Source organism: Neolamprologus brichardi, chromosome 10 (assembly GCF_056152115.1).
Source record: "Neolamprologus brichardi isolate AB-2024 chromosome 10, ASM5615211v1, whole genome shotgun sequence".
NCBI lineage: Eukaryota > Metazoa > Chordata > Actinopteri > Cichliformes > Cichlidae > Neolamprologus > Neolamprologus brichardi.
Genome location: NC_142113.1, coordinates 17954588 through 18242945, shown reverse-complemented (window position 1 = coordinate 18242945; position 288358 = coordinate 17954588). Strand labels below are relative to the sequence as shown.

The window sequence follows — 288358 nt, the reverse complement described above, 5'->3', positions numbered from 1 at the left end:
CGATCGAATGGCCCGTAGCAATGGGCCAGACACCCCATACTCCCACCAAAGCACCTCCCACAGGACACTCTGAGGGACACAGCTGAATGCCTTCTCAAAGTCCACAAAAGACATGTAGACTGATTGGGCAAACTCCCATGCACCCTCAAATATCCTTGAGAGGATAAAGAGCTGAGGTTCAACCAACGGAGAGACTCTCCTTTCCAGCACCCTGGCATAGACTTTCCCAGGGAGGCTGAGGAGTGTGATTTCCCTATAGTTGGAATACACCCTCCGGTTGCCCTTCTTAAAGACGGGAGATAAGCGAGTCGCCCCCTCGTCCCCAGACTCTGCTTCCTCCACGGAAGACGTGGGGGTGGGATTAAGGAGTTTCTCAAAGTATTCCTTCCACCGCCCAACAATACTCCCAGTCGAAGTCACAGCACTCCACTCCACACAGTGCAGGTAGAACATCGTTTTCCCCTCCTGAGTCCTCTGATAGTTTGCCAGAATGGTAAATGGTAAATGGCCTGTATTTGTATAGCGCTTTTCTAGTCCCTAAGGACCCCAAGGCGCTTTACACATCCAGTCATCCACCCATTCACACACACATTCACACACTGGTGATGGCAAGCTACATTGTAGCCACAGCCACCCTGGGGCGCACTGACAGAGGCATCTCTTCGAGGCAGTCTGAAAGTCTTTTTCCATGGCCTATCCGAACCTCTTCCACACTCGAGTTTTTGCTTCAGCCACTGCCCGATCTGTGTTCTGCTTGGCCTTGGGTTAACACCACGACAGGCACGAGCCACCTTGTGGACGCAGCGGCTTCAGCAATAGAGGTGACTCAATGTCCCAAGCCCTCCCCAAAATGCTGTTGAAACTCTTCCGAGGTGTGCGTTGAAGACGGGGGCCACTGCCAGGCTTTCCTAGCACACGCTCACCATATGTTTAGGTGGGCCAGGTCTGTTATCTAATAATAATAATAATAATAATAATAATAATAATAATAATAATAATAATAATAATAATAATAATGTGTCTCTGTTACTATCATAAGTAATTATCCTCATAATAACAATATTCAGTATTTTTCTGTGTCTCTGAATGAAAGAAGAGAACAAAAAACATGCTGAAAACACAGAGTGAGCAGCAATTTCTTTTATCAGGGCCTTGGGATGTTACGCAACCATTTCTTGTGCAAACTTTAACTTTTCAGAGGCAAGTTGCCACCAGTCATTTAAATTATATTACTAAAGAGCTACACCATGGACAGAGGCTTCTTGCGTAATGGTGATTCTCAGAAGCAAAAGTAAACCAGGAAAACATGAGGTCAATCAGTGCATGTGCATGTGCTGCAGTTAAGACACTCCTTGGTTGAAATCCAAAAGTGAAATTGGTCCAAAATCTTGCTTTCAAAATGTTTGGAATAATTTAGTCAGATAAAGATCGTAAGATATGACAGCAAAGTCATCACAGCTCAACAGGTAGCTGCCAGGGCTACTGTCAGATTTGCAGATGAAGCATGCTTCTTGAAGATGTTACCTGTACATTAGTAGACACAATCAGGACTAAGTACACAATAATAACTGTGTAAAACTTTTTTTTGTTTTGTTCGTTTTAACCTGCATGTTATACTCATATTAACATATTAAAAATACACTGTAAGTGATAATACTTTGGATGATGTAATAATATACATGAGATATAATTGTGAACATTTCTCATTTAAACCATTTAAAAAATAGTGAAAAAGTTATTCAGCCTACATTTGATTTCAGGTCTATGGACTCTTATGAAAATTAAACTTAGGTTTATAGACATCTGTCTGAGGAAGTGATTGCTCATCTGATTTAGTGTCAATACTCTTGAAAACCTTTTGATTGTTTTATGCTTTTTTAGGGGTTTTTTTCACCAGCAGTTTACTTTCAGTATATTCATATACACTATGTAGCTCTACAGACAGATTAGCCATGTTAGATAATGGAAAAGTAGGTGAAAGGAATTTCTTTAGTCATAATCTGCATTGTATTCACACATTTATTGGTCACTTGTTTGTAAGGTACAAACATAGCATTGTAAAGTCTGATTGTGTATAGACATACACGAGTCGAGTTCCCAATCAAAAGTATGAAACATCTGTCGATCTATCGCAGTCATGATAGAAAAAACCCCATCGTGGCATTTTAAAATGATCATGCCATAATTTACAGAGGTACAGTAGAAGATCTACCGGTAGCAAAACACTATTTAAAACAGAGCACCATATGACAAAAAACAACAAACAAAAAGAATACAAAACTCTTTCCAACTAATCTGTTTGCAAAGTGATATCGAAAAAACAAACAAACAGCAATCCTCGTACAATATACCTCACCTTTCACCCTATTTTACCCCACATTAAAAATCACTATTCCTTACACACCAAAATTAGGGAAATAAAGAGTTTAATCGTATGGCTATTACACGAACTGTGCCTCAGATGGAATAACAAACAAACTTAATGGTTCTTTGGATTAAGAAATGGCTAAATTAATTTAATCTCAATCTGCGGTTTTTCAATCCACCACTGCTCGACCAGGAGCGTTGGAGATGCATACAATCCTTGTGGTGAGCCCTAAGCGTTTATCTTTCTGCAAGATTCACTCCCTTGGCTTATGGTGACGCCTGACCAGCCTTGCCCGCCTCTTCATTCCAGCTGAAAAAGACGAAGCAGAGCGAACAAAATGTATTAAGAAGATAAAGGCTGTGAATGTATCAGCAAGTAATTATACTGTTACCTGGAGCTTTCCTGGCAGCAGCAAATCTACCTCCTTCTGCGAATTTAAGAGATAATATGGTTTGTATATTAGAGATATACAGACAAGTATGTCACAAAATTAAAGTCAAAGCACTTACCTTTAATGATTCTGCTAATTCTCTCAGACTCCTCATCGATCAGACTTGGGTCTCCGTGGATCGTAGTTATCCTGGAAAAGTCTGGGCCTGAACGTTTGAAACAAAACCATTACATCTAAAATCCGAAATCATGTTCTGAGTCAAATCAGTTTTTAAAAAGGCTCCTTAATTACTTTCCCACCTTGAGGTATCCACTTGCACTGAATATAGATTTATAATCATGATCATTTTAAGGAACAAAGGAAATTAAATATTTGAAATAAACCTATTTGGTATAAAGTGTTTATGGGAGGACACATTACCCTCAATGATCTGAGGCTCGTTCGCCGTGGTGTGTCTGGCTCCACCTTCAGACCGGCAGCGGAGAAGGGTGTTGAAAGTCATTTAACGACTTAGCAACTGTACAAGTACTGACTGACAAATGGACAGACTGACAGGCACATACACCCCATAAAACACCTCCTCCGCCACCACCAACACAGAGTCAAGCACACATGGGTAAGCTTATGAACATACACAAATTGCACACAAACACACAGTACCATTAGCCCAAGAAATAAGCTGCAAGACACCAGAAAAGCAGCTGAAAGATTACCTGCTATTGTACCCAAAAGACAATGGCCCAGTGGTCTGATAATATAATAATATAATTTGCACACTGCACAATTCTCACACATACATGCCACAACATAGAGGATGTGCAACCTCCCCTAAGAAACAACAACATCTATACTAGGATGGAATTGGATGTCTATCCAGCAGATGGATTACAAAAATAAACCTATGTTCCTTGCATGCTTGCCAAAGATTGTCGTCATATTCTGTGCAATCCCATGAACCAGGCTGTTAAACAGGGCTTTCCGAGCAGTACATATCTGGCTGTCCCGGACACAAACAAACACACAAACAATAAAGAGCAGTTTGATGTATCCAGTCCGAAATGAGGACTAATTCATTTTTGGGTAAATCTTGCTCCAATCAACACTTGTCCGTCTTTTGGGTACCTCAGTCATGAGCCTCACTGCTGAGTTAATTGCTAACTCCTCTCTCCTTTAGTGTTTTGCTTGTATGTTTGATCTCTAGTTTCAACCTCAAATTATGATCCAGCCATCTAAACCTTCATCAAACAACATCTCCCACCTGTCTGTTTAGTTTGTTGATTATGTTGATTAGTCTGTTGAAGGATTTCCTTCCACCTCGACAAGACACTTTCAAAGTGTCTTGTCGAACCTTGCAGCTCAGTTCCTGTGATCTCTGTCAGGATTTAAGTTTGCCATTGTTTACCCCGTCGAACACAATAGTCGTGGATGCTTTCACAAATCTGAGAAACTGAGATGACAAGTTCAAGCAGGCTTTGGCTGCCACTTAGCCAGCCAGAGAAGGACTGGATGTAAACGATCCACATCACTGGTTTGCTTCTACCGGCAGTCAAAATCCAAACTTCAGGCCTTACAATAAAAAAAATTGATGAAGACCATGGCTGAACAACTGTGCTCAAAAGAGCCAAGTCACTGCATGTGCTTTACAATCCCTTCTCTCTTCTTCTGGTCATCATTATTCTTAAGAAATACAGTATACACCATAGAGGAAGTGAGAGTAGTTACTGAAGATGAGGCATTCACAAAAGGATCAACTCAAGACAAAGAATGGTGCAAACCAGGAAAACAGTATCTGACTTAGTAGCTGATCACCACACAAAAATGTGATTAAAGGTGAAATTAAATCTGCATTAAATGAGAGTGACACACAGTGGCTAATATCATCATGCAGATCTGTTAGAAGGTGCATGAACGCTCTAAGATTAATGCTACTACAGTCTTCAAATCAGTAAACATGCAAAGGAAACTCACCTGTGCTGCCATCTCCACCAACACTAGCACCTGTGATTCAAGGCAACATCATCAAATCTGTTCCAAAATCTTTGTTAGCTTCAAATTTGATCATCTATGATGGAAAATGAATGATATAAGCATTTTTGACAAAAATTACCATCAATAACTCTTGTAACTTTGGTAATGGAAGGCTGTCCCTCAACGACCCTGGTGACTTTGGTCTGTGTAGGGTTTCCTTCAACGACCCTGGTGACTTTGGTCTGTGTAGGGTTTCCTTCAACGACCCTGTTGACTTTGGTCTGTGTAGGGTTTCCTTCAACGACTCTGGTGACTTTGGTCTGTGTAGGGTTTCCTTCAACGACCCTGGTGACTTTGGTCTGTGTAGGGTTCCCTTTGATGACCCTGGTGACTTTGGAAACTTCAGGGTCGCCTTTGATGACCCTGGTGACTTTGGAAACTTTAGCGTCCCGTTCTATGACTCTGGTGACTTCGGTAAGTGTAGGGTCCCCTTTGATGATCTCGGTAGTAATTGAAAAGTTCGTTTTGATGTCTTCGAAAAGTGAAGGGTCCCCTTCGATAACTCTTTTTATGGTAGTGATAGATGGTTCCACTGAAATAACCCTGGTAACATTGCGGATCACCGTTGACTCAGGAACTGTAGAGAGGGAAAGGTAATTTCAGCATCGGTCAAGAATGTAGGGAATAAGGGTGTAACTCCCTCAAATTCTTTATTATGGAGGAGTCTGAGGAGTCCAAGCAGATAAGAACATGCATTCAAACCAAGAAGATGGCATGAGCATGGTAAGTGATTGCAGCACTGAAAAAAAGGAGGCCTTAATCAATCCTGCACTTACACACTTTGTGACACTCACTTTTTTCTTTAGTTGGTTTAGAGTGCACATCTTTCAGCTTTAAAAACTACTTGTTTAAATTATAATAAATGAGATGTGAGCATCTTCCATTTTTATCAGAAGGCTGATCTTTGGCCTGAGGTTGCTTGATAAGTGCCCTTTTTAGTAATCAGAGCCAAGATCATGTCCAGTAGCGGGTTTTGATACGGGCGACACAGGCGGTTGCCCGGAGCGGCATCGTGGTGGGGGGCGGCATCACGGGCATCGGCGAAAAAAAAAAAAAAAAAATGCTCGTACTCATGCTGCCCTGACATCATGCCAGCGCATACTGGGGATGGCATAGGCACCGATCGGTTTTCTATTGCCCATTTGCTGGGAGTAAGGGCACCCTCGGTTTGCGAGGTGCGCCTGGAGCAGCATCTAATAACCAGCTCGCAAAATAAAACAAAATAAAAGCAAACTAAAAAACATGAAAACACCAGACATTATGATACAGACTTATTATTTGCGCCGATGTTTTTTTGAAATTCTGTATGCGAGAAGTGAGCGCGAGAGCCCTCGGTGCGCCTGATAGTACAGTATATAGAGAGACGAGACGACGAGGCTCCAGTTACAGCAGTGCAAGTAAACAAACAATAAATATAAGAAGAGTAAGAAAATAAATATACACTTTAGGACTCGGGACAAAGGGATCAATAACAATTTAAAATTTATATTTTATAGTTTGATGATTTAAAGTGACCCCTATGAAAAAAACACAGAGGGAACAGTTTACCCTGCCCGGGATAGGGTTACCGGGGCCCCGCCCTGGAGCCAGGCCCGGGGAGGGTGCCCGAGGGCGAGCGTCTGGTGGCCGGGCCTTAGTCCATGGGGCCCGGCCGGGCACAGCCCGAAGAGGAGACATGGGCCCATCCTCCCGCAGGCCCACCACCCGCAGGAGGCGCCATAGGGGTCGGGTGCATTGTGTGCCGGGTGGCGGCCAGGAGCGGAGGCCCTGGCGGACTGACCCCCGGCTGCCAAGACTGGCAATAGGGACATGGAATGTCACCTCTCTGGTGGGGAAGGAGCCTGAGTTAGTGCGTGAGGTTGAGAGGTACCGGCTAGATATAGTCGGGCTCACCTCTACGCACGGCTTGGGCTCTGGAACCAGTCTCCTGGAGAGGGGCTGGACTCTGTCTCAGTCTGGAGTTGCCCCTGGTGAGAGGCGGCGGGCTGGGGTGGGTATTCTAATATCCCCTCGGCTTGCTGCCGGTACGTTGGGGTTTTTCCCGGTGGACGAGAGGGTTTGTTCCCTGCGCCTTAGGGTCGGGGAACGGGTCCTGACTGTCATCTGCGCTTATGCGCCGAGTGGCAGTTCGGAGTACCCAGCCTTCTTAGAGTCCCTGGGGGGGGGTGCTGGAAGGTGCTCCACCTGGAGACTCTGTTGTCCTGCTGGGAGACTTCAATGCTCACGTGGGTAACGACAGCGAGACCTGGAGGGGCGTGATTGGGAGGAACGGCCTCCCTGATCTGAACCCGAGCGGTGCTTTGTTATTGGACTTCTGTGCTAATCACAGTTTGGCCATAACGAACACCTTGTTCGAACATAAGAGTGTCCATAAGTGCACGTGGCACCAGGACGCTCTAGGCCGTAGGTCGATGATCGATTTTGTAATCGTATCACCAGACCTGCGACCATATGTTCTGGACACTCGGGTAAAGAGAGGGGCTGAGCTGTCAACTGATCACCACCTGGTGGTGAGTTGGATCAGGTGGCGGGGGAGGACGCTGGACAGACCTGGTGCACCTAAACGCGTAGTGAGGGTGTGCTGGGAACGACTAGCAGAGGCCCCAGTCCGTGAGATCTTCAACGCACACCTCCGGCAGAGCTTCAACAGCATTCCGAGGGAGGCGGGGGACATCGAGTCCGAATGGACCATGTTCAGCGCCTCCATTGCCGAAGCTGCTGCATTGAGCTGCGGCCGCAAGGTGGTTGGTGCCTGCCGTGGTGGTAATCCCCGAACCAAATGGTGGACACCAGAGGTGAAGGGAGCCACCAGGCTGAAGAAGGAGTCCTATCGGGCTTGGTTAGCCTGTGGGACTCCGGAGGCAGCCGACAGGTATCGACAGGCCAAGCGGAATGCGGCTCGGGCAGTGGCTGAAGCAAAAACTCGGGTGTGGGAGGAGTTCGGAGAGGCCATGGAAAAAGACTTGAAGAGGTTCTGGCAAACCGTCAGGCGTCTCAGGAGGGGAAAGCGGTGCTCTACCTGCACTGTGTATAGTGCTGGCGGAGCGCTGCTGACGTCGACTGAGAAAATTGTCAGGCGGTGGAAGGAATACTTCGAGGACCTCCTCAATCCCACTGACGCGTCTTCCAAGGAGGAAGCAGAGTCTGGGGATGAGGGGAATGACCCGCCAATTTCTGGGGGCGAGGTCACTGAGGCAGTTAAACAACTCCTTGGTGGCAGAGCCCCTGGTGTTGATGAGGTCCGCCCCGAGTTCCTGAAGGCTCTGGACGTTGTAGGGCTGTCCTGGCTGACACGCCTCTGCAATGTTGCATGGAGATCAGGGGCAGTACCCGTGGATTGGCAGACCGGGGTGGTGGTCCCCATCTTTAAGAAGGGGGACCGGAGGGTGTGTTCCAACTACAGGGGGATCACACTCCTCAGCCTCCCCGGGAAAGTCTATGCCAGGGTGCTGGAAAGGAGAGTTCGTCCGCTAGTCGAACCTCTGATGCAGGAGGAACAATGCGGTTTTCGTCCTGGTCGCGGAACACTGGACCAGCTCTTCATCCTCTCGAGGATACTTGAGGGTGCATGGGAGTTTGCCCAACCAGTCTACATGTGTTTTGTGGACTTGGAGAAGGCATTCGACCGTGTCCCTCGGGGTGTCCTGTGGGAGGTGTTGCGGGAGTATGGGGTGTCTGGCCCATTGCTACGGGCCATTCGATCCCTATACAACCGTTGCAAGAGCTTGGTTCGCATTGCCGGCAATAAGTCGGACTCGTTCCCGGTGGGTGATGGGCTCCGCCAGGGCTGCCCTTTGTCACCGGTTCTGTTCATAATTTTTATGGACAGGATTTCTAGGCGCAGCCAAGTGGCGGAGGGCTTTCGCTTTGGTGGCCTCAGGATCTCATCTCTGATCTTTGCGGATGATGTGGTTCTGTTGGCTTCATCGGGTGAGGGCCTCCAGCTCGCACTGGAGCGGTTCGCAGCCGAGTGTGAAGCAGCGGGAATGAGGATCAGCACCTCCAAATCTGAGGCCATGGTTCTCAGCCGGAAAAGGGTGGAGTGCCCACTCCGGGTCGGGGATGAGGTCCTGCCCCAAGTGGAGGAGTTCAAGTATCTCGGGGTCTTGTTCGCGAGTGATGGGAGAAGGGAGCCGGAGATCGACAGACGGATTGGGGCTGCAAGCTGCAGTAATGCAGACGCTGCACCGGTCCGTCGTGGTGAAGAGGGAGCTGAGTGTAAAAGCGAAGCTCTCAATTTACCGGTCGATCTACGTCCCTACCCTCACCTATGGCCACGAGCTGTGGGTAGTGACCGAAAGGACGAGATCGCGGATACAAGCGGTGGAAATGAGCTTCCTCCGAAGGGTGGCTGGCATCTCCCTTAGAGATAGGGTGAGAAGTTCGGCCATCCGGGAGGGGCTCAGAGTAGAGCCGCTGCTGCTCCACATCGAAAGGAGCCAGCTGAGGTGGTTTGGGCATCTGGTAAGGATGCCCCCTGGGCGCCTCCTGGGTGAGGTGTTCCAGGCATGTCCCACCGGGAGGAGGCCCCGGGGCAGACCCAGGACACGCTGGAGAGATTATATCTCTCGGCTGGCCTGGGAACGCCTTGGTGTTCCCCCGGATGAGCTGGAGGAGGTGGCTGGGGAGAGGGAGGTCTGGGCCTCTTTGCTTAGGCTGCTGCCCCCGCGACCCGGCCCCGGATAAAGCGGATGAAGATGGATGGATGATTTAAAGTGGCAGCACGGTGGCACGGTGGTTAGCACTGTTGCCGCACAGGAAGAAGGTCCTGAGTTCAATTCCAACATCAGGCCGGGGTCTTTCTGTGTGGAGTTTGCATGTTCTCCCCGTGTTTGCGTGGGTTCCCTCCGGGTACTCCGGCTTCCTCCCACCGTCCAAAGACATGCAGCTTGTGGGGATAGGTTAATTGGATAATCCAAATTGCCACTAGGTGTGAATGTGCGAATGAATGTGAGTGCGAATGGTTGTCTGTCCCTGTGTGTTAGCCCTGCGACAGACTGGCGACCTGTCCAGGGTGTACCCTGCCTCTCGCCCTATGACAGCTGGGATAGGCTCCAGCACCCCCCGCGACCCTGAAAAGGATAAGCGGAAGCGAATGGATGGATGGATGGATGATTTAAAGTCTCACACACAACATGTCGAAAGGGGAGGAGAGCCCTGCTGCTTCCAAGTAGACCACATTTCATTCATAATGTTTTCAGTCCAAGCCCATTATGTATTCATGATTTGAATCCTGAGTTGTGCAAAATTGCAGAAATACACCCTAGACAAAGTGAACTAAGGTGTAGGTTTATAAGGTTATGTTGTGGTGATCCTCGAGTTGGGGGATGGGTGTTCATACTGGAGTGCAAAATTAAAACCAAGATGGACAAGAAAAGTTGAAAGCCATCAGGTGCTCAGTTTAGAAAAAAGAGAAAAGAAGAGGAGGAGAAACAAGCAAAAGATGCAGGTAAGCAGATGTGTCATTGGATAATGGCAGGTCATCCTGAAACAATCAGAATCAGAATACTTTATTAACCCCTAAGGAAATTATGTGGGTTACAGTTGCTCCAAGAAGAAATGGTAAAAATAGCAACAGTAACAGACTAAACTCCAAACAATACATTATGTTACAGATTTTAATATTAATTAGTCATTGTCAGTTGTTGATTTGTTCTGTTCTCATTATATGATGAATTATGATGGCTGTTTGGTAGTCGTTTGCATACTATGCATACTCTCTCTCTCTTCATGTGTGTGTGTGTGTGTCTGTGTGTGTGTGTGTGTGTATGTTTCTCTGGTGAAATTCAGTATGTGATTTTATAAATACTTCAAGAATGATAAAGTATTTAGCTTACGTAGCTTAGTATGAGGAATAGTTAGGATTCCCAGATGAGTAATCGCACATCGATTGTATAATCACTGTAAAGTTGTATTTTTAGATTTAGTTATTGTAGCCCTTAAATCATATGAACATGGTTTCTTAAAAGATGAAATGAAAATCCTCTTGAGATCTGAAAAACCCTTTGTTTTCTGAACCCACCCAGCAAAGCAATGGCCTCTACATAAGTATTACCACAAAGGATCCAAGTAAAGACTGATTTTTCCTTCTTATATTCATTTGTTTGATTAAAAAACATACAAATATACCGACAAATAATATGTCTTGAGACCTACAATCCCTGTCTAATATATGGGTAAGTGTGTCCAGACTTTTAACTGGTACGTACTTACTCCTCTGAGAAACCTCCTATGAGACATGAATTATTAATGTGGTTGCAAGACAGATTTCACTTTATGCATATTTGTATTGTTGAGCAAAGAATATGCATTTGTTTTAAAGGAATGTCTGTTATTTATGATCACTGCAGATTGTAAATCAAATAAGTGCAGATTCAAGTCCTTTGTGTAGTTAGCTGTAGGTCTTACCTTTAACAAAATGAGTAGTTGTTGTGATAGTCCTTTCTGTGAAGTAATAAAATTAGTTTTAGGTTCCTGCTCAGGCAAAAATATCTAAACATAATACAGTGATAGTGATATTATGGGAACTTACTGATGAAGGTGAGCGGGATCTCAGTGTAAGAAAATCCAGAGACAAACTAAAAAACAAAAAGCATAACAGAATAAAAGCTTCAAAAGTCAACCGGTGAAACCTCTACACAAGTACACAGACAGGGTTTCCCCTTCACTACCTTTATCTGAATGTACTTAATCAGCTTCCTCAGGAGGATCAGGAGGTCCTGACGGCCCACAGGAAGGTCTGTAAGTAATACGCGTCACATTTAATATATATCAAACAAACAGAATGCAACCAGGCATACAGGTGAACACACAGCACATGTTCTTACCCCCTGGGTAAAGAACATTCTTCACTATATGGATCACACCATTTGTTGCCATCAAGTCACTGTCTGGCACATCCACAGAGTTGACATTGATAGAGCTGTCTACCTGGTAAAACCAAACACAATTAAACGTTACCTTCACACAAATTTAAGAATATTTAGGTCATTTAAGAAGAATGCAGTGTGAGAGCTGGGAATTCCATTTATTAACGTTACTAATATGCTACAATTGCCCAACGTGCAAAACTGAGGCAAATCACACTTTGAGCTGAGTTTGAAAAGTTTTTCTGCCCGTGGGCTGAATTTTAAACATTAATCTAAGAATGATTTCACAAGTTTCATTAGCTGATACATCTGAAATTAACGCTCTATGACATTCCCAGAAGGATTTAGAAACTCGTTGCTGGCTTTTTTTATTAAAAAAAAAAAAAAACTCAAAAAGATGACATACAGATTTAACTTGCAGGTTCTTGCCCTGGAAGGTTTTGAGCAGATTGGTAACTCCTCCCTCTAATCCTCCATTGATGAAGGTACCATTACTGAAGTGGTACAGCAGGATGTTTCTCAGAAAAGTTAGATCACCTGTCGGTGTCAATACGAAGGAATTATAATTCATATTTTACACAATGTTAAACAATGTTTTTTTTCTCATTTCTGCATCAAATAGTTCCCTATTAGATCAAGATACCTTGACAGCATTGCTGGGTTTTTCAAAAGATAAGTGGATATGTGCTCACTGCAGTGGGGTACTCACTTTTGAGCAGAGCCATGTCTTCCTTGCTGAGGTCGACAAAGGCATCGTCCGTTGGTGCAAAGACGGTGTAAGAGCCTTTCTGCTTTAACAGATCATACAGACCTGCTGTTTCCATTAACGACAGGAATTTCCTACATTCATTCAAATAACAGAAAGAAAAGAAGAAAATCAGGGATGCAGGAATAAAATAGGAACAACATTTAAGAGCAATGTACAGTTTAAGTTTTTACAATCGGTTAGTGGAAATCAGGTGATTTTAATGATCCACTGGAAGTATATTTTTTTCACAGCCTTAGTGTTGTGGTTCAGACAGAAATAAATTTATATTCTATATTTGTGTATTTGTACAAGCAAAATGGCTCTAACTGCAATAACACAATGAATATCAGAACAGATATAAAAAAAAGTTTCTCTTTTAAGCCGGGAGGATTATAGTGTTAGCAGTGAAGTTCAGGCAGAGGGTTTGAATGACATTTGCCTTCTTGTGTGGTCCCACTGAGTCACAGATTTGTTTTCCTCAGTTCTTCATCACCAACCTTTACTGGTGCCTTTAATTACACAGTGAGAAATGTTCTACTGAAAGTGCATCATCAACAGCATCAGAAAAAGATGTTTTATTATGCACACAAGCAATGTGCGATCACTGTTTCCATCCCCACTACTGGAGATAAAAATCTCACTTGACTCAAAGAGAAATCATTTTCAGCAACAAGTATTTTAGAATGATACTTTGCTCTTACTTGAAACGTCCGTCAGAAATCAGGAGCTCATAGATAGTTTTCTCAGGTGGTTTGATTAGAGACCTCACAGAATGGAGCATCCCATTGCTCCCCTCCTTACTGCCACGCACCATACATGTGTTTTCTATGCACACGGCCTGTCAAAAAAGGAGCATTCATAGAGTTAAGCCACAGGTTTAAAATTCACTGTACAAATCTGGTAACTATTTGCTTGTGTGGAGGAAGGTTGTAAGACTTTCTTTTTTGATTGTCATCAATCAGAATAAGACAATGTTTCTGTGGAGAAATTAAACCCAGCTGACTCTAATTTGCTATCTAGTCGAGCAGAAACACACTTCATCTGCCAAAAGCTGTAGTAATTAGACATTTTCCAGATTTTTAAAGTCAGCAACAATATACCACACACTTAGTAAGGCTCACATAAATCAGACTAAGTTACTACTTTCTGTAGTTTTTCTCTTTTTTTTTCAGATTTCACTTGGTTAATGTAACAATACACACACACACACACACACACACACACAGAATTCTCACAGTGCGGTAAATGAAGACTCGTAGCAGTTTGCCAGCGATTGTTTCCAGCGTCTGTTCGTTGTAAAGCTCACTCAGTTTCATTTTAATCTTCAAGATGTGGTTTTCCAAAATGAGTCTCAGCATGTTTGTGTCCATTGACATCACTTCACCTGACAGAGAGAAATGTCAGAGATTTAAATAAGATGGATAGTTTTAGATCCTGATCAAATAAGGCAAAATGCCTTGCAATTTAAAAGTGTGGCATACGTTATAATATTTTTGGTTTGTAAAAGACAAAATATTATAACCACAAAAAAAGTGCTACTTTTCTATAGATAAGAACATGTTTCAACTCACTAGTGAAGGCACTGTTGAAAGGAGCTAGGAGGGTGTACTCTGTCTTTGGACCCAGGGATTCAGCTAAGCCCAGTTCAGACAACTTACTGCTGAAAGTGCTCTGGGAGGTTTCCAGTAACGATTTCACTTCCTTGGCTGACATGAAAAATACAAAAAAGATATGCCTGTGACCCATTAAAAGGAAGACGCCAAACGATTTAAACAACCTCAAAATGTGTTTGTACCTGAGTCTGGGATCAGCATCTGGTCTATCAGGTGGATGACGCCATTGGTCGCTACAATGTCCTTCTTCAGGACCATCTTGATGCCGTTCACAGTCAGACTGTCACCGTCACAGCCAATCTCTATGCTGCTGCCTTCTGCAGTCTCATACACAGATCCTACCATGATTGCTTCTGCACACTGGACACTCTTTAACAGGTGGTAGTTCACCAGGGCTGACAAGGTTGGTCAAAGTGTGAAAGAGGCAAAATTAATTACATTTAATTGAGTAATTAAATAAACATAAACACAAGTTGAACATAGGTTTGCAACTCAAATTACACGCTTAAAGTATCTAATTATTATGTGAAGCTTGTGCTGTGATGTGTTCTTCAGGAATTACAGGTACACAGATGAATCAAACATCAATGTTCTCTGTGCTCATTATTCACATTTAGGCATGTATTTATGCCACAGCTGAGCCCGACTATCAAGCTAAGCCAACAAATTTAGCCTGCAAAAGCAATGCATTAGAAACACAAGCAAAATTTCAAATTAAGTCACCATTATTATGTAGGTCAAATTACTCATTGGCTCTAATATAATCTTTGGAAGCTGGTCTTACATCATTAGTCTGATAATTTATTGGAATTGTATTTTATTCCAAGAAGAAGCCTGTCACTATAGAGACTGACTTCATGCCTGTGTTCATGACTCAGCAAATAAGCAGATAAGCTATTTTTGTGTGGTTTTGCAAGTTCAAACAAGTTCAAAGTCCACTTGATATCAATTTGTCTGCGGGCCTACTATGAGCTGTGTGAAGCTGCCGCACACGCTCATAGTGGCTCATAGTAGTAGTGGCCCTTTTTTAGCATATTTACCAGGCCACGGGAACAATGCCAATATGTGAAAATGTAAAGGTTGTACTTTATGTTCTCATTAAGGCATCACATTTTTACTGTACCTTTAACAACAGCCGGGTCTTCCATGATATTCTCCAAGTAGTCTGGGGTCATTTTGTCAAAGGCGTCATTAGTTGGAGCAAACAAAGTGTATTGGCCAGGTTCACCCAGTTTGTCCATCACATCGGAAGCTAATGCGATAGTCTGGGGAAAAAGACACGACGTAAACATTTTTCTAAGAATCAGATGCTATAATGAGTTGGATAAAATTTACTGTTTGTTAATGGTGAACTGTACAACTGTAAACTTTTTTGAGAATAGTTTCATACACTAAAAGAGGAAAGGTCTTCATTGAGCTCCAAGTGATCCTTGATGGTGTTCCCCACGGCCTTGATTACCCGATCGATGACGTGCACCACACCATTTGTGGCCAGCTGGTTCGCATGGAGAATCCTGACACAGTTCACTGTAACAACCTTAGGAAGTAAATATTTTATGAAGATCAAACAATCAATGGCTTAATTGACTATTATAGATATAATTGTAATAATCATGCAGCGTTGCGCTTGTCTACACCATTCATAAACTGACCCCATTTGGGTAGTGGTTGAAGTGCAGTCCCTCTTCATTGTACATGGAACTGACAGTCATGCCATTCTTCATGTCTTTGGTGAGGACACGGTGGTTTACCATGTGGTAATGCAGAGCGTTGTAGAGTTCAATGTTCACATTGTTCTCTAGTGCAGATCGTTGAGCCTTTAAAAATCACAGTGTTAGTTTCATCAAAGTATAACTGTGTTTGAGCAGACATTATTGTAAGTGCATTTCTCTCTAAGGTTTTAAACACGGGTTTACTCACAGGGTCCAGCTCATCCCAGGCATCATTACTAGGTGCAAACAAGGTGAAGGCGCCTTTTCCCTCAATTTCTTTTCTCAGTTTAGAGACTTCAGCATATTGCTGTGTGGTTGTAGCCTTGACAAAGCCCAGTGTACCATACACATGGTCAATGGGAGCCACTGGTGGTGAGGTTGAGAGTTGTGAGAAACCAGAGGAAATATTCATATTGAATATATTGTAATTTTTAGTTGATTTTGAATGAATCTGTTGAGCCATCCACCTACCTGCAGTGCATCCTTTCATACCCTCGAGTTTCATATAACCTGGACAGCATTCATATACAACCATCCTGCCAAAAAAATTAAAAGAGCAGTGAGTTATTCAATAAGTAGATAATCATTAAAAACATAAATTAATTTAATCCAGATATAAAATGTCAAAAATAAATAATTTAATTGTTCAGGGTTGTGCATCTTTATCATATAAATTTCAAACAGAGAAAGAGTCTACATGACTCTAACACAAGGTGATAAACCGAAACAAAACTGTACCATCTCAACAAACTAAAATAAATGAGTCATTGAAAAAAAACCTGTGCAGCTGTGAGATAATGAGGAGCCCTGGGAATGAGGGCATTGAAAACAACAAATGAGGAAGTAACTCTTGACACTGGCTCACCTGAACACCACATAGTAAACTTGTGAAAAAGTTTGACATGAATTAAACATAAAAAAAGCAGTCAAAAAACCAACAAGTTAAGCAGACTGGAAAGGAGAAAAAAAAACATTTACATGGTTTGTGTTTCCACAAGAAAAGTGACAAAGCGCTCAAAAAGTCCCAACAAGAGGTTAGTCGAGAATAATTTGGTGACTGGGAAGATCTCTAGTAACTTTTTTTCTGTCTTAAAAAGAAGAAAGAAAAAAATTACAGGATCATGTGTAAGCACTATTATCAAAAAACAGACTGTTATCTGTTACATTTTTATGGACAACTCTAAGTTACTTAGTTTCCTCTCTTCTGTGTGGTAGACTGCTATCAGACGTCTCACTTGTCAAGTCGAATCCTGTAGTCTGTAAATTTTCCAGAAAACATCCCTCACAGATTTTCATTCTTTAATTTCACTTCTAAAAAAACAGACAGGGTGTCTTCATTTAGATTTTAGGTGGAAATAAAGGCTCATCAAAACTTAGCGTAACTCAAAGATGGCTTTGTCTTGGGCTGTTTATGTGTGGTGCTTGTGTCCCTCTTTTCCATGTTTGTGTGTATAGGCGTTTGTGTGTGTGTGTGTGTGTATCCGGATGGCCGGTTTACAGGCACCGTCAGGCCTGGTGAGTGTGTCCCCGCCAGCAGGCTGGCCACACCCGAGGAGGATGATGGCACACACCTGCTGCTGATCAGCCTCGTCTGGGGGAGTTACTTAGAAGAGTGGCTGAGCTTCCCGTGGATGCTGGATCGTTGCAAGACTTCCCGTCAGTTTCCCAGCAAGTCAGTTGAAAGGGTGAGTCTATCACAATTGTGGGCTTTCTAACGGCTGCCTCTGTGATTTCTCCAAGAGGATTGCAGAGACAAGAGGGCAGCGAGCACGTTGTATGGAAGCACAAAGGGAGCAGAGACACAGAGCACGGACACTGGGGAACTCACATGGCGAGCGCGCACGGGGATTGATTGTCATGTTATTATTTACTGGACTGTAAATACACGCACTGTCTGCATCCAAGAGTCCTGTGTTTGGGTCCTCCTTTCCCCGTTCCATGACAAATTGCAAGATAAGCACCAGATAAGCTGTGCTCATAACAGGAGCTCAGCTGGCACTCTTTTGCATTGGCATGAATGAAAGAATGAGGTGTGAGAAGGCTAATATAATGAGACACAGGACAGTACTGTAGCTCTAATGTGAGAGGTTTTACTGAGAGCAAACAAACCATAGATGGTTTGACAGCATTTGATTAGGATTAGTCCCCAGTTAACGAACATTTTCTAAGACAAACTAGGAAGTGAATAACCTGTACTGGGGTTTAATTTGAAACACTTCCTGAGTTTTCAGCGCCGGAAATTAGTTTTGACTTTTTCTTTGAGCTCATTACACTTTCATTACATTTTACAGAACTTGAGGTTTTCCTGCCTTTTTCTCATGGAAACATTGTGTTTCCACATGTTCACATTAGTTTTTCATGATTTACAGTAAACCAGTCTATCAATAGTTTGCTTTCTATTCAGGAATCACCAGTATTGATAAATTACGCCAAAGCAATACTTTTTTAAAAGCTGCTAACTGCATAAAATGTAACATAAAAATGTAATTCTTACAAACAAACAAGCAAGTAACACAACCATAGTCAGTATGCAAGTAGATTCAAGTCCCCTCAACTGAAAACCTCATTCACACACACACAAGCACACATGTGCATGTACACACACACTTTCTACAAGTGTGTGTTTGATTCTGCTGAATGTGTTGAATTAGTCATCTTGTGCAAAGAGGCATGTTGCTTATAGAGCAATCCCTCTTTGCCTTGACACTAATTTCGGTAATATAAAATACATAAATACCCCTCCACGACTGGCTGTCAGGAAGGTATGAAGTCATTGCTCCCCAGCTACGCTCTGACAGGATAATAGATTCAATAGAGACCTGAAACAGAATTAGCCAGTGCACTGTAGCCAAGCCCCTGGTTGTATCACAGCATGAAACAACTCAATGTGGCTTCCAGATGAGCAGATGTGCAAATATGGGGCTTTGGTGCGCGCGCACACACACACACACACACACACTGTACTCATACAAAGACTTTAGGTGGGGTTTTCTGGCACCCGATAAAGCCATTGGAGTGTTTTTTTTAATCCTCTTTAATCACTAATGAACAGTCTCTGTTCCATCCTCATCCGTCTGGTCTTAATATTGTGTAGAAGGGCTTTTTTTGTATAGATGGGTGTAGACTCCCTCTAAATTAATACATCTTTAAGAATCTGACTTTTACAGTGGTTTATTATAAACTCCACTTAATTTTAATCACACATCCTGTGCTTCCTGCAAATTGTTTTCTTTAACAGAAAAACATTTCTTTCATCCAACAGCTCAATTCAAATGAAATCCTCAAAAGATCCTATGGTACCATTATATCAAGAGAAACATGAGCAATTCCCAAACTATGTTAGGTTAATAGTTAATACTTTTAGGTTGGTATAGTGACCTGAAACTACACATGCTTTTAACCAGCGGTGTAAGATCAAAGTTTAGTTTTGGAAATATGTTCAGGATGCTCAACAGCAACAAAACCTTTTGAAAAAGATTAAATGTGAAAGTGTGTGACTGACCCACTAGCGCTGGAAAAGAACAAAACAACTAACCAAAACAAAACAGGGTATCTCTCTGGGTGATCCAAGAGGAGAATATTCTGAACACTTCCAGCTGTTTAGCAAAGTGCTTTCTGTGGGGAAAAACTTAGCAAAAACGTAGATTTTGCTGTATGTAACACTACAAACCTTTTGCATGAACTAACAAATTAAGTTATAAACCAGAAAAAAGTTAAATGCATTGAAATTTATTTTTTCAGCTAACAAAATCCTATTTTAGAAATTGTTTAATTTAAACATTTTAAATATGCCATCTTCACATTACACAAAGATCTGACAAAATAATTTGTAAATAGCCTAATGGGACGATGAGGCCAAGCAATTGTGTTTCTTATCTTAGAAACCCCTACTAGCTTCTCGTAATCTACCGTCACACGTTTTGACCAGTAGTTCCTGGTTGTTTTCATGTCTACTGCTGTACTGTTTTGGGAGAAAATGACTCACCCCTGAGCTCACACCCCATTTTCAGCCTTATCGATACTGCAACAGGTGCTCCAGTTGACTGCATGACTGAAAACAGATGGGTGTATGTCTACATGTGTGTTCTTGTGTGTGCATGTGGGCTAACGACAGAGACTAAGTGTGTATGTTATTTTCTGCTGCTGCTGCACTTAAGTATACCAGAACAGCTCCAACTAAGCCTTACACTCCTTTAGGTGCGTTTCATGTAATATTTTATGAAATCATTCTGCAGGAAATAACCTAAATAAATAAATCCACCACAAGCACCTAAAGTTTGGTTTCTTATTATTTTCATAAATGCACAAAGACATTACTGGTTTGAACCATGCAACTTCATTTTAAAGCAAAGGTTAAGAGGAGAAAGCGAGATGCTATAGGTTCAGATAAACTGAGGTACAAGTCTGAGGGTGCAGAAAGGGTTTGGTCAAACATATTGGGCCTCTGCTGATAGATGGGTGACAAAGCTGGGTGTGGTTTGCACTTTTGATCAGACCAGTCTAATTCAGTGCAAATAATGATAAAAATATGCGCTAATTAGATCCATTCGGTCTTTCAGTAAACACTTACGTATTCTTGCCACAGATGCTGCGTTTGTACCAATTCCTGCATGTGCTGAAGTACTTCTTCTTGGTCCCCGTGACTTGCTGCAAAGCACACACATTGGGTCTGTAAGAGAGGAAAGGGAGGAGAGGGTAGGGAACAGGATCAGGAGGAAGGTCAGGATATGGAACTGTACGAGCGTAGCAGGGGGAAGGAAGGCGACAAGCATAGACAAGTTGACAAAAAAGACCATGAGAAGATGTGGGGAGGTGTGTATGTATGAAATGGAAAAGAATGCATGGCAGAAAAAAGCGATTTACACATATCAAATATGCAATATTTATGTTAATAAGACATTATATGGACAAAGGTACTGGGTCACCGACAAATGACAAGTACAGGAGCTGCTCACTCAGGGAAACTGATAAGCATGAAGCTCCTTGAGCACACTTTCTGTCCTGATGTTTATGTCAGAGGAAGTTTAGAGCTGTGCAGTCATCAGAGTGTTGGCAGCTTTTAAACACTAAGAGCTGCAGGACAGGAATCACATCAACTCTGCTACTTCATGACTGAGTTAATGTGGTTCCTAATTGCTCCCACTTTACAAATATACCACTTACAGTTCATTGTGGTATTTCTAGGATGGAAGAAACTTCATGAGCTGATTTGTTGCAATGCTGTCATCTTAACACGGTACCATACTTGGATTCAGTGAGTTCTTAACAACAACCTTTCCCATTCACAAATGTTTGTGAGGACAGGCTGTGTGAGTAGCTGCTTGATTTTATACCCCAAACACGTGAATTTAAAGATAAAGGGGTGTGGTCCAGTACTTTTGTCCATATGGTGTATTACGTAAAACCAAAATCTGTTTTGTGGAGGGTTTTTTTTCAAGTTAGCAGACATTTATTTCAGCAAGTAATAATGGTGCTTTATTAATCAAGCAGACAAAACACTAATGTACAGTATCTGCTACAGTAATGTGTGCCGCAAGTGTACTGTACTTACAGTAAGGTCAAAACCACCCAAGAGGCAGAACTAATTATTTGGTTCATTTTGGCATCAGTCTTAATCCAAAATATGATTTTAAAGAAGATTCATCTTATTCAATTTACATGTGAATTTTAAATTACATTAATTACATAATTAATAAATACACAATTAATAATATTTGGAATATTTCAATAAGAAATACACTAGAAAAACTTTAGAAAGGGTTATTTCTTACAGTATTTGGATTTCTCTGGACTTCAGTTGTTGATTTTTGCATGTTAAATATGTTGACGATCAAGCGGAATTTCCTATTTTTCATCAATATGACTGATATGTTCATGAAACTGTAGTGCTCAGTAAGATTTAAAACCATATTAAAAGTTGACGTAGTCTAACCTTTTACAAATGCTACAGTTTATTGCCAGATCATACAATTTATGTTCTTACACCTGCAAACAAGGTGATAGGAAAAATACTAAGTCTACCTACCCTTGATCCCTGGCCCGTATGCGGCTATGGGTGACTATCTTGTCATAAGCTGAAAAAGCTGTGGTCTCCAGACTGCAGAAGGCCACCAACACTAAGGTCACCACCAGAAGCCGATGCATCCTGTGAAGTTATCGGTCCTCAGTGCTGCAAGGGCTCAAACACACACTGCTCTTGTCTTTCAACTGCACACATACACACACACACACGCACAAACAAGCAGGAGTCCCCAGAAACACACAGGATATGTGGGAACACAAATGAGAGAGGGAGCTTTTATATGAACAAGCTTCTCTCTAACACACCCACTCCCTTTTTAGTTCTTCACTGTCTGTTCCATACCATTATATCCTTCTCCCACCCGCATACACCCTTCTATTCAGTCGAAATCCTTCCTCCACCACTAACTCTCCTCCTCCCTCATGTTCGTATGAATTTTGCATGAATTTGCAGACCACCATCACATCCCAGAGCACCAAGGGCACCCTGTACTTCAAACTTTACATTGCTGTACAAGCTGCAGTGTCCGCCTGTCTCCAAACTGTGAATTCTTTTTAAAGTATGCAAACCAGTGATGATTTGATCATTGTATGTAAAATATTAGAGGATTAGTTTTTTTCTGAGGCTAACACCCACAGAATTTGCACTGCAATAAAAAAAGATGCCAATAAAGATGCATAAAGAAAAGCAGATTTTAAGATGCAGATCAAAACACTAGTTTGACAATAACACCTAAACACGGGCTCTAAGCATACCCCTGATCTCTCTTCATGAGACTTCTGGCAACAAATGTAAATAAAATTGATATAAAATGCTATAAAATAGAGGTGTAAATCATGCATGAGGTATTTTACTTGACATGCTTGAAGGAAACCTGACTGTATTTTTATCACACCTCCCCTGGGACCCCACCGTTCTCCCCTTTAACTTTTATCATATTGATTCATCGTTTCCATCAACGTCCCCTGAACTCCCTTTTGCGCTCCTCTTCTCCCATCATCCTCCCTGCTGTCATGTTCATCGTTATCAGCTCAACTTTTTCCCTTTTTCCCTTTCTCCCACATTGAAGCCAGATCTGATGCAGCTTCAAAGAATAAATTAATCATGAATACAGGCTTTCCGGACATCCTCATGTACAGTCTTGACTTTTCGACAGGTGTGCTTCACACTTTACACATGCAGGTCGAGACAACTCAGACAAGGCTGATTTACTGGACCAAGAGCCATTTCTTTCATTGCTGTTGTTTGAAAACGGATACGCCAAGAGTGCGTGTTTTATTCTTTTACAGTAAATATAGTAAAGTAAGAGAAGGGGTTAAGGTTAGGGGTTAGGGGGTTAGGGTTTGGGATGAGAAATATGTTTTAAAAACAAAGGTTAAGACAGCTTTGCTCTGAAACTGCAAATATGTACTCGCTCTTATGAACTCACACAACCTCTGTCTTTCCACGAATGACAGATGAACAGTCTCCAAGAGTCTCCTGACCTTTGAGTCAGCTGTTTTTGAAATTTCGTTGTAATTGTAACTGTATTTTAATATTAACAGGTTATCCTCTAAAATCCATAAATGAAGCTCAAGTGTATCTATAGCAGTTCTTTATACAGTAAGTATAGCGCTTGGATTTGTCACTCTACCTTCTTCAGGAATCACAGCAGGGAATTTGTGCTATGTATAATGTCTCCCCCTACTGGGAATTATTTGTCAGTACAGTCATATGTAAGGACAGGGACTTAACACATAAAACCTTTCACAACGTCATACATTTTTATTAGTAAGTTTTGACTAGGTAGTAAATGTTAGACTTTGAGTGTTGCAGAGCAGGCCACAATTTACAAGGAGCCAGCACAGCCTTTAATCTAATAAGTCTAACAGAACCCTGAGTGTGTGAACGTTTATAACCACTAAGCTTTGCAGTTTGGTCCTGAGGTTGCTAGATCCTTGAACATGTGTTTTTTTTGTGGGTTAGGTAAATTGCTCTTATTATATATATATAGTTTTTTCTTATAATTAAATAAAATGATCAAAATATTACTATTTATTAATTCTTTATCAATTATTTCCTTGAGAAAACAAATCGCACTAAATTTTAAATGTAAAAGACATTTCAGGTTATTTAAGTCATATTTAAAAGTCACATTAGTGCTCTAAACCATGCGTATGCTACTGTATAAGACTTCAGCAGTTAAAACACATAATTGTGAGTCATTTAAATATGCAATGTTAGGAGATATCTATTCATGTGTTTCTGTGTCTGTGACAGCCTGGTTCAATCAAGTTGGAAGATCTATCATAAGCCCAGGAGCATTTCAGTACAGCCTTTTGATCCCACATGGAGCAGAATTTCATCAGCTGCTGAATATTTCATTTCCTTTTCACTTGCTCGGTCACTTGTTCACTGAAATTAGAAATTAGAGGCCAAGCAGCACAAATAGGAAAGCAACAGAAAGTTCAAAAACAAAAAATATCCAGTCTGTGGGGAAACATATGCAGCAGCTGATGAAATTTTAAATAATTTTATAGTTTTACAGAAATTGTAAAAGTTTTGAACTGTGTTTTTATGATGCAGACAGTGCATACTATAGTTACTGTTACATTGTGTAGAGCACAGGTTTTCTATTAATTAGAGTGGTTAAACCCCATTTCTCCACTTTTTTGTACAAGTGTATAATCACTGTAATACATGTTCACACCCATGATGTTCTTAGGAGCAGAAGAGATGTTAAAGTGGTGCAAAAATGTTGCCAAATTAGCCCTTGCAGTGTGTGGTTTTGGGAAACTGATTGTGAACTAATGGAAATAACATTTCACGACAACTGTTGCTGAGGCAAAAAGAAAAAAACCTGAAAGGAGTTCTGTACAGTACTTTAGCTCACCTTATGTAACATCTGTTCCAGGAAGTCATGGGTTTTAACCACCAGTACATGACAATACAGCCGTAGTGTTTGGTCTGTTCACGCTGTTGACAGGGTGATAAACTTAATAAATTTAATCACATTAAGAATAACTACTACTACTACTACAGGCTTAGCTGGCAATGTACTGCCGAGGAGCTACCGGCTTTGAAAATTATTTCAGCGGATATAAGCACAAAAACATCTTAGGTAGTGTTTCACTTGGAAACTTTAAGTAAGACTATAACTTAACAGTTTTGCACTTTAGTTTAACAATACCTAAAGTTGTCTTGTTTTTGTGTGTGCCAGGAAACCACTTCAAATTTGATATTGATATCACAACCAAGTAAAAAGAGGCCCAGTAGTACTGATATCAATACTTTCAACTTCTTTGTGTCACGACTTATGAGATGAATCATCACAAATTTGGAATTTCTGAAGACATTTTAATGGCCATTAAATCACTGATTTTTGTTTTCCAAAATAATGAGTTTACACAGCAAGTCACCCTTTTTACAACTTTTCATGTATTTTGAAACTAGGTTGGTTTTTTTTGGAGACCTGTAATGTAAATGTGTGTGTCTCCAAAGCGCCTCTCTTTAGGTTCATCTTCTGCAGTTCAAATGTGCTATAGGCTATAACACAGACGTGACAGCCAACACAAAAAGTAGCATACATTTGAAGTATATTTTTTCATTTACAAAACAAACAAACAATCAATTTAACAGAGTGGATTAGATACTGAACTTAGAGGATAGAAACAACATATCAATCCTATCATGCTAGTACTGATCGATACAAATACCAGCATTGGTATTGATACTAATGATATTTGGATCAATGTGCTCACCCTTACAGAGAAAAGGCACGGTATTGCTAATACCAGTGATATCACAATAGTTTTATATGAATTTATATTAGTATTATCAATGATGGTATGATATGGCAAAGCACTACTTGAAACCCACCTTTACTCTGCAAACAGTATATGGTGAACTGAAGGCCCACATCCATTTCTCTGGTCCTGTGTCAGGTCTTTGCTAAATTTCTTAAGGAACTGATTTTCAGATAGTGTTCATCTGAATGTAGATAGTAAGGAGATACATGATATACCCATTTTTGGCTAATAGCTCTTGGAAAGTCACAAAAATACTACTTCATGGCTGCCAAACTATATTATCTTTCCCATTTGTCAAAAATACTCCACAATAAATGACAAAAATGATGTGTTTTTAAACAAACAAACAAACAAAAAAGCAAGGCTGCTAGTAACAAAGTAACAAAGCCCAAAGACACGATACAAAATTGGTTCTCAGCTACAATGTTTGTTATCTGTAGACACAACACTGATTCATGCCTTGAGGTTGCAATGCATTTTTTAAGCTTGATTGAACACTGAAAGCTCAGGGTAAAGCGGCTTAACAAAGAAAAGACATTCTTCTGAAAATAATCAAGCACAAGGCCTGAAAACTAGTGAAAAAGCAGTCATTATCAGAAACAAAGACAAACTTTAAAAGACCTTAAGAAAACCTGGAGAACCACTGTTCCAAATCACTAAAATATACCAGAAAATCAGGCATAGAGAAATGATTTTACAGAGTACTATAATTCCACATCTCTAGTAATTAATCTAGCTGCTCTGTTATGAGCCTCAAGAGTAAAATAGACCATTTAGTGATGCTTGGTTGACTCCTTTAAATAGAAAGGTATTGTGTGACCCAATTGTTATATACAGTTAACTTTTGACAGTATCAGTTATTGTGTTCATGCCTGTTTGGGATTTGCAATGAACAAAAGAGGAGACAGGAAATTAAGAGTGTATTTCTATATTTATTCTTGATTTATGTTTCAGTTTCTATAATGCCATTCATTTGAACTAACATGACATCTTAAACTAACAGTTAAAAACAGCAGATCTGTTCAAAATAATGAGTTTATTCTTGAGTGACAAAACTTGAATAATACGTTGTTTTAAATAATTTATCGGCTGTGTTCATAATGTATATCTCAGATAGTTTGGCCACGCCCTACTTTACAGAGAATACTTGGGATGAACTGTCAGCGCTGAATTTACAGTCAGCCTCATCAGTGTGATGAGAATCATGATCCACAGTTCTTGCATAGAAAACTTTGACAGAATTGCTGTTGCAATGATCAGAGTTTGAGCGATCTTTGAAAAAACTGTATGCCATTTTAAAGTGTATAAAGTGCAGAAACAGACAGAGTAAGGCAGAAAGTCACGTCTAAAACAGAACACATCTATTGCTCTAATAAGATACTGATGGGGAGAGTTAAACGTTTAAGGGTAGAGGGGAAAAAAAAGAGGTAGAGAGAGACGGTTATATGGTAACCAACAGGACAATTTGAACTGAAATGCACATATCAGCTGGGAGAAAAAGCTTTTTTCTTTCAGGAAATCATTATTGTCCAATCACCTCTAGGGTCAAAAAACAAAATATAGTAATCCTTAAATGTGATTCCTCGTAATGCTTACACGGAGCTTCGAACAATGTTGCTGCATTTCCACTGCTAATATAACAGCGTTTAAAACAGTTAAACCAGAGGCCTCCCTGAGTCTCCAAAGATCAAAGCTGATCATAAGTTTAGTAATAACTGGAAAAGTTCGACTCATGTTCACAATTCTCACTCGAGGCTCGCGTTGATTGTCAGTCTCTCTGTCTTCAATCCAGCATTACTGGGCCTGTAGTTCTGATCACATCGCATCACATCTTAGGCATCGTCTTTGTATGAGCCAGACATACATTCATCAGCTACTGAGTCAGTACAGGTTAAATCCTTGTCTCTTTCCTCGGTTTCTCTTTCTTCACACTGGTCCAAGCATTTTTTGCTGTTCGACTCCTCCTTAATTTCCTCGACTTCTTCCTTCTTTTTTGTTTCCAGGAGTTTCCTCTCACTCTTTTCTCCAGCGATATGTTCCTCTGAGTCCCCAGACTCCCCTGCTTCTTCTGACAAAGAGTACATCTCCCTCGAGCTTTCTGCTGCGCTTGATGAGGCTTCTTTATTGCCCCTTTGGTGTTTCTGAAACAAACCAAAGTCAGATACATCTTTGGGGTTGCTTCTCCTCTGGCTTGACATTTCACCAGAGTTGTCATCAGAGACCAGGGACATGAATCCATTAGGTAGACCATTGGAGGCTTCAGGTGGCCTGGGTGCAGCTGTTGAACTGCCCAGCTTGAGGATGGATGTAGCGATTTTGAATCGATTAAATTTGCTTTTCATCTGGGTGCTCTGTGGGCAAGCAGAGACCTTGAGTGAGGAACTAGGGTATGCTAGGCTGGATTCCACTGAGCTGCCACTGGCCTTTGCCACATTTAAAGCTGACTTTCCTGTCTTCATCATTCCCATCACCTCATAACGGAAACTGGAGATATCTTGTTTCAGCTCCTAAAAAACAAAGAGCAGTTTGACTGTGAAATTTATAACTACTAGCTCCCACTGTTGGTATCAGCAAAACACTGAGCTGTATTGATTTAGCTAACAAAGCTAGCTAGCTAGCTAGCTTTGTAGCTAGTTAGCTAGCTAGTTAGCTAGCTAGATTTGACTCAAAAACAGTTATGAGACAATGCAACACTATGTCTCTAAATGCCTGTAGTCTAGACTATTAATTGATGTATTATTTATCTTTGTATGATCATGGTTATGTCTGTTAAACTAGGAAAAACAGGCACAATGTCTTTCAAATACCTTTGAACTATGATGAAAATCTGGATTAGTCAGCACTTAAACCATCTCCTCATACATCCACATATATATTGTCTTATCATCATTATCTTGACAGAAGATGACTGTTATTAGTTTGTCTGATGACTTCCAGGCATGTCCTTAAAGCATTTGCATTAACAGTCAACGCATTACATTAATGGAAAAAAAGATTAAATATAACTAAAATGCAAAAGAAAAATATGCAAACATGATGATAAATAACTCTCAAACATAATCATTTCATATTCATTCAAGAAGACTACCTTAAAGTTGTCTTCAGTCAAGCCTTCCTCTGTCTTGGCATCTCGAATCATGGCAGCCACATAACGTTTCACCAGGTTCCTCAGTACCTCCTACAACAATTTAAAAAAATCTTGAACACAAAAGATCTGAAACTTTATTCAATACAAACTTCAAATGAATGAGACAGGAAACAGACAAATGTGCTCCTCTACAATGAAAAGTGATTTAAATCCTACTGAGTTCAGTTGTTTGGCTGATTTTCTGATACATCATAAAAACTTTTTATGGAACGTCCGCTTCAGGGTGTCAGCCCTGCGTTGAACCTGCCCTGTGTGTGTCCACCTCTCACCCTTTGACCCCCACCTCCCCTCCCCCCCTTTTGTAAAAGTAATTAAGAAAATGAGCGGATGAAAACTGAGAGTTGGAAACCTAAAGAGGCCAATTTGTGTCTGCCGCACACACTTACACAGACAGTGGTGAGAGACTGTAATTATTTTCAGCTTGCTTTCAAAGAGACTGCACTTACCTGGTACTGATGGTTTATCCTCAGGTTCTCTGCGGCTCGCCTCTACACAGACATCAGATGCCAGAGGTTGGTTAGAGAAAGAGTGGGAGATGAGTTAAAAAAAACAACCTAAAACATATTTTGTTTTTCTTCACAGTATCACACTTTTCTGTAAACTCTGCTATCTGTGAGGCTCGATATGTGTGTCTCCTTAGTGCTGCGCCACCAAACACGAAAAAGTTTCCCTCTAAAATTAGGCTGCAATAAAGGGAAAATTCTACTTTCTACAGAAACACTTATTTCACTGGGTTATTTCGTTTAGTGTCATACAAGACAAAACAGAGCAGCAAATCATGACTCTCTCTTATAAATAAAGTTGCCTGATTATTTTTTAAATAAAATTCAGCTCAAGTCATGGAAATTCAGCTCTCAATCACCGCTATTACTCCAACAAAATGCCCAGTCATATCAGGAAGCACTCTTGAAGCCATTCCTATACAACTCCAGACTTCAACATTATGAGTTCAAACAACTTTGTTTGTATATAAGTACAAGTTACTCTCCACAGTAAAGCATATTTTACATCCATGGACTGAGAGGGTCCAAGAAAGATGTCCCTGCTCCAAAACTAAGACTTTCACCTTTGCCAGAAATTTGCAGCTGCTCACACGGATAAACCAAAGTTTTATGGTCAGGTGCATCAAACATTGAGCTTGTCACTGTGACCAAATAGGTCACAGTGACAAGAGGTACAAGTATGTCTGGAAGAGTAAAGGTGAGGCTTTCAAACCTAAGAAAACTGTACCAGGCAAAAAGCGCGGTGACAGCATCATGCTCTGGGTCTGTTTTGCTACTAGTGGTACTGGTAATTGTACAAAGTGGGTGGAACAATGAAGGTGGAGAACCTCCAAATTTTACAATTTCATGTAAAATCAGCAACTAGAATGTTGAAACTTGTACTTGTGTCTTCCAACCAGACAATGATCCCAAACACACATCAACTGGTTTTGGAGTTGATAAAACCTTGAATGGCCTTTGTAAAGTCATAAACCTCTAACCACAACGTATTTACAAACTATGAATTAGTATAACTGAATTTCTCAGTTATAAGTTAAAAAGATAACAGCAATAAAATCTTTCAGCTTATTATTCCTTATGTTCATTGTTCAAACCAACCAACCCCCCCTTCTCTCTCTCTCTGTATGTGAAAACCATACAAACACATTTGACACCAGCCTTACCCCAAGGGTACCAATGGTGTCAGGACGCTTGGAGCTTGTCCTCCACACCTGCTTCTTGATCCAGCACATGAGGTACCAGAATGATTTGGGGCTGGGGATGATGTTGAAAGGAGCTGGCAGAGTACCCCCTTCTTCAAAATAACTCATCCACAGTTTTGTCCTTGCAAATTTCCACTCAATGTCTGCATGGTCCTGAAATCAGATTGAGGTATATTTGATAAGAATGAATGTCTTGGTTGAACTGTTATACTTACATGACTGTTTGCAGTGTTTTTGATTAGTGCTCACAGCAATGTGCTGGTAGGAGTTGTTCATCATGGCTATGAGCATGTTGAGGAGCACCACCAATGAAATGATGTTGTAGGCCCCGAACATGTTGGCACCGACAAATTCAGTGAACTGGTGGTCAGCATCCACATTGGTCACATAAAGGCTGATCAAACCAAAGATAGACCAGAAAAGAGACTGCAGAGTCTCAAATAATCTGCAAGAGAACATATGCGATGTAAGCCAAATTTGCTAAACAGTACAGATACATGCAGTAAATAAAATGTGTCCTTGCTAGTTGAAAATGTATTCAGTTGCAGGATGTTTTTTTAAAAAAACTGAAGGAACCTCTTCACCTAGTGTTAATGAGATTCTGCTAATACACCAGCTTTTCTTAGCAACTGAAAATTTGACTGAGTTCCCACATTTTGTAACAAGTAACAGCGATATACACGAACGCACAGCTCTCTGATTGTTTGACACTCTCTCTCACACACAAGATCACACATTCACACTACTCGAGCAAGCAAGACAGGATTCATGCAAACTCACGTGGAGAAAGCGTTATTCTGATGCACACATCGGATGCCCTTACACTTTCCTTTCTCATCTGAAGCCTTAGTGTCATAGTAAAAGTACAGCTGGTTCAGGCCATTAGCAAAGGCGAGCAGAACCTGAAAAGAAATGCAGCGTGTGGGCGAAATTATGTAACTTCATTCACTTCTTCTGTCACATATAACTTACTGTTCCACTTCTTGTCTTTGTTCTGCTCGTGCGCAAACATTTACCAGGCAGTAGATGAAGAGGAACTTCAGGATGTCGAGCAGCATTCGCCCCAGAGAAATCTGCAGTGGCCCCAGGTGAGAGTTGGCCGTGAACAGCGAAATGAGGCGCAGGGAACTGAAAATGTTTGCAATGGCAAACACTGCTTCAGCAACTAGTGTCGGGTGCCACATTTCCCACTGGTTTCTGGGTTTACTTCCGCTGTACTGGATGAGCAAAAAAAGAAAAAGAAAAGATAACTTGAGCATACAGAACAGTCACAGCCTGTTTAGTCTATTGTCAACACTAGTGGTTACCTTAGTGTAGGCTACAATCTTCAGGGAGATAGTGGCCAAGTACAGAGAGTTCATGACAAAGTCCATCAGGTTCCACCAATCATGAACATAGTCTTGAAAACCACCATCCCACATTTGCTTGATCTCTGCCCAGATGAATCCTAGAAATTAGATTATAGAAAAAAAGAGCACTTGTCCAGTATTAGCATTTTATATGATTGCATATTATTTTAAAACATTGAGGACTGTAAAGATAAAAATACTCCTTATTTTCTCTTCAATCTGCAGCTACTGTAGCACCCCTGACTCAGGCTGGCTATTTTATTGACATGCCCTTTGAGGAGATGTGAGCTACTGTACATTAGCAAACAAACATGCCTACCAAATTTCATTATCACAGTTTACAATGTTCCCATGTTGACATTTTACAGGCTGGCACAAACACATGATGAAAGAGAGCTAAGGCTGCGGTAAATGCCATTCAATTTTGTATTTGATTATAAACCAAAGTACTGAACAGCTTAGGCAAAAAAATCAAAAAAGCATTTTTACAATTCTACTTGACGGACACCGTCAGTCTCATGATATTTCAATGGATGCAACTGTCATTATTTTATCTGGATAAATAGAGGATGGAAGTCCCACTGAGATTATAAATCTCCCTTTCAATGGACACATGGTATTTAACTCAAAACTAAAGAAAAGTAAGTTAACCTCATGGCAGTGCAGGAAAAGAAAAAAAACCAATCAGGAATAATAATACATTATGCCTGAACTACAAACAGTTGATCAAAAAGCTACTTTCAGCTACTTCCTTATTCAGAAGCGGTCGCCACAGTGGGCATCTCTGCATGTTTGACTTGGCAGATTTTTTTATGCTGGGCACCCTTTCCGATACAACCCCCATTGGATTTGTTGGCTGTTGTTGAAGAGATTATTTTGGACCAAAGGTGATGGAAGGACTAAAGTCAATGCCTAAAGTCATGTTGGTAGCATGGCTAAAAAGTAAATAGTAAAAATTGTGGAGGGCAGAAAAGGATGTCAACAAGAAGCACTTAGTCACTGAGCTCAAAATCTGCTGGGATGCCCAAGGCAGGATGAAAAGATAACACTTTTTATAGGCTTAATGTTCATTCAGCACTTTGATCCAGTTCTACTTTGTGTAGTATTTGGAGTCGATCAGGAACTAAAGAAAAAGCACTTGTTCCCACTAACAATTGTAAAGTTTGGAAGTTTGGAAGTTTGGAAAGTTTGGATTTGACTTTGCCATAGAAACATCAGCTGAGGTGTATGGTTGTCATAGCAAGAGTAGTTTAAACCCAATATTTAAAGATTTAGTGACATTAACTGACCACAGTAAGCTCTCTACTTTTTTACCTTCAGCAATCCACCAGTACATTCACCATCAGTACACAATCAAACAGCATAATCATCCTAATGCAGAGTACAAAACCACTCTACTCACCCAGCACCCAGGGCAGGATCATCCACTCCACAGCGGTCGGTGGAGGGCCCTGCCTGTCCTGCCTGTCCTGCTCCGTGATAACAATGTGCTGGGAGGCGAGGAGCAGCAGGAACAGAAAGGTCAGGTAGGACGCTGTGTGGCAGATGAACTTGATGAAGGGCTTGCGGATGAAGAGGCCATAGTGACTCTTGGGAGCGATGAGGTAGCAGAGAGCAAACACAGGGTAGAGGAGACCTATGAAGACACAGGTGACAAACTTTCCCGCCCAGTGACGCCGCCTCCAGCCAGGGAACTCATCATACCAGCGTGATGCCAAAAGCTGCTGACAGTTGGGCTGAGCTACAAACTTAAAGGGGGATATAAGAAGGGAGGGGGAGAGGTTTAACTGTTTCATCTATGCTGTTTGAGTTTTTTGTTTTTAAATGGCTCAAAATACCTTTTTTACATTAGCTGTGTATAGCAGGCATATAGGCCTGCTTGGAAAACTCATCCTCAGCCTAAGACTATTTAAAGGTTTTACACCGACCATCATGCCCTTGTGTCAGTATCCTGGAATTAGTACCTGCAGCAAGCTTCAGTTAACGGAATACAAAAGACTGAGTAGGATGTGTTGGTGGTGTAGAAAATTGAAGGGTTATCATGTACACACATGAGTATTTTAGATTCAAAAACATATTCGCTGTCTTACAGAAACAAAGATGGCTCTAAGCAGGCAGGTGGGCCAGCGCAAATATTTCTACATGTTTAAAAAAGAATGACTGCATAGGATTTTTCTGAGATTTTCTTAAAGCCCTGGTCTGAATATGATTGAAACTTAATTTAAAGATAAATACCTAACATGACTGTGAATGCATGTGAGTGAGCAGAAAGAAAATGTTCAGTAACGCTAAAATAGCGATGCACCAGAAAAGCAGATTAGCTTCAGTGCTTCTCGCCTGAGTGTAGGCATACCCGGTTAAAGCAAAACAAATTCTGCTACAAATGAGGGTTACATCATGAGCATGCATGCATATGCAAGCAAATTATGCAGGAGCACACAATGCTGTGAAAAATCCTGATGAGCCTCCATATCAGTATATCAAGTGTTGACCAGCACCGGCGGGTGCCAATTCACCAACTCTGCAGCCTCGTTTCCATGGGAACCACAGATCCTTATCTGTGTTGGGGTCTGAAGCAGAATGGCTCATATTTCCATACTTCAACTACAGTTTTACCTGAAAATGTGAGAGGAAATGCAGAGCAGAAGGACAGGAAGGGCTGAATTTTATGGATCAGAGGAGAAGAAGAAGAAGTGGTTGTTTTTTCTTTTCTTTTTTTATCCAAATTTGAGAGCGGGAAAAAGAGAAAGGGAAGACTGAATGAATGTGTGTGTGAGTGTGAGAGACAACGACACTGTATTTGAAGAATAAAGAGAAGAAAAAGTGCCAACTTTTTCTTTTCAGATGATTTCTTTGAGCATGGGCCTTACTGCAGTGGACCCATGGGTGCAGACTGAAGTAAAAAAGAAATAGTAATAACGATAAAAATAGAAAGTCTTAAATTCTACTAGAGCTATAAATATAATTTACCACTATTTAAAAACTGCTTTTGTCACTTATTCATCAAACCTGCGTCATTTCAGGTCTTTAAAGTTTTGAGTGTTCCATTTATAAACAGAGGAATTTATTTTTAACTTGCATCTTTAATTAAACATCAGAACCTTAATCCTGATTAAGAACTGTAAACACTACTTCCTTGGGCTTCTTGACGTGTTGCGATAATCAGCACGATACATTAAACACTGGCAGTGATGGTGAGGCAGGAAATTATGCTAATTAACATGATATATAGGAAATCAATGTGAGTATTTACTCAACACGTGGGCTGAAATTAGAAAGTAATAAATGCCTGAGTTAAATTAAATTGTCTGATATAAACTAAAAAACTGCGTTCTAAGTAAGATGTTGCTGGCTATTTTATTTAAGAGCCAGGTTAAAAGAACAGGTTTTATTCTCTACAGAAAATCTCTCTGGCTGTACCTTTGATTGCTCTTAAATAAAAAAAAGTTTGCCTTTCTATTGAAATATTGTAGAGCCATTTCTCATCTGTCGCAGTCACTTTCCAAAGCCAGGAGCAGTAAAGTGACATATTTGCCTTAAGTGGCTTTTTTGCACAGCTCAAACCATCTCAAGTCCAGTTTGAAAAATGTCTCCCAGCAAACTGTCTATCACCAAGTCTAAAATGCCAGGAAAGTGCCTGTAACTGTGTGGGAGCTGTTAGTGCTTTCTAGCTCGGTAAAGACATGTTCCCCTGCAGCTCTACCGACTTAAAAGGACTGCTAAAAGTTTTCTTTGTCACTTTCACAGACACATGGTGACAAGCAAACAGCATTCAGATGGGTGTAGAGTTTTTGCTTTGCTAAAAACTGAAATACAGGTTATATGAAATCCATTGTTTTGCTCCACCACTCTCTCAGAGTTGCAAGGGTAATTACATATCTAAAAATGCAAACGTCTAATATCTGTCATTACAGTTAAAATGTGTGTATTATGGAAGATTTGAGTTTATAGAAGATTTTGGTGCACACTACAGTTACCTATCCATCATCTATGCAATACTGTGCAAAAGTCTTGAGCATTTCTTTATAATTTGCTGCTAAGTGGCTTTGAGTTCATGAGAAATCTTTGGCTCCTTTTTCAGTGCAGGCTTTGTACCTGACCACCTTCAAAGGAATATTTTGTTTGTTAAGCAACTTAACACTGACCTATGAATCATTCAGGAATAAAAAAAAAATAGAAACTCATGATATTAAATAGTATATTGTGTAAACATAAGAGACAATTTAGCAAAGAAACAAATTTAAGTTGTATCTTTCACACTTTGTTACTAACAGTCTGTCAAAAACACATCACAACACAAAGATAAAACAGTTTGTAAAGTATAGTATTTTTCACCAACAAGATGCCAAAGAGATATTGTGTGCAGTGTGTCCTTAAAAAACATCAAGAACCTGGGAAAATTAAAGACAAAAGAAGAAGTGGGAGGTCTAAAAATCTATTATTAGTATTATCTATTACTATTATCTATCTAATAGATCTATTATCTATTAGTAAAGACCTGACAAAAAACCCAAGAGATCGATCTGGCCCCTCTGTTGATCCTACTACTGCAAACTTGTTAAACCTACATATGTGAGATACAATTATTGCTTCCCTTTATTTCTGAGTTTTACAAAGGCTGACCTTTTGGTCACAGCAAACTGACTTGTTAAATCAGATCCTTGCTCCTGGATCAGCTGAGCACAAATGGGTTTCTCCCTACACAACACTTACTCCTCTTGGTGCAATTTAATTTCTACTTAATGGGGACATTAAGATGGCTTGAAAATCTGAATTGCAGTTTTTATGAGATATCACAAGGGGGCAACGTCAAACTACTGCATGTAAAATTGATGGGTTCCCCTCGGTGCCTCAGACAATTTTAAATATTAAAGAGACAGTCTGTTTACGTTTGTACTGTGATTTTTCAGTCTACTCACCTCACCTACATTTATACCAAGAATATCTGTATAAAATGTAAGTAATCAACATTTGAACGCTCCAGGGAGAGAAGATAATCTGCTCTTTAATGTTTATGTGTTACTGATCACATTTATCTGATTTGACCTCCTGCTGCATCAAAGCGCTGCCTGCTCTGTGAGTTCAGCTCTTTAGACAGAAAGCCTATGGAGATTTCTCTTCAAACTGTTATAAATGGCCTTTTTAAACCCTGGGAGCACATCAGCGCACAGAGCCAAAAACACACACAGATGCGAGGATAAATGCACAAATGTAAACAAGCCTATTTGCACTTTACACAAATGAGAAACGTCCTTCATTTTGTTCAGCCGAGGGTCAAAAACAGACTTTTAATGACTCACATTCATAAACAGAAAGCACTATTTAAAAAAAAAAAAAAGTCTTCCGTGCAGACTGAGTGTCGTGATTATTGTGAGAGTTTGAAATACTGGTTTCTTTTAAAAGCACTGAGCAAAGATCGCACCACAGACAATGAACACTCTAACTGCTCTCTGCATGAACAAACAAGCTTTTCCAGCCCCAGTAAGTGTCCATTTAACCCTCAACACTTCACTGGGGGCAAAACTTTACGGATCATCTCTCGCAAACAAAAGGCATTTTCTATTAAGAACTCTGCTTATCTGTGTGTGTGCGCGCGCATAAATGTGCACTATACACATGTGATTTTCTGTTCTCAGGAGGCAGGAGATGAAAATGTTTTTTTAATGGCCGATTCATGTCATGTTTCCGTTTTCCAAACGAATGAGAAGTTTATTGAAGAAAAATCTCCCCAAATGAGGTTACAGTTCATTGAATATTGTCTTGCGCCTTAAATTCATATAAAATCCTGTTTCATGTCTTTGCGAGATGACTCTGCCTCTTCTACACAACAAAAAGCACTACCTACATAACTGCTGCATATACTCCTCAATCAAACAAGAAACCAGGCATAAAACAGAGTCCAAAATGAGTTAAAAATAAAACAAAACACCTTACTGCTCAGTTTTTCCACATGATAGTTTTTCTATCATAGCAAAATGAAAAGAAATCTGTCAGCTCTGCTCTTTGGGCTAAAGTTGTAAGAAATAAATGTCTAAAATTACAGAAGAAAAGCTGATAGCTCATTCCCCAGACTGTCCTGTAATTATAAAACATAAAATGTCTTTTTTTTCTGTGAATCCATTGTAAATAAAGAAATTTCTCTAGTAGATAGGAACATTTAATCATTTATCTGTTACTAAATTACTTTGATGTAGCATGAATGACTGTGGGGGTGGTCTTTATTAGCTGGAAAACCTGTAAAATGTATAAAAAGGCAGTTAAAAGTCCAGAATTAATGCGACGCTTCACATTTTTCAAGGCCACCCAGTCGGCCAAATTGGAGTCTTTGGTGGGTCAATTTCGTGGCTTATGTTTGACACCCCTGTTCCAAGAGAACAAAAAAGTATGAGTGAAAGTATTAAATTTACTGAAATAGAAACTTTTCAGGCAGTTTTACAACAATAAGACTGCAAAGAGACAGCAAGAAACTTCTTAATCAAATTATCACATGCTATAATAATTTCTCACAGACTGAGCATTTCCAGCAGAATGACTTCATCTTGAAGGGATTCTTAACAAGTCCAGGTGGCGGGGACATTTATCATTTGAAAAGGGCGACTGGGTGGATTGTTACTCTCATCCTTGACACTCTGCTCTCCATCAAAATGCTGGAGCGACTGAAGGCTGCTATAGATAGGCGATCCAAGAGAAGGGCACGTTGGGACTCGATAATTAAAACACTGCTGGGATGAGGAGACGCTAGGAGGCACAGTTGTGGCAAAAGCAGCGCGAGGCTTGTTTGTTTACAGTGTGTGCAGAGAAAGATTTACTGGCAACAGCAGAGGGGGTCGGTAAGATGACAGGGAACTGTCCATCATCATGTCCACCTGTGCACTCGCACGGCCCCAAACTGTCCTTCTGTGACTCAACATGCTCATCCGCCAGCCTGTTTGCTGATGCGCAACAACTGCATGGATGAAGGAGGAAAGAGCAGTGTCATAAAATGAGACTCCCCCAAAAGTGCATCATCTCTGACAGCCACGCAGGGCTCCCAGCTAAAGACAGCTGAATGAATTATTAGTCGCTCCTGGGAGGGATGCGTCTGCTTCTTCATCATTTCCTACCTCACCTTCATATGCAGCGTAACAATTCTGTTGTATAAAATCGATTTAACCCCTTCTTCTTGCTTTTAGCCATCCCATAACTTAGCAAGTCACCGAAAAATCTCCTACATTCACCATCACGACACTGGAAAGCGTGCTCGGCTTTTGCATTAGCCTTTGGGTGTTACGGTAGCTTTTAACACAAACAGGAACATTCATAACGACATGGACCTAACCGAAGGGGAGTGCCGCATTAATTAGAGATGAATGCTGAAGATTGAGCAGATGCAAAAATCCACAGATACACTTTACAAGAATTAAATCAACTTATTTGCATTTTTATTGTTTATGGCTCTACCCACCGGGGAAGGTTTTACATCCCAGTGGAAATAAAAGGATGAAATCAGCAGACCAGAAAACCGAATATTGTTTTGTTACCACGTTACCACGTTTGGACCATTTCCACCACAATTATTTACATCCATTTCAATTGCAATGCAGCGCCTACAAAGCTGCTAAATAAAAGATCCCAATTTACTCCCTAGGAAATTCAAATCTGGACTGTGAATGCAAGTGTTTATATGGCATGTTTACAACTCCTTCAAAAGCAGTTGCTCTGTATTAAACTTTCCAGATCATAAAGGGAATACATGTAATTAACTTTATGCAACAGTTCATTGCCTTTTCCTTTACTTGAAACCGACCCTAACTCAAACCTAAACAATGGACATGCATGGTGAGCTAAATTTCTGACATGCTTTTTTAAGGGTATTAGTAAACATCCTCAGTCTACAGCTACAATACAAACATGGATTTATTTATTAGATATTTGCCTTGCAACTGTAATACTCTGGTTATTTAATCCGGGAATCTTCATTCCCATTTGTTATCTGTGTGAGCTGCCAAGGGGAAAACAGTTAAAAATCTTATAAGACCTTTGCACCTCATGTCATTAAACCCAATGCTAATCTAACATAATTACAGCACTTCTCATCAGCTCACAGTGACACAGACGAGACCACGTTGGCTTGGTTCAGCAAAACTCACATTTGGCAGGTTGACATTTTATTACAAAAATCTAAAAAACAAAAACAGCTATACAGTGGATCATGAAGAAAACACTGTTAAGCAATGTGACAGAAGGAAAAATAATACTAGTGGAAAACCCACATGATTTCCTATTTTACACAGTTTGGAACGCTACAGCTGTAATATTACAGTCTCATCTGACTCTCATTGGCCTTAAGGTAAAAGAGGGCACACTTGACTGAGATGCAGTGTTTGTGTGTGTAGGTGTGTGTGTGTGTGTGTGTGTGTGTGTGTGTGTGTGTGTGTGTGTGTGTGTGTGTGTGTGTGAAAAAGATAATTTTGTTGATATCTAACAGGATGACATTCTCTGCTTCCTTCCCCTTCCTGCAGCCCCGGCAATAAAGAAACAAACAAGGAACCCATCTCATTGCCCATCTGGAATTTTACACATTACCATATGTCTGTGTATTAATGGTATAAATTAGACATATGAAGGCCTGCCATATATCAAAATATGACACTCATGTCATACACCCACTTCTGTATTAGTATTTATTCAGAAGCTGAATATTACTATACTATTCCCTGCTCTCTTATTTCCAACGGGTTGCCACAGCAGACGGATTATTACAAAAGATGCCCGTCCTGATGCAACCCTCCGAATTATCTGGGCTGGGACCGGCACAGCAAGTTCGCCAGCTTGTGTCTGCTCCTGGTCTCAAACTGAGGCTCTTTCATGTTTAAGGTGAATGTGTTACCCACTACAGCATGGAGCCACATTACACATGCAATACAATGCAACCATTGCTGGATAATAATTTTACTTTGCACATACCTCTTTTTGGTGGTATTTGATAGCTAGCTTAAGTCTTGCCAGATCATTAGCGCCCTCCTCTTCCAATAAGCTGATATCATCTTTATAGTTGAGGATCATCTCCAGCTCTCTGGAGCTCCTTGTTTGATCCAGGAGGTCTTTTGCAAACTGCTTACACTGCTGGGACAGCTCTTCATACTCAGATTTAAACTCATTCTCCACCTGGAAGCAATAGATGGAGTGGATTTAAAACAAACACTGTAGTGCTGAAGAGCAGGAGTACGTAAAATGTGAGTAAATATGTCAGGAAAAGCCTTGGGGATGTCAAACTCATTTTATATCATGGAACACATACAGCTGATTTTGATCTTAAGTGGGCCAAACCAGCGAACCTCCCCTTTCTGTCAATGTAAACTCGTCTAACTTTGTGTTTAATCCCATTACTAAAAGAAAAAGGAGTGCAAGTTTAGCAGTACATCTCAGTTTATCTACATAAAACTAATAGAGCTGTAGTAAATGAAAGAAATCTGTCTGCACAAATAAATACGTTTTTTAAATTACAGAAAAAGTTTCTTGTAGTTCACTGCCTGGACATACTTCACATTCACTGAAAATGTCCTTTTTTGCTTCTGTGGACCCTTTGTAAAAAAAAAAAAAAAAAAATTCTATATTAAATAGAGAAATAAAACAGGAACTTTCATGTGTTTAATGGTTATTATTTATCTTTTATGTAATAGTAATAGACAACTTTCTGCATCAGGAAATTTCTTACGTCTTGCTTATACGCTTTTTATGGATCACCTCTATTAGCCATGTTCTCTTGGAGGAAAACAGTTGACCTATCTAACTAAAATGTCTGTAAATCGTAGAGCACATACATAGATAACAGCATTTTATTATATTTTAGCTGGAGATATCAATAACCTTTTTTCAAATCCTTATTAAATATTAGATTCAACATAAGGGATTTATTTGAATTCTTATCTAATAAATTGAAAGGTCATTTTTTTGTTACGCAGTCATATTATATAAGGTTTAAAAGGTTAATTAATATACATACTGTTGGTATTTCAGCTCCTCAGAATCAAATCTTACCAACTGATGCTCAAGCTTCACTATTAGCTGCCTCTCTTGCCCTCACCTTGCTGAGCTCCTGCAGCTCCCAGCTGAGCCTGAATGCGGTTAGGAAGGGGTCTTCGCTGGAGAGCGCAATTAGTGAAGGACTCGACAGTGCTTTGTAGATGTTGAGTCGTGAGCGCGAGTGCCGCAGGCTGTCCACATCCGAACTAGACACACACTCCACACAGTTGCAGCGCACCTGCAACATCAAACAAAACGTGGACGCATGGACACATTTTAATGAGGCTTCTCTGTGTTTAGCAATGGCTCATCTTCCAGTCTTGCAAATCAGCCGCTGTTCTGGGATGTCAAGATATGATACTCAGACCTTCAAGGGACAACCTAACCTGTAGATGTATGTGCACATTTACATTTTATAAAAATACACCGCCATATTAGATTTTAAATTAAACAAAGTGCATACTTTCAGCTATAATTCAAGGGGTTTACCAATAGGATCACAGTAATAGTTCAGGAATTACAGCCATCTTTTTACACAGTGCCCCATTTTCAGATGCTTTGTCTTTAGTACTGAAAGGCATGCTCTGCTGGGTAAATATCATGCAAATGACTTTGAAGAATCTCCCATTTATCTCTCTTGAGAAATACTTGTTTTGTGTTTGTAGCACCCTTCGGGTCATTACCCATTTGCACTGTAAAGCATCATCCCATCAGTTTTGCAGCATTTGGCTGAATCTGAGCAGAGAGCAAAGCCCTGTACACTTCATCACAATTCATCTTGTTACTTCTATCAGCAGTCACATCATCAATAAACACTAGTAAACTGGCTCTACTGGCAGCCATACATGGTCATGTCATAAAAATGACTGCACCATGTTTGACAGATGATGTGGTCTGCTTCGGTTTAGGACCTGCTTCTCTCCTTCTTTATTCTCTTGTCTTCCCATCATTCTGGCACAAGTTAATCGTAACTTTATCTCCCTTCAGAACTCTGCAGGCTTTCTTAAATTTTTTATGAGAGGCTGTTGTGTTCTTTAACATAGACAGTGGTTTGCACCTTGTCTTAAAAACTCTCTATTTATCTCTGTCTTGATTGTTGACAGTGATTCTTCTGCCTCCTTAAGAGTATTTCTGACTTGGTTTGATGTTTTGAATTTGTTTTTCTTAACCATAATTCTCACTAATGCTGTCTTTTGGTGTTGTTAAGCTGGTCAGTGAACTCTTTCTTTTTAAGAATGTAACAGAGTGTTTATTTGGCCACAGCAGCTAAAGTTTTACGATGTCTCTAATAGGTTTATTTTGTGTTTTCGGGTTAATAATAGCTTCTTTCGCTCACATCAAGATCTCTGTGGACCTCATAGTGAGAATTCAAATTAAAACCTAATAAATTTAAGTTAATCTTGTAATCGAATCCATATATTTTATCTACTTACGTTTTCATGGAATAACCAGGAAACAGGCATCACCTGGTTATAAAACTGTTTATTACCCCAATGACTTCTGAGCCTCTGGAAATGGCTTTAATTACCTTTTATAAAACCCTGCACTTCAAGCACATATTAGATGTTTGTTTTAGAATCCACTGTGGTGGTATACAGAAGAAAAAATCCATAATTTGTGTCTTTGAACCCACACTTTTATATGTGTAACTATGGTATCTTGCATAGAGATATTAGAGACAAATGGTTCACTCACCTCATGTGGCTGTGGCATAGACACACCTTTCTGCACCAGAAGCTTGATAATTTCATAGTTGTTGGTGTGTGCAGCAAGAATGATAGGAGTGATGTCAGGGGTGAAGTCAGAGAACTGCTTGTCCAGTAAGATCGGTGGAACCTTTGCAGGGAGATGAGAGAATGACAGCACATGTGAACAAAGCTGTCAAAGAAATACAATAGGCGCTGACCTGCACAGTACCTGGGGCTTTTAGCTCCTGGAGGTATAGATAGTTGAAATCCAAACAAGAAATTGTCCCCTTGGAAAAAGACAAAATGCCTTCCATATAAGGCTTTTGTAAGGGGCACCAGCAACAGCAAAGCGAGATGCATCAGCGTTTAACACATTTCAGAGGGAATTATGCTCAGAGAGAAACTCATTCTACCTATCCCTCTTATCACCCACTCCAGCTAAGTCCTTTTTCAATTCCCATATCATTCAAGAGGGGGGATACAGGTGCGGGCAGCAGAGGAGTAAGCTGTGCCTTTTTAATTCTTTTAATTGAAGGCCTGTTATCTGATTCTGTGGTGAGGGAGAATGGGAGAAGAGAGAGAAGACAGCTCAAGAATGATTGGAGGGTAAACATGGAATAGGTAAGGACCTGCTTAGCAACTCAAGGCAGAATAATGGCAGAGGTGAAACGTCTTCAAGCAACTTAAAGAAGTCCAGACGCTTTTCTTTGCAAGCTCCTTTGACTACAATGACCTGGATGACTGAGAACCTTCACAGACACCTTACAATCATAGTTAATTATATACTCAGGGTGTTTTTCCATTAAAACAGCAAAGGGCACTGTATGATAGTCTAACAAAACTCCTCATTTAAATCATGCCCTATAGATATATCTGCATTTTCCCCATTAGTTCTGATGTATTTCGATCTGACTGTGCTAACACTGACATACACTCAGTTGCCACTTTATTGGAAGCACCTTGCTTGTATCTTTGTGGCACAGACCCAACAAGGTGCTGGAAACATTTCTCAGAGATCTTGGTCCATATTGGCAGCTGCTGCAGATTTGTCACCTGCACCTGCACAAAGTCCCGTTCTGCCATATCCCAAAGGTGCTCTGTTGGATTGTAATCTGGCGACAGCGGAGAACAGCGAGTACTTTGAGCACAGAGAGCTCACTGTCACATCCAGGAAACCACTTTGAGATGATTTGCGTTTTACGACCAAGTGTGTTAACACTGATGTCATAACGCAATGGATATGGTCAGCAACAAAACTCAGGTAAGCTGTTGTGTTTAAACAATGCTCAGGTGGCATAAAGTGTGCCGAGAGAATATACCCCTCCCACACATTTATACCACCACCACTAACTAAGCCAGGTTGGATCCATGCTTTGATGTCTTTTGCACCAAATTCTGCCTCTATCTGGGTTTAACATTCTATCAAATGTTAAAAAAGACATTTTCACCCATAGAAAAACTGTTTTCTTTTTTCAGGCCATTCTCTTTAAACCCTAGAGATGGCAGTGTGGGAAAATCCCAGTAGATTATCGCTTGAAATACCAGCCAGTGTGGCACAAACAACAATGCCATATTCAAAGTCACTTAGATAATTTTTCCCCCATTCTGATGCTCTATTTGGACTTCAGCAGCCTGCATTGACCATGTCTATATGCCTAAATGCACGGGGCTGCTGCCATGTAGGTGGCTGATTACATATTCATGTTTAAAAACAGCTGAACACCTATATTTTAAAAAGATTTATTTCTATCAAAAATACGTACACAAAAAAGAAAGTAAAAAAAGACCTAGACTCTTTATTATTTGCAAAGCTAAATAAAGCTATTAAATCCTAAAAGACCAACTATAGGCATGACAGTATAAGTCACAGTTAAGACATGATCTGAGATGTTTTAACAATATTTCACTTGCAAGCAGCCAATTATAAGCAGAAGCAGAAATAGTAAGCCTTTGTCACCACTGCTCACTGAGGAACAAAGCATGAAGAATTGTTCTCCAGGGGTTTTGGTTCATTTTCTCCAAAATGTTTCATCATTCATATAGCATCCAAAAATCATTATATCACACAGGGACACTAATTACTTGGGTAGCTTACTCTCAGAGCAGTCACAGTGCAGCAGCAACTCTAAAGCGTGGCACAGAGCCATGTCTAAGAGTCGCCACATTTCGCAGAGGTGGGTGATCTAATAAGCTACAGTATATACATTCTGTTCTCCATGTGGGAAGAGGTGGGACATCAAATAATCTACATCAAACAGCCTTGGCCTGTGCCCAAGCAAACTGATATATGTGAAACTATGGTAATTGTGGAGAAAGGAAAATAAAAAGCCCACTCTTCTGAGTAACACATATTTGTTACTCATAGGGAATCCACCATAAGCATACTGATTAAAAATACAACAATGGCATCTGCAGCAGCAGAGTGTGCGGTTACTTTTGTTTTTACCGTGCTCTATTTTGAGCCTCCCTGCTAGTTTTCTACTGTCACCCGACATCATCACAAATGTTTAGATAGAACTGGTGTAAAAATGGGACGCCGGGCGGTTTTTGAATTACACTGCGGAAAATAAGCTCAAGTCTCAGATTCAAGCGAGCATGAATGCATTTACTCCGCATCATGCTCTGTGTTATGTAGGAAGGAGAAGGATTTCCTTCCATAAACACTCTTATATGGCTGATGGAAAAAGACAAAGATGGAAAAAAATAAAATAAAATAAAAACAAAACTCAAAACCACCCGAAGGTCATGCAACTGAGAAGCTGTGTGAAATCCATTGTTTGCCATTGACAGATGCATATCTGCTCTCAGAGGATAATACATGGAGCTATTTAAAAAGCTGATATCCATGCGGTCCTCAGCGGAAAACAAATAAGCCAAAACACTTGTGAGATTATTACAAACATGTCATTCAGACGGCTTAAAATAGAGAGACAAATATACACAATTCCAGCCAAGCGCAAAATGAATCTTGGTATTAATAAATCTCAGAGAAGACACTGGCAACAGATAGGATGTGCTTTTTCCAAAGAGTTTTTTAATATAATCAATGAGCTTCTATTGGAGTGATATGGTGGCACTAGAGTGATCTGTTTTCGCAGCCTACTCAGTGGATGGAAAAAAGCACTATCTTACGAAGGCATTAAGATAAAGTGTTCCACCTGATTAATGTCACAGCTGAGCGGTTCCGACTGGAAATTTCATCCATTTGACAAACAATCCCAATCTTTCTCTTTGAGCTCATGCTGCCTTTTCCTGCTTATTATTTTCCCCCTTCCTTCCATTTTTCAACTTTCGTTCAACTTAATTTTAACTTGAGCTTACTTCATTTATTAAAACTCTTATTGCAACAGGTTGAGAACAGGAGGAACATCTCTCCATCATCACTGCTCACAGGGAGAGGAAAAGAAGGACGTATGTGTGCATGTGAAAGCACACAGAGCAGTAAGTCAACGGAAACTAAAGTTCGACACATTTTGTTCCTGTTCATTACTATAAGTGGAGTATTAATGAATAGCGGTCCACAAACTAATGTGAAACCTTCCTAGAGTAAATAAGAGCAAAACCTAAATTAAACAGTGTATTTTCTCTGAGTGAACATGCTCATTAAACCTCTCTCTCTCTGTAAGACTCCTTTTCCAAAACACAGAAGGCTTATGAAGCAGCTTTTTGGAGTGTCAGCTTTTGTTGTTGCCAGCAATACTGGGTCAGTTAATCTGGATGGTCTAAAAAGCTCCAGGCAACTGCGTTCAGTTTATAAGCTATACAGTGAGTAGCAGTACTTTACTGGGACTGGCAATCACACTTTATCATTCAGTCACGAAGGTCCCTGAGCTGCTGGATGTTGTTTTTAGATTTAAAACTAAAGTATCCAGAAATCCTTTACTGCCATTGGGTAGAAATTCAATAATAACCTTATATGTATCTATATGTAGTGTAATTCAAGCGGTTGGAGAGGAAGCTACTTCTGCGCATACTCTTTGCTCCACCAATATTATTTAGAAACTCTTGAGTGTGGTGGGAGACTCTAGCCAATCACAGGGTTTTCAGAGAAAGCGCTTTCCTGATGGCTGTACTATGTATGCAAATCCATACAGACTTTCTTCCAAATAGTGCAGGAAAGGTTAACAACCTTGTATTTAAAATAACTGCACAAAACGTGGAACAAGGAAGATGGACTTAAATTATCATTCATAATGATCATCCATCTACCGTATTTTTTGGACTATAAAGCGCACTTAAAATCCTTAAATTTTCTCAAAAATTGACAGCGCGCCTTACGTATGAATTCTGGTTGCGCTTACTGACCTCGAACTCATTTTATGTGGTACACGGCGCTCAAAAATCTGCCAAAAATGTTTTGGTATGATTTTGGTAAGCTACGAAGCCACATCGATGGATTGACGGAGCATTACGGCTACTGTAGTCAGGAGCCTTGCGGAGTAATCTGGGTCCAAACTCCGCTTCCAGTCCCAAAGTCAAACGAACACTGCGGCATCACTGAGAGTTAAAAACTGTCTAAATTCTTTCATCTTTAATAAAATGATCAATGTTGCTGCTTTACCCGGAGTAACAATTAAGTTTAACATCCAGGCATCCATGAAAACAGAACTTAAATTTAACGGAGTTAGATGTAAGCAGGAAGTTAGCTCGCTAGTTTCCACCTAAACATGATATAAGCATGTTCTGACTGAGAGATTTCTGGAAAAAAAAATAAAACGTACAGCTCTGCTATCACTTCCAATGAAGACAGAAAACTAAACAGCCGTGACTTTTGTAGGGTTACTAAAATGGGACTAGCTGGTATATAATGATGTGCTATGTGATCGCTAGCAACACAGCTATGTTAGCATAACATAAACACAGTGAAGCTGGAGGATGATCGCTAACTTTTTACCACTCGATAAGTTAGTGTGAGGGTTCCTGATGGTTAGGGACAAATGCAATCGCATGGCAGGGTGCTGTAAACGGACCAAACTTCAGTTAGGAGAACAACTGAGATAATCCATCCAAAATATGAGGTTAGTCATTATTATACTGCAACAACATGGGAACAGAGCAGGTGCGAGAGAATTCAACATTAATGAATCAATGGTACAGAAGTGGAGGTAGCTAGAAGAATGAGTTGAGTAAAGTTTGACTTATCTGACTGTTTTGCTTTACTTAATGCACCTTATCATCCAGTGCGCCTTATGGTCCGAAAAATACGGTACCATACTGAAAACAGGACTGCTAACTTAGTCAGTTTGCATGTGTGTCAGTGATATTAGAATACAACCCCGTTTAGGACCATTATTTGTCTTATTGCTCTACCATGCTCTGATTTACCTTTGAACATCTCTATTTGACACTGAAAGAAAACTTTTCAAAATTCTGTGTTTACAGGACGTTTCCCTCTTTTATCTAACCATATTCATAGTGACTGGATAGGTTTTGTTGATGAAGGTTAAATGTTTGAATTGAATGTTGCAAATATTTAAGCCTTCTGCGAACGACATCCAAACAATCAGGCACAGCTGTGTCTAATTCAATTTAATGTTGATGCAGCTCACAGCTTCTGCTGAGCACACGTATCAAATGTGCTCTTTTCGTGGGAGGGCCTGAGGGTGGAGAGAGTAGAGGGCAAAGGGAGGATGAGAGCTGCACCTGTATATTCCGGCTCTTTTTGCCATTTGCAGCTTTAAGGTGGGAATACTTTGGAAGTAATGCTCTAAACATAAAGAGTAAAGGATTTTTTTAAAATGTTAATCATTCATTAATGCGGGCATTCGATTAATTCAGCTTACGATAAATGATAAAGGCAGTGCATTTATTAAATGGTACACTGTACTAGCCAGGAGAATGTTATTATGTTGGCTACAAATGAAACTGGCACAGGTCCTGGCACACAAATGATTTAAACACTGCACTTAAAAACAGCAAAAAAAAAAACAAAACCCAAAATTAAAAAATGCAATTAACTACTAAAAGGACAGAAACATAAAACAATTCGTTGGAAAAGCAAAAAAAAAAAAAAAAAAATGCTAATAACTTGGAGAGAAAATAAATGTCAACTATTGTTTCCCTGCTAGCATGTCTCCAACCTGTACAGCCGAGAACAGTCTCGGCAGAGAGGCGTTTGCCGATTTATGTTAATATGCAACTTTTTCCACTTTCCTCCGTCCCTTCCTCACCTGCATGCCACCACTCGGCTTCTTGTGATTTAGCAGCAGCTCCACAGCTCCCACCACTTCCTTGCGAATTGCATGCAGCAGGGCGTCGCCAACATACACGTTGAAGCTCAGCAAGAGTTCGATGATTTCCAGGTTCTCGTTCTCAATGGCAATCAGCAGAGCTGTGCGGCCGAGAGGGTCGATGCAGTTGATGTTGATCTTGAAGTAGATCTCAGCCTCCTGCCAAAATAAAGTGGTTGAAAGCCAGAGTTTGTTTCAAGACCTACTCTGGGACTCTGGGGCTCATTGATTATGGAGGAAGACACACAGGGAATGAACATTTTTGAAAGGAACTGTAAACTCTTCGCACCTTTTGTAACTGAACAAGCTACTAAAAGTTTGTAGTTTTTCCTCTGAATCTGGAGGAGTGGAGTGGGAGTGAGTTTATCAGATCTCTGTAGCTCACTTCTCTTTTGTATCTGCATTTGAAGCTAGCAGCACAAGACTAAGCTCGCCACTACTGCTGGCATAACACAACTCAATATCCAGTTGAACTGTTGGCAGTCAGATTGAATTGTGGGGAATGTAGGAATAAGAGTACCCCATGTTTCTGCTGCATTGATTTTACACTTTATACTTTTCTTTTTTAACTTACTGTTGTCTTGTAAGTAGCTTTCTGTCATTAGCTGCCTACACACGCAATATTTTAAGAAATATCACAACAAAAAGTAAGTTGTAAGAATGGGCATATAACATTTTTAAATAGAGATTTTTGTTTTCAGAACAGATTTAAAGCAAATGACTTTCTCCAAGTTTATAAAAACAATAACCTTTTTAAATGTTAAAGAAAGGAAAAAAAGACATCAGATTAATGCAGATGTCCCTTCTTAATCTCTATATGGACAAGCCAAGCGGGCAAACTATCACAAGTTTTTATGGTGGATTGTGATGTCATTTGTCACTATATTGCTAGATGACATGTCCTGATATATTACAATTTTCAGCCTCTCCGTTGCTACGGGACTACAAAGCAGCTGCTCCCTGCCAACACTTTGTCTCTGCTACTAGTTTCTATAAAGAGCCTGCGTATTATTTGAAATGCATAGCAATTATTATGACTTTGCATCCTGCCCATGAATCTTCCAATCTCTTCCACGTCAATCAAATTACATTAACGCTTTAATATTGAGCCATTCCCTCATCCATAATTTTGAGCTTGATGCATCTGCATTAATTCGTCCCTTTATCAGTCAGTTTCTCCATTCCTCCACCCAAACACACACACCTCAAGTGCTTGCTTGACACTCGCATAGTCCCCTTTCTCGACGGCTCCAAGGTAGGCTTTCTCCAAAGGTGACAGCTCCGACTCGGCCCGCACAATTCTCAACGGGATTCGGTCCCGGTATGAGGAGCTGTCAGTCCGCCGGTAGTAGAGCTGTGACATCTCTCTAAGCTTCAGCTGACCAGCACCCTGTTAACACTGCTACAGCTGCTGCTGGGCTGCCGGGGTTCACACTAGAGAGGATAGAGACAAAGCTGTAGAATAAGCTTGTTGTTGGTTTTTGCATAACAAGTAGGAAAAGAAGGAAAAGAGAGGACAGCGGATACATATGCAGAGCAGAAAGGGCTGTAATACTGAGATGAAGCTACAGCAGTAGTTGACCCCTCTCCATTTATTACATGCGCTACATGATCTAATTAAGAACTGCCTGTTTATAAGTGTTTTCCTAAAAACTGTGCAAGAATTACGGTTGAATAAAAGGTCATTTTAAATGTAATATAAGTAATGAAGAAATATAATATAAGATGACAAGTAGACAAGTGAAATAAGACAGTCAGGAGTCAGCTGTCATGGGGTGAGAGGTGGAGAACAGCCTAGACAGATGTCGAGTTCAACACATGATAAATCATTTAAATATTATGGTTTTATTTGGAAATAAAGAAAAAATGCTTTTTATTGTTCTTGTAGCATTTAGCAAGTTTCAAGCGCTCAGAATCTAATGTCAGGCAATGTTTACATGCTGGCAAAAATCAAGGATAAAAATGTTTAAGTTGTGAGGTAGGAAAGAAATCAAAAACACCTCCACTGCATTGTTTTCCTCTGGTGTCCTGTTGGAGAGCTCTAAACTAAAGCAGAAAGATCAAGCGTAGACATGACAGCGGCTGCTCCTTCTGAACATGTTTCACAAACAGCCATCACGATACACAGCACACACTGCAGGAAAATACTTTGCAGCTGCACTGGATGGTATGATTCATTAAATCTCAAGTTTCTAACTGCTTTATGTAATGTGCTTAATCATTACTAGTTGACCGACACGTTGCATCTTCTCAAATAATATGCACTTTGTTTTATTTCCTCTGGCAACAGTCCCTGGGTTCTTCACAATCTAAAACATCTCTAAATATATTGTAACATTGAAATACTGAATGTAGATAAAAAGATGACATAATATTGTTTAAATCGTGTGAAAAGCAGCATTAGTACAATGCTTCTGTCACAAACCTATTTTAAAATTCAAAACTGGAGCAACCATAATAATGACTGAAAACTAGCATCTGTGCGGATGTGTCGACTGTCACCTCTGAACATATTTCCAAAATATTCTGACAGCCCTCAGAGAATTTAAAACCAAAATGAGCAAAGCAGACAAGAACACAGAAAGTGCCGGAGATGAGGGCGAAATATAAACCAGGTGAGTCAAAAACAACATTAAGTGGAAAACGCTGCACAGTAGTAAACATAACAAAAAACAAGAGGTTGAAGTAGTTAGTGTCTAAAGGCTCCCCTCTCTCTCTTCCCACCGTCTCAGGACAACTCATTACTGCATCTATCTGAAAAATAATGAGCCTAATTAGTTTATGAGAACAAGCCGAAATGCAGCGATTTCTTTAATAAATATGAGTAAAAATATTCATGCTGTGCCCATAGTCCCACATCCTAAAATAGCACATTTAAAGGCACAGTTCAAAACTTTTGATGCTATCATTATTGGCTCTTTTACTGATATGAGAACATGGTAGGTTTGGATATAGTTTGTTTCCCTGGTGTTTCCTGTCTTTCTGAGTTAATCTGCTTCAAGTGGTCAAGTCCTTCTTTCATAATCATCAGTGTGATATCAAACTTCTAGCATTAGCCGCTGTTAAAAGGAGGACTTTGTAAAACACTGTAACAAAGATTTAATTTAAATAAACAAGCTGTGATTGGTTATGCTTTCAGTTTTAGGTGTGAGAACTTGTCTTTTTTTCAGTCTGCTGTTAAGAATTCAGATGTTGAACATGATTGATCATCTATAGGAGCAGAGAATGTCTAAGATTGATTAAAAGTCTTAAAAGTGGATAATATTAAAGGAAAACAATATTTTCCTTTGATCCTGTCTGGACCTGCATTTTGATGGCAGCATTTCATACCTCATCTGAGATCCTTAGTTTGATTTGACAGAGACCAGTTTACCTGTATGAGTAATTGCATGCAACTGTCAACATAAGGAGTCTGTTTAGCAGAAAACTAAACTCTGCTTTCAGTACAACAAGGGGTTTATGATAAAAACAAGTAGCAAAGCACAAGCCAAACAAAACAATGTGTATCTGTGTTTAAAAAAACAAAATTATAATTTAATTTTGCTCAAAAACAACACAGTAAGTTACATCATCAGTGTTCTCTGTGACCTAACTATATTGGTTTTCATTTGTTTGCTAAAATACTATAATGTTTTAGACAAGAGTGTGTTTTAGTGTTTATCTGACACACAGATTAGATCAGGCTACATATTGCAGTGTGAGGGTTATGTTATATTTTCTGGTGCTTGCTTGAACCTGCGACAGAAGACCTGCCTCAAAAGACAGCCGCTATTAAGGGAAGCTGCCAGCCAAGCAGAAACACTACAAAAGGTACGGCCTGCTGATAGCTCTGTGTGCAAATACTGAAACGCACACGCAGGCGCCCACGCTCAGTAGCGCACGAGCCAATACACATAACCACGCACGCACACGCGCGCGCACATACAGAGGTAGCCTTTCTGTGCACTGGCTCTCTTTCCCTAATGAGTTTGGCGAATTCAATGCATTATTTGGAAATGGGAAATCTCAGCTGTTTGATTACACGGTGCAGCAGCGCACCAACGCCACGGCAGGGAATCTTTTATTCTGAAAGTTGTAGTTCTCAAGCAGCATCGAATGGATTTCCAGCAGACCATGCAGCATATTTAAAGCCCACTGCGCTTACAGTACGAGTGAAAACAATCATTAAACTGCCACGGTTTTGATTTTTTATCAGAAATCTTCCGAGGGTAACATGCCTTACTCTTGTCTGCTGAAGAGTCTTATATAGTCAAAGATCAGTAGTAGTACACAGAAGCAAATGACAAACCTTTGGGATGATGGACATTGGAACTTCGCTCAGGGAGCTCAGTGGTCTTCCTGTGGAAAACAGCATGAAAATAATTCGCCTCAACTTCTTGGAATTTGTGTCCCCATAAATGTAGAAACAGCAGTGTGAAAATCCCGCTTGTTAGTGTTAGAGATGTCAGCGCGTCTTTTTCCTGTTGTTTTTTTTTTTTTAGTGAAGTACGCATTCTTCCTTCTCGTTTTTTGGAGACTTCTTAGCACTCCTCCCGAGAATCCACATTTGGTCAGGTTTAATCACGATTTCCATTCCGTCTTTTAAGGAGGGGGTGCGGGGAAAAACGCAGACCGGCTCACACCGCATTAAACTCACCGCGCAACAAATCCTGGAGACGAAAATAGGCAACAACAACAACCAAGTTCCCTCGGTGGATTACACCTGTTTTTTCAACGCCTCCAGTTTTCCCCAGGGTGTACATCCACCAGTGTTCTTATCCACCTGTTGGAGGTGATTGAGCGAAAAGCAGCGCCTCCAGAAATAAACGCAGAGCAGCCAGATGCCTGGCAGGCGGTCTGCGGAATAATGCTGCTGCAGACGGGTTGTGCGCACTTGGAGACGCATCGAACACAGTGGCACTGCAAGAGGAAAGGGAGAAAAAAAACATCTTAGCAAGCAAGTCAGCCAGGCGTTTAGTCTCACTTCCACTGAATGAAAGTTACACTTTACAAACTACATGATTCCACCTTCACATTCAGCTGCTTATCCAATGAGTTGTGGGAATTTGATTAGCATCAGAAGCCAGGAAAAATCACTAAAAATCACATAAATATCAATCCGATTAGTTATTTTTGATTAAAGGCGTTTAAAACTGACACACAATTCGGAATTCAACTCAAATTGATGTGGAGAAAAGAGACATATGTAGAATATTCACCAGACTCACTTACTATTTGAATGTTTTAAGAATTGGAATGACTAGAAGAACTCTTTGGGATTAATCACCTAATCAGGCTTAAACCAGGTTCACTGTGTTTTACTGATTTGTTTATGTCAGTTATACTATGGATGCCTATATGAAGAGAATTGACTGAGGCAGCTCACATCCCTTCTGTCTTAATTATCAGTGACCTGGACAAACTTCAGGTCCTTGGATTTGGCACTAAACAGTTCACCAGGCCTTCTTCAAACACAGTTCCTCTCTCCCTCCCTGATCTACACATTTGGCTGTGTTATAAATTCTTCTTAAAAGTGTGTAATGTTGTTGAAAGTTTAAACAGTCATGTTCAAAGAGTCTCCCGGCCAGACTCGGTCTTTGTGTTTTGCTGTGTGAGAGTTTATGTTGGCAGAAAATGCATTTAAACTGCAGGTCCGGTCACAATGAAATGTCACTGGGGACACTCATTTGGCTACAGAGAGCGTTTGATTATTCACTGTTTGCTTCTGCCAGGACAGATACACTGGATCCACACATTGTTTGTGCGGACTGGATACAAAAAAGATATATGGGCTTTGACCGCTTATCCATCTTCCTTTGTACTCTGCTCTTGCTCATTCACAGCTAGTCAACGTAATCATTCAGAAATACTGGACGGTATATTCACTGTAACAACACACAGTGGATTACCAGTAATAGCTTGATAGGGTCTTTGTTTCATGCATGCTTACAAATACATGTCAACTTAGTCTTCAAAGAAAAAAAAAGAAAGAATCTCCCCTTCTCTATTTGCACTTTCGGCATCCTCTTGAGAAATTTCTTAATTAAAATTAATTTAATGCATCATGTCTCTGCTGCTAATTTCTTTGATGTACTCTGTGGAGTCAGATTAAATGACTATACCCGTGAGGCTGCAGGGTTCCCTGCTCTCACCCTGAATCCCACATGCAGGCTACTTTAAAGCAACTCTCTGTCTCCCTTGACTCAGCCTTTTTTTTTAAAAATCTGGTTCATTCATAATTGTTACAATCTATCACCAGAACAAGGAACGCTTGCTATTAAAGCATGATCACCTGCAGTTTTACAGACCAATGAATTTGAATTAGTCACCTGAAAGTGATTTAGGAACATACATCCAAAGCAGCTGAGTGCTGATCCAGAAAAGAAGGTAGTTAATTGAATTACACATTCAAAATCAACGTGGAATATTTTATTTTTACTGCTCAATCAGAGACATGGAAGACATAGCAATCTGCTATAGTAGAAATACTCTTAGACATAAGATTTGTGTATTTGAACAAGCATTTTTTTAAGAAGGTGTGAAGCAGATTTGGTTGTGTGTAGAGCACGTTAACATACTTCTCCTACACAGCTTTTGTGTGGCCGACTGGTCAGAAAACATGAAATGTTTTTGATTCTAAAAATAGCCCTGAGGCTAATTCTGCTCCCATAAAAGGCCTTTTAAAGGTGATTGATTGGAACAGACTTTTAAACAACATGTAATGCGATGTGGAGAGGGGTAGAAAACCAGCAGAAGATTCCTCCTGCCTCTTAAATCGTTTTAAGCTGCCTAGTGACACCATAGACATTTCGCTGTAATGAAGGCAACGCTTCTTACGCTGGTTGATTGAATTTTGCCTCAAGGCGAAACACAGTATGGCTTCAGTAGCAGAGGGATTCAAAAGCAGGGGGCTTCTTTTCTGTTTTTGTTCAAGAGATGCTTGCTAATGGTGAATTACCCTCATCAGAAATGCGGTGTTGCTTTACTTGTTAATACAAACGCTCGAGCATACTGAAGAGTGGGCACAGAGCTGTTGGTTTGAACTGCTCTGCTGCTGCAGCACATTTTGTGCTTTTGGTGTGTGTGTTTTTCTGTCCTCTTAGAGTTTTGCAGTAACTTATCACAATGAAAACTTTTGTAGTTGGCCATTTATGAATAAGCAGGACTGTAGTACAGTTGAGATGGTTCAATTTTTCTGGTCACGGTGAGAGATTAGGCAGGAGAATGTGTGGCAGGTAGTTTCTGTAGCTACAAAGCAAACAGGCACCGTCTTTGTCTGTGAAATGTAACATGGCTCCTGTTCCAGTATGAGCATCCAGTTGGCAGTGACAGCTCCCTTTGCAGCATCCCCTCTGTCCGTCTGTCTCCTCCCCCTCTTTCTTGTTCATATCACTCCCTCACACTCTCACACAGCCGCAGGTTAGACCCATGTTTCCTCTTCACCTCCACTGCCGGCCTCATCCTAAGTGTCACCCTTTAGCTGAGTCGAACCTTACTGCATAGCGTCTGCTTTTGTTCAACATTCAGGCTACATAAAGTAACTTAAAGGTTTTCATAACCCCTCTTTTCCTCTGCTTGCATAGGTGGGAGTTGAGCTATATTTTGTATCAGTTGCTCAGGGAGTTCCCTGAGGTAAGAGTGGCCATCCAAGCTGTTTGAATCATCATTACTCTCATGCTCTCTGAGAGGTTACTGGGTAATTAAAATTGATCTGTCTCAGTTGTCCCCGGAGATGTGTCGAGGCCGAGCCCCCCCACCCTGGATCCCCAACACGCACAGTTCATATTTGTTACAGTCAGCAAAAATTATAGAAAAGAAGAAGATTGTCTCAGCAACGCACAGTGAAGGATTGTAATTTGCTTTTTTATTTCCTCATATTGGCGAGGCACTGTCGTAGGTGGAAAACTACAATGGATTTTATTTCCTATCCCTTCATTTTTGCATAAGATAAACGAGTCGCCTTAAAAATTCTCTTATATAAAACTAATCTGCTCTGCAGAATACCTTTTGTCCAAGTAATTCATGCTTGGATTGTGCTTTTCTAAAATCACATTATCTCATCTACTAAAAAAATTGATCTTATTTTTTTCAGGGGCACTGTAAAAAGAAAGCCTGGTGAATGACTGTCCTCACAGCTCAGGGTTCATGTGCCTGATATGGGAGACCACCAAAAACACTGCAAAGAAGGAAGCTTGCCTTACTTAATTTTGTAGTTTTAATGGCTAAATATCACATGATAGACTAAGTTTATTTGTAAACTAGAAAGTGCTTTTGGCTGCTCTCTTATTTCCTAAAGGGTTGCCTCAGCGGATGCATCTGCATGCTCGATTTGGCACTGATTTTACACTGGATGTCCTTCCTGATGTGACCCTCCAATTTATCCCGGCTTGTGACCCCCCCTCTGGCTGAGTTTGTGCCTCCCCGTAGTTTTGAACCAACTTTAACTAAATGCGTAATATGCCTTTGTTTTTTGGTTAGATTGTTGAGAGCTTAAACCTGTAAGTGGAGGTTGGTGTTTTGTTGGTAGAGAATAAGATTAAAATGGAGTTTGTCATTAGTTTCATGTGCAAACACACCATTAAATATGAAGCAATCATGCACATATCCCCAGAGTAATGGTATTGTCTTCTTATATACAAATACAGTGCAATTAGTACAAATTTCAGGGACTTTTGAAAGCTGTTTCCTGTGTAATATCAACACGCTGCAGTTATTTCTTAGAGGTTCCACTATACCAGTGATGCCAAGGATAAGTAAACAGTTCTTCCTAAGAAATCATGGCTTGCTGCAGCAGAAATGCCTCTCACTTCTCAGATATCACTCTCCAGACCCCAGAGAGAATAAACAGATTGTTTCGGAATACACACATGTCATCTCTAAGTACATCCTGCGCTACTGTACACTGTTCACTAACCTCGACTCTTGAAAGAGCAGGTTTGACTCAGCTGCAGTGATCTGTCAAGGACATAGCAGTTACCCGCAGTTATTTTAGGCTTATGTAACTATATCTATAATACTACTCCCCCCACCCATTTAATTTTGCACAAAATGTTTCCAGAGGCCTGTGTGATATCTTTTTGATTTGTTTGATATTTTTTATAGTGCTTTCTATAAAAGCACAACTGAAAAGTGCTGTTTAAAGTTTCTTCAGAGGACTGAACCATGACAGTTAAGGGGTATTTAGAGGGTCTGATAACAGAAACCATTCAAAGTCACATTTTACCTCTGAGTCCTTTAAAGGCAATTAAAAGAGCCCCTCACTGGCTGCTCTTTCGGTTTTGCCGTAACCATGCTATTATCACTCAAACAGAAGTGGTTGCCCTGGAAATCTCAATAGTTTTCAAAACAACATAATACATTTAAACTGTATTACCATGTTCCCTATTATCTGTCACCTTCAGCTCTACTTTTGAGTGGCACGGCTGCTGCTAAATTGAATGTCTGCTTTTAAAGGCAATAGAAAAGGGGTTGTAATTTAACATTGCTGAAACTTGCTTTTGCACAAATTAATCCATCACTTTCCCAGCTGACAGGGGGAAAGGAAAAGAAAAACTTAGGCTGAATAATAAAACAGCAGGCTTTGTTCTGAAGACATGTACTGGCATACCTTAACACATTTAAATGCAGGAAAGTGGATCCCTTCGCCACTAACATATTTTTTTAAAGATTCATATATAGTCTGGATGTTTATGAGTTTCCTGTGGGTTCTGACAAGCAGCTTGCAGCATACCTTCTTATCTAACACCATTTTGTGAAGTAATTTGCAATCGCTTCTATAAATAGGAAGCAATTTTTGTCCAATGAGTTGTCCACTCAGGTTGAAAGCAGTTTTTGACCCCTGAGGCAGCTTATTGTTGTTGCTGGAGGAGTTATTTTGGTGGACCTTACTGTCTATATATGTTGGAGCTTAGGAGACTCTATAAAAGAGACCTTTTTTCCTCAAAATTCAATACTGACTTTCTCTTAAAGGTAGAGAGAAAGGGAGAGACCTTCAAATTATGTTTTGCTTTTCTTGAAAATGTTGAAAAAATGATGGATGCATCTGAGTATTCTGGTTTATTTTCCATGGGCTTAATAGTTCTTTCTTTATTATTCATCATATATTGCTGTATTTCTACCATTACCAAATGATTTAGAGTAATAGTAGCATTGCGAAGGAGGGTTATACCAGTAAATAAGAATAAAATGGTTAGTTCAATTAGAATTTATCTCAGGCTTTGTTTAATCAAGCACTGTAATAAGCCTGTCAGGTCACTGAGGTGCAGCTCCTTAGTGGCTAAAAGCTTTGACTCAGAGGAAGCAGCTGATTGAAAGATTGTAAAAATCATAAACTTCCAACTTTTTAAGAATAATTTTGCATCATTTGGTTTAGAAACTGAAGATCCAAGGAATTTTAATTTAACTTTAATTTCAGCACGTTTATCCAAATATGGCACATATTAGGTTGAAATGATTCAGATCTCTATCAGCTTTATTAACTGTGACGGTGGCAAACAAGGACAGCTGCTTTATAAAACTAATCCAACATTATGTAGAAACAGAGTACATGATTGAGGAGCTAATGGACTAACACCGTGTTTTGTTATTTTTAATTTGGATGATGGATAATAATTGCTTGCATTTCCAATTAAATATCCAACTGAAAGAATCATTCTGGACAGAAAGACAACTCAATGTTGGGTTTTCTCTATCCTGCTATAGCAATAAAGAACAGAGGCAGAAAACTCAATATAGTCTAAATTCAGACCCACATTTAATTATTAGCATCCAACCAAATACAATTCAGCCTCCTGAAAGCTTAAGCAGACACCAAGAGTAAAGAAATTTCATGTCAGAAGACTTAAAGCCAAATTTGCTTTAAACTTACTTTTCTCTTAAATAAGTTCGCCTGACTCTGTCTCTATGAAAACAGAATCAGACAGTTCACTAATTGATAATTCTGAACTCGGGGTCCTCATTACTATCAGTGTGATATTCGGGTCTTGCTTCCTGACTGTCAGATAAATGATCTTATAATCCGAATGTTAGTTTATAAAAGTACATTTATGATTTTACTAGCCCTCTGTGATTGTTTTAGCTCTGCTCAGAAACAGGTATGTCTGGAATAAACTCCCAGAAATAAATTTAATTTGTAGAAAATTATTCATACTTTCATAGTGTTTTTGTAATGATCTGTCCTTAGTTTTACATTTAGTTTTCTGAATGTTTACCGACAAAGACAGATGGCTCTGTATACCATCTGTCTTTGTCTCATTTGTGTCTGTGTGAGATTGTTCTTCTTCTCCTTTAAAGTTTATTTGCTGTTTATTTCAAAGTTTGGTTCCTCGTGTGGTTTTCTGTGTTGTTATATCCCTCCTTTGTTCTTTTCCCTGCCCTCATTAGTGTTTGTGTACCATATTACCCTTCTCTCCCTGCTGTGAATACAGTCTGTGTCTATGTTTGTCAGGTCGTCACTGCAACTCCCTCTTCTTTCTAATCTAATCTGGTTGATTTTGCCTTTGGATTTTAGTTTTTCATGTTTTTGGCCAGTGGTCTTCCTGCCTTCCTGTCTGCAGTGCCATCTGTTGATCACACGAGTTTTGCATATAAAGGGCTGGATTTCATTGCAGAATATTTTGACTCCTTTGGTAATGAAGCTTGTCTCCAATAAAAATGTTATTTTTATTACATTTATCTTCTTGTATTTCATTTTAAGATTACTAAATTTTGTCTTTGCCTTTATTATCTTCGTGATTTTAATGTCTCGTGTGAAGTACTTCCATGACCTTGTTATTCAAAGGTGCTATACAAATAAATTTGCTTTACCATTGTGTGAAAACTAACAGCATTTAAAATGCAGAGATCAAATCTACTGTGTGTATGTTGCAGTAGATTAGATGCCCTTCAGTATTATAGCATTAAGCTTAAAACCTGGTTTGCATAATGCCTGACTCCATCACTTGTACTGTGTCTGCTGTTGATAATTCAGCAATGGCTCCTATTACTTAACACACACTATTACTCATTACTCACTTTTACTCATTGCAAGGGTTAGCCGAGTACAGTAAGTTTATTGTAAATTTTATTGTAAAGGAAGGTCTCACAAAATAACATTTTGTGAGACCTTCTCCTTTTTCTTTTATTCTGAAAGCATTTCATTTCAGAAGTGCACTTCACACTGTACCAATGTTGGGAATATTGTAAAATAATTTGAAATTGTACGCCTCTGCCATTGATTTCTGCATGAGGCGTAAAAAGATGATTTAAAAAACGAATTTGTATCGCTAAAGGCAGAAATGTTTGCTCATGTCCTAAACTTCTGTTATAGTCGTGTTCATATCAGTTCTGCAGTGTCAGCATCCAAACAAATTCAGCATCCTGGATTCTGTGACTGCAAAAGCAGTGTGATCCAAACCACTGATGTGATAGGCATTAGTGAAGCTGTCTGCTTTTTAAACCACTTTTCTCCCGACTTTCAGAATTCTCAGGCACAAACTTTGATAATAATGTTTTGTACTAAATGTAACAACATGTAGAGAACAGTTTATCAGGGTTTTAAGTCATTAACACAATATTAACAAGTTATTTTATGTTTTTTATGGTAAAAGTTTCCATATCCTGTTCAGGGGTATGAGTGTTATGGTAATTTTGGGCTTCTGATGATTTCTCTGAACTGGTCTTTTTACCAAAGTGGAATGATTTTACTGGAGAAAAATGTAATAATGAATACGCAAATTGTCAATAGGGGTGAGGTCAGGGCTTTGGGGAGGCCATTCAAGAAGCTAAATGTTAGGCTGCTTCATCTGTTCCAAAACCATTTTTCATGTGTGTTTGGAATTATTGACCTATTGGAAAACCCATCTATGTCTAGGCTTTAACTGTCTACTTGCTGATTTGAGATTAGGTTGAAGAATTTGAAGGTAGTGCTCTTTAGTCATTATTCCATCCACTTTGTGCAATGTACCAGTATCAGTGGGCACCAAGACAGTCCCAGAGCCTGATGCTACATCGCCGTTCTTGACAGTTGGTACAATGGTCTTATGTTTGAGAACCTCACCTTTATTTCTCCAAAGATTACTCTTTTTATTAAGGGCAAAGAGGTCAATCTTTGTCTCATCTGACCAGAAACCATTTCTCCAGAAGGCATTTTGCTTGTCAGGCGAGCTTGAAGATGTCCATTTGGCTTCTTTCTTGGTCATCACTCTCTCAGTCCGTGGTAATGAAAAACTCCTTCAGTGTGGACAGTGATGCTGGTGTTCCACTAGCTTCCAGTTCATGGAAGGGTTGAGCCTTAGTGGTTTTCTTGAACACACTGTTCCAAAAAATAGTAATGTCAAAGTATCTTACTGTATATTTTACAGTTTTGTACTGTCTTTCTAGAATATCATTAAATTTACATAAGTAGACTGTGATTTTACATGTCAAAGGTAAAATAACATAACATCACTGTAAATATAGTAAAACACAATTTACTTGTTTTTTAAAAATATTTTTTTGTACATATGCATATTTAGATTGTAAAAATACATTCAGAAATGTATCATGATTTCACAAATATTTGTCTGTTATGTGAGAGAATGATCTGTTAAATTCAAATGTAATACTATGGAAAAAATATATAAAATGATCGAAAATTAATGAGAATAATCAATAATTAAAGGAGTATTTGAATTATAATTTTGCTGAAAATTTCATGTCATCTAGGTCTGATTCAATAATTCAGAGGTAACAAGTGAAAATATAATTAATAGGAATAAAAACTTAAAAAAAACATATAAAACATTGCACAGCAACGCAAATTATATATTTTAAAAAATAAATGTAGAGGTAGGAATTGCAATTAATATAAATCTCAAAGTATTCACAACATTCCTGAACAGAAATAGGCCACTGCACCTGGGGTGAGGGTGTGGCCATGAAAACAATGTGACATGCCATTGGATGTTGGGACACATAATAACATGACGCTAAGCATCGGCCAATGAATGTGAACTAACAACCAAGGTCGCGGGTATGGCTGCACTGTAGGAAAAAATCCTAATATAAAAGTATTATACTGTGCATTTTACAGTTATGTTCTGTTCTTCTAGAATATCATTAAAGTTACGTAAATAGACTGTGATTTCACATTTCAAATGTAAATTAATGTAAATCACTGTAATGTAATAAAACATAATTTTCATGATTATTAAATGTATCTGTCTGTACATATGCACATTTAGATTGTTATAATACGTTCACAAATGTATCATGACTTCACAAATATCTGTCCGTTATTTGAAAGATTGAACTGTTGAATTCAAATGTAATGCTTTGGAAAAGTATATAACATGATTCCTATAAGCTTGTGTTACAAACTTGTGTTGACAGTTCGCCTTGTGATCAGAAGGTTGCCGGTTCGAGCCCTGGCTCGGATACTCTCGGTCGTTGTGTCCGTGGTCAAGACTCTTCACCTACTGGTGATGGCCAGAGGGGGCGATGGTGCAATATGGCAGCCACGCCTCTGTCAGTCTGTCCCAGGGCGTGCAATCCATTATTATTTAAACCAACTGTTAACTGTATATTTCTGTACATTTACGTATAATGATTCATATTGCCACATTCATTGACCTTGTTTATAGGTAATTTCATTGTTTGATCACGTTAAAATTTTCCCAATTTAATGTCTAAAAGCACTTGGAAAAGGCAGAATCCCATGTAAAATTAGCGCAACAAACTCTATTTTCATTACTGAAAATAACCGTATTTTTATGGGACAGTTATTTTCTCTTATTTTACGGTCGTATTTTGGCGCCCCAGCTGCCGGAATATTACTGTTTTTTTAAGATGTTTTTTTTCCCCCTATTTATAGATGATTTCATTGTTTAATCACATTAACATGTTCCGAATTTAATGTTTGGCAGCACTTGAAAAGGCGAGATCCCATGTCAAATTAGCGCAACTAATTGTATTTTCATTACTGGAAATAACCGTATTTTTATGTGGTAGTTATTTTCTGTTATTTTACAGTCGTATTTTGGCGCCCCAGCTGCCGGAATATTACCGTTTTTTTAAGATTTTTTTTAACAGTGCATCCTAACCAATTTTCTTTCATATGAGGGTGACTGTTTGGCTCCCCTTCCAAACCTGTGGCGTGGTGGCACGCCCAAATAACTTGTACCTATGTACAGTTTTTTGAATTAATGATCTTCTGATCTCCAGTTGTTTAGAAATGGCTGCAAACGACATTCCCAACTTGTGTGAATCTACAAATCTTCTTGAACTTCATTGGATTTTCTACTTGTTCTGAGTGTTGGTCAAAAATTCTGTCAAAAAATATGTAAGGACAAACTTCCAGTTATAATCAGTGATGAATCACTAATGCAAATTTGTCTATCAAGTTAAAAGACATTCAAAAGTCTTCAGGACAACTTGAGTGTATGTCTTTGAGCCTGCATGTACACTTTTGACCCTGTGTGTATTAGACAAAATCCAAATAAATTCAAACTTCAAATCATAAAAATACTAAAATTACCATAATATATTACCATGATGAGTAGGGATAAGAATCGAGAACAGGTTCTTGTAGAGAACCAGTTCCCGATTGTTCATTTTTGCGGGGAATTGTCAGTCTGGCTGCTCATCGATCCCACTTGCACTACATTCAGCTGGTGCATCGGAGGAGGGAAATAATGGCACAGTCTGCAACCTGGACAGGGAAATTTCTTTTATTTTTCTTGTCTGTTGCCTAAACAGGACCATTAAATCACTACACACAATTAAATGTCAGATACATTTAATTTAAGTCTGTTCATTAATCTTTGAAGAGTAGCCTTGTATTGCTTTAGAAACATGGAATTGCTTAAACACAGCAGTAAATTTGTTGGGTTTTTTGTCTAACTGAAATGCTTTGGTTTATATTTCCATTGCACTGATTTCCAACGAGTGGCCAGTGAACTATAAAGTACCCAATCGTTCTATGCCAGAGGCATGTGGCTTCTCTTAAATGATGTTTTGACATTATTTTCTTTAAAATAGCACTGCCGCTACAGGTACGTTTTCTATTTCCTTCTTCTATTGATTTCCTCTCTCACCTCAAGCACAAGCAAATCAGTGGGTCTGGAAGCCTGGAATCATTTGCCTGTATCAGTCTTTAAAATGGTGGGCACACAGCAGATTTTCTTCCCAGCACGACACAAAGTCAAAGAAAAAATGAACTAAAGGGGAAAAAAGCATCACTTGTGAGATCTGAGGTCTGTAATTGAGAACCATGTAGGGATTTCATGCAAAAAGAAAAAAAAAAATCTTTGCAAAAAAAAATCTTTGCAAATTCTTTTAAAACAGCTCAAAGTAACTCTTGTCGCTTCAGTTGTTTTGAGATTTGGATCACACGTCCATAAAAATGTAACAGAGGGACATAGAAAATGTTAAAGCGAGGGGAGGAATAACCGACACAGCTCCGGTTGCTAAGGCTATCGTCCCTCGAGATGCAACTTAGTCCGTCTATGTGTGCGTGTGTGCGTGTATGTCTGTGCAGCTGTGAGTGTTTTGTATGTGTATGCCTGTGCAGCTGTGAGTTTGTGCACATATGTATGCCTTAAGCATTAGTGTGTGTATGTGTTTGATTTGCTGACAGATCCTCTCACTTCAGAGAATTAATGTGTGAGACTCTATGCCCCAAGGCGGCTGGTGGAGAGCCAGGTGTTACCTCCTGTCTCGCTTCCTCTATCAAGGGCTATGACCAGATGAGGAGTCCAAAGGCCTTTTTTGTGTTTGTTTTTTTTTTGCAGCAAGCACTACAGAATGATGTCCTGGAGCTATTCAGACACCCAAACAGAGATGACAAAGAAAGGACAGAAAGAGGACAGAGTAGAGTAAACTAGATCTGTCTTGTTCTGTCTTCACTTGTGTTGTACACCAGCTTTTCATGAGTGTTCAGTGCAGAGAGTTTGGCTTTTGTGTGTCTGACAGACGTGCTGTGTTCAAATGTTCACCTTACTCCAAGTAACAATGCAGCTATTGATTTCTCTGACTGTCCTCTTCCCACCTTCCTTTCAGGCTGACGCAAAGCTTTTTTTCGTACTTCCTTCAATGTTCTACTCACTCATTACCGAATTCAACCCTGAAGATAAACAAAGCACCAATTTGCCCATATGAAAACAGATTAATTTAACTGCATTGTTTTGTTTAAGCTGTTAAATAAATTGTCTTACTGTCCAGTTTTTAGTCAAGTCAGTGTAGTCAGTCAGTGTAGTTGTGTCAAGACCCATTTAGTTCAAGTAGGTTTGTTTTTCTATCTATAGATTTTTTATATTTGGCAGTAAGTATCTGTCCTGGATTTCCCTTTGCAAACGTAGAAAACCTAAGGTGGGAACAGGAGCCAGAACAAAGGAGACAATGACAACAGAAACGTTATTGATTAAATCAGAAAGCATGATGTGGAGGAGCTAGGGGGAGGTGTGTTTGCAAAGTGGCTTGCAGGAAGTGTATACAGCCTGAAGCATCTGAAATAGCCTACCCTAGGTTGCATGAGTGATGTGTACTGGTAATGAGATTAGCTAATTTCATGGGATTGCTGGCTGAAGGAACCAGCATGGTTGAACATCCTGTAGGTAGTTTCAAAAAGTATATGGAACAACCAGTCACTGGGTCTATTCTTGTCTGTGTTGTTCTCGGCTCGCCTTCAAACTGCCACTGAGAAAATCATGGAGAACTCTTACCATACAAAGAGCTTCCTTATAGTAATATGAAACCAAGTGTTTTATTTAAACAGAATTCTACCCTAGCATATCGGATTAACTGTCAGGCTACTTGGACTTTGCTTTTGTGAAGGTTGCAAGCAAGCACATCTGTATTGTATACCTATAATTCTCCATTGTGCATAGCCAAGTACCCAAGCAAATCTGCTATCGCTAGGTCTGAAAATAAAAGCCAACATGTACTGATCTTAAACCACATTCTTTTACTGACCAACAGGCTGCACAAAGAAGCTTCTTTAGTGCAGCCCATGTTTATTTTAATCTAGATGATGAAGCAGGGTATGATATAGAGTATGGCTACTTGTCCTGACAAGTTGCTACCAAATGGTCATATAGTGTCATTTGTTACTCGATGTACCACTCTCGCTGATGTGTATGCTTTTGGGTTTACAAAGAGGTTACTTTTGGATTTTAAATGCCAGTCTAGTATCATGAACTCACATGTAAATAGTCTTTTAATGTTTTATCACTTTTTTCTTTTCATGCCTCTTAATCTCTGAATTATTTTAAGGGATAACCATTCAGCATTAGATTTTCCAATGATTATTCATGTAGGTTTATCATTTTTAAGTGAAAATTGCATGCTATTTTCACTCAAATCATACTCTACATGGATGCTGAATATTTAATGACTTTTTTAAATTTCAGATTATAAACAGGTGCGAAGTAAACTTGGAGAAGGCAAACTTTTATTCTGCTGTTTTGCTGAGCTCGTTCTTTGCAGTGTTTTTGCAGATCCTTCACTTGTTCTATAAAAGATGAAGTCATTAAAGACATTTTTGTGTTGGAGTCAGCAGCCGCCACTGCTGTAAGTTAGAAGGGCCTATGTCTGACAAAAACAGGGAAACTAACCAGTTTGACAAAACTACTTAATATGTTGAGCTTTTTAAACATTGCACATCTGTAAAAGTGCAATTAACAGTGTTTACACTAAATGCTTTAGTTGCCCTAAAGCTGCTTTTACAGCTCTTTGTTTATCTGACTGCTTTACACAACAAGCATTCAGGGTTTAGTTTGCTGTTGAGATATTCATGCACTGTATATAAAGAAAAGAGCTTTTAACTATCTCTTGTTTGTGTGTGGGGGATTTACGGACTGCCAACCAAACAAATCCTAGGTTACTGTGACTTTTTTTCCAGATGCAGTTTCTTTTGTTTTTATAAACAGCGTTTGTGTCGGTGACAAAATGTTCCCATAGTAGATGTCACGCAAAGCTTCTGCAGCAGATTGTTGAGAAGGGGCTTACAAAAGCTCTCTTCAAGAGGCAAAACCAGTGCCCTACTTGCAGGAGCACAGAGTGGCTTTGAATTCTTGTTCTTCTAATATTAGATTCCAAAATATTTCAATTTTTTTTAGGCAGAGCTGTAATTGGACAAATGTGAAATATTCATGTGTGTTAAGTTCAAAGTTAAGACGTAACTTGGTTACTTGTTTTAATTAAGTGTTCTTTTCTTTCTCTTTTTTCAAATTTTCCTGGCAGACACAAAACATCTGATAGACATCAAATTGGACTCAACTTTCAGAAAATTAAATGGGAAAAACAAAAAATACATTTTGTTTGATAAAATTATGTAAATTTGATAATAATGAGTAAGTAGAGGCAATTATAAGTGTTTGGCAAACCCAACACAGAAACCCAACTTTGCTATTGGAAAGATGGATTTCTTGCTACTTAAAAACTAAGTAGCTTAATTTCAAAATGATTGTCATATGTGTTAAAATAAACAACACTTCGCAAATGTATCAAATAGCAGTGTTGCTGGAACAGAGCTGAACAACAACAACACAGGATAAAGAAGGACATATGTCATGGTCACGTGAATATGCCAAATTGCTGTAGTGACATAACATCTGCAATAATCATTCATCTAAATCTGTCTCTGTGACACTTTTGACATAGATTCAGTTTCTACATCTACTGACAGTTTTGCAGTTGTGCAGGGTAAGACTGCAATCTTTTTAGACAACAATATAGGAAAGATTTGTGCTTTTTGTAGAGTAACCAACAGTTTGTCCACCAGTACTGCTTTACCGGTGTACGCCTCCTTTTCTCCTTGATGGCCAGTGTTGGGCAGTAATATATTACTAAGTAAAAATTATTTACATGATCTCTTGAACTATTTTAGGAATAAAAAGAGTGAGTGATTACAAATTTAAATTAAAGGACCTGTTTTGGCTAATATATGCCATGAACAGAACCTGGTTTTATGAGTTCTTTATGTCAAACATGTGTGTGAAGTTACATAAAATTCTTCTGAGGCTCAATAATTAGTAACGTGGCTTTTTTGTAATTATTTAAGTCATTGCCATTGCAATAAGTGACATAATTAGGGCTCTAGTGCTAATCGTCTAGCTGACAGCTGGTCAATTGCTCTTCCTTGAACATCTTACTGAGTGGACTCCCACTGGTGTCACTTTCATTACGACAAAAGCCAAGCTTCACTATCTTTCCAGGATTATTCCATAGCACAGGGAGGAGTAGACTACCTAAAGAGTGCTCCCGCCTTTTAAACAACAAGCACTTATGAGAGAGTGCTTGGTCTAACTCATTTAACATTGATGATTGTTTACTCAGTCGGCTTCAGAATAATTACCACCCTCTCATTGAAGTTTGATTGCATTTTGTATATTTCATACTTGACTCTTTCAGAAAAAAAGCTGTTTGCACAACACAGCTCAATAACCAACAACAAAGCTTATCCTCTAAAAACGGAGGGTTTACCTTTTCGTTTTCTTCGTGTTAACTCTTGAGGCTTTGAGTATAAATATGTGAGCACATGAATATTTCATTAAGTCTGGCCTTTGTACACCCAACAACAACTTTCGTGGCTTCAGAGGACACAGCTGAGAGTTTGCTGAAACACTGTTTATTCTGTGAAACATCACGTAGTTCTGAACAAGTAAAGTGCATACTACCTGGCCTGAGGTACAACACACCAAAATGAAGTGTGTGTTGTTACATGAACTGTTGAATATAATAATTAAAGTCTGAGCTTCAGAAAATTAATTCAAATAAAATTAATTGTTGTATTCTTAGCAGGAATTAGCTTTTGAAGTAAAGATTAAAGACGTTTGAAGTAACAGTTGCTAGTTACATCACAGGAAATTACAGAAATTTTATTTTTTGCACATTATTCCTACAACAAGTGAAGTGGAAATATACCCAAGCTTTTTTTTTGTTGATAATCCAACAAAAAGGCTTGATCAGATCTATTTTAAATCGATTCTAATAGTTCTTTTTAGGTCTACTCTAAATAGACATGATCCATTTTTTCCACTTTTCTTTTGTGTTATTCCTCCAGTCTAAAGAAAAACCAGAGTCAAGTTATTAACTTAACTGTTTCATTATAAAATTGTTAGACCCCAAATAAAAATTGACTGAATCCTTCAAAAATACTGTTAGTGCTCAAGAGAAATATCAGAAGTGAAATGATAGTGAAAATACCACAAATTTGCTCTTCGGTGACAAAGAGGGCATGCGTTGTGGATCCATACACTTCAGGTGCTAAACGCAAGATGCAAACTTGTGCATCTGCTTATGTTTTACTAGCAATCAATTTGGTGCTGGGCTTTTCAGACAAGTGCAGAGAGGATGTACATGCACTCACAAGGATGCGCAAATGCACGATGTCCTTAACTGTAGGGTTGACTCTGGGGAAAACTAGCCAGTTAAAACTACACCTCAAACATCCTTATTAAACAGCTTTGAAAAGGCTTATCTGGGAAGTGAAGTTTGAGCAGTTCTAGTTCTCATTCTTAGGGTGTGCTGACATTTCTGTCTTTTTCGTTTTTTCCGTTTCATTCAGACAAACAAGGCTGTCGGCAGAATGCATTTATTCTTTTGTGGCAGGTAATCTTGAGATACCAACCATCTCCACTATAAATCGATTGGTTGAAAAGCAAGGATGACCAAGATTTTCTTTGCTTGACTGCACTCCCACAATTAAAATGTTACATAAGCATTTTTTATTTATATATGCATGATGCTTCTTTGTCATTTGGAGTACTCTGATTATGGATTGGGGTGTGTCCATCTCACACAGCATCACCAGTCATACATCCCGATGCTCTATGAGCCTCTTAGTAATTACCCTTATCGACCTCCCCAGATGTATGAGAGTCATGGGTTATCAGCCAGGGACTCCAATCACAATGCAAATAAAGGTAAGTTGAGCAGGATGATGCAAGTCATGTCTCATGTTTTATTCCTTCCTCTTGGTCCCTTAGGTGGAAAAAAAATGGGGGGCAAAACAGACATATTCAATTATTAGCACAAACGGCATTGATTGTGTCCTTCCCTTGCAGAGTTTTTAAGAAAAACCACTGGGAAAAGGAAGACAGCGTCTACTTCAAACATAATGCCTGTAGGAACGATTTCTGTTTAACAACACATTATAATAGCAAGGGCTTTGCCATTTAATCAAACAGTCATTGGCTCCGATATTTTCTCTAATGCTTCACTGAACATGCATTTTAATTATTTTTTAGATAGTGACAAATTGCACACATGTTATGAACAGCACAATCAAACACACTGTGTGTGTCACACATGATATACAAAGAACATAAATGTGTTTTTAATGAGGTTCCTGTCATCCTGTAAGGGCTGCTCACAAATGATTGATGGACTTGAGAAACTGTGGTTTGATTGTGACTGCATGCTACAGATGTGTGCATCTGTGTGAGTAAAGCTGGAGCCAGATGAGAGGAGTAGAGTACAGAAAGGATTGAAGGGAGATAAAATGCACCTGACTGGAATTGTGCTTCAGGGTTCAAATCTCAGCTCTGTTATTGCTGTATGGCATAAAATGACTTAAGGTGGTCGAGTACAAACCGCCCCCTTCAGTTAAATGCTTCTGATGGGGCCAATCCAAATGATGGATTTCTCCAGTAGGCACAAAATAGTGCAAACAGATTATAGAGGTTAACACTTGAAATGTGGTGCTGACAGAGGTTGCTTCAACATTTATAGTCATAGGTTCTCTTTTAGCAGTATGAATTATGCAACAAAGACAACCGGCCTAGGTTGACTATAAATAGCCCTTTGTTTAAAAGTCAATCATTCTTCACTTATAAATGAACACGCCTGCCATTGTTTGTCATTTGTCGATCACTGTGATAATGCATTTAATGTGCAGGACAGATTTATAGCTCTGCTTATAGATATACAGCTGTCTTCTGCAGAGAACTTAGCAGTCCGTCATTCTTTCTTTTATATTTGGCGGAGGTTTTGCTGGAAATGCAACAGTACACTAAAATAGGACTAAATACATAAAGATAATTTAGCTGACTCAAAACATCGGTGTAATTCACGATTTATTTATTTTTAATTGAGAACAAGGGAAAACACAGCACCATTAACCTTTTTGGTGGTGTAGTACATTATTTATGTAACCTTTAAATCATTCATGTTGGCAGCACAGGGTCTACATTTCACACATGTTTATGGGATTGTGTTTGAGGTTAAGTGCTTTGCTTGACAGCTCCAGTAATAACTGGTGATGGAGGGGAAGGGGCTGTTAGCCAACAAGAGCATGCACTATTTCTGGTAAGATGGAAGGAAATGCAGAAAAAACTTGTCAATCAAGGTTAAGGTATCAGCAAAAACAACACTCTTGTATCACAACCTCCTTTGGTGTACCGTAGCTTATTTTCACATCACCTAACATTTAAGAGTAGGTGCCCTTCACATTAGGGAAAATATTTTAAATAAAACATTCATTAACAGATTCATTAACATGTTTATGAAGTCAGTGTTGAGCAGTAACTATTTCGAGCTAAGAATATTACTCCTTTCCTTAAGTCCACCTCAATTAAAACAAACTGTGTGCTTCTCTCCTGATTTTATGAGGCTTGAGGTACAGCAAAATACTCATGTAACAGTCTTCCTCACATATCATCTTGCCTTGTGGGTAGTTGCTTTTGCCGTGTAATTGCTTAGGATGGGTACAAACGGCTGCAAAATGTTCGAAATATGTAATCTAGCACCTTGGGAGGAGAGAGCTTTCTAAAGCCTCTCAAAGGACACCATCACCATGGAAATGACCAGTCTCTGAAAATAACAGAAATTATCATTGCACAGTAATTACGGATGTAGAAACATGCACTACAAAATTTATTTGTCATTGTGGGCTTTTTTTCTTCTTGGGAAAGCTGTGCTTGTATAAATGGCAGGTCAAAAGAAGATAACATTCATTTGAATTGTGGATGTATGTTGTTAAAATGTAAATCACAAAGTACCTACGACAATAAAACAAAATGAAAGGATGAGATGACCTGTTATTTGATTCTTGGATATGTTGTTAATTATGGGTACATATTGTGTACTTATCCCATCATTAGCAACGAAGCAATGTCCACATCTGGTTTAAGTCATTTCTGTAGCAGTTAGTGATTTTCTTTGCTTTTTTCATTTCTGAAAGAAATGCTCACTTTGAGTGCATGGTGCTGGATTTTGTCATCATGAATACATTTGTGCAGTCAGCAAAAAAATCCTCTGACCTGATGGAAATGTAGGGTGTCATCTGTATACAAATTCACATTGTTATAATTCAATCTTGTGATTGTTTGTGATTTATGTGGGACTCCTCCCACCAGAGGATCGCTGTGGGGTTTTTCCTCTTCTCTGTCTCAGGTGTGGACACCTGGGTGCGTCTTACTCGAGTCCAGTGCCTGCTGGGTCGTTGGGTGGAATTCATTCCTGTTTTTGGGATTGGATAATTGGTTGATCACCCCCAGTGTGACAACCACCTGGCCCCTCTCTCCTAGCCTCCACCACCCAACAGACAGCCTGTGTTTTCCAATTGTTTAGGAAATGTCAGGAACAGACTATGACAGAGGAAAGTACCATATTATTATTAGTATTACATGATTTAATTACTTTTGACATAGTTTCATCTTATCTTTGTTTTCATCAATTGTTGTGTTTTACGTTTCGCAGTGTAGTATTTAAAAGTATAGAAAATTCCACCATCAGGCTGGGGTCTTTCTGGAGTTTGCATGTTCTCCGCGTGTTTGTGTGGGTTCCCTCCGGGTACTCCGGCTTCCTCTCACAGTCCAAAGACATGCAGTTTGTGGGGATAGGTTAATTGGTTAATCCAAATTGCCCATAGTTGTGAATGTGGGAGTGAATGTGAGCGCGAATGGTTGTCTGTCTCTGTGTGTTAGCCCTGCGACAGACTGGTGACCTGTTCAGGGTGTACCCCGCCTCTCGCCCTATAACAGCTGGGATAAGCTCCAGCGCCCTCCACGACCCTAGAAAGGATAAGCGGAAGCAAATGGATGGATGGACTCCTTATATGTTTTGGTACATGCCATTTAATAGTCACTGTTCAATATATTTATTTCTACATTTTTTATTTCTATAGGTAACTACATTCTCAGAGGGTTCAGTCAAAATCTACCCATTTCTTCCTGTTATTCCAGTATTTATTTTTTGTGCAGCTAACAGGATTTCCTGCAGAGGTCTTTGCTCACAGATTGTAGAGGTAGATTTACCTGTTGCTGTGAGGCAGTAAATAGAAAGTAGAATGTTTCACAAACCTAAAAGGATTGCCTGCTGTCAATCAACCCAAGCTGGGAAGGGGGATATTGAGAGTAAATGCTTATTACCAAACAAATGGATCCTCTGCACCTCGGGCAATGTGAAAAGGTTAACTTAATACTGGTTATCCTTTTATAACTCCATATGCAAACTGACATAGTCCCTGCAATCAAGCATTTACAAGGACAAAATCTTGATATTATTCACCAGTTTAAATGGAAACGATTAAGTAAAATGCAAACACTACTACTACTAATAATAATAATAATAACTGCAATTGAAATGGATTTTATGGAAGTAATTTTTCTTTACATATGACGTTGATAACATAAACTTTCACCTGTCCTAAAATCAGGAGTTTATCATGATGGTCAATAATGGCAATGGAAATTATGGTGATGGAAAAATGGGCAATTAAAATCTTAATATTGTTCTCAGAAGCTGAAATGAAGTGGAACTGGCTGCAGTGCTTCTCTGAAACTGCTATTAACTCCGGGTTAATGGTCATGCCCGCTGAAAATGAGGGAAATGGCTGAAGAGGGGACAAAGGAAAATAACAGTGAAAAGACAGCAGCTGAGTGAGGTCAGACTAAATGTCTACAAGGGTCTAATTTCATCAGCTTCAACCGGGAAAGAACTATTAAGCCTCTGCACTGCATGTCACTGCATTTAGCTTCATATCCACACATACACTTTTTAATACACTTCTTTTCTTATACAGATTGTGAACCTCTGGGTCTCTAAAGGGCAAAGTGTATATATTTTACAGACACAAACAGTAAGCAGAGACAGTACAGTGAGCGTGGTTATGATGATGAATACCATTTATAGATAAGTCTTCTGTTTACTGTGCTCTGTAAACACATCTCTATTTCCATTTTCTTTTACACGCATCCTTTTGCATCATTCGGCACATTACCAACACTGCTGTCCTTGCTTCCTCAGGGGACTGAACATGTTGAAGTGCTTGGCATACTTATTAAACCATATGGGGTCTGATGTACTAAAAGTGGCAACTTTGAAAAATGTCATTTGAATTAATGTCCATTGAATCAATAGAGCTAAATGAGGTAACACACTGGCAATTGAATTCAAAGTATTGCAATAGTTGCGGTATTGTGAATTGGGCGTCTGTGGCAGGGGTTGGATGGAAGGTGGGGGTCTATTAAATTACTGCTTGTGAAAATTAAACCTTTCTGCCATGCAGCTTCACATTACAAAATTTTACCTGAGAAAACTCAAGCTGACCTTTATTATGAGCGCTTTTAGTCAGAGGCCAGAGGATTGTGGTTTATCTTGCTAATAGCCAATTTTGTGCTATTTCTCAGCACCAGCCGTGTTTGTCAGTGTTGGAGACCAAAAAGAAAAAAAAATGAGTTGCAATCATCGGGGGCTTATTCTGCACTTCTCATGAACTGTGGAGTAGTGCATTTGTTTCTTGTGGTGTTCCTAAGCCACTCAAAGCATTGCATCCGTTGGTCTTAGAATGCAAGGAAGGGATCTGACTGACAAACCAAGGACTGACACATCTTAAAACATACCCTGACTTTAAAGGGAAATGCAAAGAACAAAATTAATATTTTCTTATATTAAAAAAATAGAACAAAACAAAAAGAAATTGATGCTGTGAATGAGACAATAAATGTTTAGAGGTAACTTCTCATAGACATCTATACAAGTGGATTTCTTTGTACAACTAGTAGTCAGCCACTGCTGCTGAGAAAATGTGCAGGTTTAAGCTACCTTCACATTTGCTTCACTTGTCAGACCTAAGTGCAATATCTTGTTTTATACAGTCTATATTGGGCTTAGAAGGCACCACTACTGTTCATCAGAAAGAGTCATTTTCTGTACTTTTTGACAGCAGATCAGGTTGAAACATTGCAGGGAGTAAGGAAAAAGGGGAGGAGCAGCAACGGTGAGCTGAGCTGTTAGATGAGGAGCTGCAGGTGACAGTGTGCAGACTTCCAACTTCAAAGTGAGGTAACAAACCCCTTCCACCGTGCATCACTCTCTGTAGACTATTTTAAAAGATCAGATCACACTAACTCCCTGAATGATGTAACTATTCCCATTAATTCCTTTAAAATGACTTTTTTTTTGTTTTGATATCCCCAGAATTCTGTGGCATGTGTTATTAACCAACAAGGGATTAAGCTATTTGATAAAATGGGCTTTAGTTAATAGAATGTTTATCTGGGTAATAGTTTGTGGTAATATTATTATTTTTGCAAAAGCTGTAATATAGAGATAAAGGAAGAAGCAATAGATTGAGAGAGATTCAACTGTTTATCATCTGGTTTAATTAAAATGACTGTATACAAGGTTGCTTATATATTAAAACAGCATATCTTATCACAGGCAATTAGCATACCACCCAAGTCCTTTTCTGTAAGGCTTATTTTGTGCATAGATACATACACAAAGAGCAAATATTGGAGCTCTGTTGGTTCTGAAAGTCTGAAAGCATTTCAATCAAAGGGAAGAAAAAAAAACTGCACAGGAAGTGACCATCAAGGACAAAAAGCAACTAAAATGCAGACACAGAAAAGAAAGCATTTTACCTGAGACATGAGCACCAGTATAAAAATTTAACAGTGCAGGACTATTTAATCATTATTTCCGTTTCTAAATAGATGTTAATGGATTCTACTGTTTGATTGTTTCTTGGAATGAGAATTGCCTGTTTATGCTTCTAGTCATTAAGCAACCATCTTTGATTTGTGATGGAGTTTGACAGCAAAAATAATAAGTGCATTTCACAATGTTATCAATGTCCATTACTCAACATATGCTGTTACACTAAATGCGCATGCACATTTTCTGTTAGTTGTGAAAATACATTATTGCAGAGGCTTTGGAGCATTGTTTATAATCTACAATATTCTAGTAATGTTTCCATTGTAAATTTAGTAGATTAATTGTAGACACTGTGCAGGGTTTCTTTGTGTTCTGGTTGTTTGACTCGTGAAGGAAATGGAAAAGTTTAATTAGTTTAGCTCCCATTAAGTCTGCCTCATGTTATTTGTTTTACTTGTCAGATAATCGGACCAGTATCATATAGAGGAAGTTTGAAATGTTTACAAAAAAGGTTCATTCTGTTCATCTGGACGTAGCGTTTTCAGTGGGAGAAACGTTTCGTCACTCATCCAAGTGACTTCTTCACTCTCAGCTGACTGCAGAAAAGGGAAAGACCATTTCTGTATCAAGGAGGGTGCCTAAGGGTACATCTTTCACCATCTGGCAATGCTGTGATTGCAGCCATTAAACTCTCTGTGAATGGTACTCATGGCCATTGATCAGAGAAGAATTCACTTGGATGAGTGACGAAATTTTTCTCCCTTTAAAAACGCAACGTTCAGATGAACAGAATCAACCTTTTGGGATCTACTTACCTGGATGATTGAGCATGCATCAAGACACTTTGAAAAAAAAATTCTGTCTCATTTTGTGTTGGCTTATTTTCTCCCACTACACTATTTTACATGTGTGTTGGCAGTTGTGTTGCCAATAAGGTTACATCATTCAGGGAATTAGTGTGATAAGTTATTTTAGTATTTTGGATCCTAAATGTCATCAGCACACTTTACAGGCAGTAGGTGGAGTTAATAACTGGTCCTAACAGCTCAATCGCACTACAGTAAAAATAGGATGAAAACCTCTTAGAGACTAGATGGTTACCAAGTGACCAATTGCAAGCAACTGCGATGACTTCACTGGTCACCTGTTGGGAGGCAATCTGTCTTGTAACAATCGAGGTCCTACTCAGACTGTTTGCTGTCACACTCAGACAGATCGGCAAAATATGGCAAATAACTGTCATCCAATTTATAACATTGCTAACATGTTGCAATCAGTCTGAGTCAGTCTGCACCAGTGAGCACAACTTGTCTGTGATAAATGTCTTTGCAATAGGGGACTCAATTGAACTTGTATTCTAGTTATATTCCTTCCTTTCTTCTTCAAATTAACGATTTCATAGGCAACAACAATGCAGCTTCATTACTGCAATTACAATAATTTGGTCACGCAGTCACATGCAGTCTCCAACGAATGTCTTTCCTAGTGCGACTGCACCGTTAATGTGTTGGTTACTCATTTTTCTCTGGAACTAGTCTCCAAGCCTTGTGTAATGTAATGATACAACAACATTAGCTGACTCAGAGTAATACTTACATCTAATTGCCAAGGCCGTGTTCAAAGTGCCTTTAAATGCCTTGTGTGTCATTACAGTCAGACCGCATGTCATTATGGTGCAGCAATCTGCTTCATCATAATAACAATGAATCACTGTCGCTTTGGGTTGTTTTGCAGTATTAAAGCTTGACTGAAGACTAGATGAGTAAGAACATGTATTTTTATCCGTCTTGACAAAATACGAATACATTTAACAGCAGTTTATCAGTGTCCGAACGGCTACAGTCTTCTCTGAGATTAGAAATCAATAGTTCATCTGACGGAGCACATGGTGGCGAGTCTACAGAGGAGCTAGTGGTACCACACAGCATTCGCCTCTGTCTTCAGGCTCATATTAGTGATTTAGTAGGTAGACTTTGCTTTCTAACTCCTTCTAAAGGGAAGAAATTGCTATCAGGTCATGGAGTCATTTATTTTTAAGAGTAATCCATCATAGTAACTACATTTCTTTTCTTTTTTTTTTCTGCTAATACTTCTGGAACCCTGTCATTTATCATCCTTGGGGACTTGTGCAACTTTCCAAAGGTTTCTGATAAAGCTATGACAGTTTCCATCCAGTAGCTTTCTTGATAATGAGAACCTCAAATGAAACACAAAAAAAAATGGTGTTGTTCAGTTCTGTATTGGAGGCATTGCAGTACCAAGATTCAATGGTTCTTTGAAGATATTTGGGAACAAAGTGAATATGGAGTCAAAGACGTATGCCTGTGAAGTACAGAGAATATTTCATTAATTCAAAGTAAAGGTCTGTCTTTTCATGCACCAAAGACAAGCTGGTGTTTTAGCATATGGGTAAACTACAAAAGAAAAGACTGGAGGAAAATAGAAGGAGATAAAAAGATAAAACCGCAGTGCTAGAAGATTTTTAACAGCGTTCTGAATCTGTTTTTTGGAATTACTAATAAGGGTATACTCTAAGCTGGACACAGCTGAAATCCCCACCTGTGTTTTCTAACATAATTACGGCATTATAGATGACTTGCTGTGAGTAACTTGAGCCAAACCATTTGGAAAATACATCCCATGGTTTGAAAAATAAAACCCTCTTGAGGAAGAAATGCTTTGAATAAGATTTGCTCTCCATTTGGGTGCACCATCTTTTAACGCAAGGCCTGTAGTTTAAAGTAGGCAGAAATCAATGTTACCATTAAATGTTTACAAGCCATCATTAGATTCTTTCGTGTTTTTGTTTGGTTGTGATAAAGCATTAGTTTAAGGATATCCATGAAAAATAACTCCACTTGCTCTAATCACATTTTGCTGCTCTGGTCTTATTTCTCATGAATAGATATTGCTTTAGGAACCTTTGACACTAAAAGGTCTGTCTAATCAAATGTTTTACATTTATCAGATATATGTACTCCAATTATAACATTGTTATGCACTGCAACAGTTGGTTTAGCTATACAGTAATTGCCTCGAATAAATTTGGGTCTACACCTTCAAGGGAACAAACACAGCTAAGATAACCTAAGCTAACCTAAGATAACAGTACAGGCACTGCAATGTCAGGTGTTGAGAAGCTACCAGATTTAATTGGTTTGAAATGACAATGGACCTTTGCTTGCTCTGTAAGAACAAGCTTTAAAAGTAATACTGTTCTAGGGATAAATGTTAAATTATATAAGTGAAATTCTGTGTTCTGTTTTCTGTTTTCTCTCTCTCTTTTTTTTTTAAATATATGAGAACAAAGCTGTTTTTATTCCACTTTGACTGACACTATATATCAATACAGAGCATGGAATCAAAGGATCAATGAATGAATTGAATATTTCTTTGTACAAATGTAATATCCTTTCCCACATCAAAGAAAAACAAGCACACACAACCGCTTTTCTGGCTCTGTAAGACTGAACGCATTGGCACACAAGTGCTCACTGATTGTGGGCAAATAATTAGCATATTCACTATTGTAGTTTAGCATGCTAATTCCTCATTTGCATGCTAATAAACGACACAGCTGATGCTGGAAGCAGTCCAGAAGCCGAAGTGTGCGTCAAAGGAAAATATCAACACCAGATGATTCATCCTTTGGGGATCTTAAATGTCACACAAAACTTCAAAGGGAAAAAAAATGGGAGATTTCAATCTGGAGCAAAATACCAAACTTACTCTTAGTTTGACTCTCAACATTACTTATTCTCGTGCTGCTAAAAATGCCTAGTTCTATAGTTCAGTTCAAAATCACTGAATGCCCAGAGGAGATCAAGAAATGTGCAGAAATGTGTCTTTTAAAATCTATGATATATGAAGAAGGAAGCTATTTGAACTGATGCAAATACATTAGGTTAAGAGGTTGTAGATGTGCTTTGTGCTACGCTGACGAGTAGACATCAAAGAGGCTTTCTACCAGACATTTATGCAGATGAGTATCCTGATCCAAGCTATCTGAAAATAAGTATTGTAAGTACTTATACACATCACTGTATTTCCAAGCAGTTAAATGCTATCTGTTATGTCAGTATTTGAATGAACTGATACACTATTGTGTAAAAGCAAGTGTGAAGAAGTCACATTAGTGACATTTAAAAAAAAAAGGGGGGGGGGGGTCAGTTTGTTTTTTGTTTTTATTAAACGTCAACTGAGCTCAGTAAAAGACTGATTTTGTTTGGTGTTTTATTCATGACGGAGTAGTTTTGAAAATGTCTTGTACTAATACATATTCAGCCAGTGACATTTCACAGATGATGCCGGGCACCAAAAATTCCATCATATTATGTGGCTAAGTCCAAAACAATGTGGCGAAACAAATGAGTCCTCAGTCAGAGCTGTAGATAATCCAATATAGAAAGTTTTGCATACAACAACAGCAATCTGTGTACTATATCAAGTGAAAATAACATCAGTTTCAAAAGAGGAAAGGTTGAGATATGCCTTACAAACAGTTTTTGTCATAATTTTCTCTTAAAGGGAAGTATAGAAGTATAACGCTGAAAGAGCTAAGTGAGTTGATTTGACCTATGTCACATTTATTTGGAAGCCACTGAGGTGACAAATAACTCTAAGCACCCACTGCCGTTTCCTAGTGCTCTGTGTGTCCACTTGACCTCATTAAGAATATGCTTCACACAGTAACAGCTTTAGTCTTCATGGGACTTTTTCATGCCTCAATTTCCAACTGCATTACTGTCTGCCCGAGGCAGAAAGGTTCTGACACCCTTATTATCACAATTAATGGGCAATATTCAGCAAACTGAATAGGTCTCTGATGATAACCAAAAACACACATCATTTAAACTCACCTCTCAAAGAGGGAGTGTGCTCAGAGTAGAAGACGAATGGGATGAGACATTCGAACACTCCCATAAAAAAGGAAATAAACAATCTGAACAAACGTAAATGTCAGCATCATTAAGCCATGCACTCTTTTCAGTTCAGATATTTTGTATCATTTGAGGACAGATGATGGATAAAATGATGCCTGGTGGAGCGGAGCGTGAACATCACTGCAGTAATCAGTGCATATTGCTTTTTTATCTGTCAGACCTAAAGTTAGAGAAGGTCAAAAGCAAGTTTTATACATTTTGCTGAGAGCACATAGGGGCCAAGAGCCTTGTTGCCTTTGTGTTTATATGTCATTCTGATATTTCGTTTTTCATGCACTATTTATAGCTTTTTTAAGGATTTTAAAAATCAGGTGGGCGTGCTTCAGTCATGTGTTGGATCCATGTGCTTTTAAAGCTCTGCACACTGAAGTGCCCTATTTGCACAGATGAGGGGACAAGAACAGGAACCAGGGAGCTTGATAGACTGCCCAATTCATGTATCATCATCACCTTTAGATAGTCAAAACACATTACTTAATCACCCTGACAAAGTGCTGACTCACGGGATATGTAACCATTCCAGTGGGTGAGTAGATGTGGTCTGATGTGGTTTTACAGCACATGACCTCTTCACTGCCTGCAACCTACACTCTCTTTTATGTTGAAGCAGCTTCAGAACATGGGCAAACATGTTTCTTTTGCATATTGTTTTTGTTTTAAAATGTAATATCATGTCAAATGCTCTTCTAAAATTCTCACATTTTGCACAATTTTTTATATTTGATCTGTTGGCACTATTGGTTTTTTATTAGCAATTGATTTTAACCAGCGGCAAAGTGTTTAATATTTAACACAGGACAGGGTTACTGTCTTGCTAAAGGAAGTGTGCAACAGTACTGGTGATAGCCTTGGTATCAGGGTTACATTCACAGGAACCACAACACCCAGGCTTTCTCACCTTTAGATTAATGGTAATTAGATCATGCAATTTTTTTCAGTCGTGGTTGATTGCTATAGTTGCTTTACTATGCTCTTCCCCCAAGCAAAGCTACAGTATACTGACAAAAATGTTCTAGACTGAGGATCTAGTTTTATCTTTATTATTTTAAAAATGACTGTTATAGTTTATAGCACAATACCTTCTATCCATCAATGAAGCAGTTTCACACAAAAAATATCCAAAGTTTGCATCAGTGACCTGTCCATTTTATCAAGTGCTACTTAACTCTTTCACGCTGTTATACTATCACATAATATCATGTCCTCTTTCATCTAAAACATGTAGACACAGCAGCCATGATGATTCAAATATATATTACTGAAAGTGAACATGGAATTTATTATAAACGTAGATGTCATAACCAACAGGGCACAGGACTCCGGAGATTCAGTTAGTGTATTTACAGTGCACGTGAAAAGGGTAACTATTTACAAAATCTTCAAGCAAGGATAATTTCACAGTCTTTATTTACATAGTCCTTGGGAAGGTAAATCTGTTAGTGAATCCAGAGCTTCCAATCGCACACAACCCAGGAACAGTATCTCCTCCACAGGCCTGGCAGGGAAAAACACCAGAGCTTCTGCACAGAGGAGATGACAGGTTAGTAATCTTTGGGGCAACAACAGGAAAGCAGACTTACAGCTCTGCAATGATCTCAGTAACACAGTTATTTCAACATTCAGGCAAACACTGAACATTTAATCCCAGCATAAGTAGCAGCCGCCTGATCAGAAGATGACAAACAGGTGAGGTTGATTGCTTCAGGTGTGCCCAGGAGGAGGACGGAGATCTCGAAAGGACCCTGCCCCTGCAAGGTAAGGCGTGGTTCTCTCCAAAATGGAGAGAGAAAGAAAGAAAGGAAAGAGGCCTACAGGAGGACTGGAGGACTATTACAGTTTATAACCATTAACAGCATTAAACACTGCGTTCACTGCTATAACATTAAAAAACAAACTTCATAACTGCACACTTGCAAATCAGTATGTCCATTCAAAGCTGTGTAGGGAACCTTGAGTGTTTGGGATCTGCACTCATGTTTTCAACACTCACTGAAATGGCAGCTCAGATGTCTTTATAATCCTATGACCATGCCCACATACTCTCTTTTGATCTCTGTTATCAACTCAGTTAGTTTCATCTCAGTTAGCTTAGAAAAAATAACTTCTAATTTGTTCATTTTTAGATTATTTAGCTACATTGCAGGTGCAGATTTCATGATTCTCTCAAGGCTCTCTCTCACCTCTGCATGACCTCTGTGTCTTTCGTGCATCATATATGATCACTCTAATGGCCGCTTCACGTAGAAACTGGGATGTGCTCCACTGACCGTTAGGTTGAGTGAATGGCCTGCAATTTCTGGACTCTGTGCTCTAACTGCACTTGTAATAGTTTGCACATACTCATGGTTTAATATATGGACTGTCATGTTTCTAATGGTTATGAAAATTTACACCGTGCCATTGTTGCCACAAATGTGTGAAGGCTCCTCGTCTGGTGTTCCTGCACTTCAGCATATTTTGCTTGACATGGCAACAAACCATTCGTGCATGGCACAAGCTATGGGACATAATGGGTTTCAGAGTTCAGTGGTGCTATCGGTGTATTGAATATGAAAGGCCCTTTCTGGTTTTCTTTCTTTACACTTTTAAAATCCCCCCAAGACCCTTCAAACACCAGCAGGTGTCTGTCTCTGTAGAAGCTTGGGCAAATGTGCTGGGAACAGAGAAAGTTCCTGTCACGGTGTCAAGGCCTCCTTGAAATCTGTCATCACTGTCACATAAAAAATACACACAGACATGGCAAGTACAGTTTCACAGTATCCAAAAACATTTTTGACCCACATTGGTGGATCTAAAATGCATTTGAAAAGATATGACCCAGAACAGCTCGCAGAAACATTTGTAGCACATGTAGTTCACCAAATTTCAGGCTAAAAGAATGACATTTAGGGAATTTTTACTGCTGTCAAATATCAAAAAATGTTAAATTTGACTGAAACAATATGTAAGGATTAATGAGATGTGCTCTGTGCACAGTGAACCCTTTCCATTTACAGAAGCTTCTATCTAAATCTCACAAACAAAAGAAGCAATTTGGCTTAAATTAATTTAAAATGATTTGCTTAATTAATTAAAAGACTTAAAAGAGTCCTGTAAAACCCTTTCTTTGTTGCATCTCTGTATATACTATACGATATACTGTTCCCAGACATGAAAAAATATCGAGGACGTACCTCTCCAATGGTGCCTGTCTTTTTTAAAAGCTTCTCCCGCCTGAGGTATTGTCATGAGTCTGCAAAACTATCTTTCAGTTTTCTCCATTTCCATCCTATTCTCCTTTATCTCCTGGGGTGGCCACTGAACATAAGGAAACATTATTCATCCTCAGACAACGAGCCAAAACTTGTCTCCATGGTTACCAGGTGTGAAGCGGATAATGCCAATAGCTGTCTTGTGCTTAATCTCTAAGCTGTCTTAATTGTGTCATTTCTATCCCTCTGTCTATCTCTTCCTGCCTCCAACGACCTGAACAGGATTCACGGCTGACACGGTCACAACGAAATCTGACCTCTCTATAACTGAAGCCGTATATACTGGCTGTATTGTGACCTGTTAAGGGATGAGGTCCATTAAATAGGGTCAAAAATAGTAAATGAGCTCTGTTCAAAACCTATACTGCCCCTTCCTTTTGTACTTTAACTAATATTGTATACATTAATTGCAACTCCATTGTGCACACACAGAAAAGCCAATATACACATTCCCTGATCTCTGGTTTCTCTTAAGTAGTTATTAGTATTCCCAGATGCTAAATTACTTTATATTAGTGTTCATTATTTTTTATATATCAGAGCTTTGCATGCATTGGAAAAGGCACAAACTCAGCCACCACAAGTAAACAAAACAGGGCTGAAAAAAAGCATGTCAGACCTAGGGCATAGGGATTAAGCTGCTGTACGTTGTTGCAGAAACTGCAATCTGGTTCTTCAAATCAGATTACATTTGGAAATGTATTGAGGCAGAAATGGTGACACTGCACAAACAAGCAGAGTGAAGAATTGAAGGAAGCTGTTGATAACCTTAACCCTCTCAGGCTCAAATTAAGTTTTAGTTGCTAATGCACAACCACGTCCTGCAGTGGTACTTCTGAGTAAAAAAACCATAAAATATGTATGGGATAATCAGGTTGTTAGTTTTTAACTGTTGCAAATCGGCAACGCCTGCCTCGAGAGGGTTAAAACAGTTGAAAACCATTAAGATAACTGCATATTAACAAAGCAAAAGATCCAAGAAAACACAGTAGTCTCAAATGTAAGGGTGGGTGTTACAGGCTCACCCATGCATTTCTCAGGACGGTGATACTAATAATAGTATCACAGTCCTGAGAAATGCATATCACCAACTTTTTATTCACTTCATTGTGCTAATGTGTGTTTTCAACATTATTCAGTTTGAGTCATTTTTAGAATTAAATTGGATCTGTTGTGGGGATGCTATTCTGCTGTGATTTGTTGTTTTCCTGCACAGCTATGATGGGTTATTTCACTTTTAGGCAACTTACACAGCTCTGGTTTTGCCACAGCTACATGTAAATGAATCAGTAATAGAGCTGGCTGAGTTATTTTGTTGAATGTTTAAAACTGCTTTGCTGCTAATGGCTACTCTAATTTACTGAAAAATGAGAAAATTTATAGATAAATATGGTTCAACTCCGTTACATTTTTAAAGCTTGAAATAATATGAATTCGATTTCATTATGTGATGCATTAACTGGAAATATTTGTTCCCATTCTATCGATAATATATATGAGAAAACATTGAGTATGACTATTTGTCCTGTTCCTACAGGACAATAATGACAAATTCATCATCAAGCAAATACACAGCCAGGCGCTTAAATACTAGCTTTTCACCCTAACAACATTAACTTGCTAATAATGTCACTTAACAAGTGTTACAGAATCACACAGAAGGCTCATTGTTCTAGACGTGACATATAAAATTAGATCATTATAACTCCCCATTAAGTATAAAAAAAAACCTTCTTGTCTTTAAAGAGCATTAAAGTTAATAACCTTATCAAAATCTGAAGTTTAACAGAGCCTACCTCATGTCACAAGGCAAAACACAAAAAAATGTGTCATCATTAAGTATTTATCATTGTTTTTATTCACCACAGCTTTCAGTAATTGCATTCAGCAAGCTTTTTGAACCAGTGGGCAAAGTTTAGAGGATTGGTATGAAGGTAGAAATATCTTTCTTTGACAGAATTAAACCATATGATAGCTAAAACGTGGTGGGTTTGAGAGAAATGCATTTGAATGTGTCAGGATTGTGCCTATGTCATTGTACAGTTTTACTGTACTAGTGTGTATTTAAAGAGAATAATCTTGAAACCAAACCCTGAATGAACAAAAGTACCCCAAACTAACATATGGCATCTAAAGTTAAATTACTCACAGGAGATATGGCATTTACTTCCCTTTCTACACTTGAATAGGAGAACGATTGCTTAGGATGACAAATGGTCAATTTATATAACAGCCAAACAGATGCAGTGGTTAACAGCAGTGACAGCTTTGCTACAAGAATAACACCTCCACAGGCACTACACGGTGCTGGCAACCTCCATTATTGACACTTTATGTAATAAGTGTATTATATACACACACAAGCTGGTGTATAACATTTGCTAAACATATATTCATAAACCTCCAACTAATTCGAATAAATATGATTTTTTTTTCCCTTTAATGGAAATATGTTGATTTCCAGAGAAACTGTCAGAAACAGGCACTGATAAGCTTTTGAACAGAAAGCCATGAAAATAGTCCCGACCTCCACGGCAGTTAGTGTCACAAGTCGTGATGAGCAGGTAGGCTCATCAAGCACAAATCATAGGCTGCTGCACTGTCAACACTGTGTGTGCTTCCAGCCAAATTGGAGACACACGTCAGTTGCTGTATAGAACCTACAGGTAATTGTCTCTGAAAGCACACATTTACATTTAAAAGTCGTTTGAAATGCTGCTTTTCTTAGTGCGCATAAGTGTGTGTGTGTGTGTGTGTGTGTGTGTGTGTGTGTGTGTGTGTGTGTGTGTGTGTGTGTGTGTGTGTGTGTGTGTGTGTGTGTGTGTGTGTGCGTGAGAGAAAGGGAGAGAGTCTGACATATCCTAAGTTAGTCCTTTACACTTCAGTATAGCGCCTGCAGTTTCTCAGGCCAGTCATCCATTAAGACTGTGATTGCCGAAGGAGGCCCAGGGTACACTCTGTACCGACACCCTGGTGCCAAAAACAGCAGGCTGATCTCCACCAGCTTCACAGCTTTGTTTTTCGCTCACACCATCTCTCTGTTTTTAAAAATGTTAAGTTTAAGCACAAATAGCTAATCTTTTTTTCCCCTTTCATTAAACTGTGCCTTGGCATGCATTAACACGAAACAAGGCCAAAGCATGAAAACTGATTTGTGTTAAAAATGTTTCAGAAATTTAGGCTTATCAGCAACTACACATGTGAGCTCTACAAGAAGCCTGACTCTTTAATTAAGAAGAAACCCTGTAGATGAGGCACATTGTTTTGCTGAACAAGTTACATTTGAGCTACTTTTATCCAGCATTTTATAAATATCCTTCTTTCTTTCTTTTTAATAAATTAAATTGCAGTGGTTGGTTGCTATCCAAAAACAATCAGTTTAATAGTATTAAAAAAAAACTACATACATCAATAATTCCTATTACATTGGGAATTATGCTGGAATAATAAAAGCATTGATCTAACTTCACTGGTTTACTTCCACTCTTTTAGAGTACCACTATCAGGCTGACTATGTGACTGTACTCCAAAAAAAGGCCTATGTATATTTCTCCTCTTCTTCCCCAGCTCCCAAATAATTACTCTGCACTCTAAAAATAAAGTCCTGATGTGAAGATATATATAGAGATACGTAGAAATGAGTAAAAAGGTCGTCAGGCAACTTTTTAAAGCTCAGACTAGGTGTGGAACAGTTTATAATTAGATGCACTTTATGTGTTTTGTGTAATTTTAGTAACACTTTGCACCACAGCGTTTGATGATGCTCAACCCTGCCTTTCATCTCTGTTTCATCCTCAGTATTAACTGGAGCAGAGCGGAAGCTGCTTTCATATGTTTCTAATTTTATCTTTTGAATTCAAATTCATTGTAGCAACACTCTGACTGTCATTCATAATGCTCACTTCACAATACAGCAAATAACCTGCTGGAAGACAAGACATAATGGCTAACATCACAGCCTCTGTGACAGGGCTTCAATTTAAGCCTTTTCTCAATTGAAAATCTGTAGCTGTGTCAGATGTTAAGCGCTGTCAAATATTACATTTGATGACAAGCTCTGATAAGCTCCTGTTCCTCCCTCTATCTGTGTGGCACAAAAAAACATCTTATTGTAATTCAAATGCACTGAATGTACATCAAAGTGGCTTCTACTGGTTTTTATGAACATATTAGCGAGCAGCATGGCATCACAGCACATATGGAAAGAGAAGGCGACAGGAAATACAGCAATAAAAATAAACAGCAACTAAACACTTGGCATATACATTTTTTTTTATTATTCAATATGGGTGCCTATTTCATCAGCATGGCCGTGTAATAACGCTGTGGCAGTTTTACAGCCAAGTGCAACAGGCGGTCAGCTGAACAGGATGACATCCATGAAATTCATTACGAGCGTGACAGCACGATGAAAATAATTCCCCAAGCTAATGAGTGGTAGGGAAGCAAGTGTTTGAGCGATCTGGACTGTGAAACAGGACATGGGCCATCTGCAATGACTGACTGGTGTTTACATGGCAGGAGATGCAAAGACATTAGTGCCAGACGGGCTAAACACAGATACTAAGCCACGAGATGAAGTCCCCAATCCAACATCACCAAACTGGACTGAGATCAGTCTGAGCGCATGGCTTCAACAGTGCAGGTTTGTATTGGTGAAGCATTAAATTATTTCAGACTTGTAGAAATGTTTTTAAAAAGCTGTTGGAGTTTAATTATACAGTAAACATACAGAAGCTGCAAACGCATCAAACGGTGTTGAGTTTAGTAATGATCCACTCATTATGTGTGTTACTGTTTGGATAACTAAAGTCTCCCAATAATTTTAGCCCTTTAAAATTTAATAAGCTGCCAGTTCTTATAAAAATTATGTAAACTTGTCTTAGAAAAACTTAGAAAAACTAAGTACATTTCACTTAAGGTACCCAAGTTAGGGCAACTTGTTCATTATGAGGACACAAACGTACTTAGAATAATTGCTTTTTTTAAACTGCTGGCTACTTTTAGGTCTTACAGTGAACGAGCAAGAGAAAGGTCAGGCATAGTCTTACTCTTAAATGCCACCGACATCCTGCAGAGAAGATTTCCCCTTTCTTTTACTTCTAAAACATCTTGTGTGGTTAAAAATGAATTAACTAAGCATATTTGATAGCTTAAGTTACATCGATTAGTGTCGCCAGACAGCCTGTTAGTTTCCAGTGATTAGAAGATGCTGTCCTGAGCTGAAAAAGCTCCCTGTAGCAAAACAAACGATATGCACTAAGTAGGTTAGTATTGATTTCACATGGGCTGTCTCCACATAGATAAATCTGGCCCATTGTAGAGGGAATGAGGGGGAAGGAGAAAAAGTTCAAACTTTAGAACTACAATAAGTCTGCTTTCTGTGACATAAACTAAAGTGAGGCTGTGTAGGCAGTTGAACCCCCTGGGCTTCCAAAATACAGTGTACAGCACAGAAATTTTTATAGCCTGGTTTCAATATGCTTACAAACCTTTTTAGAGATGCCTTTCATGTACATCCCAGACAAATTATGTTATGTTGTTTTCTGGCAGAAACGCTGATTTTCTTGTTATAAATATAGAGGCTTTGGCTATGTCTGGAAATATATGTTTGTGGTGACAGCAGAAGGGAAATGAGCTGTAATCATACTAATTAGAGCTTTAGGCCTCGTCCTCTGTAGGCAGCCACAGCTTATACATGCACACATGCAAACATAAATAAATAAATACACATTATTTATAGGAATTATGTACACTCACCAAATTCAACAAGATGTTAGAGACATTCCTCAGAGATTTTGATCTTTACCGCTGCAGATTTGTCACATGTGCATCCATGACTACTACATCCCAAAGGTGACTGTGGAGGGGATTTGAGTACGAAGTCATGTTCGTGAAACCAGTTTGAGATGATTTCAACTTTGTAACGTGGTGTTTCATCCTGTTGGAAGCAGCCATCAGATGATGGGTACGCAACACTCAGGTATCCTGTCTCATTTAAATGATGATGATTTGATACCAAGGGCCCAAAATGTCTGTAAAGAAATATCCCCCACACCAGTACATTACTACCATCAACCTGAACTGTTTGTACAAGGCAGGATCGATCTGTGCTTTCATGATGTTTATGCAAAATTCTGACCCTATATCCAAATGTCACAGCGAAATTGAGGCTTTTCAGACCGAATCAGATCTCCTGTTGCTATACCTGCTTCAGCATTAGACACGCTTTGCATTCAGAGCATCGAGGTTCAGCATGCCTTGGTTGTGATTGGTGGTTATTTAAGTGAATTTTCTCCTCCTATAAGCTCAAAGCAGTCTGGCCATTCCTCTCTGACATCCTGCATTAACAGGGCATTTTCACCCAGAGGACTGCTCACTTTTATTTGTGCTTTTCTCTATAAAACCTACAGATGATTGTGTGGGAAAATCCCAATAGATCCACAGACCAGCTCATCCTGCACCATTAACCATGCCAAGTTCAAAGACACTTAAATCTTCCTCATTTTGAAACTCGATTTGAACTTCATCAAATTGAGTAGGTTGTCTTGATCATGTGCTTAATGCATTAAGTTGCTGCAGCATGATTGGCTGATTAGATACTTGTGTTAATGAGCAGCTGAACAGTGGGGAATAACCACTAGCACTTATAAGCTCCATGGATGTTTACTTTCGGAGAGCTTAAACGGATGGTAAAGGCAGTGATGAGCCCATTAATTATTACCGTTTCTCAAACCTTCTGTGGTGTCTGCCAGAGTCATGTAATGGTCTTATATGACCACAATTGTTTGTGCTTTCGATTTTAGGATGAGAGTGTGAGGAGGGCAAAGCCACCAATAAAACCACTTTACTGCCACTTCACTGTGACGAGAGGCTGCTTTAACTGTCAGCAGCTTCATTCAGTTACTACTTTTGAGGAAGGACATGCGGGACAGAGAGACAGTAACAAAGAATTGAATCCAGAACAGTGAAGATGAAAAGAGACAGAGGAGAAGAGAGGTGCTAAATCTGGACAGCAGGGATTTTTTTTAATAAAAAAGATATATGACAAAAAAGAGAGAAAAAGAAAGGGGAAGGTAAAACAATACCAAACGATGGAAAAAATATTTAAAAATTACGAGAATATTTTTACTTTTAAACTGTTTGTCTGCAAAAACACTCTATGTGAGTCACTTATGATTAAAGACATTACTGCACAATTTTCATATGACTATGAAGATTTGTCACATGGAAAGAATAATATATGCTACAGTACAGTATTAAATTATCATATTAGACAAATTAAAAAAACAATATAAAGCAAAAACAAAGACTGTAGGCAGCCTGAGAATAATTCATTTTCCCTTTGTTTGTGATTTAACATGCTTTTTTTTTGCTAGTCAGCAAATGCAAATTTTTGTGCACCAGTTAAATAAATAAATCATATAACTAAAGAAAGAAGACATAAATAAAACCAATGTAGATGTTAAATGTGACACAAATTTAAACAGTAAACAAAATTTAAAAACAGTGACCGTGCCATATACAACACATGTGTTTGGGAAATGCACTGAGTCCATTTTTGGCAACAAATATCACAGTAGGTTCATGCTGGCATGCAGTTTTATTTGAAAATTATCTCTGTTCTCTACATCTTGAAACTTTCTTTTTCACAGATCAAATAACGGTCATTTCTTAAGGACTTTTGCACATGCAGCATGCCCCCACATCTGCTGTTACTAAGTTTAAACAATGCAAAGCAACTATGCAAAATAAATTGTATCTTTTTGAATATGAAAACAAGTCAAATCTGTTCATATCACAGACTCTATGTGGCGTACACATGCATTGTGGAAACACATACTTCGATGAAGCAGAAATAGAGTGTGCTGCTAATTATCTCTGACGTGTCGGTTTGTTACAGGGATGTGTTGATTTGCCACAAGGACCAAACACCCACGTACCACACAACTTTCTTTCTTTTTTTTGGCCTTCTGTTTTTTCCTTCTCCAGTCCTGTAAAACTTGTCTTCAGTTTTAACTATAAAGGCTTCAAACTGTACACCATCAATCAACACCTTATTTTTAAGTATTCACACATCCTTTCCACACTGGAGTGCCGCCTAGTAACATCTGATTCATTGTGAATGGAGCGTGTAATTAAAACGGAAGCTTGTCTGCTCCTGGCTGTCGCTCTTTGCTGCGCTCTCATCTCAACATCACTTTGACACGCATTTACTGGCCTGCTACCTTAACACCCGTCTGTCAGTAGTGATGATATGCTGTTAACTGCATGCACTTTGCATGAGAAGTGGGGGTCATGCATAGAAGTTGGATTACATTTTTTTTTTAAAGATTGGACTGTCAACCAGTTAGGGGAATATATTACATCACTAATATAAACTGATATTTTCAAACAAAATCTGAAAAACATCTTTTTTTTTTCTCCCATCAGCTGCTTTCCACCGTCTAAATCCACAGCACATGCAGGCAACTAAATTATTCTGTTATGCATTATTAGGTTTTGGTAATTGTGTGCATATGTGTGTGTGTGTGAGAGAGAGAGGGGGAAAGAGGTAGAGAGTTATGTTTTATGATATACATTTGGCCACTCACTTGCATCAGTGATTCATTTTGTTTGCACCACCAGGATAATGTCTTATCTCCTAAAAAGGATCTGGGGAATGCATTTACGACAGCAAGGTTAAATAGATCTATCAATAACATTAATAGTGGTTAGAGGCTGGGGCAGGGTGGCACATCAGTGTTCTGCACTCTATACAAACAGGTTGTCATGTATGTTACTGTACAGTGTTCTCTTGAGAAACATCCGAATATATATCATGAAAGCAGCTTTGGTGCTTTGCTCGCTCCCATGTTAACACAGCACAGGCAAATTATTCCCCAGCTCAAATTTAATTACCACTCAGTATGCTGGGGATTATGCAAAGTAAGTAAACATTAAAAGAATGACATTGGGGCTGTCTCCTGAGGTATAGTCGCCGTAGCTGTCACATATAATTATTCATTATTGCTTTTCGCGTGAGGGGCAATCTTATCGAACGTGTGACCATGTAACCGCGCCGAAAATGATCATGAATTTTCCATCCTGGCATAAAAAGGTGTTCTTAGGCAGGATGTTATCAGAGGATAAATGTTTTAGTGCAAAGTCAAGCAGCTAATACAAATGCATGAAGAATGCAGGGGGAAGAGAACACTGACATTGAGACAACTGTGAGGAGATGAAGTAAACTTCAGGAAGCCTTTCAGAATATCAGAATAATAATATGGGCTAAATTCTTTTAGCTAACATCTGTGCAAAATTTTATTTTTTTAACACTGAAAATTATTCATGGACACACTTCAAATATGTTGAACAGCATTAGGACCAGAGAGGAAGCTTTCAGTGTCCTTAAAGTTTAGATCTACTGTGCTTAAACTGTTGAGACTGGAGCCATGTCTTCTGCAACAAGCGCTTCTTAAAAGTTACATGGGCATAAATGTTTTTAATTTAGATTTATATCTGTATTCATTTCTTTGACTTTCCAATATCCCACTGAGATACTAACATGATTAAACTCTGCTGCAAATGACACACAGTGAGCAACTAATGGTTACCTAATACAAAGCAGAAATACAATGAACCTATGAATCAAGCTGCACAGCCATGACAAAAAGGGAGATGCACATAAATCCCAATTAAAGCACTCCCTATTTTAAATCAAAGAAAAAGCTTACATAACCACAATGTGCACAGTCAGATCAGTCGTGTAAATTGGTGCATGAGTGGTGTATGTGATGTCATTCAGGAACCGAAACAAACAACTAATGTCTTTCGTAGAGCACTGGAACACTGGGCTCAGGTGTTGCCAGTGTTGCCTTACAGGAAAAAAACCACACCGCCTCTCCAGTGCCTGCAGAGAAGAAGTGCCACACAGGCAGAATGAAAGAGGGGTGGGGTGAAGTGAATCATCTAAGAGTTCTTCATGTTTGAAGCTGGGGTATTTTGTGTTTATTTCAATAACCTAGAATGAGTTTAGGTGTTTGTTTGTTTTTTGCCAAGACCCACTGATCCTGTCAGTGATTAACAGGAAATGAGAATTGTATTACTTTTTTATCCTATTTGGACTGCCTTTGTTTTCTTTCTATTAGTTTTAGATATTTGTGCAATGCAAATCTTAGCCGATGTGTTACCCTCCTGAACTGATGACCCTTTGTCATGCTCAGCCTAGGCTTTGTTCATTTAAAAAAAATTAATACAAAAAACAGATAAAAGATAAGTCTCCAGTTTTTCTGGTAAAATCAACAGTGAGTGAGGTAAAAAGAATAATAAAATAAAGCATAAAGCATTTCTGATCAGATCAAAATATCTGATGTTTTGTGTTTAGCTTCTGCACTGGCCTTGTGCAGCGAGTAGAAATACAACACAGAAAAGCATAACACTGCTGAAACAGGCATAGCACACAACAATCACACACTTTGGAGCATTACTTAGTGGGTGTTGCAGAGTACTGTGCGCAGCAGAATTTCCTATATATAAATAGATAGCTGTGTGAGCCAGAGTTCTTCAGCAGCAACTATAGACACTATTTCATTTACACGCTGCATTACCATTACTCATGTTGCTTTATTTCACCGTGATGTCTATGCCCTTTTCCTGGGGACGTCCAATTATGTCAATATTTCTGCCAATCCAATGAAAATTTATACAAACTATTAAGCAGTGACCTTTTGGAACTAAACTAATATCTGCTGCATGCATACAGGAATGTGCATTAGGCACATACATTTGGGCATATGTTTACACGCATAAGGAGGAGTATTCATATAGATAACTGTTATATTTCTGCTGGTAATGCTGGAATTTTCTCCCTCTGTCCATGAGATTTGCCTTTTTTATGCTCTTTCAGTGGAAGCTACACAATGCACTGACTCCTATTGCTGGGTTATGCATTTTGAACACACCCTCAGACTTTCTGCAAGAAGAAGATGATGGGCAACTGTCATGTTCTTCAAAGCAAATATTTCCTCTTTGCCACATTGACAGAGGCACTCCATGAAATGTGTCTTTCTGTATGGAACTCATTCATTATACATTTCTATTTATGATCAAAGAGAATGAGCTCAAGACAGGAACTTCAATGTGACTAGTTCATTAAAACTGCCCCGAATATGCTGAATTAAGTCTCTGTCTCTTTTTTGGGGGGGCTGTCAATTACTGAAAACTGCATTCAGTGTATATTAATTATACGTCATCAGTACAAATGTCCTGCACAAAAGATTCTGCAAAATAACTTGAACCTTTGATCCACACAGTGGGACGAATTAAGTGACCAGCATGCTCTGAGTGCCATTTTGCTCTTATTGTATAATCATCTTTGGCCTCATTGAGGGAAGGTTCACTGCAATACAGAGTTGTTCTGAGTGTCCATTTCTATCCTATGATGACATACTTCAGTCCTGATAGTAGTGGTCTCTTCCACAATGACAATGCCACCATCACAAGAGGTCACTGAATTGTTTGAAAAACACAGAATTATAGTCTGTGTTCTTCACAGTCACTGGATCTCAACCAATTTACAAGCCTATGGGAGATGGAAGATTAACATACTAGGCACAGCTCTGCACCGCCATTATTAAAACACCAAGTTAAGGATGATCATTTGGAACAATTGTGTTTTTCCCTCCAGCATAGACTTGTAAAAATCAATGCCAAGGAGCTCTGAAGCTATTTTGGCAACTCGTGCTTTATGTGGGGTTTTCCTTTTCGGGTATCCTTGTGTTGTTTCTCATTTCCTCACACGCCACATTCCTCTATATTCCACGATACATTACTATGAAAGTTTTAATCCTTTGTAAGGTTTTTTCTTTTTAGTAAAGTTCTATTTTTCCCTACATTTTCCTGTGAAAATCTCGTTACTGAATCCCAGAGGTGTTTGCCTGAGTGTCTGCACTGGAACTCTGAGTCATCGAGTCTGTTACCATCTTTTTTGCTGGATGTCATTTCACTGCTTACAGTGTATCACCTACTTTTTCTTACTACTGTACCAGTAGTGCCAGGAAAGAGGCCAAGAAAAGAAAAGAAAAGAAAAGAAAAGAAAGGAAAGGAAAGGAAAGGAAAGAAAAGGAAAGGAAAGGAAAGGAAAGGAAAGGAAAGGAAAGGAAAGGAAAGGAAAGAAAAGGAAAGGAAAGGAAAGGAAAGGAAAGAAAAGAAAAGAAAAGAAAGGAAAGGAAAGGAAAGGAAAGGAAAGGAAAGGAAAGGAAAGGAAAGGAAAGAAACGAAAAGAAAAGAAAAGAAAAGAAAAGAAAAGAAAGGAAAGGAAAGGAAAGGAAAGGAAAGAAAAGGAAAGGAAAGGAAAGGAAAGGAAAGGAAAAGAAAAGGTTATTTACTGCTAACAACCACCTTTTGCTTTAACCACACTGAAGACACGTTAAGTCACTTCTACCTTTCTTTTAGCATATTTTGCATGTCAAATCAGCTGTAATTGTAGTCTTTGCCTTCACTTTGGATGTGAATGTGGATTTATTTTGTTAGACTCATTAGGAACTTTACTAATTCAGAGCAACAGGTCGGAAAGTGACTTAAGATGAAGGCTGGTTTACATTAGTCTTAAAGTGCTATGTGCTACTATTTTATGTTATGTTATGTTATTTGACAATAGAAACTGTTATATTATTGGGAATAAAATTCAAAAGTATTATCGGGCTGTATTTTAATCTCACAAAAAGAAGTAGGAAATAAGGTGTAAGCCACATTTACCATACATTGTGTTAGTGGTTCTAACACAAAACATATATTGAGATTTTGCCATTGTAGTGGGGACATTTTCATCAAAAATAAAAGCAATCCAGAGGTTCTGCTGGAATGCATGAAGATTCTTAGATTCACTCTTACAGCCAAACAGTTCCTCTGCTTTGCTCATAGCTTTTACACTTTAGAGACAGATTTAGTGGAAGCAGCTCTGGCTTTCTGGCAGCTGGCTGCATCGGGACATGAAGCCGTTTTCTTTGTTTGAGGCTCTGCCAAACCAACCACTAGGCAGGCATTATGACAGTGGTGCAGATAAGTAACAGAAGAAAGGGCAGGACTACATATGAAACAATTGAGCAACAGTGTTTTCTGTGGGAGACGGTCTTTCTAACTGGTACAGACTGTTCATAGTTTGGAAAGCTTTTTTTTAATCCACCAAAGCTATATCAATTGTTAAAATTAGGGGGAGAAAATCCCCAAAGCACAGTGGGAAGGTGTACAGAGTATGACAAACCTCAGATATCTGTAAATGTTAAATTATATACATGCAACAAACTAATTAAAATTAAAGGTCTATTGATTAACTCTCTATCTACTATATCTCCCCCTATCTATTTTCACAAAAAGAAGCACCACTGGGATGTTCCTGGTGGTTGGTGTCGATTTATCTGTGTCCAGGTTGGGCTTAGGCTGGTGTCTCATCACCCTGTTTTACAGTGACTGAAAATATACAACATACTGCAATATAGATACACAGTACAAGTCAGAACACTGAGCTACCTGTAGGTTCTAGTACTGGCTGCCATTAAAACAAACGTGAAGGAAATCTGGATTTAATAATTTTTTTTAAATTCTTAAATTCTTCCAAATAACATCATGTCAAGTAGAAAATTTCCAATCTGAATGAGGGTTATGTTTGTTTAACGTCAAGAACCTGGATTGAGTTGAATAACAGTGCTGAAAGATGTCAGTGCGCCTCACAGAAGTAACTGCGTCTTGTTTATAGCCTTTACGGTAAAGGTTAGCTATTTGCTATGAATGCCTGTCCGTTAATAGGACATAAAATGGATTATGTTTTAATAATAATACGCAATTTAACTGAAAAAAATTAGTCATTTATGAAAAAAAATCTTAGCTAACTATTAAACTTTAAAATAGGTACATTTACTTCTCAAACTTGGCACCAGATGGATGACGTGTACGTGAGGGTCCTTCTGACTTCCGGGTTTGTATAAACAGATATCAAGCGGAGTCGCCTCGCCCATAAAGATGTGAGTTTTTGGACTTTCGTGAAATTTTGACATGGACATATTTTACATGCATTCACGCGTATCCATCTGTTAACAACTGTAATGGTGTGTTCTTCATTAGGTCTAAAGTAACGTTTAAAATCACCCTGACGTCGGACCCCCGGCTACCATACAAAGTGTGAGTACACTGACAGCTCAGCAGTCACCGCTTTAATATATCAGCCAGCTACATTTTCGACTTTATTTAACGTTTAGTTAGCATTTCACGGCTACTGCTGAGATTTTGTGTTTGTAGTTTTTTATTAAGCAATATAACACGTGGGCAATGAGTGAACATCTGCTAGTGCCGATGCTGACACTGTAATCACAGTCGGCTTCCGTTTTCTGTAGTGTGGCTTCACAGCATTTTATGAGGTCTGTTATGAATTAACCTGACCATCTTTACGTCGTGATCAATGGAAATGGCACTCATTAAAGTAATTTGTATAATATATGTGAGCCAGAGTCAAAAATATTATTAAATTTTAAACTTTTAACTGTATTTCTATAAGTTTTACAGCTTTTCCTATTAATGACCGCCATTCGTACTACATCAAAGTAGTTAAGTAATAGGTAAATGATTAAATGACAGAAAAGTTTCTGGTTTTCCAGTATTTACAATGAGTCTATAGTTTTAAAAAAGATCTGATTTAATACAAACTGAATAAAAGTTGGCTGTTTGGGGCCCCACATTTTAAAATGGCATTGGTGTCCCTGCTATATGCAGGATAAAAAGACATCAGAACATGGACAGGACGAGCAGAAACAGGAATCATAGCAGCCAAGGGTAAATGTAAAGCAGACCCTTCAACATTAAGCCCTCAGACAGACTGTTATGGTTGTGGTGTTTGACTTTGCACAGTGTGCTTTTAATAATCCAAGTCTTTGTCATAGTCAAGCACAGGCATGTTTAAAAAAAATACTCTGCTTAGAATGCTAATTCAGAGTATGACAAAGTCTTTTTTTTAATCTAGAAAAAGTAGGTTTAGTGAATCTATTTTTTTAAAGTATTATTAGTATAAGTTTCATAATTTTGATGATATTGTTGAATATTCAATAGCTTTTGATAGAGAGTTTAAAATTTTAAGTGGTATTCTTGAACAAAGTATTCAAATCTAGGTTTTCAATATCTTTTCTAATACTCTGGTTCTTCTGTTTGAGCAATACTTTGGCATATTAAACAGATCCATTTGCATTTCTGGTTGAACTTCAGGTTTCTGACAAATTACCTGAAATCCTTCAAGGATTTTATGCAGAAATCATAGTTGAATCAATTTTTGCCATTTCTGCAGCTGATTTGTTTTATCTTTGTTTGTTTTGGGTTTTTTTTTAGTGCAATATAAAGTGGTAGAATGAACACTAAACGACCAGAAAAAATCTTGTTCAGGTCTTATTTAAATAGATTATTAAATAGCTTATTATGAATGTATTCCCATGAATGAAACAAGGGAATAAAGTGGATCTGAATAGCTTTGTAGCACCTTGATCTAATGAGTAATTAGATCATTTTTAAATTAGATCATTAGATCATTTTATTTTTAAAGGTAAGCACTGCTTAGCAGGGGAAATTTTATAGACTGGAAATTTAAATCTTTCATGTAATGTTCTAATTTATTTCTAATAATGTTTGAAATGAGATATTGGAGATATAAATAATGTTTTGCTGAATCAATGCTTTTATGAAATGGCTTGCAAAACTTAAAACGTGTATTAAATTTATGTTATTCAAAGGTTGCATAAAATACCAGGCAGTTTAGTGCAGGGTAAACTGATTAGTTTGCAATATTGAGATAGAATTTAGAATGATGCAATGTGTTGGGCTGGTTGCTTCCTGAGTACTGTTACTAGGTTACATCAAGGGTAGCAAACATCAATTCATATTTAAGGGGATTCACTTGCTGGATTTTACCTACCTATTAGCTTTGTGTCTAGGAGTTAGCAATCAGCCATATAACTAGAGCAGAACATAGAGTAGCAGCACAGGTCATTTGATCAAAGTGTATACACAAAGAAAAATCTACTGGAGCTCACAAACAAATCATTATGTGACTTAATTCTAAGTCATTCTTAATCCCCATGCTGCACTCCCCCTGCCGAATCTCACTTTAACCCCTAAATAAAACCATTTTTTTCTACATGAATAAAACTTTTTACATTTTTTTTATTTAACTAAAACTAAAAGTAACTAAAATGTAAGCCATGATTGGTCCACGTGTAGTTAATTTAAGCAGTGTGTGCCACCTTACATAAATGATGTCTCACTGTTTTCTCCCTTTTAGATTAACAAAAGGTATAATCACTTTGTTTTTTACATACTAGATTATGTCATCTGGTTTTGTCTATATGGGCATAACATTCCTGCTATCACATTGTCTCAAAGCACTTAAATTGTTGAGCTTTTGTTGACCTTTTATGGACTAATTTGACATTAGTAGCAAAACAATGTGTGCTAACTTCTTAAAAACATATACAATCAAAACATCTTAAATCTTAAAATCATGTTCTATGACAATCATTTTTTAAGCAGCACCAAATGACATCCCTATATTTTAACTATATTATTACAAAGCAAAGTTTGAAAGCAAGATTAGAAATTATATAAATTAAAGATTGTCCATTCTGCTTGGAAACCCAGCTAAACCCTACTATTAAGCTGCAAAAAGTTGATTAATATATAAGTTGAATTTTCTTTGATGGTCAGTTTAGTGAAAAAATATACAAATAGTGAGGCTAAGAATAAAAAAAATCCCAAATGTCTTAATTTAAGGTTTTACACAAGGTTTTTAAGAGATGTGCCCTTTGTAGAATTGAGGTTTAAACAAGATGCAGTTGCAGAGTGTTTTGTTTTCATGGTATTTTTGTCACATAATGCATGGTCATAATTTCCAACAAAGGTTCAAATGAGTAGGTTCAAATAATTAGATGTAAAATACTGGAGACTGTTGTTACTTTAACCTGTTGACAGAGCGTCTTTTCTTTAATGAGGTCAGAGAAAACCTTGCTGGAGCTAATAATGTTATGGCTCGAGCAGAGGGATGGTGATGATAATGAGGTATCGCATTAGCCCTGTCAGACATTCAAAAAAAGGTTACCACTGGCTCTCAGTTAACACACTGAGGTCATCTTTATAATCTCCCTGGTTTTCATTCTCACAAATAGGCTGAAGATTCAGCTTAAGCTTAGCTTCTTTCTCTTTATACTGCAATGCTGACTACATCCATTGATTTTCACCTTCTAGAGCTCACCTCCACTGCATTACCTTACTTGGCAATTGCATTTCTGGCCTTGATTTTTTTTTTTTACATTTTTATCTATTTAAAAAAAACCTCTCACATCTGTTTAAAGAGTCTGGTGGTTTTTGGGTTGCCCTTGGGAGATCTCTGCTCCCCACTGAGCACTGCTCTGCAGAATTCATTTGAGAAGCATCCATCTGACAGTGTTGTGTGTCTAACTCTTTATGCACTCTTAAGGACCAGCCCTGGCCAGTATGTTGAGGTGTGAACTTTAACTGGGCCATTGCAACTCATGTATTCTTTTCTTTTTAGCCTTTGTGTTGTAGATTTGCTGCTGTTCTTGGGATCATTCTCCTGATGCATGACCCAAGTTGAGCCGAGCTTTAGATGTCAGACAGTTGGCCTCACAATTGACTCTAGAATATTTTTGTATACAAAATACGGTTGGTTCAATGACTGCAAGGTGTCCAGGTCCAGTGTCTGTAAACCACCTCTGTACTCACAGTTGGTATGAGGTGTTTGTGCTGAAATGCTGTATTTGGTTTTTGCCTAACGTGGTGCTGTGCATTATGGGCAACATCTCCACTTTGGTCTTAACTAAAGGACATTGTTCCAGAAGGTTTGGTGTTTGTTTAGATACAACTTTGCAAACCTTCGCTGCCATGTTCTTTCTAGAGAGAAGAGCCTTTGTCCTGGCAACACAAGTTGGTTACTTTTTGTGTACTTGTTTTGTATTTTTCCCACCATATTGTCAGTAATGTTAACATTTAACATGTTAGTTTAGGCCTGTAGAGTCTCAGATGTTGCTCTTATATTTTTGCATGGTCTGAGTTTGTGGGGATGTCCACTCCTGGGAAGATTGTGGTAGCACACACCTTGTGCTTTTATAGAGCTGCTCACATTTGATAAGTTTTGATTTGTTGCACCTGGTTGCTCTTTACCCTCTTAATTCCTATGCTAGCAGTAAGGATGTAGTTAGTTCTTCACTAGACTACATAGATCTGTGTAAACCTTCTTCTTCGCAAGACTGTAAAATAGTAGGCATTTTATAAAATAAAAATGTTATTTTAGAGCATTTTTAAAATCCCTTTTAATATGTCTGTTGCAGACTAAGTGTCCCAGAGAGCACACCATTCACAGCGGTTTTGAAGTTTGCAGCTGAGGAGGTAAGCTGTTTCTCCTTGTTCTTTGTGCAAGACTACGGTGGAATAATTGCATTGCACAGTAATGCTGTTCAGCTTAATACAGATCTATGGTACATGTGAAAATATATGTCAGCTAATTTACAAACAGTTTTATATTTGATGGTTTTGATTGTGACATACCCTTGCAACATTTATCTATTTATAGTTACAAAATTCTAGTATAAACAATTGTACCTTTTAATAGACTAAAATGAAGTCTTGTTGCAGTAAGTGTTTCAGAGACTGGATGTGTTTTTCAGCCACGTTTTTCAGTCTGACACAACGGGTTCACTTATATTTTAATCAATAGAGCCGTCTGCTGTCACCGAAAGCCTCTCTTTAGCCTTTGAAGTGTATTTTCTTCCCTTTTCTGTGCATAAACACGCAGCAGTACTGCGGCTTAAATCATCCTAATGAATGAGTAAAGCTGCGGCTGCAGATGTGCTCCTTTTCAGTGTGTTGACAGGGTATTAATCTCATTCTGTTACAAACCAGGAAACTAATGAAACGTAATTTTCACATTGTGATCCCCAAATTTGCATGCAATGAACATACGTGCTGCTAGAAGTTAATTTACTGTGAGGAGAATACAGTTATGGTTAAGTAGAACTACAGAGATTTCACCATTGTTTTCCCACAAATGTTAGCCTTTGAATTACTTAACCATGGGAGTAGTTTCCTTGAGTGGCTTCATATTGCTGCCTTGTTGCTCTTACTCATCAAGGACTGTGTATTCTACTTCGACTACAAATTGTACATTTCTGCTAAGAGTGAATAAAAGTAGGAAGAAACTTTTTTCAAGCGCTCAATTTTATATGAATAAAATTGAATTTGAAGGAATGAGTGGAATTATACTGCTGATATTTTGTAGTAAGTTCACTTTCATTTATTTATTAATCAACACAGATTTTGCTTTTGTGTTAGTAGCTTTATATTTTACATTTTCTTTATTATGGTTCAACTGGCAGAATAAAATGATTGTATTTTCTTTAAGATATAATGTTAAATATTTTATCATAAACCAGCCAACCAGGCGGGTGGTTTGAACTCATTTATATGCTATATTTAATCCTTTAGGAGTTTTTTTTTTTTTTTTCTTTCTGCCACAAAAACAAAGCTCATCACCGCCCATTTGTCTCTGATCAAACTGTTTCATGTGTGCTGCTTGTGCTACACAAGCCAGTAGTTTGGTGAGCAGCACTTTGCTAACCTTATCTCCCTGGAGACAGACTGCTTCCTCCACCCGTTTGCAGCAAATCCCCACCAGCCCATATCCTCTTCTGCCGAACACTGAAGTAGGACATGTATTGTAACCGTGCTCAGTGATTTTCTTCCAGAAATTCAAGCGTGGCTATCTTTCCCACAGGCCCTCTCTAAAGTGTTTATTTGAATGTGTGCGTGTTTGTGTGTGCTCAGGTGCATTTTTGTGTGAAACCGCAAAACATTTGTGTGTCTGATAAGCGTGAAAGTCGGGAGACAAAGGACAAAAACAAAAGAGTTTTTTGTTTTTGCTTGTTTTACTCACTATGGTAGTGAAGACATCATGTAGTAGCTCTCGCTTCTATTTTGAAACTGTTACCCAATAAGGTCAGAGAACGGCAGCGCGCTGATTCAGTAGATGAAGCTGTCTTTCATGGTAGTTTTAGTTTCACACTTTGTCTTCAGGCCAAGTGAAATATGGGAGCAACATGTCCCTGATTATTTAACTAGAATGGATTAGTGCTGCTGAAATGTCAAATGGTAACTTCTGTTGAGAAATGCACTTTTAATGTTAACATTGGTATCTGCTTCAATTTCTCTTCCAGTTTAAAGTGCCGTCAGCAACCAGTGCAATAATAACAAATGGTGAGTACACAGAATTATTTATTTATTTATTTGATGTTCCAAGTGAACTCGAGTTATTAGGAACCATTTTATGGTTACAGAGAGTCTCGTGCTTTTACAAGCCAAGTGTTTTGACAGGCAGGTTTGAAGTCAACAAAAAGCTGGAAGGATGTGTGGAAGATGCATCAAAGTGAAGGCGTGCTTGCTGTGATCTTTGAACTACAGAGCGAGTCTGGAAATAAGCTGATGCTTGAAGTACTGTCAAGTCACATATAATGATATATTGATCACCAAAAGCAAGCAAACATAGCGTAATGGGAATATCTCATCAAACATACATTTAGATATGTGGTCATGGTCAAGACTGGACCTGCTAAAGTTCAAAATAAGGATCAGAATTTGGGTGCGGGGTGTCTCTGGTTGAAAATGCCAAAGGAAAATGGGCAGATTTCCACTAGCTGATAGGAAACCAAAAATAACTCAAATAATCTCTTGTTAGAACCAAGATGTGCAGAAGAGCATCTCTGAAAGCGTGACAAGTTGATCCTTAAGAGGAGCAGAAGACTACACTGGGTGTTACTCCTATCAGCTGTGAAAAAAAAAGCTGAGCAGTTCACACAAGCTCAACAAAATTGTACGGACGAATGACACCTGATCTTACGATTTTGGATTTCTGCTGCAATGTTAAATTGATGCAGTCAGGGGTTGGTATGACCATTACTGAAGCTTCCTGCCTCATATCAAAGGTTCAGGCTAGTGGTGGTGATGGTGTGGGGCATAATTTCTTGGCACGCTTTGGGCCCTTTAAATTGTCACAATAATAATAATTATTGTGTGCAGGTGCGCAGCAAGTAATAATCACAGAAAGATTACTTTCTTGGGGACATATTGTGTTGACAGATAACATAAAGATAAGGTTTGTGTTAAAATGACTGAAGTGATGATACGTTCAAAGATAAGTTTTAAATTTATCAAAAGAAAAATGGCTCGTCTGTCATTGTTCCAGACCTTTGCTGTCAGTTTTGCTGCTGAGTGAACTGTTATTACAAATGAACCAGTTATTGAATACATTTTATTTCTTATTTCTTTGCTTGTCTTTTGGATAACAGTTTTTTTCTTGTATTTTCTGCATTTTCTGTTTACATTCTCATTTTAATGTTTGCTTTGCAGATGGAATAGGAATCAACCCGGCTCAGACTGCAGGTGATTTCATATGTTCTTATGTATGTTTTTCTTTTCTTTTTTTAAGTATTAGAAATACTTTGATCCTCAAGGTGATTTAAGGTCACATGTTCTCCATCTGTTGTATTAATATGCAAATGACCTCTGGGCTTTCTTTTAAGCTTGTTGACACTTGTCAGACTGCTTTTGTCAAATCATAAATAGCCTAAGCAATTAATACAGTCCTTGAACAAAGTATGAATCATTAGGCTTTATATCTCGGACATGTTCAAATCTCAGTGACATTGGCCTGAAGGTCAGCGGTCGTTTTCTGAAGACCTTGCAAATGCAATAACTTGAGAACAAGGCAAGATAGGATTTTGAAATTGAAACCATAGGTGCATCTACTGGGAGCCTGGGGGCTACCACTGGTCACCACCAGTATTTCTGCTAATACTCAATGGGATGTCACTGTGCGTGGTTCCACAAAGAGAGCAAGAAAATACAAGGTAATTCTTACTGGAGGTAACATTACAACTTGATCTACGATCAGTCATTTCTAATTAAATTTGGGTCATTTAAGCCTGTTTTAACATTTTGGTTTAATTTTCCTTTATAATTAATTATTTAATTTTGGAAATATTTGTATAGAAAGAGCTTTTAAGAGAAAAAATGGATATTTGTCAAAACAGGGACACTTAACTCACTTTTTTTTAAAATCCCTGAACATTTTGCATCATTGGTGAGGTCACACAGTGACCATGTTTAATTATAACATCTCTAAAGATAAAAAGCAGAAACACACCTGAATCTAACATGACAATGAGAGTCCCATCACAAATCTGTGCTACCTTAGAATATGAGTACAATAGTTGCATATAGAGCACATTAAGTGTTTAACTTTATTAGCTACAGCATCATCAAATATACATCCAACAGACACTTTGTTAGGTTTAACTGTTTATCTGTCCAATAATGCAAATCTCTGATCAACCAATTACATGGCAGCAGCTCAGTGCTTATATGGATGTGGACATGATAAAGACAAACTGCTGAGCAAACATCAGAACAGGAAAAGAAAAGTGATTTAGGTGACTTTGGGACATGGTTGTTGGTCCCAGAAGGGGCTGATCTGAGTATTTCAGGAACTGCTGATTACTGAGATTTTCCTACACAGCCTAGGGATTACTGAGAATGGTCTGAAAGGGAGAAGAAATGCTTTGAGTATCACTTGATATTTCACGTGTGGGTGAAAATGCTTTGTTGATGCCGGAGGTCAGAGGAGAATGGCCAGACTGCTTTGAGCAGATAAGAAGTCGACAGTATCTCAAGTAAAGGTTTGTTACAACCAAGGTATGTAGAAAAGCATTGCCTGGTGTGAGTCTTGATTTCTGCTGCAGTATTCGGATGGCCGGGTAAGAATGTATCATAAATATGAAAGTATGGATCCACACTGCATATTTTCAGTGGTTCAAGCTGGTGTTGGTGGGGAGATATTTTCCTGGGACACTTTGGAGCTATTAGTATCAACTGAGCATTGCTTATTGAGCATTGCTGATCATGTTCATCTCTTTATGAGCACAGTGTATTGTTCTTCTGATGGCTGCTTCCAGCAGGATAACACGTCATGTCAAAGCTCCAATCCTCTCAGCTGGTTTCTTGAACATTCGAATGAGTAGACTGTTCTTAAATGGCCTCATCAGTCACCAAATCTAAATCCAATAGAGTATATTTGGGATGTGATGGAATGGGAGAGTTATGAACCGACCAATCTGCAACAATTGTCTGATAGTATCATGTCAAGGTGGACCAAAATTTTCTAAGGAATGTTTTATGCACCTTGTTAAATCTATGACTTGGAAGAATTAAGACAGCTCTGAAGGCAAAAGAGAGAGCAGCCTGATATTAATGTTCTCTGTTTAACCGATCTGAGTCTACTGCAGCCACCTGAACAATCTTCCATTTGTTTGGTAGCTGAAATGTGTTTTTAATGAGGTTGTCTTTGATTTACTTAAAAAAAGGGGATAAAATAGTGTTGGTTGGTTTTGGATCTTACAAGTTAGATGTGAATTTGGGAGGGCAGAGATGTCACAGTGCTACCTTGATAAGCAAGTATTGAAAATCTTACTAATCATTCAGCCAGTCTCTTTACAAAGAATTGCAGGACTTCATCGCCACTGGTCATACTCGGAGATCTTGTCACATTTATATTATAGGTTGAATGTGATCAGAACTGTAGAAGTTTGGCCTACTTCTCCTTATGCATTGGGTCTCTTCTGCTGAGGAAGGACATTGGTGGGCATTCAGCTTTTTATCCGAGTTACACTCATGCGCTGTGCTGCCAAGAATAGCAGCAGTTCAGAAACCTCTGTCAGATTGGCTTTTTTTCACCCACTGCAGCCACTCCACCTCCTGTTTACAGGACTGAGATGGTGGAAATCAATCTGTCAAGTTCTTTTTTTTTCCCAACAAGGTTAAAATTACACTTCTTTTGGAAAATAGCAAAGGTGCACATATGCCAATAAGAACTGCTTAAAATGCATGCATGGTTTATGTAGGCTGACTGAAGAGCTGAAAATTAGGCACTAGGATTTTTTTCATCTGTCAGTTTAGAGATCGTTCCAGCTCAAAGCGTCTGTGTGAAGACTGAATCTGTGTGCAAGTTGTAATCGAATCCAAGACTTTGAGTCAGAGATTGCATGCTTTTTTGTCACGTTTTTCTCCCAGCTGGTGAGTTGACATGTTGTTGGCAGCTTTGGTGACAATAAAACCCCTTATTAAAGCAAGCTGATTATGAACCATGATCTTTATATAGTGCTCTGCCTTGTGTTGCAGGGAATGTGTTTCTGAAGCACGGCTCAGAGCTTCGCCTCATTCCAAGAGACAGAGTGGGAGGACAAGGAGACTGATGCTGCTTTTCCTCGTCGACATCGGCATAATGACTCACACGGCAGATTCATGTAACGCTCGAGACCCAGGAAACACCTCAGCGTGTGTCATTTTTATTTTCTGGCTCAACACTGACAGTGACTCACATGAGAGTATATTTAAACACATTGATGACGTGCGCATGTTCCCTGTGTCAAGTTCAAAAGTTTGGAGTAACATCAGGAGAGAGTAAGAGAGTAATGAATTCACACAACACAGCATCTACATCCCAGGAAAGATCAGCAAACAACTGAGTCAGCTGACTTTTGTATCTTTGTAAATGACAATAAAGAATCCATATGACCAACAGCACATGCTCAGTGCAGCGTTACTTTTGTTCGTACTGGAATTGGTAATAATATCTACAAAGGATGCTGTTAAGTGCTTCATTAAGCGACTGGTGACTTTATCTGTGCTAATCAGGCACCTTGTGTCAGAGCAGTGTTCTTCAAACAGATGCTGCAGTTGTCCTGGGGACCAGATTTGTCTTTGAGTCGATCCAACACAGCTTCTGATTAAAGCATGAAACCGTTAAATCAATCTGTTCAAACATATGGCTCTTTGCTGCCCTCTCTCAGGTTACATTCGAGCATCAAATGCACTCATCCCCCCACTTGAAATCATACACTGTGCACCTGCACACAATAAATATAGAAAATCTCCACTGAATAATGCTGCCTGATTATGAACTGATAAAGCAGGTGTTGATAAAAACAAGCCAAGCGTCCAAAGAGCTTAGATTAAAATTGGCATCGAGATGTGTCTGAGTAGCTATCAATAAGATTCATCAACCACTGGTAACACGGATTTTCATCTTGGAAATAAATGTCACGTGTTTGCAGTCGTTTGTCATGTGGCTTCTCTTTTTGACAGTGTGGCAGTTTGAAAAACAAGTAAACAGAAATTGTGTCTTAATATCAAGCCTCCTTGATTATTTCCACCCAAAACAACATGACTAATAGACCAGTCCGTGTTTTTTCCTTTATGAAATGTGCTTTATTAACTGAATAATGCAAGGAAGCAGCTGACTATCCTCTCCGCATTAATCATTTTCATTTGAGAAGGTCTGCATCATTTGTTTCTGAATTGGTTCAGTTTCTCAACCCCCCAAAAATAAATACAATTCACATTTTGTAAAGAAAAATAGGCTGGGGTGAATAATGCAGTGTGCATGGTGTAATACACAAGAGAAAGCTTACGGTTGTGTCTCACCATTTGTTAGGATGCAGGCTGGGATGGGGGGGAGGAGTATGAGGGCCATCGCAAATGGATTTGCTTTTCTGTTTTAATCAAAATCACTGCTGGGCACAGCAGAAATTTGCTTCTTTAATTGGAGTCGACCGCAGAGTGCCCTGAATGCAGCAGATGTTATCTCCCAGCGTTGCAATGTTGGTGGTTGAAAATTGCTTAATTGCTGCAGATATTTCTCATACATGTGTTCCTGAAGGGGGAAAAAAAAGAGTAACTTTTTTGTAGTTTTTAAACGGGTAAATAGTCTTTAGGCCAAGATCAATACATGATCATTTTGCATGCTGACTAAACCGAATAAGATGAAACTTAAATAAAAAAATAAAAAAAGGTAAGAGATCAGCTCATTTCACACCTGAATTTGTGCTCTTTAAAGCATGAAATTAAAATTTCACAGTTAAACAGAATGGATGCTCTGGTTTAATATTTCTGAGAAGCAAAAAAAAGTCTCATAATCACATTCATTGAGCTCCATGTCCCGAGCCAGCTGCAGGCTGAACTGTGCCCCAAAGTCAAACCTAACTTAAGAGGCACTGATGCACTGTGTGTATAGTACTTGGGCAAAAGAAGTCTATTACAAACTTGTTCTATATGTTTTCTGGGTTATTTATCAAATGCGAGCAAGCAAACAATAGAACAAAAAAAAAAATAGTTTGTCCTGTGGGTTCTATTACTCTGGAAAAAATAGGCCCCTCATGCATGCTGGTCCTTTAACAGGCTGTATGAAATATGAGAGCCTCCTGGTGTTTCTCTGCTCTTTTAAAATAATGCAGTTAGTAAACTAATCAAAAGAAGGAGATAAACTAAATAACAGGGTTTGGATATTTTAAACTAAATTTAAAATATACAACAACTCTTACTACTTTTTAATCAGCAAACTAAATAGCTCCTACCATCACTTTATCAGCTGTAGCTGGCTTCAGCAGGTCCATTGTAGAGACGAGACAATCAAAAGGCAGTTCATACAGTTCGGTCTGTTGCCTCTGCTGTGGAATATAAAGACTCAGGGGAGACACTTTAGTGGGAGTCAAATTGCGACGTCTTTAGCCAAACTCCTAGAAAGCTCACTCCCTGAATTTTCCAAATTCATTTAGATTTCAAATCAAGACTTTTTTTTTTTTTTAAAGGGTGCAGGTACAGGATAACACATCAAATTTGATAAATGCTTTAAAAGACTGCTGCAGAATTCTCCATTTGAGATTTGAGACCATGGCTGTGTCTTAAATAGCCACTGGTTTAGCTCACTGTAAACAGTTAGGCCACTGAAATCATAACAGAGAATACTGAGTTTTTGATAACAGCATTTGTGGTGTACAGTTGTATTTAAAAGATGTGAGAGACTGTGATTGATGATGTATGAGGAGGTAACAGTTCATTTGCAAACCACTGATATTAAGATTATTAACACTCACAAAGATTGGACATGTCCCAGTGATTGATTGATTTGTCTTGAACCGAGTTAGGAAACAGTTTGAGGTCTTCAGCTGTATTTTTAGTCTCTTGATATAAAGATGACAGACATAAAGAGACAAATGGGGAACCGGGAGCTGACAGCGTAGTGCTGACTGGACTCAGCGGCTGTGCCTGACACTGTGTCTGTGTCTGCGTGACGGCGAAAAGCCCATTTGCTATGAAATGGGTTTTCCCCATGCACTGGTCTGCTGCCCTCTTTCCCCCAATCGTTTGCGCTCAACCTGCTTCATAAATGACATGTTGAGTGTGCAGCCACCGAGTAAAGGCGGCCAATCTAAAATGAGATCTGGTGATCTTTCAATTCACCGTACAGACAAGATCATCACTGTGGCCACAGGTCAGTGAGCCAGATAAAGAAATCAGGAGCCAGGGAATGGAAAGAGATTCTCTCCGTCATCCCGTCCAGCTAATTTTCACCCCCATTCTCACACATCAGTCTCTAAAACGTGGATATACAGCTCAGTCTGCAAACCGTGTAGTTCTAGTTTAGTCCCAGCTGAACTAGAACCTCAATCACAAAGTCCACACCCCCTGGGAATAGAGTGTCACACATTAGGAAACATGAGGAAAACCAGTTGAGGCATCACATCAAGATTATTTAATTATATGAATGACCTGATTCTGCCCCCTTCTGTCATAAATTTAGTATGGCAGCTGGTTGAAAGCCCTAGTTTGCCAGGTTTAATCTTCCTCAGTAGTTTCTTTTCTTTTTTTCTTTTTTTTTTTTAACAAAACGCTCGCTGTTTGTTGTGTCACATCATGGTTTGGCAGTAATTATTTGTTTCTCTTCTCAAATGTGAATAAATTCAAGGAAAATATTCAAGTTATATTTTGAAAGTAAGCCCAAATATTTCTTTAAATAGTAATTGTCCTGTCAGTGTATGTATGACATCTTAAAAATATATCCAAAAAGGATCCAAAGGAAACCTACTGTAAGAACCACAAGTCTGATGAGTTCAGTTGGCTTAACAACAATTCTTTGTCGCCCCTGGTGTGTGTCTGATAGGTTGTTTCATCTATTATTACACAGGAGGTGAAGATGGTCCGATGACTACAGTATTGTCCTATTTGAACAAGTTTTTGCCGTGAAATGAATGAACAGATTTCTTACCGCTGTCAGACTGCCTGCATTTAATACTCAGTGTGTTTGGTATTAAAAGTATCAACTTTTATGTCTTTTATGGCAACCACTACATGTCATGGATTAAACATACCAGGTCTACCATTTTACTTTTCATTCAACTTAAAAATGTATTAATCAGCAGTGACATACATCGTATGTTACGGTGTTATCAACCAATAACGTGATTCAACACAACAGCTAACTGAAATGGATGTCTTGTATAAATCTGACTGGCTGTCCACTCTTGAACCTGCAAGGCAGTCCTAGAGTTAATTGTTTTATTGTCCCCAGTTTCTTTGCATCGATTCCATCTGTGCAACAACTTTCTGAAACTATGTGTGCAGAGGGGTTGTGTAGGTATTAATAAATTGCTTAGAGAGTGTATTTTAAGGGCACAACAGCCACGGGCAATGTGCACTCCATCAGCTTGGACAAAACAGAAAAAGCAGGCTCAGCCAGTGTAGTTTTCCAACAGCAGTTCATGTGCGCTCAGCGATAGTATGCTGTGAGAGTGTGCAGCCAGAGCAATTTAGAGCTCCACAAATACTCTGGAGTAGATTGGACACCCATGCTGCCTAGACAATGGATCCTCAGATCATCCCCCGACTTTATCTTTAGAACAGCCTTGGCTGATACTCAGGCTTTTAGTAAAATTGAATGGATTATCATGAAATTTGATGCTCATTTACTTTTCAGTAGAGTTTATCCTTTAATTTCCTGTGCCACCATCAGTTGAGATTTTTATTTATGACATAAAATCAACTAATGCCTTAATTCACTTTAGCACCGGGACACTTTTGTTGTATATTGCTAAAAAGCAAAGGACGACTGCCTAAAATAGTGGACGGAAATGTTACACTAAAAATTGTGATTTCATGTTTTCATTGAGCGTATTTATGCACAGTCAGGTTAGCGTTTAGCACAAAGCACTGCTGTTGCAAACCAGAAACTTACTGTGAGTGATTATTAGCTCTAGACGAAATTGAATACAGTGTACTGCTGCTGCTATTGCTAAATTCTCCGGTTTGCACTTGGTTTGCACGGGGTTCAAATAGTGTTTCTGAGCTCATCTAATAATTACCACAACGTTTTGTCTTCTACAGCGTTGCCCCATGGTCTGAAACTAACACCTGTTTATTTGCATGTAGAAGTTTCTCTTCGTTCTCGGAATCTTTCAGTGATACATATCACAGGTTATTAAATCACTGAATTCTTTGTATTTTTATGTTGGAAAAACATGAAAATGCTGAAATATTTGCTAGTGCAGTCTATCACACAGTTGTAAATCCCACCTCATTTTTACTTTTGAGGCCAAACCTCTGTGCTTGTAAATCTTCTTGGCCACATACGCAGGCTGCTGCCACATTCTGTATTTATTGTTTCACCCCTTTGCAAAAGCTAAATAAAACTCACAAAGACAACTTGTTTTGGTGAAAATACATTTATTTCAGATTTCTGGGAAGCTCTTTTTTCACTCATGCGACTAACTGCACTGACTGTTAGGTAGGAGTTTGACCAGGTGATTTTTTTTTTTTTTGAGCATTTGACGCCTTTTACTGACCAAACGCTTTTGAAATGTGCCACAAGCATCAAATTCAAAATGATCATATTTTTTAAATCTAAATTTTAACATTGTATGTATCATGTTCTGTTCCCATGTATATTTAAGGCAACATTCAAACTTTTCTGGAAACAGGGTTGGACGTCTTCCCTGTGGGAAAGTCTACATGTTGTGTAACATTGCCACAAACTAAAGGGACTGTTGACGAGATAAAAAGCATTAATGTCCTTGCAGTGAGCAGCCTTCCTTTAGTAATAGGGATCTCACTGTTGCACAGATGTTAAATGCCAGAAAGCATTTGCATAGTGTGTATTTCTGTCCACAGCGTGTGTTGGTGGACAGGGAAAAGCAGGAGGACTGTTAACCTTCAAACCCACTTCACCTCGTATTCTGACTTTTAGTTCACTTAGGAGGGTTCAAACCTTATAATTAGGCACTCAGACCATCTCTTTCTCTCTCTGTCTCTCTCACACATATGCCTGCACTTAACAGTCCTTTCGCACAGTTCCCATAAAGCGTGGATCTCTTCACTGCAGGTTAAACACAGTGATCACATAGATGTCTGCATTGGTAAGTGCAGGTTTAAAAATCTGGCCTGACATTAGCTTGCAAGTAGATGTTTTGTGTACGGTGTGTGGTCTAAGGTAGTTACCAAATGATTTTGTTTACCACTTTCAGGCAACAGTAATGCAAACGTCAGTCTAAATAGTTCTCTGTAACACAAGCTGCCATTATTAATAGGTAAAAACAATGAGCACGGAAAGGATTCAGTTTTGAATCGGAACCTGTTGGAGAATTATTTAAATTTTTCTGATTAATCTCTCAATCTGGTAACAGCACTTGACTTAGGAGCTGATTGCTGAACTGCCCTACCACGTTTTACCACTAGAGAGCAGTAGCCTATTAAAAAAGTATTTTCTTTGTCTTATTTAGATGAAAGTCATGACTGCATTTAAGCCGTTTACTGATTTAGAAGAATGTGTGTGCGTGTGTGTTGTTGTTGTTGTTGTTGTTTTTCTTCTTTTATCCTAGATAAACTTGGTTATACTATTAGGTGGCCAAAAAATATGCAAGATAGTGCTCGTGCAACACAGGAATATCTGGAATATAAACAACTTTAATTTGTTCTTCTCTGTGGGCCTTCTATTCTTATCTGTACTTTTGCTCCAAAAGGATTCTATTAAATAGAAAACAATTAAAGGGGAAGCGCTGAAAGCATGATAAAAGGGATGAATCACTGTTCTTCTCTTGCAATAAAGTAATTCACCGGAGGAAAAAAAAGAAAATGCCGCGGAAGTACAGTAACAAATGTTCACCTCCAACAGGCCACGAGAGCCGACAACAACCAGCAGAAATTGACACTGCCTGGAGGGCTCAGAGCTGAGTGCTTTGTCTGATGTGTGATGGAGTGTGGCAGGTTTGTCCCTTATTAGACTCATCACCTCTGTAAAATCACATGAAATAGAGAGAATGTGCTCTATAGAGGGCATGTCACAAAGCCAACCAACTGGAAGAAGTCTCACGCACAAGATGTAAACAAATCATTAGAGCCAGTTTTGTTTACTGTCTGTTCTGTATTTAAGATAAAAGTCTCAGCAGTAAATGTCAACCTGAGTGACAGATTTTTCTTTTTCTTCTCTTTTTTTCTTTTTGTTTGTAAGTACACTACCTAGAACTAAAACTAACAGAAACTAGTTTAATTATTTAATTTAAAGCCTTTAATTTCTTACAGTTTGCCTGGCAATCAATCTAGAATTCACAGAAACACAGATATTTACCCAATTCCCCTCTAGTTTATAATGCTAACTGTTCCCCTAACTGAATGGCAAGAGCATTGTCATCTGTAATGGAAATGAGCGTGTGAGATGCAGGAACAAACCCGCGGTTTCCCGAGACAGCAAACTCGAACCAGAATGGCACTTTGTGTAAATGTAAACTCACACAGTCCTTGTGCTGATGATTACAGAGCAGCAGCGGAGCTAACGAGTGTGTTTGGAGAAGAGTTCCTGGTGTATCGTCTGAAAACCTACATTTTCTGACTGTAACATATGAACAAAGAAAGCCCAGATGTGAGTATGTACGCAGTTGTGAGAATGCTTATGTGCAAATTGGAAGCAAGTGGGGGGTTTTATTACACATTCAGCTGACCCAGACAGAGAAGCTGTTTCATCTTCTGCAGTAACATATAACCAGTGATTTTGCACGTTGAGCTGTTGCTTTTATGTGTGTGCTTCCTCAAGAAGAAACATGTTCTCTGTGGTTATGGAGATAGTGGCGACAGAACAGAGAGTGATAGGAGGCCCGCTGCCTTTCGTAGATGCCGGGCGTTGAAAGCACAAACGTAACAGCTGTGTGATGGTGTTGCCAGGCGAGTAGAGACGCCTTTAAACAATTTATGTACCACAAAAGTTTATATTTAAATTACCGATATGAAAAAAAGCTATTCAATGTGAAGTATAAGTATAAAGTGGCAAAGAATAACAAGACTGAATTTGTGTATTGATTATAGTTTTATTATGACTCATTTATTTAATGCATTTGAATGCATAAGCTTCAATTGCATTCAGGTTTATTTATACAGCACCATAACACTAAAACAATCCCCTCATGGAGCTTTGTATTGTATGGTAAAGATCCTACCTTAATGGAAGGAAATCTCTTAGTATGTGATAAACTTTAAAGAGTAAGAACTTGTGGGGGAACAGTGGGGAGGAAGAATAGCCCTTTAACAGGAAATGACCGCCAGCATAACCAGTCTAAAATTTGGAGCGACCATGTGTCTTGATGGTTATGCTCATTAGAGATTAGGAGCTAACAAGAAAAAAAACAAGCAGGGTAGAAGACAAACTATGGAAGAGAGTAGATAAAAACTTAATGACATGCAGTGTATATAAAGTCAGTTCAGTTCAGTTTTATTTGTATAGCGCCAGATCACACAAACAGTTGCCTCAAGGTGCTTTATGCTATAACATAAAGACCGTGCAATAATACAGAGAAAACCCCAACAGTCAGACACCCCCTATGAGCAAACTCTTGGTATTAGTGTGGAGAGAAAAATTCCTTTTTAAGAGAAAAAACCTTCGGCACAACCAGGTCCAGGGAGGTGCAGCCATCTGCCTTAACCTGTTGGTCAACAATGAGAGGAAGACAGGACAAAAGACCCACTGTGGAAGAAAAGAAACAGTCAGTGCATCATGGAAAACCAGCAGCAACCAAGGCTTATTGCATATAAACACACGGGAAGTGAAAAAAGGTGTAGGAGAACTCCTCAGTGGATCATGGGAAGTCACTCAGCTGTGTGAACCTATAGCAGCATAACTAAGAGATGGTTCAGGGACTTACCCCGAGAGAAGGCTGGTGGCAAAATGCCCCACTCCCATAATATTTTTGAAAACTCTAGGAATCGCAAATATGGCTGCACTCAGGGAGTGAAGTCTTCTAATAATATATGGTCTTTAGATTACAAAGGAACTTCAGATTCAGATCAGTGCATGTTTCTCCCAAAGCAATCAGCCAGCATATTGTAAATAAGATGCAGAATCTGGAGCTCCTCCATAGACAGTGAGCCAGTGTTGTGATTTGCCTCAAACCCTAGTGAGCATCAGCAAATGCATATTGTGAAGTAAGAGATAAATCATGAGCGTAAAATATCTCCATTTTGTTCTTCTTAAAAAGCACTCTGTTTACTTTCACTGTCACATGCTTTGTCACAGCATCACAGATTAAAACTCCTACCTCTTGATTCTGCTGGGACGGTGGCATGTGGGTGGTGTGTGTCTGTAAACAAACAAAAATGTCAATGTGCTGTGCAGTCAGAATTCAAGGACTCCACCTTGCAGTGAGAATTTATATGTTTTTTTAGATGTTTCAGGATTTTTTAAATTTATATTGGTACCTGGTAACCAGACAAAAAAAACAACCTATGACCAAGTATTACAGACTCTAATCTCGATCCATTTTCATCCTGACTGTAAGAATGACACAAATATGTGGAACTGATTTAGATGAATGTACTTGGTGTGCTCCCGGCTCAGTGATTACACTGCAATGCTGAGCATTTCCCTTGCTTTCAGACACACTTGTACAGATAATTTTATGCAAATGTAAAACTCTGATGTATACCTAACACTCATACTGGCATACCCAATTACCTGAAAGTCCTGAATATAGGTACCAATTGAAAGAAGAAAAAAAAAAAATCTCCACATGTGGCCTTATAATAGCAGAACGGCTGCTGTGCTCAAGGAACCCCACAACCTGTACAGTGTGAAAATGTCATGAATATTAGCCTCAACTTTCCCCCAAAAATTCTGTTTTGCTTAGCAGGTGATAGAGATGGGCTGCAGGGATGAGCCGGATTCTCTGTAATAATTAGTCAGATGGGAACAGAATCATATATAGATATAAACTCTGTCCCATAATTGTTGGACTTTTTCTTGTTGTTTTTCATTACCTTAAATTTCCAGGTGTAATTTTTTTTCTCTAGCTTATTATTTTGCCTCCCTAATTAAGATCTTTGCATTCACTTCAATCTTTGTCACAGTTTGTGTCTCGGAAGTATCAGGTTTTAATATTAAGTACAATTTCAGTTTCCATAGCCGTGAATCTAACATGCACGTGTGAAGTCACAAGATGAGTGTTTTTGAGCATGCAGAGTGTGACAGCTGGAAAAGCTGGAGGTGCCTTGTACTTTGAAAGGAACAAAGCAGAAGAAACCCTCTAATCACCTGGCATCTTAAACCTGGGTAGAGTCGAGAACAAAATGCAGTCACAAGCAGTTCTTCTACGGATCAGCTTTAGGTATAATGACTTTAACGACTCAAAGCTGTCAGATTTGCAAGTGTGGAACTTTTTAAATAGTCATGTTCAAAACTTATAACCAGTATCAGAACAATCACAAAAACTTCAACTGGTTTACAGCAACTGTGAGACCTTGCCTCATAGTGACATTAGATAAATTATGAATCGGGCTGATGAAGATTGTCCCCTTGTTAGCTGACCTTGTTTTTCGTTAAGTGTACTCGTTCTTGCCAAAACATAACTCCTGGCATGCTCATCTTTTATTAATGTCAAACATATATTTTTTCTTTGACCAGGACATTTGCCAGTGCGACGTCAAATATCGTTCCAAAAAAAGAAAATCAATAAAATAAATGCATAAATGTTAAAATCTTAGAAATCTGATCACATAAAAACACTTTGCTAAGCAACGGGGGGAAGTGGGTGTTCTCTCATGAATTAGCCTTGACAGATGTTCAAACAACCCCCCCTCACAGGTTCGCCAAGGTCTAGCACTATTCCCTCCAGTTCTAAGCAACAATTGCAATATTTCTTGCTCCATGCACGGCAGCTGAATGCGTATTTCACGTCCCCCACGTCACGCTCCTGCTTATAGTTGGAATTTTGTTTGTATTACGATTACTAGTCTATTCTGGACTGACAAGGACAGGGTCATTTGTTCTAATTAATGGGCAGTGGGTGGGTTTTTATTGTTGCTTTTTCTTGCTTAAGGGAAGGTCATCATCTTTCTGAGGTCCACACGGAGCTGCGTATTCGCTTCAAAATATAAAGCTAAATAAATAAATGGATAAACGCATACATGAATAAGAAATGGGCAAGGAAATTCGTCCTCACCTTCTTCGTACTTTAACTTTGTGCAGAAAGCGAGGAGTTACTGCAGAGCAAGTGAGGGGAAACACAACAGGGGATTAATAAGCCCAGCTACCAAATGACTAATGGAGATATCCCATTAAGTAGGGGATACAGCTCAAATCTTAAAATGTATTATTAATATTGGGGGCAGATGGCATACAACAGTGATCAATGGAATTAATGGGTTGTCTGTAATTTCTTATAAACGAAAAATAGGTTGCCGTATAGGAACACATAAATTATCTGTAGCCTGCATATGTCCCAGCAAATGTTCATTTAGTAAGATAACTAGTTTAAGGACTATGATTTTACATGCTCGTATGATGCGTACTTTTACAGCTTTCTCAAGTTAAAAACCCGAAGAATGACAACGGTGGTGGAGTTGAAATGACCTTTTCTGGCACACCGTGGAAAATAAACAATTATAAATTTGCCGTTTCTCTCAATTTCATCAGTGTCTGCATGTCCAAAGATTACATGATAATATTATCTGTGTTAGGCAGAGTGCTTAAAAAGAGGATTTTATTTAAACTCGTCTTTCCATTGTGATCGTTGGGGGGGGGAGTAGTTCTACCAAGAGGACACGCTTGGTAATTAAGCTATAATCAATCAGTCTACTTCAGTTTATCTTCCAGTCTCCACCTCTCCGTGACTGTCAGCCGTACTGCCCATTAGCGATAGGGCTGAGCTAACAAGCCTTCAAAATCCTCCAATATGTGCAGAGATGGGCGGTGGCGCTTTACGCTGGGCTCTCAAGCGGCTGAAGTTAAAACTCCTGAGCGCTATTCTCGCGGAGTATGTCGAGGGTCCGCACGGATAGATGCACGGGAGTCACTGCGTGGGCACCCCGCTGACTCCCTATTGTTTTGGGATTTTTAATTTTGTTAAGTAAAACAGACATTTTGGAAAAACATTTTCTTTGTTACAGCAGCACCTTGGCAGAGCTCACATAACTGGTGAACATGTTGTCCTGTGGACTTCTCCTGTGTTTTTCCATAACAGGTATTGTCTTCGCGCAGTCCGATAGCTCTGGATTATTTTATGCACTGAGATCAGAACTGTCTGAGGACGCTATCCTTGTGGCCAACAACGGAATACGCGTGCCTTTTGGGAGGTCGGTTTTTATCGATCCAATCAATGATTTGGTCATTCAGACACAGCCCGGCGACCGGTGCAGCATCAACGTGCTCGATAATGATCCGCTCTCGCAGAGACCGGGTCATCTGTCTCCCAAAAAGTTTCCCTGCGATTTTGGTCCAAATGATGTGACTTACTCCCACCACGGATCGAGAAGTCCGGCTAAAGACAGAGTGAGGATGCAGCTCAGGTATGACGCGCAAACCGAAACGGTCATTATTCCGTTTATGATGGAGGTTGAAGTAATGTTCACGCAGCTCGAGTTAATCACCAAAAACATGCCTCTGACTGTTGATAACCTCAAAGGGATCAGTAACCCTATTGATAAGAGGATTTTAGAGTTCACTTATGACAGAGAATCTCACAAATGCGAGGTGACATCCCAGTCCAGCAGCAGCAGCACCAACTCGCTGCCTAGATACGGGAAACTCATCCATGGGGGTAAACTTTCTGCAATGATGGACTGTGATGAATTCACGCGAGCTGATATCCGCTATGAGCACACTTTCCAGCGCAAATCCCCCAACAGGGATTATGTCCCCATGGTTGTGGAGCTGCAGGATAAGGAAGGCAACCTAGTGAAACAGGAGTATTTTCATCTTATGATTCGCATCAAAGGGGGACAGGAGAACACTCCCCCCAAACCCAGCTTTGTGTCCATGATGATGATGGAGGTCAGCCAGTTTGTCATGACCGCCCTCACCCCTGATATGCTTGCCGCTGAAGATGCCGAGTCAGACCCAGACAAGCTTATTTTCAATATTACTTCCCCCTTATCTTATGAGGAAGGCTATATAGTCAGCACTGATGACAGAAACCTCCCCATCACCTCCTTCTACCAGAGAGACTTGCGCGATCTTAAAATAGCTTATAAGCCCCCCTCCCTGGATTCAGACACTGAGAGGATTTTCCAGCTTGAATTTGAGGTGGTGGACACAGACGGGGCCATCTCGGACCCATTTGCCTTTATGATTGTTGTGAAGCCCATGAACACTCTGGCCCCTGTCGTGACACGCAACACGGGTCAGCTGCTGTATGAGGGGCAGTCTCGGCCTCTCTTCAGCGCTCACAACTTGGAGATCAGTGATGAGGACAACCTCGACTCTGTCAGAGTCACAGTGGTGGATGGGCTGCGCCACGGGGACCTCACGGTGCTGGGCTCTCACAGGAAATTCTTCACACCCGCAGACCTCGCAACAGGAGTTGTTGTGTACCAGCACGACGGGACTGACACATACAGCGACAACATTGTCTTCAAAATGACAGATGGGCAAAATGAAGTTGAATTTCTCTTTCCCATTACAATTGTTCCCACTGATGACGAGCCACCAATTATAAATGCCAACACCGGTTTGTTGCTGTTCAAAAATCAAATGATGCCCATATCTCCCCTCATGCTCAGCGCTGCTGATATTGATTCTGAGGACTCAACTATTAAATTCATTATTGTGCCCCCTTTTTCTTCTATTGGCACGCTGCTCCTAAGGCAGTCAGATGCCCCTGAGGACCCTTCCTCTTGGAAATTTAATGCTGAGGATGAAGTATATGAGAAAGAGGTGACAGAGTGGCTTCAGAAAGATATCACTGATGGGAGGTTGTTTTACAAGCACACAGGCCCTCACAACACAGATGCAATCACGGATCAGTTTGCATTCACAGTCCAGGATGACAACGACCCCCCTAATTTGTCAGAAGAGAGTGTGTTTATAATCCGAGTTTTACCTGTCGATGACGTACCCCCCGAGCTGTTCCCTGGCACCACCCTGCAAATGATTGTTCAGGAGTACAAACCTACTCACTTTAGCAAAGAAGTTCTGCAATATACTGATTTGGACTCTGAGGACCGTGACCTCAAGTATACAGTCATCCAGCCCCCCACAGATACAGATGAAAATAACCCTGTTGTGTTCGGTTCTTTGGTTCTGACAGACCACTCCGGCACTGAAGTAACAGAGTTCACACAAGCTCAAATTAACCACCATAAGGTCTCCTACGAGCCCCCAGATGTTGAGCTTGGAATCACAGCCCACGTTGTGCAGTTTCGTTATACTGTTGAAGACACAGCTGGAAACAGTGTAGAAGGGGCTTTCACCATCTATCTCCAGCCTGTTAACAACAAACCTCCTCAGATCACAAACACCGGCTTTACTGTGCTTGAACGGGGCATACATATCATCACAATCGCTGAACTAGATGCTACAGACCCCGACACTGAGAGGGAGCGAATAACCTTTACTCTGAGTCAGCCTCCTAAGCATGGTCAGATCCAGGTTGCATTCACTGACCTGGAAAAAAAAGGAGTTTTTAGACTTGAGGATATCTCAGAGGGAAAGTTATTGTATATTCAAAGTGGAGAAGAGACAGTAAACGATGAATTTCAGCTGGATGTCAGTGATGGAATTCATATTGTGACCGTGACGGTCAAAGTTAATGTAAAGCCTGTCGATGATGAATCTCCAACCATCAGCTTGCCTGCGGGAACGATCGGGTCTCATATGGAGGTGCTGGAAAATGGAGCCACAGAAATAACAACTAATGTGATTCAAGGTCGTGATGATGACACAGATGACCTTCGGCTGACTTTTATTGTGGAAGATCCTCCCCTTATGGGTGAAATATTAGTTAAAGGAGTCCCTACCACAAAGTTTACTCAGGCTGACATAATTAACGGTGTAGTTGTGTATGCACACACTGGTGGTGAGATAGGTCTCACCTCTCAGCAGGATGGCTTCAATTTGACTCTTAGTGACATGTCTGATGATTGGGCAGTAGGTGGCAATAAGGTCACCGGAGTCCATGTTCAGGTCACCATCCTTCCTGTTGACAGTCAGGCCCCTGAGGTCAGAGTTGGTATTCAGTTCAGTGTCATTGAAGGAGAAAAATATGCCATTGGCCCTCAGCACTTGAACGCTGATGATAACGACACTCCAACTGATGATATCCTCTGCACTATCATTGTGCAGCCCACTGCCGGCTATGTGGAGAATATATCCCCCGCTCCAGGCTCAGAGAAGTCCAGGTCAGGAACAGCTATCAGTGCTTTTACCATCAGAGACATCAGGGAGGGAAATATCTACTACGTGCAGAGCATTCACAAAGGGGTCGAGCCAGTAGATGATAGATTCATATTTAGGTGCTCTGATGGTATAAATTTCTCAGAGAACCATTTCTTCCCAATTGTTATCATCCCAGCGAATGATGAAAAACCTGAGATTTACTTGAGAGAAATAGTTTTGATGGAGGGGATGAACATCGCCATCGACTCACAAATTCTGAATGGAACTGATGCCGATATCCCATCTGAGGAGCTGGTGTTTATGATTTCCAAACCTCCCAAACATGGTGCAATTTTAAACCAGCTAGCCACAGGCTCCATTTTGGTGACTAATTTCACTTTAGAGCAGATTAGAGAGGCGTCAAGTATTATTTATGAGCACGATGACTCTGAGACAATCGAGGACAGCTTTGATGTCATTCTGACTGATGGGAAGTACTTGGTTCAAAAAACAGCCACGGTTAATATCATCGCTGTTGATGATGAAACCCCCAGAATGCTCATTAATGATGGTCTAGAGGTGGAAATTGGGGAGACCAAAGAAATCAGCAACAAAGTGCTCAAAGCGACAGATTTAGATTCAGATGACAGTACACTTACATATATTATCCGGTTTGGGCCTGGTCAGGGTCTGCTGCAGAGAAAAACCCCATCGGGGTCTCTGGAAAACATCACGCTGGGCATGAATTTCACGCAAGTTGAAATTGATGCAGGGCTCGTAGTTTACACGCACAGTGGACAGGAGGGCGTTCGAGACATGGTCAAATTTGATGTCACTGACGGGTTAAACCCACTAATTGATCGTTATTTCTACATCACAGTGGACAGCATTGACATGGTCTTCCCTGATGTGGTCAGTAAAGGTGTTTCTCTGAGAGAAGGTGGCAAGGTGACTCTGACCACCGATCTCCTAAGTACCACTGACCTCAACAGTCCTGATGAGAACTTGGTTTTCACTGTCACAAGGGCCCCTGTTAGAGGCCACTTAGAGTGCACAGACACTCCTGGGATTCCCATTGTGTCTTTTACCCAGCTCCAACTGGCTGGCAGTAAGATTTACTACATCCATACCTCAGACGATGAGGTGAAAATGGACAGTTTTGAGTTTGAAGTCACTGATGGCTACAATCCTGTTTTCAGAACATTCAGAATCTCGATTGTGGACGTCGATAACAAAAAACCTGTTGTGACTGTAAATGATCTAGTTGTCACAGAGGGGCAGCTTAAGCTGATAACACCTTTTGAGCTCACGGCTGAAGACCAGGACACAGCCGAGAAGCTGATCAAATTTACGATCATCCAGCTTCCTGTTCATGGCAAATTGCTGTACAACAAGTCCACACCTATCAGCAGCTTCACAAAACAAGACCTCAATGAAAACCTCATCAGCTACAAGCACGACGGAACTGAATCATCAGAGGACTCGCTCTCCTTTACTGTCACCGATGGCACACACACTGACTTTTATGTTTTCCCCGACACTGTTTTTGAGACTAGGCGCCCTCAAACTCTCAAGATTACTATCGTGGGAGTCGACAATGGCATCCCCCAAATTGTTGTAAACAAAGGTGCGCCCACTTTGAAGATTTTGGCCACGGGTCACCTGGGGTTCCCCATCAGCTCCAAGGCGCTGAAGGCAGAGGACAGAGACAGCAGTCCGGCCTCGCTGCTGTTCCACATCACCACCCAGCCAAAACATGGTTACATCATTCATCTCGGGCACGGCAACAACTCAATCAACACCTTCAGTCAAGGTAAGCTTTGAACAAAACACCTACCAGCTCTATAATGTGTCAGCATAAATATTGAATGTGGAGGAAATAATCAAACAGCACTGATTTTGTTTAGTAATCAGTCAGATCTAATTCCTCATTCCACTCTATGAGAAAAGTCTATCAGTTATTATTTTTAGCAAGCAAAATTACCTCTGCATGCCTGTCCTTGAAAATGTAATCATATATGTTTAAATACGAGATCGTCCTGAGAAGCACGGTGTTAGACATCAAAATTCCTTGCAAATGTGTAAGTTTTGATTAATTTTTCCAGCCCACCAAAGACTTTAATTTATGGAGTAATAATTATTCAAACGTGTGACAAGTACAGGCTTGGGAATTTCAATAGTTAATTTGTGCGCCTGATTTAGATGTGCCTTGCTCATCAAATCATAATTAGCAGACCAAGTTAGAGGCTGATGTTTCGCACAAATGTCTTGTAGACAGTTTGGGATGAATAATTTATTATTTCTGCATCTCTGGGGAAATGTTCACATCTGATGTTCTCTACAGTGGACTGTTAAATGAAGCAGGACAGAAGTAGGGGGATCGTGTGAAAAGGTCAGCGCGGAGCTTCGAGTGACAGGATGGCATTTGAGTTGCAGCACATTCTGATAGTTTGACCAGGGTCAAGTCAATTTGAAAAAATTTGTTGAAACGCAGAGAGCTCTCACCAAAATGCATCTTTACACCAACACGCAGAGCACACTGTGCCGCTTTAAATGTTTGAACACATTTCTTTTGCATTTGTGCACATTCGGTGACTGATATTACAGGCGGGGATTCAAGACAACAATGCCGTTGATTGAGGTTCAAAGCGATGCAATCAATGCTGTATTTCATATCACGTTGAGGCAATTAGAGCAACAAGTAAGGAAATCCACCTGCTTATGACACAGCTTGGCTTAAGCTCATACGTGGTGTGAGAACACAGTACCAAAAAAAGCAGCACTTGAGTCTGCAGGAGATGGACACTTCTGACAACCACTGTGAGGATTGCAGTCGTTGGGGGGGAAAAAAGGGCATAGATGAGACAAGAGTGCAGTGGGAATGAGAAACAAAGGGCAGTAGAGGGGCAAGAGAGAGCAAGTAAAGTGGAGGAGAGTGCAAAAGAGGCAAGAGAAGAGGAGGGGTGGGGAATGTGTGGGTGACATGAGAGAAATAACGAATGAGGGAAGGGGCGTAAGACATTGAGTGAGAGAGAGAGAGAGAGCAAACAGGCTCGTCAGAAGAATCAGTCAGGTGAAAGAGACAATCCCTCGCTCTTTATTTACTCATCCTATTTCCAGGGCACATCCCGTGAGGCTTTCTTTTTAAATATTTAATGAACAATGTGCCCCTAGTTCACAGTGTTGACTTTGTATTTGTAAGGCCCTCAGGTTAAAGTATGTGCCACAGAGAGGATCCTTCTCAGGCTGCACCTCCCGTTCGATTAGATTCGACACTCAATAATCTGAAAAACGTGAGCAGCAATCTGGAAGCGAACAAAGTCTTTGCATCACATGAAAGGTATATTTTTTGTCACCTGTCATGTTCGGCACAAGAGAAGCAGACTTAAGCTTCGTCCCAGGCAGGAGTCGGGGGTTTATACTTTTATGAACCTCCTTCCTCTGACATCTATTATTAAAGGAGGTGGTTTGAAGGGGCAAAGCCCTTTCACAGTCTTGATGATTTTTCTGTACTGTAATGGGTGTTTGCAGAGACTGGTGGGAAAAGGAAATGTAGGCAGAGCCCTGTAATTCAGAAAAGTTGGAAAAACAGGTGTGTGTGTGTGCCTGCCGAAACTCCTGGTTTTAACATTCTTGCCTTGTCTGTCATTAAAAAAGATCCACTGTCACCTGGTTTTCAGCGCTGATGAAACACCGAGTTGGCCGTTTCTGGGTTTAAATGTATTCTGTTGCTTTAGCTTGAGCTCTTTTGGATTTGAGGTTGCGACCTTATCGTCCTGGATTACGGATGCATGACTTTCAGAATGCTTTCTCTGGTGGAAAATTGTTCATGCTGAGTACTGATAAGGAACTGAATCAGTGTGATACTAGAGACCTGCTGTTACTGTAGCTGATATAGTACTGGAGCGGGACAGCTTCCATCTTTGAGCAATTATTTGACAGAGAGAGTGTTTGAACAAGCCATAATGCAACTTCAAAGTGTGTTTGAGGCTATTTCTGTAGTCAGCATGAAACACAACATGAAGGGCCTTTTTTTTCTCCACTCTTAAAATGCAAATTTTATTTACTAAATATGTATTTTTAAAAAATCTTGACAAGGACAGATCTCTGCACGATGAAATTAGTACTTTTGGCCATCACCTTGCTTTAAGTTGGAGCAAACTGATATTGTTTATCGTGCATCGTCTCACATTCACTTCACAGCGCAAGACATGACTTTAAAATGGAAAGCAGGCTACAGTGGCACTCATTTGCATTCTATAATTACTTATATTTAAAAAAATAAATTCTGTTTGCTTATCATCTTGATTTTTGTTTTTTGTCCTTTGGTGGATTTCAGGTGACTGAGTTTTATTCTGTTTGCACAAACATTCAGTTCACTGTGCTTTTATTTCCAGATCTAATTTTCACACCTGATTTGACACTTCAAAGTTTCACGAAAGAAAAATTCATGAAAAGAAAAAAATATATATATTTTATATATATATATTTCTATTTATATATATTTCTGTCAGTGCGCCCCAGGGTGGCTGTGGCTACAATGTAGCTTGCCATCACCAGTGTGTGAATGTGTGTGTGAATGGGTGGATGACAGGTTGTGTAAAGCGCTTTGGGGTCCTTAGGGACTAGTAAAGTGCTATACAAAATACAGGCCATTTACCATTTTTAAAAAACTAAAGTTGCTTTTCTGTTGCAGCCGATATCGATGGCCTGAGCGTCTGCTATGTGTTGCGGAGTGGAGAAAACGCTACGTCTGATGTCTTCCATTTCTCTGTTGAGGATAATGGTAAGATTTCACCTTCTTTTATATTTGCATTTATTCGTCTGTCAGTATTACTCCTCTGCTCTGAGTTTCTACAATAGCTGTCCGGCTAAAAAAAAAAAAAAGTCCCTACATTCAGTATTTCAGAATTGATATCTACAAGTCAGCTGTCAAGCATTTTTATTCTAACCCAGACTGAGATCAGTTATATAATTTTGCAAATTGTTCCCAGCAGATTTTATAAACAGATCAGTGAAGTTTATTTTTGCTCTGATTGCATTTCATTCAGGATTTGCCCATAAAATGATCTGCCATTCAGAGCGGCCTCGTAGAATATCAATTCTGACAAATCTGCATAGGCCAGCAGAGGTGTTCAGCCTGTAACTCTGTACTGCTGCATTGTATTAACTTACCAGGGAACTGATTAGATGTCCAGGGTCACTGAAGATAGAAAACTCTTTGTGGTGTGAAGATCATTTTTACAGTTCATCGAGTTAATGAGACTGACTGTGTAATTTGTAAATATGACAGGACATGCCAAGCAGTATTAGTGCATATTTTATCTTGAATGCAAGAAAATTTCTCATGAGTTTTTTGGCAGAACAGAAGATTAACGTGTATTTAAAATAAACACTGACATAAGGTGGTTTTATGCAGAGTCTCCATTTATGTACAGTTTTTATAAAGCGATGAACATTTTAGTTTGAAGAAATAACCGCTTGCTTTTATTTTACATGTGACAACATTGGCAAATATTACCTCCTTTCTATTTTGGTTCAAACCAACATTACATACATAATAACTGCCAATTGGGGCCCAATTTGCACATGAAATTAACACGTACAAGTCACCATATCTTATGCTATATGCATCTCTCCAATGTGCATTAATTTAGCATCCTTTTATGAAGGCAGCTGCTAATTAAGTAATCAGCAGATGCCAAAAATCTCAGTGAGGGAGGAAGAGCTTAAGATGCAGTTGAATTTATTTAAGACTAAATCTAAGAAGAAACCTCATAATACTGAATATATATGCTCATTATTGAATAAAAAATTGCACAGGAAAAAATATTTGAAAATGTGCTCTGCATGAAAAAACTGCTGCAGAAACATACACGAGTAGAATCATTCCAAACAATCCCTCTAAGTGGGATATATTGAAAATACCAAAATTTATGCAAAAGATTTGCAGTCCCCGTCTTGTTTGAAGCATTTTCTTCTTCTCTTTTTATGTCTTCAAAGACAATATACATGTGTGTGAATGGAAGAGAGAGAGGTTTAACAGTACAGCTGCAAGGAGTACATTTAGTGCATGTGGAAGAGTTTAAATATCTGGGGTCAGCCAGACAAAGCAACAGACAATGCACAAGAGGGGGGAAGAAGAGAGTGCAGGAGGGGTGGAGTGAGTGGAAACAAGTGTCAGGGCTGATTTGTTACAGAAAGATAGCAGCAAGAGTGAAAGGGAAGGTTTACAAGAAGGTAGCAAGACCTGCTATGATGTATGGTTTGGAAACGGTGGTGGTGACAAAAAGAGAGGAGGGTCAGCTAGAAATAGGCGAGTTTAAGATGCTGAGGTTTTCATTGGGGGTGACCAGAATGGACAGAAATGAGTGGATAGCTCCGGTTGGCTGCTTTGGAGACAAAGTTAGAGAGGTAAAGCTGGGATTGTTTGGACATATGGAAAGGAGGGATAGTGGGCATACTGGACAAAGGATGCTAAAGATGGAGCTACCCGGCAGGAGGAAAAGAGAAAAATCACAGAGAAGGATGTAGAGAAGCAGGATATGCAGAAGGTTGTGCATCAAAGGAGGATTCTTATGATAGGGTGAGTTGGAGGCAGAGGAGCTGCTCTGCTGAGCCCTAAAGTTCAAAGTTACGTATCACTACAACCAAAATAAAGGGGTCTGTAAAGCAAAGCAGTATGTTAATAAATAAATAAGAACATGGGATGGTGGAGTCCTATCATAAAATATAATGCAAACTTTCTTCAGGAGCTGTCTTCACAATGTGATCATAGTGTGGTTTAAGCTGTTTTAAAACAGTCAGATAACTGGACTACAAGTTTAGTCATTGTTGGCTTTGTTTCTTTACATCTGTCTTCTTTAAATAATGCAATGCACTGATCACCTTGTCTTGTACCGAGACACATAATTGAGGTTAACGTACAGTATTACAAATACAGCACCAATTTTGTGTAAGTGATGCAGTTTCTGTTGCAGTGGCCGTTTCATTTCATTTTATTGCAAATCTACAGATTTTTTAAAACACTCTAGTTTTACACTGAGCTTATAAAAAGTTTAAAAGTTTTCCTGGAGCAGAACTCATCCATCCAGAATAAATCAACACAACGCCCTGCTTTTAATGTACAGTAAACACACACACAAAAACACAGGTGTATCTGTTTTATATTAACATATTTGAAACAAGGTGCAGCTGACATCACCGCTCAGTCCATCTGTTCATTTTCCTCCTCTATGATCAGGCACGACAATATAACACAATACATTAAAGACTACTCACTCGTGTAGCATCTTTAAAGATTACCAACACAGCTTCTCTGTGAATTACAAGATTATGTACAAGAGTATGTATCATTGAGTTAATACAGTACTGTGCAAAAATCTTAAACCTCCTTCATTTCTTCATATTTTACTAGAAAAATTGGAAACCAGGTGCAGCAATTTGAGCATGTGAAAACATGCCGTACATGAAAAAACAGTATATAATACAAAACTAGAGCACATCTCTAATGAACTTTAAAGTCAATATTTAATATGACAAGCTTTATTCTTCAATACAGCCTGAACTCTCTTAGATCAGCTTTCTTTACTTTCTTTTAGTCTTCAGGAATAGCTCTGCAGGCTTCGTGAAGGACATTCAGAGCTCTTCTTTGGGTGGGCCAAGCTCCGAGGAGGCCAGTCCATTACTTTTACTGCATTGACAGCATGTTTGGAAACATGTTGAAAAATTAGGCTGTTGCCAATCATATTTCAAATGGTGGAAGTAAATCTTACAGTACTTTTCTGTCCTCATAAATACAGTGGTGTGGAACAGTGTTTGCCCCCTTCCTGATTTCCCATTTTTTGTGTGTTTGTCACACTTAAATGTTTCAGATCAAACAAATTTAAATATTAGACACACAAAATGCAGTTTCTAAATGAAGGTGTTTATTATTAAGGGGAAACGAATCCAAACCTACATGGCCCTGTGCGAATAAATACCCCCCCCCCCCCCCCCCCCCCTCCTTAAACCTAATAACAAGTTGGCCCATGTACCTGAAACATAAGAACATAAAAACTTAACATAAGAACTTAACTGAAATCAAGCGTTTGTGATCCTGTGGAGGAATTTTGACTCACTCATCTTTGCAGAATTGTTGTATTTCAGCCGCACTGGAGCGTTTACAAGCCTGACTTGCCTTTTTAAAGCCCTGCCACAGCATCTCAATTGGATTCAGGTCAATCCTCCTGACTAGGCCACTCCAGTCTCATCAATCAATCACACTACCACCACCATATTTTACTGTAGGTATGATGTTCTTTTTCTGAAATGCTGTGTTAATTATACGTCAGATGTAATGTGACACACAGCTTCCAGAAAGTCCAACTTTTGTCTCGTCAGTCCACAGAGTATTTTCCCAAAGGTCTTGGGGATCATCAAGATTTTTCTAGCAAAATTGAGGCGAGCCTTTATGTTCCTTTTGGTCACCATTGGAACTCTGCCATGCAGGCCGTTTTTGCCCAGTCTTTTTCTTATGGTGGAGTCATGAACACTGAGCTTAACTGAGGCAAGTTACCAAAGCGGATGGGTCTTTTGTGACCTCTTAGATGAGCCATCGCTGTGCTGTAGAGTAATTTTGTTTTTCTTAGGCCATTCAGAGGTGGATTTGCTTTGGATCATTGTCCTGCTGCAGAACCCAAGTCATGACCTCAACCTGAAGGTTGAGCTGACTCTCACTGTGGTTTGCTGGAGTCCCACAGCTTTAGAAATGGTTTTATAGCCTTTTCCTTGGATCGCGGCATGATGTCTGGCTTTTAAGGGTCTTTCGGTCTTCTCCTCTTTGCCAGGCAGGTCCCATTTAAGGGATTTGTTGGTTAAGAACAGGTGTGGCAGTAATCAGACATAGGTGTGGCTAGAGAAATTGAATTCAGCTTTTCAAAGATGTGATACACCACAGTTAATTGACGTTTTGTGTTTACTTGTGTTGTCCTTTTCTAAATTTTAATTTTGTTTGATGATCCAAAACATTGAAGTGTGACAAACATGTATAAAAATGGGAAATCAGGAAGGGGGCAAACACTTTTTCACACTACATATCAATTTTGACTAAACTCCCCTGGTTAAAATGCAACCCTCGATCATGACAGAGATTCCACTGTGTCATATGCAGACACTGCTGTACCTCTCTTCTGTCCTCTTCTAAACACACTGATGAACATTTAAGAATGACTTCTTGACAACCAACCTTTCACTAAGACCACAGATTTCTGAAGAGCCTTCACTGAACAGTAGATCAATCAATCAAAGGATCTGATGCATCTCTCAGATCCTGTTTTGCCACATTTTATTTCCTGTTAAGGACATGGCTTTCACATACTGTTCATCTGCAATAGATGATTTTATTTTTATTTTTGATCTGCCACTTATTTTGTCCAGCTTTTAGTTTCCTCAATCTTTTATGGACAGACCCTACACCATGCTGAGATATGCCGTTTGCACCTAATGGCTCTTTGGGAATCACCTTGTTGGTGCAAAAATACAATTTTATGCCTGTCAAATGGTGTTATCTTTGCAAGAAAAGGAAATGGGAACAAATTATGTGTTTTTGTGACAGGCTGCAAGTAACAAAGTGCTTAAAGACACATTTTCAGATTGTTTATTTGCAAAGTTGTCTGTTATGTGTAGACACAACATTGGTTCAGCCCTTGCCTTATGTACCTTTTTTGTGCTTGATTGATTCACAGATCAGTGTTAACAAAAAGAAAAACACTCCTGGAGTGGACTAAAAATGAAAGCAGCATATATCCAAAAAAAAATCTTCAGAAAGGAGACTAAAATTACAGGAAGCGCTGGAAGCAAAGTATAAAGAAATAAGGCATGACTTAAGTCATTTGCACAGTACTATATAATGTCTTTTTTAAATATATCACATTTGGCCAAACATATATTCTTTGGTTGAGTAAATTATAACAGTCCTGTTCATACAATCTGCAAAACAACTCAAGAACGAATTCTTGCATTGTCCATTTTTGGACTAACTACATGAACTATTGGTTTTGAGAATTCCATTCAGGCCCCATTTTTCAGTCTTTTTCATACTCTGGTTCTAATGCACTTTAAAGAAAGTGCTAATGCGTAAAAGCGTAACAGTTCCTTTATGCACATGAAAGCAAAAACATTGACTAATTGATTGTCCATGCTCCTTTTCTTAGAGCTTTTTTTCTTGTCTCTGCTCTTGGCTACATTCTTGTTTAACTAAAAAGGCTTTAGGCTTTTAAAAGAAACACTACTTGAAGTACATGACTGCATATCATCATTGGTCCATAAGTTTGTGGAGCCACTTGGTCTTCCTTCCTCCCCTGGAGTGTTGGTGTTATTGCAAACTGGTTCCATATATAGAATTTAAGAAGTAAGGACAAATATATTTAAAAGCCTAAAGGTAACAAGTTTAAAAGATTTTAGCATTATGTTCTTATTATGTAAATGCATGTGTAAGCAAATCTTTCCTTATGTTATAAAGGTATGTTAAGACACTCTTCCAGTCGTGTACTGGTACATGTACACGCTCATGCAGACAATCACGCAGAGCAGAGAACAGAGGAGTAGCCGTAGGCAACGGGGCATCCAGGCCTCCAGCACAAAGAGGTGTTTGATATTTAAGAGTTCAGGCAACATTGCGGGTAATGAGAGCCTTGGGCGTCTGAGCAGGGCAGAACTCCAAGGCAAGCACTGGTAATTGTGTGGCCCCATTACAGGCTCATCTAGAGGAGAAGAGTGGCAGGAAGAACCTTCTGTCACAGATTAAGACAAGGTAGGACGGCTGCACTTAACTGCAATGGACTGGAACACAACTTGTTTCCCAGGCTTCTCTTTGCAGCAAGTTAATAATGGAGCAGCAGAAAACAACAGAGATTACAAGTCATGCAAATCTGAAATACGGTACAGAAGGTAACAACGGCTTCAATTATCAATTAAATAATTCATCATAGAGGTATAAAATATTATTTAAAAAACAAAGGCAGAAATACATATTACAGAAGCTAGAGATCAAACATTTTGGGGGACTTTGCTTAAAAAGATCCTGTGATGATCATAGCAGTTGTTGATGTGGATGTTATTAGTTTCCTATTTGTTTTACTTTTAAAAGCTAACTGAAAGCACTACGTTTCTTAGATTTCACTCTAGTAGCATGCATGATTAAAGATACATCTGTAAGATGTGGTCCCCTTGCATGACGCAATGTAGGTGAATAAAATTGAGGTTTGGGTGCACCGAAACAAACATACAAAATGAATATCAGCATGTAATATTATTTTTTCATGAGCAATAGTGCAGTTGATGGTTTTAATTAAAGGTATAACACTGAAACTATGCTGGCATAGTTGTTATTTGAGGTCTTTGTGGTCTTCAGAGTATTCACAGTTGCTAAAACGTTGTACTGTTAAATTTTTAAATCTCTTAACACTAGAAATAAAAGTTGATTCAGCTGCAGCGGGTAGCAGCAGCACCAGTGGATGTCTCAAAATCTCAGGTTAAAAAACCTCAAAACAAATGGTACTAAGGAAGAAAAACTGCCCGTGATCCTGGCTTTTCTCTACTTGTTTCTCCACCTTAATGTAAATGAGACTGAATGTTACGATAGGCCCCTTTCACCCCTCCACCCCCCCACCTGCACATGAGGAGCTTAGAGACACGACTGGTTTATCTAAAGTTGCTACAATATATCCACTTAAAGCGCTCCCTGCTGCTTTGATAGTCCAATTTTAGTCACATTTCACGGCGCACAGTCCACATTAAATGTAGTTCTGAGTCCTCAAGCATTCGTCTTATTCATGGCAAAATACTTTGTGTGCAACTTTTCCTTTCCTAGCGTTAGAAGACTAATTATCACCATATATACTGCAAGGTCACATTTCTTTATCATCAGTTTTTGTTTGTGCGTGATGTATGATTGGTTGTGGCTCTGTGGGCCCACTTTGAGGTTGTTTTTTTTCTTCTAATCTCTTCAAAAGGCCTTTTTTCATAAAAGGAGTGCCAACTTTTAAGATGAAATGACCTCCTTGGTTTGTCCTCTTCGCTACTGAATGATAAGCATTGCAAATTATTTATGTACATACAGATTTTCTTTCCAATGGATGAAAGAAATTGTTATTGAAAAAGAACAGAGTCCATTTTTAAATACCATCTTTAATAACTTTTACCGGTGGAATAATGACTCATAATGCATAAGGCATGGCTCAGAAATCTGTAGTCATCTATGAGCACAAGGAACGTAAATGTAAGTTTAGAAAGCGGAATTTCATCGTTTAAATTTGTCTGCAAAATAAACTCATGTAATATTTGTTGTACTGTATTTTCCCGCTCTTCTGTGAGCTTTGAAAGTTCAGATTGACTTGAAGGCACCTGGAAAACAATTAGAGGGTTGAACCGGCTGTCACCATGGACACAAATGGACCAGCTTAATCCTTTGACCTTTTCTCTGTTGTTTGCCTTTTTTTCTGTTGTTGTTAAAGCAATGTGTACTGATCAGGGCAGAATGGCAAGGGGATATATCAGCACGCTCCACAGACATGCACACACTAACACACACACTAAAGCATCCCCTGGCTTTAGTAGAGGATTCTCTTCATCTGTCTGCATTCAAGAATTTACTGTCACTCTTCTCCCAGGGCCCGGCTCTCCTATCTTTATCCTCTTCATCTCCTCTTCTCACACTGTCACTATTAGATCTGTGCTCAATGCGTTTCATTCATTTTCAATTCTTTTACACAGCTCGGCATCTGTGTTCATTATATATTTTGTTCTGTAGTGTTATTTTTGACTGTCTCCCCATCATTGTCCTTCTTTCCTCTCGAGGTACGGGCTTACCTCCCTGTCTCGTCGAGTGAAATTTTAAAAATGTGTTGCGGTTTATCGTGATGAGTGTCGAGGCTGTCCTAGGCATCAGGATTCGGTTTTACTGTGTAACCCTCGCTGTTTTTTGCCGCCGTCTGTCCCCGCCTGCTGTGTGGATGTCAACGTCCTGATGGCTCTTTCTGTTGTAGGATTACGGTACATTGCGCAGCGTTGCTTGTGATGATCTGCATCTCATTAGAACCTTGAAACGAGAGCATTCGATTTTGAGAGATGTGTAGGGGGTTTTCAGCATATTCATCATCTTTGATTCTGTGTTTGTCCATGCTGACAGCTGATGCTCGACATGTAATTCAAACACTGAAACGCGGCTAAACATCCTCGAATCTCTGGAGTAAACTTTTTTTTTTCTTGCCATGTAAACATTTCCATTTATATGAATACATTATTTTGCTTCCAGTTATCAGCACTGGATCTTATTCATTTTTAGTGACTTAGTTGCCTTTTTTTAAACACATTTCACTCTTTTGTTTCTTCGCAGTTTCTCCAATTTTCACCCTGTCCTTCTTCTGTCATATAAGGGTGTGATTCACACTGTACAAAGTACAGTTAGAAGAAAATTACCATTCCAGCTCACCAAACTGTTTTCTATCTTTTAATACATCTTAATGAAGCTTTAATTTGTTGTTAAAATTAATAAGCGTCTCATCTTAATGTGAAAATGAGAGCTTTTCTGATCTCTTATTCATTATTTATTAAATCGCTCAGATTAAAAAAATTAAATAAATCCAGCTTTTTAATGTGAGGCATCTTGTGATGTTTATCTTGAAAGGTGCTATACAAATACAATTTTACTTCCTTACATCTAAAAGTAAACATTATTCATAATCATTGTATTGGCTGAAGTACAAATGGGGATTTACTGACAGAATAAAATTTTGTTTGAAGGAGGCTGAGGAGATGATGGAAGGAAATGAGAGCAGAAGAAAAAAAGAGAAGAGGAAACCAGAGCTTTCAGTAGCTAGTTTATCATCTCTGCTGAATCACAGTTTGCTCTCAGGAGTGCCAGTAACTGTCCTGCGATACATTAAACTCATCCTTCTGTTAAATATTACATTGGAGGAATGGGGAGATGTATGCTGAAGCTGGATTGATATGCATGCTGGAGTTCCTTTTTTGTGATGAGCACTAAAAGATCCTGCAGGAGAATAAATGCTTTAAATGTCATCATTCATAAAAAAAAAAAGAAAAAAAATATTTAAAAAAAGCCCAGAATGTATACATACACTGCACTTACACATACAATCAAGTGAAAAAGAAACTACACCATTTTTCAAATCTAAAGTTCTATGTATCAGGACACAATGAAAAATCATTTGTTCCTTTCTAGGTTGTAAACAATTCATAAAATGTTATATAGTGTCATTATTTATTTAACAAAAAATGAGCCAAAAAGCAGAAGCAGTGTCTGGAAAAAGTAAATATAACCCATGATTCAAAAGCTTGAAAAACAAGAAGTGATGATTTGATGACTTTACCAGTGTCTCACATCATTGCAGAGTAATTTTGACCCATTCTTCTTTACAGCATTGCTTCAGTTTGTTGAGGTTTGCAGGCATTTATGTATGCACGGCTCTCCTGCCACTGCATTTCAATCATGTTGAGGTCTGGACTTTGACTGGGTCACTGCAACATCATTATCCTTTTCTTTTTCAGCCATTCTGTTGTCGAGTTGCTGCTGTGTTCGGGGTCATTTTTCTGTGCCACGACACAGTCTTGTCAACCTTTAACTGTCAAACGGATGGTCTCACATTTGTCTCTAGAATACTTTGGTATACAGGGGAGGTCATGGTCGACTCAATGATTGCAAACAAAACAAGCCCAGATTATCAGTCCTCTACGGCTGTGCTTGACAGTGCGGATGAGATGTTTGTGTTCATATACTTTGTTTAGTTTTCACTGGACATTGCACTGGGCAGTATGGCCAGACATCTTTACACTAGCCTTATCTGTCCAAAGGACATTGTTCCAAAAGTATTTTGGTTTGCTCTGATGCAACATTGCAAACCTAATCTGTGCTGCCTCGTTGTTTTTAGAGACCTGGCAAACGTTCAAAACTAGTCAAAACTCTTGTCTTTTTCTAATTGTACTGTTATGCTAACTGAAGCCTGTAGAGTCTTAAATGTAACTCTTGGGTTTGTTTTGTTTTTTGCAGTTTCTCTGAACAATCGTACAGTCTAACCTTGGGGTGAATGTGCTGGAACGTTCACTAATGGGAAGGAACTGTCCTCAATGTTTGTGAATAATCGTATAACCTTTCCCAGATTAGATGGGCAGTACCAGTTGCTTCTCTAAGATCGTTGTGAATGTCTTTACTCCATGTCAGTTTGTTAACACACTCCTGAACTATACCTGAGAACTGCTAAAAACTATGCTGTGATTAAAACCACCTGGCTGCTAGTTATTCTTTTAATTTCTGTGGAAAGATTACGTGTGTGCTTTTTTCACCCATTTGGGCATTTTTATTTTGCCATAGCTTTTGTTAAATAAATAATATGATGTAATATGTTGTTATTCATCTGAGGTCATATCTATTTAATTTATAGACCTGCTAAGGACTGAATGATTTGGGTTTATGCCCTCATACATAAATGAAAGAGGCTCCACTTAATTTTTCACATGACTTTAAATACAGACAAATGTAAACACACCTGAAAAACATACTTCTGGTCCAGCTTCCTGTGCACGATACAAGATTTTTTGTCATAGTTATTGTTGTTGACAAACAGATGAATTTATCATTTGTTTTCTTAAAAACTAGATTGGTGATTATGCCACGTATTTTTGACACTTCTCCCAAGTGGCAGTAGATAGCTCCAACATTTAAACAGAGGTCCTAAAATCTCGTCTATGCACTGCCAGTAAAGCACCATGTCAGGATTATTAGCACTGATGTGGTCCAAAGGAGGAGGAGGAAGAAATGCTAGCACCCGAAGCTGTAAAATGAGTAATCCTTGATTTCTGTAGTGACAGTCGTAAGCTATGCCAGTAGTAACTTAGAACACGTGCTGGTGAGACATCTTTATGTACACCACTTGATAAAAGACTTCTACATAGAACATTTCCTATCTTTATCCTCCTCCAGAAACTTTCTCCATTCTTGTTTGCTCAAAGTGTATGTAAGGGAAGAAACTCCGAATAGTTGAGAAGAAGTGACTTCTGGGAAGCCAGGAGAGAGAGAATGCAAGGAAGCTTAAGTTAACCTAATTAAATATTACACTCCACCTTGTCTTTGTCCCCAAGTCTTTACCCTTTAAGCTATGCCGCAGGTTGTATAAGGCTGTCTTTGTAGACATCAGTGAAAAACCTCACATTTATTAACTGTATTGCAAGAACTTCAAAGGTTTGAGTATTCTTTGCCCCAAATGTCAATTTCAAGTGGTTTCATGTGCAAGGTCGCTTAAGGTGTTTCTGCGGTACTCTCATGCCTAATGGCTATTGAAGGTAGGCAGGAAACAATGCATTATTCTGTCACACTCAACTTTTATCTCTTACGAGTGGGTAGGTGGGGAGTAATGTATGTGCACTCATTTCCTTTGTAGCCCACAGGCACACATAGTGCTCTCTGATGCACAAACAGCAGCATAAGATTCAGCTTTACGTTTGGTTTAGTTTGAACTCCTGTGATCAAACACGATGACTAGGAGAATTAATTACCTACACACATACAAAGATTGTCAAATGTACTTGATCCTTGCAAATTAACAACAAAAATACTTCACACATGTTGGCTTATATTTGCCTTTGAGTCGAGCAGCATTTTAAATGCTTGAAGTTGCCCAGGGCTGTGAATTCCTGGTCAGATTACTGATAACTCCCTACACCTCTGGAGATATCCGCTATCATGCTGATTGCCTTGAGTGAAGTGTAAATGTAGCAGAATACACATGTACAGTTTATGCACAGACACACTGCATTATAGTGCTGCTAAAAGACTTGCAAAATAACTTGCTTTCTGTCTGCTATAAGCCTAGCCCCACACACACATGCACACACATGCACACACTCACACACACACACACACACTACTCTTAGAAGAAAGAAACAGCTGAGTGCAAAACCCATCACAGTCTTTCTGATCCTCTTTGCCACTAGTTGCACGCATGCCAAGCCTCTCAGTAGAATGACTGCCACATATCTGTCAGGATAAACTAAAAGCTACTGAAACATCCTGGGGGGTGTGAGATATCTCTATTTTGTCAACCATCAAAATTTATGTAGTGTGGCACTCCTTTCAGGTGGATGATGCGTGGGCCTCTGTTACTACTGAAATGTTATTGGTAGTCTATTTTTGTCCCAGCACTTAAACATGCAATGTGGTTTGTAAAAGAGGAACATTATGGCAACTGAACGAATAGAATTTTAGATTTAGTTTTTGCTTCGTAGACCACTGTTTCTCAAAAGTTTTCCATGGTGAGAGATCATTCAGTTTGTTGGTTGCATATAGCTCTGTTTGCCAGTTGCAGAGGGAATTGGGGGTTGAAATACAAAGGAGTACAGAAGGCAGATGGAGACATAACAGTGAGAGAAAGGCCACACCGCCAGCAGCAGAAGAGAAGTAGTGTGTCGCATACGGCACAATCTTGCTGTGAAAAATTTCCTTTGATTTTGAGTGTGAAGTCTCAAGCACACACACATGCACACACATACACACATGCACACACACATATACACAACTGAAGGCAGCCCTGATTTTTAGGAAAGCTGCTAAAAAACAAACTTTGGTGTTGAATTCTAAAAATAAAAAAACCCAAAACATAGACATTTATTTGGTGGTTGTTACAGTAGCCACTTTCATTAAAAGCACAAATAATCACACACATGCACACACACTCTAAACCATGTGACTGAACATGCATAATCTATACAGCTGTGTGTTGGGCGATCGTGGCTCAAAGAGTTGACAGTTCGTCTTGTAACCGAAGGTTGCCGGTTCAAGCCAGTCTCGGACAGTCTCGGTCATTGTGTTTTTGAGCAAGACACTTCACTTACCGCCTACTGGTGATGGCCAGAGGGGCCGATGGTGCAATATGGCAGCCTCGCTTCTGACAGTCTGCCCCAGGGCAGCTGTGGATACAACTGTAGCTCGCCTCCACCAGTGTGTGAATGTGAGAGTGAATGAATAGTGGAATTGTAAAGCGCTTTGAGGGCCCCGAAAAGCGCTATATAAAAGAAATCCATTATTATTGTTAAAGTGGTACCAGTGTACTAGTGCATCTGCATTTTATACTTATTGTTCGTGACTTTAACCTGTTGGTGGTGGTTGCTAGGCAACATGATGACATCATGATATATCATGCCTAGTTCAAGTTTTCTGCACGGAAATAAAATGATAATCTGCTTTTGGGCATTTTAATATCATAAATGCTTCAAATGGGGATATTGTTATAATATAATGTAATAAATTATGTGGTTGCTAGGTAGATTAGAACCTGCAGTTGTAGCTGTGTGCAAATGTTGGTGGTTAAATTCCTGATCATGTAAGAAGAGTTTGCAGGCAAATAGTATTATAGTAAGACAATAAACCAGAGCTGTTTTAATTTTGCATATTTCTAACATATTGCCACAGCTTAGAAGCAACAGCCAATAATTACACAATTTAATTACATTTAAATATAAATAAATCAGTATGTTGTATTTAAAAAATATTTAAAAATTAATAACCCAAAATTAACCCTCATACTACTGACATTGAACATTGAATGGGGAATAATTTGTTGCATAGACAAATAGCAATAGCAATCTCAATGCTTTGTTAGTTACACAATTAATTCCATCAAAAGAAACAAAAGTTACTGTTAATTTGCATATTTTGTAAAATGAAAATCTATAGTTTTATTGAATGCAACTTTGAGCTATTATCCCAAATGCAGTTCACAAAATTATTTTAGAGCTTTTTCAGCATCTTTAGATCTGTTATCACTTAGTTTTCATTCATTTCAAGTAGATATTATTTGTGGTCACTTTAACCCCACTATAAAATTATACACACAACCAGCTGTCCGGAGATGTAATCTCTGCAGCATGTTCTGGGTCTTCCCCGGAGCCTCCATTACATGCCCAAAACACTTCATCTAGGAGGTGCCCAGGAGACATCCTGGCCAGATGCCCAAACTACCTCAGCTGGCTCGTTTTCATGTGGAGAAGTAGCAATTTTAGTCTGAACTCCTCCCAAATGACTGAGTTCCTTACTCGATCTCTAAGGCTGAGCACACTCTTCTGAGGAAACTTGTTTCTGGCACTTGCACCTGTGATCTTATTCTTTCAGTCACCTGTCCAAAGGCGAGGGTAGGAACGCAGATCCGCCGGTAAATCAACAGATTTACCTTCATGCTCAGTGTTTTCTTCACTACAGCAGATCAGTACAGCTTCCATACCACTACCGTGGCTCTGTCAATCTGATGCTGCCCTCTCCCTTCACTTGTGAACAAACATCCATATGCTTAAACTTCTCCACTCGGGGCAGCGACTCATTCTGAATCTAGTGTGTACACTCCACTCCTTTCCAGCTGAGAGCCATGGCCTCAAACTTGGAGGTGCTGATTCTCATCTCAGCCTCTTCACACTTAGCTGCAAATAGCCCCAGAACAAGCTGGAGATCATGGCTTGATGAAGCCAACAGAACCACATCATCTGTGAAAACCAGAGATGAGAACAGAATCGGTCAGAAGCAACAGTCCTGGCGGAGACCCACACCCAGCAATCAGTCTGGCTCTTTACTGCCAGACTCTCACTACTGTTGTACAAACATACGAAACTAACGCTAAACACACACTAAAGGCAGTTATAGCACACAATTTGCCTAATGCTTTGCTAAGGCCATGATAACATCTTAGAGTAGGAACCAACAGTGCTACCTTCCTGTCTGCAAATCGCGAACAAAGGTACATTGGAGGGTCATTGCTTCTCAAAATAGGGCTTTAAGTGTAGCTATGTGTTACATGATCAGGACCTTTATCTCGCTCAGGTAGATCTGTCGATGTCTCCAATATTATGATAACCAGGTGATGAATGAAGTGATAGCATCTGAGTTTTTCTTCCTTAAATGAGTGTCAGAGTGTCCCTACTGCCCGGATATTGTGTGACACTTTAATTTAAGACTCACTGTAAACACTAACTGAGCAAATCATTCCCTTTATTAAAACTTCATAGAACATTTGGATTTTTAAAAAGCACAAATCAAAGAAAAATAAAAAGGAATGATGTGGCATCGTTAGGAACAAAATAATTCACAAAGTCATACAAAAATGGAATGATAAAAAAATCTCTCGATATATTTATATATCTATGAGATATTACAAAAATATACTCCTGGGGTCTGCACGGACCCCAGTCAGTAGGATGATTTAGCAAATACCATGACTCACTTGAGATTTTAAAACAATTAATAATTTGTAACACTGGTATTTGCTAAATTTACACCTTTACACCATTGAATAACACATTGAGTGCCGCCAGCTAACAAGGTAGTCTGTTTTGTCTGTTTATAGCTGAAAGATGTTTCATTGCTGTAAAAAAAAAAAAGATGGAGGGTTGCAAAATTTTAAAAAACTGTAAATGCATTTTCCATCATACCACCCAGCATAGCAACACACTGTGTAAAATAGAAGGAAAACTCCTGCAATTGTATCAGCAGTGCAAATGTCAATACAGTTGTTACAGTGGTGATTAATGACTATTATCAATATTATGGCTGGAAATTTAAAAAACAAACCCTTTGCCTTAGCAGCATTTTCTCAAACCTAATCCACTTTTATTGCAGTATTGCTGATATATTCCTTTCGCTTAACTCTCACTTCAGATAGCTCACTAGCTGAATCTGAGAGCTTTGGCTCAGTCAGATTCAGGAGTTAATGAGATTCAGCTTTACAAAATCAAAAACTGCTTTAAACTCCACTTTGACTTTAACGCTAACATCTCTTGACTTTGCATAGCCTCAAGTTTTGTGACATAAAAACCTCCCTAAGCCCAAAGTGTGAGAATTTAGGCTGGTCCCTGAAGCATATTCAAGAACAAAGCAGATACTCAGGCCTGTGTGAAGGTACAGTTGTTTTGATGCCTTAGCTTCAAATAGTGTTTCCTCTGGTGGTAAAGATCTAAATATCATTAAAAGGAGAAAATTTAAGGGGAAAAAACTGAGATTTTGGTTACTATGAGATTTATGCATGCTTTGAAAAGACTATTTTTTAAAAGGCACTTTTAATGTTTTGACATGATATTACCTGCATTAGCCAAATGTATTCTAATATTTATTATTTCATTTCTCAACTCTGTCAAACAGCCAGTTTATTTTTTATCTGTCTCCAGTCAGTCCTGGGAATGTTAGTCTAGATTTGTTTTTCTGTTTAACAATTTATGTACCTAATTTATGTATTTATGCATTTTTTTTCTTCGCAACTATAGCAACTTACAGATGCAATTACACAGTAATTTAATCAGGTTGCCCTGTTATAACTCTGTTGTAAGTTGTACCTCCTTAGCATTTTTCCTTTTTAGTGCTTTTCGAGTAGCATGCAGTGGGTATACTGGAGTTTGTTTTTTTGTGTTTCTTTTTCTAAAGAGAGCTGTTTGTTCCACCTGACAGTGGGGTTAATGAAAGCACTGAGACTGAACCAAACAGTTTTTTCAGGGCATAAAACCAAAACAGTGAATAACCCTTTTAAGACCATGTAGAGGCAGAGTTGGCAGTAATTTCCACAGCTCGACTCTTCAAACAACCCTTTCAGATTATGTGTAGTAACTTGATTCAGTAATAATATATAGAAGTATAGGTGGTGCTTTAATTATGCAACATTATCCAAGTTATCCAAGTTGAGTCAAGCTACAAGGACCCAAATGAGATACAGTAGTTCACATCATGTGCAGCAGTGTGCGGGTAAACTGGATAACAAATCTTAGAAAATAGAGTGGAAAGGAGGAAACACACAGTAGTAAGACATCACAGCAGTCAGTGATTGTGCCATGAAATAGATCCTACATCACAATGCAGCATCAGAACTGTAAGTATCAAAGTTTTATCTTCAGATTTCTCAGAGCAACTTGATCCTCAAAATTTATTGCTCTGGAACTAGAAGCCCTAATTGGTGAAGAAAAAAAAGCTTCTGCTTAGTTTTTTGTTTGGAAAGCCTTTGAAAGACGCTGCAAAGCGAATTTAGCTCTATTGAGGATGATTTCAAAGCTGCTTTTTTTTTTGTACGGTCAGCATATGTGAGAGGTCTTTTATCCCTCCAAAAGGCTGGAGGAATGAGACAGACTGAAGCCCACTGACTCAGATCGCTATTGTCTGTCCACAGATATTCTCCCAGTGTGAGAGGTCACACATGCACAAACATGCACACACATACAGACACATATATATAGACACACACACACACACAACTATGACTTCAGAAGGCTTATGCTGCATTTACTAACAGAAAGCCGGGATGAAAGTCAAGGTTGCAGGCTGCAGTGGAGTTAGAATCGAAGAGATGCGCATGTGTGCAATTTTGGATTTGCACCTGCTAAATGAAGCTTGAACTTGGCCTACAGGCTTTTTTGAGGATGCATGAACTCTGATTAGCTGTCTCCTCACCTCAGCATGTTGTGCGTATGTGTCTGTGCCATGCTGGAAAGTACTTAACTTTTCACCTCTGCTGATCATGAGCAGAACCTGAATTCACAGTAGAAGTACAAATTTTCGATATCTTTTCCAGTCTTGATTATACTCTTAAGTAAATATACTTTACAGTTTTAAAGAGTCAACTGACTTTTCTTTTTTTTCCCCCCAGAGGCACTGGGATGCCTCTGTGATGATGGAGGTAAATTGCTATGATTTGTGTGCTTTCAACAGCAATTCTGCTTCTGAATGTAAGCTGCATAAATGACTTGGAAGAACAAACAGCTGTGAAAATTGTCGTCAGAGGAGCTAAATGAGATTTCCTTTCTGACGGTCTACAAATAACGGTTCCATAAACAGTTCTTCACTTCTACATTATCTTCTACCACTATAACACCCACTCAGGCATAATTTCCAGGAATGGCATGCAGAGTTAGGCATTGTTCATTTCTACGCAAAAGTAAAAAAAGAAAATCGACCCTCCTCTACCTTTTCCAATCCACTTTTGCAAGCAGTAGATGGGCAAATCAGCTCCACAAAGCATTATCCTCCTTGCCTACTTGTTGAAGTGGCAGCTATTGAGTGCCCTATTAACCTAGCACTAATACATCCATTTGTTCAACAAACTTTTCTTTCATAGCACTGGTTAGCTGGTGTGCCGGAATCATCAAGATGATAGAGAAGATAGAGAAACAAGCAGTTCACCAAAGGAAAGCTGAAATATAATTATAGGGCACATTAAAAAAAAGAAGAAGATTGCCTGGTATAAAATTGTGCAGATTCTTTTTCATAAATCTGCAGCAGATGTGTTGTGAACATTTGGACTGTGCGTTGAAAAATAATTAAAACCCTTAGTCTTCGTTCAGTTTTACGGTAATTACCCCCACGGGTGGCAGAATTTCCACTCATAGTTTTCTAGTTTCTAGTTTTTTGCAAAATGAAAATGAATGCATCATGTAGTCTTTATGTCAGAGAAATAAACAGGTCCAGATCCACCTTAGCACATACACAATACTGTAGTACTCCCATATTTAGAAAAACTGAATATGAGTTGTTTAAGAAGGGACAGAATTCAATCAATGGCTAAACTTCTAATAAGTGAGAAACTATTAATAAAATATTAAACGTGTTTACAGTCAAGAGTGTTTTTATGTTGTTTTGGGGGTTTTTCAGGTGGGAACAAGTTGAAAGGACAGCAGTTTCGTCTGGATTGGGCCTGGATTTCTTTGGAGAAAGAGTACTATGTGGTGGATGAGGAGGAGAAATTTCTGGACGTGGTGCTCAGACGAAGAGGATACCTGGGGGAGACGTCTTTCGTTGGTGAGTCTGTTTAGTCTCCCTTTCTGATCAGAGGACATATGTTCTATCGTCTAGCATTTTGTCTTCAAGGGATGGCATTGAACAATAATGTCCGGTGGATTGCTTCAATTTTTTTGTACAAATATTCATAGCCAACTTATCAAAGTCCTTGATCTCTCGTCAAATGCAGAGGTTGAGACTTTAGCATGCAAGCAAATTCTAAACAACTGTTGAAAACCTCTCAGATCATCCCCCATAGAGATGATCTGTAATAAATTTGGTGGTGGCCTGACTTTGCATTCCGCAGCACATGCTTGCATGCTGGCAACCATTTAGTTAAAAGCAAAGAGTACAACTTTACAGTACTTCCAGCATGGCCTGTTAGTTTTGATGTCAAATTGATATTCTCTTACCGTCTTTTTCCATAGAATTCAATTAAAATTTCAGTACTTTACAGTGTCTTTTGAAATGCCAGGCTTTTCATTCCTGTTTCTGCAACAAAAAAAATTTAACAAAAGCTCACACATTCACGCAAAATGAAAATGCTATTGAAGCTAAAAATCTATTGCAGAATTTCCTTTTAACGCACATTTTGACCTGATTTGTCCTCAAAGTCAGAGTAATATTTTCTGGCTTCAAGCCAATTTAGTTTGCAAAAAAAAAGTTTTATTAGATTTAGGAAGCTGAGATGGTTGCAAGGTCAGTGCTTTGCTATGTACAGAGATGTAACTCTTTTCTTTTCTTTTTTTTTTTTTGTCTTTAATGGCGCATACAGGAAACCGGTGTAATGCAACCCATAATTTTTCATTTGCTGTATTTGTCCCAGACGGTTAAGATAGGACATGAAATAAATATTAAAACACGTGCATGTCAAAAGGCAATAAAAAATGCACTGACCAGATGGCTATGGCGACATTTGCAAAGAAAACACTGACAGTTTTAAGGCTTTTACTGAGGTTGTGCATTAAGTTCCTGTTACACACTTAGGTTATTATCATTCCTATCAAGAGAAATCTCACCCCATTATCACTTTGTCACTAAGTAATACAAAGCTGTAGATGTGAATGAATATTTATATGTTTTTCTCTTTTGGACTTTTAGACTTCACTCTGTCTGGCGACTATGGCCGACCGTCCCCTGCAGTTTTAATGCTACGGTCATTGTTAGCTATTTGACACACGTCTGTTTGCTCGGCTTGTGGACTTCAGTCTTTTGAATGAGTTTATTATTTATTTTGTTATGTCTTAATCACTTATCTAGCTAGCTGAGGAAGCAAATTATTAATAACATTATATGTATACAATAAAAATAAACATGATATTTTATTTATTCACATCAATAAACTGTCATTTTATTTTATCAGAATGTTGTTTTGAATAGACAGTGGTGCATTGGTTAGCAGTGCCTCATATAAACAGCTTTCTTGTCAGCAGGGACCTTTCTGTGTGTAGTTTGCATGTCTCCCATTGCCTGAGCAAGTTTTCTGCCCTGCTAACCACAGCACCACTCTGACACTCTGCACTCCAAATAAAGATGCATCTGCGTGCGGGTGGTTGCTCCCCATGCCCCTGATCCCCATCTCCTGCAATCCTCCAAAAGCAGAGTTGGGTAACACTCATGGCATGCTAGTTGCACTCAATTGTAGACCACTCGTGTTGTTTTCTTCTCACACAAGTTATCTGTTTTGTTTTTTTTTTTGGTTTTTTTTGCAGTGCATAGTGCAACTGAAAACAGTAGAGGAGGTGCAAAGCAGGCCTATATGCTTCAGTCGATCACTGTCAAGCTGCTGGCAGGTTTGATGAGTCAGCACTCTGAGCTGCAAAATAAAGGAAAGAGCAGGGAACTGATTAAGACGACATTAAGTCGACGCAAAAGAAAAATGATTTGGAATATTTATTGGAGTCAAAAACACTCACAGTTATTTGAAAAAAGTGCATTTTTGCTTGTTGATGGTGCTCAGTTGCTACAATGTAACGTCTGTGAAACTGAATCCTGTGTCCATGCAGGCGCCCGAAAACCTGAATATAAAACAAAGCACTGTGACCTGGCTTATTGATTTGTAAAATCCTGGTTTGAAGCCTTTATTCTTTATAGGACAGTAATTCACAAAATAATACTTTGACTTGAGTCACGCAATTAAGACCATAAAGTCACTGGGAATATCTTTACTAAGGTCATAAATTAAGCAAGCCTTCCGGTCGATGCCGTTCCCTTTAGGGATCGCCACAGCAGATCGTCTGCCTCCATCTCACCCTGTTCTGAGCATCCTCCACTGTAACACCAATCCTGTGCATATTCCCTTTCAATACATCCATAAACCGCCCCTGTGGTGTTTGGTCTTTGTTCCGCCCCCCTGGCAGCTCCATATTTGACATCCTTTGTCCAGTATATCCGCTATCCCTCCTCTGCACATGTCCAAATCATCTCAACCTTGCCTGTCTAACTTTGTCCCCAAACTGCTCACCTCAGTTGTTCTTCTGATGTGCTCATTTCTGATCTTTTCAATCCTGGTCACTCCCAAGGAAAATCTTAACATCTTCAGCTCTGCCACCTCCTGTCTTATCATACATCATAGCAGGTCTCACTATCATCTTCTGCTGCTGCTATCCATCTGTCACAAATCACCGCTGACACTCATCTCCACCTTCCCTGCACTCTCTTCTTCTCCTCTCTTGTCATTTTTTCATAATTTCTAATACAGCTAAAATCCAATATGGAAAATGATGTCTTCTGATTCTGGTTTGAGCCATGGAATCCAACACTGGCGTGAAAATTGTTCTCCTGGTTTACAATCTGTATTTATAAAGGTACCCCACTCATTGGTGGTGCTATGGTGTGTGTAGGCCACAGACACCAGAATTTTATTGTAATCCTCTTTTACCCGTGCTCTGACTTTCCCCCAACTTTCAGGAAAATCAGCCTGGTCGTATTTATGTAATCCTGCTAAGAGACAAACAAACAGACGGAACTGAAAACAATGGCAGCAGTGACAAAGGTGCATTTTGTCCCCTCTTTTGAATTTCACAATAAGTGAATCATCGGATTTGAAATAAAGGAGGCATCATGCTGCCTGTGACACTCATCCATGTACATAACACAGTGTGGGCGGAGAACATGCTGGTGTGTGTCAGTCAAATCTTAAATCCAGCCAGTCGCACAAACATCACTGCCTGAGTTCTTAATAAGCCTTATGACCACAGACGGAGGTGATTTTGTGTTGGAAAGAACAGCCCAGCATGTTTTTGTGCTTATGTCTGAGTGTTTGTGGAGGTTTTAAAGTTTAAAAGGATGGTGATGATGTTGTCCCTGAACGGCCCTTTTAGTACTTTGTTATGCTTCAGCTCGTTTGCCCTGCGAGAAGTAGCAGCTGTAAGCAGCTTTTACTCTCTCACCTCTCATCATTATTCTGATCCTGTTAATCGTAGGGTCAGGTGTTAGCATCACAGTGTAGCGGTTAATGTTAGCTTTAAGACTCATCTACCTGTGTGCGTGCGTGCGTGCGTGTGTGTGTGTGTGTGTGTGTGTGTGTGTGTGTGTGTTTGTGTGCTGGTGTGTATATTAGATTCCTCTTGGGAAGGTTTTAAGTGTATCTCCTGGGCACACATGAAAGCTTGCGTTCAGACTCTCATCTCTTTGCACAGTTGGTGTGTGAGCACCTGGTTATCTCTGACCACACTCACATAGTACACACACACACACACACATCGACTTTCAAGCCAGCATTTTAAAAGGAATGTCTAACATGGCATGCTGACGTGCCGCTATGCATGAATGTGTTATTCATGTGCACTTACATGGTTAGTACATTTTTCGAGGAAGACAACATCAAGAAGAAAGAAATGTTTATTGTAGTCTTAAGAGCATAGAAGTTGTACCCCAGTGTAGTGGGTAACATGTTCACCTTATGTGTGAACATGTTAACCAATAGTGATTTGAGAGTGACATAAACCCAGCCTCTGGGGGCCATTAACAAGCAAATTTCAAGTGCTGTTCCCAAGCCTGGCTAAATGAGCGTCTTGCATCAGAAAGGGCATCCTGTGTATAAAATCTGAGCCAAATCAGAAGATGCAGATCCATCTGCTCTGGTGATCCCTTGAGAAATAAGAGGGCAGCTGAAAGTGCCGTTAGTCTTAAGAGAATAAGTGCACCGTTCCTCCACAGCACCAACCTAAATCACTCTAAGTGCAAATACACATGGAGTGTTCAAATTTCAGCCTATTTGTTTTAATGTGGCCTTTGTGGCACTGTTTAGGCACTAATAATAAAATATGGTGAAGTCTAGAGCAACAGCGATCAATGTAAAAATGTAAAAAAATAACCAACATGTTTTTCTTCATAGGTTTCTTCATTTTCCCTTGTTATTGGTAACTGTCAACCAAGGGATGTTGCTTTGCTGTTGTTGCTATACACAGACATGTATTTATTTATAGTTATGTTTAGTATTTAAAACGAATTAATTTCTATTGCAAAAATGTAAAAACTGCAGTAAGATATATAAAACAGTCACAAGGGCCAGTGTCATGCCTGCACATAACTGACAACTTAACAAGCAACCAATTCAAATTGTATCTTTCGGTACTTTCTTTACTAGCAGCCGGTTGGCAAAGCAAATCATTTGTTCCTGTCTTTAGGTTATTTATGAAAAATGCCAAAGATAACACAGTTTGACAGGTAAAGAGCTATTAGCTGAGACCTTTTCATATTTCAAAATTGGAAGAAACCAAACAAATGGAGAACAAAGAAAAAGGGCAAGCCTAAAAAATATCTACAGCAGATCATCAGTATCTGAAAGTCATGTCCTTAAGACAGATGGGAAAAAAATCCAGCGAAACCCGACACAGTACGTGAGAGATGTATCCTACCCTCGACTTGTTCCAGGTTTTTGCTGAAGTCTCAGCAGAAATGGTCTCTGTGGAAGGGTGGCTGTCAAGAAGCTATACTTAAAGAATTAAAACAGATATTACACAAGAACTAGACTAAAAATCAGTGCAAACAGCTCTGATGGAGTGATGATGCCAAATTTTAAATTTCTGTTTCAAGTCTTTGTCAGTATGTACTGAGGAGGTCAGGAGAGAGACAACAATGATAGTCTGCAGCCTTCTGTAAAACACAATGGAGGCTCTGCCATGGTTTGCTGCATCCATTTCAGCCAGTGGTGTTGGGGTTCTTGTCTAAACTGATAGAATTATGAACAGAAAAGTAGCATCAGACTTCTGAAGGAAAGCATGTGATTGGCAGTGGCTTCAATTTTCAGCCTGACATTGATCCCAAACACACGGGGAGAGCAGTAAAAGCATACCTGGACCAAGAAGAAAACCACAATGAAACACTCATCAGTCATGGCCTGACCTCACCGTTACGCGCACGGCCAACATTCAAAGAAGAGCCTTGAATGTCCTTTAAGAAATCTGGAAAACTGTTCCTGAAGATTACTTAAAGAAATTACAACAAAGTTTGCCTAAGAGAGTTCAGGTGGCATTGAAGAATAAAGGCGATCATAGCGAATATTGAGTTTCAGGTTTGTTAGAATGGTACAAAGTCTATTTTTCCCTTATGAGCTTTTTCGCTTTTTATTTTCATTGCAAAATATTAACACATGAGTGTTGTTGCATTTGCAGTTATAAAAGAAATAAATGGACAGAATTCTGAGTGAAATTCAGGAGGGCTCGTTACGAGACCCGTTTTGATGGACAAAGCTCAGATCCAGCAGAAGAGGGAAACCTTGATGATGAAATGAAAGACACTTATGGCAGCTGGCATTAAAGTTACCCGGTAATAAGTGGCAGGTCCGGCCTTGGGAAACACGAGCTGGACTGAGGTGAGGTGCATGACTTTAATAGCTACTATAGTGTTATTATAAAACAGAAAGAAAATGCAGCAAAACATTTGCATCTGAAAAGAATATTTTTATTTATTCTACTGACAGACTCGTGGATCCCATCATGAAACTGTTACAGCTCTAAAAAAAAATGTTAAAAGTAAATAACGTATGTGGAAATAGTTGAAAAAATTGCATTGGATTTGATGGGGATTGTGTCAAGGATTGAAAGGCAGAGAGAAAGCCGCCCGATGATGTTGCCAGAAGCTTGCTGCTGCTGTTGCAAGGGTGAGCTGATGAAAGCTGGTGTGGTGCCAGGCAACAGTGGAGGAGAGTTGTTACACATGGTCCATCACAACAGGATGTTCAGGTAGAGAGGATCAGTGAAGGAGGAACACAGAGATAAGATCAGGGTTCAAAGATGCTCCCGCAAAGCACAGCTCAGGCAGAACAGGGCTGGACAAGGCCATGTGGATTAGACCGAATTCTATCCTCATATCCTCTCCTTTTACTTTTTCACCTTGCTTTCTCATCTCTTATGAAAACAATAAAATTCCACTCTCGACCAAACATATAAACGTGCAGCCTAAATCCCGCTAATTAAGTTCCGTCGCTGTTTTCCTTCTGCCAAAGCGGCCATCCCAGTGACGTCAGCCCACTTAGCTCGTCTCACAGTCTTTCCCTTTTATCCGTAATCTCTCCTCACCTCATTTTACGGCGGAGACATCTTTTTGCTTCTAACCTCCTTTTACTCATCAAAGGCACCATCTCTCCTTTTCTTGCGCCGTTACTGACTAATAGTCTAGCCTTCAGTGTTTGACATCAACTGTTTCTTTTCTATAAGTTCCCTTATTTGTGTTATACGTACCTTTTTCCCCTTCAGTCTCACTCCAAATTTTGGACAGTATATTGGGTGGAAATATGAGTCTTATATCTGTCCAATGCTGTGCTCATTGGCTGCTTATTCCCACTCTGCCTTCCTCTTCTGTTGTATCCTTTGTTTGGTTGTTACACATTTCAGTGCATATCTGCTGGTTCAGCTCTGTTTCTCCATTCACTTTTGCACCTTCTCGCACTTTTCCCTCCATATAACCTTCCCTTCTCAGATCCACATCTCCTGTACATCTTTCCTTCCCTTCCTTTCATTTCCTTTCTTTGCCTTCTCTTCTCTTTTCCTCTACTTTTTCCATTTCCTTCTCGCTTCCTGTCTTCCTTGCTGTATGAGCAATATGAGGAACCCCATAGGGACACAAGATGGAATTGAATTCTCATTCTTCTTTTTTTTTTTTACTTATTGCATAAGTCAAAGCTCATCCTTTGAAGACTTTTTTTTAGTTCAGCACTGTCCTTCTCTGGTCTGTCCTTGCCCTGAGAGATGAATTGTTAACGAGGTGTACTTTTGCCAGGTTAAGATATATTATCTCCTGTGGGACATATTCCAACCTCATTTTTGTTGCCAAGCAGAAGGGATAAAGAGATAATTGCATTTCACCAGGAGAGAAAAGAATCTGTTGGACCCCTTCGTCTTTTTTGCGAATGTCTCCACCTCTGCTGCCTCAGTGTGAAATGAGTCTAGTATAATGACATGCAATCATCATGCTTCTTTTTTTTTTTTGAATTGTGCATGTTTCAATGAGCCATGGTGAGGTTACTCAGAAGCTAAAGAAACTACAACAGTGAATAAACGCAAGGAAAGTTTGCAGCTAGAAAAAGAAGATGTGTTTGTGTTTGCAAACAACTCTTTGGATCTGCGAGTCTGTACTTGTTGTGGAGACACAAACACAAGGCGCTCTGGCTCTAAGCAACAGTGCGATGGAGATCAAAAACACTCGAGAGGATATGTATCCTCCAGTGGAGAAGAAACCCCAGTGCAACTTCAGGAATTGTGTGCCTCTTTCCTCCAGGGAGTCCATCGAGGGTGGTGTAGTGAGACACCATGCTTTTAAGGACAGCACTTCCTCTCTCCAGTAGGCACGCCATGGTGTACGGATGTTTTATGTGATGTGGATCTACAAGTCATCAGAATAAGAAGATCAGATAGAAATACTCAGCTATGAGCAAACATACTTCCCTTCTTTAAAGTTATAATCTTGTGTTTCTTGAAATGATGGCCATTCAGTGTGTTTGCATTGCGCGATAGTTTTCCTTGTTATTGACGAAGTTTGCTGTCTCGTTTAGGATTCTTTGCATACGTTCCTCTTAATACAAATGACAACAAGTCCTGATACAGTATTTCCATATCAGACAACAGCACTGACTGTCATCTCCTCTTTATCAAAATGCACCATCATTTGTCCTGTGCTCTGAACAGATACATGTGTTGCATTCTTGACAGAGAAGCTGCCTAGAGCGAGGCTGCTGCTCTGAATCGTCTACAGACCTTTAAGAGTCTTGCAGATTTATTTTTAAATTTACAACGCGCATGAATCAATGCTGAAGCAACTTTTAAAAAATTCTTTATGTAGTCTGTATTGCTAACATGTTTCTTGGCCTCCAAATGAGATTTTTAGAATGTAACTCTAAAGAACTCGCATAAAGCATACATAATCATAACACACTGAAAATATCTATCTATCTATCTATCTATCTATCCCTCTCTCCCTCTCTCCCTCTCTCTCTCCCTCTCTCTCTCTCTCTCTCTCTCTCTCTCTCTCTCTCTCTCTCTCTCTCTCTCTCAACATTTGCAACAACATTACAAAAACATGTCAACCCAGTGTATGGTCTAATCACTCATCCTGCACAGAAGTGGGAGGGCTTGAAGGCTTTAGTTCTCCTTCAGCATTTGGTCACAAATTCCCATCAACACCTTTCTCACCTCACGTTTCATTTCCCACCAACATGTCTTCCCTGATGCATGTTATTGTTTTCTTTTCTCTTTTAAATCATTACAAAGTGACCATTTCTTCTGACCAGTAATAACCCTTGTTTGGCTTTTAGCTGAAGTTTCTGGCAGCAATGAAAATTATTTTATTTTACTGTAAATAGACAGTTAAGACTGTCTGAATATTTCAGTATGGTTAATGCAGACGGGTTGTTGTTTTTGAACTTGTTTGTAGCCATTTAAAAAAATATCAAAACATAAAGTTTTTTGCATAATGAATATGGTAGAGTATAAATGAAGGATTTGTGAACAAGCTTTCTTGAAACTAATCCCCAGTTTGGTTGACATAATACTACTGCTGAGAGACATTGTCACCACAAAGTTAACTCCCAAATTAGCTGATGGCTCACCTGATACTATTCTTTGCATTTAGTTTATAAATTTGACACTCTGTCCATATTGGTTGTTTCAGCTGGTCTACTGCTGTTGCGTCCCCAACAAGACACTTTACAACCCACCCTTTGCTTGTTTTTGTGCTGTTTCAAACCTCCCCTGATCTGCTTCAGGCTTTTTATGTCTGCACATGGAAAGATGAGAAAGTCCCAGAACAGAGCCATGCTCCCAAATACAAATACAGCTCAACTACAAATGGAAAATGCACATTTCTTTTTACTTAAATAGTACTAATGGACAATAATTTTATACATTAGGGTCTAGTTCAATGTGTTGCTTCATCATTGCCTATTTCCTCTAAATTAATTGCCCTGTAATCCCATTCAAAGACAAAAAAAAGAAGAAAAGAAACGCAAGAAAGAAACTTATTCTTTTTACTTTAATGACTCTTCCCACTATTATTTTGATTTCACATGACAGAATACCATTATCAACTTTCTATGCAGCAGAGACAGTCAAAGTGAGAAAATAATCACCCTGCTGCATAACACAAGACCCACGGACTCTGAACAACAACCATATAAACATTAACTAGTGCTTGGGTAACTTCATTTTGAAAGCTTGATAGCTAATTAGCTGCTTGGTTGCAGAACATTAAACAGCACATAAAAGTACCTGCAAAACTGATTTCAGTCCTACTCTTGCTTTTAATAATGCAAACACTGCCATCGCTGCATTTATTACCAACTGCAAGAGTATTGTTTTCACTTTGTGTTTCTGTGTGGGTGTGTAAGTCTGCGTTTCAGCATGTCAGATATGGTCTGACCCATAAGTTCTGCGTAATGATGAATAATAGTGACCATCTTGCAGTGGCAAAATACCAGGAGGGACGGTCATTAGCATGTTGATGTTTCAGCTCTGCGAGTCTTCAGCGAGCGCTCAGATCACACTCATCTCCAGACTTCGGCCTTGATTTTGATCCAAACTACTAGACACCTGCGGAGCTTCATGACTGAATTTTGAACGTTACATTTTGAGCCTGGTGTTTTGAGTAAAGCTGCCCACCATAGTGACAGTCAGACAAAAGCACTTGTTAAACTACTCAGACTGTCTTTGTAGTAGTTCACACTTCAGTTGATGTCTCGAGGACCACATTTTGCCGTGACGACACACACACAGATTGCTAGACAGAATCACGAGGTGGATCTATCGCCAGCGGTAATCACAAAATAATAGATTAATGACTACTAGCACTCATTATCAGAAGGTCACCGTGCTGACAGATGTCATGTCTTGTTTAAGACTGTAAAAGCTGATGGGATTTCCACTGTGCTTTAAGGAAATCAATCAACCGAGCATTCGTGCTTTATTTAACTTTAAACTCAAGTGAAGAAACTGGAACAGGACTTTAAGCTTGATAGCAAATGAAACCGGCTTTGATAGTCTATCCAACAATGCCGTTATTTAGCAGTAGTTTTGTAACAATAATGATATTTGAATTCACATTTGGATTCCGTCTTGCACCAGCCAGCTCTCACTTAGACACACACCCAGCTTAAGATGATAGCACTGCAAGTAAGAAAAAGAGATCCAAGACTTCTCCTGACAGCACTTCCGCTAGGCATGTCTTAGATTTTCCGGAAAGGCTTTCAACACCCCCAGAGAAATTGATTTTCTATGTTGTGATAGTTTAGCTGCACCGAGCAATAGAAGCATCTTTGGCTTTTCCTGTTGAGAAAAAAACAGAAAAAGAGAGAAAAAAAACAGGAAATGTAAAGGCCGAGTGATACTTGTGGGGCTGTAGACAAAAACGCAGCAACAGCAGATGTTACCCTAAATGCGTTGCCGGCTACAGTTCGGCAGGGTTTGACCGTGAGTGTGCTTCATTTGATTTTGTTATTGTTGAACATCATCCAAAGCACTTTGCCCAAAAAGAAGCATTTGGTGGACTGAGAAAAAAATATAGAAGAAACTCCAAAATCATGTACAGCAATATTAGAGCTTTTGCAAATAATTATAATCTCTGAAGGTCCTCGCAGGCACGGCAAAGACTGTGACTGTGCAACTTTTCATTCTGGCATGTGTGTTTATTTTCAGCTCAGATTTTGCATACAATACTCGCCTCTCCGATCTCGTTGTGCGTATGATTGAATGGATTCAGGCCCATCTGCATACGTTTGTCTCCTTTTGTGTGTGTGTGTGTGTGTGTGGTGTGTGTGTGTGTGTGTGTGTGTGGGGGGGGGGGGGGTATCTGAAAAAGAAAACAAATCCTTTTATGTACAAACACATGCATCAGCCTGGCTATGCACACCTTGTTCTCAGATTCCTTCCTCTATGAATATAGAGGAAGGAATCTGAGCAGCATATTTCCAAATGTAAGGCTTTATTTTATGGCCTGTGCCACCTGGATTCCTTTTTGTTTAATGTGTAACCCCATTGGCACCAGCAAGCTTTCCTCATTTTATGAAATGTATCAACAAGCATGAATGTCTGATGGATTGCTGCAAAGTGGATTCACATGAAAGGCGTTCGATAGACGAAGTGAGCGGCATTTGAAGGGAAAGGGTCGTGACGCACACACACACATATACCCAATCATGTATGCGTACCTAACAACTACGGTAGCTAATCCATCTCAGTAAGCTAAAATATGCTTATTTAAATCCTTCAGTCACAAATTCATTTCACACATTGAGGCACTGTAGTGATCAGTGGAGAAAAAAAATAGAAGCAAAGCACTCTTTTTTTCACCTCTCTGAACAACATTAAAGGGTGTGAATATCTAATCTGTTTGTCATCTGTTTCTCTCTCCCGCCTGTCACCCTTTCATTGTCATTTTCTTTGTCTCTGCTCCTTTGTTATTTTTTTTAACTCATCTGGTTTGCTTTTCTTGTCTATTCCTTCTCTGTCATGCCCATCACCACCTTCACCTCTCAGGGATTGGCACCCAGGACGGCAGCGCAAAGAAGGAAGAGGACTTCAAGGGCAGGTCCCAGCGGCAAATTCAGTTCAACCCGGGACAGACCAGAGCCACGTGGCGTGTTCGGATACTGAATGATGGGAAGTACGAGCAGGCAGAAACCTTTCAAATTTTATTATCGGAGCCGGTGATGGGAGTGATAGAGTTCCCCGTCATGGCAACAGTTGAGATCTTGGATCCCAGTGATGGTCAGTCCTTCCCATATGCACCTTTTACCCTGCCTTCAACACACAAACACATTCACGCACACACACACACACACACACACACACACACACACACACAGATGTTTTATGTGGCAATTATCAGCGGTGATGAGTGGTAAAACACATTTACTTAAGTAAGGCAGTTATTGCTCTCATAACTTGATTTTTCTGAGAGCTTTAGTGACTTGATAATTTGCAGACACATTATAGAATCACCTACTGAATTATGATGTAATATTGCACATATATTATCCTTGCTCACACTGTTTCAAGATGTTACAACAAGGCCCCTTTAATGCTTCCAACCTTAAGGTAATTCCTATGAATTCTAATGAACTAATCTCCAGAGGAGGCCAAATATTAACGATTCACAAATGATGCAGGTGGAGGATTATCTCATAAGAAGAGCACATGGCCTCTAGTGTACTAGATAAAAAGAGAAAAGCGTGTTGGATGTGTGAGAAGTAGGCAGATGAACTTAGTGACATTACCAGGAAAAGCATGATAATGGCCAGAGTTACTTCAGGTAAGCTAGCTCCTGACTGTGAAATGGAAAAGAACAAATCATGAACAAACAACAGGATATGGTTTTACAAAGTAAATTGTTGCAGCTTTTATTAATGTTCTAAGAGCTGTAATTAAGGATATTGCCAAATTTGGCCAAAGCATTAAATGGGGGACTAATTACAATCACATGTTGACTTTGCGAAACACATTTTTGACCAGAACTGAAAAATCTATACTTTAATCTAACAATACTAAGTGCTTAATATCCTAAAAGTCAAAGGCCTCCTTCACTACAGCATCATCATTTTTGCCATTTGTCACATTTGTGACAGTTCGTTACAACTGCTTGAGCACTGACTTAGTGACACTTTGGTGCCCACCTTTGAAATGTGTTGATTTGTGCTGCTGGTTTGAAAATGTATGTACAGCATCCATATTTGCCTCCCTGCAGCCTGATCAGCAACTTTATGTTCTGTTTTATTGGTCAAACAATAATGTACATGATACCTTTCATTTAATTAAGTCTTCCCTACATATACAGGCATGTGATAAATTATATTACTGTGCTAAACTATCTAGCCAGTAGCCACCCCTTGTGTCTTCATTTTTTCTTTCATATTTTGGCTTCCAAAGAGCTCAGATTTTTACCCGACCGTTTTCCCAGGTATGTTTTTATATTTGTTTGTTAAGCCACTTAACATGAACTTATGAATCATAAAAATGAACTCAACGCATGGGATTAATCACTTTTATGTTTACACATGATATGCAATTAATTAAGAAACTATTTTAAATTATATCCTTGGGCACTTTACTGGCAAGCGGTCGTAAAACATAATTTGTTCCCATCTGCCAACAATAACAGAGCTTGACAGGCAGAAAATGGTTTTTCCTCAACAAGGTGATTCCCAAAGAACTATTAGCCCAAAACTTGAAATCTTGACATGGTGTACAGTGTGTCCTTCAAAAAATCTGAGTAAACTAGACACGTGGAAGACAAAACAACAAGTGGCAGGCCTAGTGCAGGTCAACAGTATCTGAAAGTCATCTTCTTAAGAAATAGGAAAAAAATATATTGTTGCCTGAGCCTCATCAGAAATGGGCTCAGTGTAAGGGTGGTTGTCAAGACGGCACTCTTAATTAAAAAGGGGCAGTGCAAGAATTTTGCACATTACTATAAAGGTTAAAACTACATGAAGTGGCACCAAGGACGTTCTGGCAAAATGGCTACAGCAGCATAGCCACCGGACACCCTTACTGCAGATTACTGCAGTTTTTCCTTTAATCTGTCACCTGTATTTATTATATGTGTTTGGACAGAAAAGAAAGAGGGACAGAGGCATGCATCTACAGTCATTTTATTTCATTCTAGATCCAATTTGCTCTTCCTGCTAATCTGATGTGTGTCCTTTGTTTTCTCAACAGACAACACAGCATGAAATCTGAAAATGATTTATTTACTTCTATACATTGAGCTGCAGGATTGTGAGTTTCTTTCATGGAAGAAAGAACTGAGAAAACATTGTTTGTCATTACTGGTTAACTAAAATGTTATTTTATTCAGAAGGATGTACCCAGCATTACAAATTAAAATCAATTAAAACCACTGTGCATAGTGGAAATAATTCCTTTGTTAACCCAGATCGAAGAATACAGCTGAATATTCACCGAAGTTTCTGCAATGCATAAAGCATAGCACAAAAATTCTCCTCTGCCACTCAAGTATTTCTTTACAGAAGGCTGAAAAATACATATGCCTGACACGCAGAATCAAGATCTGTCAATATAAGTATTTTCTAATATAAGGCCTTGTCAGCTCTGCCCTGAGGAAAGGAGCAGAAATACATATTTGACATGATAGCAGGTGAAAAATTACTATAGGGATAATACTCATCTCTTAATGGTAGTAGTGTTTTTTATACCCAATGGAAATACTGAGCACAATCTGTGCTTCTTAAAGTCATAAAAAAAGAAGAATAATCACACCCTGACACACTCACACACACATCTACGCACACACAATGTCTTTCGCTTTCTTTCTTAAATAGGTTATAATCTGCCGTTTTCACTCTCATAGTTCTTTGTGTCTTTTCCTGCAAATTGAAATGTTAATGGAATATTGAGTGGTGCGACAAACTGACTCCTCTGCTCCATCCAGACGAGATTTACTCTTCTTCTGCTTTTACTTTCATTTTTTTGCATGCATTACCCCCTCCTCAGTGCAACTTCCAAGTAATTACAGTTGAGCACCAAAGATGGAAACGCTGAAGCGTCCATTATAGTGACATACTGCAGTTGCTCTCACCCCTCTCTCATTTGTTTTCTTGTCCTTTGTTTCTCAGTATCACTCCCCATGCCACATTTTCCCTCCTCAATCTATCCTCCCCAGTGGGTTAATTACGAAGTGTGTGGAGGGCAGGGGCTGGTTTGTTTTCCGTCTTCTCGGGGGACTGTCTAATGTGACAGAGATGTGCCACTCTGTACTCTAATGGGTTAGTGAAGCTTTAGCTATGCCTGTGGTGTTAGCTGTACTCCAGCTTCTTTCTCTAATGATGAAAACGGGCTTTGTCTAGTCGTCTGGTTATCCCGGAGAGTCACTCCCTGGAGAACATGTCAGCTTGGCTAATATCAGCTTTAGAGGAGGAGAGAGGATCATTAAGTAAAAGTTCTCCAAAATTAAGGAGTGGAGTTTGCTCGAACAAACTGCACTTGTCTGTGTCGATGCTTGGAGTTTTTCTCTGGTGTTTTAAGCAAGAACACATACTTTATAGAGATGTGTGAGTGTGCTTCTACTTTTTACCTGCTGTCTGCCCATGTGATTGCTACGATTTTATTCTTTATATATGTAATGCATACGCAGATGAAGGGAAACGCCTGTTGTTGGACTGCATACTCTAAGCAGCAGCCACATTGCTACAGGTGGTCGTATAGTTCTTGTGTTCTCATTAAGAACATAATACATCAGGACAACTTTTACTGCGTTTGCACCAGTGTCATTCTGCTAAACAAACAAGAATGCACTTGTGTCTTTGTGTGTCATCACGGACACTCGTCTCTAGTCATAAACACAGAGCTTTCAAGCGAGGAGCTACATCTTCTTACGCTGGATTGTGTTTTACTTATATTGTGCTATTAACTGCCGGTTTTTACGGGCTCATTTGTTATATATGTGCATCTCCATTTTGGGCATGACCAGCATTGCAAGGTGGTAATGAGTAAAGTGCACATTTATCACAACACAGTCAAACAGCAGCAACAAGGAAGTGTATCCCAGCATCCATAGAATATTTATGAAATTATCAATAATGGAGAGGTTCAAGGCATAGGAAGAAAAGAAAAGCTGGAGTAAAAGAAAACAAAAACAGTTTTTATTTTGTTTGGTGAAACATTAGCAAAATCAGGTGCAAGTAGTCGCTGTTTTAACACCCAGCATAAAAGCCCGTGTTTATGTTCCAATCCCCATGAATGATTTAAAAAAGACTGTGGGTTTTCCTCCAGGAGGTGAACTTGACCCACTTGGCTGAAAATGTGCTTTTCCAAACCGCAGGTGGATTTAGAGGCAATAGAAGAGTGCGAGGAGGAGACTAAGTGTACAGTACGTGTGTGGAAAGAGGGAAGAAAATCAGGTTGTAACGTTACTCGTGTGTGTGGAATAGGTAAGCGGTGGACCTCAGTCTCCTTGTATGAGTCCCCGCGGAGTGACAGATTGTGGACAGGAACAGAATGAAAAAAAGTCGGGGAGGTGGAAGAAGACTGTGAGAACAATTATCGTAAGAGAAAAGAAATGTTCGACCTCCTCCCCCCGCTGTGTGTAAGATTGTCTTATGTTGATGACTTCATCCCAAACAGCCTGCTCAGGTTGCTGATCTCTCTTTACGCCGGGCATTGAGTCAGATATAAATCTGTTTCACGCACCAGTCCTCGCCTTTTTAATTGAAGTTTTCGTCAGTGTTTTTCACCTCCCATCATTCAGCCATCGATTCTTTCAGTGAGCGCACGAAACAAAGGCACGCGAAGAACTGGGACGAGCTGAAGCTTCGGCCACTCTGTTAGCATTTTTATTGGTCCCAGTGCGTCTGTGGAAAATAGCCTCCAAAATTTATTGTTTCTATAATGCCAGTAAGTTCTGTGCTTTGATAGATGATGCTTTCACTAGCTCAAAGTTTCTCCCTCAATCACAAACTCCAGTCAGAGACGGAGAGAAAGGCGGGGAAGAAAATATGAGAGAGATGATTGACCCCTCTGAGTGTGGAGCTGTAGATGGGTAAAACTCCCAGCTGATTGACTCTGTGGTATAAATTCAGATTCTTGCATGTGTAATTGTCCGCGATACGTGAGACAAGAAGAAAAACTTCCAAAGTGGTCTCTTTGAAGAGCCCGTCTGGTTACACCAAACCAAAAGACCGATGGAGAGTTATTCTCGAATGTGAATAAGCACACTGCAGGACCACCACTTCAATGGAATAAAAAAAATTAAAGGAAAATGTCAGCTGCAGCTCGCTAATGCAGAACCAGAACAAAAGCCTGTATTAGTCCTTGATGGCCTAATGCGCTGTGGATTTTTGCAGATTGTTATACATATCATTACCCTTTTCTTTTTTCCCCTGACTCTCTCTCACTGTCTCGTTTTCTCTTTTCCCCTTTCAAACAGAGTCGACTGTATTTTTCCCTGAACAGATCCGCTCAGTAGAGGAAGATGTTGGAGAGCTTTTCATCCCAGTGCACCGCAGTGGAGACATCAGCGAGGAGCTCATGGTGGTCTGCTACACACAGCAGGGTACAGGCTGGCCTTTTTTCACCTCATCTAACCCATTTCCCCCCCGTATACGCTGCAATCCTGCCATATTTGCGGACAGTGATCGCACCACTTGGTTAACGGTATAAAAAGCTGGGTCTGATTTACATACGTTATGTTCACCTGTATAATGAAGTCTCAGCTGTCCTTACTTCAAATCACAAAACAAATAGATCATGTAATTGTTAAAACCTAAAAAGTGAGGCATGTTTCAGTCTTGTGATATATGCGTCTGGATGACAGGCGATGTCTTTGTTATATTCATGTGTAGGTGGAGTGTCGGGTGCAGCTTTTTTCATCACCTATGCAGTTTGACAGTACCCGTTAAATCTGTTTAAAGTCAAGTCAGCTCTCTGGAAAAGAAGCTGTTCACACGGCATTTGCATTTTCACAAATCACGTTAGCAGCCTAAGCACAGCAGGATCACACGTAGCTGTTAAGTTTTGCAAGAATACTTGATTCCTTACATGCTCCACAACATCCGCTTCCCCTTTAATAATTCAGCCATACTATTTTTTGCTTTTCACGGTTAATGAAAAATGAAAGATTTCTAACAAATTTGCCAGAACTTGATGGAAATTTACTTCTGTGCTCCTTGCCATACACCGACAGACCTAATGGACTTGCTGCAATTAAAAGTCGAAGTTTAGCTATGCTGAAAATCTGAATCTTATGAAATTCAAATACAGATTTGTAGCACTGAGATACACAACATCTTCATATTTTCTTCATTTCATTATTTTCATATTTATTTTTATGCTCTTAATCCAAGTTGTTATACACAGCTCAAAAAAATTAAAGGAACTATTTTTAATCAGAGAATATCATCTGGTCAGTTAAGTAGCACAGACAGTTGTTAATTAGTTTCAGCTACTTTGGTGTTAATGAAATGAACAGTAGCTGCAGTGTCCAACTCATCCAGGGTGAGGGTTTATCAGAAGGTTTGCACAGACTCAAGAGCATGGTGGAGATTACAGGAGACAAGCAGTTACTATAGGAGAGCTGGAGACGGTTGTAGAAGGTCCTTAACCCATCAGCAGGACCAGTATCTGCTCCTCTGTACAAGGACAAACAGGAAGAGCACTGCCATCCTGTTCCTCTAGGTCACACTAATGACCTCCAGCAGGCCACTGGTGTGAATGTCTCTCATCAGAAATAGACTTCATGAGGATGGCCTGAAGGCTCGACATCTTTTAGTGGGCCCTGTGCTCGCTGCCTGACACCTTGAAGGTGATTGGTATTTGCCAAAGAACCCCAGAATTGGTAGGACCACCACTGACATCCTGTGGTTTTCATAGATGAGGACAGGTTCACCCTAAGCACATGTGACAGATGTGAAAGGCTCTGGAGAAGACGCAGAGAACATTATGCTGCTTGTAACATCGTTCACCAATGAGAGAGACGAACAAACCGTGAAACCATTGTTAGACCCTACGCTGGTGCAGTGAGTGGCCCCCACCCTCAGCTGACATAAATCCAGTAAAACACCTCTAGGACATCATTTTAAGTCCTTGTGATGCTGTTATGTTGCACCTCAGACTGTCCAGGATGCCTTGGTCCAAATCTGGGATGGGACCCTCCAGGACACCTGGCGTCATCTAATTAGGAGCATGCCCCGACATTGTCAGTCAGGCAAGGACGTGGGGGCCATACAAACTACGGAGTATCTTAAGTTGCTGCAATGGAATTTCAGCAAAATGGAAAAGCCTGTTGCATCATTTTTTCACTTTGATTGAATCCTCTGTAGGTTAATACATTTCATCTCCGTTAGACAATCCTTACATTTCTTACACATTACCCAGTCCATATCCGTATTATTATTTAGCATGATTTTTTCCCACAGAGATCTGTTGCGTTTTTAAAGTGTTCCTTTAATTTTTTTTTGAACACTGTATTAAAAGATTTGTATCAATAACACATCTTCCTTGTACAGAGGATACCATTTATGGTCTTTTCAACCATATTTTATTCTTTTTATGCTTTTGTGCATCGTACTCACCATTCTTGTTGCTGGTCTTTCTAAAGGTTCGGCCTCAGGAACCATTCCCACCACTGTCCTCTCTTACTCGGACTATATCTCCCGTCCTGAGGAACACAGCAGCCTCCTTCGCTTCGACAAGGGTGAGAGGGAGAAGCTGTGCCGCGTGGTGATCATAGACGACTCCCTGTACGAGGGAGAAGAGAGCTTCAACGTTACTCTGTCACTGCCTATGGGAGGACGTCTGGGAATGCACTACCCCACCACCAAAGTTAACATCTTAGAAGATACGGATGATGGTAATGCATTCTAGTAATAGCTTTCTAACTTTATCTTTTTTAGGTGATCATTTCTAGAAGTTCTAAGAGCTTCATAGAGAAAACTTCAAAATCTATTTGTGGTCAAACCATTTTGCTGCCAGATGTGATGTACCGTAACCCGAATCACAGCGGCTTTGGTGAACTTTGCAAAAGGTTCTTGTCTCGCTCCAGAGATTTAGAAGATTTGATTTATTTCAGCTTGGCTTTAATGTTAAAGCACACGTGCTTATATGCACTCTTTCAAACAAGTGCATGAATTTCTGTTGTTTTGAATTTTCTTCGGAGCCCTCATACCACAGAATTTCTCTTAATTATGCTTGTTTCACAGACTTAGCGGGTGTTAAGGCATGCAGGATTAGAGTGCTGAAATAGACCCTGTACTCACAGCAGACAGATGGAATCAAACTCCTGTCACGCTGCTATTCTGACAATTTTTAATTACAGTCGAGAAGCGAGCACAAGTCCGGTGAGACTGCATTATCACATGTGTCCCTTGTCTGCTTTCATCCAGTTACACCATCGTATGGGCCAAAGTAGATTAAATATTCCGAAAGCAAGAGAAATGTGTAGATGATTTATCTGGGGACTGACATGCCTGCTGGGAAATACCTATTGCAATCTGTATGCGTTCTCCACCATCTCACTATTCTGCATTGATTTACTTTAGAGACTTCACAGTGACAGAATGATGTCTGTGCTCTGGATTTTTTGCTAAATGCCACCAAATCGATTAAAAAGTGAAAGTCGGTAAAAGTCACAATTTTTGTATCTCTTTTGGAGATAAGGCTGTAATGTCTATAATGAATTTGGGACAAATACCAGTGATGTAACAAAGGCCATAAAGACAGTCTTCATTCAGCTTACACGCTTGTTGTTCAGACACCCATTTGTCATCTATCTGGACAAATACAGGCTGGCAGATTTAAAGCAGCAGAGTAAGAGCCAACGTTTTAGGACAAAGGAAAAAGTCAAATCAAAAAATTGTAAGATATATAATCAAGCTGAGAACACATCCTTACTCATTTTCTGTTTGTGTCACGGAGACCTCATCATGCTTCTGCCAAACGGCAGCCGGGGATAAATAAAACAATGACGACTTACAACTGAGAACTCATTTAGGGATACAAACAATTGTGCCAAATTGACTGACTGTGCATATGTGCGGGGAGGCATCTGGGGGCTAGTTAACAAGAAACATGACACATGGTCTGATTGTTAGTAAATTGTCAGAAGATTTCAGACTTGGTGCTGAGTTCAAAGGAATGGAAATGTGTTTGTGAGAGCCCAACTCCAGTGAGAGATTATGTGTCATTTTTAACCTCCCAGAGGATAATACGCTGTCTGACAGTGTTCTAATACCTGCGCCCAGGCAGTCAAACTGCAGCCTCATTTTCTTTAGTGCAACCTCCAATTGGCCAGGAAAATAGTGAAACAAGAGTTATGCAGCATGTGTTTACTTGTGTCACATGGTTCCTTGCATCTGCATGGATGTTTATGTGTGAAGGTAAGGTAAGGTAAATGGTGAGAAAAGCACTTAAAGAACACTTAAGTGTGACTGGTAGTTCTCTCTCTAGCCCCATTTTTCCTTCCCTCAGGTTAGAGTCAAGTTCACCTGGCTGCTCTCCTTCCATCTATTTATCCACTATACCTCTCTCTCTCACACACACACACACACACAGGGTTTTCTCACTTCATCTGAGAAAAAAAGTCCCAGAGATATCTGCTTGATTTAGTACTTTATCAGATTAAACTCTACAGTACCTGTCGCCCTGAGTGTTGCGCTCTGCATGGTTGCACATTTTGACTCAAAGTGAGTGTTGTCATCTCCTTGTACCCTGCCAAGGAGAGACGAACGCGCAGACTTTTCGGATGGGTGCATATGGCCACAGCTGAGTTTGTAGAATTGTAGATTAGCTCTGAGTATCTCTTGGAAACTCAGGCCTTCATTTCAATATTAGGGCAGCCTGAGTGTTGGTCACACCAAAGCTGCAGAATACCTCTGGCTATTTTGTACGCCCTGACTGAGGTGAAACAGTCGGGTTACTTTGCATTTCACAAGGTAAACTTAGAACAGGAGAGTTTTTTTTGTGCTGCTATCAGCAATACTATTTTTCTACAGTATAAGTCTTCAACTACCCATTATTTCTTAATTTTTTGCTAGGGAAATATGAAATATGACCACTGAAATTCTGTTTGCATTTTTTTTTTTGCCTGTCCCATTTGGTTCTTTAGCCGTCAGAATTGTTGTCTGAAGACCAACAAGGATACCCAATGGATTCATTTTGCCAAATGGATCATCATGGCATTGCCGTATTGGTCCATTTGATCAACCTTTGTTTTTATTATTTATTTTATTTTATTTTCAGTTGTTACAGACGGGACAGACATGAGTGAGGGATAGGAAAGGAAGAAAGAAAGAGGAAGGAAAAGAAAAACAGAAGGGGAGAGGGACAGTGAGAAAGGGGGGAAAAAATATCTCCTGGATCACCTGTTGAGAGAAAAAGAATAGAAAACAAGCAAAAAAAAACAAAGCAACATACTAAACACAACACCATCGCATTAATCTAGCTAAGTGTAAACAGCAGTAAATACTAAATATTGAATGTTGTTGTGCAGCATGCAGGACAGACAGCGCACAATGTGCTTTGAAGTAGCAGCCAAGAAAGGTGTGATTTAAGTCTACAAACAGTGAACACCCGTGTGCACACCTGTGTGGATCGGCGCGCTTGTATTCAAATGGTTTCCCCATGTAATGGTCTGCAAGAGGATGTAGAGAGCCATAGCCCTGTCCCCCAGGGCATGAAGCAGGCATGGAGGAGATCCAGGCCCCAGACATCCAGAGGCCCCAAAGTGCAAGAGCCCAAGGAGGACCACCGGAGGGGCATCCGTGCCACCTTCATGGGAAGGGCTGAGGATCCCCAGACGAGGGGTCACCCAGTAGCCACCGGGCAGAAGCTAGAGGGGGCTGCACCGGCGTGCCCGCCGGCTCCGCCGGCAGCCAGCTGTGCCAGAGTGAACCGAGCCGCAGGTACAGAGGCCGGAGGCCCGAGGGCCCCCCGCGCCCCGGAAGAGGCCTGACCGAGCAGCAGGCGCCAGGCCCCGCCAAGTAGCCACCGGGAGTGAGCTGGCACATACCTGAGCGCCCAGCCCCGGACACCAAGAACCACCAACGCACCAACCCCTGAGGGCATCAGTCACCGGCAGGGAGTGTGGTGAGGGGAGATAGGCCTCCACACTTTGGAGGCTGTTTGCAAAATTCTGTTTGCATGTTTACCGAAATGTGCCAACATGCGCAAAGGAGCAGATACTGGTCCTGTTGTTGGGTTAAGAGCCTTCTATGGCTCTGTCCAGCTATCCCACAATAACTGTCCATCCGCTGGAATCTCCTTCACGGCCATCTGGCAACAGCACGTATTGATGTGCCATACTGGATGAGTTGGACTACCTGTGCAACCTCTGTAGGGTCCAGGTGTCATCTCATGCCAACAGAAGTGACCTAGCCAAATGCAAAACTAATGAAAAAAAAGCATTCAAAATTGATGAGAAGGGGAAAAATATGTCAGTGACTTCCACCTGTAAAACCACTCCTGTTTTGGGGGTTGTCTCATTGTTGCCCCTCTAGTACAACTGCTAAAACTGATTAACCTCCTCTGCTGTTTAGCTTACAGCACTGTTTTAATCAATATCCCAAAAGTTTAATTGACTTGATTCTATATTCTGATTAATACGTGTTCCTTTAATTTCTTCGAGCAGTGTGTGTGTGATGGGGTTTGGTCCAAGTTTTGATGGTCTAGGAGGAGGAAAAAAAGAACAACCCCCCCCCCCAAAACCAACAGATTTCACAGGTGCGACTGTAGAAAACCTGGAGGAGTAGGTGACTTATATGCTGAAGGCTGCTGCAGGGGCATGGGTTCAAATGTGAGCCTGTGTGTCACAATACCTTGTTTTCAACCCTTTCCACTATTCTAGCTAATAAAAGCTAAATGCCAACAAAAAGACAAAGGTTTGTTTATTATAGTTAGATATGACCTACCTTCTTAATCATTCCACGATTCGATATGACGTTTATTACCTAAAAGCCTCCATACCAAGTGAAATACTGCATACAGACAGTTTGTATTAGCGAGCCATTCTTTACAGGACAGCTGAGAATGTACTATAAACTGCATTTAAAGGTGCAGTGACACACAAATGGCTACAGACACCCACACACTGGTAATTATCATAATTTGGCTTTACACCTTCCCCACACACTTCAGAGTGCTAAACCACAGGCGTTGTCCCAGAGGGGAGAGAGGATTCATTTCTCATTCATCAGTCATCACTCACCTCCCTCTTGTGGTGTCACGCAGAGGGGAGCGCAGTCAAGACATGTGTGAATACAGACATGTTTATTAGCATCCTAGCAGAAGTGTCCTCGCTGAGCACAGAAGGAACTGGAGCCAGATTGCTTGCATTTAGTGTTTAAAGATAAGCTACACGTCCACGCTCTTACAAGCCCCTTGTTTATCAGTGTTTACGGTCAGACGTTTTTATCCATGTGTTTTTCCTACCTACGCAGTCTGTTACTTTGCTTTTACACTGCCTTTGTGCAAATACACACATTCTGTTTGCAGTGATGCATCTGTTAGATAACAGTGAGCGTGTAGGAAGAAAAGGTAAATGAGAAAGACAGATGCATTGAGGAAAGAAGTCTTTGGATGGGGCGAGAGAGGGCACAGGCTGCACTTGATGTGCAATACTCGCTGGATATTATTACCCTGAGCTGTCACTTGTTATGTGAAGCTGGCAGTCAACATGCAACTGCAGATTTTTTTTTTCTTGGTCCCTTTGTTAAGTACTCCACTTAGCTTTTGTTATGTGGCCTAGTTAAAGTATATAAATAAAATATGAAAGTTCATATATCAGTAGAGTAATATTCAGAATAAAAAAAAAATCTCTGGCTTGTTAAGTATTTGATCGAGACACGAAAACACAATAACACACGTGCTATTTTTGGATTATATGCCGGAATATAAGAAACAGGCCAGTTTAAAATGGAGACAGAAGAACTTTTATTCTGTCACTTTTTATGACTCGACGCAGGTGCGAGGGAAAGGGGTGGGGGGCGGCTTGTGAGAGATGAAACTGTCAAATACACACTGGACTGCCTCCACTTTGCTGCCTCAGGAAACAATCCTAGTTCAAACAAGCCTTTGAGCAGTCTGGGGGGCCGCATTCTCTTTGTCTCTCCATCTCACTACTTTACAGTCAGGGAAAAAGACTCACGCATACACACACAGGCTTTGTTTCAGTGTTAACAGCATCCATATTTGTTAAAAGTACTTAATTATTCTGCCAGGAGAAACAATTAAAATTAAAAATGTGTGGATTTAAGGCCGATAGATGTTGAAAGGTCGCACTCCCCTGCAGTTTAGCTTCAGACTAATGGCCTGCCGCTTTTTGACCGTTCTGTCCAGCTACTGGCTATACAAATGAATCATGCCAGGCTGCAAGTGGCTGCTGGACATCTATACAGATCTATAGATTAGTACCACTACTTCTGCTGATTTAGCTCATATATGCTACGTCAGCTGTCAAGTTAAAGTATGAAGAAAAAGCCACATGTGTGCTGACCTTAAAACCCCCCCAAATACTGAATATCTCAGAGTGTTAATATTAAAAGAAAAGAATGAGTCAACTAATACATTTAACCTCCTAAGATCCAAACTCTTCCATGGCATGCATTTTTAATTTCTCTTTGATATTTGGGCATATTGAGGCCAAATGAATGTAAAAACAAAGAATTACCAGATTTTTTTTACCTTATTTTTGTTTTTAAGAACAATAAGAGCCACATATGAGGATATTTGTTAAAAATTTTGATAGAACAGTAGCAGTATAATGTCCTCGTAAGTAGATACCAGGCCCATGTAGAGCAAAATTGAGTATTTTAGTCTAAATAACCCAAAATGTGATGTCCACATATGTGGACGCCAGGTCCTAGGAGGTTAAAGACAGAAATCATTGAAACTAAACGGACATTATGAAGCTGTAGTATGGAATCAAGAAGCATTAATTACAGCCATTTATTTATTTCTTGTCTTTTCTCCCCAGTTCCTGTGTTTTACTTTGGGGGGGTAGAGTATCATGTGGATGAGAGCGACGGGTATGTGGAGATCAAAGTGTGGAGGACGGGAACGGATTTGTCCAAATCTGCAGCCGTTACTGTCAGCTCTCGCAAGGCAGAGCTCGTTTCTGCAGAAGGTGAGCTCCCATACAGTTAATGCTACTGGTCAATTCAATTATTCTTATCTGCCAGAAGCAATACTTTATTTGTCATTTACCTGCATTCTGTTTGTCTGTATATTTTATTTACAGCCGGTATTGACTATGTGGGCATCAGTCACAACCTTGACTTTGCTCCAGGCGTCAGCACGCAGACGTTCAGGGTAATCATCCTGGATGACCTGGGACAGCCAGAGCTGGAGGGGATTGAGAGCTTTGAGCTGGTCTTACGCATGCCAGTGAATGGCATCCTGGGAGAACCTGGAAAGGCTACAGTCTTCATAAATGACTCAGTGTCTGACTGTGAGTCACTCTATATTGCTGAGAATTTTCATAAATACATTCATAAAGGCATCTTAACTTTATGTTTAATGTGATTAACTCACACGGTCAAAGTGTTGGAAATGCACTGCGAACACATTACTGTAGGAAAATGATATTAGCATTGAGCTAGAGCATCACTATCCAGCCTGTTTTTTCTGTTCTTTATATTACTGATAATAATATAATAAAAATTAATGATATTTGTTAATATATGTGTATAGAAATACATAAATAAGCCTTAGAAAGTTTGTCAAACTTCTTCAGATTTTCATTTAGCTGCTTTAGTAAACGCAAAGTTATAATTAATTTGTCACTGTGTGTTCATAGTTCCACTGCAATCATTGCCACTGTTAGCTTGATGTGACAGCTATGTTATTTGATTTGGTCTTTCATTTGCAGCTTATTCCAATTCCAGCAAGGGAGAAATTATCTCTGCTTTAATATTATGAAATGACTGAACTATCCTTTTTGACTACAGTGCCAAAGGTCCAGTTTCGTGAGTCGGTGTACACTGGAGAGGAGAGCGACGGCCAGATCACAGCGACAATGTACCGCAGTGGTGACATCAGACATAAATCTTCTGTCCGCTGTTACACCCGTCAGGGCTCTGCGCAGGTCGCCTCAGACTTTGATGAGCGGCCAAACACAGATGCCTCTGTCATCACTTTCTTACCAGGTTCTTCAGTAATTGCACTGTTACATCATGCATGCTTTCCTTAAATTATTTTGTTCCCTGCGCTCTGAAAGCTGACACCTTTTTAGGTGAATAAACAAGTTTCTCAGAAATATAAAAAGAAAAAAAAATCCACATACTCCAATACTGCTTTAACGGTTCCCTTTTTTTCTTGTTTTTGTTCTCTTTATAATTTTTTTTCATACATACTCAGCATGCAAACAGCTTCCTTAAACCATTGAGGGACTGAATAAAGGGAAGAATAATTGTATAAATAAGGATTTTATATCCTCTACAGATAAAAGAAGAGTAGAAGCCTTTTTTCTTCCATTTCAATTTCTTTGAAATGTCACATCTTGTGACCCGTTTTGCTGTACATTCTAGGCGAGGTGGAGAAGCCGTGTATTCTGTCTCTGGTTGATGACACGCTGTATGAGGATGGAGAGGAGCTCCGGCTGGTTTTAGGAAACCCGAAGAGCAATTCACATTTTGGCGCATCAGTTGGAGCTCTAAACGAGACGCTTGTGAAAATCAAGGATACAGCAGACAGTAAGTGGAAGAAAGGAGGCAGAGGTTGAAAAAGGTCAGAAATTAACTGCTTTAAAAAATAGAAGCCGATGAAGAGCACTGGCTTTGAATATAATTCACAGAGAAAATTTAAAGTACACCAATACATCATTATTGTTGATGACCAGGTAGTAATTACAATCAGACTTCCCAAAAGTTTGTACCACTTTGTAGAATATATATAAAAACACAATACAGTGATTTGCAAATCTCAAAAACCCTATTTTATTCACAACAGAGCATGGAAAGCATATCAAATGTTTAAACTTTTTTTAATAGTCTGTAAATATCTGGGAACTGAGGAAACCGGCTGCTGGATTTTAAGGAGAGGAATGTTGTCCCATTCTTATCTGATATAGGCTTCTAGCTGTTCAGCAGCTCTTCCTATTTTTAATTTCATGATACACCTAATTTTTTAGTTGGTGAAAGGTCGGCACTCCAGGCAGGTCAGGTCAACACCCATACTACTATACATGCTGTTAGACAGTAATAGCTGCGGACATATGCAAGGTATTCTCTGAAAAAGACATTGTCTGGATGGAAACTTATGTTCCTCTAAGACTTATAAATAAATGTATATAACTTTCAGCACTGATGTCTTTCTAAATGTGCAACCTGCCAGTGCAATAGATGCAGGATTTTGAATTGAGTGCTGACAACAAGCTGGATGGTATTTCTCCTCTTCCAGAGGACGAGGTTTACCACTTTCAATGATTTACCACATTTTAAATACATTTTTTATTTAAAATCCTTCTTGAACTGGTTAAATGTTCTTTAACCATCATTTGTGGACGACACAATGAACTGTGTTCAAAGACGATGATTTCTGGAAGTAGTTTCTGAGCCCATGCAGTGATTTGCATGATAGAATCATGCTTGTGTTTAATGCCGTCCACTCGGAGGCCTGAAAACGACTTGCATCCAGATTCTCTGAATCTTTTGATGATAATTACGCACTGTAGATGATGATATAAATTTTACATCTACACAATTTTATGTTGATGAACAATATTCTGAAATTGTTCTACTATTATTTGGGGGGGGGGGGGGGGGGGGGGGGGGGGGAGGTTGCACATTGAAGAACCTCTGCCCACCTGTTCTTCTGAGAAACTCTCTTTATTCCCAATCGTGTTTCTGACCTGTTGCAAAATGTTCCTCCAGCTGTTTCTTTTTTAGCACTACTTCCTTTTCCAGCCTTTTTTTTACCACTGTCTCAACTTTTTGAAGACACGTTGCCATCAAATTCAAAATAAGCCAATATTTTTCATGGAATAGTAAAATATCTCAGTCGAAACATCTGATATGTTTTTTATGTTCTACTCTGAATAAAGCATGAATTACTGCAAATTATTGCATTCTGTATTTTATTTACATTTTACACTGATCTACTTGGAACTGATGTTGTAAAAGTCTTTACAAACATTTCAATGAGTTTGCCTTACATTTTAATTCTGTCCACCTTAGAACCCATCATCCGTTTTCTGGACACCAAGTTCAGTGTTAATGAACCAAAGGAAGCCAGCGCTGTAGCCACTGTGAAGATCCCTGTGGTACGAGTGGGTGACACATCAAAAGTGTCGGTGGTTCGCGTTCACACTAAAGATGGGTCAGCTGTCTCAGGAGAAGACTATTATCCTGTATCTCAAGGTAAATCCCACATATATCCTCTTATGGTGTGATATGATTAAAAGCCCCAGATGCATAAAAGAGCTTCAATGCAGTGCACAGTTCTTTTTTTGAACTGTCATTAAAGACCAAAAGCTGTCTTCCTCTCCTCATTCCCTTTTCTCAGCACGTTAGTGACGTTGAAACATGTGAAGCAGAACTTTCAGTAACTCACTAATAAATACAAACCTCTACAGCACCATTAGTAATCACGAGATACACCAAATTTGCACTTAATGACCTACACATATCCTCTTGATTGATTTCTATTATGCATTTGCGGCAGCCAAAGAGGTGAAACAAGGGTCCCCATGGGAATGTTAGATTAATGAAAGTGGGCATAGGGTTTTATTTGGGCAAGGGTCATTAATTTATAATTTTATCTCAAATGGAGAAAGGTGATTTCTGCTATAGTCCAGTGGGAGGTTATGTAATTTTTAATAAAATTTCAGCAGTCTTCATGTCAGCAGGATGAGGTCTTTTGTTCTATCTGCTCAGCTTTTAGCCCAAAGTGAACTTTTCTAAGCTTAATCAAGGCTTGAAATATTTATAGAATACATTCAGTCAATTCAAATTATACCTGCCTACCCACCGTTAAAATTTCCCCGCAGTTTTGAATCATACAGCCGTGAATTTCTCATATTGTACAATATTTTCTCGCCGCAGCACATTTCTAATGCAAAGCTCTATTACTTACCGTGCAAGGAGATGGACCACCTTTGGCACTATGCAAATAGAAACCTGCAATGCTTTTTAGCTAAGTGATATATTCTTCTGAAGCAATAAAATGTGCATTGGGCTAATCTGCGAGGCCTTTTTATTTCCTGTAAAAATGTAAATTCGGCAAAAAAGAGGTGGAAATCTGGCCTTGCAAGTCAATTACTTTTATCTCAGGAAAAGATATCGATCGGTGCAGTACACTTTTCCTAATAACGATCTATTTGTGCTATATCGTGTACATTTTAAACTGTTTCCCTGATGATTGTGTGCTTCTATATTTGTGTGTGCCCAGTCCTTGAGTTCAAGCAGGGGGATAAGCAAAATGTGGTGGAGGTGCAGGTGCTTTTTGACGGAGTCCGAGAAATGAGGGAAGCGTTTACGCTCCATCTGAAGCCTGATGAAAACATGGTGGCTGAAACTCAGGTCAGAAGTGTGCACGTGCTTAACCGCCACAAAGCGATCACACAAAATCCAAACTGACAGCTCAGGAATTTAAAGCTTAATGAAAAAGTAAAAAGATTAAAAGCTTTTTTTTTCTGATTTGACCCATATTTATCCAGGTCAGTCCCAGTGAGATCAGGGATCTTTTTTACAAGGGTGTCCTGGCCCAGACATCAGCAGCACTTTACTGTAGTTGCAACCAAGAGGGCGATGAAAACATTTTGCAATGAATAATAGATTATGTTAAAAAAAAAAGACAGAAGAAGTGAGGAGAAGTAAGGAGTAGAAAGAGAAAAGGGGAAACAGAAAGTCTGAAGAGAGAAATGTCCAAGAATTTAAACACATTCACTGATAAGTCGTTACTCAGAAACACTTCTGTGTCAGTACTCCTTAAAGCTCTTTTTCTGAACCAGGTGACTAAAGTGATCGTTTACATCGAGGAGATCAACAGCATGGCTGATGTCACCTTTCCCTCCCTTCCTCATGTGGCGTCGTTGCTCCATTACGATGATGTCGCCAGGACACCAGACAGCCTTCACCCACCAGCCGGCTATCCACTCATCTGTGTCACAGTGAGTCACACTTAAATGGTATTTAGGGACACAACTGGCCCTGGAGGAATAGTCTTGCTCACTCTACGACAACATGCCTTCTAGAAACACCTGGGAGAGATCAGCTTAACAGAAAACAGTTACATTTATTACATTTTTTTCCAGTAACGAAGGTAGCATTTTTTTTCCTCAGGATCAAACTGTCCACCAGGAATCAGCTATTCTGTTCTTAAAATAAACATTACACAGCTTGGTAGGCCACAGTCGCCATGCTCTCATACACAGGAGAATCTCTGCCACTCTTGGAAACGTGTTCAGTGAGAAACTTAAATGGATTGTCGTGATGTGTTAAGTCATTTGCTCCTCAGGTGACTGCTGAATGTGGCTAGAACTGTGTATGTGTTTGTGTGTGCAAGAGTGAGACAGAGAGAGTGCATGTGTGTGTTTATTTTCGTGCGGTGTGGTCAGCTGCGTAGGAGGTTCCCTGGAGAGGCAAAATGAAGAAGTCTTGTCGAAATTGAAGTGTTGAGTGCTGTAGCAGGAAGCTCAGTGTCAACAGGTTTACAAAGGAAATCTACAGAATCTATTTGAGGCTTAACCCTCGATCCAATATTTGTAGCTTTCTAAATATAAAAAAAATATTTCCAAGACCACAAATGTGAGAATATAAACAACTGAAACATCTGGATTTCCTTGGCAACCATCACTTACTCGTTTGTATTATCTGTCTCCTTCTTTCCTCTGGCATGTACTGTATCTTTCTCCATCTCTCTGCTGTCCTTGCTTACCCACCCACTCCTGCTAAATTCCTTATCCATCCTCCAGGCTTGCAATACAAAATACCCAGATTATGACAGGACGGGCTCTATCTGTGTCAGCGAGCACATCAACAACACCTTGACCCGCTACCGCTGGCTCATCAGTGCCCCAGCTGGCCCTGATGGCGTCACCAGTCCCATGAGGGAGGTGGACTTTGACACATTCTTTACATCCTCCAAGATGATCACATTGGATTCAGTCTACTTCCAAGCAGGCTCCAGGGTCCAGTGTGCTGCTAGAGCTGTTAATTCGAACGGGGATGAGGGCTTAGAGCTCAGCAGCCCTGTTGTCATAATCAGCCGGGTGGAAGGTGAGGACTGAAAATAGAATTAAATCTTATCTGGGCCTGATGTTTCCAGGTGTTTTTTGGAGAATTATTCTACAAGAATTGCAAAAACAACCTACTATACATTACAGCTTTGTTCAGTCAGGGCAACGTTTGATAAAATAGGATTGGTATTCAATCTGTCATTTATATTTGGCCCTGTGTGGGGACATCTCTGCAAGTATACAAGCAGCACCCGTCTATATTATTGGAAGGGTGATGGTTCGATCCCTGGCTCCTCCAACGTGCACGTCAAAGTATACTTGGACAAGATACTGAATCCCCAGTCGTCCCCACACTCGTACTCACACTCCAATTAACGCATCAGAGTGAATGTGAGCACTATATTAAAACTCCTTTGCCTTGTTCACCCACATAAATGTTTGAATGAGGCTTTTATTAACAAAACTCTTTGAGTACTCAACATGGGTAGAAAAACATGTTCTTTAAGTACCATCATTGACAACACAGATGAAAATGATAAAAAGTCAGAAACAGGATGAAAATGATGAGCTGGAGACAAAGGTGGGTTGCAAAGCGGCTTGCATGCAAGTGGGAAGCAGCAACTGTACGCAGGCTGTGGCAGTCTAAATAGGGATCCCCATATAAGATTTGCAAGCTGGATCCACAGCTGAGCAATCCGCTGACTTGGGTCGGCACTGATATAAGGTGATTAAACTGATGGGTTGCCTGAAGTTCAGTATTTTTATCTCTGAATTATGATTTAAATTATTTGACAAGTATTCAGATCTTTAAGTAAAAATATTAATGCCAACAAGGAAACTAAAAATTATAAAACAAAAAGCGCTTAATTGAGAAAACGGTCCGTGTCCTCTACATATGTTGTAGTTTTAATGAATAATTTATTGGGTAATTGATGTAGTGGAATTTTATTGTAGCTGGTAAGATCTGAACCAATTTTACACATTGTTTAATTTGCAACTTTGTGCTATTTTATAAGATTAATCAAGTGGCATACAGACACACACACACAGACACACACCCACAGACCATTTTCATTGGTTACAATAGCCCTAATGAATCATAATCCAATGCAGATACAAGCTATGTGCAATGAGAATGGGTCAGAGCTATCACTCGTTTCTCAAATGGGAAAGAAAAAAATAATCATTTTTTGCTGTTGCTATGCTATCACTTATGCCGCACTCATTCCACCTACACATCCCAAATGGAACAAGTTCAGACTCACTCTCCCAGGGTGGTCACAGGGTATTCTTAGAAATATGGAAATCACTATATGACTCAGTAGTAGTTCGGGCAGGTTATGAACAGAAGGGGATTTAAGAGGATATTGCATTTGTAATGTGTAAAAAAAAGAATAACTAAATAAGGATTTATCACATGTAATTAGCTGTAAGCCATTGCCAGTTACTATATCTTGCATTCTCTAATGTTTTGTAACTGTCTTGTGCCTATTCCTGTGTTTAGACTATCTCTTCTCTGCTCTTCTGTCATTAAAAGGTATGTGTCAACCACGCAAGATGGGCACTGTTGGTGCCGAGCCTTTCTCTGCCAAGCTACGCTACACTGGAGCAGACGACCCAAAACACCCTAACCTCATCAAAGTGACTGTCACCATGCCTCACATAGATGGTATGTAGGAGCTGAAGGCAGAGCTCGTACCACAGATGAAGTGAGGTTTAATGTAGTGTGTGTAATATTCACGTCTGGGGCTCCTCAGGAGCGTGACAGCCAGAATATAGATCTCGCCGGGTTGTACCGAACCCTGCTGTAGAAACCCTCCAGCACACCTGCTACTTAACAATCCTTTCTTGATTTTTAATAAGTTTCCTTCTTCTTCATCTTTTTACTCCTCCTTTTTTATGCCCACCCCTCACCCCCCATCAGTTTTAACTGTCTATATACTCTTTCTTTCCTCTGCATTACTTTTTTTTTTTTTCAATAATCTCTCAGTTCAAATATCAAAGGTAGTTGGGCACGCTCAAAATCAAAAATGTCCTTGTCTGGCAGGAATGCTTCCAGTGATCTCAACTCGCCGTCTCACGAACTTTGAACTGACTCTCAGTCACGATGGAACCCGGGTCGGAAACCACCGCTGCTCTAACTTGCTTGACTACACCGAGGTTACCACAGCTCACGGCTTCATCACTGCATCGACGGGCAGCCCTGAGAGCATGGGGGACCCTGCGCCGTATCAGTTCAGCAGCTCTCTGCGGGGGAACAGCACACTGCGCTTCTACAGGAACCTCAACCTGGAAGCCTGTCTCTGGGAGTTCACCAGCTACTACTACATGTCTGAGCTGCTTACTGACTGTGGAGGCACCATAGGGACTGATGGACAGGTGAGAGTCTGTTTGCTTGTGTACCTTTCTCCACAATGTATAAATTCCAATCGGGGTTTTGCATGTACATCTGTTTGACTGTTCTCCTTTGTGAGTGTTTGTGCTCACCTGTATGCGTGCTTGCCTGTATGTTCAGTTTATTTGCAGCCTTGTGAATGAGGAGGACACCCAGACTCAATGGCACCAGAGCTGTTTGCCTGCATTTTATGTCTCACTTGCTGTTTGTGTGTGTGTGTTTGCCAGATTTATACACAAGCATTTGATTGACAGCTTTTAGTGTGAAGGTAAACACACACACATAAAACACACACACTTATACAAAGAATTGCCAACCTGCCAGTCCGTCACTCATAAATACTCAATACTATTCTCAACACAGAGCACTAAAGCTTACATCCGCATGAAATCTCTGAGTCCTGGGCATCTACACCAATATCCCCAATTCTTAGTTACCTGAAAGCTTTTCTAAAGCTTTTTTTGGTACTTTTACTGGCTTTCTGTTGGGCTCACTACCAAGTCAAGCACCGCATTCAATTTTGGCAATGTGGCAATCTGTCATTTATGTGCTAACAAGCTTCCAGTTGCTGTTTTCTGTTGTTGCATCATTGCAGCAGATGTTGCAAATGTTGTGCTGTTATAAGGACTATTCTCTTGCTTCCTGTTATTGTGGAGACAGACCCTTGCTCCCTTGCTCATGTCCTGCTGTTCTTTAGTGTTCCACTGGCTTTTTATCTGTGAGCTTGTTGCTGTTGATCAGACTGCTAAGTGTGTGTGTGTGTGTGTGTGTGTGTGTGTGTGTGTGAAACAGAGATGGAGAGGGAGAGAGAGAGAAAGGGAATTATAGATGGAAACATGAATGTACTTGTCCCTAGTCAAACACCAATTAGCTGCACATGATGCAAGTCTTCCACTAGTCTCTAGTCCATGTCATTTGTGAGGTTCCTCAAGGACTGTAGAAAGACAAAAAAGACAGGCGCTACCATGCAGCTGCTCATATCAAAGAGCACAGAAAAAAAATGTAATAACTCAGAAATCAAACTTTTGCCTGAGTTTTGGGTGAAATAATCATGAGCTGTGATTTATTCTTGCTTTTTTTATAACAGCTTTGCTTTTCTGTATAACTGCTAGGTTATTTTGTTCTTTGTGGAGTATTTGAAAAAGTGGAACTTTGAATGCCCAAGAAAAGTGCAAGAAAATGATTTTTCAAGAAAGTAAGGAAAGAATGGCTGATTTTAGGAAGCCGTTGTAGTGAAATTGTGGACGGAGCGAGTTTGTTTCTCAATCAGCCAGCTTTTGATTTCCTTTTTCAACACTGGTTCAGTGCTTTGCATGTAAATGCTGTTTTAGAAACACGACTGGATTTTAAATCATCTGTCCTCAAGTGACAAGCAAAAGTTGATCAGAAAAAGAAAAGACAGAACAAAATCACACTAATTTTTTTGTTACCGAATCATTTTTTGCTTCTCGTAGTTTCTCTCATCGTTTAATCTCCCCTCTGAATCCACTTCCGTTATTGACTATGCAAATTGAGTAATTTTCACTTCAAGCCAAACAGTGATAATTTACTACAGTTTCAGCTTCTGTCAAACTGAACTATTTTGTGTTTTTTTAAGGAACATAAAATAGTTCAAAAGCTGTGAAGTCAGACAACATTGCTAAAACAAAATTGGTGAACAGAGACACCTAGTGGTGATTTTGTTTTGTTGTTTCCAGGGAACACTGGACATTGCCTGTATCTTGTAGCAGCAGAAAAAGCAAAATGTAATTAAATCCCTTTTAAATACTTGGAAATGTGCTTCACATCTTTATTTCATCAATGATCTACGTGATTTATAAGTTTTGAAGTGTTTGGAAAACCTTTTAAAAAACAATGCAATCCCACACCAATGCCCACTGTGGTTCTTGGTGTACAACAGAGGAGTTTTCTGCATCTCTGTAGAAACACTGAGTGGGAGTGAAAGAGTTCAAACATTAAACACCTTGAGGAGGAGAACACTGTGTTCATCTGTTACATCTTCTGCACTTATTATAGCTTACCGACCTATAACCGCCCTTTAATCTGAAAAGATTTTACTTGTTTTCATCAGTGTTGAGGATTTCTGTAGTGTCTTTTCACCCTTCAATTCAATAAGCTTGTTTCATTTTAAAAAATCAAATGACCAGTTCTTCATTGAAACATCTTTACAGGTGCTGAACCTGGTCCAGTCCTATGTGACCCTGCGTGTGCCTCTTTATGTATCGTATGTGTTCCACTCCCCTGTGGCTGCTGGTGGCTGGCAGCACTTTGATTTACAGTCCGAGCTGCGCCTCACCTTTGTGTATGACACGGCCATCCTCTGGAAGGATGGCATTGGCAGCCCCCCACAGGCAGAGCTACACGGTATGTCACCAAGACAGAAAGAATATTATAGCTTGTGTTTTTGTTCTTGCACAAGATACTCTCCACATCAACAAGACCAGCTCTTGCAAAATTCAGAATGTGTATATTACGTGTGTGTGTTTTTCAAGGTGCTTTGTATCCTATGAGCATGCGCATCAGTGAGCAGGGACGTTTGGTGGTGAACTTCCATACCAAGGCTCACTTTAGGGGTCTGTTTGTGAGGTCTCATTCTTCTGGGAAAATAAAACGATCTGGTGAGACTGAAATGTTGTCATTGTATCAGAATTGTATTCTGGGACTATTATTTTAGTATAAAGTATAAAATTTGCTCTCAAAATTACCCTGCAGTCTCAATGTCATCCATGGTGATGAGTGTGGACCACCCTGGCCTGACATTTAATCTGACCTTAGTGAGGAGTGAGCCCACCTACAACCAACCAGTCCAGCAGTGGACCTTCACCTCTGATTTTGCAGTAAGACTGCATAAAACTTTTAAATGCCACAATGTAATCTGAGACATGTAGTCTGTTTCAAAGCAGCTACAAGGGCAGATGCAGACTGATGATTTAATATATCTCCCCACTGCTGCATATAGGTGAGAGACTACTCTGGTACCTACACAGTAAAGCTGATTCCCTGTACAACATCCCAAAATATGGAATACACTGTTCCACCTGTATGCAGTCCCAGAGAACCTGTCACCTTTGATCTGGACATCAGATTCCAGCAAGTAAGTCAGCATCAGCTAAGATTAAGATTCAAGAGTGGCATGGTTCCTCGTTGTAGGAAGGATTTATTCATTTGTATTCATTTATTTATTCCATTCTCTGTCTCCAGCCGTAACTGGCAATCTGTCTTCTTTTATGGTGCTATCACTTTCTAAATATGTGCATACATTTTTAGGTGAGTGATCCAGTTGCAGTAGAATTCAGTCTCAACACTCAGATGCTATTGCTGTCCAAAAGAAGCCTATGGCTTTCTGATGGATCCATGGGTTTTGGACAGGAGAGTGATGTTGCCTTTTCTGAGGGTAAGGCCTATTAGGTCCCAAGATTTACAGAACTATACTAGTCTAAAACATTTCACATTGCTTCTGTCAGTTTTGTAAAGGAAAATGTTTACCTTTCATGCAGACATAGGGTTGCTTTAAGTAAATGATTTGCTTTATATTATTAAAAGAAAATATTGTATGAGATTTTAATAAAAGCATTTAATTTAGAGTTTTGGTTTGGTTTGATTGAGAATAATTCTTAAAGCAGTGGCAGCAGATTATGCATCTATGGTTTCTTTTTTGGACAAAAATGATAATACAATTTTTTTTTAAAAGGTACGATTTAGAATTTACGTTTGTCTTTCCTCAGGTGATACAGTATACGGCCGTGTCATGGTGGACCCTGTGCAGAACCTGGGAAATTCTTTCTTCTGTAGCATCGAGAAGGTGTTCCTCTGCACAGGCGCCGATGGATACGTACCCAAATATAACCCGACCAAGTTTGAATTTGGATGCCTGGCAGACTCCCCTTCATTGCTGTATAGATTCAAGATTCTTGTGAGTATTCTTGTTTTCTAATGATAACATTTCATTATGCACGGACATGCAAAATAACATTTAACAATCTTCCACCCCTTTTTGATTTTCAATCTAAAATACTCCACCAGGACAAGGCTCAGCCGGAGACTCAGGCACGGGCATTCGGCGATGTCAGCTTTAATGCTGTATTGGCAGCGGACGATCCATCAGCCATGTCACTCATCAGGCAACCAGGGTCTGATGGCTTTAGACTGGACTCTGCAGCCATGTTTCAGGTATCCTATATGCTAATGTTTCCTGAAGCCTACAGTTCATTTTTTGTATGAATCAAAAGCTACAGAAATAACCTGCATGACAAAGTTGTGAGGCCCTGCAACTTTGCAGGATATCAGGAGAATAACATAATCCTGTTTATGCATTTGTGATGCTTTTACTTGGAGGGATGTAAAAAATCTCAGTCTTTAAGAAATTACTTAAATTACGGCCAGTAGAAAACTGACTATAAATTGGCTATAGATACCAGATTTTCATTGCACTAGTTAATTTTGAACAATTAAGGATTACTTTGTGTCTTTTGCATCAGTTTAAGGTGAATATAATTCTAAAAAATCCATCATTTTTACTGCTTCTTAGGTTGCTGCAGGTCGTGAATGGTACATTCACACCATCTACACAGTTCGCTCCAAGGAGAATGCCAACAGAGGGATTGGAAAACGCAGCCTAGAATACCACTCTGTGACTTCCACAAGCAATGATGTGGCCTTGACCCCATCCAGTTCAAAAGGCCACCGCTGGAGGAGGTCAGCTGCCAATAAAGTTCCTGAAATCGCTGAAGATATTGGAGTGGATAAGAACCGTGGTACTAACATCATGCACATAGCTCTGGATCACACCAAGCGTAGGTCAGTGGGGCCAAATGAACTCTTTGCTGATGGTCTGGAACCCAGGGAGCTGCATGCAGATGACGAAGAGGAGGGTCTGGTAACTGTGGTAGGGGCGCTGATCGGCCTCCTGCTCATTGTCCTCATTATTGTCTCCATCGTGCTGGTGCTCAGATCCAGACAGAAGGATGGGAAGGAAGGATGGAGGGAGGGCGTGCAGGAAGTGGTGAAAGGGTCTGTCAGTACAGAGCCCATGTTGGTGGTGAGGATGCAAGACTGCCGCAACAGCTCAGAGGTCTGAGCAATGAATGCACGGACAGACAGATGGACATGTAGGAAATATTTGGGAGCTTTTATAAGTTTTTCTTTGGAATATCTTAAAAAATATATTTAAAAAATGGCATTAAATTGCTTTCATAACAGCAAAACTCAAGAGTCATCACGTATGGTATTAAGTGTGCCTGTAAATGGGGGTGAGCTCTACAGTACAGAATATATACTTATCACTGCAACAGCAAAGCAACAACATTTTTTAATTTTTTTTATTTAATGCTCAGACTTGTCCTGCAAGTAGCGTAATACTGCTGTGCTCGCTGAGTGGCTTTGTGGTGTTAAAGTGCCTGAAGCAACTACATCCCTTCAGGACAGTCCCAGTCACCCAGTGAACATTTACGATAAAGCGTCACTCAGGACAAGTCGAGAGATTTAGCGCCGCGGGTGTACCTCCGGGAAAGGAGGCTAGATATTAACGATATGTGCGTCAGAGGAAAGAATATTTCATCTCACAAAGTGATAAACTATCCCATCATTTCTGCAGTATGCTGAGGATAAAATAGGTTACTGTACACATGCTGTGCAGCTGAGGTTGTTAGAAACTCCATCCACTGGTGGGAGATAATAGAAAACAAAAGGTAAATACTGGACTTCTGTGAACTAAGTGTTTGGCTTCAAAACTTTTGCTGTATGAGCACATTCATGTTAAATCTGGGGTGAACTGTGCCTTTAAGCCTACAGTTTAGTCTTAAGATATTTGTTGGGGCAGTCGTAAAGACAAGATGGCACCACTTGTGTTTTATTTGTGAGTTAAACCTTGCAAAACTTATTATCAAACTCCAGGAATTGAAAACAACTACTGATATAATTTAACGTTTAATCACCAGCTAAACTTTTTTTTATTCCTCCACCATATCTACTGTTCCTCGTCATGTTTACCATATACCGAAGAGTGTTTTCCTGCATGTATTTGGCATCTCTGTTGCTCCTTTTTATTTTAGTTTTTTAAATATTACTAGTACAGTTTTAACACTTTAGTTTTCAGCTCATCGCTGCGTCTGATAGCACAATGTTCACTGCTGTCACTGCTATCCTCACAGTGTTGTTGCTCTGTGTTTTTCTAATACTTTCTGTCATTTTGAGGGTTTTTCTTTTCTTTGTTTCTTTATTTAACACTGATTATGGTACATTTGTAACGAGACACTCATCTCAGGAGTTATTTCTTTTACAAAGAATGGACTGTGTGTTATAACACAATTTACTACTGCTGACCGGAGAGCTCTCCAGAGCCACTTTCAACGTGTGTGTTACACTGCTAACAAGTGTGGTGCTGTGAACATTCAAATACTGTATCCATATCCAATGAATTAACCCCCTGTTCTTCCCACATTATGTTCATATTACTTGTCACTAGTGTTGTGTGGGATTTCAGTGTTCTGACTCATTTTGTTTTTCCCAAACAAATGATGCAAAGAAAATTAGCTGCTCACAGATCAGTATGTCACTATGGAAAATATCACATTTGAGACTTTTGATATAATCTCATAATTTTGTCGATGTCACTGGTGAAGGTTCTTGTTTATATGTATTGTTAAAACTATGTCTTACTCTGCTATGAATATACGACATGCTGATGTAAGTGTTCCTCAATATTTGTCTTCTTATGGTGTTGTTAGTCATCCTTGTATAATTATTTCTACTATTCATCAGGGTTAGTTGATGTGATGGACATGAGCCGGAAAGCAGCTGAGGTGTGAATCCTCGAGGTATGTCAGGATTTATACATCTGATTGCCAGCTGTGTGTGTATGTGTTTGTATTTTTCTATTTTTCGTTTCCTTTTTTAATTCTACCCTGATGAACTTGGAAATAACACCATATCTGGTATCAAATGCACTTTTTTGCATCGCCTCCCTCACACGCCACTACAAGCTATGCAATGTAATGTATACCCCACAGCCAGTTATTCCCATAATATGACAAATTTAGCACAATCAGACTTGATATTTGCTTTGTGTCTTTTTATGAATGGGTTTTTATGTATATGTATTTAAGAATAAATACTGTTTACCGGTGCCTTTTGTTATTTTCATTGATTTAATCAGTACATTTAGGTTTAGAGGTGGGGTGGACCATATGAACTTTAGCGGCTTTGATACTTGATTTGACTTCACTGCTTTGAGACTGAGAATACTTTCCCCAAATTTGTCTCTGTCATGTTAAAATCATCTGTTTTACTGGTCTATGTCATAGAAACAAAAACATATAGTAGAGGAAGTAATTATTTGATGCCCTGCTGAATTTGTAACTTTGCTTACTTATAAGGAAATGAACTCTCTCTCATTTTTATAGTAGTTGATAGAATATCAATTAAAACTCCAAAAAAACACACATTACATATAAGTTGGTAATTTATTTGCATGTCTTTGAGCAAAAAAAGTATTTTATCTTGAAGCAAAACATGACTTAAAGCTTGGTGTAAAAACCATTGTTGGCAAGCACAGCAGTAAGATGTGTTTTGTAGTTGGTCATCAGGTTTGCACATATCTCAGGGGGGATTTTGGCTCACTCCTCTTTACTGATACTCCCTTAATCCTTCAGGTTTCTTGGCAGCCACTTGGCAACTTGAAGCTCCAGGTCTGGAGACCCTAATGCGCTTCTTCTTTAGGCCACTTCTTCGTTGCTGAAAAAAACACCCATCACCAACCCATCTTCAGTGTCCCGGCTGAGAGTAGGAGGTTCTCGTCCAAGATTTTACACTACATTCCCCCGTCACTAGTCCCTCAATGCGGTCGACGTATAACTTGACCAGAAAATCAACCCCAAAGCATAAGGATTCCACTTCTGTGGACTTGACTGAGGGGATGGTGGTCTTTGAGTCACACTCAGCAGTTCTCTTCCATCAAACGTGATGTGTCAAGTTGATTGCAAGCTGATCGAGTAGAGCTCGATTTTGGTTTAATCTGACCACAGTACTTTCCCACAATAATTCTCTGAATCGTTTAGGTGTTCACTGACAAACTTGAGTTGGGCCTGTACATGCGCCTTCTTAAACGGGAGACCCTGCGGACGCTTCAACATTTCAATCCAGTTATTCCTGTTATACAGCAAAACATGTTACCAATGGTATTCTTGGTGGCTGTGGTCCCAACTGCCTTCAGATCATTAAGCTGCTCGCTTGTAGTTTGGGCTGATCCGTCATATTACTCATAATCATCCTCACCCCATGAGGCAAGGCCTTGCATTGGATCACCAGACTGAGGGCTGCTGATAGCCATTTAATACTTCTTTCATTTACAAAGAATCACACCAACAGTCACCATCTCACCAAGCTTCTTGATGATGGTCTTCTGGTCTATCCCAGTCTTTTGCCGCTCTACAGTCTGGTCCCGAAGTCCTTTGGTCTTACCCATGATGGGGGAGAGGTTGGAAGATATTTATGCTGTGAATAGGGGTGATTTATACACATAATGAGTTGAGATCAGTACTATCTCTATTTAATTGACTGATTAATTGATTAACTGTAATCTATGTGCCACATGGGCACACAACCAATTGGTGGGAGCCAGTATTCTGGCTGGGTTGTTGGGGATCAAATACTTATTTCACTCAGTGGCATGAAAATCAATTTTTATATAATGTGTTTTGGTTCTAGATTTCTGGTTGATATTCTGTCTCACCATTAAAGGGAAACTACCATAAAAAATTAGGGACTATATCCCCCACTGTACTAGTAATTTTCCATTTGCTATCACAGACTTAAGAGCTTATTTGGACTGGTGAGTAATAAGTTAAAGTAGCTCAGTTAGCAGCTGACCTGTAAGCACACACATTGTTAATTCACCTTCCTAGGCAAAGTAGCAACGATTAAGAAGGAAAAAATGGCACAATTATGACTGTCAGTGAAATAAGTTAGGCTCCACAATGTCTGTAGGGAAAAATGTTTTAAATGCTCCTCTGGGAAGCAGTAAAATAAAAGTGCAATTTGTGATTTCTTAGATTGAAGACTATGGTTCATCTGACTGCTGTGCCAATAAAGGGTATATAATTGAAATACAATTGAATAGAGAGAGAGTGAAAACTGATTGGTTGAGAGCGAAAGTGACACTCCACAAATGTGCCCACTTCCCTCCCTCCATCCTCTTCCTTCACTTCCTGCAGTGGCAGTTCTCCGCTGCTGGTTGGTTTGTAAACATGGCGACTGCTGGTACATCTGGAGATGACCTGAGGAAGGAACTGACATGTGCTATTTGTTTGGACTTCTTCAAGGACCCCGTTATTCTGAAATGCGGCCATAATTTCTGCCGCTTTTGCATCTGTATGCACTGGGATGAAAATGGCGGAGACTATGGGTATCAGTGTCCTCAGTGCCGAACGGTAAGTTAATACAGTATGTACGCCTTTTTGTTTTTATTTTTTTGAACCTCGCCTGAAGGCAAATACAATAACACGGCGATGATAGTGTTTCTTCGAATGTCTTTTTTTATTTTATAAATATCTACGAGAAATGACACCGCGTGTTTGGCTACTGTTTTAAAAAAAATAACGGATACCTACGCAGTGCATATTGCAGTTGCTAGGATAGCTGGTTGTTGTTGGGGTTTTTTTTCCCTCCTTCCCTTAGCTAACGGTAGTCAACCTGTCAACACATGAGCTGGAAGGTTAAAAGCTTAGCTCCAAAAATGATATGATGTACGCAACCTTGTGCTTGGTTAGTCGTCCTTAGCTTCTTTCTTTATTCCGTCAGGTGTTCAACAAGAGGACTTTCACTAAAAACTATCTGGTGCAGAACTTGGTGGCCAAACTGGACGATCTGGAGTGCCTGGGTGCTTGTCCTGCCCCCTCCAAGCCTGTGAAATTTGGTGAAAAGTGTGAGCATCATGGTGAAGAGCTGAAACTCTACTGCCAGACCGATAAGAGGCCTATCTGTGTTGTCTGCAGGGAATCTAGATCACACAGGTTGGGTTTTTTGTTTGTTTTTTATGATTGACTTTACAAATATCACACCACAGCTCTGTGCCCTGAAAAGATTTTATTAATGACAGATATTAGTAGTACACTGGACAGTATGAACCAGATTTTTAGGAATAATAAGGGGGCGATGTAAAAAGCACCATTTACATCTTGTGTTTTGTGTGTGCCATGCTCAATGGTATTATCTTAATATTAACAGAATATTTTCACATTTTTACTTTTTTTGTTTTGTTTTTGCATCCTGTATCGCCTAAATAACTTGCAAGCATTTACTAATGTAACCATTATCATTGGAAATTGGGACCCATAGCATGACTGGCAGCTGCTTATGACCCCACGCCAAGCTTGGGAAGCACTGCAGTATATATTCATTTCATAGTAAGATCCCAGGAGTGTTGTAGAATGAGGTTTTTGGCACTGATGTACCCAAGACGCATTTGGAATAGAATAGAATTCAACTTTATGGTCATTGCACACATCACAGGTACAAGGCAATGAAATTTGGAAGCATCATTGTGAATGCCTAGTGTACGAGTGTCCGTCTGTGAATTAACTTTAGTTTGAGACCGGTATTGAGGAGGGGCAGCCACAGTGTGCAATGACCTCAGCAAGACATTAAGCGACTTATAGCAAGGGCAGACAAAGTGGGTGGGGCTCACACATAGATTATATAGAGGATGTACCTCTGAAAAGTGAAGCCAATGCAAAAGTGCTTTAAACATGCTTTATTTAAATATGCACTGGGGCATATTGGTTATGGTTCTAAAAGACTTTCCATTTTTTAGAGCTCTATAGGGGAAAACTGCCCTCTGCCACAACTGTTAATCATTTTCTCCTGCATTTATGGGTTTGGTTGCTCAATTCAGGTCATACTGTAGGAGAAACAAATTTCTTTCAGTACATTTTAAGTAGAGGAAATGCTGATTATCTAAAATAAGCTAACTTGCTAATAACTTGTCAATGAGCATGTGGTGGTACCTAGGCAACCAGAGCCTGGAAAGTCTGCTTGTCAACTACAAAGTGTCTGCAAAAAAGCAACTTAAAAAAGTATATTTTCAAATAACTGTTCAGAACTTTGTTTAAAAGAGCTTTATAAATAAAGTTGTTATTATAAACAACTTGAGGATGAGTGCATTGGTGCTTATGTGGACACGCCTTTAGTTGACCAAATTTAAATTGTTTGCTCAGCAAAACAATATTTCAGAACTAGCATTGGTCATGGCTTTTAACTGTATCCTAGAAACTGATTTGCAAGCATTTGCATCTTTATTTGTTTCTCAAATCTTGGCATGTCAAACAGAAGCTGATGGTGTAAAATGGTACAAACATGATAAATGGTGACTACTTTGTTCACTGGGCAGGTGAGGGGTTACTGGTTCAAATTGCCAAATCATACATACATAGCTACCCTCTGCAGCCACTCCCTTGTCACAAGGGGTTGCTAAGGAAAAGATGAGAGAAGTGCACCTCTGTAGCTCTACATTTAGACTGTCTCAACTTAATACTCAAAGTTCCTGATCTCACCATTCTCTTTTAACTAAAATGTGAAGCAGTAATTTTTCAGGCTTCTGTTGTTCTAACTTAGAAGGAACTTGATGAGAACTTGGTGCTCATTCTACAACACTGTAGTCTACCTTTAGCACCAGGTAAGCAGCAGCAGTGGTCCAGCTGTCATACTAAAATGCATAAGGGACCCTGAAGTCCAGGGACAGATGCAGGTATGAGATGCTTATGAAAAAGACCTCAGGTTGTTTTCTAAAAGATCTGGGTTTAGGAGTCCCAGAAAAAGGCTTCACATCAGAGAACCTTCCAGATGGACCTACTCTAAACAGAAAATATTTGATGTACCAAATGCTGTTGCACTTCAGAAATCTGCCTCAAAAGGTTTGCAAATGCACATGATATGATCCACATGATAAGATTTACAAATGTGTACTATGGTTTTTGTTTGTCCTTTTGAGGAGTTAAGTCCTCAAAAGGACTGCTTCAATCTGCGTGCTTCAAGCCACATAAATGCGAAGAAAATGCATACATCCAAACCTGAATAAATACCGATCATTTTTGCACAGTTTAAGTTTAGGTCACAAATCTGGTCATTTTACCTTTTGAAAACCTTCCTGTGTGTACAAATATCTAAGAACTACACGCAACTCCTCTCTTGCTCACTTACAAAACCTTAAATATGTGTGGCCGAATTGCCTATATGCACAGATCACATCTTATGCCCATGTGGGGTTTTGAGACCAATTTAACGCTGCCAGCTACAGATCCACAAATATAAGCTATGTTCAAATCCCAGTGTAAAACTGGAACATCTGGCCTTCCATTGCATGCATATGGGTTTTTGTTTGTTTTTGTTTTTTTCTAAATAAACAGAACAGCTGGTAATCCCTTTTACAAGAAAATACGGATTTACCAATTACAGACCCTACACAGTAGCCTGCCACCTTCTGAAATGTTAAGGATAATTAATTACGCTAATATCAGTGTTGGCCTGATTTCATTAGAGAATGCTCAGATTAACATAAAGGGTTTATTCCACTTTACCTCCGCTATATCTGTATTCAAAATATGGAGCATATACTTAATGCAGAGGATGGTCCCAAAATTGGAAGCAGTTTGTTCGCACTAACCAAAACAACTACAATCTTCATCTCATGCGACCCCCTGGCGCCAGCTGGATGCTCAAGGCAAAAGCTGGCGGGAATAACAAAATAGTCCTTGGATAACAAGACTGTTGTGACTCTCTCCCCCACCCCAAGGCCACCCGCATCGACCGAAGACTGTTGACTTTTGCCTAACCGGGTGAAGGGACACTTTCTCTCGGCTGAACACACACACATACGCATGTGCACTGACACAGACCTACACTCAATTACACCAGACCCTACACCAATTTCCCTCAGGATGAATAAAGTATTATCAATTTGTACACAGAAAATTTTACCTTTCGAAAACGTATTGGATTTGTGAGCTCAACTTGACTGTGTAGAACTGATCAGTATTTATTTATATTTTATTTATTAAAGCACATGCTCATGAGTCCATAAGTTACACACAACATTGCACACATTTGTAAAGCTTAGTTTATGCTAGTGGATCATATCATACACTTTTGCAACCCTCTTGAGGCAAATTTGTCTCCATATTGATGTTATAGCCTTCACTTTTGTAATCTGTCGGTGACCTGATGTGACACGAATAATGTTCATTGATTAAAGTGAAAGATGACTAAAACCTAAAACTGAGGATTGTGGCTAGTTCCTGTCTTAGGGGTATTAACGAGTAACTTTTTAAACATTAGTCATATAACTAAAAAAGGACTCGCTGAAAACTTTTTCAACCATTCTAATCCACTATGAGAGGTTCTAAAACTGCTATTTTTCTGTCACAGCAGTTTCCCAGTTAATTCAAACAAGAAAAACTCTTTATAAATGCCACACTATGCAAAACGGATTATATGAATTGTGTTTATTTGTTCCTTTTTATCCTCAGATGAGGAATTGTGTAAAATAACGTTTTCTCTGTTGGAGAATTATATTGTGGAAAGTTAATCCATTGGGATTTGTAAGAAACACAATCTGTCTGAAAGGAAGTTCTAGATGACACAGTGAGTCCAATGTTTGTTTATTTTTGATTGCAACAAATTGTTCTGTAACATCCTGAGTGTTTTGTTTCAGACACCATGATGTGGCACCAGTGCCAGAAGTTGTGAATGACATGAAGGTAGCAGTAGTGTTGTTGTTGTTGTTGTTATTATTATTATTATTATTATTATTATTATTATTATTATTAATTTATTTTTAAGTAGTCTCCTATTATGTATTGGTAACCTAGACTATTATTTACTGCATCTCTAATATTTGCACTGTTGCCCTGCTTTCCTGACTACATGTCTTCCTGTACATTTGTTACAGATGGAACTGAAACTGAGGCTAATGGAGCTCAACTGGCAGAAGTCTCAATGTGTAAAAGTTGTTACGGCTGATGAGCTCACTAAAAGTGAACTGAGGGTATGGAATGACCGTTCTTACTTGCTCTTTTTGTGAACTTGGTGTTTGTTCAAGTGGCCATTTTTGCATATTGCATGCAAACATTCAGTTGTACACAGTGAAATTTTAGTGGACTGCTGAACATGCATTTCTTGAGCATTCATCTTAAAGTTATGTTAACATTATAGTTCTGGTCAGTCAATATTATTTTGTTTGTTTTGGTTGGGGGGTAAGAGCCTTGTCAGGATGACTCTAGCAGATTCTCAGTTCTGTTTATTCCGCTTTGCTCAGGCTGATGTGCTTGTTTGCACAAATGACTCTGCCATATTATTTGGAAATGCATGGTCACATTTAAAAGATGACTTAAACCACAGATCGTGTGTCATTCATAGTTTAAACCAACAGTGTCGTTGTTTGTGGTCGGCGTCACTAGAACTGTAATGTGACCAGTGTTGGGTGTAATGCGTTACTGTAATTAAATTACTCTTCCACTGAAAAAGTAGAGTAACTAATTACTGTTCATTTTTAGGCATTTTAATTTCAGTTACTTACAATGTACTTGCATTACATTGTAAAATAATTCAACTCGCTGAATATCATTATTTAATTTCAATAATTTATCTTCTAAAGGTAGAAGTAAACTCTGCCGCTTTAACATCGTTGTAGTGCAGGTGCACGTCATTTCGCGCCAGTTTGCTGCATAGTCGTATTCTAAAACGGAAGATGTCGGACTCGGCTGAAGCGAGTGGCTGTTTTATGAAATGGACATATTCCTGTCTGTTCACTTTTCTGAAACAAGCAGACAAGAACATTACCGTAATATGTAAGCTATGTCCTGGGGAGAAAACTATCGGCCGCTGTTAATAGCAGGAGTAATCTACTGAAGCGCCTGACACGAGAGCATAGACGAACACTTCTGAGTGATCCTTGTTCATCATTCATGGATAACACCGCAGCAACTCAGGCTAAGCAGGTAAAACGTGATTTTACTTCAGCAGCACAGAAAGCGTCTGAAGGTGAGCTTAAAAAATGATTGCAGGCTGCTTTGTGGAAGAGATGCTACCGCTGCGTACTGAGTCTCCGTCTTTAAAAAAAATAAAATAATTATTTAAAGAGTTTAATATCTATTGTTTGTCCACTCAAGGTTTATAGGGATTTTAAGAAGTATTTAGTTAAATTACTTATTGAGTAACTTTTCAAACACAGTAATTAGATAAGTATTTTAAATACAATATTGATTAAGTAATTAGTAATTAATTAAAGTAACTTACCCAACACTGAATGTGACACATTTATCTTAAACTTTTCTTTTGCTCTAGTTGAAAAAGCAGAGACTCAAGGAAAAGATTGAAGCAGACGTCGGTGCCTTGGTCCAGTTTTTGCTGGACGAGAGGGACTCGCTGCTTGAGAGCCTGGACGCTGAGGAAGTGGCCACCATGGCTGTTATAGATGACAACTTGAAGACTGTGGAAACGGAAGCAGCAGCTGTGGACAAAGCTATAGCAGCTATCCACAGCCAGATCAATGGAAAAACTAACTTTGAGGTCAGTTGACTTCAAAGGTTAACTTGTAAATTGTCAGACCATGGCTATGGCATAAGAGTTGGATAACAATATTGCTGCGTTCCCATCCCAAACCCTTTTGCTTCAAAAAGGATAAAGCAGTATTCTTAAGAATGAGAATGTCCTGTAACATTCCTTTTTATCAGGCTTCTTCTGTTAAAAGCTGCACTATTGCCTTTACCTTTTTGTGTTACTGCAATCATGCTGTCTGAAAATGACAAATGTGTGCTTTTTTTTTTTTTTTTTTTAACTGTACACAAAAGTTAAAATGCTTGTTTATAACTGGGTGATAATCATACATTTTAAAGCTGAAATAAAAGCACAGCCGTTGTCTTTAGGTTGACAGTGGGATGGAAAAATTTGGTGCACAGAGTTGTAGTTATAAAATTAGACCTAGGAACACACCCCTAGTCAACCAGAGTAGCCTTAAATACTGTTTACTGTAGATACTCAGGAGCCCAAATTGTTGTATTTAAATATCACATGGGAAATCAAACGTGAAGTAAAACCCCACCAGCAAATAGCCGCCATCATCCAACATTCTTTATTTTGACAAGCTTCTCTAAATTAACCTTAAAAGCAGAGTTGCTGTGGACGTGAGCATACTGCGTGGCCATTCATCATGCAAAGACAAACAGTCATGCAACTGGTCTGATTTCATATTCTTATAAAAGGACTTTAAATATTAATTTGTGATAAACTGCAGACACCCTGATGACAGTTTACCACTGTGCACTAAGGATTAAGGATCAAAGCGTCCTTAAAATGGCATATGGGCACATGGGGCTGCTCAAAGCAACAGAAATGTTATGAAACTTGTTTGTTAGGGTTTGAATTATACATTAAACCACAAATTAAGTATTTTCTTTCTTTTCTGCAACAGAGCCTTGCTGAGACGTTTAATGAGTAAGTAGCTTTTTGTTCATTTATTACAAAAATGCTTTACAAAGACCCAGCATGTTAATTTCAATGTTTCTTCTGCAGAGTTGTACAGTGCAAGCCTTTCACCTCTTTGGAGCCGGTTAACTGTCCGACTGAATTTACAGACTTCTCAGGGCCCTTTCAGCTCATCATGTGGAAAAAGATGATGCACGTGCTGCACACCAGTAAGTTGAAGAATCATGCACTGTCAGTGCTTAAGAGATGCTATATTTGAACTGTAAGACTGATTTTTATGCATGAGGTCGGGCATTTTCAGCCTAAAGCTTGCTGGATGGTGAATATATTAAAGTCTCTAAAGAAACCGCAGTAATGCAGGTTAACTTTTCTGCATGCTTTCTTTTTTAAAAGGGGTTGCTGTCTAATAGGGCTGCAACTAATGATTCTTTTTGATAGTCAACTAATCTACATTTTTTTCTGCACTCAGACTTTTATCAGTCCTAATAAGGATATGATTTTTATCAGCATACAAATGATTATATTTCTAAGCACAAATGACAATATAAAAAAATATCAAGTCCAACAGGCAGTTTGTCTACCAAGTCTGCTCTTTTAACCTTTTAAAAATGTAGTATCAGGTCAGCTTAAGACTAATGTCATTTAATCTGTCATGGCGTCTCCATAGTGCCCCAGAACCTCACCTTGGACCCAGACACCGCTCACCCGAACCTGCTTATCTCGGACTTTGACACCAAAGTGGAGGAGGGCCGTGTCCGCAGCCAGGAGCCAGACCTGCCTGCCCGCTTCAATCGGTTCTGTGGCGTCCTCTCCACAGCCCAGTATGCTAGTGGCCAGCACTACTGGGAGGTGGATGTGAGGGACAAAGGTGTGTGGTACCTGGGAGTGACCACAGAGTGCAGCAACAGGAAGGGCTTCGTCAGCCTCACACCCTCCGCAGGATACTGGAGCCTGTGTCTGCAGGACCGGCTGTACGCCAATGGGGAGGACGGACGCATTCCAGTTGCCGACTACTGGAATTCTCCTCGCGTGGGTGTGTACCTGGACTATGACAACGGGCGTCTTAGCTTCTATGATGCTGTAACAATGAAGAGGCTGTACATATTTGACACCTGCTTTGAGGAGCCAGTCTACCCTTTCTTCAGCCCAGGGAAAAATGACCCAGGCAGCAGACTGCAAATATGCCACTATTACTGAGAGTTTAACGCCTGTGTGTTCATTTCTGCCTGTTGGCAAGGCTTTATCTCATAGATCAGGCTGGAGTGATAGGCTGATGTTGACCCTTGAAGTCATGTATGCTTTTGAGTTGTCTTACTGGTTTTTAGAAAGTACATTTTACATTAAATAAAAAGTACCAGGTGCACACAAATTTGGTAGTTTTCAACTTGGACACACACTGTAGGCTCATACCTCCTCCTTTGGCTGGGGGTTTGGAGAAGTGCTTTGCTATTCATCACTGTGTCTGCTGGGTTGCAGATGCCTCGGATGCTCTTGTTGTTCAGAGCATATTCAGAGCTGTTATCCCGTTAGCAACAACTATGCCATACTTCTACTACTATAAAAGCTCACTCTTAGAAGGGTCAGTGGTGAAGCATTGTCTGGTATAGTTTGAATGTCTGTCGTTATCACACTAAACATTCCCTCATCAATATGAGACTGAACACTCAATTTTGTCCATATTGTATTGATTTTAGCTCACAATTAGACTTCCAGGAATGAATGGAAGTGGCAACATCCATCAGTACAAATAATTTTTATCACAACCCTTTTAAACACTTAATTTTATATAAGATAAAAAGTTAAAGTCGCACGCTTGGCATTTTTTCATTTTCGAACTTTTCCTCTGTATATTGCTGAGTTGCGTCTTTCTTTTTTGATGCTGCAATTTATTATTTTTTTTTTTTTCTTCTTTTCTTTTTTCCCCCTGGTGTTGAAAGCAAATCCGTTTCAGTCAGTGTTGGTATTGATCTGGATAGAAGGCAAAACTATGACAGTATTCTAACTGCAGGCTCAGCAAGCATTAGCTGTTGCATATACTTGCATGGAATTTTTATTTTTATTTTTATTTTTTTTTGTTCTCAGCGACAAAATTGGGGAAACTCATGGACTGGAAAGGCTGACCTAAAAGCTAAAGAGGAGGAAAGGGTTTTTTTTGGGTTTTTTTTCTTCTTCTTCTTCTTCTTCTTCTTTTTCATAAACAGAATTTTGTTTTCATATCATCACCATTGTATTTTAAGTCTTTTTGTCCCCATTTAACTTTTTTAAATGTGTTTTCGCTTTTTGCCCCCCCCCCTTTTTTTTTTTTTTTTTTTTTGTAATATTAAATGGTCTCATTTGAAACGCACCATGTGATCACTTGACAGTATTTGAGAATGGCAGTCCTATTCTATTTTTGGAGGTCTGCCATCACATGTTGGGACTGAACCTCTACTCTTTAACTTTGAGTATTTGCTGGTAAATGTTGTCTCAGATGGTGTATCTTATTCAAGACATACTTTTTATTGCTGAAATGTTGGGGTTTTTTTGTTTGGTTTTTTTTCCTTTGGGGGGGCTTCTATTAATGTGATTGGTGTTTCTCACATTAGGATTAAAAGATGCAAAGTGTATTTGTGACTTGTAAGTCTGTCATTCATTTAAAACACTTTGTATTTAGACAGTGCAGTGAAATTAGAATAGTGTTGCAACTTCTTCCACAATTTCCTTTAAACTGAACTTTATCTTTGCTATAAGGTTACTAAAGATCAAAAACAAGACAACTCTCTGCAATTTAGTATTTCCTGCTGCACTTGGGATCGTTGTCTTGTTACATGCCTCAGTTTTTGCCATGCTTTAGCTGTCAGACAGATGGCCTTGCGTTGAACTCTAGAGTACTTTGGAATATTTGGGTTATACTTTAGTTCCAGGTGTCCAAATGTGGTGGGCTTTGTTTTGAAAACTTGTCTTTAATGTTTTCCTGTTGCGTATCTTTCATTACAGAATGATACACACTTGAACTTGTTTGGAAATGACCTAACAGACTCTCCAGACTTGTAAAACTTTTGTATGACCCCCTAATTCCTATGAAAGCATTAAGTGTGTACTACGCTGTTCTAAACAGATTTTTCAGGTTTATTTTTAGTATGTTATTTGCAATTGGTGTTTGTTCTGGGAAAGATATTGCAGACTGAGCAATAATGCATTTCTAATGGGGGCCTTTCTTAAAATTACTGGTCCCAGTAACAAAGGCGCTTGTCGACTCAGAAATCGAGGGAAAACCAACAACACACCCGGCAGAACATTGTTATTTACACTGGTGCACATAAGTGGTCCGCATGTGCGCATTCGCTGTCAAAATAAAAGACGCGCACCAGATAAGAAGTTGCAGCGCGCGTTTGCGTCCATATAAAAGGCAGTGTTTTTGTCCGCTAGAGTGGGATTTTCACAGCACATTCTGCACCACATATGTGCGTTCATCATTTGTTTGAAGCCAGCTCACCTCCTGCAACCACTTTTCCGAGAATACGCGCTTCTTTTGTGGTTTGGACTCCTGACATTTCTTTGGAGGTGGAGGAAAACCAAAGTAATTGCTTAAAGGAGCTTGCTTCTTCGACATCTTTAAGAGTTCTAAACAAATGTCTGTCCTCCTCCAGAAAATCTTATGTATGCAAACACGCGTTGCATCTTCTTATCTTGTGCGCTCTTTTTATTTTGACAGCGAATGCGCACCTGCGGACCACTTATGTGCAGCCCTGGTTATTTAGCTCGTCATATTGCAGCCACAGAAATTCTTGTCCATGAAACCATAAAGCTGCACTTTCTTTTTGCCTTATAGTCTGATTTGTCATAATTTTTCTGTTTTGTGGTAAGCTTTTCTTTGGCTGTCACTTCTTCACCCTGACCTGTCTTATTTGGCTCAGCAGAACTAAAATATATATCCTGCTGCTTTTACACACGCACTCACATAACGCTCAGCGATTCTCTGCGCGATCAACCTCTCACATGTTTAAGCTTGCTGCGGGAGATTTCACTTGTCATGTTTGCATAGTAAGCTAATGATTGATTAAGACGACATCAGAGGAATTGGTGCGCAAATTATCGTCACTCACCAATCAGTACTGTCGCTCTCTATACACAGTTCGCGCGATTGCAAAGTGAAAGCAAAAAACAAGCGCAAATTCTGGCTCACCGATGCCAATGACATAATTACCCAGCTACATTTCCGAAAGAATGCAAAAGCATTGACATATATTTTTCCTTCCTATGATAGCCCGACGGGCAGGGCAGAGATAGATTTTTGGTAGCCTGACTGGAAAAATCACTAGCCCCGGGACGTTGGGCTAGCGATTTTGCGAGCCCTGCTTTGAATTTAAAAAGTGTATTTTTGTTTACCATGACTGTAGTTTTCATCAGCTGATGAAAACTGAGAGTTATTACATCCAGCTGATAAAAATGCTAATAGCTTTGGTTCATTCTACTAACAAAACAGGCTGCTTTCCATTTTCCCCAAGATTTTCATCCTTCCGTTCCCTAATCTTGAAATTGGGTGTGGTATTGCTAATTTCATACTGCAAGAACATTTAAGGAAGAGGTGAGAAGACTGTTCTTATTGTGTCCTCATTTCTTTGATAATGACGTGTTCTTGACTTAAAATAATTTGGGTTTAAGGACTGGCCATACAAATGACCATTGTGTTTAGGTTGACAATCACATGCATACTTGCAGTAATACTTCAGAGAACCATTGCTGATTAAAGTTTTCTTCTGGCAGGGTTTTTTTCAGATTAAGCTGATAATATTATTATTTTATTTTTAAATTGTTTTTATTTATTTATTTATTTTAATTATTTAATTTAATTATTAACTCTGGCCAATCTTTTTTTTTTTTAAATAAACTTTACCAGGAGAGAGATTCTTAAATATAAGGTTAGATTAAAACTATTTCTACACTGCACCACTGAATGCCTGGTGTGTAGCAAACACTTGTTATACACCTGGGATCTTCCTCAGCAGAGGAGACTGATTCATCAAATGCTTAAAAATTATTGGCTGCTGGGGTCTCTTGCAAGAAACTGGAAAGGCCGGGCTGTTATGACTCATTTGATTTATACAAAGGTCTCTTGAGAGAGGCTTCGTGTCAGTGTATTGTAAATGTGTTTTATAAATATTAAGTAACATTTTTCTATGCAAAAGCCGTAAGACATGAGAATCATATTATCAAGTCCCAATGATGTCGAGTTCTTTTAACATTAATGCAAATGCCAAGAAGCAGGCAAGTGACATTTTATCTTATTTGACAATAGAATAATAGAAAAAGAGAACATCAGAAAAACAACTGGCATGACTGCGTGCATAATCTTTAGTAGGTAAAGTAGGCATGAAGAGAGATGCTGATCTAATCTGGCCAAAAAACAAAGGAAAACAACTGAAAATTCACTGTAAAAATAAGTCTACTGTATAATACATAAACTAAAGCTTAGTTATACAAAGCAGGCAATTTGCAGTAGTTTAGTCATTCTTTAATTTACAATCATACCTTCCCCGTGATACATGAACGGACTGATTACTTGTAAATGGCCTCTTGTAGTACACAGTTGTATACGCACAAGTTGATGTAATTTTATTAATACTGTGTGCTTCAGTTTCCCCCCCACATGTCTCTGACAGTTAAAAGCAACAACCAAAAGAATAAATACAGTCTAATGAGAAGGGAAGTTTAGCTCAATCTGTCAGTTTTCCAATAAATAGGAAATGCAGATGGAAAATCAGAATGAGTCAGTACTGGGGGACAGACAGTATTTCTAAAACACAGGTGAGAGATGATTTTGTGTCACTGCATATTAGCTGGTGTTGTTTTTGTAAGAGTCACACGCACAAAAAACAAAAGCCTCTAAACATTGAACTACAGAGCAAATGAATACAAATCCTGGAAAATCCACGATAAAAGTGCTTGTCAGCTACAACAGGAATATGATTGTAATATACAGTACATGTTCTGATTATGTCAAAATGAACTATACATAGAGGCATATATTACTCTTGCAAACTATATAACTCTCATTATTTGTATTCTGTGCAATGTTCAACAGCAACTTACAACAATAGGTTTTGGCAGAAGGAAATGTCACTGTTTGACCGGGAAGAGTCAAAAACAGAAAACAGCTTTGAGTGCTACAAGTTACAATGGTATAGCTAAGTTTGGCAAAGAGGAGGAGAAGGTTCAAACCGACCAATTAGAAAAATAATTTGTCAAACAAATTATGTAGAAAAGAAATTTTTAAATAAATAAATTCTTTTGCAAAAAGGAAAAAAAAAAAAGAATACAGCAAATAATTATTACAACTTTGTTCCACTGATGTTTCATTCATTCAGTTAACTACTTGGCGTGACCTTGTTTCTGTTTAAGTGCTGGAATATGTAGGCTATATAGACACCAAATCCATATATATATATATAAATATATACATACGTGTAAATATGCATATGCACAACTACAGTGAATTGTAGGTATGAATATACGAAAGTGCAAGGACTAGTTACTATTATTTTGTTTTGCTAGTAGGGCTCCGACTTTAGGGTGAAGGGGAGCTGGTTCAGATATATAGTCTTTTTTTTAAACTACTGTGCTTTTTGATGCTTGTCTTTGGATCCCAAAATGAAACAACTTGCATATACGTAAACTCATCTTATGGCTAAACAGAAATAATAATAAAAAAAAATGATAAGAATAATTTTAATTGTGCAGTGATCATGTCAGACTGATAAGGTGCAGAATGAGAATGATAAGCAGTTCCTTTTAAAACAATACATTCCTGAAGTTTCTGCAGAGTTCGCTGATGAATATTGTAAGGCAGTGACAAGGAGATCATTTTCAGAGCACACGAACATGCAACGTTGTTCAAGGAAAGACCTGAGCATTTTTTTACTCATAAAGCATCATGTTCCTTTCAGGAAACAGGGAATCTTCATTGCGTTGCCTTGTTTCCTGGATAATGAGTGTTGCCCATCTGCATTGCCAAAACAAAACAATTTAAGACTGACAGGCTGTGAAGATACACTTGGGGAATAGAGCTAAAAGGCCTTTGAGCCAGGGGTTAATTTCCTGTTCATTTTTTCCTGTCGATAATTGGTTAGTTTTAGGCTCAAAGCCAATCAAAGTAAACTATTATACTTATACCTAATATATGTCATTCATACACACACACAAACTTTTTTCTTTACTGTGACATTGATTCTAATCACAAATTTAGCCAAGTGTTTGTGCAAATAATTCCCATGCGCTAACAGCTCAGGCTTCTAGTTGCCTAAAGCACTCTGTTTCACTCAATAACTTGACATTTCAAGTCATTAAGCTGAATTTTTTAGGTACCAAAATTGAATGACTGATTTTCAGGCACGCAGCTCTGTGAGAAGCGCAACACTGCCCATCTGCTGATAAAGCCCACCTCAAACCTCAACCTAAAACAGCTTGTTTCAGACAGAATCATGCAAAGCTACTCTAGTTGAGTCCGAGAATAAAAACATGAGGTGGAGAGAAGCATTATAGCTCAGCTTTATGGAAAGTTAAAGTTAGACAAACCAAGAATGACAAAATATAGACATGCCTAATTGATTGTTTAGGTGTTTTTGATGTATGCATGTCTGTCTATAGACCTATTTTGCCATGTAACAGCAACACGACTGTACAAGAGTAGTAGTAGTCATCTAACTTTGCAGGTGTATAGGTGAGCAGAGGCTGTTGAAAGTATGGAGGCATTTCATGCCCCTATCTCACATTCTTTAAAAAAAAAACGCAAGTATTTGAAAGTCTCTATATGAGATATGTTTACCTGATTGATTGTTTTTTAAAATAGAAGTAATCCAAGAGCTCACTGCCGTTTCAGTAATTATGTTTTCTATTCTTGCAGTAGTCAGTAGTTTTGGTGATATCTAGCCAATTTTGTCTTTGAAAACATTAAAATTGCATGTTTTGGAAGTTCGTTCTTAATATCATTTCTTGTTCTTAAACTCTGGATATTAAATCCTTGAAGTATTTACAGACAAAATGAACAGGAAATTAATTTGTAGACATGGAGCCTCTGGGAAGTGTGCAGGCATGTTACAACTTTTTCTCTGCAAGAAATATGTGACATTGATTTTTAAAGCCGGAGTTGGTGGCAGCGGCGACATCTCCCCCTCAGTCTACTGCAGATATCTGTAAACTTTAAAGCAATGATTGCCAGAGTCTGCAACAGCCACGTGTCCATCTGAGGTGAGCGCTAGGCCCTGGGGGCCGTACAGCGGGTCTGCCGAAGTGTTAATGTAGGATAAGAAGGACCCCGTGCTGTCAAACACCTGATGCAGAAAAAAAGGTCAGAATTTTCAGCAATTCTGTCACAACAAAACACAGCAACGGCATTAAAATTACATCTACATGTAAACTGCAAGCTGCCTCACCTGTATTCTGCTGTTACCCCAGTCAGCTACAATGATGTTTCCATTGGCATCCACAGCAACGCCAGTGGGAGCGTTGAATTGGCCGTTCCCTTCGCCATGAGAGCCGAACTTGAACAGGAACTCCCCATCAGCGCTGTACACCTGAGGCAAAAAGCCAGAAAAGTTTGGTCAGCATCTTTATGTGCACGGCCTCCCTTTAAAATAAAAATCACAGCTAAGGTCGCAAACTCAGACATAGGTCGTCTTTTTTTTCTTACCTTCACAGAGTGATTGTGAAAATCGGTCACAATAATTTCATTCTTGTTGTTCACGGCAACAAAATGCGGGCCTGGATGAGGAGACAGAAGCAGGTTACATTGGTAGTTAAAGCAGAGACTGTTTCCTGTTGTTTATGCATTGCCTTCACTGTTAGTAGGCTGACTAAATGTAGGTTTCATCTATAGTTTGTCTAAAGCTGTAATTATAAAATATGGAGAGGCTCAAGGCCTAGATCATTGTTATGCATGCACTGCCCAATCACAGAATATTTATATTGTCTTAGTCATACTGTAAGTGCTTACACTGATGGTTGGGTTACTTATCCAGTCAACTTATCATTAAGCAGATCTCAAAACTGATTATATTAAAATACCACAGAATGAGTTATTGGAAACAGTAAAATTCATTCACACTGATCTCTCTTTTCATAGCTGTTTTTCACCAAAAGCACAATACACACAACAAACTTATCTTAAAAAAGAATAATTATGATTCATGTAATTATTACAATGGCATGTAATCTCATCTCTGATCATTGCTGCACAGGCACAGCTTCATCCTGCAGGGTTTTTTTTAAACAATCAGAGATCTCAGGAGGTCAGACACATGATCACGGATTTGGGTTAGACAGAGGGCACTGCACTGTGGGATTAAGGTTGCAGCAAGGCCACACTTAGTACTTACTGAAAACTGAGCCAGATTTATTTATGTTTGGGCCAAGTTTTTCTGAGTTGGAAAACAGAAGGAAGAACAGAAAGAAAGAAAGAAAGGAAGGGAAAAAAATAGCTAGTCAGAGATAAAGACATCCAAAGAAGAAAAAGCTCAGGGAAGTGCAGGGGGGTGCTGCTGCCTGGCTAATGCAGTAATACCGTGGGAGTTACAGGCACACAGCCAGTGTTGTCTTTAATATTCTTCATGCTGTTTGCTGCCCAGAGCTGACGCTTTAAACTGCGCCTACATTAGTAATGGTGCTCACAATGAGGGTTTTTGTTGCTAATACTAAACAATGATGAAAAACACATTGCAAACACCTTCAAAATCCTGATTTACTGTCTACTAAAACAATCCTGTTACTTACTCAAAAAATATTTATGCATTAAATGAAGACTTGAAGTAATCTGATTACATGTAAATTTTCCATGTAACTACAGTGTACAACATTACATTTAATGGAATATGGTCAAATGAAATTTACTTGAATGGTACACATTGAGTTTATATCAACCATATTTCCCTTAATGATTAATTATTTTAATAAATAAACCTTTGATTTTTATGTATTTCACTGTTGTGCAGTCAGATATTTACCTTTGCTATTTTCCTTTAAAGAAATATAAAAAATGTTTTCCTAAATAATGGAAGTGTGTTTTTATTTCTTTCAGTATATTTTAACTCACTTTAATTATTTTGCCAAATATTCAAAATTTCATAACAGGTGTTTGCTTGTCTCCTCCCCGTCAGTGGCTGCCTCCTTCTCACCTGCAAACTGTCTGTCAGAAGTCCCTCTGCCTCCAAACTTGGTCACAAGTTTCCCATTGGATTGAAAGATGAAGACGCAGCAAGCCTTGTTGTCCACAGTGATGATGTGTCCGTTCTTATCCACAGCCACACCCTTGGGACCCATGAGCCGTCCTGCACCGATCTTATTCTGTGATGCCGAGAGACAAAAAAGTAGTTTAGCACTTTTTCAAGCTGAAGGTAAATAGTGAGGCAGAAAAACACCAAAAGACTATTTTTTAATAGATTTCACATATGAACAACCCTTAAATGAGGCATTTAGTGCTGTTCAGCCTGCACAGAGATCTTACCTTAAACTTCCCATCAGGAGAGAAGATGCTGACCCACCGATTGTCATAGTCGGCCACCACAATGTCACCGTTCATGTCAACAGTGACACCCGTTGGTCTTTGCAGCTGCCCTGGAGACCGACCTCTGACCCCAAAGCGCATCTTGAATTGGCCGTCATTGGAGAAAACCTGCAATTGGGTCCATCAAAGCAAACTGTTTAGAGTGTACGGCAGAATACACTCGTCTGAATATCCACTTCTGTGCGATCACTGTGAAACACGTGGCTACACTGCCTCACCTGTATGCACTGGTTGTTGCTGTCAGCCACCACCACTCTGCCATTACTAGAGGCTGAGATCCCCTGGAGATTTGTGAACTCGCCTTTCTCTCTACCCCGAGAACCTGACAGGAAAAAAAAGGCAAATACTCAAGAAATGTGTCATTTACCATTTTCACATTAGTCTCCAGTCTTATACACTGTGCACTCATGCCAATCATTTCCCAAAGTATGACATACGTTTTGTTGGATAGATTTCCTATCTCCCAGGCTTGGGAAAGTTTGTTTAAAGCGGCAAAAGAGTTCAAAAGTAAATTACAGAAACTTGCTTGAGTTAAATAATATGAAGAAGTTGCAAAACCTTTGAATGCCAGTGACATTTTTTTTTATCTCAGCCAAAGCCAAATTGTCTACAAAAAAAATCTATAAAACAATCAAGCCAGATCAAAGTTTTATTGTGTAGTCTATTGGCATGAACTGGAAACTGCAACTGCCTGGAGCGGAGTGTGTCAATTTAAAAGCCTGTCTTTGGCTTAGAAGCTAACAAATGATGACATAAGTATTCTTGATTGTAACAAAGATAATGTCACTTGTGTAGGACATAATTTGCTTTTCCGTGTCTCTCTTACCCACTCTGTAGATGAGCTCATCTTCAATGGGGTTCTCCTTTTTCTTAGTCGTGCTGTACATACTGGAAGGCCGTCGCACTGCCTTCTGCCTTATGTGGCCCCCCGTGCCACTGGGGGACTTCACCCTCCGCTTCACATCGTCTGGAGATTGCGGAACATCTGACGGCTTAACCGCTCGCAGTCGGAAAGGGCTGCCACGTACCGGCTGTCCGTACAGCAGCAAAGAAAACGAGTACTCTCCCTCAGAGCGTAACGTGTAGCCCACCTCGTATGTTCCATTCTTATTGTCCGTTATCTCCGTCTCTGCAGCCCGGCTCCCATCAGCGGACGTTATCTCTGCTTTTAAAACTGCGTTTCCTGTCCGCACCAACTCCCCATCCTGCAGATAGGGTTCACTGAGTCAATTTCCGAACAACACAAAATCTTCAATATGCACACGGCAGCCACTAAAGAAGCACTTTCCACACATGCATGAGAAGCTTATAATAGATTTCTTTTCATAAAAGTAATCCCTGAAAATTGCCTCGGTGACCAGAGTAGTCACCATGAAATAACTTTTGGAAACGAACTCTGATAAATGCTATGAAATTGAATGAAAAGCCACACACAAAAAAAGCAAATAAATGTCAGTAAACCCATTAGAGCCAAAGTAAAAAGTAAATGGCTTAATTTACACATATAGCAGAACAATATTATGATAGTAAACCAACATAATTCAGAGACAGTACTTTGTCTTTTGTTGTCACAGTAATAGTTTGGTGTTGCCCAGTTGCTGCATGGCGGAGGCCCTCTCCTGTGGCCACGGAAGTGTGAGCCACAGCTGCTGTGGTGAGGAGAACACCCAGGTTCTGGATGGAGCGCCGCAGGCCCTCAGTCTCCACCTTGAACACACAGCACATTTGAATTTTTGAGTTTCTTAATACTTTTTATTATTATTATTATTATTATTATTATTATTATTATTATTATTATTAAGTCTTTCTGTGTCTGCAGCTGGTAACTACTAATGCTACTTTACGACTGGGTTTATACATTTGTTTTATTACCCACACCAAGGAGGTAATGTTTTTGTAGCATTGCATGCCTGCTGTTCAATCTGCTGGTATATGGGAATTGTAAATATTACTTTTGCTGCACTACAAGCTTCTTTCATTACATTTAAAAAAAGAAAACAAACTGAATATATAAAAAAAATCCTATAAAAGTAAACACTGCCCACAGAGTGAGCTGCCTTGGTGGAGATTTGTCCTTTCTGAGTACTGCTTGTTATACATGTAGTCAAATTACAGTCACGTGAAAAATAAAACGTTGAGACAGGACTCACGCAGACCTGCGATGTGACAGTGTAGGAGAATCAGTCAAACCACCACAATAAAAACAGAGGTCGCGACAGACAGCAGTCGTTACCTGGCAGTCCAGGTGTGCATTCTGATGAGGTTTCTCTGGGAAGTCATGTCTGGCCAGCGCGTTTACTCGCTCACTCATTTGCTTCTGAACCAGCAGCACCTATTCTTACAGGAGATGCATACTGTATTTTATTTAAAGTCCTTCCCCCCCCCCCCATCTGTACCTTTTAATACAGAACTATATAACTACTGAAGAACAGACATTCTGCTACGTTGCTATATGAAACTTGAGAGTCAAATCCTATAATCCTGTTTGACAGGTTGCTGGTATGTAACAATTTGCCTGCCCACCTCAGTAGCACTACCATGGCTGAGAGCTTGCTCTGTGAAACTGCAACTGCTCTGAATATGTTCCTTCCCCTGGAGGAGAGCTGAAAGCTGGGCCTGCAGGACCTGTGCTCAAGAATGAGGAGGAATAAGAGAAAACGGACACAGGAGGGTCATTAGAGCATGTTAAAACAATACTGAAGATGAGAAAAAGCAGCTGAATACATTAGAAAAGAGGAAAATTAGGAATTAAATGTCAAGAAAGCAATTAATCTCTGGTATCAAGGACAAAAACATATGCATGTGTGTATACATGAGTGAATGAACTGGTCATCAACTAACTTTCTGCTTGGTACTGCAGATATTCTCCAAATCTGTGATGAGGGCCGTCTTGCGCTGATGCAGCGCCTGTTCCAGCTCTTCAAATGTACTTGTAATTTCCGCTACTGCCTCATTCTTCCTTTCACTCAGCTGTCGAGAGATCTCACTCACCAGCTCAATGGCCGCTGTTAACTGAGGTAGCCTGCAACATGAAACAAGGTGAAAATGTATTCCATAGCAGCTGAACACAATGAAAAAGTCTGACAGACGAGGCACGGTGTGCGCAGATCGCCTAAGGTCTGGACCAAATGCTTAAGCTGCTTAAAGCTTTCCCGAGGTATCAAGACCCCCACCTGCTGTGTATGGCATCCAGCTGTGTCTTCAGCGCAGCCTTGTGCTGTTCCACCACATCCCGCAGAGGAACAGTCATGTGCTCCCTGTGCTCGCCCTCTGTGCACTCCAAACACATGGCTGTCTCACATGACTCGCAGTAGAACTCCATCACCTGCAGAGGGAGACAGAGCGAGTCATTCTCTTGCAAAAAAAAAAAAGAAATGAATGTAACATTCAGTTCCTATTACACCAATTACTGTTGAAATAACACGGAAAGGAATTTAGGTAAGGTGATGACTCGGGTAGTATATCTCAAAAGAGCTTCTCACCTTTCCTTCGTGGTTTGGGCAGCAGAGCGGCTTCCCTGCAGCTGCAGCACTGACTGATTCCAACACACTGCAGGCCTCTGGCCGCGAGCACTCTGGGTCTCGTTGAAGGACCTAATGCAATACATTCTTATAGTCAGTGTGGAACAAGGAGGTATTTCTTTATTTTGTTATTTGTAATGCGCATTTGAATTATCTGGCTAATGCATTGTGTTTTCAAACCTCCATAAGATTAGTGATGAAGAAGTTGTTCTGCAGGGCACAAACTCCTTTCTCTGGCAGGATAGATGTCTGCCGGCACACTGGGCATGAGAGTGTCAGAGACTCAGGGGGAATGTAGGTCTGGAGACAGCTGAAGGAAGAGGCCAACAAATATATAAATATAAAACTTAGATAACCAATACAGCAGAAAAAAAAAGAAGAGGAAGGTGTGAGGAAGACAGAGCAATCACATAATAAAGAGAGGCAGTGCCTAAATAGTGCTCCCGTCACAACAAATAAGGGAATAGAGTGGATTTAAATCAATACAGAGCCCACAGGCTTGAGAGAAAACATGCACACTCTCTTTGAGTAAGTGAGCATCTGGCAAATCAATTTGACTAACAGAGTCACTAAGAGGCAAAACAGTTCAATCATGAACATGTGAAGTGCATTTTTTTTCTGTTTGTGCATCTACGTGCGCGTTTGTGTAGTTTGGATTCTGGCCTGGCTTCACGCATGCTAGTAGTCACATCTATCCTGCTTGGCTCTACATGCTAAAGATTTTTCCAGGTTTGGTTAACAAGCCCACTGGAGCGTATCAACAACATTAGACGCTAACAAGGGAAAAAACCAAAGCCAGTCAGTAACTTTCAGGTGCAGTTTGCAGACTGCAATGCATTCCTTGTCTACAGCCCAGGTGCCCACCCTCAGGTGATGTACAGCTGTATTTCTTTAGTTCCTGTAGTTAATGATTTGGCGATTAATACAGTAAGAAACCCTGAGTCAGTTCTCAGGATAAGTCTCTGTTGTTTTACAAAAGTATGTTTGGCAGCTGCTTAGGCTGCATGCTGGAACAATTATATTTAATTTATGACACCATACAAGCTCGTATCAGCCAAGACTCCCTGTTTCTGCTTCTGAGAACAACCGAGAGGATGAACAAAAACATTTTTTCTATCAAATATTTTGTCAAAAATCAAACATGAAGCTCGCTGGGAGCGGCAGGCAGGGATTCAAGGGTAAGAAAATGTCATTTATCTATTCTAACTGCTTTTACTGTTGTTGTAAAATGTAATTATTTTGGCATCATTTCTATATTATGAAGTAGTCGTATCCTAAGGTTATATGCAAAAAGGACAATCACATACAGAGGACATCGGGAGCAAAATGAAGCAAAGTAACACCCTCCCAAAAGGAATAGGCCCAGCGGGGGTTTGCACCACACCCCTCTATAAAGTACATAAACCCACCCCAGCATTAAAACATCTGTCTGGAAATATTGCGTATAGCCCTAGACAAAAATCTGTTCACCTCAGCAGGACTCCACATCACATGCTATCCAGTTAAACCAGGGATTAAACTTGCCCTCCGGTGGGCAAATGCAGCTCAGACTGCATGGGGAAAAAAAGAGAATTATCTCATACTGTGTGGCTTTTAAAAAGCCATTCGATAAATATTTGGTAGATCGTGGGTTTAGGAGCAAACCAGTCTGAAACATAATCCTGGTTTTCTTCTGCAGCCAACAACATGCCCCTTCTTCATTCTCCATCCTCCCACCATGACCCACAACAAGCTTTCAAAAAGCTTCCTCCTGCTTGGCTCGGCTCTAGCATTATCACCTGAGGGGGTGTCATCCTTCCCAAGAAACTGTGGATTGAGCCACTGTAATTGTGTCTCTCAACAGTGAGCCTTTTCTCAGACTGCAGTCCTTGACAGTCCCTGATGCTGAGGAATGCACTTATCCCAGCAGCGTCAGTGACGAGAAGCGCTCTGAGCTTTTTAATTGTGTGTAGGGATTTGCAATAGACGAGGTTCCTCTATTGGCCAGCATGTAGGTATGACAGGAATTCTATGATAACAGGGTAAGAGACAGGATTTACTAGAAGAAAGACAGGTATGGTAAACAATGTACTGTAGCTCCTTTGAATGGCCAGAAATAGCTACATGCAGCAGACAGTGCGAGCAGCAATAATTAGGACTCCTGACCGGTGTCATTGATGCAGACAGCACAAACATTAGTTACCTTTCACAGAAGGTGTGCAGGCAGGGCAAGACCTTGGGGTTGCGGTAATGATCCAGGCAGATGCTGCAGACCAGAAACTGCTTGTCTATCTGACGTACCACAGGGCTGGTACTTCCAGCCTCGCGCTTGGCCATGGCAAAGGAAATTTAAAGCCACGGACAACGACAGCAGTTAACCTAACAAGAGAAAAAGAAAGATGAAAATATTAAAGAAAAATGCTGCACTCCAGCTTTTTCTTCGGTCTTCTTTGCTGAGCTATTGTTCAGCAAACTTTTCAGAGAAGGTACCAGGAACCAAAGCAAAACAAAGCTGTTTAATGCCTTGATCAGAACAAGCCCACTGTTATGCAGTTATTTCTAGGTTAATACCAGAGCAACGTCATCTGAAAGAGAGCTGAAAGAGGCTTGCAGTTCATGCTCAGCAGATGCAGATGAACCATTATGGCCAAATGTGTGAGTAACACATTAAAGTTATAAAATACAAAAATAAGCAAAGAAGGCGTAAGAAAGAAAAGGCTTTGTAACGAGCAAGTAAGCACTCAACAAAAGGGTTGTTTTTGGGGTTTTTTTTACAAATCCACAATAATCCATTGAAACAGTCGTAGTTTGAACATACAAAAATAAAAAAAATAAAAAACATAAGAAGTTTAAGCTGGAATAGGCTTAATTTCTTATTTTATGAACCACACAGCTACATTTTCACATTCACAGCAAACAGCACACCTCTGTAGGTAGAAGTTACATGAAAGCCAGAAACCAACTGTAGGGTGACCAGAACAGAGAAGTCTGTTATTGTTCTCACATTGGGGAAAAAAAACTATATATATGATGCAAGGTATGGATATTTTGCCTAGCAACACAAACTCCTGCTGCCTCCACATGGCCCACTTTCACATTCATCAGTGCAAGGCCAGCAAATATGGCAAAATTAATTACAGCAGTAAAAAAATGCTAGTGAAGCATCGCTTGCAAGATCAGGTGTTAACTGAAAACAAGCATCCAGTGCAAATATTGTACATACATATCAAGAGGTCATAACCACACAGCTTGACTTGATGCATGGATTAAATTTGCTTTTGCTGAATGCTGTTCATATCATTTTCATCTCTCTGTTGCTAACAGCAATGAATTCAGCCACATTTTCTCAGTAGGTCAGCACATGCATTATTCATGCATCAGGCATGCACTCATGTGCTCATACAGATGGAGGGGTGAGCGAAGAGTAGTACATGCCTCAAGTAAACACACAATGATAGGAAAGCAGTTATAAACATTACACACACACACACACACACACACACACACACACACACACACACACACACACACACACACACACAGACACACACTGACAATCATTATCCCCCCACCAGACTTTCCCTCCGGTCTGCACATCTGTCGCTGCTGGATCTAATACAGCTCTCAATCCCCTGTCCCATCTCCGCTCGTGTCCTATTGTTAGTTGTTGCCTACCGAGCATGAGCACGCGCACGGACACTCACACACCAGAGTGGGTAAAAGCCAAGTTGTATCTTTCCAGTCTTTGCACAGAGGATCCAATGACATACAGTCCCCACACTGGGAGGGTAAAGGTCATATCTTAAGCCATCAACTCCAAGAACAACATGTCACATTTGTACTCGGGTTAAAGACACGCAGGGTGTCAAACGGAAATGATTAGTGATAAGTAGCTTATGTTTTGCCTAAATCGAAATATGCATTGTGCTCCATAAGTCCTCTGCTTTAAACCGGCATTTCAAGAGTATCTAGTTGTCTCTGCTGGACTCCAATGGAAAGAAGCTGGAATGAAAAGAAGGAGTGTAGAAATAATGGGGGGATCAACTACAGGATGTATTTAGTTCTTCAGCACAGTTCTCACACTTCTCCATCATTCTGTTTTTCTGTACTAGAACACACCGATACTAATATCATCTGTTATGACGTCTGTCTAAATTTAGACTCGTGTATTAGTGACTAGACGAGGAAGCAATGACAGTGAGGCTAAAATAAGACCACCGGTCCTCGGGACTGCTGGACAGTGAGGTGATTTGTGTCCATTCGTCTACTGCTGGTTTCACAGCACTTTTCTTGGGTGGACTGCTGTGAAAGAAGAATGCGGAGTCTGAAAAGTGCCAAATAATAAGTACTCTTCCTTAAAACACTGGAATAAAGATTAAAGTAGCAGTGTGAGATGATGCAACTTTCAAAAAAGAAACTTAATTTAACATGTTTTTTTTTTCTTTTGTATCTAAACTATAGCTGAGGCAAACCTTTTGCACTTTCGAGCTTTAAAATGAACTTGATGGAGACATGAAAAGCAAACGCTGTAACATCAAGAAGATTTGACCGCCGTGGATGCACATGAATGAATACACTCGTATTCACAGTTACATGAATTCAGCAGACCAAGTTTTGACACGGGCCCCATCTTCATTCATGCTCACTTAAACTTCTAAGTAGGCCACGATGCTTAGTTTTGATGGTCTAAAGTATCCATGACCAGTTTTTAACTGACAGGCTTTAAAGTGAGTGAAGGGAAGCAGATTTAGAATTTAGACTCTGCAGTTAAAGGCACTGGGATGGGATAAAGCCAAACACATTCAGGATGCATGAAGAAAAATTATGCATGAAGAGGACACGTCTTTGAGAGAGCTGCCAACTAATACCATAAAAGCAAAAATGTGTCATAATTCTCCTGGCCATTATAAACACAGTAATAATAGCAGCAATGCTGCTGGTGACCTTAGATTAAGTAATTCCCCAAACTCGCAGTATTATAGTATTTGAATGCTGAGCTAATTGTTTTTGTGTGTGTGCTTAAGCGCATGTGTCACGTTCTGTTTACTGTTGGCTTTACAGAACACAAAAGTGACCATGTTCTTTGTCTCATTCACGACTGAAACCTCTGCTGGTGCTTTACCGTACCACAGGATCCTCACAGTTTGGGTGAAGTCTCTCTTACAGAACACACATGCAGATAAACCTGAAAAAGTGGCAAGGCGGGATATTAAATGTCTTCTTCTCGCTTCAGAAGCATGGTGGGAGAGATGGGTTAGAGCGCGAGACATTTTAACAGGCCAGAGAAATAATGCAGGAGACGTATGATACTCTCTGTCGTCTTCTCACTGTGATACACCTGTGCAACACCAACAGATAAGAGCTGACAGCCTGTGTAAACACGCAAAACACCAACACTCCACTGTGATGACAGGTGAGCTGATACTGTAAAGTTACACACACACACACACACAGGCAAACATGGACATGAAAACAAAAACAAACAAACACAAAGTCGACAGAGACACTACCTACTGTCGGTGAAGTGGAGTACATCTGTCTAGAAGACTTCATGGCAACTCTGTGTTAAGCCACTGTAGCACTCAAGAACCAGCACACGCCCTGAGTCACACACTCTTGCCTTCTAGTTTCTCTCCTCTGACCGCTCTTCCTTTTCCTTCTCTCGCTTTCCCCTTTTCCATGCAAGGCACGCACACTGAAGAGGGCTGAGCGGGGATGACAACAAAGGCTGGGACTGTAAATTGAAAGTCCCTCCTACTGTCAGTGTCGTTTACAAGCATGAGCTCACTCTATGCCCTCCTACTGCTGCGCTCTGATTGGCTGGGAAACCTAAACCAGCAAGCAAGATGTATTGCATCATGGGCCAACAATTTGCGCTGGACTGGAGGGTGTGAGTGTTGGTCAAAAAAAATCTTAAAATCCAAAGAACATGTTGCACAAAGGTCCTGCTGAGTAATAATTAAATTTGTGAAATACTTTGCACAGTGATTAGAATATATGTTTTATTTGTATAATCTAGTATCCAGTTATGAGGAATTATGTCATTACTTGGCCATCCAAGCATGCAGATGCATGCTTGCAGACACATTTAGGGCAGCCAAATAAAACAGACTTATATAATTCATGAAGTCACTTACTTTAAGTGAGAATATCAGAGCATATGCCTCTCCATCTAGTATCAAATTACACATATGCACGGATTAAGACGGACACTCTGAACCGAAAAGGGGATCATCATTATGAAATTTCTTGCCGTGGGATAATTTTGCACTCAATCCCTTAAATGCCCCGTCCTTGTGATGTGGTCATAATCTGAAGCCAGAGGTGACGATTCCCTGACAAAAAACATCAATCTACATTTAATCTGTTCGGATTAAGTCCAGTCTTCTCTCCTCCCACGCTCTACTTCCTCTGCACCCACCCACACACACACCTACCTTTCCAAAATTCTGTCATCCTAAACTCAAAAGCGCAGACTGATGTGCTGGATGTAACAGGAAGTAAAGGGATAAGAGGATGAAGACAGAGTGAGATGTCTGAAGGGAATTTATTGTTGCCTCATCGATGTTCTGGCACAGTTTTGTACATTTTTGTGTAGCATTGTGTGGCACTTTCAAAGCACAAGGATTTTTTGTAGCCACTTATAACTGTAGATAGATAGAGATAGAGAGGGTATCTGGCGTGACCAATATACTCAATGCATCACTGCAGCATGGGCCGCCTTTTCAAAAAGGCCCTTGTCATCCCTGCAGTGAGCACTCGCACTCAAAAGCATTATTAGTTCTCTACAGTTTCTGCTGAAGCGACAGTTCGTTCAGAATATATGACTCCTGCAGATGAACCACCACTGGTATCACCAATGAGTCCCTTGAAATAAGTAAAGGTAATATGAAAGGAGTGTGCCGAGTGTGTGAATTACAGGTTCTCTTTTTTATTCCAAAATAAATAAAGATTGCAATTAAGTCTTTATCATTTTTATTACACTAATGCTTTTGCATGAACACACAGCTGCAGTTAAACCTGCGACTTGCGTAATGTCAACAGTCAAAAGAAACCGTTCTGCCTCAGGGTCGGAGTAATGACAGCGATGAAAGGGATGTTCCCCTAAAACCCCAAAGAAATAAAATCCAACCCTCACTTCAGGGAGTGAACAAAGAATGATCAAGTAATCAAATAGCTTTCACGCTGCGTTTATTTTTAATTATTTTTTTTGGTGGGGCCTTTGGTGTGCTTTTTCTATTTGTCAGTCCTGTGAGAACCGACACAAAGTGGCAAATGATGTGACAAGAAATGTTACATAAGCGTGAGTAACAAGGGGTAAGGGTGTTGCTGTACGTTCTTGGAGCCAATAACATACCGACTCCCAGTGCTGCACATGGGGCGACCGTGGCTCAGGGGGGTTGGGAAGCGCATCTGTAACCGGTAGGTCGCCGGTTTGATCCCCGGGCTCTCTGTCCTGGTCGTTGTGTCCTTGGGCAAGACACCTTACCGCCTACTAGTGTTGGCCAGAGGGGCCGATGGCGTAATATGGCAGCCTCGCCTCTGTCAGTCTGCCCCAGGTGCTCTACCTACATGATGTAGTGTTTCTCTGCCAAACTCTCTGGAAGCTCAGCTGAGAACATTTGGAAAGATGTGGAAATGATGGAAATTCAAAAAATTAAAAAAAAAAATCAATCAGAAGCAACACAAGGAACACGCAAATACTGTTGGTTATTTATTCTACAATTACAAATTGAACAGGAAAGATGAAAAGGAACATGATACTGAGATCTCAGAGACTGTTGTGATGGTGCTAGAGTTTGACAGCTCCAGGTCTGACACCATTCCTCAAACACACATAAGCTCTTCAATTCTGAGTCATACTATAGCCCCACAGCAGTCACACGGCAGCCAGCGATCACATAAAAAAAAAAGGACACCCCACTCTCAAATTTGTTGTTACAAAGACATATACACCAGCATAAAATACAAAGATGGTGTATGGTCCAGCACGTGTAATCCCCCTTTGTGTGCTCAGCAACCTTTTATTCTCTTGCGCAGTCCACTCTTAAATACATACATGTATGTATTTCTATATATAGAGCTATCAGTTCTCATTCCCTTCACACACCAGGCACGTGCCCAGCATTGCAAACGCACTGTGCAAAAGCACAGGGATCCTCAGATGACCAGCATAAAAATGACTCCAACATTAAGAAGGAGCCAAACATTCACATCAGCCTCTCTTGTGCATAACTACCGCACATAGTATAGACCTGCAGTCTTTTTATGCATGCTCTTGTGCACACATTCATGTAAACTGGCTGGGGCCCTCAGGGTTCATTTGTTTTTTAGTATCCATCAGCATGTGCGAATGTGTGCAAAGTTACCAATGAAAAAAATAAAGAGCATCACAGCAAGTACTGACCTGCATAATGCTGGCTGTTATGCCTGCATAAGGTTTTTTATTATCTCAGGTTTTCTAACTGAATTCTCTGCAAGTTATTGTCTAAATACAGATCATTAATTCATCAGACAGATTGTTTTAGGCTACGTAGATGCTAAGACTATATACATCTACTATTGTAAGAAAGACCAGTTACTGTCAGCATGCAGTAAACACAGGTATACTGTACATGAATGTCACTTGACTGAAAGGTAAAAAGAAAATAGTGATGCTTTCTGTCAAATACAGTGGCAGTTATCAAGCTGTCTTTACACAACGGCTGGCCTCAGGGAAAGCAGGTGTGTGCATGCATAAATTGTGTAGCGGATGTTCCACTTTACACAAATTTCCTTTCGGCTTAGACACTGGCCTCCGCTAGTTTGCAAAGTACCAATAGTGTTGACAGATTTCCTTCTGCAATTATTCTGTAAATGTTAAATGTCACACTTTTTACTCCACTCTCTCTTCTTAGACCATTAGTTCTATATTCTAATTGTAAAAGTATGAGGACTTAAACAATCTAAAACCTCAAAGGGTTAAAGATTTTGGTTTCCCGCTGACCACTATGTCATTTAGTTTGTAAGAAATTACACGATGTATGTCATTAAAGAGTTTCAACTAGAATTAATTTTTTCAAGCTGTGTCCATGAGCAGAAAAAACCTGAACTGGCAAGCAAACTTTTACAAGTAGAGTGTCGACTGTCTCCAAGACAGCCTGGCAAAATTCAAACAGAGCATCAGAATGAGGAAGAAAGTTGATATAAGTGACTCTGAATGTGGCAGATAGACTGATCTGTATCGATCTACTGGGCTTTCCCTGCACAACCATCTCTAGGGTTTACAGACAATGCTCTAATAAAGAAAATAGCAAAAATGCTTTGTTGATGCCAGAGGCCAAAGAATAATGGGCAGACATGCAGTGTGCTCATAGGAAGGCAACAGTGACTCAAATAACCACTCGTTACAGCCAAAGATATGTAGAACGGCATCTCTCAGCGCGCAACATGTTGAACCTTAAAGCAGATGCGCCACAGTAACAGAAGAGTGCAGTCGGCTTCACTCATGTGAACTAATTTTGGACTTGTTACCTGGTCTGATGAGTCTTGATTTCTGCTGCAACTTTTATATTTAAATAGTATGAAAGCATGAATCCATCCTGTCTTGTACCAACAATCCAGGCTAGTGGGGGCTGAATGTGTGGGGGGTAGTTTCCTGGCATATTTTGGGCCCCTTAGTGCCAACTAAGCATTGTTTAAATGCCACAGCCTACTTGAGTATTATTGCTATCCCTTTATGACAAACGTGTAACTGTCTTCTGATAACCTGCTAGCAAAGTGTAGCTAATAAAATGGTCAGTCAGTGTATATAATCATAGTATATGAGCAGAAGTTGTTGTTTCAATTAATGGCAATTTGCTCATTCACTAATATTGCCACTATTGCCTACATGTTTTCATAGTAGTCTGTTAGACAGTTACTGCATTGCCTTGCTTGTTTTGGGCTGGATGGCAATGTGCATCAAGGTCTGTCAAAATAATATAATCCCCTGCTAATAGATTATTTACACATATTATTATGTGTGGTAATAACATTAAATAAGTATTAAGTTATCTTCAGTACTGGCATGTCATACCCCTAAACCCTTTCTGATGATGAACTTTAAACAACATCACATCATACTCTGAAGTCTTCATAGTTAACTCGCAAAACCTGCAGAATAATTGGCAAGTACAGCCTCTAAAATAAGTGTAGCAGCAGAGTAAAGCTGTACCCTGGAGCAACACTTTTTAATCCTTATGCATTTGCTGGAGTTTATTGTTCAGCCGATACACCTCTGGAATAAACCATAAACAAAACACGTTTCTGTGTCTGCTGCAACCTGAAAGCCATTTTATCCATCGACGTATTCACTTTAAGGCAAACAGAACTTCATCAAGAGATTCTTGCATGAATAAGATCAAGGCAGACATCAGCACAGAAGTTCAGCTGCACTAAGCCTTGAGAAACAGATACACGAGCAGCTCAGATAGGGAGATACAGCCTCCTTCACATCTCTCAGTGTGTATGATTAAGGGCCAGTGCATGAGAGCTCTCAAATTGTAACAACCTCCTAATACGTGACCAAATTTGGAGAGAAAAAGATGCAACCCCTCTCTTTTTGGCTCTCATTTGAACCGAATAACAAAAATTCTTGTGACATTGGCATTCATTAGTCTTGAATGGTTTTTACACAGAACATCAGAACAGAATTCAAATAGCCATTTATGAGCCTGTAACACAGCAGTGTGTGCAAATTTTATCCCACAGTGTAAAATATACTCCAGAATACTGAAGTTAGATACAGCACATTCAAAGAAAATGACACGATTCGCAGATTCTTCCACTTCTTTCTTTTCCCTACCCGACTCTGCCTTTCCCAGCAGAGAGAATTATTTCAGTGAAAGAAGAGCATGTGCCACGGGGTAGAGGAGCTGATCCTGAAATAATTTGTTTCTTTAAATAACTGCGGGAGTAGATGCCCTGAGCTAAATATATATTTACATAAACAGATAGTTTCATCTAACATGGCATAATAAAACCATGTGATATTAATTTCAGGTACGGTGAAGTATATGGGACCTTCCTTATCTATGGGTTTTTTTGGGTTGTTTTTTTTAGTATTTAGCAGATCAGGTAACCATGTGAAATGGGAATTTTGCTAACATGCCCATCACATAGCAGAAACCATCACCACATAAAGAAGGAAACTAACTCTCTGGTTGCAAGGGGCAGAACATCTCGTTTCTGTGTGAAAATGTATTTTCTCATGGTGCTCATTCTAAGCAGGCCTTGCCATGCTGAATCATAAATGTGCATTACAGCTGGGATCCCTAACAGGGTGAAAAGTCATTAACTTGAGGGGATTAGAAATTCCGTCATTTGTTCGTCACGCCGATAGGTCAGCGGATTAATCATTTGCACATCCTTTAAACTCTGTGCATAAATGCTGTGCATAAATACTGTGCAAGCAAAGACCTGGAACAAATGTCTAAAGCAAACTCCAGGTGCACAAAATAACAGCTCAGTTTGACAAGACTTGGACCAGAATGACGACAGAGACAAATCAATACCTCTTTGAATCCATCTTAATTCAAAAGGACTAGGAAAGGTTTTCAAATGTAGTTTGGAAGTATAGTTCAGGATTGCAGGATTCTAGTGGATTGCTGCCTCTCTCTAAAACTATACTATAATAACCAGTCATTTGTGATGCCAAACCTAATGTTTACAGTAGTCTGTCTGCTTTTAAGGCCAGGTTGCTGCTGTGCTGGCAAACCAGGAAAACAGGGAGGACGGACTGCTAACTGACATGTTACAAACACTCACTCACACACAAACAACGTGTGGTTCTCTGGCAAGAATGATGCAGTGGATGACAAACATTAAGTGCTACCTTGTATTCACTGTCCACACACAGCAGGACAGACCAACACAGGCACACAGCTAAAATTATCAGTTGGTCTGATCTGAGCCAAGCTGTGCAGGAATGTGTCACAGGAACCGCCTGTATCAACATATTAACACACCGCTCACGCTCGTGCACGCAAGTATGCATGAACACACGCAAGTGTGCAGGTGTGCAAAGCTTCAGCTGCACATCACAACTGTGGAAGGGTATCATTTAAAAACAAATAAATAAAATGACAGATTTTTCCCATACACAGATACTAATAGAGTTTAGATGATCTTTCAAATCAGCTGCCTTCCTAACTGCACTTAGCGCATGAAGAAAGCATTATATAAAATATTTTATTTACAGATGTTTGATCAAAGCTGATTAGAAGTGCTTTTACAATTTTAATTTGATCCCAGAAGAGCATTCAGACTCTAAGAGCTACAAAATACCATCATTAATCCACAGTAAATTCTCCTATTTGCCCTGTGTATCTTTAAAAACATTGTTTTTGTGTCAGGCTACGGCCTGCAATATGCTACAACATTAAACCTGCTGATCCTAGCAAGTGCACACTATTTTACAACCACAGAGACACCCCAGTCTTAATTCTTTAATTTCTAGCAGTGGTAAATTGTGATATACAGAAATCAAAATAATTTTTGTGGTTTTTATTTTTCATACTTATTACAACATGTAGCACAGATCACATCTTCCACAGGCCTGCTTGGTATGCAGCCATTTCAGTAACTATCTGGGATCTGTTCTAGGATTACTCTCATGACAGTAATTATATCAGTTTGACATAAGCGACCCATTTATTCTCCAGTTGTATATACAGTATATTCACCGGACACCCTTACCTCTACCATAGAGCAGGAAATGTCTGTGTATATAGCGACAGATTTTTTTTACCCTCTCTGGACATTCAGATCACAGTATATAAGATATATGAACTGAAGCATCTCTGTGCAACTATGCGTAACAGAAGAGTGCCAAACGGAAGCTTTGTTTGCTGTTGTTACATGAAATGTTCTTACAGTAAGGACTTTACTATTGCTGAGCCCCCCCGCAGGGACCTGGCTAAATATATCCAGTGACATGACTACGTCTCTCAGCTCCGTCACTAAGCTTTCACTACATGACTCTCTACTTACAAATAAATACAGCTTAATGTGGAAAACCTCAGTTATTTATCACACAGATAAATACTGTGCATATGTAAGCATACACATACAGATTTATTTTGCAAACAAACAAGGGGCAAGAATCCACAAAGGAAGACTTCACTGCGGCAAATCCAACTGTGCCTGGTAAATCTATTATCAGAATCAGCATTATTGTCCAAGTATGTGTACAAATACAAAGAACTGGGTTCTGTTCTCAATATAAACAGAATAGCCCAGAAGAAATGGACACTACAGACATTATCAACATAAAACAATGTGTATCAATGAATCAATGGCCAATAATCTTTGACTTTACTGATGTATTTTTTTGCTCCAAAGGCACAGATAAAAACCAAATTCAAATAAAAACTAAATAGCAAATTTACAAAACATAAAGATCATGTATGCCGTTGCATCTCTCAGATGAACTATAATAAAAGACACACTCTTCTTCAGACTTCACAAAGTTAAAACTTAAGTTTGAGCTGCACTCGTGTGTTTGCGTGCCATAAGTATGTTCATCACGACGACCTGATCCCCTCACCGAGGGGTTCATATCAAAAGAGCAAACAATATTTGACAGTGCAGAGTGGGTTCAACAGGCACCACAATCATCATAACACTGCTCAGGTCTGCAAGGGAGACAAAGAATTAAAAAAAAGCAAGGATGATCATCTTCACAAATCATGCTCAGCTGTTACTTTTGTGATATATGATGTAATTAATATATTTCTCTCATGCTGTTAGTGAATACTTAACTGTGCATGAAGGGAACAATTACAAATTTGAGCATAACAGCTTTCCAACACTGTGACAAACACCCTAACAAGTCAAATAGGAGTGTATAACAGCTACAGCACAAACAGAGCTGAAAATCCAGTAGTAACAGTATCCATTAATTGTGTTTTCATGGTGAAGTTTACATCTCGCCTGGCTCTCATCCTCCCATGCAGCTCCAGTGACATTCCTCCCGTGCCAGCTGGACATTCCAGTCTCCACTTCCCCCCACGATGACCAGAGGTTCTCTTTCAAACCTCACTCAGTATCTCTATGAGAGGCGCCTTCTGGCGTGACCAATCACGGAAGCTCCACTACCCCTACATCTGTCTAAGACAGCCCAATCACCTCAAAGTCACAGGTCCTCCAAAACCCTTTACCGGCAGCGCCTGGCCCCACAACACTCTCACTTTCTTCCCTGAGAAGATCACAAGAGCTCCTCAGCAGTCAAGAACCTGGATTATCCATTTATCTGTCCTACAGTTTGGTGTGTCAAGGTAGTCCCTGAACGTGGGTTTTTCCTGCTTTCAGGATTATGTTTTATAATGTTGTAATTATATTTTCATTACATAAATATATTTTTCTGGTAGTAGTTGTCACATTGATGCAGACTGATGCCTCATCAAGCTTATATGTCAAGTACAAGTGTGCTTGTGTTACTATTTGCTAGTTGTCAGAGCTAAGCATTAGTGGTTATGACTACCACTGAATCCTCTGAAGGAAACGCTGGCAAAGTTAGGGACACAGTCTGCTGTTGCTCAGTCATTTATGGGTTGACCATGTCGAGGAAAGACCTCCATCTCCTCTGCATCACACGTATGGGTGTCAAACAGGCACAACTGTCGCTGACAGAATTGCTGCAGAATGCAAGCCAAAATCCTGGAACACCATTTGCTAATGTTGGTGGCCTCAAAACCTGGTCCCAATTAATAATAATAATCCAGCTCAGCAGGCACTTGAGACCCTGGGGCGGAATTTTCCCCTCTTTTAACCAGCTCCTCGACTCTGAAGGGGAGTATGGAGAAGATAAGAATGACAATAACATGGAATTCATAGATGACAATGGATAAAGATGAGGAGGATGCTATTTGCACTCCTGATCAGGAGCAGCTCCATCAGCGGGGAAACTCAGGCCTCTTCATTTCCCCGTGAGGTTGACCTATACGAGATATACATATATAGGGGTGGCTGTAGCTCAGGTGGCAGAGCAGATCAGCCACTAACCAGAAGGTTTGCATGCCAAATATCCTTGGGCAAGATACTAACCCCATGTTGCTCTCCGATGCATTCATCGGAGTGTGAATGTGTATGAATGTTAGATACTCAGCAGCACTTAAACTTAGAAGAAGTGCCTGTGTGAATGGGTGTGATTGGGTGAATGAATTAGTTGTATAAAGCGCTTTGAGTGCTCAGACAGAGTAGAAAAGCGCTATATAAGAACCAATCCATTTACCATAACCATTTTACAAGAATGTAAATCCTGGGATTTACTCATAATGTTGGAGCCACTCTCAGAACTACCTTTGGACTACATTGACTTAAAGGCACTTCCACTCAAAAATGTCATATTGCTTCCTTTTGCAACGGCAAAAACAATCAGTGATACGATTGATCTAGCCATAGTTCCTGTCTGCAGTTTTGCCTCCAACTTCATCGTCATCTCTAAGGTGATCCAATCTACTTATCTACCTACACTGGAGCTACTGGCTATTTGCCTACTGCCATTTTCCGACGGCAGCCACGGGCAAGTTCACTTTGTCCTGTACACAAAAACCAGGAGAACATTTGGTTACCAGAGTAACCTGGTTCTCTGAAAACCAAGCAAGTATCTCACCAAACTACCCTACTTGCACATGGAAGAAATACATGAAGAATGCCTGATACTTGGCCAGAGGGCATTATGAAAGGGATCAGGGGACCTGTGTCCTGGAAGTGATTGGTTATATTGGTGTCCACAAGGCACTTCCTATATTGAGATCTTTCAGATAATCAGGGTTACTCTGGTAACCAAACGTTCTCCTGGATCACTGTTTCAAGAGTGCTTCAAGTCTCAAGGCTCAAGAGAGCTCTGTTAACCCTTTAAAGCCGGTCGAGCAGGCATGCTCCGTTTTGCGTAACTATTTTTAAATCCCGGTAACACTGCAACCACGTAAGCTAGCGCAATAATTTTTTTTGCATATGAAACCGGAGGAGTTGTACTTAAATCTTATGCCATCAGCTTGTCCTAAGTCACAGTTTCCTTCCACATATAGCTTTGCAAAAATTGCATAAAAAGCACTTGCAGCAACAAAAACATAATATTCCAGAAACACGCTTTGCCGATCAGATCAGCTGTTTGTAACACTTCCTTCGTCCATCAGCGCGAACTATAGCATGTCCGCCATGACCTGCCCGAAACGTCATTTGCGGAAATGTAGTTTTTTACCATCAGGGCCTTATGAGTCTATACTGGAGTTTTTAAAAGTTATGTTTGACTTTATGACTTTCTGTGTCGTTTCTGGGATGCTTAGGACTCATATTGCACTGCTGGAAATAGTTTAATTTGATGCATATGCTGTTATTTTGCAAATTTGCAGATTTATTTTCGTTTTTCCTGCAGTATATAAAAATTGGTGTATTTCAAAAATAAAACTATGAAGACACTTAAAATAAATTTCCTGTCGTGGGAAACTATTTTGTGCAACTTTTTTGTATTTACAGTATTGAGGGATAAGCCTTTTAAATTTCTCTAACTAGAAATATATGTTAAAAAACCAAAAACGATTTGCAATTTTTTTGTAGTTTATTGCACCTTTTTGCAATTTATGTAATTACTATGCACTTAATGCATACATATTATTAAAATTTGGGCTGTAATGGTTGTATTGATGTATATCAACTTGAAATGCTCCCAAAAATGGCTCCACAGCATGTAAAAATATAATATAAGCTCTGGCAGACTTGGTTCTATGGTAGGTCTTAAAGGGTTAAAGCCATCTACTAATTCCCTCATATGCATGAAAACAAAGTGAGGTTGCGCTAGGAAGGATTTATATTGAGATCAAAGTGTAATACTGGTGACAGCTGAAGTGTAAACCTCCTGCGTTACATTTCACTTCTAGTTAAGATATTTCAGAAACAGAGAAATCAATCTTGCCCCAAGTTTAATGCCACAGCATTATTACCACACAGACAGCTTGGAAAGATATATTTTTCTTTCTAATAGGCTGTAGAAGGATGTCACCTAACATTTGTGGTGAGAGATATTTTATCTTATAAATTGTGGAGAATAAACATTACAAATTGGTGTAAGCTGAAAACAGGTTGTGTTTTCATACTTTAGGCAAACCATTTTTATATATAAAAAGCTTTTAACAGCATGTTGCTACAAGCCGCAAATTACATTTTTGAGTGTCTCAGAGTCTGCAATCATGTCAAATTATGGACACAGTAACCTATTCACCACAGATAACTACATATCATCTCGCCACTCATCTATAATCACAGTCAAGTCACTCTCATAGAAGGTGTCTTGCATACACAACCAAAATATGGTTATTCAGGTTCAGGCAAAAGCCAATCACAGGCCAGCAAATGGCCTGCACCATTATTCTGCATACAGACAACATAGGGTGTGTGCATCCTCGAGTGGGAGGTAGGGGAAATAAGGGAGAGTGATGGAGTGGAGAGGGAGACATGAGAGGAGGAGAGGTATGCACCCTCCGCAAAGGGGAGAAAGGAAACTGTGTAGGTGGAGCAAATATGTGCTGGCATATCGGCGGGATGGCGTTGAAGATAAGATGGGATGTCAGAGGGGAAAATTTTTACTTACAGCAGATTCCTGACAGATGAAAGAGAGGCGGGAGGAAGTTTCAGCGCGCTCTCCTCCGGAGGGAGCGATATCCGTCCACAAAACCTGACATTGTCAAAGCAAAAAGCACCTCACACACAGAGACTAGTAAGACAGACAGAAGCAGGGTGTGTGTGCGTGTGGGATCTGGCTTTAACACATGTATGTTTGTGCTAACAGGAGGGAGAGATAGAAGCTGAGAGAGCGCGAGAGAAAGAGAGAGAGCCAAGAGATACAGAGATATTGTACAAGCTGACTGGCTGGTGTGAAAATGGGAGGGGGCCAGATTGTCCAATAGTGTAACAGATGAGCAGAGTGAAGAGGAGATGGCAACAAAGACAGATTTTTTTCCCCTCCATTTCCTGCTCTCGGTGTCCCTTAACTCTTCTGCCTCTCTTTTTGATTGCGCGTGTAAGGATAATGAGAAATATCCAACAAGCCAAACTGTGAGACAGTCACTCATTGACATGAGGAGAGGCTCTCTTTCTGCATAGAGATGTGGAAGATGAGATGGGAGGACCAAAAATCGCCTGAACCCTGTTGGAAACTCTAATTTAATTGGACATCAATTTAAAACAGTGATGAAATGAATTATTAAATGCCATATAAAAGAGAATCAGAGGAAGGTGGGAGGTAGGACATCGTCTTTGTGAGTTATTTAAGAATCTAGAGAAACATAGTGGTTATGATGGGAAGTACCGTAAAGAATTTTGACAGGCAAACTGCTGCAGGTTTCTTGTATGATCTCTATATGTATGGACAGAGCAGGCACCGTTTGCCTCAAAAGTGTGAGTGGAGTGCCTGTGTGCATGCGCCTGGGGGTTGGGACCGAGCTGTCTTTCCATGATTTTTGCTGCAGGAACACTATGTTGCCATGGAGACTGCATCCAGAGCAGCAGAACACGCAGATGGCTGCTCCCTCGCTTTCTCAAACCGTCCAGTTAGCTTCTCATCCCTGACATGAAATTCACAAAAGCTGCACCTTCTGAAATTAAAAGAAAAACCTCCAGGTATGGTTGAATAACTGAAGAATTACTATTTTTGCCAATTTGCATATAACGCATTCAAAGTGTAAATCACTGGTATGGTTTGTTGACGTTCATAATCAAGAACTAAAACAAGATCTTATAGTAAATATAGTGAAAAAGAGTTCATGTTTCACCACCACTCACCTGTGGCAGCAAACCCAAATTCAGACCAGAATGCAGGGCTGAACAAAAAGGTGAGCTTTATTTTAAAGCGGATGATAACGTCCATAAAAGGCAACTAAAGGGTAAATAATCCAGAGGCACTGAATTAATTTTCACACACACAGACACACACTGAGGGGTAATCAGGGGGATGAGGCACAGGTGAAACTAATTAAGATAAATCCACAGGGGCAGTAAAAGGAAATGCAAAGCACTGGTGGCAAATGACTACCAAACTAAAACAGGATTTGAGGAATGATAACAGGTAAGGCAGTGAAAAAAAGCACACTATATATGTATTTTAAGGAGATTTTAAAAAGTGTAAGCTTCTGTGAATTAAAAATAAAAAGGTCTGTTTATAAATGCGTGCACATATGTAATTGATCTGTGATTACCGAAACACATCTGGTTTTTAAACTATTGATTATTTCTCCTTTCTTTAAAAGCAGCTCCTATAACAGCACTTAAGTCCCCAACAAATTTTTCTAAGGAGACAGTAAAGTATATTGTATCCTATCTCATGTCTCCAGGTTTGTTCCAAAGAACTGAACCACAATTAACTGAAAGCACCTTCAGCACACCTAGAGCTAACACTGGAAACAGTTAAAAGCCAGATGACAGAAGAGTGAGCACGTCAGAAATCTACTGTGAGGCCAACCAGGGGCAGATCTAGAGGAATTTTTTAGGGTGACACAAGGGTGGCATGGAAATCAGATGGGATGGCAAAATCAAAGCCATTTTGTCACACATATGCAGGCATTACATTCTGTAATATGTACTACACATGGTTAAAATACATCAACTGCAGCAGGTATACACATGTTTCATATAATCATAGTCTGTAACTTTCTTATGGGCTTTAACCCAAATTACTAAACATTTCAGTTACATAAAAAAATGTGACCTTGTTGAAATCTGAATTGCCCACGGTATTAATTCAAAATGTGCTCTTGCACAGTTATTGGTCTCAGTTGTAGCTATGCTCTTATTCCTAATCCCAGCTTATTTTGATTCATATGCAAAACTACTGTGGCACTAGGGGTGGCACATACCACCCCATGCCACCACAGTATCTGCCCCTGAGGCAAACCATTTGGGGCTTTATTAACTAACAAAAAGGAAAGGGAATTCTACACTGTACTGGGAGCCAATGAAGTTCTTTCAGTACTATTTTTTTTAGTAGTGTTTTTTTTTCTTCTTTTTTTTGCCTCACAGCAACAAGAGGAATTATGACATGTGGCATAAGTCTTTATGTGTTGTCCAAACACAAAACAAATACACATCAACAGGCATGCCTAGGGTCCCTTTTTATGTGGGGCAACACAACATTTTTATTCCTTGTCCCCCTAAACTACATCTTGAGCCAATGTCCTGCATTTTGACTGGTTGGCTCTGAAGAACATACACTTTTCTGAAGTCTGACAATTACCCAGAGTATATTAAGGGATGGCCTTTTATTATAGCCAGAAGAACTACTTATAAGGGAAAGTTACAAGTCACCAAAAAGTCACAACCTTTCCAGATTTTGTTAATATGATGAAACCACATAGAAAATGAAACTATTATATTGTTATTTGGCTTTTTTGATAGTTATTTTTCAGTTTTGCACACAGGGAAAATATGATGTGAAGTCAATCAGTATGTGTGTGCCATAACAACAGCTAAAACTGTTGGTTATGGCTCAAAAAAGGCATACCACTTTATGGATACTCTAAAGTGAAGCCTAAAAGACAATCTAGGTCAATCTAGGCATGCATATCTTTATATTAAGCGAGAATTTCTGTGCAAAACTAACTATGTGGTGGATACTTTAATAGACATGCAAAACATGTCCTCTCTGTCAATAGTGCTGCTTCTAAAATGAAATCAAAAATGACTGAAAGTAAATTTGCCTTTGAAGTTGCAATAAAAAATAAATTACCAGAGAAGATATTAATATTAATTGCATGCTCCAACACTGACATTTACCCAGATAATCAATGAGCCCTGCACTGCTGGAGCTCCCTGATGCTAACACCCATCTCACCAGCGAACAGCCTAATGCGAGTAACCACTTTCAGCCCTGTGCAGGATTATTTATATGTGACTAATGGATATCACTGCTTTAGGTTACAGTGATGACAACAAATGATGTATCAGAACATATAGTGACAAAAAATATAGTGATGATAAAAATAAAAACAAAATGTGGTCAAAGGGGAAAACACACACATACACAAAATAAGTTGTTATATGAATTGTATGTACTTACCCGTCCATTTTGTAATGTACAATCCGGCTGCTAATAAATGACAGCAGGTAAGTGTTCAAAATGATTTTTCCACCTGGATAGAGAATAGCCGGGATTAGCAACAAACGCGCATAACTCAAAGCACACAAACCAAGCACCTTCGACATTACGTTTGAGCGATTCATTTACACCCACTCCTTTAGATTTTGTAGAGTTCAACAACACAATATGTCACGTGCACTTCACCATAGATTGCATTACTTTTGTCAAAAGCATGAATTTTAAAACTTTGATTTTGTGGATTCCTCTGTGGCTTGGCACCCTATGATTAACCTCGGATAAATTGCGCCATCTACTGAAAGATTTGGACCCTGCAACGCGTTCATATTTAATATGGATGTCGATGAATTGTTTTATATGGTGGACGTACATGCTGTGCAAAACAAAAAAACCCAAAAAACCCCAAAAGACCATAAACCGACAAAGTATCTTACATGAGATCTCAAATTTTGGTAAAATCAGAACAGCTATGGTGTAAATACTTTTGGTTTTTAAAGTATTTACAAAGTGAAACACATGCGATAATTTTGGTATGTGAGAAGCACGTTGAAACTTTCAATAAATAAACGATTTCTTTGTGATCAATGAGATAAACGTTCGGCACGGATAGACAGGGAAATAAAATGCGCAGACGTAACCGTCGACACACAGCCACATGAGCACTGGTGTCTGGCTGGCCATCGCAGAGACCTCGTGGCGCAACGGTAGCGCGTCTGACTCCAGATCAGAAGGTTGCGTGTTCAAATCACGTCGGGGTCATATCTATTTCTTCTTTCACACGCTTGCAATTTGCCTTAAATTTGCCAATTATAGCGGAACAACAATACAACCAAGGTGTCTTAACGCTGAACGTGTTAACTGCTTTAAGAATGCGTTTACGTTGACCGTCTACCGACAATATCTTCACGCAAGTCCAGTTAATTTTATTAATCTGAGTTTTAAAAAGTCTGAATGAACCATCATAACCTGTCAGACTAACTTCACATCAGTTTAGCACCGCATTAAAATGTACACGTATGTGGTGATAGCCACGGAGGCTGAGGAATGGTCTTCAACCAGAAACACAGTCCTGTTTCCCCGTGGTTAGACACGAGAGCCGAAAAGCTTAACCATTCCTTTCCCCCTGTAAAGCAGAGGTGCCTCACAGAGGATCCCTGACTTGAAGTCGCATTAAAGGTTAAAGTCTAATGTGCTGTTCTGGAAACACGCTTGAGTTTATCACGAGTGGATTCTTCGTGGTTTTCCTGTCCAACCTCAAATCTAAATGGAGCACTTTGCAAACAGTCTAACTCTTGTATCTATTACTACACTAGACAAACAATTTTCAGCAGAATAAATTAAAACAACACCTGTCTACAGACTAAAATCACTTTCCTATTATGTTGTAATGCATTCTATTAATATGTTTAGTGTTTATCTACCTTTTTGGTCCAAACTCCAGTCCCCACATTTAACAAAACAAACATCCAGGGCGGTCACCTTATTTGCTGGAAGTCCTTGTGTTCCTTGGTTGTATACATTCCCTTTTAGTTTTCTGTGTTATGAAGACAATGACTCCCTCTCTCCTCTCAAATGTTCCTCTCGGCTTAAATGCTTCATCACAAAACAAGTTGAAAGTCTCCCTCCCTCTCTCACTTCTCAGTCCAAGTTTCCCCCTCCCCACCTCCTTTCTCATCTTTCACTGGGACACACTAAACTCCGAACACTTCATTAGCATGGCCCTAGTGAGAGTGCAGCTTGGCTAAGACAGCAGGTCACCTCTTGTCCTAGGGAGTTGACTCACATGAGACAGACTCACTGTGCTCAACAGTCTATCACAATGGTCCGATTGTACACTGGAGCTCTAGTTTTACATCAGACAGGCCAGTTGCTGCTTATGTACCGCTCCTTTAATTTCATCTCCACTTAATGGAAGCCTATGCTCTGAAAGTAAGCACCTCTGACAAAAAGAGCTTTTTACATGCTTATAGCCACGAGTTTGGCAGACCAAGTAGTCCAAATCTTTCCAGAACTCCCTATTCACTCTACTCTTTAATTTGAAATGCCAGGCAACTGCAAATGTCCACACGGAGCACTTGCTGGTGGGAGGGATGGATGTGGGAGGCCAAAGAACAGTCAGAAAGGAGCTTGTATGAAGCAGTTTGTTCCAGGATGCATTATTATACTGTGAGCTCAAAATGGCTGTAAACAAACCCTGTAACCCAAGCAACAGCACTGAATGCCTCTTTATCCAAAATCTTATCTACTGCTGAGCAGAGACACCAGGACAGCATGAGGAGATCAACAGCAATGTGTCCTCAGCAAAGGCTCATTTTAGTTACTACAGTCAGGAGCCCCATCAAAGTGGGGGCAGTAGGGACCCCGGGCCCCCAGGCAAGACAGTCCTATGCTTTTAATATGATAATAAGGTTGCAGAAAAGCTGCTTCATCTCAGGGCCAACGTAGAGACGGGCAACAGTTCACACTTTTACATGATCGAATACTCATGTCTTTTCTAAAGAAGTTGGCTTTTAAGTTGAGATTCAGTCTCCCAGAATGGAGTTAAGCTGCTTCTGCTCAGCTCTGCTGAGAATCATTAAAGTGATGATTGGGAGTCAAACAAAGAATTAAAACAATCATGGATTTCAAAATCCGTACCAATTTTCAATAATATAAACTTTACTATGAAATTATCTGAGCATACAACTCTTTACTTTCTCCTTTTGCCAAATTTTCCCAAGTAACCTAATTTGAAAATGAAACAATAAAACCGGAAATTCTGTTTGTGGTGTGCAACCCCAATATTTTTAGTGGCCCCAAAATGGCCTACCCTATGAAACAGTTCTGGAGGAGCCACGGACTACTGTGTGAGCTAAAAGCATAATTGATATACCTCAAATCCAAGGCATACTCATTAAGTAAAAAGGACTAAAGAAATAATAGATGAGGTCAAAGGCTAACTGGAAACTGAGCAGGTATCACCAAGATGAAGTTACCCTCAGTCAGACATCCAAGAAAGTCACAACAATAGTATATGAGACAACAATTTAATTTCAACAGTTATTTACCATTTGTGACTACAGCCAATATTACAGATAAAAATTTAAAAGGTAGATTGTCAGCCTTTATTTCATACAAAAAAGACAAAAATGTGAGGAACCTGTTGCGATTTTTGAATGTGGTTACTCTCAAAAATCAAAACCTTCAGTTCAAAGCAAGTCCATGTTTGCCTTGTTTCCACTGAAGGGTAAAACCATAACATAAAAAAAAAGACAGTTTTTAACAAAAAAGGCAAAGCTTGGTTTCCATCTCCAAAAAAATTCTTATATTAAGTACTTGAGCCTTTGAAATTTTGCTCTTCCAAATCACCGGGTTTGCTTCTGCCTCCAATACGCCTGAAGAAGGATATAAATCCAGAGGTGCTCACCTGCCCTTCTGCATTATTCCCAGCCTTACTAATTCCAGTTTCCTCTTTTGCTACACTTTCCGTCCTTGAGCCAGAGGAGAATGACCTGTGAGATGCGTGTTTCTGCAGCAGGTCTCCCAGTCGGAAGCCAGATGGAGGGGACTGCACAGCTTCATCAACAGAATGAGACCTGTAGGTGGTACCCTGCGACAAACCTCTCCGATTGGGGCATTCAGGAAGAAAACCAGAACCCCTAGATGGAGATGTCTCACTGACAGATTTGGGTGCATCATTGCCCTCATTGCTCTTCCACACACCATCATCAAGGTTGTCGCCACCATATGTGGATGACAGCCTGCGTTGGTGGGCTGGTCTGTTTCTCTGGGGGCTGGTTTTCTGAGTGCAAGTAAAAGGGCTCAGGATAGTCCATGGGGAGCTCACATCCCCATTGCTGGCAAAGAAGTAGTCTCTGGTCCTAGGTCGAGGTGTTTTTGGAGTAGCAAGTGTGTCTTGCTCTCTCTGCAAATGACAAGGAGTACCTGAACCTCTCTCACAGTTGAGGCTTTTTGTGGTTTTTTGGTAGCAAAGCACATTCAGAGAGATCTTTTCCATCTTCTCGGCTTCTTTGTTTTCCAGTTTTGTCATGTCTTTATTCTCTTTTTGTGCTTGGAATGGTTTCTTATGACTCTCTTGGTTAGAACGGGGACTTTGCTCAGATGTTTCTACCGATGAATCAGTCCGGGAAGAGCACTCCGAGGGTGACCCTTCGATTGGGGGCAGGGCATTCTTTCTGCATCTGGCCAAGCCTTCTGGGACTGTAGACAGAAAGTTGTGCAGGGCCGACTCCAGGCTTGACGACTCACCGTTGGGTCCTGATGCTGTGGATCGGCGTTTGGGTGCTATACGCATGCTCTCCTTCCGCTTGTGCCGCCGCTCTGCTTCCTCTCGCTCTCGGTTTTCCTAAAGCAGTGAAGAGAGGGTATATTTAGGAAGATACAACTCAGCAGCTTAATGCAAAGAGTGCAAGAGCACAATTTTGCATGTCAAGGCAATTCAAAGTTCTCAACATTAAACCCTCAGGTTTAAAATTTGAGAATTACAATACACCTTTAAAATCAAAGTTTTATATATTGCCCTGATGAATCTTCATTGGTTAATATTTTATTGCACAAAATTACATTCTTACCTGCACAGCTGTGTCAAACCTCTTGCAAAATGAGTGAAAAATAGAGCAGCACTCCTCTAATTTAAAGGTAGATGGGTCTTCACAGAAATATTCAGCAACAGCATTGCTCACAGATTTTAACTCCTGGAGAGAGGACTCCACTTCTGCAAGCTTGGCCTCAGCCCTCTGAGAAGTTATTCAGAGATTTTATACATTACAAAATAGTCAATCTTAAATTGAGCCATTTAAAAAAAGTCAAATAAGAAGAGAATTTTTTACAATTAAAAACGTCTCCATTTGTTGTACGAGGCCAGGATGTCTGCTGCTGTACAATTTCACTTCTTTGATCTTCTTGACTTCCCTCTCAAAATCTGAGATGACCTCCTCTTTACAAATCCTTTGGTAGCATTTGCACATTTGTGGGAAAAAAAGTGACATCGTCAGTGCAGAACTATTCACCGATTTTCTATAAACAAATGATGTGACAGCAATTAAACTGACAATGAAATGACATGATATGAAGTGATAACCACCTTGATGCCATCCCAATATGTTCAAGCTGGTTGGGAAAGGTCAGTAACTCAGAATCAATGTATTCTGCTTGCTGTGGGTGAGAGATAAGGAGTAAGAAAAAAAAAATAATGCTGCAGGATAAATTTGTTAAATAAAAGTTTAGATCTGAGGATGACAGAACATCAGTCAACTGGGCTGACTAGTGAGAGTTAAAGGCTTTTTAGATAAGCAAAAGATCTTCCCAAAATTCATTCATTGTGATTTAATCAAAATGTGAATCCCTCCATTTCAAGGATCCTCCTCACCTTGGCAACGTAGTGCATGAGGTTCATGCCTGGCTTGTTGGCCTTTGTGTCTGCCAGCTTAAGCAGAGAGGTCATCCTAAAGCCAATAACATTGGAATTGTGACCACCCTAAATAATAAATGAACAATAAGTAAAATAGCTATGAAGACCTGGGGAAAATAAATAAATATATATAGCTTAAATGTGTAACAGTGTAGAAAAATACCAACAGCGTTCATGTAGTTCCCGGCTTTTAATACCAGCCGAATGACCGAGTGGAGGTCATCACAGTCCAACAGTTCTGAGAAAATAATGCGGAAGAAAACTTCATTTAACCATCAAAATAGACAGGTCGTGTAATTCTAGTAGAACTTGATATGTCAGCTCAATGGATGTGTGTAAAGTATTACCATTAGCTGCTTTGAACATGACGCCAACTGAGTTCTTCACCTCCTCCATTAGAGGAAAAAATTCCTCCCTTAGCACCATCATTTTTAACCGTTCCTCATAGCTAAAGGCAAGAAACAAATAACTGCATTAGCTGTTGTCATTGTGTTTTTCTAAACCCATTGTTGAGTGTGGAGAAACATTTTAAAGTGAACACTTCAAAATTAGACCTATGGAAAATTGGCAGAATTATAAAACGACATCATACAAAAGACAAACAATACGGTTTATGTTTAAACTGTCAGCACGACTATGAATCAAAGAGCTGGTATGTGGCAAATTGTTAAATATTTCAAACAAAGCTTATCTGAGATCTCAAGCAACATTTATTTAATATGCATTCAAATATTTCACAAATGTGTGAGTTACACCACCCCAAAAAGGACAAAAATAAATAAATACTGAAAACCCTGCTTTAGAAAACTCCATACGCACCATGGTACTTTGACCAGCTGGACCATAAACTGGTCAGCCTCAGCCAAAACAGAAAGGTTTCCACTGAACGACATCAGCAGTTTGACCTGTGCATTGACACGAGTGTCAGTAAACAAGGACAATATTCATGCCAGTTGGAGAGATTACAAGACAAAATTATTTGGAATGGCCAAATAAAATGCATCTGATAATGAACATACATATACACTGTCACAAAATTATATTTTAATAAATTAACTGTCTCAAAGAAAAACATATTTCAGAAGACTACTCAGTCTGGCAGTGCTTATGTAAAAATACTTTAAATAATCATTAAGTTAATATTATGCACAGGTGACCAAAGCTAAAAAAAAAAAACAAAAACAAAAGAGGGAAGCAATGGTGGGAGCTGCTGTTACCTCACTTTCCTCTGGCAGCAGCTTACAAAGCTCTTTCAACTTCCCATTTCCAAACCGGAGCCAGTTCCCTTGATAAATGTCCTGCACAATTTCTGTCACAGGCCTGTGGAGGGAGACAAAAAGACAGCAGTCACAAGAAGATTATCTAACTCAGTTCTCGCCATATCAGCGTGACCGATTAAATACAGTACTGTAGAGTTATCGCAGTTTTCCATTTTCCATGCTGCCACTAGTTTACATTTATCTCAAGACAACGTGAAAGCCACAAAGACTCGCTTCCCTCAGTTATCCACACTGCTGGTGAGAAGTTTCTTCTACAGTAGCACTGGTTGTAAACCCTTCAAGTGTAACCAAGAGACACAGTTAGGCCCATAAATATTTGGACATTGACAGCTTTTCAGCTTTAGCCTCGTCGCTTCGCTAAGGTTTTAAAAACTAAAACTGAAAAAATAAACAAATAAATAAACAAACAACAATGTAGTTCAAATATAAAGACCAAGGTTTTGGGGGGACAAGACTGGATGTCTGACACTGAGAATCATCTGCTTTTGAAAGTCTGCATTGTAATACCTGTAACTAATTTTCCTAAATCTTGGTGAATAAAAAACTAACAGTGAAACTAACAAAAGCTAAACATTTTTAAACCATAGAAAAACTTAACCAAACCCCCCAGTGTGGAAACCAACTGAAACTAAAACCCAATGAGAAGGAAGAAGAAAAAAATACATAATAATAAATAAAGCACTAAGGATGTGAGCAAAGTACACACTTTTAGCTTAAATTCAAGAGTTTGACAAAGATAATGCATTCATGTTTGATGGCGAGGAGCACCAATGTTAACCATTTTGGATGATTCACTTCCATCCATACAAACATTTTTATGCACAATTTAGGAGTAAAAATAAAAATTGTTCAAATACTTCAGGTCCTAACAGTAGATCATAACTGATAGAAATACTAAAACTGTGAATTCAGGAAGTTTTGTAGTCAAAAAGTTGTATGTGACAAATTTCTGATTTTACAGCAAGCTTAATAGTATACGTGCAATAGCAGTAAATGACAACATACAAATAGCTTTATGAAGTCACTACCAGGCAAAAGCAGAAACCCTTTTAATTTGACTGAGATGGTAACGCTGACGACATTACAGCTTTTAGCTGCCGACAGACATTGAGCGGTAATTTGTTATTCAAAGTGAGAGCCAATTGAACTTTGGACTGAAGGTGACAACCATCTTGATATGAAGCAAACCGACACCAACTGCTAGCCAGCGTGATAATTTCGGAAACAAAGGTACATGTGCAAAAACAAAAAGGCGACTCATCACTGCTCAGAGGGCCCCAAAAATCAGCTGTCACACAATGACACAGCTCACCCAGCAACACAGAACAGAAACTTAATGAGTTGTTAAAGAGGAACTGTGTGAAGGCGAGTACGATGATAATCCCTCATAGCAAACACATCGAGCATGTTCCCTCATCTCTGTTGAGCCTCACTTACTTTGCAGTATGCTTCCCTCTAATTTAGATATTAAAGTGTGTCATAAAAGTTTTTAAAAAGGCATTGCCCTTACTGTTAGTGCTAACACCTTTCATTGAAGGTTAAAATTTTATTTCCATTTATTTACATATGGTTAACTAAGATAAAGAGCCTGTCAGCTGGAAGATGATTAGCATAGCGGAAGTGACTCATGCGTCAAGATCCGAATTTCTGACTGTGTTTGATGTTAAAAGCACTGCCCCGACCAGCGCTTCCTGTAGTTACTCAATTTAAAAGACAATTTAGTTCTTGTTGTGTTATTGTCTTCAAATGGTGCACTGCAGTGCTCTTTCACTGCCATTTTAATCATGTTCTTTTACTTTTAAGCAGTTCTTTTCATCACTGGTATCATGCGTCGCTACACTTCAGCAGCATCATTACCTCTTAAAATGCCTCAGGAAGATTCCGATATTCATACTTCTTTTGGAGTCGAGAATTGTGACCTAAAGACAACAACGTCACACACAAATGTAAAAACAAAATACGTATTTAGATAAGAGGAAAAGTGGATAATCTATACTACAAGGCAAAATAGTTTTGGAGGAAGCTGAAATGCTTTCAGAACAGTTTCACTTCTGCCCTCAGGACTTGATTAGCGTGGAACTTTTCTAAAATTACTTCCCATGTCTGTTAATCACTTCCCTTGCTTGTTCCTTCTGTGTTTTGTGGCCATAATAATTTAGAGCATCTGCATCAGGTACAATGAACCCTTTACCTGAGGCTCCTGTGGAAGGTGATCTGTGCCATCACATTTCTTCAGGTTTGTTGAAGTGCACAGTGAGGCCCGTTTGTCTACGTGACTGAACAATTCCTCCATGCTCCGAATATCAAGCACCAGGTCCCTCTGGGGCCGACTAGATGTCCACACATTCAGTTTGCCCAGGACACGCTGGCTGGGAATAGTATCCCAGTTCAGCTTTTTCATGGAACGTCTCTGAATGTTGCGAGACCCGAAAGAAGAGGAATGGACAGGTGGGGGAGGTGGCGGAGGGGGTGGTGGTGGGGGAGGCGGAGGGGGTACTGGAGATACAGTTGTGACATGCATGGCAGGAGGCTCAGAAGGCGTTGACAGAGGAAGAGAAGACGAGTCTGGAGGTGAACAGTTGGGAAGAGAAGCCGATTTAAAAATCAGCACTCCCTCCATCTGTCTCTAATCCAGAGATGATGGAAGTGTCAGCAGACAACTCAGACCTGATGGAAAATATAATTCCATATATGAGAGAGAGGGTCAATTGGTGATTCAGCAAAATATCAAAGACATTCTGTCCAATAAACCTTTGCTTCATGTATAAAATATTGTCCTTAATTATCAAACTAACTCACTAACACGCAACACAAAATATCAGTGGGCAAAAGCGGACTATTTCTCATTTAAAAGAAAGAAAGAAAGCGGAAGATGTAACAGCGCTAACGGCAATTAACTATAACGCTTACCTGGTAGCGGCAAAAGGCCATTCAGCCGTCGAATATAAAAGTTGTCACAAGCGAAAAGCCACTGACAATTTCCAGAGTCGCACTTGGCAACTAAGCGACTAAAAGTAAGCTGCAAACAGTGTAAAAATTGCCAACAGCTTGCCGTTAACACATCATACTAAGTCTTAGTCACAAAAGGCAGCTTGATGAAAGAGAGAGGCACTGTAACGGAACTCTACATTATGTGAAAAAGAAATCATTAATTTAACTCACCTTTTGCTTTTAAAACGCCGCTGTTAAACAAATCCTCTGACGTGATCCTGCCGCGTGCTCGGACATACTCAGCAGCGTGTATCACGAACAGCTGTCCCAGGTGCAGGTGTCTCCACCAATTAAAATTCAACTCATTTTCCCCCCACAGTAGGGAACGCCCTTCTGTGGAGAGGCAAGAGAAGATGGGTAGCCTAATTGCTTCAAACGCCAAGAAGAACTGTATTAAAACAGGTTAAGTGCATTTATTAAACATGTTTTTTTCATTAGGCATTACGTAGGTGGTCAGGAGAAAACAGCTGCTTTTTAATGCTTTTACAAACCAGCCAATGTTAGATAACCAAATCACCACCATCAAAGCTAATTCAAAAAATACATTAATGATGTTGAATTCAATGAAAGTCGCAGTTAACTTATTTATGGACGTACATGTTTACAAAAATGCTCTTTAACTGTATCATAGCCATCCCTTTCATTTTTACTCACCGTGATTTTTTTTTTTTTTTTGGATTTTTTTTAAATACTCTGTTTTATAATCGTCACTCCGTTTTGACCTCGTTTCTTGGCTGAACGCAGGCAGTCTGACAAACAGCAGTCACAGGTGCGGGAAGCTCCTCCACCAATCAAATACAAGCCAATTTCCATGTGGGAACGCCCACTGGGAATAGGTAAAGGACATAGGTAGGAGTTGGTGATCAACAAGGCCAGACTATTTCTAACAGTAAGGTTAATTGTAGGATGTGTTATATACATTGACATCATGAATGATATACAGTACTGTTCAAATGTCTTGAGCCACCCCTTATTTCTTTATATTTTACTTCTAAGGAGCCAGACTTTCTTCAGATGTTTTAAAATGAACTTGACAAAATGTTTTCCAGACTTTCTGAAGGTTTTTCAAAGTTTTGTTTTAGACATTGGCTGCTTTTTCAATTATATTCAGTCCAGTTCTTGTTAAGCCACTCAACACTGACCTCTGTATCATTCAAGCATTAAAAAGGGACCAAACCAAGGGATAACGTTGTCTACACCACAGATGTCAACCCACTTTGATCTGATGTGGGCTGGACCAGTGAAATTCCCCTTTCTGTAAGTATACATAATTTTAACTAACCATCTAATCAATCAATACTATAAGAAAAAGAAGCACAATTCAGACATAGTGTCTGACTTTTTCCACATGATAAAAAAAAATGATACTGTAGTAACGAGTCTGTCAGCTTGACTCTTTTGGCTTAAATTGGAAATGTGTAAAACATCACTTAATGACTTTGGTGTAGTATGAACAGTCATGGTCTTTATCAGTAGGAAAAACAGAACTTGTAACAGTTAAAAGTCCTCTTTCACATTTTGCAAAATCATCTAAATTGGAGCATTTGCTGGGCCCATTCTAGCCAAGCCTTAACAGAACACTTGGCAAATAATGATTTTTAAAATGTACTCTGTACACTTTACTAGCAGTTGGTCACAAAAGCACATTTATTCTCAGTTCTTTAGACGAATCTACAAAAAAATACCAAAATTAACAGTTTTACACATAAAACTGGGACTAAAAAACCCCCATTAAGAGTTATGAACCAAAAACTTGACCTATATCATGGTGTGCAGTGTGTTCTTTAAAAAAAAAGAAACGTAAACAAGTGTCATCTCTTTAAAAAAAAAAGATTATATATTATGTATAAAAAATAATAATTCAAGCTCAGGTCCTCTACCAGAAGCCTGGGAGCTTCAGGGTCCTGTGCAACATCCCACAGGAGCTGCAAGATCCTCAAGATACATCTGGCCCTTCAGTGCCCTCTGCCAAAGCCTCATCAGAAATGGTGTCAGTGGAAGGGTGCCTGTAATTCTAACTTTCAATAATTTGCTATACCCATCTCCACATTTCATAGTAAAATAGAGAAATGATAGGTGGATCACGACTTGCACAGTAGTTTAGTTTAGTTTCTCTGAGAAAGAATCCAACTGTAGAGCAATTTGAACAAATGATGGTTAAGATACTTCCTGAATACCTGGTTAATTATAAGACTAAAGTTTATTCAGCCATTTCCAGAGTTACTTCTTCATCTACTTTCAGGAAGTAAACAAATGCACACACACTCTTAGTGCAACACAAAACAGAATAAAATGAAGACAAAGCTTTTGAAAATGTGTACTTTTAATTTTAGTTCCCTTGGGGTGGGGTAGGACTGTTCGGGTGTGAGTGAGGAATGAAGGCAAAATATCACATCAATCCATTACACCACTTCATTTATCATAAATATTTTGTCTGCAATCATCCATACAGTACAATACACCAGCTCAGCCTAGAAAACATTGATTGTACACAAATAAAACATCTCGTTTTATAAATCTTGATCTTTCTCGACAATAATCTAGAGGACTAGCGAGGTTGCTAGTAAAAGTTACTTCAAATGTTTTTCACTTTTCACATGGTTGGTGTTTTTTCCCCAAACTTAGAGGAGGATTTACCACAGTGAAACAAAACCAAATCCTATTGCCATTCAGTCTGGTGTAAGGGTTAGGAATATCAAAAGGACAGCTTTTGGAAAAGAGGAGTCACATCTTGTTAATATTGCTTCGTGATGGTCAAACAGACCAGCAGCTGGCCAGTGAAACTGCAGTTTTAGCCACGAGAAAGGTCATGCTGAATGACTTCTTTAGCCAAAACTCATAAAATTCAGGAAAAAAAAAAAAACAGAAGCCAAACAAACTTTAGAATTTCGCCATTTGCTTTTCTAAGCAGTCTTTACGAGTACACAGTGAAATGTTGTGGATTTTGCTTCAGTCGTTTCCAAAATTGAAATCAACAGACGTAGTCCATGCGAGCTAGCGCGCAGAAGGCAAAGAGCACAACATCAGTGAGAGCGCACATATCTGCACCTATACTTTGGACTGCTGTGTGTCATGCAAATGCAGGGACAAGAAGCTAGAGAAGTCACCCATTAACTGATGGAGGTTTCGTGGAGCACTCCCATCTGTCACTAGAGGCTCCCATGAGTTAAATGCAGCATGGTTAAACATTCACTACATTAGGTTCTCCCTTCAAGTTGACAGAGGTTTGCCACGTCACTTTCTAAATTTAGAGGTTGTTTTGAGTAGATCAATTACAGATTTGGTTTGGTAAAGGAATTCATTTCAGCATGTCATCTGCAAAATGTCTTAAACTGGATAATTTTGTGTACAACATGTTGAATTCAAAATATAATAAACGTGATACAGTGATGATTAAAAGTGATGATTAAAAGTTCAACATGTGCTATATTTTAATTGTCAACGACTGATGATTGTTTACTACTATAACAATGTTTACATTAAGAAAACACAGATGGATCATTAGTGTTATTACATCCAACCCCAACCACTAATCACAAGAGGTTTAAATATTAATATGAGTTATATCAGACAGCTACAGTAATCTTCAGTATGAAGAAAGGTAACTATAGACGAATGTGTTCTGCTTCAGGAGGACTAAATGATATGACCCAATAACATGCCCTTGTTAACGTTAAAAAGATAAAATAAAAAACAAAAATGCACATATTAATGTACCATGTGCAAATGTAAAAGAGAGTGAAATTTATTATTTCTGGTTAAGTGAATCCAGTCAAGTTTGCTTGAAATACCCTTCTCTCACAGGGATGCTTCAGGCTTAACCAATGTAAACATATTAAGTCCTGTCATTCAACAAACAGGCCTATCTGTTCTCTTTGGGAAAATAAAATAAAATTAGTAAAGACTTGAACCAGTATGACTTTGGAAAGCTGTGGAATCGTCAACGATTGTTGCATATAAGATTCAAAGTCAAAGGATTTTCATGTTATGAGTAAAAATTTCAGACTGAGCACTGCGGTGCTTGTAATCCAGAAGACCAGCACATATTGTCCCAAACAGCAGACCTTCCTTCACTTTAAACACAAGACATACAGGACAGCTGAACAGATGGAAAATAATTAAGAAAAAAAGGAGATCAGATGCCAAATTAACCAAATGGCTAAACACAACATTGTGGGGGTTTTTATGTGCTACAAACAATCACGTATGTATTTGAAAAATAAAACAGTACTTAAATTTGAAATGTACATTGATTTGATAGTTTGAAGAATCCAGTAAACCGTGTAAAAACCCTTTTATGTGTAGTTGGAAATATTTTTTTATGAACTTGTCTTTCTTCCTTCAGGCCATGCTTTCTTTTAACTGATCAGCTCATATATAAGGAGGCACACTAGGAGAGAGATAAGGTCTGGGAGTTTTGAAGTGATGTTTACTGATATCTGAGTGTGTGTGTGTCTGTGTCTGGTTTAAGTTAAGAACTGGGAGCACTTGAGGAATACAATGATGGCCATAAACATGACTAACAAGTTCACACAGCAAAAAAGTGTTGAGATAGATTGGGATTGAGTCAAGTATAAGAGAGGGAAGGGAACGGTTAAAGGATTTTCAGGGAACAAAGCACAAAGAGAGGTTAAAGTGAAAAAAAGGAAATTGGGAAAAGAGGCACTAAAAGCCCTCTGACTCTTCATGAAACTGGCCACTTGGTTTCCTGCTGCACTTAGCTCATTCACGACTAATACCCTGTTATTCATCCGTCCAAACATCCTGCCATGCATTCATCTTGAATCTTCATCCAATCAGTTATTTTTTTGTTTCTCTCTGTAGTGGTCCTCTGTTAAATTGGGGGTTTCAACAGGTAACAGGTGGAGTTGTTGGCTGAGAAGGAGGCTACAGGAGGTCCAGCGAGGGCCTCTCATTGCTCTTCTAACCAGGAGGGCTTGTCAGCCCCTGGGGGCTTCAACTTTACATTGAACTGCTTCAGCGTTTGCTCAAGCTGCTGCTGGTTGCCAGCAAAGTATGCTGATATGGCATTATGGAAGAGAAGGAGCTGCTTATGCATCACCTTCACCTGAAAGACACCAGAGAGTTAGGGATTTAGTCTGTGCACATCATGAATGACAGAACTTAAATTAAACCTGGATAAAGGTGTTTTTTCATTCATGATGATGTAATTGTGCTTCTAACCTTATTTTCCTCCAGAAACTTGAGCTTAATGGCAACATCTGAGCGAAGACGTTCGTACTTGTCCTTTTGGACTTGGTACTGTTGCTGAGCAGATTCTATACGGGCCATGGCTACAGCATCTCTTGGACCCATACTCAGTTCCTCAAGGTCTGACCGGTAGGCATCATACTCTAGTCTAAAAGTACACAAAAGGAGAGGTGATGATACAGTGCAACAATCTTGACAAAATAATGCTTTGTTTTAAAATTTCATCATAAATAAAATTAAAATAGGAGTTTTTAGCGAGGTCCTTGGAGATAAAGGATCAAACAAAATAACAGTTTCTATTTCAGAGCTACAAATCAAAAAAGTTATTTCTCTCATCTGTCAGTTTCATATATAATATGCCAACTCTGCCCCATAGCTGGTCGTTCAGAAATATTTCCTAATGATTCGAATAATATATTGACTCGAAGGTCTAACTGTTGGTCTGGTCACAGCTAATGGGCGATTTTGACACAACCATTAAATTAAGAGTTGCTGAGGGGTGAGGTTTATTCAACCAGCCAACATGCAGTTTGCATCCAATCTTGCTTAAACCAATTGTGTATTTCTTCACATTAATAAATACATTCATAGTTTATCTATTACTGTTTACATTATATATTAATTGAAATTTTAGATATTTTATATTAAACTATTTTAACAGATCATATTGGCCACTGGAGGGCAGTAGAAGCACACCAAATGCATCATTACTGACATTATTGCCATCTTTTAAGTGGATATAGTAAATTTGTTAGCAAGCAGCTTCAGATTTACGCAAAAGAGCAGGTATGAAACACAATTATTCATTTAGAATAATGCTAAGGCCCCTGATTTAATTATGTACTCCATGTACTAACCTTGCATTTTCATACATCTTGATAGTCATCAGGGTGTCCTCCATGGTCTTGTTGACTAACGTATTGATGCTGGACACAAAGAAGTTAATGGCACCAAGTAAAGTCTCTCCGTTCTTACACAGCAACTTCTGAGTCTCTGCATTGTAACCGAATTCATCCTGTAAGCAAAAAAAAAAAAAAGGTTTTAAATGGCTAATAAACCTAATAATCATACTGGCATCAGTGTGGCTCACCAACAAATCCACAAACAGTTAAAATACAAAGTGACATCTCACCCGAAGCTCGGGAGATTTCTGACTGAGGTCAGCAAAAGTGTCGCCAAGTGCATGCTGTGTCTGCACCATGTTATAGAAATGGTTGGTCAGAGCTCTGGCCAGTCGTAGCACATTCTCGTATTTCCGTTTAGTGTCTCTCAGCACCTCAATCTGAGCCTCCAGCTCCAGGTCCACGGTCCGGGAACCCCGACCGAAACGCTCTGAGATCATTTGCTTTGTACACTATGACACGGTGGGAAGGAACAAAGAGACACGAGTTACACAAAAATACATTTAAATTTGAAAAATTACCATTTTACAATAACGCTATTCTCTAATCACAGTTCTACTCAGTCAATATAACAAAATCTCAGATACCTTGTAAGTATTCAGACCCCATTTCTTCACTGTTTCTAGCTTTTCCACAGCCACACCGCGGGTCGTTTCCTCTGCCGTCATTGATGAGCTGCTGCTGCTGTGGTGCATGTTTGAACCTGAGTTGGAACACCCAAATATAGTAACACAAACACATGAACACAAGCAAAACCTTCTTGGACAGCAAAATGACCCCATACAAAATCAGATGAAACTGGATTTTTTTAACCACTGAAAGTGTCCAGGATCTAAGAAAGTTTAGACTGAGGATTGTTTAACATCTGTTATTCTGTAAGCCACGGCCAACCCTTAAACATAAATCAGAGAGCGTTAATGAGTGACTACAGAGCAGGAAAACACTAAAACTAAACTGGATAGAAATACTGGCAGAACAGAAAAACAAGACTTTTTTGGAAGACACCAAATCCTTTTTATGAAGCTGATTAAAGAAATACTGCAATATTCACACTGTTATATTGGCAATCTAAATAATCAATGTAGAGGCTGCGAACATCATTTTTCCCTCTTCAGTACCTTGATTTTCGTGCGATTGGACAGATGGCAGGACTGCTACTTTGCCTGGCCTTCATACGCAGCTCTATGACGTTAAATGGGTGTTTGGACGACAGAATGATTTTCGGTGAGCATTAATTATGGTAAGGAGTGGGAGTGGAATTTACATGTTTTTACTAATTAAGGGAATATTTAGGGTAATTTGATATTTATGTTTTAAACAGACGTTAAGTTTGAAAAATGTCAAAAGTAGAATAATAACGAGGTACGAGGAAGATGTGGGAAAATGCAGGGAGATGCAAACAAGACCACAAGATAAACAAAGGGAGAAAGGGACAAGAATCATGCATGTAGGAGGGAATTGCAAAAAGAAGGTGGAGCACAAAAATAGAAAAGTACAAAGATGAAAAGGCAACATTAAGTACATGACAGTCAGTGAACAATGCAGAGAAATGAGCAGTGATCACACTAACTGCTAGGATGCTGTGTGTGGAGCGAACTGGTTAAAGCTTTTACTAAATAACAGCAGATGGGAAAACTAACAGAATGTAAAATTTAAAAAGCTCAAGCCAAGGGAGCTCACTCTCGGGGCAGAATTTACTTTCATGGGAATAGGGTTGTAGTTTGTGTATATTCATTTTGTTTTCTTTGGTCTTTTAAAACATACTTCAAGATGTTCATAGTACAGTAAGATTCATATTAGGGTAGCATGACAGATGTTTGCATGGATTACACACATCAGTATAATTTCCTAAACATTCCCAATATAAACAGATTAGGATAAGAAAGTTTTACCTTATTTGACCTTAGAGAAGAGGTCAGAAGTCTATAGTACCGTGACACTTACAATCCCCATATATCATTCACTATATGCATATGTTTAAAGGCAAATAATAATTAATATGTATTATTATATTATTATCACTTCAGATCAATCTATTGACCTTGAAGGAAAGGTCAGAGGTCAAATGTGACATGATACTTAGTGTTGACAATACACAAGATAGTTGTAAGAATAATAGTTTCTAAATTATAACTTGTAACTTGTTTTGATCAATAAATTATTAAGATGACCTTGTAGACCTTGATGGATGCAAGTCAAATTTTATTGTATTATTAACACAACCCCCTCTACACCCACGCAGAGTTTTATCAGAATTCATTTAAAACTTTTCAAGCTACTTGGACAAAGAATGGCACACACACTACAAAAAAACATAACCTCCTTGAGTGAGTTAATAAGCATGAAGATGGATTTGGTTCAGTGGGTGCACACCCACACCTTACAAGAGAAACCAACCCAAAACCTACAAATGAGAAAGAAATACTGTTATAGAAAAAGCCACAAGGTGTCTACAAAAAGAGCAGCAGGCAGAGGTAAGTGCAATGCCCTTGTTTCCACTGAAAAAGAGGAAAAACTGGTGAAAAAGGGCAGACAAGTCAATTCCCAGTCACCTAAAAAAAGAAAGAAAAGGACACTCTACACAGAGCATATTTCCAAAATGAGCTATCCACACTCTGAGAACAATCAAAGACAGAAAGAAATCAAAATGCACTTTTAATGCACTTGAGATCTTCTTTAATCACCTTACTTTACCCTAACTAACCTTGTCAATGGCATTTACAGATGTAACTGTAAAAACAATGCGAAATGTAAAAAGTAAACAGTATTTTGGAAATAAGCTCTCTATTATTAACAACAATACGGTTAAGGCACCTAATCCTGTAACTGGGATCCTTTTGTTAAACTCAGCATTGTAGTGCACAGCAGGGCCTGTGAGAGAGGGAGGGATAAAGAATTATTTTTATTAAATAAAGTTTTAACTATTTCCATTTAAAACTTTCTTTATATGCACCATCATTTGAAACAACAACAACAAAAACCTCTACTCCTCTTATTGCAAAACAAATTCTTAAAAATCTTTTTAAGGTTGATGAAAGGACAGATAAGCCAGCTTCAGTTATATCTATGATCACCATTATCAGATACATAAAAACAACATCATCATGGATTAAGTCGTTTCTTTTAATGGTTCTTTAGTTGCCAAAGGAACAAAAAAAAATACTATTTTTTTTACAAAAGTACAAACAGTGTGGCTATTGCACGACCTTGGTGATATTTCCGTTTCAGTGTAGAGTTTTCATGCTGAAGCCCTCTACACCATCACCTTACCGCTTAAAAAACATAAATAAATTATGGACTGCTTTTTTCCCCCCTCCTCAGCCATATGTGATGGTAAATGACTCTTGCTATCAAGGCTATCAAGGCTACTGTTTGTTTTCAAACAGGTTTAGCTGCATTTTAAGAACATGTTTTATGATGCACAGCACTTCCAGTAGAAGCATCACTGTATGGAAAAATGTGCTTTCATAAAATCAGTATTAGAAATGCACAGCTACACCACCCAAACCCTGTTATCAGTGTTGTAGACTGCAACTAGCCCATCAGCGAATAATGACATTTACTGATGGCAGTCGCCAGTGTTTGTCATTTGGGTGCCATCAGTTGTGTGGCAAAAAGACATCAGTACTGGTATCAGCCTGACTGTTTGTTTTTTTTGTTTTGTTTTTTAAATTATCATCATCACGGTACCAAGAATTCCTAAATATCCTCCAGCAGAACATGTAATCTGAGTAATAGTAGTAATACTAGCCACCTTTCACACAAGCACCTTTTCTATGCTTTCTAACATTCACACAAATTCACACTGGGGTTCAGTATTTTGCCCAAGGACACCTTGGCATGCAGAATGAAACAGCCAGGGATCAAACCACCAATAGGCACTACCTTTTAAAGCACAGTCAGTAGGTAATAATAAATTAATTGCAGCATGATCTTGTGGGTAGTCAGAGACAGTACAGAGCCTGAAAAAAACATCACAAATGAGTAATGGGAACAAAGAGTGAAGCAGCACTCTACCTTTGATTGAACTGGTGGGGATAATGCCCTCTGCTGTTCCTCCATAGCCCCCAGATACAATGCTAGTCTCGTTGAGATTGGGACCTGATACCATCACCTGCTGCAGGTCCTACAAAATGTAATGTTAACAAAAAAAGAAAAAGAAAAAGGATGGGCGGAATAAAAAGATGGGTTGGGGAAGGAATATACAGAAAGGAGATTGTGACTTGAGAGCCAAATTAAGATAACATAGGCTAAAGCCTCAGTCAAAAGGTTATCCACAAAGACAAATACCACGTGAGGAATGTTAGGAAGCAAAATGGAAAAACTGTATGAAAGCGTGTGAAAAAACAGAAAACACATGACTAACATGTCCGTCAATAATTAATCCAAGTGATCTGAATCTCCTGCAAACTTGAACTTCTATACACAGCTGTAATATACTCAGAGTTTAATCCAGACAGTGACTGCAGTAATCTATGGAAAAGCACAAATAAGTAAATTTCTACTTATAATCGCCATCAGAGGCTTCTTTGAAGTTTAGGCTCACGAGCAGAGTTGGGTTATGAGCCACTCTCTCCCTCGGGTTTTGTTTAAGCTGCTGTTCTCTTTTGTTTGACTTCCTGCTGAAGTATCAGCAATTTAAAAAATACGTAGGATTATAAGGAAGGAAAATCGAGAAAAAAAGGAGCCTAAGAACTTAAAAAAAGACTGAAAATGTGTTCATGTCTGCAGGAAAGCCTCTTTTTCATACATCAAGTAATTTAACTATGAGTTAAATCATCTAAAAGAGGATGTAACAAATGGACATCTGATAAGTTGCTAAACATTTGCCTCATTTAGTTTAGATAAACAGAGTTACTTAATGGAAGTCTGTTTTTTCTGTTATTTCTGACCATTAAAAAGAAAAAAAAAGAACAAAGGAGCCCACATTTTCAAATGCTCATGCTTAGACTACACAGTATGTGATAAGGAAATTACAGAATAACGCCCTGCAAGGGAAATGGCTATTTCCGCTTTGTAAACAAACACATAACATATGCGATACAACCTTAGAGTCAGAAAAAAAAATTACAACTGCTTTGATTTGACCCATCTTTAATGTCCTGAAAGCTTTGCTTCAGGGCATTATCAGGTTTTTAAGACTCATCTTGTAGTCAGACCTGCAGAATTAAATATTTCTTTTTTGTAATAAACACCGACTTACACATCAAAACAAGTAAAGCAAAATCACATCAACAACACAGCATTAGTATGACAATAAAGACCATTAGTATAAACAGAACAATCTTGTTTTGTTAACCATCACCCACTAAAAATTTAGGCATCTCACCCACTCACACACACACACTCTATCTGGGCTACCTTAGGCAACCGAAAACAACACACACTAGACATCTTTGCATCTAATAATCAAATGGAGCATAACATCGCAAATTGACGGATATCCCACGAAACATGTCAGTGTTTGGAGACTCTTTCTAGCTACAGTTAGTAGGAGTAAGTTTACCAGGCAAGCTGCACAGTGGTTTGAATTAAAGATCAAATATCTGACATTTTGTGAAACAAACCAGTGCAGCGATGCAAGGCAATTTAATTCCCCTTGAAGTCAAACCACTGAGCAGTACTACACACCATACTACAACATACACGCAAATGCACAAATGGCCTGCTCACCCTGGTGCCTCTGGAGCTCCCTACCTTCTCATCTAAGCTCCACTGCAGCTTTGCAGCCTGCACAGAGATGGAGGAGGGGGAGTGGGGGTGGGGGGGTGGGTTGACAAACACAACAAGAACAACAACAGAAAAAGAAACAAACAGAAAAGGAGACAAAAAGGAAAAAATCCATGACTGAAATATGAAACAAGATAGGAGGATGCAAACGAAATCTCAGAAAAACCATTGCAATGTCCACAGACAGCAGTGATGCAGGATGGAGAGCAGTGATGACTTATATCACAGCTTGTCAGGTTGCATCATTAGACTAGATTATGTGATAATTTCAAGAGTCTAGTCTACATGGTGAACATGTTTGCATTCGATCTCCAATGTGATGCCATAGCTGCTTATAATATTCACTGTCACTGTCTGGAAAAAAGAAAATACAGACTCTAACACAACACTGTAAAGATTAAGCTATTCATACAAGACATGGACATTAAAAGTGACAACATTAAGAAGGGAGGGGAAAATATTAAAAGGAACTGAACGCAGACACAAAAATAAATCCAGACAAGCAAAGTTTTAGTGCCCCAACTCCAGATTTCACAACTCTGACAAGTGGGAAAAAAATTCCCCAACAATACTTTAACTGAAACAAACAGTGCCAAAAATAATGTTTTACCTTCAAGCCAAACAGAGTTCAATATAATAATATTTGCTGGTCTAGACCATCCCGCAAAGGCCGACCAATTGGTTTAGCCAAACTGTGTTAGTAGTTCATAAAACCTCTTATCTTTAATAAGCATAACAGTGATCAGTGGCCACATAGCCTCAACTCTCTAGTCAAGGCAATGTCCTGTTTTCTATGGAAACATCTGCTTTACCTCTGGCCCAATCTGGAAAAAGATGCCAGAGAGGTAAAGAGCACCTGTAGCTCCACGTGGCTGCTTGAATTAGCAGGACTTCCTATATTCTAAACACCATTTAAAAACTGAACACAATTTGAATTTGACTTGACAGGTAAAATCAACATTTTCTTGTTTTTCTACTGTTCTAAACAAAATTTTTAATGGCTTAAAAACAAACAAACAATTAAATACCAAGACCTTTAAAAAAAAAAAAAAAAGGGAGGGGGGGCATTATATCTACGCAAATACATTTTAACCAAAAGTCTGTTTTAGCTATGCTTTATCATCATTCAGTCATTGGAACGCTTCCTTACAGCTCTGCCTTGTGTTATGACATCTGTTTAATGTGGGAGAAAGCTGACGCAAACGCCGATCCCTCCCTCGACACTTTGTTTGTACAGGTTCAATTCCTTTGCAGGCACACTAACACAAGTCAAGCCAAAGCATGAAAAGATATAACTTTACAACTACCCATAGGATATGTATATAAATAAAGATTCATTTGCACAAGTAACCACCTGTGAGAAACTGTGTATGATGGTACAAGCATCTTAAAATGCTATTATCTGAAGAGACACCAGACAGCCTTTGCTGCCAAGACGTTGCTGGCAGTCAGTGCTGTCTCTGTCACTGTCAAGCTGCCAGTCACCATCCTTTTTCTGTCATGCACATGATGTTGCAACATCTGAAACTGGACCTGCTTTTTCTTTACCTGCCAGTCTTCATCCCATGTGAGAAATAACAGACTTGTGCAGCTTTAAATCAAGTGCTGCGCAGCAGATATCAATCCGATTTCACAGGGCTTTCAACCAAGGACAAAGCATCGCCAGTTTCAGATTAATTGCAGAGTTGCTATGACAACTGGTTAATATCCAGTACAAAACAGTGCAGCCGAACACTTCTCATACATAAACATATTAAACTGAGGTAGTCACACCAAATGGTTGAACACACGCAACACACTGTAAGCTTTCCGAGAAGGAAGGTTGTTCTTGTACTACGTGTGAGCTGAGCACATAGTTTGGTGAGCAAATACCCTAATGCAGTTCCCTGCCAGTGTTTCCGGCAGGATCTTCAGCCTGTTTGCCCAACAAGGTGTGCCTTGAGATGGAAGACAGCTAACAATCTGTTCCCAATATCTCTCAGAGAATCCACTACTACTTTACTTAATCCAAATCTCATATTGTCTTGTCCATTTAAAGTGTTTTCCCCACCCCCATTCTGAAGCAGTTCTCACCTGGGGAAAAATGTGTGAGAATCCAACACTTGAGATCAATATAGACATATAGTGCATCACAGATTGATTGATTGATATATATTTATATATATCCCTTTATATGTTAGTGGGAACAGCTGTTCTCAGGGAAACAGCTGGTCTCCAACACCTGATTTCCCAGTGGAAGCTCTTTCCACAGTTCTTGGTATGCAAGCTACATAACACAAGGCTTTGTGATATTGTGTAGTAGGCAACGCGTCAAACAACAGATAAACCTGTGCAGAAAACTAACTTCATTTAAAATTACTGTAAGATCTGGATCCTGCCTGTGAGTGACCATTCAGTGCATTAAGTCAAATAAAGGAAAAAGGTAAATAAACAGTAGGTCGCTAGTTTGTATACTAAAGCACTCAAGGCTTACAGTTGTTAATAATAACATTATCTAAACTGTACTGTCCATACAGCTTGTACTTATTCACACTTTGCTGTGAATGGTGTGAAAGGAACAAGCATACCAGGCTAATCTTGTAGCAGCTAAGAAAAAAATCCACTATGTCAAATTCAAACTTAAAACTCAAAAAAGTACACATTTTTAATATTACTGAGCCAACCACCATTAACAACACATAATCAAACCTGATGTAATCAAAAGGCTAAAGTATCTAGGTTCAATTTTCCCTACAGGCTCTAATTTGAAAGATCCACCACTGGCTGAAACATCGATGCTTTTCCTTTGTTTCATTCTTTTGGATAAAAATTGAAGCACAAAATAATCTGAGCGCCTGGCAAAAGACAGAAAAGTCCTTTTAGATTTATAATACACCATAAACTGTTTACAAAGAAATACAAACACAAAAAAGATAATTAATGTATTCTTTACAACAAATAAAAAGATAAACAGCTCTGTTTCATGTGTACTCTGTTGGCAGCTATCCGACTTTAAAATACAAATTAGGTTTTGTTGTGTCACAAAAAAACAAAAAGGGTTTTCTACAAGTTTTACACACAAGAGACTGAACTGATGCAGCAGCCCGACCTACCTGTTCAAGGCTGTCGTCTTCTGTTAGTGTCCCTGTGTCACCGTTACTGTTGATAGGAATCTCCATTGTGGCAGCTTTATTCATAATGCTGTCTGTCATAATGCACTATGCCTGTGAGAGAGAGAAAGAGAGAGAGAGACAAAGTGAGTAAACTAAAAACTACCACGTGTAAATAAATTAAAAGTGGCAGAGATAGAAAAGCTGTCTAGAAAATGCTTTGAAGGGAAGAGACCAAAAGAGCTTAGTCTAAACAGCCCAACCATTAAGCAGATGGGATTATAATTACCACAAACAAGCGAGGAGGTGGTTTTCAAAGAGCAAGGCTACCGCTCGGGATAAAAACAACACACCTATGAAAGACCCCCGTACTAGACACAGATGCAGACAGTACAATGAGCCGCTTCGGTTAAGTGGCCACTCTGTTCTAAAGCACAATTACACGACTTTGTGTGACCAGCATCCACTCCCTAAAAACCCAAAGTGAAGGGAAACAGCAAAATGTTTACATCACAACGCTCCAGTCATTTTAATGGCTCAAACTGATGCAGCTTGCCACACATTCATTTAAAACCCAAAAATATAAACATGCAGTAATATGGACATCATATTTGACAGTAATAATAAATTCACCAATGAGGGCCACAGTTCAGTTTAATGCACAAAGCTAAATGCTAAAGCTAATGCCTATAATAATGACATTTCTCCACAAAAACTTTTCCAGATATAACCTGATGGAGCTGTATTGGAAAACACACGTACCTAAATCAGTCAAGCAGGGTATTCAATTGTCTTTAACTTGTTTAATAGGCTAATCTGACTGAGACCATATAAGAACAAAGCAGGTAATTGTCCAAACAATACACAGTGAGTGAGCGGGTGTCACATGTCCACCTTCAGGCATGCTATACCCAGGCACCACATATAGCCAAAACCAAATTCAAGTAGCATCTGATACACCAAATTTCTTACTGTTTGCTACATGTGTGCAACTTTGGACAATGCCCAGACCTAACTCTCCCAGCACTTTCAGAGGTTTACCTGTGAAGTCAGCGATTGAGTTCATATTAGACAGTGAAAATGGAAATCAAAGCAAAAGGTTTGAGAAACACAGCCTCACTGAATTCAAATTCTTTCCATCTAGTTGCTAAGGCGTATAAAAATCAAGCTATGCAGACTGCTTTTACAAATATTAGTGAAACAATAGGTCACTCTAAAAAGTTCACTGAATTTAAGTATGGTACTGTAATAGTGTACCACTGTTAAAGCGAGTTTTATTATTACTGCAAAGTGGAAGTATTTGAGAGCCACATCAATTCATCCAAAAAGTGGTATTCCATGGAAAGTTAGAGAGCATGGTTGGCGAGTGCTGAGGCGCTGAGAATGTAAACGTCACCAACACTCTCCCGACTCAACAACTGCACAGTTTCAAACCTCCACTGACATAAACATCAGCGCAAAGAAACTGTATAAAAGGGGCTTAATGGCATTAGGTTTCCATGACCGAACAGCTCCTCTGGGTGTAGTAACATACAAAAATTGCATTTTGGAAGCCTTTTTCAAAAACACTGTTTCTACAATGTATACTGAAGAGATCATTATAATTCCCCCCAACAAAACAACAACAACAAAAAAAACAAACTTGCTCTAATGCTGATAAATTTGTGAAGACTACATTTTTTCCCCTACATTTACTGCAAAAGAAATAAAGGCAGGTTGATAATTATGGATGCGTGGGTGATTTGTGGTATATATTGTTAATTCTTAATGTGAAAAGATCTTAGAACTGCAGCTTCGAAGCAAATTACTCCGTTTAACACATAACCCCACTTGGTATACAAAGCTGAGTCCCTCACCTACAGTTTCCAATACCACTGTAATATATTCTTCTTATTATGACAGCATTTGATGTGACAAACTTGAGAGCAGAAGAGTGTGCGCAAGGCTTTTGAGGCGGCTCAGTCCCTGGCTTTGGGGAACTAAAGTAACTTTTAAGAGAGTCTAGCAGGTAACAAATGAATGCACTGATGAAGCAGAGCTTCACTGTCTAACCCAAGTTAATGAAAAGGTCATAAGAAATATCAGTAACTTATCTACAAATTCTGTGATCAATTTGTGTTACTTTGGTAACTTAAACAGTCTTTGAGTCCTTGTGAACTATGCTATTAACTAGTAGACTAAAACTTCCGCTGCTGTATGTTGCAGGGTTTTGGTAGATCCTTCCTGGTATTAATGTCCTATTGTTTGAAGGCAGGTGTAGTACACGTAGTCCATGTTTACATTAGCTAAAGCCTCTCCTGAGGAGGCTTTTCCATTTATGAATGCACACTTGGCCATGCCATCTCTGTTGACTTACGACATTACAATAGATGTAGAAAACGTGTTTCTCTTGTTCAACTGCGACCCAAGACAATAAAGACAGCTTACTGCAACTGTACTGTGGGACGGATAGTTTAACAATTCTTCAGTTACTGTTCAGTAGGTTTTGTCTCTCAATCAAGTGACCTAGACAGGCTAAATCAATACCAAACGGCACATTATTTCATATATTAGTCTCATTAATTATTCGTAATTAGAAGCTTCGAAAATAGCATCAGAGGCAAACGCTATTAATAAACACTGACGTACAATAAGTCGACGGATGCAAGTAACTTTAAATCAATGGCAAATTTAAGAGTTCGTAATGATTGCTTAAAAAAATATTAAGGCAAATACTGGAGAACAGGCTGGGGCTGTACTCAAACCCGGATGCAGTAGTAAATACGAGCCTAACAGGTGCGCCAGCACAGGTGTACAGTTTTCTCAGGTAACGCTATATTCAGGTCGCCGGTGAGTTCGGGCGAACAACGCAGTGATGGAGGGCCCATTTGACAGAAATCTGCTGAATTAAGGCAGAAATGCATTTTCGTGTGAAAAGAAGGCCCGCTTCCAGTTCACATATGCAGCTGTTGAGAAAAAGCTGGAGAAATGGTAAACAAATCCGCAAGCTCAACGTGCAAAGCCTGGTTCACGCAGAAAGTAAAATAAATTAATAAATAAATAAACAATATATGGCAGAACGCAGACAGAAAGGCAATGTGGCAGTTCTCAAACAGCTTGACTTACGGTCTGCTTGGTCCCGTCGTAAAAACAGAGCTGTTCGGAAAGCTAACGCGTAAGCTAATAGCAGGCTAGCGGCAGTGCATCCCAGCTCACGCGCGGCTCGGAGGAGGCTGCTGTGCCCGTGCTCAGTCCGTGGGCAACGACACAATACTCTTCTTTAAGGATGTTTCAGTGACATTGCGAGAAAAAGTCTGGTTCTTACTGCTCTTGTCTTTGAGCTTTTTTCCAATATCTTCTGTTTAATGAAGCCAGAGGGGGAACGCTTTACGGATCTGACGACACCGTGGATTTCATTTCGCAGACGCACTCCGAGCCAAAGATCGTCTACGTACAGGCGGGTCACTCGTTACAAATGGCGCTTTCCCGGCTTACTGCCACAATAAAATTATTATAATACATTTAAAAAATGTATATATATTTCTAAATAATTATATAAATACCTACTTTTTATATGAAAACATCATATACACGAAATGAGTTGCCTTCACATATTTGTTTCATGTACTGAGAAATAAATGTCACAACTGAAAGCGCACTAATTAACAAATTACTACAAAGTATGATAATTAATTACTTTGGTTGCTCATGAGTGTCCATTAGTTTAAAACTGAGTTGATGAACTGATTTTTTTTTAAGAAACAAAAATGAAAACGCCACTGGATAAGTCCTACTCTGAATCATCGACTGTAGAAAAGTCAATGCTCTGAATCCTACAGGAAATTCGAACTGAGTGAGACTTCTTAGTTTTTTGTGTCTTCGCCCTCAATACGGCCCATCTTTGGGAGCATCTTGACAGGGCGTACGTGAACGTGTCAGAAAACTCTTGGTTGCTGAACATTAAACTCAGGTAGGTGTTTGTTCAGTGACCTCATAGATGTTTGTTCTTTTAACTGCCCCAAGAAAAGCGTATGACCCCTGTGAATGGAAATGTGGGGCAGGTTTCTTTAGTCTAAGAAACCCTGCCCCGCTGTGGCTGCAATGCAGTAATGTACAAAAGTCTTGACTCTCCCCTAATTTCTTTGTATTTTCAATGAACCAGACTTTCTTGCATTTTATAAGTGATCTTGAGCGGTAGTTCTCCAGCTTTTCTGAAGGTTTTTCTTTGGACATTGGCTGCTTTTTCATTTATTTTCAGTCCAGTCCTTTTACCTGAACATTTTTGCACCATCCAGGTGATTTACAAAAAGCTATTACCTGAAAATATGGCATGTCTTGGCATAATGTCCTTAAAAATTGAGAAAACTGGACGATTGGCAGACTAGAGAAGAAGTGACAGGACTAAAAACCTAAATAAAATGTACAGTAAATGAACCGTATCAGAAAGTCACACCCTTAAAAATTATGAGAGGAAAGAGGACCTGAAACAGAACCTGGGGGATGCATCTGGCCCATCAGTTGATCCATCTAAAGTTTGTTGAAGTCTCATCAATGGAAGGGTGGGTGTCAGGAAGCTATTCTTAAGGAAGAGAAAAGGCTGAGGTATGTCAAATTGTATATGAATTGGACAGCCACTAATTTAAGATAGCAGTTTTTACAGCCATCTGTAAAACAAGATGACTATGGAGGCTGTGACATGGTTTAGGGCTGCATTTGATCCTGTGGTATTGGAGATCTCGTCAAAACTGAAGAATTCTGAATGCAGAAAGTGTCGTCAGGTTTTGCTCTACCATGCAATACCATATTAAAGCATCTGATTGTCAACAGCTTCATTTTTCAGTGTGACAATGATCCCAAACACACTGACAATCAGTCATGTATTAGGCTCCCCAGAGCCCAGACCTCTTAATGTTGAATCAGTGTGAAATAATGTTGACAGAGAACAGAATGAAATGCAACCAACATCCAAATAAGAGCTTTGAATGTCCTTCAAAAAACCTGGTTAACTATTCATGAACACTACTAATAGAAACGACAAGAAAGCTTGGCTAAGAGAGTTCAGGCTGTGCTGAGGAATAAAGGTGGTCATGCCAGCATTTGACTTTCAAGTTTGTTAAAATTGTTCCGCCTCTGTTTTTCCCCTTGTGTAATCATGCATGAAATACTCTATATGTTTCGATAAATTGTTGCATTCTCATTTTTTTAGGAAGATATAAAGACTTGAAGGGTAGCTCAAAACTTTTGCATAACACTTTCAATTGTAAAATGAAAAAAGGGTTTTCCACACTACAGTCAGTTTAATGGAAATATGCAAAAAAAAAAAAAAACCCAACATGTTCTACACACTTTAGCATACATCATTATTACTGTACACTGACATTATAGCTTATAAGTGATTTTTAAAGAAGCCAGAGTATCCAGAAAGATTTAAACCCGGGTCCTTCTTACTGTAAGACAACAGTGCTAGCCCCCGCTTCAAAAATTGGGTCATTTTACACAGGATCACAGCTGTTTTGGAGATGGGGGTTTCTTTCATTGGTCTTTAATTTCACAGATCTTTATAATAATAATAATAATAATAATAATGGATTGCATTTCGCTTTTTGAGACCCTCAAAGCGCTTTTTACAATTCCACTATTCATTCACTCTCACATTCACACACTGGTGGAGGCAAGCTACAGTTGTAGCCACAGCTGCCCTGGGGCAGACTGACAGAGGCGAGGCTGCCATATCGTGCCATCGGCCCCTCTGGCCATCACCACTAGGCGGTAGGTGAAGTGTCTTGCCCAAGGACACAACAACTGAGACTGTCCAAGCCAGGGCTCGAACCGGCAACCTTCCAAGACGAACTGCCAACTCTTGAGCCACGATCGCCCCGTCAACCGCTCTTTAGTGAGTTTTAGGACCATCTCATTTGTGTGGTCCTCTTCTTTGTGTTGGTTTAACGTCCAAATTTCAGCCTCTGTGTTAAGTAACAACTCTGCCCTCTGTGGGTGTGCTTTAGTATGTGATTTGAATGACGAGGAAACTCTTGTGGGCCACTGCTGTTTGTGTCTTTTCCTATTTTATAGTGTAAAATGATATATAGTACTCATAATAATAATAATCATGAATTTCACAATATTGCTAAGCTTTTATTTTGTTTGTTTGTTTGTTTTTATAAAGTAAATCAAATCTATAATATAATAGTGAATATGTAAAGACATACTGGTGACTCAGCGGTGCATTAATAGTTGTTTCACAGAAGGTGAACGGCAGTAAAAAAAGTGCTCCAGTAATTCATGTGTGCCTTTGAGCACATTAATACTCAGCCCACTCCCTCGCAGGAACCCGCGGATCATTAGCGTGTGATTGAGCCTCTCATTGAAATTTGATGACAGAAAGAAGTAAATGTGCGAGCATAACACAGACACAGCATATTCTTGATGTGACTGTACAGTATGTATTGGTTATGAATGAAAGCCCTGTGATTAGTGCTGGGCTGAGGAGTTTCAAACGGCTCCTGCAGTCATTCATAGTCTGAGGAAAGAGCTGGGAAGTGAAAATAAAGGGAAAAAGTGAGTGTTTTATTCATGAACAGAAGGGAAGTTGAAAGCAGTGCAAAGCCAAAAGAAACTCTTTCAGGCTTTTTTGGAAGGGGGTGTGAAATATCATATTGGAACATTTTACTAATGCAAGTGTGCTGGGATACACTGAGTTTTCCAGCTGTTCATATGGGATTTTCCTTGTTCTTTTTTAAAAAAGTGTTGTTGTTTTCTTCTCCTCTTTTATTTGTTTGTTTGTTTGTTTGTTGATACCAGTCTCTGTCACTGCCTGCTCCACTGGACACGTGGAAGCTTGTCCTCTTCTTTTAAAGCAATGAAAGTGTTTTACAGCTTGCAGACATGTTAACAGTATAATCACATACACCATAATTAGCTACAGCTGCTGCTACTGCAAATGTGTGTGCACAGTACTGTCCACCCAGATTATAGCCTACACCCGCCGTGGTCCCACCCGCGATTGGCCGGATACCATCAATTTTTTATAGTTATGATAGTGATTTACTTGTATTGTGCAGTGAATCTTGATTTATTTCATTGAGGCAGTTTAACACAGGGGAGACAGATAAAATGATAAATACCTGGGAGATAATATCTGAGAGGCAGTCAAGTCTGAAAACATTGTTATAAATGATGATCTTTAAAGAAATGTGAAAACAAGCGTGTGCTGTTTCTGGGGGACAACCAGTGAAATGAAATGTGAATCACTATCTCGTATACTAAAATGTACAGAAAGGTATTTATCCACTCACTTTTATGTTCACAATTATAGAGAAACCTTGATTTAAATTCATCCCAAAACTGGATGGTAATTTGGAATAAAAAAAGTGTGCTGTTGACAAAAATTGCTTTCCCAAAAGCTTATGTTGGACGTCCTCTTCATTGCAAAGCTGTACCACCTTAACTTTAAATCAAGGGCCATAATTCAGCTGATTTTTATGCGAAAAATAACACACACATTGGCCACTTTATTATGGTACCTTGCTAATACTGGGTTGGACCCCCTTTTACCTTCAGACCTGCCTTTTTTCTCTTACCTTCAGTAAGGTGGTGGAAAAATTCTTAAGAGTTGTTGGTCCATATTTGTGTGATAGCATCGCACAGTTGCTGGAGATTTGTTAGTTGCACATATGTGACATGAGTTTTCCGTGCCACCACACTCTAAAGGTGGTCTATTGGATTTAAATCTGGTGAGTGCAGAGGCTGTTTGAGTACACTGAACCTATTGTCAGGTTCAAGAAACCAGTTTAAAATTGAATTTTGTGACATGGTAAGTTGTCCTGCTGGAAGCAGCCATCAGAACATGGGTATACCTCCATTTCTCTCTAAACATCTGCACATCTCCACACTTCCTACTCTGTGACTCTTATTATACCATCTGCTCGTGTGACTACCATGAGCGTTACAGCCGAGTAGCCCCTTGTCTTTGGAACTCTCTCCCACACCACATTCACAGCATTGACACTGTCTTTATCTTTAAAGCCAGTCTTAAACACATCTATTTAAGCTTGCTTATTCGGTTTGATTTTAGTTTATGATGTACCATAATTCTATCATGTGTTCCTATTGTTTTTTTATATATGTTGTGATTTTGTTGTTTAATTGCTTGTAAGTTGTCCTTGAGTGTGTTGACAAGGACCTATAAAAATGTATTATTATTATTATTATTATTATTATACTGTGGTGATAAAGGGATGAACATAGCCACCAACCGTATTCAGGTAGGCTGTGGCATTTAACTCCACAGTGCTTAAAACTATATTGCTAATTCGTAAGTGAAAAGTGCGTAAAACTCATACATGTAAATTAATAGTTAATTTAAAAAAAAAGAAGAAGTCAGAAGGTTCAATAAATACTTACTTCAAATTTTAGGCTTTGCCAGTGGGTACTAAGACTGGATCTATGCTTTCATGTTTTGCCAGATTTTGACTCTATTATCTGAATGTCGCAGTAGAAATTGTGACTCAAAAGACCAGGCAATGTTTTTCCAGGCTTTCCTTGTCCAATCTTGGGTGAGCCCGTACAAATTAAAGCCACAGTTTCCTGTTCCTTTATGGTCTTCTGCTGCTGTAGCTCATCTGCTTAAAAGTTTTACATGTTGTGGATTTAGAGATGCTCTTCTGCATGCTTTGGCATCATCTGCGTTATTCTTGGCTTCCTATTTGCTCAAAGCAGTCTGGACATTTTCCTTTAATCTCTAATATTAACTGCCCCTCACTGGATATTTTCCTTTTTCTCGATCATTCTCTGTAAACCCCAGAGATGGCTTTGTGGAAAAATCCCAGTAGATCAGCGTTTTCTGAAATAGTCAGACCAGCCAGTCTGGCACCAGCTACTGTGACACATTCAAAGTCACTTAAATCACCTTTATTCCCCATTCTGATGCTCAATTTGAACTTCAGTGGGTCATCTTGACCTCCAAGCCTAAAAGCACTGAGTTTTCTGTTATGTGATTGGCCGATTAGTTATGTGTGTGAAAAAGCAAACAACCAAGTGTAACTAGCTGAGTAGCCACTGTCGATTAACCCCTCCTGGTTTTCCTCTCATTGGTAGTTAAATCGGTAGGAAAGCTTGTCAATTTGCAAACAACATGAGGTCAATGAACACATGTGGAAAAATGGAGATGGCGTGAGCACTGGTAGGGTGAATACGACCACGATTTCCTGCTATCAGAAAAGAAGAATTAGCCATGTGAAACACAGAGGAGGTAAGAACACATTTTTACTGTTGTAGAAAGTGAGAGAGTAAGTTTTGATCTCTTGGTTAGTCAGCGGCCACATGTGAGTGTGAGTCTGGCTGTACCGCCACTATTTACTGGAATCGGGAGAAGTTTTTTACTTACTCATTCATTATTTTGCAGACTCACCTGTTGACTCACATACAGATTCACGCACATTTAAAGTCTATCGCACACAAGATTTTTTTCCCCACTCATACTGCACATAAGAAATTAGAAATCAGCACATTTGACATGTGCGACTTGTGCAAAGTTAGACAAATATCACAAATCGGTTTATTAAACTGAATATCATCACTTCCCTGGCAAAATGCTTATTATTTTCATTATGTACAGCACTTTGGTTCAACCCGTGTTGCTTTTAAATGTGCTTATAAATAAATTTGATTCATGATTTGAAAATACTGAATTAGTTTGAACTTTTTGTCCTCATGGTGGCACCAAATCCCAAACCTAACCAAGTTTAATGTTTCCAGTAAAGAATGAGCCACGGCATTAAAGTCACTGACAGGTTACTTGTAGATTATTGATCATCTCATCAACATTGAATGCTCTTGGCTTGGGGGCAAACGATCCAATCCACTGACCTGCTTAATATCAAGCAGGTTTTCATCTTGTTGCTGATCTCTACAAATACACAAAAAAAACCAGACATCATATAAAAACTTCTGCAAGCTTCCTTTGCTCTCATGACGCTCTTTAAAAACTCCTCAAGTCCTCTTTGATATCATCTCTTCTAAGAGATATGATGAGACCACATGATAATAACCATGGCAGCTTTTATGTTTATTTAATGATCTAAAACCTGCTTGAAATCATCTGCTGACTCCATGTAGTCTCCTCTGCTTATTGCAAACAGGACCCGTAATGAACATGCCAGTCACCACCAAGCCCTGAGCAAATGGCACTGATGTATGTTCTCTAAGAGACCACAGCGGCCTTGATTGCTTTGTTCATCAGCTAATGAGAAACGCTGCTAATAGACTGATGTTCTCTTTGAAGTGTTTACATTGTAGATAGACACCCCACCCTCTTCTTAAACAAAGAGGGTTTGACCTCACAGGGGTTGTTTAACACCCAAGCTGAATGCTCTCCATTAAAAGATACTTGATTAATGTGTTTCCTGTCAAGCAGGCACACGTGCTCACAAACGTCCATTTCTTGTATGCTTTTTGAGGTCATGTGAGTTTAATATTTTGATTAACGCCAAAGCGTAGCAGGATAGACCAATCTTCGATTGGAACTTAAAATAAAAAGAAATGTTTGTCTTTAGCTTCTGTCCATTCAAGGGTCAGTTAGAAAAGAATTATGCAATATTTTAGTTCACTATGAATCAATCAATCAACAAATAAATAGAATTAAAAGAAGATGGTGGTGTTTTTGGATATTTTTCTAGCATCATTGTTTAGGAGCCAGTTTAAAATTCCATTATCTAGACAACTACTGTAGCTGTCCTTCAGTTTCTTTAGGTTTAACATCTGTTACCACAATCCTGAACTGGACGAGCAGAAGAAAATGGATGGATGGATTTCATGATTAAATTAATAAATGTCGCTTGCACATTCACAACAATGATAATAATACATTCAAGACCACTTTGCATGGAGTTGCAGAGTTGAAATGGGGTCAACACATGATGTAGGCATGTCAACTGAGCTACCTCAGTGACAACCTGAGCAAAGGTATTCAGAGAGGAATGCTCCGAAATGTGAGTGAATGCTCTGCAAAAGAAAGTGGACCTTGAGTTAAAAAGCCTACAACATAAAGAAGAACATGATCATTTAGATGTCAAAGAAAATTATTTATTCACAAAAAAAGACCAAATAAATGTAAAATAGGTAAAAATGTGGAGGGAGAAAATTACTAGGCAAACAGAAAACGTGTTTATGGGCAGTTGACATCTTTACACAGGTGCCCATGGTCTGTAATGGGAGACCTCAGAACACACAGACCAAACATAGACACACGATGGCACTAAAATTTAGGTTATCCATGTCAAGAGGCTGTCCTTGAGCCTTCAAGTGTTTGATCCCTACTTAAACTAGCCTACGGGTAACTCTCATTAATTGGCACAAACAGCTATTACCATAGCAACAGCAGTCTAGACTCTCCTTTTTTTTAGCTGTAATGTTTTACCTTTGAACCTCAACTGATAATGCTTCTTACCACCACTGATTCATCATTGATAAGCATTGATGTAGATGCATGTTGAACACAGTATTAAACTCTCCCACTGAAGAATTAGTAATTCCTTGTGAGGCTTTTGCAATGTTGGAAGCATTCAGTGTTCCCCCTGTATGCCAGACATGTTATTAATGCTTCCTAAGTTTATTTTGCTTTTGAAACCAGCTACCTGCACTTGGCAGAGCACACCATAGCTTGTTAAAAACCACACAAATGTACTATGTACACTCGCATAATAGACACAGATGTGGTCAAATGAGAAGGCTGTGGCCAAAAGCATTTGCCTTAGTTGCCAAGACTGGTGTTTTACAGCTGTATTTGTTCCTGAAGCTCCAGGTTTATAGTGCACTCCACGCTACATCTAAACAGCGCCAGAGTATAAAGGGGGCTAGCGCATACCCCCTCACCTCAACCATGCCACACACACACACAGGAGTATGAGGCCTGCCCATACACACTTAGCACGAAACAGCCCACATCAAAGCAAACACACTAATCCAGCCAGGAAACTGTGGATCCATAGATCTAATCACAAAAGTGGAGAAAAATGCAAATAAAATAAAATAAAGAGTTATCTCCTAAACATTTACAACATCTGGTTTTAATCACTTTTTAATGTGAGCAATGATTCTTTACCTTAACGTTATTTATAGACCTTTAGGGATATTTTTCTCTAAAAACATTTGCCCAGTGGTACTTGGATTAGTGAGCTCATCGCCGAATTGCTTACAACCTTTCATAGACAGGATTTTAAATTCAAAGTATAACTACATTTCATCTCATTATAAATAAAGTTTTGATATGCTATTACAATTGCACAACACTATAAACCGCAGTTAGTTTGGTTCGCAGAGAAGAGCCGAGCAGCCACCTGGTGGGGCTGTGGGAGAGGGGAAGTGGACAGCAATCAAACAAGCAACCACAGAAACACCAAGCATTCATGGGTTTAAGAAGCATTCATATCCAGCCAACCACCACACAATGAAAGGAATAACACTTTTTTTTCCATAGACATTCCACGCTGTTGTCTTCCAAAATGTGTTTTTAATGTTGGTCTTCTATTATGAAGCTGTAATAAAATGTTAGAATTACTTTTCCTCTCTCATTTGTGACATAAATTGATAGGGCCATATGAATTCAGTGGATTGAATGAGTTAAATGTGGCTTTGAGGCTTCAGAAATTGTATGTATGTAAGCCCAGGATGAGTTAAAACTGCTACACCGTTCATTTCGGTGAATTATACACTTTTGTACACAGTTCCAGCCAGTCTGTTTGGTCTCAGCCTTGTACACCATTTAAACCTTATGGAAGTGTCAGGAAGATTGCACTGTGCATTGACTCCAGTCTGGCTTGGTATGGATCTTTCTATTATACTGGTCAGCTGTCAAACCAAACAGAAAAGGAAGAGGCAGAATTTAGGGCAGATGAGCAGCGGAAAAGATAGGATACTTGGGTTTGAGAGCTGGAGTCCTGTGTGAGTCTCTCTGGAGGACTTCACTGACATCTGAAGCAGTTCTCACTGTAAATCCTAAAGTTGAATAATTAAAAAGGTAGAAATCCTTATTTTCCAAATGATTGATTGGAAGCAGAACCAAAAGTCAGCATTTACCACTGTGGAGGTAGTTGAAATATGCCTCTATCAGCCACAACAATAAACTCACTCCATGGATGCATAATAGGCTATGGTTAAAAGGCGGGGTCATTGCCTTGGGCTGTTTGTACTGTAGTTTTTTCATCATAGCAGGATGTATTGTTCTGCTGAAGGAGACTGCTGACATGAAGGAGTGCCCTTGTGATGATGCTTGGTATGCAACAATGCTTTTAAGTGGGTTGTACTTTTTAAAGTAACATCTACATGAATCACAGGACCCAGATTTTGCAAGCAGAATTCTGCATTAGAAGAAACTTATCAGTGCTATTTAGGTATGCACCGATACCGATACCGGTATCAGGTATCGGCCTCGATACCACATTTTCTAAAGTACTCGTACTCGTTAAAAGTCCCCCGATACCGAGGACCAATACCACGGTCTGAGACCTGTCTATGTTTGAGCGGCATGTAAGGGGTTAACCACAGGCGCCGAGTGCCCGCCCCCAGGCCCCGAGTGCAGCGCAGAGCGGGGAGAAGGTGAGGCGAGACATATCAGCCGTGTGGAACTATTTCAAAGTGAACGAAGACGCGAAAACAAAGGCGGACTGCAAATTGTGCTCAGCGAAATTGTCCAGAGGAGGCTCTAAAGGTAGCGCATTTAACACAACCAATTTAATCAAGCACCTAAAATCCCAACACAACAACGAGTACAAAGAGTTTACCCACGCTTATTTACCCACACTTATTAGCACAGAGGAGCATAGCTGATGCTATAGCAGTGGGACGGAAAATAGTTGGGCATTTTAAACATTCCGCCTTAGCCTACTCCCGCCTCGAGGACATTCAGGGACAGCTCAACCAGCCAATAAAGAGACTGCAGCAGGACGTACAGACGCGCTGGAACAGAACGTATTACATGCTCCAGTCCCTCATTGAGCAAAAGCGAGTGCTAGGCGTGTATGTGTCCGAGCACGAACTCCCTGACTATCTCACCGCTCACCAATGGGCTCTTATGGAGACGACTGTTGCCATCCTCGCCCCCTTTGAGGAACTAACTAAAAAAGTGAGCAGCTACGACGCACTAGCCTCTGATGTCATCCCAGCTGTGACTGTGCTAGTGAGACTTCTAAACAGAGAAACAGACGAACAAATTTAAAATTAAATTTTGTTTTTTTTATAATTATTTATTCTGTAATATGTTGCATACAACATGCTTTTCATTTTGAATAAATGTTCTTAATTCCAAACTAGTCCCTTGTTTGTTTGTTTTTTGTTAAATTATAGGACTAAAGCTGTTACCTGCAAATTTAAATCATGTTTTTATTAAGTACTCGGTATCGGTATCGGCGAGTACTGAAATGCAAGTACTCGTACTCGTTCTCGTTTCCAAAAAAGTGGTATTGGTGCATCCCTAGTGCTATTCTTTGTCCTCCCATAACCCCAACCGGTTGTGGCAGATGGCCAACCCTCACTGAGCCTGGTTCTGCTGGAGGTTTCTTCCTGTTAAAAGGGAGTTTTTCCTTCCCAGTGTCACCAAAGCGCCTGCTTGTAGGACGTCGAATGATTGTTGGAATTTTCTGTGTCTTCTTTGTATTATTGTAGGGTCTTTACCTTACAATGTGAAGCACATTGAGGCAATTGCTCTTGTGATTTGGCACTATATAAATAAATAAATAAATAAAGAATTGAAGTGAATTTATTAGCATATAATTAGCATATAATTAGCAAATAATTAGCAAATAATTTCCCCCAGTATTCTGATTCTGATTCTGATTCTGATATCAGCACAATGACTTCATACTAACTTGCAAGTACGGTGGTGGAGGCGTGATAATTAGGGCTTTAAGGCTGAAATTGAGTATGCATGCAGTAGGACAATGACCCCAAGCACACCAGCAAATCTACATCCGAGAGGCTGAAAGAGAAAAGAATCAAGGTGTTGATTCACCCAATTGAAATGCTGTGGCAGGACCTTAAAAGAACTGTGTCTAAAAAATAATACAAACCTCAAAGAACTGAAGCAAATGTGGATCACTGCTATTCTTTTCACCAGGCATTGCTTATAATGGTTTGTCTGATCCATGTATACTCATTCTTTGAAAGCATTTAATGTCATATCCAAATTTAAGTCAAACGACCCACTGACAGGCCCAGTGTGATTGCAGGCATTACAACTCTTAACAAGCCAGAGATGCAGCTGCACAGATACGCATACACATAAATAAAGACAAGGAATTCTACTTTTTCTTCAGACAGACAGAATGAACCACATAATATGTGCAACTAAATCTTCAAAAATTTATTAGCTCTTTAGAAAAGCCGCACCGAAGAAAAAACAAGAAACCACAGAACAGAAGACTGTAATGTGTAAGACCCCATGTTTCGCGCCAGAATATAACATCTTACCCTCTCCTCATCTCCCTTACCCCGTTGTACCCCCCAGCCGTAACATAAGAGCAGTAATCCAGATGTGCAAGACATGGAGGTGGAGAAAGAGCCTATCCAGCCCCCCAGAGATTTCTAGGTCTGTTTGGTCCTCAGGTGCCAGGCTCTGCTGACAGAAACCTGGCAGACAACAGATTGCTATCACTGGTCATGCTCAGTGGCAGCTAGTGTAAATGATTTAGAGGCTGATTCTGACTTTTTCACCCTGCTATAATATATAACATATCTTGCACTATGCAACTTTGCACCATCACTTTACTGCATTGGACTGAGCATTGCAATCACACCATAAAAATACACAGTCAACATATTCGGTTTAAATGAAATCGATTGTGATGATGAAGGTAGCTGCTTGCAGTCTGCCTGCATTAAACATTGTTCCAAAGATATTATCTACAAATATTTCTAAGGTCCAAGCACTGATTTTGTTTCAAAGTTTTATTAAAGTTGAAAAATATATTCGCCTAAGCTTCTGATGAGTGCATTAAAATGTAAACTGGTTTCAAGGGACTATTAATACGGAGTATATCCCAGTTTGATGTCAACAAAATGGAAATTCCATTGTGATGTTTACTTTAATAATGGTATTTTTCCATGTGTGCTGGGCCATATCTGTTAGATTTTGTGCAATCAGTCACAGGACAGAATTGGTAGATCCCTCCAGGGTCACCTCCCCCCCCAAAAGCACACAGAGAAAGATGGATGCTTTCAGTCCTTTTAAGCCATTAAGAAGGTGAGTAAACATCCCCTCGAAACCCTTTAAAATGACAAAACCATCTCCCTCCTCTGCAAAAAAAAAGCAAATAATCTCTCTTGTGCTCACCTTGTTTTCCTCGTCTTTTGTCTATTCCTATTCTTTCTTCTATCATCACAGTGTTTTGCTTCCTTCCAATAAGATGGAAGGAAGCAAAAGCTAACTGTTGACTGGGTGACTGTTTAATAGAATGAAAATAGATAAATTGACACAGGGTGCTGTGTGTTTTAAAGTCATCCATTTCAAACAATCAACACTGAACCTACTGTGAACCTTCCAGACACAATGAAAGCCACACAAGTTCAACTGGAAGTGAATTGCTCAAGGGGGTTAATTCATACAGCTTTACAAGGATCTTGGTTTGCAGGGGGTTGCAGCCACCCAAAACAGCCACTTCCTAAGCTTGTCTAGTATGAGTAAGGCTGCTCATCAAAATGAACTTACCCTTCAAATCTGTTGAAATAAGGCCAACAAAGGGCGTACTCAAAATGCCCTCTGTCACTACTGTCTTGAAAAATAAAGTTTTCACAATAGTCTTTGCATTCATGTGCAAAACTAGGCATACACTTACTGCTTCCATGGGGATTAAGAGGGTAAGTAGCAGCCAAGTGCTGCCAATCAAATAGACTTGATTAGCTGATCATCAGCAAGTGTGACCATGTAGTTTGCTGGTCTGAGCACTGAGGTGTGTTGATACGGTGCTGTAATCTGGAAACCCAAAAGGTTTGGGTTTGATTGTGCTTCTTTATGCGCTATGGAGTCATCATGGGCAGAAACCCATTTTTTTCTCCTGACTTTGCCCCTATATGTTACATATTTCACTGTCTATCCCTTTTTTTCCCCTTTTTTTTTGCTGCCTAGCCTGACCTGTCTCCCCAATTTTAGTTTGTATATTGAATGTATTGTCTGTATGGTCGACTGGGTCTGTCATCTCAGCTGCAGGCAACTGCAACTGACAAATAAAGCTTATCCTTATCCTTTCCTATCCTATCCTTTCTTAATTTATATCGGAAGTGATAGCAGAGCTGTACGTCTTAATTTGTTTTAGAAATCCTTCAGTCAGAACATGGTGTATTATATTTAGATGGGAACTAGCGAGCTAACTCCCTGCTAACTTCTAACTCTGTTACAGTTCCTAAATTCTGTTTTCGTGAATGCCTGTATGTTAAACTTAATTGTTACCAACTTGGTAGAGCAGTCACACTGATCATTGTATTACAGATGAAAGAATTTAGACAGTTTTCCAACTCTCAGTGATCCCGCAGTGATTGTTGGACTCATGGACCTGCAGCGTAGTTTGGGCGCAGACACAGCATGTCGCAAATCCCTCATACCAACTGTAGGACACGGTGGTGGAGAGGTGATGATGTGGGACTGTTTTACAGCCTCAGGACCGGGACACCTTGCAGTCATTGAGATGGCGATGGACTTCTCTGTATCCCAAAGTATTCTAGAGTCCACTGTGAGGCCATGCTCACAGACAGCTACAGCTTGTCATGCAAGAGCAGGTGTAGCAATCAAGGTTTGCCCATCTACCTGTAGAGGAGTGTTTGTTGTCAATGGAGGCAATTTCAAATATTTATTTCAAAATATATAGTACAACCAGTGTGTGGGCTACTTGCTTGTGCTGTTGGTGGTCCATCAGGCAGCCACAGAGAAGAACAAAGTGATAACATAGAAACACCTGAAGTGAAATCAAGTACTAAAGAAAGAGAAGTGTCCACTGCACCCACGTTCTGTAGTTGTGATACTATATATACATATATATATATATATATATATTTGTGTATATATATATATACATTCCCGGTGAACTACACTGTTGCTCCCACCCCATTGTGGCCCACTTGTCAGCTAGTAAACACTCAATCAGTGCATATATCATCCGCATCCAACAACATGGACTTTGGTTTTTGGAGGACTCCAGGGGAGCATGTTTACGGTGGTCAGTAGAGTCATGCAACGGGACAATGAACCCAAGCACACCAGCAAATCTACAACAGAAGGGCTGAACAAGAAAAGAATGAAGGTGTTGCAATGGCCCTAAGTCCAGACCTGAACCCAATTAAAACAATGCGGTAGAACTCGGCACGAATGAATGCCTGAAAACCTCAATGAACTGAAGAAATGTTGTAAAGAAGAGTGGGCCAAAATTCTTCCACAATGATGTGAGAGACTGATAAAGTCATACGGAAAACAATTACTTCAAGTTATTGCTTCTAAAGGTGGTTCTGCAAACTATTGAATGGTGCATTGTGCTTGGTTTTTCACAGGATTCCACAGAGCCCTGTGAAAACGTTCTTTTTCACACGGTTTGCTGTGCGAGAGTCTGCCTCTCTCTCACTTTTACATGTGAAAGTGAGGATTGTAGCTCAGACAAGAGGCTCTCCCAACCTACTTGTTTGTCCCCCCAACTTGTAGATTTTAAAATTCAGAGATTTTGTTTACTCGTGTATCCACTCCATTTTGTAACTGGCCCTGTGTTTGATAATGTATCCCTTTTTACTGTGGTTCTTTTTATGCACACAGATGAACAGTGAGGATATACCCCAATGTCTGTTTGTGAAGATGAGGCAACCTAGCAACTCGCAAATTGGAAAAAGAAAATGAAGTTCCTTGTTTTTTATTTACAGAGTGAAATACATTGTTTGGATTATTTGGATATGAGATATGCCAACATCCAGCTCTGTGTGTATACTCTACTCTGTCAGAAATCAGCAGCTAAACTGCAAAAGGGTACAATCCCAAAAAGTTGTAATTTTCAAAGAAAACAACAAAACAAAGATACTCACCAACACATTGCGTTGAGTTTTACTCTAGAATAACCTTAAATCTCAAGCTTTATTTTACTTCTGAATTTGCCTTCTTAAATAAGTGAATGTCAAGAAAATTGCCCTGAAAAACCTGCAGATATAAGAGCTACTTGTAAAGCGTACACTCACACACATGCACACAGGGAGCTGTATTTTGAGATGGTAGATCAGAGACATGTTGACCTTATATGGTCATGGTCTAATTTTTCCTCACTGTGCTGCTGCCTGGACTAAATCTTGGTTTTGTTTAGAGAATATCAAAACCTGTAAACCTGGGTTAGCACTTGCAGGACTCAAAGAGTGATTTTTTTTATAGCCGCTATGATGATTGCAAACCAGTGATGATCTGTTTTTAAACTCACAGTGCGAGCCAACTTGTGTCATAAATTTGAGTTGTTTTTATCACAGAGACCCATAATTAGAAAACTTCTCTTTGTGGTTTTGCAACCTTTGGTTACAGCTGCTGAATCTCAGTCCATCCAACCATTCTTATGTACCTGCCACAGAAGTTTCACTGCGACCTGAATTGTGCTTGTTTATGTTCCGCTTTACGGCGAGCGGTGAGTGAGTGAGCTGGTTTTTATGTTCCCAGCAATTTCTATCCTCTGAACATTCGCCGGATCAGCTGTGGAGATTAAACCAGTCGAAACTTGGGGTAAAAGTAAAGCGTGCCCCGCGTTCTCGTACGAGTCCTGATCCTCCTAAAGGGGGAGAAAAAGTTCAGGAAAGCGGCGTTAACTTTATTCTGGGTGAGCGCAGCTTAGAACACTGCCCATCATGGCTTCTCAAAGCCTTTCATTGTGGCTTACTCTTAAAGCTGCTCATGTTAACCCCGCAATTGCTTCTGATAGCACTAAGACATACATCCTTCACGGTTGGGAAATATGCAGCACAGCGGTTATTGTGCTCCTCACTCACATCCACCTCACATAAGAGAGCATACAGCATATCTAGGGTAAGACAGAAAAGGGTTTTACCATTGTATATCTCTCTGCGGAAGCTTAAGAACCAGTTAAATGCCCCCGGCTGCCTGAATCTCAGCTCGGTTTAGACTGGCAGTTTACAGAGTGTTTTTTTAAATCGTGCATTATAACTTAGATGTGGAAAGTGAACTTTAATGTCTTCTTTTTGGTAAAAAAAAACAAAAAACAAAAAACCCAAACCCCCTCTATCAACTCTCTTTCTCTCACTTCTTCTACTTTCAAAAATAGGCTGAATGGCAAAAAAGGGGAATGGCGTGGGGGGTGTGCTACCTTTCCACAGCTGACAAAAATCAGCTGTGGAAAGGTATCAAATAAAACATGTTGACTGCAAACGCTGTCGTGTTTCCTCTCATTTCAACAACAAATGCCTCCCTTCCACTTGTTCTTTTATGACATCATCCATCAGGTGACATTCGTTATCGTTCTTTTTGAGCAATCTTTAGTGACAGGGAAGATTTGTAATTCATTGAAATCAGCCAGTGCAAGTTTTTCTTTCCCATCTGACTAGATGTCATAAATCGTAGAAAAAGAAGAAAAAAAACACAGGTTGTGTTTTGAGCCTTGTGAGTCACACTTGCCAAGGAATTTCCTCCCAAAATAGATACACATGTTTCCTCTGATTCCTCTGTTTTTTGCTGTGAATGCACATCAGGATGGGCAGATTTTGTTTTCAGCTTACACTTGTGTCCACGCATGTGCACACACACCTGTACCACACACCAGAGGGATATTCTGAAGCTTTACTACAACTCTGATTTAGAATAGAATAGAATAGAATAGAATAGCCTTTATTGTCATTGTACAAAGTACAACGAAATTGGAGTGCCACTCCCTTGGTGCAAAATGCAATAATAAATATAAATGTAAAATATAAAAAGTACAATAAAACAACCGAAGTACTCAGACAATAATAAGTACAATATATACAGGATAGCAGCATAATATAATGATAGTATGAATAGCAGCATAATATAGTGACAATGGCAAGTATGGTATAGTTAAGCAGGTTTAATTGTTTTGTGCTTATTTACTACGGTGATAGCTCTGGGAAAGAAGCTATCCCTGAATCTGTTTGTCCTGGTTTTATGTGACCTGTACCGTCGGCCTGACGGTAATAGTTCAAACAGTTGATTACTGGGGTGAGAGTAGTCCTTAATGATATTGCCAGCTCTGCTGAGGTATCGGGAGTTTGCAATGGCCTCCAGACTGGGCAGAGAGCAGCCAGTGATCTTCTGGGCTGTGTTGATGACCCTCTGCAGTCTGCATTTAGTACCTCCTGTGTCTGTGACTGTTTGCTCTTTACTTCCTGCCAAGATTTTTTTTTGTTGTTGTTTTCTTTTTTTGGCTTGTTCTCAAAAGTGTTTTCCTGCAAAAGTGTTCTGCTGTTTGTCGTTATATGGAGCTGGATATGTCCAGTGACGTGAGGCCAGCAAATGTTTACACAAATAAAGTCGCATAGCAACAAAGCACAACATGACACCAAAGGCAGTGTTAAGTCAGCTAATACGAGCACTTTTTCTTATTAAATGAACGGGCCGTAAATAGGTGGTTACAAATACAACAGTTATTTTCTTTGATGTTGAATCCGACATAAATCTGATTTTAGGTTCCAAAAATATTCTGCAGAGAGGCAGCAGGATACGTGATGGGAAAAATCAGGTGTCTGAGACCCTTTTAGTCTCACCGCATTCCCCCTTCAAAGGTGATTATTGCTCGTCTGCCCCTTTTTTACATGAATTAGTTCCAAGAAGCGTCGGGTTACCGTTTAAATTTGTTTTCTTTTCTCTCATAGTCAATCATCCTTGAAGCCTTTCTCAGCAGTCATAAGCACTTTGAATTTTGACCTTTAACCCCTATGCCCAAATCATGCAGATCATGTTCTGCGTGGGGGGTTGGGCCCAGACTCAAGCAGAAAAGACAAACGTTCAATGGGACGCCACCTCAGCGAACAAGCAGAACAAAAATAAGCCAGCAAATCATAAATATTTCGCCTTTGCCTTCTTCTTATCTCGCAGTTACAGACTCATATTCATCATTTTGTGACCTCATCTTACACGTCTCGATGTTTTGCAAAGGGGATTTACTCGTCTGCTCCATCTGACTTAGTTGGCCAGAGCCGAGCTCGCTGCAGCCAACTGAGAATCCAGCAGAGAAATCACCCTCCCTCACATGGGGGTTAACATACAAATGAGTAAATCAATAGATGAATAAATTGCCCTCTTCACCACAAGAGGACCCAGAGGAGGAATAGAGGATGGGCGAATAGAAGGGCAAAGCCGTATCTTTTCAAGGAAAACTGGCCCTGAAGCTTAGAAGGCTGGTTTTGCTTTAATGAAGAGTCTTTCTTCTGAATATAAATGAGCAATAAGCAAACAGAAAGAAGGGGATACCAATGAGGAAAGTGGAGCATCACCTAAGATAAAAAAAAAAGATATTGGTACTTCATGACTTATTTATGTGTCCTGTGTGGCTGGTTAGAGTCCCATGGGAAGAATTAGAGGGATGGGAGGCAGTGCACTCTCTGTGTCTCCAGCACCGGGACGTCACATTTGACCTCACTAGTAGGCAAAAGGTCTTGGAGGAAAGTTTGCCCTGCCCCGTGGGACTCCTCATCGGTAAGCAGAATTATCTCTTTAAGATTATATTCCTTTCTAACTTTCTCAGCAGATGCATCTTCAGATCTGCGTGGCTCTTCATTTCAGGAATTATTCATGTTGACAAAGAAGCCTTTGTTCAAGAACCAAATCACTTCTTTTAAACTCGAGACATAAAGAAAAATTGGACAGTTTCTTAAGACAAACAAAAGCAGGGAGTATCCCAGTGACTGCACTGGCTGCAGAGTTTGACAGTCCAAAGCATACCATGCAGACAGAAGCAGCATGCTAAAATAATATTAACTCTGAATACAGACACTTAAAAGCTGATCCAAATGGCTTTTGGCCTACCTCCAACAGCACTTGGTATTTTCTTTACTCACTGAGAATTTAATCGCACTCAGAGTCGTGTTGACTCAGTTGGGTCACCTTGGTTTAGAGTGGTAACCATTCATTATGGTGGGACCGCTTTGAGCGCTCAACAGTTCTTTGTTGCCGAATTGATTGGAACATTAAATGCTGCTGTGCTACTCTGTGGGTTTTTTGAACTGCTGGGAAGAGCGCAAAGTGCAAAACAAATATGTCTTTGATAAATGTTTTCTTGTCTTCAGAGACAAGCCTCTTTATATGACGCAACCTCAGACTAAAGTGTAGAGCATTAGACTTAATCAACTTATGATCTTCAAGGCGTATAAATGAAAGGACTTTAAATCATGCATTGGACTAAAAATGTGTTTTCTTTTTCAGCGTGACTCAGATATCATAAACAAAAATTGATTCAGTTATTCTTTTGCCCATTTCTTTTATTGCTCTTTTTTTCTCATATTCCTTTTATCGAGTCCTCAGTAGGAAGAGAGACACAGATGGCAAGAGCAAAACACGTATGCACAATGACTAAAAACACATGAAAATGTGTAATATTTATCGTTATCCTTCTACCAGTTATTTAATGAGCAGAATGCCCATTCTTGAAATACAGATACCAATGTTAGCACAGTTAATTTTTCGGATTTGTCAGAGGAATTGGATTTGCTGAGTTGTGACCATAACCATAGATCAAATCAGTGTTCCAGAGGGAGGGTGCTTCTATGCAGACAGACCTGTCATCCAAATGTGCTAAAATTTGACAGCTTTTTATGATAAAATGACTTTAAAGCTTCTTTTTTTTGACATTTTTGTGGTGGTTTAAGGTATAAGGCCAACTCCTGTAGTGTACTGGCAACACATTTGTTCCATCTGATAGAAAAACAGCTGAATTAGATATTTGCAATACAGTTACACATTTCCAGTCGTCCGTAGATTTAGCCAAAAAATGTAAAACATGTCTGCCATCAGGTCGTTTGATATAGGCCAATAACAACAAGAAGGCAGGCACAGCCCATGAGACGAAGAAGGTAAAGAAACCTGAGTGTTGCATATGAGATGGTTCAGATCTGGCTTTTACCAAGAACATTTTAACTCGTAACACCAAGGGACAGTTTTATTCACAAGCAGAGAGAAGAAGAGTAAATGTAGCCCGCTCACACTCGAGTCAACTCTCTAAAGCTCACACAAAGTAACACTAAAGCCAATCTGTCTTAGGAATAGTAGATACAGGGAAAAGACTGGGGCAGAAAGAAGGATGGATAGAAAGCGAAGGGCAATAAAAGCGTTCAGGAGGGATCTTTATTTAGTTTAGAGTCAGACTCTAAAGTGAAAGCAGATGGGACTTCAGTCTGGAATAGTTTCCACTTGAAGTCTTGGACTCTTGTTGTTCTGCTCGTTGTTTCTGACCTCATTCCAGTTTTCTTCAACCTGTGCTCTGAGCCTTCAACAAGAGGTTTCAAACTGCAGATAGGAACACATATGCAAATTCAGCCTGCGCTTACAAGAATGTAGATCTGCATGTTTGTACACAGATGTTTGAGAAATGGCTTTAAAGAGTACACAGGCATGCAGGAAACATATGCTTTGCACCAAGCTGGTTGGCTGTGTGGGGTATTGGCAAGACCCTCCACAATGACAGGGTGAGAGTGAGAGAAACCCCAAAAACAAAAACTGTGAGATGCCTTGTTGAGCGCTGCAGCTAAACAATGCCAAGTGAGGTTCATCGGAGGTCAGCTGACAGTGTTTTTGTAGTGGCACACAATACTTTACAGTAAAAGTTTAGAAAATAGTGAGGCCGTTTATTTTGTCTTCTTTGCAAAAATGTTTGAAACATTTAACTGTAATGTGAGACAAAGGCTAGCAAATAACCAGCCACATTATTTATCCTCATATGAACACACCATCTGCATTGTTGTACACAAAGAGGGTGACCTGACTGCACTGTGCATCCTCCATCCAGACAAACCAAACTGCCACCCATTCAAAAAGCCTGAGACTGAAGAATGTGTGAAAGCTTCAGAGCACGTTAACTGGGAAAAAAATGGACACACCTATGTATTTATATTTGACATTCACAATAAAGGTGTGTTGAGCTTTCCAAACAAACATGAGCTACCATAAGCGACAGTGCTTCTGTGAAACACATTTATTGTGTGTGTTTTGTGAAGCCAGGTGCAAAGGCAAGCGCACGTAAACTATAGATGGTGATTAAGCTGTTTCCATCCCATCATCTCTGGCCGTGCTCTCTGGAGAGTCGCGGCTTTGGCCACCTTCTCCATCACTTAGTGTTGTGCTTTTGCATGTTTTATTTTTAGCGGGTGATTAATAGCAGTAGCTTATTTTGTGAACAGTCTCCCACACACCCATTATTCAGTGAAACACAAAAGCATCCACACTGAAGTCATTCTTCCGTTGTGTTTGAGGACTCGCCCTGAAGAGCTGTTTTCACGCTCATTTCAGTTTGCGTGGCTGTGCAGGTTGAACGCAGCCTCTGCATCACCCTAAGGTATGTTTGACAGCTGTCTGGAGGGTTGCAAGTCCTCTAGGTTTTCTAAACCTTTTTAAGGTTCACAATTTAAAAGTATAGTGAAATTCTAGTCCTCTGCAGATGAAGCAATGTGCCTTTATGAAAGAAAAATCAGAAACAATAACTGTAAAATAAGTAAATATTTTTTACTATTAAGGGCAGCGTGTGGCTTAGTAGGTAGAGCAGGTTGTCTACCAGTCAGAAAATCAGTGGTTTAATCCCAGTCTGCATGTTGAAGATGCTGAACCCCGAGTTCCCCTTGATGGATCAGAGCAAGTGTGTTTGTGAACTAGGTATAGAAAAAAAGCACTTATATGATTGGGTGAATGAGTCTCATAATAAAAAATACTATGAGTTCTCAGTGTAAAAAGTGCCAAATAAGTACCAGCCCATCCATTTATTATGTACATTTAAATTATACTCATTTAATTGATTGTTTGTGCTCACACACGACTTTAATCGAAATGAATTAAAATGAATTTTTCAGCCACTCAGGAAAGCAGAAGTGAATTGCTGTGTTCTAGGTCTGCATTGCAAATTGTTAGAACACTTTTTTGAGACCTCTGGGACAGCACACTGAGGTGTAGGATGCCATGAGATGATGTAATGATACATGCAGTGATAAATTGTCTTTATTGCTGGCAGCTGTTTCTCTAACTGTGCCTACAAACATTAACATACAAACAAGCTTAAAAGCTCATCGCAGGCCACATTGTGCGCATAATAAGCTTAAGTAAGACCATATTATTACCACACCTACAGTATCAAAGGCTACAGTGCTCCAAAGTGTCTGTGATTGCAACACCGTTACAACTCTGACCAACTTTGAACCTCTCTCACTTTCAAATTCTTTGAGAGACTACCCAAACCCTCAGTATGTATACCAGGTTTAAAGCATTTGGAGAAAATATTAAGATACAAACTGTAACTGATGCTCAAATCTTGTCTTTCTATCTTCAAAGTTGAGTGGAGAACAACAAGCAGTGATTCCTGTCAGAAAGTTATTACAGTATATCGTCTACCTTGTAGTCTGTAATTCTTCGGTGCAAAGTATGTCGTCTTTGCAAACCACATCCAACACTGGGTTGATTCAGCTATGCTTTATCAGTGCCACTTGATTAAAATGCTGGAATCACCTGACGGTAAACCACAGCTGCTGATTTATACCTGCACAATCTGCAGATGTGTAAAAGAATTTATATTGAGCAGAATATTTTTTACACCAAAAGTGTTTTACTCTGTTTGGCTTGAGTAATGTAATGTAATTCTCACCTCATCCATCTTATTCCAACACACAATCTCTAGGGCCCCCCCCCCCCCCCCAAACCCCCACACTTTCTCCCACCTTCATTGATGGCTTGCTGCCCTTGACATCTTACTGTTTCTCCGAGTGACATGCCACGCTGCCAGGAATTCAGTTCATCTGAGCTATGTACAACCACAAACCGTATCCTTTACAACCTGGAAGGCTCACACAGCGGGGGCCGAGAGAGGCGTGAGAAGGAGGGGATGGAAGTTCTGCTCTAAGAGGGAGTGAACCAGGCAAAGCTAAACATGTCAAAATTAGCTCCTGTGACTCTTCTAAAATCTGGAAGGCAACGTTTTTCTTCTGGGTGACAAAAAGTGAGCTGATGTTGTTATTCTGTGCTGTGAAACGGAGAAAGCTTGCAGCTGGAGACTAAGATTTCAAATCAGTGACCGTTAGACTAAGCAGCAGAACAGACTATTTTCCTTCTAAAATATATATTTTCACAATTTTGTGGAAGCCCCTTATTTTTTAAGTATTATAAAAATAAATCAACAACCTGGATAAACCTTTAAAGAAAAGATTCGGTAGGTCTTAGGGGGAAAAAAATGAATGTTGTTGGGTTGGGTTTTTTTTTTACTATATTTATGTATTGTTCCAAATCCCCCCCCCCCCGATCTCTTCATGACCTAGAATATAGTTTAATTTGGTGTAAAATGGACCTCTGTGCTCTGTGTATACACTCCCCTGGCACTGAATCGTGTCTGTGCTTTACTATGAACGTTTTAGCCAAGCCCACATCCAGATCTGTTTCTTTCCAAGGGAAAAGACTTACTGTGCAGCCATCATCCTTCACACTGACACAGCTGGAACAGAAACCTTGAAACGCAGAGCGGTGCCGTGTTTCATTGTGCAAAGCCTTAAAAATAAAATATGGCCTAGAAGGACCGAGCACTATGCAGTAATTTCACCAAATCAGAAATAGATAATAACGGATCAAAACATCACCAGCAGCACAGTGACTTGCAACAAAATATTTTTCCTTGCTTGAATCCCCCCCCCTCCCTCTCCCCCTGCCGCCATACCCTGCCAGCACTTGTTTTTCCTCAATCAGCAAGTGTTTAAGCCTGTGTTTTTCCACAGGAGATATAATTCAAAATGACAGTGCACTGTGTGATACAAAAGGGCTTTGGAAAGGTGCAATACCCCAGTGTATCTATCTAAATCTCTATAACTATCAGAGTTTAGGGAGAAGGGAGGTAAAGGGAGTTAGCAGAAGAGGACACAGTAGAGGAGGTGACAGTGATGAGAGTGAACTCTTATGCTGAGGTTACAGGGGGAGTAAACTTACTGGACATGACAGGAAACATGGGAGCCATGGGGGACACCTCGAAGACATCCACAGCGAACCTGTAAATCTTCATCGCTCACAGCTCACTCCGCCTGATATCTCTATTATACAGTCGGTGGCTCTCATTGGTTAAGAAGCCAAACCAATTTTTCCGTTCATTAAAAGAAAACACTCAATTTCATCTCCAGCTACACCACCCACTTTGTCTGAAATAATCCTTTTACGTCTTTTGACCTTTTATGCACCCCGAATGACTTCAGAATAAGCCCCCCCACCCCCCCCCCAAAAAGTTTAACCCTGTAATAAATCTGTGAAAATAATCCAGGTTTTTATTAGTCAGAAAACAATTTTTGGAAGTAGCCAAACCTTGTAGTTTATATGATTTCACATCTCTGCAGTACCATGGCTCTTCTCGCTTTCTAACTCCTTTCCGTGCGAGAGAGAAGAAATGTGGTTTCATTACTCATTTGGGCCAAAACAGATTGTCCTTGTTTTC

The 288358-nt window shown here is 39.6% G+C and overlaps 8 protein-coding genes and 1 non-coding gene across 20 annotated transcripts; 4 read left to right on the top strand and 5 right to left on the bottom strand.

Moving 5' to 3' along the window:
* Positions 1–2001: 2001 nt before the first annotated feature.
* postna (periostin, osteoblast specific factor a) lies at positions 2002–22112 on the bottom strand. 2 transcript variants are annotated; one of them, XM_087847333.1, is made up of 23 exons: positions 21755–22112; positions 20300–20398; positions 16201–16265; positions 15938–16095; positions 15670–15834; positions 15408–15554; positions 15141–15282; positions 14200–14412; positions 13976–14110; positions 13640–13788; positions 13106–13242; positions 12366–12496; positions 12063–12193; positions 11615–11717; positions 11459–11526; positions 11320–11365; positions 11196–11231; positions 4867–5364; positions 4728–4757; positions 3180–3224; positions 2878–2964; positions 2760–2795; positions 2002–2677 (listed from the first exon to the last, which is right to left on the bottom strand). In XM_087847333.1, exons 1-23 carry the CDS (start codon positions 21871–21873, stop codon positions 2622–2624), a joined length of 2796 nt encoding a protein of 931 aa, XP_087703459.1. In that variant the 5' UTR covers positions 21874–22112; the 3' UTR covers positions 2002–2621. The 2 variants fall into 2 exon arrangements, with proteins under 2 accessions (XP_087703459.1, XP_087703460.1); XM_087847334.1 differs by lacking the exon at positions 3180–3224.
* Positions 22113–26458: 4346 nt separating this feature from the next.
* trpc4a (transient receptor potential cation channel, subfamily C, member 4a) lies at positions 26459–54534 on the bottom strand. The gene is made up of 15 exons (XM_006800103.2): positions 53953–54534; positions 50869–51098; positions 49605–49823; positions 43442–43582; positions 41808–41984; positions 40688–40888; positions 33144–33489; positions 31700–31839; positions 31409–31609; positions 31173–31294; positions 30642–30837; positions 30354–30545; positions 29134–29175; positions 28628–28717; positions 26459–28046 (listed from the first exon to the last, which is right to left on the bottom strand). The coding sequence occupies exons 2-15, from the start codon at positions 51025–51027 to the stop codon at positions 27372–27374; spliced, it is 2901 nt and encodes a 966-aa protein (XP_006800166.2). The 5' UTR covers positions 51028–51098; positions 53953–54534; the 3' UTR covers positions 26459–27371.
* Positions 54535–99584: 45050 nt separating this feature from the next.
* ufm1 (ubiquitin-fold modifier 1) lies at positions 99585–110940 on the top strand. 2 transcript variants are annotated; one of them, XM_006800102.3, is made up of 6 exons: positions 99585–99677; positions 99778–99834; positions 104037–104094; positions 105918–105957; positions 107107–107139; positions 109933–110940. In XM_006800102.3, coding segments are annotated over exons 1-6 (264 nt in total). In that variant the 5' UTR covers positions 99585–99675; the 3' UTR covers positions 110007–110940. The 2 variants fall into 2 exon arrangements, with proteins under 2 accessions (XP_006800165.1, XP_035767633.1); XM_035911740.2 differs by having other exon boundaries at positions 107107–107159.
* A 10943-nt stretch (positions 110941–121883) lies between these two features.
* Positions 121884–190632, top strand: frem2a (FRAS1 related extracellular matrix 2a). The gene is made up of 24 exons (XM_006800100.3): positions 121884–127028; positions 129912–130001; positions 148881–149027; positions 160976–161206; positions 166383–166508; positions 168552–168803; positions 174921–175070; positions 175185–175394; positions 175894–176091; positions 176473–176637; positions 178120–178302; positions 179333–179463; positions 179895–180053; positions 180858–181161; positions 182659–182790; positions 183169–183500; positions 185688–185880; positions 186009–186134; positions 186229–186353; positions 186476–186610; positions 186784–186910; positions 187242–187429; positions 187540–187686; positions 188045–190632. Exons 1-24 carry the CDS (start codon positions 122045–122047, stop codon positions 188591–188593), a joined length of 9384 nt encoding a protein of 3127 aa, XP_006800163.2. The 5' UTR covers positions 121884–122044; the 3' UTR covers positions 188594–190632.
* A 2061-nt stretch (positions 190633–192693) lies between these two features.
* trim47 (tripartite motif containing 47) lies at positions 192694–202595 on the top strand. Of its 2 annotated transcripts, none has more exons than XM_006800098.3 (8): positions 192694–192941; positions 193312–193523; positions 197219–197264; positions 197456–197551; positions 198850–199074; positions 199976–199998; positions 200077–200198; positions 200657–202595. In XM_006800098.3, the coding sequence occupies exons 1-8, from the start codon at positions 192759–192761 to the stop codon at positions 201184–201186; spliced, it is 1437 nt and encodes a 478-aa protein (XP_006800161.1). In that variant the 5' UTR covers positions 192694–192758; the 3' UTR covers positions 201187–202595. The 2 variants fall into 2 exon arrangements, with proteins under 2 accessions (XP_006800161.1, XP_006800162.1); XM_006800099.2 differs by lacking the exon at positions 192694–192941 and adding an exon at positions 193139–193225.
* Positions 202596–205293: 2698 nt separating this feature from the next.
* trim3b (tripartite motif containing 3b) lies at positions 205294–236708 on the bottom strand. Of its 5 annotated transcripts, none has more exons than XM_087847328.1 (18): positions 236557–236708; positions 235097–235169; positions 216230–216405; positions 214228–214357; positions 214009–214119; positions 213700–213851; positions 213368–213548; positions 213050–213151; positions 212760–212858; positions 212081–212233; positions 211353–211731; positions 210745–210848; positions 210467–210634; positions 210138–210306; positions 209343–209384; positions 208658–208728; positions 208401–208541; positions 205294–208298 (listed from the first exon to the last, which is right to left on the bottom strand). In XM_087847328.1, the coding sequence occupies exons 3-18, from the start codon at positions 216361–216363 to the stop codon at positions 208146–208148; spliced, it is 2289 nt and encodes a 762-aa protein (XP_087703454.1). In that variant the 5' UTR covers positions 216364–216405; positions 235097–235169; positions 236557–236708; the 3' UTR covers positions 205294–208145. The 5 variants fall into 5 exon arrangements, with proteins under 5 accessions (XP_087703454.1, XP_087703456.1, XP_087703455.1 ...); XM_087847330.1 differs by having other exon boundaries at positions 236615–236684; XM_087847329.1 differs by lacking the exons at positions 235097–235169; positions 236557–236708 and adding an exon at positions 231638–231852.
* On the top strand, positions 235823–235894 carry trnaw-cca (transfer RNA tryptophan (anticodon CCA)). Its single transcript has one exon. It is a non-coding gene; the product is annotated as a tRNA-Trp (tRNA).
* A 1521-nt stretch (positions 236709–238229) lies between the features above and the next one.
* Positions 238230–244445, bottom strand: fhdc3 (FH2 domain containing 3). 2 transcript variants are annotated; one of them, XM_087846840.1, is made up of 11 exons: positions 244017–244445; positions 243683–243744; positions 241763–241865; positions 241365–241450; positions 240893–240993; positions 240713–240783; positions 240504–240611; positions 240219–240289; positions 239965–240082; positions 239707–239871; positions 238230–239480 (listed from the first exon to the last, which is right to left on the bottom strand). In XM_087846840.1, exons 1-11 carry the CDS (start codon positions 244443–244445, stop codon positions 238443–238445), a joined length of 2352 nt encoding a protein of 783 aa, XP_087702966.1. In that variant the 3' UTR covers positions 238230–238442. The 2 variants fall into 2 exon arrangements, with proteins under 2 accessions (XP_087702966.1, XP_087702967.1); XM_087846841.1 differs by having other exon boundaries at positions 240716–240783.
* Positions 244446–247121: 2676 nt separating this feature from the next.
* On the bottom strand, positions 247122–263155 carry arfip2b (ARF interacting protein 2b). Of its 4 annotated transcripts, none has more exons than XM_006800094.3 (9): positions 262854–263155; positions 259752–259862; positions 256603–256659; positions 254947–255055; positions 251517–251632; positions 251160–251381; positions 250885–251042; positions 250001–250175; positions 247122–249884 (listed from the first exon to the last, which is right to left on the bottom strand). In XM_006800094.3, the coding sequence occupies exons 2-9, from the start codon at positions 259848–259850 to the stop codon at positions 249729–249731; spliced, it is 1092 nt and encodes a 363-aa protein (XP_006800157.2). In that variant the 5' UTR covers positions 259851–259862; positions 262854–263155; the 3' UTR covers positions 247122–249728. The 4 variants fall into 4 exon arrangements, with proteins under 4 accessions (XP_006800157.2, XP_006800159.2, XP_006800158.2 ...); XM_006800096.3 differs by having other exon boundaries at positions 256627–256659; XM_006800095.3 differs by having other exon boundaries at positions 263053–263155.
* Between the last annotated feature and the right edge of the window lie 25203 nt (positions 263156–288358).

Bases quoted from the DNA above. Each gene is read 5' to 3' on its own strand.
- frem2a (XM_006800100.3), top strand. From the start codon at position 122,045: ATGTTGTCCTGTGGACTTCTCCTGTGTTTTTCCATAACAGGTATTGTC. The intron at 168,804-174,920 runs GTAATGCATTCT...TTTTCTCCCCAG, and splicing joins CTTAGAAGATACGGATGATG to TTCCTGTGTTTTACTTTGGG. The intron at 187,687-188,044 runs GTATCCTATATG...ACTGCTTCTTAG, and splicing joins ACTCTGCAGCCATGTTTCAG to GTTGCTGCAGGTCGTGAATG.
- trim47 (XM_006800098.3), top strand. From the start codon at position 192,759: ATGGCGACTGCTGGTACATCTGGAGATGACCTGAGGAAGGAACTGACA. The intron at 193,524-197,218 runs GTTGGGTTTTTT...GTTTTGTTTCAG, and splicing joins AGGGAATCTAGATCACACAG to ACACCATGATGTGGCACCAG. The intron at 199,999-200,076 runs GTAAGTAGCTTT...TTTCTTCTGCAG, and splicing joins CTTGCTGAGACGTTTAATGA to AGTTGTACAGTGCAAGCCTT.
- ufm1 (XM_006800102.3), top strand. The intron at 104,095-105,917 runs GTAAGCTGTTTC...TTTCTCTTCCAG, and splicing joins TGAAGTTTGCAGCTGAGGAG to TTTAAAGTGCCGTCAGCAAC. The intron at 107,140-109,932 runs GTGATTTCATAT...CTTGTGTTGCAG, and splicing joins CAACCCGGCTCAGACTGCAG to GGAATGTGTTTCTGAAGCAC.
- arfip2b (XM_006800094.3), bottom strand. From the start codon at position 259,850: ATGACAGACAGCATTATGAATAAAGCTGCCACAATGGAGATTCCTATC. The intron at 251,382-251,516 runs GTATCTGAGATT...ACCGTGTCATAG, and splicing joins GGGGTCTGAATACTTACAAG to TGTACAAAGCAAATGATCTC. The intron at 249,885-250,000 runs GTTAGAAGCACA...GGTGTCTTTCAG, and splicing joins AGTTTCTGGAGGAAAATAAG to GTGAAGGTGATGCATAAGCA.
- fhdc3 (XM_087846840.1), bottom strand. From the start codon at position 244,445: ATGGAGGGAGTGCTGATTTTTAAATCGGCTTCTCTTCCCAACTGTTCA. The intron at 240,290-240,503 runs GTGAGGAGGATC...TCTCACCCACAG, and splicing joins TCATGCACTACGTTGCCAAG to CAAGCAGAATACATTGATTC. The intron at 239,872-239,964 runs GTAAAAAATTCT...ATAACTTCTCAG, and splicing joins AAATGGAGACGTTTTTAATT to AGGGCTGAGGCCAAGCTTGC.
- postna (XM_087847333.1), bottom strand. From the start codon at position 21,873: ATGCATCGGCTTCTGGTGGTGACCTTAGTGTTGGTGGCCTTCTGCAGT. The intron at 11,527-11,614 runs GTAAGAACATGT...TATTACTTACAG, and splicing joins GAATGTTCTTTACCCAGGGG to ACCTTCCTGTGGGCCGTCAG. The intron at 3,225-4,727 runs GTGAGTTTCCTT...GCCGGTCTGAAG, and splicing joins TGGTGGAGATGGCAGCACAG to GTGGAGCCAGACACACCACG.
- trim3b (XM_087847328.1), bottom strand. From the start codon at position 216,363: ATGGCCAAGCGCGAGGCTGGAAGTACCAGCCCTGTGGTACGTCAGATA. The intron at 212,859-213,049 runs GTGGGCAGGCAA...CTGTAAGAATAG, and splicing joins GCCATGGTAGTGCTACTGAG to GTGCTGCTGGTTCAGAAGCA. The intron at 209,385-210,137 runs GTGAGAAGGAGG...TTTCCAACTCAG, and splicing joins TTCTGACAGACAGTTTGCAG to AAAAACTTGGCCCAAACATA.
- trpc4a (XM_006800103.2), bottom strand. From the start codon at position 51,027: ATGTCACAGCTCTACTACCGGCGGACTGACAGCTCCTCATACCGGGAC. The intron at 33,490-40,687 runs GTATGTGCAAAG...TCCCCCTTTAAG, and splicing joins TCAAATACCACCAAAAAGAG to TTTGTAGCTCAGCCCAACTG. The intron at 28,047-28,627 runs GTAGTCTTCTTG...TTTGTTTTTTAG, and splicing joins TGACTGAAGACAACTTTAAG to GAGCTGAAACAAGATATCTC.